Here is a 243,793-nt window from a genome sequence, read left to right on the forward strand (position 1 = left end):
ACACCGACCTCAAGTTGCTCTGAGTCTGTAGAGCTGTCATTGTATATGCAACAAGTCCAGTCAGAGTGCGGGGTGTCTTCTCCTGGGTTGGAAACTGGTCCTGCTGGTTATCGGCCATGTTCGTCTCTGTGGAGAACATGCTTGAGGGCAGAGTCTACATGGCGAACTCCTTTGGGACAGAAGCCAGGCCTCTACCTCTGGGAACCTCTCTCACCCCTTGGCACCTTGATGGTGAGTGGGAGGTATGGACGACCTTGCTGATGGACGGATGATTGAAGATGGAAACTTGCTGCGTCATTTGATTTCACCCCTGGTAAGACAGGGAGGTAGCTGGCACTTTGGGGAGGGGCCCAGACCTTGATCATTCTTTGCTTCATATGCTGCCTCAGCAAAAAACCGAGGCTGAATAGGAATCCAAAGGAGTGGAAATTACAGGGAACGTCATGCTTTTCTGGGCTCATGTTCCAAACTGATGATAAAACATTCAGGTACACGTCCATTCCTAGCTCAGAAACCACAACAGACGGGACCAAGTGTGGGCAGTAATTAGAGGCTAAGGTGAGAGAACAGAGTCATCCATCGGGCCCTGGAAAACCTCATCAAAGGAAAGCAACACTGAATAAAGGCTCCCTAGGTTTGTTTGGAAGAAAGGGTGGGATTTTATGTCCTGGCTCCTACACGTACAAGAGGCCTGGCACTGGCTTGGACCGTCCGAATACAAAACCTGGTGATTATGTGCTGTGGGCAGGGCCGGTCTGGTTTCTCACTGCCACATCCATTTCCCGTGGTGGGTGGCAGGTCTAGAAGGCACAGCGGGGCCAAGTTTTCTCAGCTCTCTTCTCAGTCTGGGGAAGTTAGAATTAAGGCCAAAGAGCATAGTCTGGAAACATACAGTGAGCCACTGTGAAGATGGTTTGAACAAGATGGGCCAAGTTCCAACCAAAACTGCTAGTTCTTTATGAACAGAATCAAAGCCATGGAATATATATTCCAGTGGCAAAACCAGCCTGGGTGAAGAGGCACAGAAGGCAGGAAGAGAGTGAAGCACCTAGTCTGATCTGGGCCAGCAAAGGGTTTGGCTACCTTTACTATCTATCCCGAGGACTGCATGGAACCACCCAGGAATTTCTGAATCCTGTGAGAGGTTTAGGGTCATGGTCCCTGCTCTCTCCCTTGGCCCTAGTGTCGGCACCCTCTGTTAAGGGAGATGGCTCCTTTCTTTTGTCCCGCCAAACCAACTAAATACAAATGATCTAATTTGGTAAAAATAGTCATTGGATACCTTTACATATAGGAGCTATGGGAGTGGGAGGTCCCCCCAAAAGAGAACCTGTGGTCCCCACCATTTTGGGGCTCAAGGAAGGAGATGGTCACTGGGAAGGTCAGGGCTGGAAGGGTCCCACAGAAAAAAAACATTGCACCATTTTATAGTCCCACCAGTTGTGGATGAGTGTTCCAGTTCCTTCTCCATTAACATTTGGTTTGGTCAGAAGTTTTCGTTCTAGTCCTTCTGTTATTAGTTAATTTCGGCTGGGCTGGGTCTTTGTTACTGCGCAGGACTTTCTCTAGTTGCAGCGAGCTGGGACTACTCTTTGTTGTGGGCACGGGCTTAGCTTTGTGGTGATGGCTCTTATTGCAGAGCACCGGCTCTAAGCACGCAGGCTTCAATAGGGGCCCTGTAGGCTCAGTAGTTGTGGCCCACCCGCTTTATTTGCTCCTCGGCATGTGGGGCCTTCCCAGACCAGGGATCTAACCTGTGTTCCCTGCATTGGCAGGCGGATTCTTAACCACTGTACCACCAGGGAAGCCCTCTAGTCATTCTACTGAGTGTGTTATTATATACAGTGTTTTTTATTTAACATTACATCATGAGTATTCCCCATGATAATAAATATTCTTTGGAAACACCATTTTCTGTGGATGTATTATATATCATTATATGGGTGACCCATATTCAAGTTAAGTAATTCCCTCTTGGTGAACATTTATTTTATTTGTTGTTTTCTCCATAAATAAAGCTGTTAAAACATCTTTGTCAGAGTAAGTGGTTATTTCCTTAGGATAAATTACTCAAGTAATTCTTTCTTATGGTATAAAAATTAGTAAAATACAGAAGCAGAAGGAAAACCTCATCTACAATTTCACCACTGTGAGAAAACCATTTTCAACAATTTAGGGTACAATTTTCCAACTAACTAGCTAACCAGCTAGCACCTACATTTTTGAGAGTCCATTCTTTTTGTTCACTGCACTAAACTGTATCTTGAAATAAGGTTAATTTTCTTCAAAGCTATGTCCATTTGAAAAAGTTATAAAGGATCATAGTGGAGAATGAACATTTTTTAGGACTCGATACATACTGATACATGCATAGCATTTTGGTGCAAGAAAAAGGGATTCTAGCATTTCATCTGTCCAGTGGGCAAATTTGGATGTTCTTAATTGAAAGGATTTGAACCTTAAGGATAATCACCTACCTTAAGGGCGTGCGTGTGCACTAGGTCGCTTCAGACCTATCTGACTCTGAGACACTATGGAGCACAGCCCGCCAGGCTCCTCTGTCCACGGGATTCTCCAGGAAAGAATACTGGAGTGGGTTGCCGTGCCCTCCTCCACGGGAGCTTCCTGACCCCAGGACTGAATCCTTGACTCCAGCATCTCCTGCATTGATGGGCAGATTCTTTATCACTAGAGCCACTTGGGAAGGCCCACCGCAAGGGCAATCCCCTACAAATCTCAGGGCAGACTCAGAGATATCATCTCTAAAAATCTCAACTGAGACTTCGCTGGTAGTCCAGTAACTAAGACTCTGTGCTCCCAATGCAGGGGCCCGGGTTTGATCCCAAGTCAGGGAACTATTAATAGATCCCACATGCTGCAGCTAAGACCTGAGGCAGTAAAAAACAAAAATAAATATATTTTTAAAAAGGCAGAATGAACTGCTAGACACACCATCTCTGGACCCAGGGAGAATTTCCTAAATGCTGGGGGTGTACTAAAAGCAGAGAGGCCCTGCTGGACTATGGAGACAGGCCCTGACAGGCGAATGTCTCCAAGCCTTCAGGCTGGTGAGCACACAGGCAAAACCCACCACTCTCAAGAAGGGAAGAGGGAAGAGAAAAACTTTGTGTTTTTGTTTTTTTTTTTCCATCCAGGGGTTATAGCTATAGGAGTATAGATACAGGCAAGTACTTAGAAGAAACTCTTAGAAAATGTCCCTGTGTTGCCTTTGTACTTCCTACGTGCAAGGCAGTGGATTCAATGCTTTATGTGCATTTACTCCTTCAATATTCACAGTGACTCTATGAAATCATTAATACTTTTACCCCAATTTTTTAGACAAGGAAATAGAGGCTCAGAGAAATTAAGTAAATTGCTCGAGATCACACAGCTCATGTGTATGGCCTGAGCCTCTTGGACCAGAGCCCTAATTATATGGACCCACATAGTCCTGTAATTCCCAGCCCCTCCCCTATCTCCCGTACTTGGCGGTTCTCTGAACCGGGCCGCAGTCATCCCGCCTCTGCTCTGGTCATTGTATCTACACGTGAATCTACACCTGGTCACACTGGTACTTTGGAAAGTATAATAGCAGGATGGAAGAAATATGAGTGATTCTCCCAGGGCTCCCAGGTGAGGGAGGCAGCATTGTGTGGCACAAAGGGCATGGGCCTGGGGGTTAGAAGGACTGAGTCCTAGCCTGAGACCTGCCGTAACAGCCTAATGACTCCAGATAAGTCATTTAACCTCTCCAGATCTCTGTCAGTTCCCCAGCATCACTTCCCCGTTTGAATACAAGGCCTCCCTCGGGGTCCTTGTGGGGACTAGCTGAGACCATGTATTTCAGTGTGAAACCCCTGGAGCCACTCAGCTGCCAGAGCAAACTGCTTGAATGGAATCCATGTGGACTCCTGTCCACTTGCTGGTTATGGAATTCTAAGTAATTTAACTTGCTGGGCTTCAGTCTCTCCTCTGCAGAATGGACCCACCTCATAGGGTTACTGTAAGGTCCAAAGAGATGATGCCTGGGACTGAGTGAGCAGTACATACATGCTGTGATTATATTAATAACACTGTAATCTATACCTCCCCCTACTTAGGTTGGTTTTTTCCCTGTCATGTAAGCCCCCATTCTGCCTGTGTCACCCATGATGATGGCATGAATTTCCCACAGGCCTCTGGTTCTCTTCAGAGGTTTGCCACAGGGCAAGACATGCTTGGTGTTGTGGTTGGAAAGTGTTTAAACACAGAGCCAGGAATCTAGCTGACTCCTGCTCATTTTTTTTTTTTTAATCAGGTGAACAATACATTTAAAAATCATCACTGCCATGACTCCTGCTCATTGAGGTGAAAGCCTCCTGTCTCTTTTTTCATTGCACAGTGATTTTATTACCATGGGCAAGATGCTGTCCCAGAAATACTTCACACCACAATAGTGTCTAGGGGGCTTTTCAGCTGGTGCCAGTGGTAAAGAACCCGCCTGCAATGCAGGAGACATAATGAGACGTGGGTTCGATCCCTAAGTTGGGAATATCCCCTGGAGGAGGGCTTGGCAACCCACTCTAATCTTCTTGCCTGGAGAATCCCATGGACAGAGGAACCTGGAGGGCTATGGTCCATGGGGTCTCGAAGAGTCGGACACTACTGAAGTGACTTAGTACACACGCACAGTGTCTAAAGTGAAATTCTATTGTGTATGTGTTCCTTCCCTGAAACCAGGGAAGAGCCAGGGCTGCAGAAAGAGTGGGAGCAGGAGGGGAGGGCGCTGTACAGACATTACTCATAAGCTCTTCATTTTAAAGACTGCTGAAGGCATGGTATCCTTGCCCTTGTGTTTTAATAAAGTAGCCTCAGTGGCACATTGCCTCAAAACCTGTAGGCAAATCACACTGATTCAGACCAGATGGACTTTGTAAAATGTCAGCATGTTTGACTTTGCATTCAATTCAAAATATTTCTAATTTCCCTTGTGATCTCTTCTTTGGTCCATGGGGTACTTCCAGAAATCTTTCTTTTATTGATTTCTAGCTTAATTTCACTGTGATTAGAGAACATACTTTGATGTCAATTCTTTTTAAATTGTGAAGGTTTGTTTTTCGGGTCCAGGTTATAGTGGGGTATATTTCATGTGCACTTGAAAAGAGTGGGTAACCACTCTTGGGTGGAGTATCTTATAAAGATTAATTAGGTGAAGTTGGCTAATAGTTTTGGTCTTCTCTATCTTTCCCATTTTTCTATCTGCTTATTCTTTCTTGCTACTAGAGAAGAGTCATGAAATCTCCAACTATAATTATAGATTTCTCTATTCTATCAGTTTTTCAAGCTCTATTATTAGGTGCTACACATTTAGAATTGTTATGTCTTCTCAATAAAATTATTTTTTATCTTTATGTAATGTACCTCCTATCCCTGGTAATATTTCTTATTTTTTAATCTATCCCGCATTCTTTTGATTTATCCTTCTTTATCCTTTTACTTTTAAACAACTTGCATCTTTATATGGAAAGTATGTTTCTTACAGGCAGCCTACAGTTTGATCCAGCTTTTTCATTTCTATCTGATAATCTCTGACTTTTACTAGGGGTGGCTTAGACTATTTATACTTGATGTAATTACTGCTATGTTGGATTTACAACCTTCATCTTGCTAGTTGTTTTCCATTTGTCACAACTTGTCTTCATTCCTTTTTTCTCTTTTTCTCTCCTCTTTTGAATTAATTTAGTATTTTAAATTATTTCATTTTACCTCCACTTAAACTATCTTAATTGAAAGTGTTCTCACACATCCTGAAGTCTTTTGACATACTGATTCATTTAATGCATTATATATTTTTTTCAAGCACTATGTTTTTATTTATAGCTGTGCTGGCTTTTCATTTGCTGAGCAGGCTTTTCTCTAGTTGTGGTGATTGAGGGCTCCTCTCTAGCTGCAGTGGCGTCTCTTGTCATACTCTTGTAGAGAACAGGCTCTCTAGGGCACAGGCTCAGTGGTTGTGGCACACAGGTTTAATTACTCTATGACTTGGGAGATCTTCCCGGATCAGGGATCGAACCCAAATCTCCTGCGTTGGCAGGCAGATTCTTTACCACTGAACTACCAAAGAAGCTCTATTTTTAATTTTTTTTTTTTTTTTTTTTGGCTGCTCTGGGTCTTTGTTGCTGCATGTGGGCTTTCACTAGTTGCAGCGGGGACTATTTTCTAGTTATTGTGTGGGGGCTTCTCACTGCCGTGGCTTCTCTTGTTGCGGAGCTTAGAGTCTAGGTGAAATGGGATTCAGTAGTTAGAGTGCTTGAGTTCAGTAGTGGTGGTGCACAGGTCTAGTTGCCCTGAGGCATGTGGGATCCTCCCAGACTAGGGATCAAACCTGTGTCCCTTGCACTGGCAGGCAGATTCCCAACCACTGAATCATCAGGGAAACCACTACCCCCGCCCCCGCCTTTTTATTTTAATTGAAATAACAGTGGACTTTGGAATCTACCAAACCTGAATTTGAAACCTGACTCTGCTAACCTGACTGGCCATCTGGCCTTTGTCAACTTAATCTCTATGGGATTTAATTTCCCCATTTGTAAAACTGGATGATCATTACTACTCTTCTGAGTACGGTAAAAATCAAATGAAAAAATTTTACAGTATCTAATGCTTACTTTTAAAAAATGCACAATTTGAGAGTTGTGAGTTAAGTTTTATTTGAGGCAAAATGAAGTAATGCTCAAAATTCTCCAAGCCAGCTTCAGCAATACGTGAACCATGAACGTCCAGATGTTCAAGCTGGTTTTAGAAAAGGCAGAGAAACCAGAGATCAAATTGCCAACGTCTGCTGGATCATTGAAAAATCAAGAGAGTTCCAGAAAAACATCTATTTCTGCTTTATTGACCATGCCAAAGCCTTTCACTGTGTGGCTCACAATGAACTGAAAAATCCTGAAAGAGATGGGAATACGAGACCATTTGACCTGCCTCTCGAGAAACCTGTGTGCAGGTCAGGAAGCAACAGTTTGAACTGGACATAGAACAACAGACTTGTTCCAAATAGGAAAAGGAGTACATCAAGGCTGTATATTGTCACCTTGCTTATTTAACTTCTATGCAGAGTACATCATGAGAAACGCTGGGCTGAATGAAGCACAAGCTGGAATCAAGATTGCTGGGAGAAATATCAATAACCTCAGATATGCAGATGACACCACCCTTATGGCAGAAAGTAAAGAAGAACTAAGGAGCCTCTTGATGAAAGTGAAAGAGGAGAGTGAAAAAGTTGGCTTAAAGCTCAACATTCAGAAAACTAAGATCATGGTATCCGGTCCCATCACTTCATAGCAAATAGATGGGGAAACAATGGAAACCGTGGCAGACTTTATTTTTTGGGGCTCCAAAATCACTGCAGATGGTGATTGCAGCCATGAAATTAAAAGAGGCTTACTCCTTGGAAGGAAAGTTATGACCAACCTAGACAGCATATTAAAAGCAGAGGCATTACTTTGCCAACAAAGGTCTATCTAGTCAAGGCTGCGGTTTTTCCAATAGTCATGTACGGATGTGAGAGTTGGACTCTAAAGAAAGCTGAGCACTAAAGAATTGATGCTTTTGAACTGTGGTGTTGGAGAAGACTCTTGAGAGTCCCTTGGGCTGGAAGGAGATCCAACCAGTCCATCCTAAAGGAGATCAATCCTTCCAATGAAGGACTGATGTTGAAGCTGAAACTCCAATACTTTGGCCACCTGATGTGAAGAGGTGACTCATTTGAAAAGACCCTGATGCTGGTGTTATAGCCACGCTTTCCGGGAAACAAACTCACTCAGAAGGACAATGCAGATAGTGGAGTGCAGTTTACTACACTGGCGGGCCCAAGGCAGAGTCTCCTCTTAGCTAAGGACCCCGACCAGCATTTGTGAAAATCTTTTATACCCCATGTGTCCAAATCCACCAGCCCAAATCCCTTGAGGCTTACAAAGGAAGGGTAAATACAATCACAATAACCCCATCATTCACGTGTTATGTGTTCAAACAGTTAATAATCAATAAGCCTGTGGTTACATTCCAATAGATACTGTCCGGAGGCAGGGGTGATTAGTGTCTGTTTTCTCTTAGGCAATGAGTAACCTGGATGTGATCTTCAAGATTCCCCTGCCCAGAGGGGGTCTTATCCTTCCATTGTCATTCCCACAGGCGCTAAGCACAGAGTTCAGAGTCCACTGGAGAGGTGGCTGCGCACGACCAGCACGGACAGGCCTGAGATGGAATCCAGGCCCTATGAATTCCTTCTTCACTGGGAAAGATTGAGGACAGGAGGAGAAGGGGACGACAGAGGATGAGATGGTTGGATCGCATCACCGACTCAATGGACATGAGTTTGGGTAAACTACGGGAGTTGGTGAAGGAGGGAGACCTGGCATGCTGCAGCCCATGGGGTCACAAACAGTCGGAGACAACTGAGCAACTGAACTGAACTGAACTGAGGACTATAGCCCAGGAGATAATATTTCAGATAACTGAGAAACTGCTCCAAACAATCAGGGGAAGATCAGTATATATGTGATCTTGGTGAAGGGGAAGTATATGAAATCAAGCACATAGTTTTGCAGAAGGTTTCTGCTCGTCACAAATGTCACCATGAAGGAATTCAGTGCTTTTCTAGATATGAGGAGATGCTAGAATTGGGCTCATAAAACCAGGTCCTGAAAATATCTATCTTAAGACCTGTCCTGCCAGTTTTTCCAGAACACAGTGTGCCTCATTTCTGCTCTCCACCCTGAACTCCCTTCAAAGGGTGTTGAAAATCATCAGCTGCAGCAACACATGATTTAATCCTTGTAGAGGTAGATGACAAGTGCCCATGGCAGGTGACAATTTCCCATTGATTCTAGCATAGGTCTCGAACACAATAAAGGATTAACTAGTGCTATTTACTTTCACTGTATTTGTTTTCTACACAGCTCTGTTTCTAAAAGAGATTTGATCTTTATTAAGGAAGCAAATGCACAGATGTGTGTTCAGTTGCTCAGCTGTGTTCTTCTCTTCTCGACCCCATGGACTGTAGCCTTCCGGACTCCTCTGTCCATGGGATTCTCCAGTCAAGAATTCTGGAGTGGGTTGAGATTTCCTCCTCCAGGGAATCTTCCTGACTCAGGGATTAAACCTTGCATCTTCTGCATTGGCAGGGGAATTCTTTACCACTGAGCCACTTGAGAAACCCAAAGGAGTCTACGGCCATACCACCCTAAACGCGCCCGATCTCGTCTGATCTCGGAAGCTAAGCAGGGTTGGGCCTGGTTAGTACTTGGTTGGGAGAAACCCAAAGGAGCAAATACCTGGCCTATTTACCACCACGCCTGTGTTTTCTTCAAGCCCAGCAGAGACATTGCTAACAAATCACAGTGTTGTTTTAAATAAACAGCACTTCCTTCCTTTTTTCTTTTTAATGTATAATCTTCCTTATTCTGTCAATAAGTTAGCAATGAGCCAAAATATATAATCCATCCACCACCAAGGACTAATCAACCCTAAAGTCTTTTCAATACATTTATCATTTTAGTTGGGTTAAATCCCCTCTTCCTCTGATGACTTTTTATCTTTGTTTATTTATTAAACATTTTGCTAATGTATTGCAAGGGAAAACTTTAGTTAGTTCAGCTCCAATGATTTCAAATGCTGAATCAATGAGGTTTTTATTTGGCATCTGTGAAACCAGACACTGAAGAAGAGACTGAGGAGAAAGTAGAGTTGTTGGCCAGAGGTCAGGGGCAGGGCCTCAGGCCGGCTCAGCAGGCTCCATTTAGAGCCTGACACGAGCATGTGATGAGGGCGTGGCGTCTCGTGATGGGCACCAACTATTCCTCCTGAGGCCTCGGGTGTCACTTGGCTACAGATGGACAAAGAACAATCTGTCATTTGCTTTGAAAAAAACCTTGACCTTGCCCCATCGCAAAGCACCCAACAGTCCTCGTTCAGCTGCCTCTCCCCAACCCAGCCCTGAAAATAAAGGCTTCCTGTTAATGGTGCCAGGCCGTCTGCCATTCCAGGGACTTGCCAGTGCCCAGGGACAGACATGTAGCTCTGTCCCCTAAGGATCCTGAGTCTACTGGGTGGGGACCAGCCTGGTCAGTGGCGCCACCGCTGCCCTCCTTGTAACCCTAGGAAGGGCTTATCTTATAACAGGATTCCGTTCTTATTATTGAGGAAAACATCAGCAAGAGAACAAGCTCACTGCCTGGAGGGAGATTAGGAGAGACCCCTGGAACTCCGGCTCAACCTGTGAGACCCTGTGGGGTTCCTGGGGCCTGAAAGCCTTTCCGTGTCCTGTTTTTTGTTTGTAGGTCAAGCAGTACATATAACAATACCTTTGAGCTCTTCTGCAGAACTAAAACCCACAACAAATGGAAGATGCTACCACTTGATGTCATTTTCAGAGAAAATCAAGAGACAATTTGCAGTCAGATTAAAGAAACCACAGACGCTCACCAGAAGATCACCTAGCCAGATTAAAAAAGGAAAATAGGCCCTGCACACACCCTGATCCTTATCAGCAACCCCACCCTTGAACCATGGCTACTGATTCTTTGCAACCCCATGGACTGTAGCCTGCCAGGCTCCTCGGTCTGTGGAATTCTTCAGGCAAGAATTCTGGAGTAGGTTGCCATTTCCTTCTGCAGGGAATTCTTCCCAACCCAGGGATCGAACCCAGGTCTCCTACATTGCAGGAGGATTCTTTATCATCTGAGCCACAAGATAAAACTCTTCACAAAATGCCCCCAGGTTAGGACACACAGGTTTTGAGGCTGTGCCTCCTGTGTTCCCCTTTGCCTGGCAAAGGAATAAAGCTATTCTTTTCTACTTCACCCAAAACTCTTTCTCCAAGATTTGATTCAGCATCATTGTATAGAGGTCACTTTAAGCATCAGTAACAGCATGAGATGATTGGATGGCATCACTGACTCAATGGACATGGGTTTGGGTGGGCTCCGGGAGTTGGTGATGGACAGGGAGGCCTGGCATGCTTAGGTTCATGGGATCGCAAAGAGTTGGACACGCCTGAGCGACTGAACTGAACTGAACTGAACAGCATGCAGGGGGGTGAGATTTCTGGACATTTCCCTTATTATGTGTACAGTATTCTATGCTTTCACCAGTTTGGACCATAATGATAAAGGGGAAGAGTGTCTACTCTTCATACACTCCTATGATTGGGCAGATGTGACCAGAACCCTTACAAATAAATGAGAACCCAGAAAGAGTGCCTTCTCTTCTTATTTATCACAGACAGGACTTCTTTCTCTGGCATTTACTATTTACAAATTGTTTTGGTCCAAATGTATAAGAATGGCAAAAATAAATAAATAAGTGCATAGATGGATGCACACACACACCAAGATTCTTTTTTTTCTTTTAGATTCTTTTTTTAAAATATTTATTTTGATTTATTCAGTTGCACTTCAACCCTATATTTCAAATCCTAAAAGATAATGCAGTGAAAGTGCTGCACTCAATATGCCAGCAAATTGGGAAAACTCAGCAGTGGCCACGGGACTGGAAAAGGTCAGTTTTCATTCCAATCCCAAAGAAAGGCAATGCCAAAGAATGCTCAAACAACCACACAATTGCACTCATCTCACACGCTAGCAAAGTAATGCTTAAAATTCTCCAAGTCAGTCTTCAGCAATACATGAACCGTGAACATCCAGATGTTCAAGCTGGTTTTAGAAAAGGCAGAGAAACCAGAGATCAAATTGCCAACGTCTGCTGGATCATTGAAAAATCAAGAGAGTTCCAGAAAAACATCTATTTCTGCTTTATTGACCATGCCAAAGCCTTTCACTGTGTGGCTTGCAATAAACTGTGGAAAATTCTGAAAGAGATGGGAATACCAGACCACCTGACCTGCCTCTTGAGAAACCTGTGTGTAGGTCAGGAAGCAACAGTTTGAACTGGACATAGAACAACAGACTTGTTCCAAATAGGGAAAGGAGTACATCAAGGCTGTATATTGTCACCTTGCTTATTTAACTTCTGTGCAGAGTACATCATGAGAAACACTGGGCTGGAAGAAGCACAAGCTGGAATCAAGATTGCTGGGAGAAATATCAATAACCTCAGATATGCAGATGATACCACTCTTATGGCAGAAAGTGAAGAATTAAAGAGCCTCTTGATGAAAGTGAAAGACGAGAGTGAAAAAGTTGGCTTAAAGCTCAACATTCAGAAAACTAAGATCATGGCATCCGGTCCCATCACTTCATGGCAAATAGATGGGGAAACAATGGAAACAGTGGCAGACTTTATTTTGGGGGGCTCCAAAATCACTGCAGATGGTGATTGCAGCCATGAAATTAAAAGAGGCTTACTCCTTGGAAGGAAAGTTATGACCAACCTAGACAGCATATTAAAAGCAGAGGCATTACTTTGCCAACAAAGGTCTATCTAGTCAAGGCTGCGGTTTTTCCAATAGTCATGTACGGATGTGAGAGTTGGACTCTAAAGAAAGCTGAGCACTAAAGAATTGATGCTTTTGAACTGTGGTGTTGGAGAAGACTCTTGAGAGTCCCTTGGGCTGGAAGGAGATCCAACCAGTCCATCCTAAAGGAGATCAGTCCTGAGTGTTCATTGGAAGGACTGATGTTGAAGCTGAAACTCCAATACTTTGGCCACCTGATGTGAAGAGGTGACTCATTTGGAAAGACCCTGATGCTGGGAAAGATTGAGGACAGGAGGAGAAGGGGATGACAGAGGATGAGATGGTTGGATGGCATCACCAACTCAATGGACATGAATTTGGATAAACTCCAGGAGTTGGTGATGGACAGGGAGGCCTGGCATGTTGCAGTCCATGGGGTTGCAAAGAGTTGGACATGACTGAGTGACAGAACTGAACTGAACTGGGTCTTAATTGCAGTATATGGGATCTATTTCCCTGATCAGGGATCAAACCCCAGGCCCCCTGCATTGGGAGTGTGGAGCCTTAGCCACTGGACCACCAGAGAAGCCACACACCAAGATGATTACTCTGAGTTGTTACTGGTGCTTTTGAAATCTTTCTACAAAGCAGAGGTACAACTTAAACCCATGACCACTGAGTTCTTTTGCCTCAAATACTGCATCATGTTCATGTCTATCTAGAACTGTCACCGATCTGTGCCAACTTGACTTAGGCAAAGTAATAATGGTAATGCATAATGACAATCCCCTTAGCCCCTGGATTCAATAGAAACTGTCGCTCTCTAGACCTCCTCTCAGCCTCACCTCAGAACTTCTCTCCCCTCCCTTCTTTCTTCAAAGTTCACTTAAATGTCTGGGTTTCTGGGAGCCTTTGGTGATTCCTAGGAAAAAATCATCAATCAGGCTCTGTTCCATGGCAGTCTGCACCTGAAACGTGCCCTCTGTCACGTGATATTAAAGTGAACTAATCATCTTCTTTTTCTTGTTAGACTGTGAGATCTCTAAAGGCAGAGAAAAAGAGTAGTTTGTCATTCTAAAGGCCTAGCTGCATCCTCAATAATGGTTACTTGAATTGAATGGAATTTATTTGAATTGAGTTAAAATGGTTCATTAACTCAAAATTCAGATATGAATTTATCTGTGGCTCAGCTGGTAAAGAATCCACCTGAAATGTGGGAGACCTGGGTTCGATCCCTGGGTTGGGAAGATCCCCTAGAGAGGAGAAAGACTACCCACTCCAGTATACTGGCCTGGAGAATTTCATGGACTGTATAGCCCATGGGGTCGCAAAGAGTCAGATACGACTGAGCGATTTTCACTTTCATTTCACAGTATGACAGGAAGCCTATATGATAATATATCTGCAGTATCAAAAGAACAAGGAGCAAACATTCTCATGAGCCATGTCCAAGTTTGTCACTCATGTGATTGTACATGCGTACTGTGGGCAAGACAGCCACATTGAATGCACAAGATTTATAATTTTGAGATACAAGAATGTGATAGAGTGAGGCAGTTTTGAAATGATGGCAAAAATATTGTGTGAGAATGTTTTGCATAGACACCATGTGTTGTTCACAGAGTTGACTCAAACTAGAACCATACATTTAATAGCAAGTTTGAGACAGCCTCAGAAAAGATTCATGGGTCCCCTCCAGGTACATGTTCTAGAAGTTTTACTATCCTTAGTGGTCAACCAGTAATCACACCCTTCTCAGGACTTTGCCTGCATCATCTCATACTGTCCTCCTCACAACCTCATAAGGCAGACAGTATTGACCTCTCACTTCTTAGATGTGCAAATGGAGGCAGATTGAGGGTAAGTCAGGCTCATAGATATTAAGTGGCCAAGGTGGGATCTAAACCCAAGCCGGTTTCAGAGTCCACAGTCTCTACATTCCAGGTGTTAAACACAGCTACCCAGTACAACTAATCTACCTCTAGCAAACATGTCCTTGCTTGCATGCATGCTAAGTCGCTTCAGTCATGTCCAACTCTGTGAGACACTATGGACTGTAGCCCACCAGGCTCCTCTGTCCATGGGATTCTCTAGGCAAGAATACTGGAGTGGGTTGCTATGCCCTCTTCCAGGGGATTTTCCCAACCCAGGGATTGAACCCACATCTCTTATGTCTCCTGTATTGGCAGGCGAGTTCTTTACCACTAGTGCCACGTGGGAAGCCCAAACATGGCCTTAGATCCAAGTTAATCCAAATTACTGAATGTTTACCTCTTGATTCACCAACTCGATGGACATGAGTTTGAGCGAACTCCAGTAGTTGGTGAAGGACAGGGAAGCCTGGCATGCTGCAATCCATGGGGTCACAAAGAGTTGGACACAACTGAGCAACTAAACTGACTGACCTCTTCATCTCTAGTTGTGTCTTTTGTGCAAAAAAGATATTTGGCACTCTATAATCACACCATGAATATTTGAAGAGGGTTCTAAAGCTGTGAGTTTTATTTCTGCAGTTTAAATTAGCTTAATTTTCCTCCCAGAGATTTCCCCTCTTTTCCTATTTTATAAGTCACCCACATTTTTCAGGGCACATTTTAATTTTTTAGATAGACTTCCAAATTATGAAGGCCTAAACTGGATAGGAATATTTTCCAGTTAAGGCCTGATCAAGGCCATATGTGGGAAAAGTATTCAGTTTTGCTTATCTTTCCTCATTAACATTCCAGCATCATGTTGTTTTATTTTCTTAATAGTTTCTCTACTGCTGACTAATTCTGTGCTAGTGACATAGTTGCTAACTTTAAAAATCTCATCATAATTTTTTTTTTCACTATAGCTCTTGTGAGCCATTTCTCATCTTGTATTTGCGGTATGGCTCATTTTTTTTTTTAAATGTGTCAAGGCCAATGTAAAAGGGTCATGATGAGTTAAGTTCTCACTATTTAGGACGTTAGCAACTCCACCTAATTTGGTATCAGACAACACAAGATGCTTATTCTCAGCTCTATCATGTGGGTCAATGATAAAGTATTCATATAAGTCTTTTCCCATAAATATATTTTTCTGGTTTCCAGACTGCCTGGGAGTGTTGAACTAAGTTCACGTTTTAATGCTTTCCAAGAACTATACTTGACTATCTGAGCTTTTTGCTGACTTATGAAAAAAAACCCAATCACAATTTACTTCCAAATCTGAAGAAATACTGATGTTTGGCCACTGCTCAGTTTCTGGAAGACAACCAAGATTGAATTTATTCTAAATACAGGAGGGACAGCAATGTTCTTTGGAAGCAAAAGCTTAGCCTGTATATCTGGAACTTCTTGTGAGGGCTCTGCTCTCATTTTGTTTCTAGACTGGCATTCCTTTTAGTTATTGCTAAACAGAGAAAAATTACAATCTGGTAGCAAGCCAGGGCAACTATAAACTTAAGGATTGGAAGTCTTTAAAACACAGGTTTTTATACTGTTTATTTTATATATTGTGTCCTATAAAGGAGAACACAGGCCTTCTTTTATAAAGGAAATTTTATGGCTGTTTCTTTGTTTTCATGTTTGCAGGGTCAGCTGATGCATGACTCATGCCAATAAATCCCAGACCTGGAGAACCACCTGGAGAGTTTGGAAAATTCACAGGGTCAACTTCTCCTTATATTTCCTGACTCTCCATCTTGTAGGTGGTGTGTTTTTTTGATGTTTCTGTTTTTGTTTTCTTCTAGTTTTATTGAGATATAATAAACATAAGGGTTTCCCTGGTAGCTCAACTAGTAAAGAACCTGACTGCAATGCAGGAGACCTGGGTTCCATCCCTGGGCTGGGAAGATCCCCTGGAGAAGGGAATGGCCACCCACTCCAGTATTCTGGCCTGGAGAATTCCATGGACTGTATAGTCCGTGGGGTTGCAAAGAGTTGGACACAACTGAACAACTTTCACTTCACTTTCAAACATATGGCACTGCACAGGTTTAAGGTATACAGCATAACGACTTGACTTACATACAACCTGAAAGTGTTATCACAAGTTTAGCGACCATCCATCCTTTCATATAGCTACAAAATTCAAGAAATGGAAAAAAGTATTTTTCCCTAGTGATGAGAACTCCTAGGATTTACTGTCTTAACTTTTACATATAACATACAGCAGTGTTAATTACATTTATCAGGTCATACATTACATTCCTCGTACTTATTTATCTTGTAAACTGAAGTTTGTAACTTTTGACTACCTTCATCTAGTTCCCTGCTCCACCCACCCAACCCAGCCCTCTCTTCTGCCGCTGGTAACCACAAATCAGATCTTCTTTTTGATGAGTTTGTTTTATTCATTTTTGAAGTACAATATACTTGACCTACAACACTACATTAGTTCCTGGTGTACAACATATTGATTTGATATTTCTATATATTTCAAAATGATAAAATAAACAAAAAATAACCACCTAGAGCAGTCTAGTTACCATGAGTCACCATACAAAATCTCAGGGTCTCTGGCTGTGGGACTCAAGGTCCCAGAGCTACTGCTGGCCTGCTGGTAGGTGGGGTCAGATCTGGACAGCTGGCCGCAGGGCGGGGGTCCCGGGGCTAGTGCTAACCCTCTAGTGGGTAGAGCTGGGTCCCAGGATCTCTGGTTGTGGGGCCTTGGGAATCCTAGAGCTGATGTCAGACTGCTGGTGGGCACGGCTGAGGCTTGGGGAGTCCCAGGGCTGGTACCCCCTGCCCTCTGCCCACTGATGGGTGAGCCTTTGTCCCAGTGCTCGTAAGCCCAGGGGCAGGCAGGGTGGGTCTCAGGGTGGCTGGGGGCTCAGAAGAGCCTGGGGCAGTTGACCTCCTGGTGGGTGGGGCTGTGTCCCAGTCCAGCTAGCTGCTTGGCTTGGGGCCTCCCAGGACTGGTACTGGGCAGGTCTGAGTACTGGGCTCAAGAGGCAGGATTCCAAAATGTCAGTTGCCAGCACCAGCATCCTTGAGACAGATGAGCTCCCAAAATAGACTGCCGCCAGTGCGTGTGTCCCCAGGGGATGCCCCACTTGTCTCTTGTCTCTTCGGAAGGCTCTCCAAGGTCAGCAGGTGAGTTGACCCAGGCTCCTTTCAAATTCCCGCTTCTTCCCTGCGTCCCAGAGTGTGAGATTTGTATGTGTCCTTTAAGAGGGGAGTCTGTTTCCCACAGTCCTAATGATCTCCTGAAAGTAAGCCCCACTGGTTTAAAGCCAAATGTTCTGAGTGCTCATTCGCCCAGGGCAGGGCCTTCTGGTGGGCACCCAAAGCAGGGCTTGGACCCTTTACCTCTTGGGAAGAACCTCCACAATTGTGATCATCCTCTCATTCGTGAGTCGCCTACCTGCGGGTGTGGGTCTTGACTATACCATGACTCCACCCCTCCTACCTATCTCCTTGTGTCTCCTTTATATTTTTAGCTGTAGAAGATCTTCTCTGCTAATCTTCAGGTTGTTCTCATTGACAGTTGCTCTATAAAGAGCTATCATTTTGGTGTGAATGTGGAAATAAATGAACTCAGGGTCCACTTACTCTGTCATCTTGTCCACACTTTTGCAGGTGGTATTGAGATATGGGGGAAGGACATCTCTATTTTTTAAAACCTCCCCAAACAGCTTAAATCATTTATAGTTAATCTATGTAATGAAGCAGTCATTTGAAAAGGGAATAAATCTACATGTACATATGCAGAAAGATCTTACATTAGCCACACAGAATGTGAAGTAAGTTCCGATTTGACATGAAATTTGTCCTAAATTTTTGATTTTTATATATACTTATATACATACACTTACAATGTATACTGTGTACATTTAGATGCATCACCAGAGGTACCTGTTAATCAGAAATACCACGTGTAGTACCAGAGCACCTGTTTCCAGGGTAACCAGTGAGATGATGGATTGTAGGGAAGAAGATAGGGTCCCAGGGGAGGGACCTGGAAGCCTGGCATTTCAGGGGGGCTGGGAACAGTGCTTATTTATCAATACCAACTGTCATGGAAGTATTTCATCATTTTCACAACTGGATGAGGCTTGGTCTCACATTTTCATTCATAAAACAATCCTGGAGGGATTCCAAATAACCTGAAATAAGCAGTCTATCAATCAACACCCGCTGATTCAAGTAGAAAGAGAATTTACTAGGAGCATATTAGGTAAAATCACCAAGAAGGCTCAGAAAATACCAAGAATTAAAGAATGGGCCACCAGTGATAACCACAGACAAGCCTACACTGCTGAACCAGTCCAGTGAGCCCCCTGCTGCCACCACCCCTGGTCACTGCTGCTGGCACCACTTGCAGACTTTGGGATAGCACTTCACACATCATCTTTTGACATCACCTTTCCCTCTCACTGGACTGTGATCCCCATGAACATAGGAACAGCATCTTATTAATCTCCCAATTTCCAGTCCCCACTTCAGTCCCTGGCACAGAGTGAACAAAATGCTGAATGAAATAAAAGAGCAAATAGAATTTAATTGCCAGGTATTAGACTAATATAGGCAGAGAGGGTAAGAACTGTACCTGGCTGTCTGTGTACTTTAGAGCCTCAGAAACGAACAGGTATACATGCATTTTTACCCTTCATTCCTCCATTATGGTTGGTTGAATGTGGCTTCAACAAAAACACATGGCTTGGGTTTTGTGGTGGATTCATTTCTGCCTCTTTCTCTAAAGTGAGCATTCTTTTTAGCAGAGATTTGCATAAAACCATGGTGCCATGTAGTTGTTATCTTAATTTCAAATATAAGAGTCCAGATGAAGTGAATTTAGGAGTCAGTTGTACCTGCATCTTTTAGGACTTCTGTTTCAATTGCCTACACACATGAAGGAATATCCAGCCATACCTCTGAGCTTTTCCTAAGCAAGCAACTCAAAACCAAATACGGTTCATGTTGACCAGGATTCTGGAGAGAGGAGGAAGAAATAAACCCTACCTGAAGAACCACACAGTGGTTTTCATAGTAGCCACAAAAAGCCAGAAGTAGAGAACACATATCAGAATTCAGTCTCCACTGGACCTGCAAACACCCTATGTAATTCTTCCAAGTTTCATCTGCTTTTTTCCAGGCCATGAGAAGAGTTGGAAGATGAAGGATAATAACAGGATAACAACAATCATGATACAAAAATAGTGGATGGTCTTTTGTTTACTTATGATTGTATACTATCCACTCACAGAAAAAGATCTGATAAATTTAATTATAAAATATATAAGCTCAGAGAAATGAAAATTTATGTTCAAACAAAAACTTGTACATAAATGTTGATAGCAGCTTTATCTGTAATAACTCCAAGCTGGAAACAATTCATATGTCCTTAGAAGGGTAAACTAAACAAGTTGTGGTACATTCACATCACAGGATACAACTCAGCAATAAAAAGGAACAAACTAGTTTTCTTAATTTTTATTTTATATTGGAGTATAGTTGATTTCAATGTTGTGTTGGTTTTAGGTGTACAGCAAAGTGATTCAGTTATATATTTGCGTATATCTAATTTTTTCAGATTCTTTCCCATATAGGTTATTACAGAACCTTGAGCTGAGTTCCCTGTGCTATACAGTGGGTTCTTATTATTTATTTTATATATAGTAATGTATATATGTTAATCCAAACTCCTAATTTATCCTTCTCTCCCACCTTTCCCCTTTGATAACCATAAATTTATTTTCTGTTTTGTAAATAGTGTGTTTTGTAAAAGCTCATCTGTATCATTTTTTTAGATTCCACATATAAGTGATATCATATGGTATTTGTCTTTGTCTGACTTACTTCACTTTGTATGATAAACTCTAGGTCCATCCATGTTGCTGCAAAAGGCATTATTCTTTTTATGTCCAAGTAATATTCTATTATATATATCACATCTTCTTTATTCATTCATCTATCCATGCCTTGGATATTGTAAACAGTGCTTCAAAGAATGAATTATTGATACATGCAACATCCTGGATGAATTCCCAGAAATTATGTTGAGTGAAAAAAACCAATGCCCAAAAGTTAGCTACTGTATGATTCCATGTTTATAATATTCTTGAAATGACAGAATTATAGAACTGGAGGACAGATGAATGGTTGTCAGAGGCTGAGGGTGGAGACAGGAAAGAGGTATGTGGCGATAAATGGGCAATATGAGGAATGGAATGCTTTGTATCTTGTCTGGATCGATATCAATATCCTGGTTGTGAAACTGTACTGTAATTGTGCAAGATGTTACCACTGAGAAAACTGGGTAAAGGGTTCACAGGATCCCTCTGTACTATTTCTTACAAATTCATGTAAACCTGCCAAAAAATTTCAAATTTTAAAATTTAATTTTAAAAAGGAATAACAACAAAAAAAGATATAAGCAACACAAAATCGGGAAGATAGAAAAAAAAATCTGAGAGACTGGGGCTCTAAGTTCTTATGATTAAGCAGTAAATTTATTTCTGTGCTTCCTTGAAGCAAAAGATAAAGAGGAAACCATGATAAGTTAAATAGTCTTGTTCTGTGATGAAAGAAATCACAGAAAAATTTTAGAAGAGACTGTCTTTTCCCTGGCAGTCAATTCTAGAAGAGAAACGAACTTAATCTTAAAATAGAACATACAGGGCACAAAAAAAACATCTACAGAATTGAAGCTGACTCAGAGCTCAGGTGCCGTTAATTTTTTAATCCTTGATGGTCCATGACTTGGTTAAGGAATCTTGGAGGAAAAAAATGATACAACTTTCCCAGCTGGTCTTACACAGAAGTGGAGTAGATGATCACCCAAAAAGTTTGGCTTCAGGGAAACCAAAAAGACACTTCCCAGCCCAGGGATGTATTTCCTTCCTGCAGTGTCTGAAAGTCCACCATTTAGAATGCACTTCTTTGGCTAAGTACTTTTGCTAAGTAAGTCTACTGAAAATTCAAAGACTGCACCTTGCTCAAGTAGTACACACAGAAGGGGCCTCTGGGCATCTAAGGTAATCAAAAGAACTTGGGGAAAGAGTGTCACACCCTCTGATTTCCGTCCTGTGACTCCAGGTGCCTTTCCTAGTTAGGGCAACCCCCAACCTGTGCTTCACATCCCAGCCCTCAAGGTCTCAGCTCCTACAAACATCCTTTTCCTCTACCGGATCATCTGTATCAGTGTACAGACACATTCCAGACTTCATTCTCCATCTCCCACCCCCAGCCCATCTCCTGTCTCTAAAAAGCCAAAATCTAAGACAATCCAACAATAAAACTGCACCCCCTTGATCCTACCTCTCCCCAGGTATACTGCCACATTTCTTCCCTCCCCTTCACAGCAAACCTTCCATTGTCCATGGTCTTAGTATCCACTATCCACTTTCTTACCTCAGCCCATTTCAAGGGGGCTCCACACCTTAAAGTCTGCACAGTTGTCCTCCACGCCCCCAAATCTGACGGTCACCTCTCTCTTGTCCTCTTACTAATTCCCTCCGCAGCATTTCTACCCAGCATGTCACATTTTTTCCTCTGGTCTTCCATGACTTTTCCTCTTGCCTTACTGGCTGGTAGCACATTCTGAAGTTGAGTTTTGTTTTTGGAGCATGGAAGGGTTTACTGCATGTTGCTTGCTCCTCGTCCATCCCCTCTCAGCTGGAGAGTGATCTAAGCTGGTCCTTTGTCTTCTCCATCTTCATTCTCCTTAGGTCATCTTACCCAGGCCCATGGCCAGTTACCTACAAATCTGTATCCTCAGCTCTCCCCAGAACACCTGATCTCTACATCCAAAGGCCAACTCATCTCTGCATGGGTGGCTGGCTGACATCTCAAATTTAACATTCCCAAATAGAATTCAAGATTTTCGCCCTCAACCTATTCCTCGCACACTCTCCCTTGTGGAAGTACCAATCACCCAATTCCTCAGGCCAAAGAGTTTAGAGGTTTCTTTGCTTTCACTTTTCTCATCCTCAACATCCAATCCACCAGCAAATCCTGTCAACCCTTCCTTATCCGGAACCCATCCCTAGTTCACGAGGCCATCTTCCCTCTCCTGGGCCACCTCTGTAGCCTCTAACAGGCCTCCCAGCCTTCACTCTCCATCCTCCACCCCAGCCCTGTTTTCCATACCGTGGCCACAGCAATCCTTTCAAATGAAATGGGATCATATTACTCCTTTGCCTAAAATTCTCCATCTGATTTCTATCCCAATTAGATAAAGTCCCAACATCTTGCCACAACCCACTGAGCACAAACTGTCTGCTCCCTGCTAACTCCTTCTCAATCCACCCCCTATCAGAAAGGGGCTCCAGGTATGTGAAAGGCCACAGACTTTGTCTGCCTTGTCATAGAAGTATCCTCAGGGCTTCATGCAGAGGTACACAACAAACATTTGTGAAATAATTAAGCAATGAGTTGGGCTTCCCTGATGGCTCAGATGGTAAAGAATCTGCCTGTGATGCAGGAGACCTGGGTTCGATCCCTGGGTCGGGAAGATCCCCTGGAGAAGGGAATGTCAACCCACTCCATTATTCTTAACTGGGGAACCCCATGGACAGAGGAGCCTGGAGGGCTACAGGTAGACATGACTTGAGTGACTAACAGTAAATAAATGCAACAAAATAAAAGCAATGCTTTAGTAAGACAAATTGATGATTCTTAACTGGTAACAACACCTCTGTAACTCAGGATCCTGGCTTGAAAAGGCAGCAGTGTAACCCCCATTCTTCCTGGTTTGCTGTGAGAACTAATGGAAAAATTTTCTCCAGCTCTAAAAACCCACCCACTATGTTCTTTAATGGGTGCATGTTAGTGGGTAGCGTGCAATGACATTTAGGGCTCCTCCTCGTTTCTTCTCTGTGCGCAGTGACACAAGACTCTTCAGTCCTCAAGCAAACGCTCCATTTGTGCCTTGTATGTCTGCATCAGCGTGTGATTATCAGCCATGGTGAGGCACGTGCGTGAAGGGAAAAGGCTGCGTGTGGGGGAGGAGATCATTACTCCCCAGTAAAGCAGCAGCGTGCGGGGAGGAAGCTGCACGTTCATCCAGAGCCAGTGGGCTCAGAGAAGTCACACGAAGAACGCACGGCCCTGAAGGAGGAAGCATGCTCTAAATCCACTGCCCTGCTGCTGGCAGGGTCTCAGGTTGATCCTAGCTCTGCAAGCATGTCATCGATTCACTGCTTTTTGTTACTGCTTTTTTTTTCTGGAGGGTATGTTTTGCTTTAACGTGCTGTGTTGGTTTAACACTCACGCATAGTTTGGTCCGCACTCATTGTAAAGTAACAGGACTGGGGAAGATGGTATAAAAATCAACCTGCAATCACATACGGAGACTTGATACCTACTCGTTTTTTTTCTCATCTTCCTTTCTACTGCCTGCCTTTTTTTCCCCCTTCTATAAATCTTTAAGTTCATGCCTCTAAAAATGGATGGAGTGTTAGAAAACAATAACACCAAAACAAATTTACCAAATATTCTTCAATAACAAATATTTCCTTAGTAGTAAATTTCCCTTGTACATGTACATATGTATACACACATTATATAGTATATGTATCTTAAACTAATTGGCTTATTCAAATCAGGATCCAAGCAAGGACCTAAGATGTCTTCTAAGTCTCTTTATTTAACCTAAAGTTTCTCTCTCCGTCCTTTATTCCCCTTTTCATTTATGAAGAAGAGGTTATTTTTCATGTATATATGGCTGAGTCCCTTCGCTGTTCACCAGAAACTATCACAACATTGTTTGTTAATTGGCTATGTGCTTGCATGCGTGCTAAGTCGCTTCATGTCCGACTCTGTGCGACCACATGGACTGCAGCCTGCCAGGCTCCTCTGTCCATGGGATTCTCCAGGCAAGAATATTGGAGTAGGTTGCCATGCCCTCCTCCAGAGTACCTTTCCCACCCAGGGACTTGCACAATCGGCTATACCCCAATACAAAATAAAGATTAAAAAAAAAGAAACGTATTTTTTTTCTGTTGAGTTTCCAGCATTTCAAGTTTTTCTGATGTAAACTCTGTCATATTATTTAGCATATTTCTCCTCCCTTGAATTTCCTATAAATCAAATGTTAGATTTAGAGGCTCAATCAGCTTTGGGTTTTGTTTTTTGGAAGGAACACCTCATAGGTGGTGTTGTATCTTCCCATCTGGGCATCTGAGGACCAGATGTCTCTCATGATGTTAATCACTTGTGATAATCATTGCAGGGACTCGTTATTCCATTAAGATTTTGCAAGATGGTAAAATTCTAACCATCAAATTAAAAGACACTTACTCTGTGGAAGGAAAGTTATGACCAACTTAGATAGCATATTAAAAAGCAGACACATTACTTTGCCAACAAAGATCTGTCTATTTTCCAGTGGTCATGTATGGATGTGAGAGTTGGACTGTGAAGAAAGATGAGCGCCGAAGAATTGATGCTTTTGAACTGTGGTGTTGGAGAAGACTCTTGAGAGTCCCTTGGACTGGAAGGAGATCCAACCAGTCCATCCTAAAGGAGATCAGTCCTGGGTGTTCATTGGCAGGAGTGATGCTGAAGCTGAAACTCCAATACTTTGGCCACCTCATGTGAAGAGCTGACTCATTTGAAAAGACCCTGATGCTGGGAGGGATTGGGGGCAGGAGGAGAAGGGGATGACAGAGGATGAGATGGCTGGATGGCATCACCGACTCAATGGACATGAGTTTGAGTAAACTCCAGGAGTTGGTGATGGACAGGAAGGCCTGGCGTGCTGTGATTCATGGGGTTGCAAAGAGTCGTGTCCAACTCTGCAACCACATGGACTGTAGGCTTCCCTGTCCATCACCAACTCCCAGAGCTTGCTCAAACTCACGTCCATCAAGTCAGTGATGCTATCCAATGATCTTATCTTCTGTCGTCCCCTTCTCCTCCTGCCTTCAATCTTTCCCAGCATTGGGGTCTTTTCTAAGGAGTCAATTCTTCACATCAGGTGGCCCAAGTATTGAAAAAGAGGCAAATTCAAATGCACTAGCCACGCTGCTCGCTAAGAGTGTTCATAAGAGCGTTGGTGCAGGAGGAGGTGGAGAAACCAGTGGACGTGAGAAGTTTCCATGCCTCTCCAGGATCCTTACTGTTTCTGCACAGATGATTCTTAGCTGACCCATTGCTGAGCCTGTAGTCTCCAGGTCACAGTTTCGCCCTACCTGCACGTTCCCTGCAGCTGCTATTAAGCTTCATCATGACTCTGTAAGTCAGCTCTGAGGACAAGAAGTTTACCCTATACTTGAGTCCCTGGTAAACCTTGCAGGCACTGAGCCCTGAGTAGACTATCAGTAAATGACTGATGACTGTCTGTAAATTCAAGAAAAGTTCTTTATTTTGTCACTATCATAAAGTGAAGTCGCTCAGTCGTGTCCGACTCTTTGCGACCCCATGGACTGTAGCCTACCAGGCTCCTCCCTCCAATTGAATCCTCCTGGATTCTCCAGGCAAGAATACTGGAGTGGGTTGCCATTTCCTTCTCCAGGGGATCTTCCCAACTCAGGGATTGAACCCAGGTCTCCTGCATTCCAGGCAGACACTTTAACCTCTGAGCCATCCTCAAAAGCACTTCTGAAGTGTTTCTCTGGTCACAGGGCTGCATGGAAAGACAGTTTCACCCTTCAATAAGCTTTTATTTATTCATTTATTTATTGTTTGGAAGTGACTCTTTAAGTCTTTATTGAATTTGTTACAATATTGTTTCTCTTTAATTTTTGGGTTTTTTTTGCCAAGAAGCCTGTGGGATCTTAGCTCCCAACCAGGGATCAAACCCTCACCTCCTTCACTGGAAGACAAAATCTTAACCACTGGACCACTAGGGAAGTCCTCACACTTTAAATGAGTTTTAAATCAGTGATGGACAACACCATCACAAGTTGACATGAAGGAGCCAGATACCTGAACCAGCCGTAAATGCATACACAAAATACCCAAATATACTCAAAAGGTAATCTATTACTGCCAAATTTTCTTCCGAAGGCTCATACCAGAGTAAACTCTCCCATCAGTGTATGAGAATGCCTACTTCCCCACCCACTTGCCAAGATTAAATATTATCACTTCTCAGACTCTTTGTCAATTCTAGAAGTGAAAATGGAATCATACGTTCTAATTTATACTTCCAATCAGTACTGAGAATGAATACCCCATCACACTGGTCATTTGTCTTCTCCTTTTGTGACTGATTACCTATTCATAACTTATGCTCTAGACACTCCAGAGCACTCTGCACTGTACTCTGCTGGATGGGGTAGATGTCAACACGCTGCAAGAAATCAGGGACACCTTTGGGAAAAAAAAAAAAAATCTATTGTTAAAAAACCCCAGAAAATACATGTTTCAAGAAAAGTCATGCATAATCCTACTTCTCAGAGAGAATCGCTGTTAGTAATTTAGTTCTTTACTTCCAGACTTTCAACATATATAATGATATGTGGTTTTTACACACATGGGATTTTACTATCTTCAGCTTTTTGTGACCTGTTTTCCTCATAGGAACTTTTGCAATTTCTTCAAGGAATGACAAATCAATCAAAGAAAGACAAAGTCCATTAATAGAAAAATAAGCAAAGGATATGAATAGGTTAACGATCAGGTTCTTGTGTTCATATTGTTTTTCTCCTATCACTACCAGACTGGGGAGCTTCCCAGGAGACTCAGTGGTAAAGAATCTGCCTGCCAACATAGGAGATGTGGGTTCCATCTTGGGTGGGATAGATCCCCTGGAGAAGGAATTGGCAACCTGCTCCAGTGTTCTTGCCTGGGAAATCCCATGGACAGAGGGGCCTGGTGGGCTGCAGTCTATGGGGTCGCAGAGTCGGGCACGACTCAGCACGCACAGCATAGCAGCACACCAGGCTGGTGGGTCAGAAGTTACTGAGGCAGATGGAACTCCTATCATAAGTACCTTAGAAAGCGTTTTAACAGGTTTAACTGGGATCTGGAAAGCATTCTGAGATTCTGAGTTAAAAGACGGACAAATAGATTTTATCAACTAAGAACAAACACCTAGAGACCATTCGCCTTGATCTAGAATTTATGATAAGGTACTGTTATTTTTATTATCTGTGACACTAGAACATAGTTTCTTGGATTGGGCAATGCATCTACTCCAAGAAACTCATACATCAAATTATTTCTGTGGTAAATCAGAAAAGGGGAAGCACAAATGACCAGTATGAAGAACTATTCATCCTTACTGTTAATGAAAAATGTAAATTAGAACAAACATATGATTCCATTTTTCACTACCATAGAATTGGCAAGGATTCAAAGGAATGGTAATGCCCAGGTGAGGGGTGAGTATTCTCATACCAGATGGAGGTAGCATGCTTTTGGGATGGCCTTGGGGAGGGAATTTGGCAATCGTAAGTTCTCAAGAAGGTGTGTGATCTTTGATGCAGCAATGTCATTCGCAGGCCTTTATCCTAAGGAAAAAAGCAGTATGTGTACAAGAAAGTAGGGGATTGGGCAAGGACATAGTGACCTATTCATACCACAGATCGTTGTTGTTTAGTCACTAAGTTGTGTCCAACTCTTTTTCCACCCCATGGACTGTAGCCCACCAGGCTCCGCTGTCCATGAGATTTTCCAGGCAAGAATACTGGAGTGGGTTGCCATTTCCTTCTCCAAGGGATCTTCCTAACCTAGGGATCGAACCCGCATCTTCTGCATTGGTAGGCAAATTCTTTACCACTGAGCCACCAGGGAAGCCCTAACATAGAATACCACAGGGTAATTAAAATCATGTTTTAAGGGGACTTCCCTGGTGGCCCAGTGGCTAAGACTCCATGCTCCCAGTGCAGGAGGCCCAGGTTCGATGCCTGCTCAGGGAACTAGGTTCCACATGAAATATTTTAAAAGTAAATAATTAAAATGTTTTAGATGGGTACTGGCTGACACAGGAGAATGTTTGAGATGTATCACTTTGTGTAGGAGGGAGGTTGCAGACAAGGGTATACAGTACGACCTCATTTTTGCTTGTACATACATGCACACAAATGATTGAAAGGAGATTTACCTAAACATTAACAACGAGTTATCCTGAGTGATGAGATTATGGGCATTTTTTTCTTTGTGTTTTCTAAGGTTCTTCTTTTTTTTTTTTTTTGCACTGAACAAGGATTAATTATGTAAATTAGGCAGATGGTAGCATTAAAAATCATTCCTAGAAGTACAGGTTGATATGGGGCAACTACAAATAGACTTTGATTCTAAACAGCTCCAGTGTTCTGACACTGGAGAGCTGGGGTGGGACAGGTATTCCCTGCAAAGGTACCAGGTGTGGGTGGCCGTCTTAGTGCCAGGTTTCAGAGTGACCTGAGCTCTTGGGCCCCAGGGCTTTCTCCTATTGCTCTGCCCAGGCCTCTGGCTCAGAGACAGGAGAAGTAAGGGAAATGAGATCAAACCCTTCTGTGCAAAGAGGATGAGGGGGGCCAAGGTACAAAGCCAGTGGTGCAGGACATCAAGCCACTTGGCATGGCTCCCCCACCTAGACTGCCTCAGGCCCTGCCCCACAGACAGAAACTCCAGGCAGAGAACAGCAAACCCGCTGCCAGACACAGACTGCTCTGGAGACATCCTGCAAAAACAAGGGCATAGGTCACCCTGTGCTCTCGGTGCCCTGAAACCGCTTGCTTTCTGCAACCTGAAATGCTCAGAGGGAGGAGAGCTGAAGGGCAATGGTCCTGGAGGAGGCACATTTATTTTTCTTTCTTGGTAAAAAAAATTAGCTAGAGTTCTCTGATGGCATTAGTGATAAAGAACCCGCCTGCCAATGCAGGAGATATAAGAGACATGCGTTTGATCTTTGGGTCAGGAAGATTCCCTGGAGGAGGGCATGGCAACCCACTCCAGTATTCTTGCCAGGACAATCTACGGACAGAGAAGCCTGGCGGGCTACAATCCATGGGGTTGCAAAGAGTCGGACCTGACTGAGCAACTTAGCACGCACACTCTGGTGGCCTAGTGATTAGGATTCTGGGCCCAGGTTCAATCCTTGGTCAGGGAACTGAGATCCTCTAAGCCTTGTAGTGCAGCCAAAAAAAAAAAAAAAAATAGCTAGAGACCAGAATGCCATATGTCAAGTTCTAAGTAGGGTGATTTGTATCTATGATGGAACTGAAGCTCAAACAGAGGTAAGAATGGAAATGCTGACATGGTTGACCCGGCTGAATCCTAGAAGAGAGTGACAGTTCAAATGTTACAGAAGCCTGCAGGGGTCAGCCTGAGAACAAAGACTGAATAGAAAACATTTTGCAGCCCTTGGAAAAGGTTAAGAAATAACATGATCTTTGCTTCATGAAGTCTTCCCTGCTTCCCTAACCAAGCCCACAGCCCAGCTTAACTGCACAAGCCCCATTGCCACCTGGTTTTTGGGTCTGAACCCTATTAGAAACCCAGGAAATATCCCCTGATACTCCCACCCCATCTCTGCCTCTCCAGACCCATCACATCTTCCAGGGGTTTGGAAAATGTCCTGCAAGACCAATGCTCTATGCTCATCTCCCAATCTCCTGACCTGAGAGGCTCTCTCCTTTAAGACCTATTGCATTGTGTTTCTTGATTTCTGACTTCTAGACTCCTTTCTGTACATGTGCTTATCTTATCCTTCCACTTTTGTCCAGAAAGCAACCTGAATAAAGACCATATGTGGTCCAGCTCTATGCCCACACGTCAGGTTTGACATAAATATCTGCTGAACATTTTTTTTAAAGTTTTTTAATTTTAGAACAGTTTTAAAGAAAGTTACAAAGATATATTGAAAATTCCTGTATCCCTACATCCAGTTTCTGATTATTAACATTTTATATTAGTATGGTACATTCATTATTACTGTTGCTTGGTCGCTAAGTTGTGTCCAACTATTTTGCAACCCCATGGACTGTAGTGCCCCAAACTCCTCTGTCCATGGGATTTCCCAGGCAAGAATACTGGATTGGATTGCCATTTCCTTCTCCAGGTGATCTTCTGACCCAGGGATGGAACCCACATCTCCTGCACTGGCAAGCAGATTCTTTACCACTAAGCCACCTAGAAAGTCCATGGTACATTAAGGAACCAATACTGCTACATTGTAATGAACTATAACCCATACTTCATTAGGATTTCCTTAGTTTCTGCATATCCTATCCAGGATACTAGATTAGATTTAGTCATCACGTGGCAATTTCTCAGACTTCCCTTGTTTTAATTAGGATATAATTCACATACCATAAAATTCACTCTTTTATCAGGGATAATCTATTGACAAAGTTGTGTAAAATTAGCACTATCTAATTCCAAGGCATTTACATCACCCCAAAAAGAAATCCTGCTAGCAGTCAATCCCCATTTCCTCCTCTCCTTAGTGTCTGGCAACCACTAATGTACCTTGTCTTTATGGATTTCCCTATTCTGGACGTTTCATACAGTTGTAATCACAGAATATGTTGCCTTTTCTGTCTGGCTTCTTTCACTTCTGGCTTTCACTTCTGGCTTCTTTCACATCTTTCACTTTTCAAGTTTCATTCACCTTGTAGCAATAATTAGTACACCATTCCTTTTTATGATGATATAATATTTCATTGCATGGATATACCATATTTTCATTTATTCATTCATCAGTTGCTGATCATTTGGTTTGTTCCACTTCTTTGTCTATTATGAATGATGTCTTTGTCTTTGAATATTTGTGGACCAGTTTTGATGTAAACATATGTTTTCGATTCTCTTGGGTATATACCTAAGAGTGGAATGCTAGGTCGTGTGGTATATGCTTAACTTTTTGAGGAACTGACAGTTTTCTTAAATGGTTGCAACATTTTACATTCCCATCAGGAATGATGTGAAGGTTCTGATTCCTCCACATCCTTATCAACACTTGCTCTTCTCTAGCTTTTTGCTCATAGGTATCCTAGTGGGTGTGAAGTGAGATTTCACTGTGGGTTTAACAACTAAAAATGTTGAATGCTTTCTCATGTGCTTAGTAGCCATTTGTACATCTTCTCTGGAGTAATGTCTATTCAAACCTTTTGCCAAGTTTGTTTTTTTGTTTGTTTGTTTGCCAAGTTTTAAATTGGATTACTTTTTATTGTCAAATTGTAAGAGTTTATTATGTATTCTTAATACTAGACCCTTATCATATATAGGAGTTACAAATATCTCCTCCCATTCTGTGGGTTGTGTTTTTACATTTTTCTCTATGACAGCTTTATTGATAAAAACAAACAATGTATATACTGAATTATATATCAATTGCTAACAGCTTTATTAAAATATAATTCATATGCCATGAATTCATCATTAAAGTGTACAATTCCATTTTCTTAGTATATTCACAAATTGTGGTACAATCATTACCCTAATTTTCTTTCTTTCTATTTTATTATTTTTATTTGGCTTCGCTGGGTCTTAGTAGGAGTGTGTGGGATCTAGTTTCCCAACCAGGGATTGAACCCAGGTCTTTTGCACTGAGAGTGCCGAGTCTTGGCCACCAGACCAACAGGTAACTCCCCCTAATTTTTTCTCTGAAGCACAAAAGTTATTAATTTTGATGACGTCCAATTGATCAATTTTTCTCTGGCTGCTTATGCTTTTGATATTATTCACATTTAAGAAACCATTACCTAGCCCAAGATCAGGAAAATTACTCCTACATTTTAAGAGTTCTCTAGTTTTAGCCCTTATATTTAGGCTTACGGTTTACTTGAGTCAAATTTTACATACAATATAAAGTAGGGACCCAACTTCACTCTTGCTTGCACATCCTGTCTCACTTGTTCACGATGATAAAGTCAGCTGGCATGTTGTAAGCTCTTTTTGGAGGGACTTTCATGGAAAAGGACAGAGGAAGGCCTTGGGCCAACAGCATGCCAGGAACTCAGTCCTGCCAACAACCACTTGAGTCATGCTGGAAGCAGATGACCTCTCTTTTGCAGCATTCCCCACCACTGCAATCAGTTATCTGAATTCTTCCCCAAGACTGAGCTTCTTCCCCAAGACTGTCAAGTCAGAACTACCTGTATCTTTTCTATACTGAATTCCCCGCACCAAACATGGTACCTAGCACAGAGTTAATGAAAAAAAATGAATAAAAAATTGAAGGAATTAATAAATAAAAGACAATAAAGCCTCACAGGTCAGAAAGAAGGCAGGAGGAAAAAAAAAAAAGCCCAGTGCCTTAGTAAAGACAGTAATAAAAGTCTCAAAATTCCCAGAATTTACTTTTTTAAATATAAAAAAAAAAACCCACAAAAATAAAACCATGTCAACATGTTCTAGATAAAAATTTGTTATGACAGAGTGCATTATAACCAAATTCCCTAAGCAAATAAAAAGTTCCACAGGGGTTAGTTCATAGTTCAAGATTTTTTTCTTTTCTCCCCGCCTTTTCCCCCCAGGATCTTTATTTGAGAAAAATGCTGCAATTTTAACATGAGTAACAGGAGTTGACCTGGAACATAAGGGATGACAGTGAAGCCAGGCTGTGTGTTATACAGAAGATGCCCTGCATGATCAACAGGCTGGAGCTGCTGTTCCTCTGTTCTTGATATTAAATCTGGGGAACCTTTAGCTAAATGCAAAAAGGAGGATTTTTGAAATTTGAGGATAAACCCATGGCCACAGGAAGGTAAATTCACCAGTTGTTTTAGTTGGTGAAACTCCTACAAGACTTTTTAAAGGATAATACTGTATACAATCAGCAGTCAAAAAACAGCTTCCTCCAGCTGGCTCCCTGCAAGGGCATGCAGGGCTCGGCTCCCCTTTGCAGCCCGCTCTTCTTCCTCTCCGCCTACACACAGGACTCTTGCCGTCCTCGGTCACAGGACATACCTTTTCATCTCTGTGCCTCTACACACTGTCTTTCTCAACTGGAGGCTCCTGTTTAGTGCCACCCAGTCCCCACAACATCAATTTCAAAATCTGAACGCTACTGATTCCCCTGGAAAAATGACAAGTGTGAGTGAAAGTCGCTCAGTTGTGTCCGACTCTTTGCCACCCCATGGACTATAGAGTCCATGGAATTCTCCAGGCCAGAATACCAGAGAGGGTAGCCTTTCCCTTCTCCAGAGGATCTTCCCAACCCAGGGATCAAACCCAGGTCTCCTGCATTGCAGGTGGATTCTTTACCAACTAAGCTATGAGGGAAGCCCGATTCCCCTGGAAGTGAGGGCTGTAGCGATCTATTGATCTGTCCTCAAAGGGCACTTGGATTTCTCTCTTTGAAGGTCTAACTCATTCAGTGTTGTATCACTAGCAGGCACGTGTTTTACTGATCCTCTCTTGACTACTCAGACCAGAGGATATGGTCTCCGTCTTGATGATCTTTTTTCCTTACATAAACCAGCACAAGGCTGTGGATAGAGCAAGGGCTAGAAACATAAGTTTCTTTAAATAAACAAATGAAAAAAATGAATGAAATGTACAGGCTAAAAGGCCTTTAAATGAGTCAGATGTACTTTATATCCCAATGCCAATAATAATATAGCCATAGAAAGAGATTTAATGTTAAAAATATTTTATTTTGCCTTTTTATGGTATTTTGTTTTCAGATGTACCAATTACTCTCTCTCATAAAACAAAAAGGAACTCAAAAATGAAGAAACAGAATGTTCTTCTGTTATGTCTTACTCTTTGAGACTGCAGCACACCAGGCCTCCCTGTCCCTCACCATCTCCCAGAGTTTACCCAAGTTCATGTCCATTGCATCGGTGATGCTATATAAGCATCTCATCCTCTGCCTCCCTCTTCTACTTTACCTTCAATCTTTCCCAGAATCGGGGACTTTTCCAGTGAATTGGCTCTTGACATCAGGTGGCCAAAGTATTGGAGTTTCTGCATCAGTCCTTCCAATGAATTTTTAGGGTTGATTTTCTTTAGGATTCACTGGTTTGATCTCCTTGCTGTCCAAAGGACTCTCAAGAGTCTTCTCCAGCATCACAGTTCAAAAGCATCAATTCTCTTAAGGTGCTCAGCCTTCTTTATGATCCAACTCTTACATCCTTACATAACTACTACAAAGACCAAAGCTTTGACTATATGGACCTTTGTTGACAAAGTGATGTCTTTGCTTTTTTTCTTTTCCTTTGCTTTTTAATACACTATCTATGTTTGTCATAGCCTTCTTTCCAAGAAGCAAGGGTCTTTTAATTTCTTGGCTGCAGTCACCAGCCTGTGATTCTGGAGCCCAAGAAGGAAAAAATCTGTCACTACTTCCACTCTTTCCCCTCTACTTGCCATGAAGTGATGGGACCAGATGCCATGATCTTTGTTTTTTTTATGTTGAGTTTTAAGCCAGCTTTTTCACTCTCCTCCTTTACCCTCATCAAAAGGCTCTTCAGTACCCCTTTCTGCCATTAGAGTGGTATCATCTGCATATCTGAGGTTGTTGATATTTCTCCCAGCAATCTTGATTCCAGCTTGTAACTCATCCAGCCCAATATTTTGCATGATGTACTCAGCATATAAGTTAAATAAACAGAGTGACAATATTCAGCCTTGTCATACTCCTTTCCTAATTTTGCACCAGTCTGTTGTTCCATGTAAGGTTCTAACTGTTGCTTCTTGACCTGCATACACGTTTCTCAGTAGCCAGGTCAAAATGATCTGGTATTCCTACTCTTTAAAAACCTCCCACACTTTGCTGTGAACCATACAGTCAAAGGCTTTCGTGTAGTCAATGAAGCAGAAGTAAATGTTTTTGGGGAATTCCCTTGCTTTCTCTATGAGCCAACAAATGTTGGCAATTTGATCTCTGCCTTTTCTAAACCCAGCTTGTACATTTGGAAGTTCTCCATCCAAGTACTGATGAAGCCTAGCTTGAAGGATGTTGAACATAACCTTACCAGCATGGGGCTTCCCTGGTAGCTCAGTTGGTAAAGAATCCTCCTCCAATGCAGGAGACCCCAGTTCAATTCCTGGGTCAGGAAGATCCCCTGGAGAAGGGATAGGCTACCCACTCCAGTATTCTTGGACTTCCCTTGTTGGCTCAGCTGGTAAAGAATCCGCCTGCAATGCAGGAGACCTGCGTTTAATCCCCGGGTTGGGAAGATTCCCTGGAGAAGGGAAAGGCTACCCACTCCAGTAATCTGGCCTGGAAAATTCCATGTACTGTACAGTTCATGGGGTGGCAAAGAGTTGGACATGACTGAGTGACTTTTACTTTCTTTCACTTTACTAGCATAGGAAGTGAGCCCAGTTGTCTGGTGGTGTGGTGGCTCAGATGGTAAAGAATCTGCCTCCAATGTAGGAAACCCAGGTTCGATCCCCAGGTTGGGAAGATCCCCTGAAAAAGGGAATGGCAAGTCACTCCAGCACTCTTGCCTGGAAAATTCCCTGGACGGGGAGCCTGGCGGGCTATAGTCCATGGGGTCACAAAGAGTTGGACATGACGAAGCAACTTTCACTTTTGAACATTTTTTAACACTGCCCTTCTTTGGAATTGGGAAGAAAACTGACATTTTCCAGTCCTGCGGCCACTGCTGAGTTTTCTAAATTTGCTGACATACTGAGTGCAGCACTTTAACAGCATGTTTTAGGATTTTAAATAGCTCAGCTGGAATTCCATCACTTCCACTAGCTTTATTGGTAGTAATGCTTCCTAAGGCCCACTTGACTTCATACACCAGGATGTCTGGCTCTAGGTGAGTGACCACACCATCATGGTTATCTGGGTCATCAATACCTTTTTTGTACAGTTCTTCTGTGTATTCCTGCCACCTCTCCTTAACCTCTTCTACCTCTGTTAAGTCTTTACCATTTTTGTCCTTCATCATGCCCATCCTTGCATGAAATGTTCCTTTGATGGCTCCAATTTTCTTAGAGATCTCTAGTCTTTCCCATTTTATTGTTTTCTTCTACTTCTTTGCATTGTTCATTGAGCAGTATAAAAAGGCAAATGTCCTAATACATTACTCTAAACAGTCATGTAAAGCCAAGAAAGTAAATAATTAACAAAACAAACTATTAAATATAGCAAAATGAGCTTTTCAAAAGCTTCCTAGAATTCTTTAGTCTACTGTTGAACTTTTAGCAAAATAATTTGGATAAGTTTTAAAGTTTAATAATAAACATTAGTCTTATATAAGTGATTAAGTCAAAGTAGTTTACTTCAAATATAAGAATTAACTACAGAAGTGGAATGTATAGATTATTTAGGGAATGTTGTTTGAGAGGACAGTGTTCTCATGACTAAGTCCAGTGTATCCTGAATCCTCAAGTTATTTCTTTCTATCAGGGAAGACGATTTCCCAGACTTCATGCTTTCTTCTGGATCAAGGGGGATAAGGGTATGGGGGTTGAACTGACATCGAGGCTCCCCCAAGATGCCAACTCTGTGGAAAGAATTATTGGTATAGATGAATCTTTGCTGAGGTCAAAGACTAAGGCACAACTAAGGTTGTGCTTCGTATGTGTATAAAGCTAAGACTGACACACACACACACACACACACACACACACAGATTTATGCACCTATTACTTTTTTTAAGCTTTCCCTATTTCTATGAACCACCACTGTAGTCTTAAATATGGGTCCAAAAACTTGACACCGAGCAAGATTTTGTACCACATTTCCCAAAGATTATTCTTCTAATGGGAAAACCTCAGTCTTACAAAGTCTGCTACTCACTTCACCAAATTAAAACTGTTTGAAGTCTAGTATAACTTTCTAGTTTTTTCTAGCCTAGATGCGTATACCAAGGGCTGATTTGGAAAGAAAACAGGTGGACAGGAGCCAGGGATGGTGGGAAGACTGTGTTTCCACCTTTTTTCAACTTTCTGGCAGAAGCACTGTGTCTGAGCCCCTGCCCCTCCTGGGTCCCAACTAGGAAGCCACACACAACTCTCCGTCTCTCCTTCCTCTCCCCTGGGGCCACTTACATTGGCATGTGCAAAGAGTCCAGAGTTTCCCTGGGCTCTTGCATCTGGGCTGGGAATTTCGTGCCTATTTGACGGTACTTTTTCTCAGAGACATTCTGAGCTTTTTCTCTGAGAGAGGGCAGCAGAGTGGACATGACTGGAGAGCGCATGTGAATGGCTTTTTTAATCGCTGGGCGTTTTGCCATCATTCTCCTGGCAGGGAGAAGCAGGGATGACATTTAGGTCACATCATCCTGTTTTCTAGCAACGCCCTTGAACTTAGGAGAGTCAAAAGGTCATACCTGAATTGTACAAAAGTCATGCGCTTCTTTTCCCCTCCTGACTCTTCATCCTCGCGCTTCCTTCGAGGAATGTTGAACATGTTGGAACGAAAGAGCCTTCCTATTTCTTCCTCAATCTCTGTGAAGTGTTGACGTCGGAAGACAATCCAGGCTACGTATGTACAGAATGTATAAAAGGACTACGACAGAAGACAGACAAGAATCACAGTCCACAGCAATGACATGAAAAATGACATGGGAAACTCCTGTCTATGGAACACCGCTAAGGAGACACAAACCAAGATGACCCACTCTCTCCACATGCCTGAAGAGCTGTTGGAACTTATACACGTACTCACTTTTGCAGGAGGAAAATCAGACCAAAGATTTAAGGAATGGCACACAGCTTATTAGGATCCTTTTTAGAAGATATTTACTAAAAATATGTGCCTGAAAAGTAACTATTGGTTATTGCTATACTTCATGTTTCATGTCAAAGAGCAGAGTCCCCAAAGGTAAGTAACTCACCTCAAAGAATTTCCAGTCTTTTTGTGTATCTGATATTTTTCCCCTGAAATAAAACAAATCACAACTATAGGTTAAAAGGGAAGTTCAATATTTCAGTGATCTAGGCAATCCTTTATCTTCAAAAGGGCTCTTTGCAGATTATTACCAATGATCTCATAACTATTTACTCACATAAATGATATCAAAAAGGCACTGTGAATGAGTGCCAATGTCTTTTTCTTCAACTTCCGAGGTTACCCAGCTCAAAACCCCTAGTGTTTGGTTAATCAATATATCCTGTGATAAACCATAATGGAAAAGAACATGAAAAATGATGTTTATGTGACTGAATCACTTTGTACAGCAGAAATTAACACAACATTGTAAATTAACTACACTTTATTAAAAAAAATAAAGTGGGACTCATAGAAAAAGCTAAAATAAATTAATAGAAATTCAAGATATACATAATGAGTATAAATTCAGGATAAACAAGCCAGCGAGGAAATGTATTCTTCCAAATATATCTGGTAAAGTGTATGTCCGGGAGGTGAGAAGAGGGAAACAGTGGTGAAGAGGTAACACAAGGTGTAGGCAGGAATGGAAATAAAGAACTAGAGACTGACTTTAAAATAAAGAAAAAAAAAATCTCAAATAGTGGTTATGGCTATTGGATACAAAAAGAGTCAGAAACAAAACAGACACAGGTTGATAAGAGCGTAATCCAGAAGAAATATAATACAACCCACAAATGTGACTTAAAACCTTCTAGGAGTCACAGTAAAAAGAAACAGGTGATATTAATTTTAATAATATACTTATTTTACCCCCAAATATTATCATTTCAATATATAATCAATATTTTAAGTTATCAGTGAGTTATTTTATTCACTTTTAAACTTTTTGTACAGTGCATATTTTATACTTACAGCACATATTAATGTGGATCAGCCACATTCCAAGCACTCAGTAGCCACAGGTGTTAAGTGGCTGCCATGCTGGTCAACAAAGAGGGCTTACATTTACCCGTGAGGGTGAAATCCAAAGGAAAGAGGGGGAAGCCAGGCTGTTGGTAAACTCAGAGACTGTCATGCTCTGTTATGTGGTTTCTTTTTCCTTCCTGCTAAATGAGACTCTTAGCTCTAAACCAAATCATATTTTCAGTCATTCCTGAAGGGGTGTAAAGCCTAGAGCCATGGGGTTCTGGGCTGGGGAGAGAAAAAAAAACTGTGTTCCCACTAGGACCCCTGCTGCCTTAGGTTTAAAAGATGGTCAAGGCCTGCTCTGTACAAGGGAAGAGAAATTTCAAAGGCATGTGCTTGGGGAAGGGAAAGAGGCCTTGGTGCAAGTGACTGAAGGTAAGGGTTGGGAAGAAGGACTTAAAGACGACTTAAGCACCTGAGCTTCAAAGAAACCTCTTTGTCCCCATTCCCATCCCCACCGCCAGTCAGGTGACAGCTGCCCTGAGCGCAGAGGAGGAGGGTATGCCTTCTAGGGTAGAGGTGGGGTTGGAGCCAGAATTGGCCATAACCAAAGATCAAATCCAGTTCTATGGGCTTGTGCCATTTGGAGGTTTTCTCATCTATCCCAGAAAACACAGCACTTTTACTCAACAAGTTCATCAAAATTTTGCTGAAGCTTTTGTAATATCAGGATTTCACAGATGTATTTAGAACAGAAAGACATGTCCTCCTACTTCTCAAGAATCATGAAAGCACTAAATTAACAGCCGCTAAATTATTGGTTCTACTGAAATCTTTATCTCCAGAGATAAACAGCATAAGGTCTTCTAGTCCAACATTAAGTATGCATACATTAGAAAGAAAAGTCAGAAAATACACAGAATAGAAGCTTGTTCACAACAGGAAGAAGTTAAATAATGTTAAAATCAGTTCATAACTCATAACTGGCAAAAACATTGTCCTTATCTTCTCTAAATAAAAACAACCAAAAAGAGCAATACAAACTTCATGCAAGGATACAATCAACACCCATGGCCGATTAACAACTTTTTCTGGTAAAGTCATGTTATAATCTGTTTTACTCAATATCCATTGTTCAGCAATTTGGCCTATATAAAATTTGTTACGTGAATGGGGGTAGTGAGCTAAAAAACTGATTATTCTCCAAAGCAGGTGACATGGCCCACAATGGCAGAAAGACCAACATCTCTAGGTAATGTACTGAGGCAATCACTTGTAAACATGAGTTCTTTTAAAAGTTTGTATAAAAAAGTACAATGTAATAAAAATGTACTTAAAAATGTTTTTTAGAGTGTTCTTTTAACCTTGTTATAGATGGAATGTGTCTTTCCCCCACCCTAATTCATATGTTGAAGCCCTTAAAACCTTTCCAAAGTGGTGATAATTGGAATTGGGGCCTTTGGGGGATAACTGAGTTTAGATGAGGTCAAGAGGATGTGGCCCCATAATGGGATTAGTGTCCTTTAAAGAAGAGGAAAAGATACTAGGAAGCTGTCTAGATTTGTTATATTTTTCCTTTCAACTCCAATTCCAGTTCCTATGGAATATTGTTCTTTACAGCATTGGACTTTACTTTCACCACCAGACAGCCACAACTGAGTTTCTACTTTGGCTTAGCCACTTTATTCCTGATAAATCTAGACAGCATATTAAAAAGCAGAGAAATCACTTTGCTGACAAAGGTCCACATAGTCAAAGCTATGGTTTTTCCAGTAGTCATGCACCGATGTGAGAGTTAGACCATAAAAAAAGCTGAGTGCTGAAGAACTAATGTTTTTGAACTCTGGTGCTGGAGAACACTTTGGAGGGTCCCTTGGACAGCAAGGAGATCAAACCAGTCAATCCTAAAGAAAACCAACCCTGAATATTCATTGGAAGGACTTGCTGAAGCTGAAGCTAGAATACTTTGACCACCTGATGTGAAGAGCTGACTCACTGGAAAAAATCCTGATGCTGGGAAAGATTGAAGGCAAAAGGAGAAGGGGGCAGCAGAGAATGAGATGGTTAGATGGCATCACTGACTCAATGGACATGAATTTGACCAAACTCTGAGAGATAGTGGAGGGCAGAGAAACCTGGCGTGCTACAATCCATGAGATGGCAAAGAGTCAGACATGACTCAGTGACTGAATAACAACAACAAAAAAACAGCGCAAATGAACAAAGTTACTTATATAAAGATATTCAATGTTAAAACAGAAAGCATAAAAACTGAAACTACACAAGTGTACATAAGAGGAATGGTTAAGCAAACTGATACATTATATGACAGAATAACCACAGCGCTATTCAAAGTAGTAGGTGAGATTATATAAGCAGAATACTAGAATAAGGCTCACAGAAAAAATGTGGAACACAAAAAAGTATATACAATACAAATATTTGTATTTTGAAAAATGTGGGGGAATGTGGAGACAAGAGAAATTATGTATTGGGTTCTTTGCCAATAAAGTTTGAAAAAAATTTTAAAAGTCTGACCATGATCAGAGACGGGTCTTGAGCCTATTGTGAAATTAGTACTCAGAGAGGGAGATTTGGGGTTAAGGATTGGAATTTTCTCTCCTGTGATCCCCAACTTTCCTGTGATGTGACAGTTTAAAATTTTAATTATATTAGTTATTATAAACTGTCATCCTAAGGTAAAAAATATCCTTCCACAAATGGGGTCATTTTACTACTCCTACCTTACTCTTACCCACAACTGTTTCTAAAAAACAAGCAGCAGAAGGGTAGAGGACACACCCAATACCCACTTCAACACTGGCCCATCACTCGGCTTCTTACCCAAGGCAGCCAAGTAGCCCTTGCCTGGCAACAGGAAAGCAAGATTTCATTGAGCTGATATAATTTGAGAGAATTTTTTTACTTTTACTGTTCTTACTCTTTTATTTGGAAGATAATTGCTTGATAATATTGTGCTGGTTTCTGCCATACAACAACGTGAATCAGAAGTAAGTATACATATGTCCCCTCTCTCTTGAACGTCCCTCCTCATCCCACCCCTCCAGGTCATCAGAGCACCAGGCTGAGCTCCCTGTGTATACTGCAACTTCCTACTAGCTATCTATTTTACACATGGTAATGTATATGTTTCAATCCTATTCAATCTGAAAGAAACTTAAACCCAAGTGGTAGCAGGTTGTTAAAATACCTGTCACACTAGAAACTAACACAGCATTGTAAATCAACTTTTTTTTTCATTTATTTTTATTAGTTGGAGGCTAATTACTTTACAATATTGTAGTGGTTTTTGTCATACATTGACTTCAATTAGCCATGGATTTACATGTATTCCCCATCCCAATCCTCCCTCCCACCTCCCTCTCTACCCGCTCCCTTGTAAATCAACTTTAATTGAAAGAAAGAAAAAAAAAAAAAATCAGCTGAGATTCTGGGTTTTTTCCTGGACTCACTTGGCTCTCTCCAACACTACATTACATGAGTTTGGGACAGTCTCAGTTGAGCCCACTTATTCTGTACAACAAAGAATAAGCCTTTCTCAAGGGCACCAAAAGTCAAAGTTAAGGGTCATAAGGATGTGGATATATACACAAGTGAAGATCTAAATGGGTGCTTACTTTCCGCAGCTCATGTGATGCTTATCAGGCATTCCCAAGCCCAGGACGAGGACACAGTACTTCTGTGCCAAGTATTTCTGTGCTGCTTCTAACTTACTGATAATCATTTCCATTTCTTTTTTCTCTACAAGGCCTCTGAAAAGAAAAACAAAAATCTGGATTAATTTCTTTTTTCTCTACAAGGCCCCCTGAAAAGAAAAACAATAATCTGGATTAATTTGGTAAATGTCTTTATCAACTAGTGAAAAGTCAGAAGTATAAACTAGTTTGAAAGAAACAGAAGTGAGTCAACACATTTCACTTATCGTTTCTTTTTTTTTATTTGAGCTGGGGCAGAGGAAGGTCCTCCAAGTCCTTGACATTTATCATTGTAATCAGCATCTCCAGTTTATGCCGAATATTATTAATTTATTTATTTTTGGTTGTGCTGAGTTTTTGGTCCTGAACACGGGCTTTCCCTAGTCGCAAAGGGTTACTCTTCCATTGCAGTGTGAGGGTTTCTCATTACATTAGGTTCTCTTGTTGTGGGGCACAGGCTCTGTAGCGTGGGCTCAGTAGTTGTGGCTCATGGGCTTAGTTGCTCTGCAGCCTGAGCGATCTTCCCAGATGAGGGATCAAACCTGTGTCCTCTGCAGTGACAGGGGGATTCCTATCCAGTGTACCACCAGGGAAGTCCTGAGTATTCATTTTTTAAAGATTCTTTATATATTGTGCTATGTACTCTTGAGAGTCCTGAGTGTTCATTGGAAGGATTGAACTCCAATACTTTGGCCACCTGATGCAAAGAGCTGACTAATTTGAAAAGATTCTGATGCTGTGAAAGATTGAGGGCGGGAGGAGAAGGGGCTGAGGATGAGATGGTTGGATGGCATCACGGACTCAATAGATATGAGTTTGAGTAAACTCCAGGAGTTGGTGATGGACAGGGAGGCCTGGCGTGCTTCAGTCCATGGGGTCTCAAAGAGTCGGACACGGCTGAGAGACTGAACTGAACTGATGTACCCTTAATTTTATACACAGACAGTCTTAATTGAGAACAGCTCAAGTAACAAATTCCCTATCCTAGTTTCTGAGGCAGTAAGTAGCCCACTTTCCTGCTGTTTCGCTATAACAGCCATGGAGACTTTCCCACCTTAGCTGCCTGTGGGTTTTCTGACGTTCCTACTACGTTTGGGGGCTCAGTGTTTGAACTACTCAACATTTGTCCACCCTCAGTTCTTTATTTGCTAAAAAGGCACTAGTGAGGAACTACTCTGGGAACTCTGGCATCAATTACAATCACCTTCCTGCTTCCCAGTAAAACATAGCTCCATCCAATTGAATTGCAAATGTACTTTCTAAAAGACAATCCGTTTTTAGGTTATAGCATGTCTGAAGCCTAATTTTAGAAGCTTTGCAGTACAATACAGTAGGAAACAATATTGCCGACAATATATTCCAGTGGTTGCTATTGAAAAATGAAGTGTCACTATCTTGTTTCCTGCCCTTTTGTTTTCAGAAAGATTTAAACCAGATGAAATGCACTTTAAACAACAGGAACAGCATACTGCCCCTTCTGTTGTTAACCACTAGACTAACCACAGGAGGATAAGCTGTGGGGAAAGGGAGTGGGTTTAAGGAGAACATAGAGGTTTCTAAGCACAAAACTTTATCACACATGGTGAGAAGGCCTGTGAGTCATAAGAATAACATGAGCTTCTGCAAAAGATAAAAGTGGGTTCCAACTTTAAATGCCCAAATATCAAATAACCCAACACACACGCTCCCACGAGCACCCCAGTGACCATCACTGTTTCCTGCCTCCCTGTTTCCTTCAGAAGCACCACCTTCAGCTTTTACCTCTACTTTGCCAGATCTGCCAATAGTTAAGCTCTCCTTTCGCTGCTGAAAACAAAGCAAACCAAACAACAATGAAGAAATGGTTTGAAATGTTTAGGCAAATGGTTCTCAAGTCTTAATAGTGTAAAAAATTTCACCTGGGGTATTTGCTAGAAGTCCAAATTTCCAATGCCAACTCCTCTTTCAGATTTTGGTTCCATTAAGTCTGGGTAGAGCCTAGCATTTAAAACAAACCCAGGTATAATCCTCTGGAAAAAAATTTTGGTAATAATTTCAAGTGCCACACAATTAGTCATAAGTTTTTATCCAACAATCTCTCCTGGAAATTTCTTTTTAAAAAATCATCCAAAGTTAGGGGAGAAATGTAACATATGAAGATATCAATGCAATTATTTATGTCTATCAGAAAAACTGGAGACTCCAAAAATATATAAAATGGAGGGATAATAGGAATAGTAATACAGGCTGGAGTAACACAGCCAGTTACTGTTTAAGGACTTGACAAGGATCTAACATATGAGTCCCTGTGGGATTTAAGCCAGGCACCAAAGTCTGTGCCATTATCACTACACTACATTGCTTCTTAACAGGCAGATCTATAAGTCACTAACATACAGTGGCTTGATGGAACGTTATGCCAACATTAAAAATTATAATTATGAAGCTTGTAACAACTTGAAAATACTTATGATGTTTAAAACTGCATACATAATTGAGCCTTTGTTCGGAAGCTGTAAGTCCTAATTACAAATGGATAGCCTTAGCGACAGAAAGCCAATCTGACTAGTGAGGGATGAGAGCACACCAGACAGACAGACTGTGGAGTCAGAGGTGTGCGTTCTGGTCTCAGCTCCACCACTAACTTGGCAGGTAACCTCCAGCTAGCTATTTAAACTCTCTGAGCCTTAGCCTCATCATCGGTAAAATGGGGATAAGGCTTCTTCTTCTGGAATGAGGTCTTTTAGTCATCTAAGATCATCAAAGTGTATCTTTGACATCTTAAGTGTATCTTTGACATCTTTCTATATCTCTTCCCACTCACCTCTCACAGGTTATAGGCTTTCCTTCCAAGTGCCAACCACTAGGTTAGGATAAAATGTATTATCTTATCTAATCTGGACAATAACTGAAAGTGAGTGCTAACTATTATCTCTCTGTTAGACCTCATTATTTTGACTGAAATTAATTTTTAAGTTATGCCCAGATATCTCAGTGTAATTTAATTTGTTTCTATTTTAATAAATAAACCAATCAACTAATGGAAACTTGAAAATGAAGTTATGCTTTTTTAGAATCACACCACAGAACCATTACTTTTAAGGCTTGAATTTTTCAGTCATTCTGTAACTGATTCATTCTATGAAAATATACAAATATCACTGAAAAAAAAGGTGAGTGTTAGTCGCTCAGTTGTGTCTGACTCTTTGCAACCCCATGGACTGTAGCCCCCAGACTACTCACTCTGTCCATGGAATTCTTCAGGCAACAATACTAGAGTGGGTAGCCATTCCCTTCTCCAGGAGATCTTCCCAACCCAGGGATTGAACCCAGGTCTCCTGCACTGCAGGCAGATTCTTTATCATCTGAGCCACCAAGGAACCCCCAACCAAATATTACTGGGTTCTATAATTTTAGTATATTTCAAAAATAACTAAGAAACCTTTCTTTTCTGTTATCTATTCTTATAGCTTAAGAACCGAAACAATGTCTCTGACTTGAGTAGCAATAATCTACAAAATTTGAAAACACCATACAAAATAAAAGCTAATATGCTATCAAAGTCTAATAAATTTCATCTTTGGAAACAGTAAGACTCCTCAAAGTTTCTGAGCCCACGGCTAGCTTGAGCCCCTCTGCTACCATAGAAACACTTCATAATCTCTGGCTGCTCTGCTGGATGTTGCATATTATAATGGCTTTACTGGAGCAGCAATGTTTGAATTATTTATTTGGTTCCTTAGAAAATTGCTATCCCAATACATTCATCTGTCCACAAAATGTTTCTCAGGCTGCTTGTTTATGTGCAAGGATTTTGCATTTTGAAAACATTCCACAGCAACAAACTGATGACTCCTATCCAACATTTCTAAGAGCTAAATCATTGGGTTGGTTCCACATGTACTGGGGAGGGCACTGGGAAAGTTTCATGGCTTGCAAAGGTCACCATGCCTGAGAGGCATTGTTCCGCTTGGGACGCTGAGTTCCCAGATTCTTGCCCTGTATAGCTCTGAGCCACCTCCACCTAAAGTGATTAAATTCTTCATATGTAGCCTAAGAAATCTTGTTTTCTTCTGTAATGCAGAAAATCATTTGGGTCAAACCCGTTAATTTTTTTTAATTCTTGGTTTTTTTAAATTAGATGCTTACAAATGCTTTAGCAAGAACTTTGTAAGCATGAAAAACAGAAATAATATCTATATCCACATTGTTCAATTCCTCTGAATTGAGGAATATTATAAAATAGACCTCATTTCAAAAACTTGCTAAATAAAAGTAAAGTATTTTATTAATAACTTCCTAACATTGACTACAAGTTGGAATGATTATATTTTTGAGTCACTGGATTAAATAAAATACCTTGTTAAAATTAATTTCACCTGTATCTTTTTACAATTTGAAAATATAGCTATCAGAAAAGTTTCAATTACATACATAGCTCTCAAAAGTTGAGCATACTCTTCTATTGGGCAGTGCTGGTCTATATTGTTTGGAATATTTAGTTAACAGAATACCCATCTGAATTATTCAGTGAGCATTAAAACTGGAGAACTCAAAAAAAAAAAAAAAACTGGAGAACTCCTCCCTATAAAATGTTTAATAATAATAAACATTTTATTTTTTATCTTATAAGAGAAATACTAAATAACATTTTATCTTAATAATCCAAGATTTCTCAATTTCCATCATCTCTGTAGCCTACACAAAAGTTAGTTTTAATACTGGCAGTGATAAAGCTTTGAAGTGCACTATGGGGAATTTCCTGGTGGTCCAGCGGTTAGGACTGGTGCTTTCACTGCCAGGGCCCTGGGTTCAGTCCCTGGTGGGGAACTAACATCCTGGAAACCCCGAGGCTCAGCCAGAAATAAATAAATCAATTTTTTTTAATGCACTATAAAATTCTACTTACATCATATAGCTTTTGGGTTTCTTTTCCTGTGAGATTTTTTCCAAGTAATAATATAAGTAGTACAACAATGCCATAAGGAAATTGTCAAGATTCTTATTCCTATGAGGAGATTAAAAGAAAATAATGATAACGTATTTCAATCATGAAGCTAGTCATAAAAAAATACATAGGCACACAACACAAGAAGAAGTAGAAACACATGTCAGCATACCTATCACACAACTAATTTACATTTAAAATTCTATCTACTATAACTGTTGAAGATATAAGAAATCTGACTTTTATAAACAAAACTTTTTAGGAGGTCACAATTGAATTACAATTTTGCTTATCAATTAGTTTTCATTTTTTAAAAGTTTTTATACTATAGGTAACTTTATTGCTTAAAAAATGTACACAAATGTATGAGGTAAAAAGGCTCTCCCCTCATTCTTTAGGTCACCATCTTACTCCTTAGAGGAACCCACTGTTAAGAGTTTGGCATGAATCCATCCTAACCTTTCTAGAGCACAGACAATCACATATAAGGTCCTTCCCTACCAACACACATACATACGCATGAATATATGCCTTAAATTTTTTTCTAACAAATGGGACAATGCTGTATACACAAGTCTTTGAAACTTGCTTCTGTCACTTATCTGTGTAGGATGGACCTCTTTTCCATAATACCATGTACAGATTTTTCTCATTTTTTTCAACAGCTGGATAAAGTATTCTGTAGCTCATAATTTAATCCTATACTGATGGATATTTGGGTTTTTAAAAAATATTATAGACATTGCTGCAGTAATCATTCTCATAGCCACATTTTTTAGTAACTTCCTAGAAGTGAAAATGCTAGGACACAGAATATCTGTACATTAAAGTTTCATATAAGTTTTGCTCTCCAAAAAGATTGCATTGATTTACAGTCCTACATCATGTGCTTTAAAACTAAAAGCCTTTGTTTTCTTTCCAAATATTCTTACAAAATTTTTGCTGCTTCCTTTCTAGCCCCAGATGGAAATGTTTACTGTGGCATGCTTTCCTTAACCATACCTTGAGAGCAAGATGAAGATGAGCAGTGCAGACTTTTTTTTCCACGATATTAATAATTACCTGTCCTAGGCTGGGTTCTCTCAGAAACGTGCATGAAACAGATATGAGAGTAAGTAGTTTACTTGGAAGTGACCAGAGTAAACATCAGTAAGGCAGCGGAGAGGTGAGACAGAAAAGGGGTGCTAACAAGTTCATTATCACTGTGTAGTTCAGTCCCATGGGGGACTCTGGGAGACAGTGCAGAAAACTCAAGAGTTATCCTGACAGGGGGAAGGTGGGCTATTTATCTGCCAACTTTCCCTCCAGCACATCACTGACTGGAGGCTGTTTCTGGGATGCTGACTCCCTAGTGCCCCAAGCTTGCCCTGTAGTCTGGCTGAGGGTGCTCCTGCCATAGAATAAAGAAAGCATCAGGCAGAGACTCTCAGATGTTTGCCATAAATGGTCTTCACTGAATGCTGAGGGAATCTGAGGGCGCTCCCACAGTTCAGGACACCCATTTTCCACTGAGCGGTCGCAAGTGCAGCTGTCACGTGGAGCACCTTCCACGCACAGCTACCTGCGACACCAGGACTTCCAAACTTGTATCTGAGGAAACTGACACTTAGGAAGGACAAGAAGCTCTGCCAGAGTCACACACCTAGTACTTGGGGCTGCCAGACTTAACTAGTGGAGAACACTGATCTTCAGTAAGTGAGCATACCCTTTTTTTTTGTGAGCATATCCTTTAACTAACATACACACAGTGCATACTTGCTGGAACTCTGACAATATGCTCTCCATACTCCTTGACTTTATTTTGGGCTCCTGTGACCTGACTTTTTCTCCCTTTGGTCTCAGTCTTTGAAACAGAATCCTGAGAGGATGGCTAGCATAGAGCCAGCTCTTTCTCCTAAACTCAGATTTTTCATCATTTATCAGATGGAATGACTTCAAAATAAAAGATAAAAGATCTAAAATGTCTCACAAGCATTACATACCTCATAAATGTTGTAAAGGAACAGATACGCGGCATCTCAGTATCTTGTAGTAAAAGCAAAGCCACAACTGAAGGGAGAGAAGATGGACAGTTGAAAGAGGAACAAACTGCTGCCTTAGAGGCTGATACCAGGGAACACATGTAAGGGTGATGACACAGTTACTCACATTTAGCATCGTGGAGTGTAACGTTGCCCTGCTGACTCCGTTTCTCCAAGCCTCTGGGTGACTTATCATCTCTTAGAGCAAACCGTTTATCTGTCAACCTGTTAGGGGACATGACAGTCTCTAGCAGTGCTTTAAAAAAAATTTTTTTTTTTTAATTTTTGGCTATGCTGGGTCCTTGTTGCTGCAAGGGGTTTTCTGGTTGCACAAGCAGGGGCTACTCTTTAGTTGCGGTGAGCAGGTTTCCCATTGCCAGGGCTTCTTTCGTTGGGGACCACAGGCTCTAGGGCACCTGGACTTCTGCAGTTGCAGCACATGGGCTCAGTAGATATGGCTCCCAGGCTCTAGAACACAGGCTCAACAGCTGTGGGACATGGGCCTAGCTGCTCCACAGCATGTGGGATCTCCCCGGATCAGGGATGGAACTCGAATCTCCTGCACAGCAGGTGGAGTCTTTACCACTGAATCCCCAGGGAAGCCCTTTAGTAGTCCTTTGAAAGGTTTTAGTTGTATTTAATCTATCCTGAGGCACAGAAAGTATTTACTATAAAGTAAGAAGACCCTGAGTGTTATGCGTGGGTTTCATTTAATGTAGGATCATTTTGGAATATATTTTATTAAACATTGTATATACTATGCTAGGGATAGGAGGGCATACTGCCTGACATAAAATGAAAATATCAATTTCACCCAAAATAGAACATTTAGCTCTTCTATTTTTGGCACATCTATCCTTTTCAATTCTTTTTAAAAGTATAAGAAGCTGAAAATTCATTTGTAGCCAAATTATCACAAGGATACACTGGGATGACTAGCTCCCATCATAATTGTGAAATAGTGCATGTTCTTTCCTTGATGCGTATTTACATTTCAACTTAAGATGATGGGAGTGATATTTTCTTAAGAGTTTGTAGAGGCTTAAGCCATTCTGCTAAGAGGCACTATTAGCAACACTGCCATGGTGGTAGTTAAGCTACCTGTCTGAAGCTGGACCATCAATTTCAACAAAGTGAACTGCTTTGCCTTTCTTTCCTCTTTCCTTGAGTTCTACTGCAGGTGTAAAACTGTAATAGAAATGAGAAAATTAGGAACTTCATCTTTTCTTGGGAGAAACTAATCAGAGCATTGCCATGGCTCATGGAACCTTAGGACTGATACGTATTGTGTGTCCTGGAGAGAATCGGAGGCACATCCACACCTAATCCATGTATTCACATGTGGAACAACCACCTAGGAAAAAATGAAAAAATCAGACTTTGTATTCAGCATCTACATATCACTAGACCCCAGAATATCACCATAAACAAAACATTTCATCTGAAAATCCAGCTGTAACTTTACAAGAAATAGAAGGCTTGTGATCAATTTGGAAGGATTTTTTTTGATTTACTGAGTACTTGTTATGTGCAAAGTGCTTCTAAGTATGATATCATTCAATCCTCACAGCAACTCTATGAGGAAAATATTACTAATGTCACAATTTGTCCATTATGAGAAAGACTGAATTTTAGAAGGAGATCAGGTAAACTGACCAAGATCACTTAGCAAGTGCCAGAGCCAGAACTGGAGCCAGTTCTCTAGCTACAGAGCCATGTGCTTACCCACCAGGCAGTCCTGCCTCCCGAGCAGGACTCAGTTGTCATCGCTGTGGACTCTTCTAAAAGCTTGATTATCTCTAAGAAGGTTTCAGGACCTTTACGTAACTCAGGGTTTCTTAGACTCTTTAGTTTTTGTACAACCATTATTGAGCAGTAATGGGCCTAACTAACAATGGACCACAATTAAGCAACAATAAATATATACTGAGGCCATACTCTGTGTCAGGCATTGCTGTAATATCAAAAATAAGTGTTGTCTGACAAGGGTGTCCACTTTCACTACTATTATTCAACATAGTTTTGGGAGTCCTAGCCACAGCAATCAGAGAAGAAAAAGAGATAAAAGGAATCCAGGTTGGAAAAGAAGAAGTAAAGCTCTGTTTGCAGGTGACATGATACTGTACATAGAAAACCCTAAAGATAGTATCAGAAAATTACTTGAGCTAATAGTGATTTTAGCAAAGTTGCAGGATACAAAATCAATACACAGAAATCATTTGCATTTTCTATATACTAACAATGAAAAATCAGAAAGAGAAATTAGGAAATCAATCCTATTCAACATTGCAACAGAAAGAATTAAATATCTAGGAATAAACTTACCTAAGGAGACAAAAGAATTGTACATAGAAAATTATAAGACACTGATGAAAGAAATCAAAGATGACATCAACAGATGGAGAGATATTCCATGTTCCTGGGTAGGAAGAATCAATATTGTGAAAATGACTATACTACCAAATGCAATCTATAGATTCAATGTGATCCCTATCAAATTACTAATGGTATTTTTCACAAAACTAGAACAAAAAGTTTCACAATTCATATGGAAACACAAAAGACCCCAAATAGCCAAAGCAGTCTTGAGAAAGAAGAATGGAGCTGGAAGAATCAACTTTCCTGACTTCAGGTTACACCACAAAGCTACGGTCATCAAGACAGTATGGTACTGGCACACAAACAGAAATACAGACCAAAGGAACAAGATAGAAAGCCCAGAAATAAACCTATGCACCTATGGGTACCTTATTTTTGACAAAGGAGGCAAGAATATACAATGGGGTAAAGACAGCCTCTTCGATAAACGGTGCTGGGAAAACTGAACACACATGTAAAAGAATGAAATTAGAACACTTCCTAACACCATACACAAAGATGAACTCAAAATGGATTAAAGACCTACAGGTAAGACTAGAAACTATAAAACTCTTAGAGGAACACATAGGCAGAACACTCGATGACATAAATCAAAGCAAGATTCTCTATGACCAACCTCCTAGAATAATGACCCACCCCCTAGAATAGAAATATGACCCACCCCCTAGAATAATGGAAATAAAAGCAAAAATAAACAAGTGGGACCTGATTAAACTTATAAGCTTTTGCACAGCAAAGGAAACTATAAGCAAGGTGAAAAGACAACCCTCAGAATGGGAGAAAATAATAGTAAATGAAACAACTGACAAAGGATTAATTTCCAAAATATACAAGCAGCTCATACAACTCAATGCCAGAAAAACAACCCAATCAAAAAGTGGGGGAAAGACCTAAACAGACATTTCTCCAAAGAAGACATACAGATGGCTAACAAAGACATGAAAAAATGCTCAACACTGCTCATAATCAGAGAAATGCAAATCAAAACCACAATGAGATATCATCTCACACTGGTCAGAATGGCCATCATCAAAAAGTCTACAAACAATAAATGCTGGACAGGGTGTGGAGAAAAAGGAATGCTCTTGCACTGTTGGGGGGAATGCAAATTGATACAGCCACTATGGAAGACAGTATGGAGATTCCTTAAAAAACTAGGAATAAAATCACCATATGACTCAGCAATCCCACTCCTAGGTATATACCCTGAGGAAACCAAAATTGAAAAAGACACATGTATCCCATTGTTCATTGCAGCACTATTTACAATAGTTAGAACATGGAAGCAACCTAGATGTCCATCGACAGATGAATGGATAAAGAAGTTGTGGTACATATACACAATGGAATATTACTCAGCCATAAAACAGAACACATTTGAGTCAGTTCTGATAAGGTGGATGAACCTAGAACCTATTATACAGAGTGAAGTGAGTCAGAAAGAGAAAGATAACTATCATATTCTAACACACATACACGGAATCTAGAAAAATGGTACTGAAGAATTTATTTACAGGGCAGTAGTGGAGAAACAGACACAGAGAATAGACTTATGGACATGGGGAGAGGGGAGGAGAGGGTGAGATGAATGGAAAGAGTAACATGGAAACTTACATTACCATGTGTAAAATAGATAGCCAAAGGGAATTTGCTGTGTGGCTCAGGAAATTCAAACAGGGGCTCTGTATCAACCAAGAGGGGTGGGATGCGGTGGGAGATGGAAGGGAGGTTCAAAAGGTGGGGGGGTGTATATGTATACCTATGGCTGATTCATGTTGAGGTTTGACAGAAAACAACAAAATTCTGTAAAGCAATTATCCTTCAATAAAAAGATAAATTAAAAAAAAACCATTGTCTGATTACAGTCAATGCACAGACTCTCAGGATTATTAGGAAATGCTTAATAGGAAAACAGAAAAAAGTGTTTTAAAGATCAGCAGGATGCAGTTCCTGCCTTATAAAGAATGCACTTTCTAAGAGAATTGTGGTGTCTACCAAATACATTAGTTTGGCAGCCATTGTAGATTATGATGTTTATTTTTCTGCCTGAAATAATGCCACACTTATAACATGACTTAGAAGCTTAATCTCTGCCCACAGTTACAGGTCTCTTTGTTAAGTTTAAGTGTAGATACAGTACATAGCAGCACTTTTCCCCAGACTAATCATTCTCTAAGCATGAACATACACTCTTATCATCTCCTTGTCAACATAAGTTTTGAAACAACTTCCTTTACATTTTTTCTGGCATTGGTTGCCCACAGTCATAATTTTAGAGAAATACCTCCCATGGGAATAATAAAGTTAATCAGTTTGGTACTTTCTTCTTCCAGGAGTTTTTGCCAACATCCTGGCAATATTCAGAGTGAAAACTAGGTTAGAATCTAAAAGCATGTATATACTTTTAGATATGTCACCTCAAGGGAACGACTTTTTTCTTTTTTTTCAGAACATTGGCACCAAGTTGGTTAGTGGATGATTCCTGAACTTTTCATTCTTTCTTGTCCTCTTCTTATCACTGGTCTCCATGGATTGGGTATTTAGGGGGAGGGTGTGCTGAAATACTGAGGGAATGGTGAGAAAAAAAGAAGTGAAAGGATACAAAATGGTGATAGTGGCTATCTCCAGAGAGAGATGGGGATTGGATAGGACAGAGAGGTGGTGTGGTGATGAAGAGAGCTGTATGCTTTTGTATTATTTGAGGTTTTTTTTTTTTTTTTGTAATAACAAGAATTTGTGTCGTGTGCATGCTGTCATGTCTGACTCTTTGTGACCTTTGGACTGTAGCCTTCTTTTAGGCTCCTCTGTCCATGGGATTTCCCAGGCAAGAATACTGGAGTAGACTGCCATTTCCTCCTCCAAGAATAAAAAGAATGTACTGATATATAACCCACGTACCTTAAAAAATGTTGATAGAGGTATAGAGGAAGTGGTGTGGTCAATACATTCTATTGACAGACCATTTAGTCTTTAACAAGATGGTCAACTCCCCTAAACATTCAGACATTTTCTAACAGCTCTGTGAAGTCCATTCTGCTTGCTGGATATCTAATGTGCAGCATTAATATTAATATAACCACCCTGTATAAGAACACAAAGCTGTTTTCAGTTTTCCCTTGGACCATCAAAGTGTTTTGGGCACTTATAAGCCATTGGCTGTTAATTCTCCCCCAAGGCTAAAGAAATTTCAGGTCACCAGCCCTTCCCATGGTTTCTCTTCTCTAGAAAATGAGAGAATATAGAAACACCCAATCTCAGTTAATATCAAATGAAACTGCTTCCCTCCTAACCTTGTTTCAGATCCATCTCTACAATTCAACATTTCTTCCCCTATTAGTTTGCCTGAGTTAAACTGGAGATGAGAGAGCCTTATGATAAGGAAAAGGACACATTTGGGATCTTACAGTTCAGGTCTGTGAACTAAGTCAAGTGAACTTAGAATTATAAAGTCATAAGACCATAGAATTTGGGGTTAGAGGACATCAAAAAAATCATCCAGTACATGGATGTCATTTTACTGATGGAGAACTAAGGCTCAGAGAGACTGACCATGTCTCAGCATTTGGAACTTGTGGCAGTGCATGCCCTTAGCCAACAGTCTGACATTTACTGCTAAACCTTCATCTTTATTTTTATGACCTCTGGACACATAACACCTTCCCACACTTGTCTGAGTGGTTTTTAACTTGACTAAAGTCATCCTCTGGTTCAGATGGTGAGATGGATTCCTCCTTGTGAGTGTCCTGCCATAGCTCTGAAAGCAGACTATGCTCACAGTGCTTTTGGAATCACTAAGCAGCAGCACTAGTAATAATTGAAAACTGTCCCTTAAATTGCACCTCTGATTGGCTCCCAAACCACAGTCTGACCTAGATCCATACTTTCTTCCAATCTTCATAGTCCCCCCTTCAATCTGGCAACCTATTTAGACCATGTTGTGTTGATGTGCTTTCCTGATATTTATAGAACAATCATGTCATTTTCCTTTGCCCTGAAACAAATGAGAAAAAAGTCATATTTTCTCCTAGAACTCATCACTAAGATGCAGAGGGTTGGACCACTCTTGGCTTCCACACCAGTTAGAGCTCTTCAGGGGTTACTAGAGTCTTTTCTTAGGCTATGGTGAAAAATAAGTCCAAGGCTTCTGAAGGTATAGTTTCCTGTGCATTCTCAGGGGAGTCCATGACCTTAGCAAAGACTCAGACAGGGGCTGATTCTCTCTCAGCTGGAAGTAGAAGGCACCTGAAACATGAAACGATAGAACTACAGACACTCTGTCAGAGAGATGCATGTCTTGTGGGCCAACTCACCTGTGAATAAAGGTATTCCTTTTTGTAAAAGATACTCTGATGGGGACCATTTTAAAAGTCTTTATTGAATTTGTTACAATATTGCTTCTGTTTTATGTTTGGATTTTTGGCCCCAAGGCATGTGGTATCTTAGCTCCCTGACCAAGGATTGAACCCTTGCTCCTGCATTGGAAGACGAAGTCTTAACCACTGGACAGCCAGGGAAGTCTCCAAGGTATTCCCTCTTTAACAAATAAGAAAGAAATGGGCATGCAAGCTGATGAACTATGCAATGCCCTCATTTACTCCTCAGAAGGCATTATTATTTAATTTTCTGAATAAGGGAACTTATAATTAACAAGGCTAAGTAACTTGACAAATTATGACCACCAAATTAGTAGCAGAACCAGGATTTGAACCCAGGTCTCCCTCCAAACTGCTTTCCATGGTCTTTTTCTTGAGAAATAATGACTACCCTTTCCCTGCCCATTACTGTGTCATTTCATGCATGGAGATAATGGGTATACTGCTATATTCTGATACAGTTATCCTCCTCAGGGTATAATCTGCAAAGGTCAGACAAACTCTGCCTGTGAATAGGGCACTACTTCTCTGAAGGGTAAGAGTCCCAGTGTCATTCATCCAGGAAAGATGCCAGGAACTGCAAGGTGGGGGAGAGGAAAAGGGGTCATCTTCTCTTGACCTGAATCTGAGAGTACCTAGATGTCTGTGAACTCCTGTTGGCTAGTGGGTGTAAAAGGTGGTCTACCTACCCTAGGTGGAGGGAGACCAAAACCATGGAAGAAATTTCCAAGGTCTTAAATTGATGTGATAGAACTTGAACACTCCTGAGATCAAGTTGTTACTTTGCAAAGCAGATTATTTGGGTATATGACACTCCAAATTCCCTCCCACAGCCCCCATGTCCTCAGTACAGTATGCACTTGTTCAGTAGACATTTGGTGAGTGCCTACTCTGTGAAATTCTGGAGATGGCTTCAGGGATGTGAAGATGACTAAGACAGCTCCTGCCACTGAGGGCTTACAGTCTATTGGAGGGAGATACTGTTTAAAGTGGAAAGGACTTTGGCATCAGATAAATCTTGGTTCGAAATGTCATTTCTGCTGTTCTGGCTATGGAACTTTGGCTTAATTGCTTAATCTCCCTGAGCCATGTTTCTTTATCCATGAAGTGGAGAGGAAACATTAGCACTCACTTTTCAAGGCTGTTTTATGAATCAGAAAAATATGCAAATGCCTGGGACATAACAGGTGCATAGCAGATGGTGGCTAGTCTTGTTAGTTTAGCAAAAACACTTTTAATAGAGTCAATATTTTCCCAGTGGAGAATTAAAACTAGTTCTAATCTTCCCTAGTAGCTCAGTTGGTAAAGAATCCGCCTGCAATGCAGGAGAACCTGGTTCGATTCCTGGGTAGGGAAGATCCGCTGGAGAAGGGATAGGCTATCCATTCCAGTATTCTTGGGCTTCCCTTGTGGCTCAGCTGGTAAAGAATCCACCTGCAATGCGGGAAACCTGGGTTTGATTCTTGGGTTGGGAAGATAGGATCCCCTGGAGAAGGGAAAGGCTACCCACTCCAGTATCCTGGCCTGGGTCACAAAGAGTCGGACGTGACTTTCACTTTCTTTCTTCTAATCTAATAATTTTACCTTGTAAAATTTACTGTCTATTGCAGCAGGTATAACATGGTCTCATTAATGTAAAACTCTATTTCTATAACTCAAAAAGCAATTTTATAAAGTAGTTAATAATATAGAGTGTTAACCAAGTAGACCTAGATTTAAAACATCTTAGTCACCTCTGAGTTGTGTGATCTGGCCAAGTCAGTTAGCTTTCCTCAAACTTCTTAGCCCTTTGACATCAGTTTCTTCATATATAAAAGTGGATTAACATGCAGCTGTTTCAAAGGGTTAATAAACTGATTAGCACAGTTTCTGGTACATAGGAAGCAGCTGATAAACGTCATCAGAAAGTGATATCTGGAAGGCTGCCAAAATAGTTATCTCTAGATGGTGAGAGTTCAGGAGACATTCATTTTATTCTTTGTACTCTTCTGTATTGCTTGAATTTTTTTTTACACAAACACATGTAATTTTCATAAAAGCTATAATATAATAAAATTGTTAAAATTTACCTTCTGAATTCAAGTGTTTTGGTTTCATCTTTCCAGTACCACATACCTAATCGCAATCCCAATTGCTGTAAAACGAAATGATTGCAGCAAAAATAATTAAAGGTTCAATTTAAAAGCAACACGTCATAATGAACTTTTAACAATAATTCTATTTGCTCTTTAACGCTATAGAGCCTTAAACTTTCTTTTTTTTTTAACTTGATGCCAGGATTTTATCTTATTATTTCGGGGTGTAGTTTCAGTAAACAGTAAGGAAGGGAGGAAAGTAGGGGAGAAAGGAAGGAAGGGAAGGAACAGCGGAAGGCTAAGAGCCTGCATCACCTCAAGGCTCACCATACCTATTTACCGATTAATTGGGACTTAGACCACAATAAACTGGTGCCCAAGGCGGCCCCAGTCTTTCAGAGAAGTTAAGCACCTGTTGTAACCCTGACCCAGGCCTTCAAAAGCAAGCGAGCGTACTACAGATTCGCGCTCTCCAAGGCTGCGTAGCTACCAGCCCGGAGCCTTTCCTCTCCGGGGGTCCCAGCCGGACCGAGCAGGACTGCTTCCTCCGAGGGTTTCTTATTTCGCAGACAACCCATCAGAGGTGGTGAGGTGGAACTTCCCTACATCTGGATATCAGCGTGGGGAGCCGGAATTCAATTCTGACCGTTTGCTGAACACACCTCCATCATCTGGTTTTCGTAGACCACTTTGCCCAGGTCTCTTCGAGTGCGGCTCGCCCCAGGCTACGGCGGCGCCCCGCCGGGGGAGCGCGGAAGGCAAGGCCGCGGCTCAGCCACCGAGCCCCTTCGGGCGCCGGAGGTGGGCGGGGGCCGCGGGGTTGTCCTTCTACCCGCCGTGGGGTGGGGGTCGGCCGAAGCTGCACTTACATCCGACTGGGCAGAGTGCGAGTCCCACCGCCGCCGCCTCGAATAAAACTCCGGGACAGTGCTCATGGTCTCCAGCGGGCCGCTTCAGAGCGTCGCCTGGAAACCGTGGCTGGGGGCGGGGCCGGGGCTGGGGGCGGGACCCTGCTTCCTACGCCGCGGTGGCTGGTGGGCGTAGCTCCCGCCTCTGCCAACACCCTGGGCTGCGGTGGCGCACTGGCGTCTCATTGCGAAGCTGCCCGAGGGTTTCTTCCTTAGGGGTCAGTTCTTGCCTTCCCACCGAGAAGCCAACCACGTCACTGGCTTTGTTTTTAATTAGAAAAACTAGATTCAGTTCCATAGGGAAGCTCCCTTTGTTCCCAAGTTTGCTAGCACTAAATGAAGTTTAAATCCAGGTTGGAGAAACAAAAAAAATAATCCAGACTGGGACTAAATTAAGTGGGGTGGGGGGGTGGGGTGGCGTGGCGTGAGCGGCCAACCGTGGAAACCGAGGTTTTTGAAACTGGGTTCTGCAGCATAACTAGATGTGGAAGTCAAGTCGTCTGAAGATACCCAAATGATCGGTGTTTGAGGATTCTTAAGGAGCAATGTATGTAAAGCATCACCCTGAAGTAAAGTACTGAGAATTAGTGTGGCTGAAAGCACAGAACCTTGGTTTGTGTCAATGGGTATTCAACAGTGTCTCTCAATTGTGTACAACTCTTTTGCAGCCCCCCATGGACTGTAACCCATTATGCTCCTCCGTCCATGGGATTTCCCAGGCAAGAATACTGGAGTAGGGAGCCATTTCCTTCTCCAGGGGATGGAACCCCCTCTCTCCTGCTTTTACAAGTGGATTCTTAACCACTGAGCAACCTGGGGAAGTCCACGTTCAACTTCATTTCTGCATTTACTTTTCAAACCATGTGTCTCGTAATTTCTTCTTGCAACTGAGTTGATATGCGGATTGTTTGGTATTTTCCCCCTTCTAACACTGATTTAGCACTAAGCAATGCTAAATAACACTAAATGACTGGGAATGCCACATATATTCTGCTTTTGTTTTAGCCCCACAACTTAATTAGCATTAGATAGATGGTCAGTAAATACCTGATTTTATTTTCATATAAACTTTACATTGGTGGGATGATGGGTAACACCCATTTACTAGTTGGTTTCTTTTATTTTTTTCAGCTGCACTCTGCACACATGTGAGATCTTAGTGCCCCAACCAGACATTGAATTTGGCACCCCCTACATCAGAAGGTGGAGTTTTAACCACTGGGGAAGTTCCTCGCATAAACTTTACAAAAAAGAGCAATAGACACTCCACTGCTTCCCCTTAACCCCACCATCCTAGTCTACTTGGTAACACACAATCACTGTTCACAGTAGTATAAAATTGTAAACACCAAGATTCATGATCCACTCTCGAGTCCACTGCTGGTAACTGCTCCAATTGGCTCAGATATAAGGAAACCCACCAGTACACTGGCAATGTTGCTTTGAGGCTGTGGCCTTAGAGGCCGGCTTATTATAAGATGACTCATTTGAAAATAATTCACCAAAATATCCCAGTCATCAAATGCTTGTCTCCAACCTGGGTATTTAACTTTGGGTGGGAACAAGGAGAAATAATGAGTTGAAGCTCCAAAAAGGAGCAAGGAAGAACAAGTACTCTGGGTGGTTCCAATTTACCACACTTCCAGGCAACCTCTTCAGTTTAGCTAAATGAGTGAAGAAATGCTAACAGAAAACCAAAGATCTTTTATACCTTACCATGTTTAACTTTAGACTGTCTAATATACAAAACTAAAGGTAAAAATAAAGGAATTGAGAACCCAAAATAATGACCTACATAAAAGTTACATGACAAGTTACCACAGCTTTGCCAGAGGGACATGTTAATACTTAGAGGAAACCCTGGATAACTCTGAATGTACCATCTTATATTTCTGTGTCACTAGACCCTAAGGAAAGAGGGAGTAAAAATTGTTTTTATGACTCTAAATCATTATTTTTAAAGTGACCCATTCATCAATTAGATTTTCCCCCAGTTAGTTTTTTTTAATGACATTAGAAACTCATAACCTAATATGGAAATATAATTTTCTCTTAAAAAACAAAGTCATAATGCAATGAAGTAGGGGAAAGGTGCTGTCTAAATATTTAATAATTTCAAATGCCCTATAAGGGAAATTTTTTTTTTTGGCCTAATTAAGTTCTCAAGATCAAAGAACTAAGAGCATATGACATAAAACTAAGTTGACTGTCTCAAATTTTAGGCCCAAGATATTAACTTTATTATGCATATTTATACTATGAAAAAATCAGTGGACAGATTTTCAAAATGTTATAATTCTACTTTTAAAACTAATATAAGAAACAGCAATACCAGTATTTGAATTAGCAACTCCATTTCTGGTGCTTATTTCTCCAATCTTCAATTCAAACATCCTAATCTGTACTTAAAGGGATGGAGGAAGAGTCTGACTTTTTCACTTGTTTAAGGGAAAAACATTTCAATATTAAGTAGCACACTATTAAATTTTAGAAATACATATATCCTAAAATATCTCCATCCCAAAAGCTGTAAATACTTGTAAAAAGCTGTAAAAAGAATAAATACTGAGCTCTTCTTCTAAAGATCCATAATTTTTCTTGAAGGACTTAAATTTTATATCTAATTTTAATGCTTAAGGATAGTCCTTCAAAACAGTTACCTCATACATTAAATATACAGAAACAATTGAATATTAGTTGTTATATATATATGTGTGTGTGTGTATATATATATATATATATACCTTTAGCAGTTGTCTTGTGATCATATGGATTTGAGAATCTTTAAAACTTCAGTTCCAGTGTTCAAAAGCAAGACAAATATGCCTCACAACTTTTAAAAACTACATCCAATTGAAATACCTTATCATGAGCCCAGTATTTGATCTTCATAAGAGAGACCTTTTGATTTCATCTAGTCAGATTATATTCATGTTTAAGATTATACACAGAATATTTTTAGTTCTCCTTGACATGCAGAATATATTATGTATTTTAATATGCATGCTAAATTTAAAGATGTAAAGAGCACAAGTCAGGTACATTAACTTCCATTATACATATAAATTAATATGATAACAAATTTAGAGTAATCTTGTTTTGAAATTTCATACAACTGAAATACTCTGAACAATTTTGACAGGTGTCTAGATTCATTGCCTCAAAACAGGGACAGTTATGTTAATTAGACATTCAAGAAAGAAGAAATTAAGTCCCCGTTATGAGAAAGGTACTTTTTCAATCCCTAAGCATTCTATACATATTTCATTAGCTGTAGTCATGACCACTAGTCCCTAGCATAGTATTACTTTCAAGGGCAAGTGATGTTAATTATTCCTTAAACTGTAATTTAGCCTCATCCTGAACTCAAGTATTTTTTTGATTGTCATTTGACTATGGCTGATCTAACATCTGCTAAAGGGTTCCCATGAGTTATTGGGTTACTAACTTCAACTGACCCTGGAAACATGAATGGCTACTTTAGTGGCTTTTTATCTTAAGCAATATTTAGATCTAGGTAAATTTGAGAAGACAAAATTAAAAGTACTCAAGAGTTTTACAAATTATTTTTCAAAATAACAGAAAATGAAGTATTTATGTAGATTGATGTTAGTGTTACAGCAAGTTACCAGAGGTCAGGCTATAGGATCAAAGAGATTACCATTTGGCATTTTTCTGATCCTTTAGAAACTAGTATCTTCTAAATATGAGGTCTAGTCAAACTAATACCAAACTGCACTTAAAGACCCCACTATACTTTGTATTCTTTGAAGTTAGAGCAAGGGGTAAACACTCAATAAAGAACAAAAGGTTAACAGAATGAGTATTATCTTGGTAAAAACTCAGGTGAAACGTCACTCTAAGGCTACTAATTACCTGACTCTTTTAATACCAAGGTAACTTGTCAAATATTTATGCGATGCTATCTGCAATGAAATATCCTTAATGCTTCTTTGCTGAAAACTTTCCACTCTGGCAACAGCAATGAAAAACTCAAGTTGTGTTCACCTTTCAGAATGTAAGGAACAACTACCTTTTTAAAAAATGTCTATTTTGAAGCAATTTTACAACTGCCTTTTTATCTTCCTCCCCCCACCCAAATGAGACTTGTTAAAAGAAAAAAAAAATCGTAGGTACAAAGAGTCGGCGCTTACATGAGAGGACTGTGACCGAAGCTCAATACTTTTAGGCTATTTTGTTCTCTTGTTTTTATATTTCAAAAATTCCTCTCTCTGCTTGATATGGAAGAGTCCACTAGTAAGTTTAAAATTAGCTTCTATATGTCACTGTTATCTTATGAACAACAGGAAGTAAATCTACATCACTTGGAAGGCGATATTAAATTGTCTGTATGGTGAAAACATTAGATTAACTATGCATTTTCCAATCAGCTTTACTCAATTTCTTCCAAATTCTCCTTAAAGAGAATAAATCAGTACAAAGCAGATGAGTCAGTCCACTAAAATATAAACATGAACCCCCTTCTTCCAAGGATGTGGATTTTTAAAGCTTAAGCCCAGGACAGTGGATTTCAAAGGGTTATATTTCTATCTGTAACAATCTCAAATTGGAAATATTGGAAAATGAACAAGTTGCATATTGACAAAATACAGGACTATCTTGCAGTTTATCTTTTAAAAAAAGAAATATATTCTAGTGATTTAAGGCAGGTATTGAAAAAGCACTATGATCGTCAAATCAGAACAACAACAAAAAACTATTATCTTCCTTTACCATCCAAGTAATTTAAGTGCTGAAAACATATTCTTGAATTTGCCATATGCCCAGAATTTGAACTGTTTTACTAGAAAAAGTTGACAAAAGTTTGACTGAATTTGAACTCAATATTAAGTGGCTTTAACCTTTGTCTGTTGGATCTTGTTTCAGACACCTGTATGCAGCAGAAAGCAAACCTGTTTCATATTATGTTAGGCTATTTTCAGAAGACAACTCCTTTTGTTTACAGAAAGAATCTTTGTACTTAACCCTGGAATACAGCTTGTATTTTGCTGGAATATTCAGGTGGATTTTCACTTGAACATTTATGCCAACTCTGGTTTCTGTATTAAAAGGAGGGTAAAGTTTACCCAGATCTTCTCCCCTTAAGTTGCTGGTAATTCAAAGCAGGAAACTCATCTGAGAATTAGATAAGATTGAGTTAGACAAATTTCACCTTATACTAATACCTTATTTAGTTAAAGACGCACATGGGTAAAACAGTAAGAATACAAAATTGAAAACTCCAAGACAGTAATTTTTAGGTCAATTTCAGCTTTTTACTTTTAAATCTGTATTTATGCGTTTGCAAAAAGTATGCCTTTAACATTACTGCAATGTTCACTTTTCTCTTCAAGTAGTACATACAAATAAGCAATTCAAGCTTCTATGTATTTTATTGTTACCAAACTTCTACAGAACCTGTGTGAAAACTTCAGTTTTCCCGTCTCAAATCTCCATGCACAAACTAAGCTAACCAAAAAACGTTCAAGTCAGCAAACAAGCAAAATGCATTAAAGAGATATCTCAAATAATGTTTCTAAAAAATCAAACTTTAGAACTAATCTTGTATCATTAAACTAAGTTGTTACACCTTTCCTTTCATATGCATACACCGGTTAAACACTTCCAATAATAGATCTCGTATTTGGCACAAGGACATTTCAAAGAAGAAACAGAAACAAAAGGAAAAAGAAAAAAGAAAGGAAAAGAGGTTTTTACGCTGTCTTGAGTGCAGGTTTAGTCCACTTCCTCGATGGTCGGTCCGCCGGATGCTCCTGAACCGCCGCCGCCGCCAGGGCCGCCTTGGTATAGTTTGCTGATGATGGGGTTGCACACTCTTTCGAGCTCTTTCTGCTTGTGTTCATACTCATCTTTTTCCGCCATCTGGTTCCGGTCGAGCCAGTTGATCACCTCCTGACACTTGTCGAGAATCTTGTTTTTGTCCTGATCGCTAATCTTGCCCCTCAGTTTCTCGTCTTCCACCGTCTGCTTGATGTTGTAGGTATAGGACTCCACAGCGTTTTTGGCGGCTACTCGGTCGCGATTGGCCTCATCTTCCGACTTGTACCGCTCCGCCTCCTGCACCATCCGGTCAATGTCATCCTTGCTCAGACGACCCTTGTCGTTGGTAATGGTGATTTTGTTTTCTTTACCGGTGCTCTTGTCGGCGGCGGTGACGTTGAGGATGCCATTGGCGTCGATGTCGAAGGTGACCTCGATCTGGGGGACCCCGCGGGGCGCTGGGGGGATCCCGGTCAGGTCGAACTTGCCCAACAGGTTATTGTCCTTGGTCATGGCCCGTTCGCCCTCGTACACCTGCACCAGCACGCTGCTCTGGTTGTCTGAGTAGGTGGTGAAGGTCTGCGTCTGCTTGGTGGGGATCGTGGTGTTCCTTTTGATGAGAGGAGTCATGACGCCGCCAGCCGTCTCGATGCCCAGGGACAACGGGGTCACGTCGAGTAGCAGCAGGTCCTGTACGTTCTCTGACTTGTCCCCGATGAGAATGGCCGCCTGCACCGCGGCTCCGTAGGCCACTGCCTCGTCGGGGTTGATGCTCTTGTTCAGCTCCTTACCATTGAAGAAATCTTGCAGCAGCTTCTGGATCTTAGGGATGCGAGTGGAGCCGCCCACCAGCACGATCTCCTGGATCTGGCCCTTGTCCAGCTTGGCATCGCGCAGAGCCTTCTCCACCGGCTCCAGGGTCCCGCGGAAAAGGTCTGCGTTGAGCTCCTCGAAGCGGGCGCGGGTGATGGACGTGTAGAAATCCACGCCCTCGTAGAGCGAGTCGATCTCGATGCTGGCCTGCGTGGACGAGCTCAGGGTGCGCTTGGCGCGCTCGCAGGCGGTGCGGAGTCGCCGCACCGCACGCTTGTTGGGTGCAATGTCCTTCTTGTGCTTGCGTTTGAACTCCTCCGCCAGGTGGCTCACCATGCGGTTATCGAAGTCCTCCCCGCCCAGATGAGTGTCGCCAGCCGTGGACTTCACTTCGAAGATGCCGTCCTCGATGGTCAGGATGGACACGTCGAAGGTGCCGCCGCCCAGGTCGAAGATGAGCACGTTCTTCTCGCCTCCCGCGCAGCCCTTCTTGTCCAGGCCGTAGGCAATGGCCGCCGCCGTGGGCTCGTTGATGATGCGCAGCACGTTGAGGCCCGTAATGGTGCCCGCGTCCTTGGTGGCCTGGCGCTGCGAGTCATTGAAATAGGCCGGGACGGTGATGACCGCGCTCTGCACCTTGCCCCCCAGGTAGGCTTCGGCAATCTCCTTCATTTTAGTGAGGACCATGGAGGAGATCTCCTCGGGGAAGAAGGTCTTGATCTCTCCTTTGTACTCCACCTGCACTTTGGGCTTCCCTCCCTCGCTCACCACCCGGAATGGCCAGTGCTTCATGTCTGACTGCACTGTGGCGTCCTCGAACTTCCGACCGATCAGCCTCTTGGCGTCGAAGATGGTGTTGGTGGGGTTCATGGCCACCTGGTTCTTGGCTGCATCGCCGATGAGGCGCTCGGTGTCGGTGAAGGCCACGTAGCTGGGGGTGGTACGGTTGCCCTGGTCGTTGGCGATGATCTCCACCTTGCCATGTTGGAAGACCCCCACGCACGAGTAGGTGGTGCCCAGGTCGATGCCAATAGCCGGGCCGCGGGCAGACATCCTGACTGAAAGACAGGCAAGCGACGTTAGACGAGAACACCTGGGGCAGAAAAATCTGCGGCCTCAACTAACGGTCACTTAGCCCCAGACTCCGCGAACGCAACCAGCGTCTCTCACTCCCCTCCCTCGGCTCCCCACTCTTATAGTCGCCTCCCCGCCGCCTTTTGGAAACTCTCAGAGCCAATCCGCTCTCGGGACCGCCCGCCACAGGCTTGCCGGGATCGGAGTGACCGGCCTGAGGCCCAACAGACTTCTAGATGGATGAGGGGCGGGACTCCGGGCCGCGCTAGGACGCGAGGGGCGGCCGTTATGCAAATAAGACCCCTCCCACGTGTCCACGGCGGCCCGCAGTCTCCGCGGCTCCAGAGCGGCCTGCAGCTTGGGGGCGTTAGGCTCGCGCCTCAGCCCAGGTGTACGCGCTTTTTCTCGATCTTCACCTTCCCTGAGGCGGGATTCGTCGAAGTCAGTTGGATTGGCAGGGCACGCAGCCAATGAGTAGCGCGGACCCCCCAAGTAGGGCGGGGAAGAAAGGATTGGGGCGTGGCGCTGGAAGGAGTCGCGGAAGCTGAGCCGGGAGAAGGGAACCATGTAGACGGTTCGCTCAGTTCTTAAATCCTAAAATGTCGATCAGTTACTAGTGTCTCGGCCAACCTAGCTCGCTGGGGCGGGGCAATTCGTTCTGAGTTGGTGGCACCGAAGAACTAGAGCCAGAGCTGGCTTTTTTCTTCTGCCCGCTTGTGGGCGTTGGCTTGGCGTGGCCTGGCGGTGAGGGCTGCTACGGCCCCGGGAGGAGGAGCTGGGTGGGGTGGAGGAGTGAGAAATGAAGTTTCTAGGATGGGCAGTCGGCGTCCTGTAATTTAATTTTGCGTGCTTCGCAGCGTCTTGGTGTGAGCTCTGGGTATCTTATCTGGCGGGCGGGGGCAGCAGGAGACCGGGAGAGCTACCGGGGAGGCTGACTATTTTTCCCTGCGCGCAGCGGCCTACAGTGTGCGAGGGAGGCGTGGTTGCAACTCGTACCCTTTCTTGACCTCACTTTGCGTTTCCCCTGCTTGTCCTACCACTTTAAGCTTCCTAGTTTCATCTCCCTGTTCTCTCGCCACTGCTTTTGTTATTTTCCGTTTCAAGTGCTTTATCCGCCGCTTCGAGTTCTCCGGGACGTCTGTGGTCAAACCCCACACGTTGAAGTATAAAATAACCCGGTCTCACGCCTCTCACGATTCTCTTAACCCAGGCGAGCGTAAACTCAGCTGAGTGAGAACTCTCAGAGGAAGTAGATAGAAAGGAGCGCAATTCATTCTGTCGTGTTTAAGAGTAATATGGGATAGGTGATAGAAGCAGGCGCCTATAAATGGGCTCCGGAAGGAAGACAGTAAAAAAAAAAAAAGCGATAACACTTCGCCTTATGTGGGGAAGCTGGAGACATTCATTCAGCTTTACCAAGTCCCAGGATGTGAGAGTAAGACTACGAGTGCAATAGTGTGTCTTTATGAGGTTGACAGTTCAATAAAGAGCTAAAAATAGGTCAAGAGAAGTGCTATGGGGAACACAAAGGAGGCAGCGCATCCAGTAGGGGAAACTAATGTTCCCGAGGGCTTCCTGTAAGAGGTGACATGCCAGCCTCTGACCTTTGTCATTCTTTGCATGGGTTGTAGCATGGGCAAAGATGAGAGCAGTGTGTGCTGGGGGCAACTACAAGTTGAAGGTTGGTGTCAGTACATGAGGAGGGATACAAATAAGAAACAGTCTTTTCAGGTGGACGGGATATGCCATGATCTTTTCCCAGAGGCTGTGGGGTCGCGGAGAGAAGCATCTTTTGAAGGAAGTTAATGTATGGTTCATATCCAAGTTCTTTGAGACAGTGCTGGAGAAAAGTTTTTGAGAGAAACAAAAGTTATCTATAATTTAAAAAATAACGTTGACAGAATCCTATAAAGTTAACCAATGGATGTTTAAGTTTCTTTTATCTAGTTGTGCATGTAATTTCCAATTTTTAAAAGTACATTTGCTATTACTTTGTTAATCTCATTTCACAATTGCCATCTCTTTTTCCATTAAAGAAGTTAAGGAAAAAATTTTAACTAGGAAAACTTTTTTTAAAAATTAGGAATACGAGGATCAAACCAAAAATTTCTATTGAAGTTGCCTTAAATGGTAAGTACAGATTTCTTGATTTTATTCTTAGAAATTTTTGTCTTTTGTGCAGTTAAAAAGGGGAGTTCAGGGAGTTAGTGGGCTGGAGAGCAATACACAGTTTTTATAAAACTAATGATATGTGATTTAGAGATAGGGCCCAACTACAACTGAAAGCAAAAGAGAACTGTGAGAAACACTGACTCTTCAGATCTGTTGTATTCAGTCCTCACAAACTTACCTTAAGCAAAGCAAGATTGTGAAAAAGCAGACATGCCAATTCTTACACACAAAAACCAAAATTAGAGCTTCAGAAGGGAGAGGTTCTTTTGTATAGTAACTATGTACTATCTGTCTGCACAGTTATTACATTTTGCCATCTAACTACCACATTCGTTAGTACAGCTTTCTGAAACCACAGTAGCAATTTTGTCTGTATTTTCATTAGCTGTATTTTTTCTGCTCTCACTTTTCACTCAGCAAATTGATGTTTCATAAGTTTCATACTTTAAATGGCATCCTGAGCTTGTCCCAAAAAGACACAGTGTTTGCACTTTTTATATGAAATAAATTTTTGCAGTTCTGGAACACTATCATATACTGACCTTTCTTGGATTTTTTTTTAATATTTTTCCTCATTTGTATTGATTAAAAAAATTTTTTTCCTATTTTATGCTTGTGGCTCGTAATTCCTTAAACTTGTGGCACATTAAAAATGATCAAACTTAGCAAACTTAAGATGAAATGATATTCATCAACTTCAGTAATGGTGCGGCAAAACAGGTAAAGCCCTGCCTACCGGTGGGAATGTAAAATAGTACAGTCTTTCTGGAGGACTATGTGACAATATTTTTTCTTTACCTTAAATATGACCGTACCCTTCATTTAGCATTACTATGTGGGATTTATCTTAGGGAGATAATGGAGCATGCAGGTATATTATTTATGATAACAGTGATAAAGGGGAAATGGCTTAAATATCTGACAATAAGAAATAATTATTTGACCTATAGTCATGAATTAAAAATTGTTTACAGGATTTTTAATGACACAGGAAAATGTTCTTGGTATAATTAAGTGGAAAAATTAGATACAACAATTTTGTATCATCTTATCCTATATGTAGGATAATCATATATATGAGAATTGCATCAAAAATGTTTATCTCTAGAAGGTGGGATTATCAGTAATTTTTCTAAATTTTCTCTTTAACAGATGATTTTTAAAGCTTGGCTATCAGCATTCAACTGAAATACAATTCACAAATCCTACTATTTACATAGAAATTACTACTGATTTTCAACAGGTGAGATCTGTTTGGCAGATTATAAATACTAGGGTGTTTCAAAATATTTTTAAAATCCAAAGACTGAGATTTTACACAGTCTGGATGAAACAAAAACTATATGTGTGTCAAATTTTCTCTGATGAACTCCCCAAACCCAGAAGAGTACTTGGAACACAGTAGTAATTCACTTGCTCAGTGTTTATGAAAAGTGATCTGAGACATGTTAAAAACTAGAAATAGTAACTTCACTTTTTCCCTGTATAAGAGGAAGATTCTTTGCTTGCCTCTTACATTTCTGTACTAAATAATACTGCAGAGACCAAAAATTGAAACAAATTCACATCTGAAAATACTTGTACCTAGAGATACAAAGATGAATGAGATGAGGTCTAAAACTGTGTGCTGGTGGTAGTAAGGCCTACCCTAAGGAGATTACCTGAGCAAGAATACATTTTTTCCAGAATTACTAGTAAAGAAATTTACGGATATTCTGAAACCCTCTCATTCCCTACCCAGGTACAAGCTTCATAAAGATTGTGGATTGAAGAGGTAATGTTGCCCTGAAGAGAGGAGTGGAGTCAGTAGCAGCCTGTAATTTGAGAACCTATCAGCAAACTGGAGTTCAATTTCTTATTATATTTAAGATCTCTATGAATACTGCCACTTTATAATTCTTAGGATGTACCCAGTCCCAAAACATTTCTCCAATCACCTGTTACTAAAATTTCACCATCTGTTTCTTTGAATCTTAAAACACTCAGTCTTTAAAAGTTCTATTTGAATTGTAGATACACAATAATTGGAATAGGACACTACCTTGCCTTGTATGGAAGGCTAACGGTCCCAAACCTGGAAGAGAGACTTTTCTAGAAAAGTGAATCTGTGTAATAGCAGACAAACTGTACCTTCTTCAGTTTTGTAGAGTGCTAACCTCAAAGACAAGCCTCTTGTAGAATACTCCGAAATAATTTAAAAGAAGTAAAAGTAAAAGTTGCTCAGTTGGGTCCGGCTCTTTGCGACCCCATGGACTATACAGACCATAGAATTCTCTAGGCCAGAATACTAGAGTGCATAGCCTTTCCCTTCTCCAGGCGATCTTCCTAACCCAGGGATTGAACCCAGGTCTCCTGCATTGCAGGCGAATGTATAGTCCATCGGGTCGCAGTCAGACTCAACAACTTTCACAAAAGAAGTGAAGGTGTTATCTTATATATGGAGAATCAAATTCAATACACCATCATTGCTAATACTTATTAACTTCTGTGAAATTATGGCACTTATCTTTCAGAACTTACCTGAAATGAAGAGAAAACTCATTGCTGATCACTTGAAAAAAAAAAAACAATTTTTTAAACTCTCAAACAGAAATTTAACAAAATGAACTACATTGATAAGGTAGCTATTTCTCTGAGTAAATTGTTATTTTGAGAAATAGATTAAGCCTCTAAAAGAACTAAATACTATGTCAGTGAATTTTTATAAATAATTACCTATTTTTATATTATGAGGAAACCTAATTTGTTACCATCTGTCTGCCATGAGATAGTACTTTTCTAGTCATTCTGTATTGAAAGAAACCAGGATTTGGAAATAAGAATTTTAGTTAATTCTTTGTGCACTTCTTAAGGTGCTCAGGAATACTATAATTAGCTATATCAGATACTTTATTATTCTGGTATTATAGAATGAAAGGAACAGATAACTTTTCAGCCAAATAATTTTTTCAAAAGAGCAAGGTTAGAAAAGTACAGTATAAAAAAAGTAATATAAAGACATTTTAAATTCTGAACATAGAGGAGGAAATTTTATTAGATAAAGCATGGATTAAAAAATGTAACAAATTCTCTATGTAACCCAATACTCCATTTTATACTAATATACAGAAAGTAGTCACATTATAGAATGCATTTATATCATTTATAATTATTATGATTTATTACATTTGTAGTTTAGTACAGTCAAAATTTAAGCCATGTTTCTCTTGTAAATCTAATTCCACCAGTAATCAAAAATTGTTGAGTTTCTACTACATTGATCTGGCACCTTGAATTATTGATAGTATTCTTTTATCTTTACTGTTTTCTGTTTACTTGTTAGAAGTCTGCAGTTCTATATGCTTGTTCATATTTCTAGAAGAAACTGGCTATAGTTTTTGTTTTTTAGACTGTAACACTTCTCTAAGTTTATTTGTTTTATTTCTCTTAAAGCAGATGAATTCTTATGAATTTGAAATCTTTAGTGGATTTCTTATCTCCCTTCTCACCCCTGTACCCAGTATCACATTTTAATTAACTTTTTCTGATTTTTTGTTAGTCTAATTATGAGAATATTCATGTTATTATCCTGCTTTATATCTAGAGATGTTAAATGACTTAAATTCTGCATCTGCTCTTAAGTATGCTCTTAAGTTAGATCTCTTTGTGCAACTCCCTATTAAAACATTTGATGGCATGGGCATAAAAACAAAATAACCATTTCTGAATATATACATCTTGATATTCCAGATGAAACAATAATGATTATGATGATGATATTGAGTTGACTACACAGTTAACCAAAACTACAAATATATTCACAATATGCAAATAATATGGCTGTAAGATTAGTATGGTTGATAAATGTATGTATATCTATCATCAGGTTAAAATATCATCAAACATTTCTTTTTCCCATGAAAGCTTTTTTTAAACATGTTAACAGTTGTTTCATTCAATACTTAGTTGAATTTTGTCTTGAAATTTGAAAACTGAGAAGCATGGTATTATGTATTAATACCAAGAATAAAGGTTTAACAGAAGCTTATTCTGCCTATTAGGTTACATTGCTAAGTTGAAAAGAAAATGTGACTTGATACATTCTTCTTGGTTGTCTGTGATCTGTGAATATATACCACTGTGGAAGTAATACCGCTTCTGTTTTTTCTTAAAGCAACAGACTTAAAAGGGAGCCTCATTAATATTAATAATCAAGATTTGTGACTGGTATATACAGTGAAAAAAAAAGGCAAATGTCACATTACAGTAAGCAATAACTAGATTTTCTTGTTAAAATATTGGTCTTACACGTCTTCTTCTTTGTACCCACATCTTTTTATTTATAACCTAAACTACAGATTTGGGATGTAATTTTTGAAACTAACTACATTTCATGATATATAAACTTTAATTCCATTTAAGTTTAGAATTATATGTGTTTACAAGATAGGTGATTATCTTACTTTATAATGTATTTCTAGTAGCCTAACAAGCCCTTTTATTTTAGGAGGGACTCTTGAAGATAATTAGCATATAAAGTTTCATTTCAGTGTAGCTTTAATCACTGATGTTGTTTTCTTTAGCAGATTTTTCACAAATAATAGGAGAGTCACTGTGAATCAATTTTGTCACAACAAAGTGATTCCAAAGTGATCTTTACTGAGTTTTCTTGGATCCTTGCAACTGGAACTTTTGGGGTTGATGAGGTTTGTCAGAAGACAGAAAAGATGGTGTCACTTCAGATCTGATATTCCTGGGTCTGGACTTAAAGATTATCTGTTGATGATTGATTCTTCCCCATGTCCTCTCCAAATTCAGATCTCACTTCTCCAGAGGTTTAGAAGGCCCTATTTGACCACTGCCACACAGAAAAAGACAAAACTCAAGAAAAATAATATTACAAGTTGACTGCTCTACAAGATACAACATAAATCTTAGTTAGGTCAGAATTTCATGACTTTTGGCACCAGGCCAGCACACAGTTAATTGAACCAAAAATGGGAACAAAAGCACAGATCCTAAAACTTAATTTCTTCCCCAATATAATTCACTGTGCCCTTTAAATATAAGGTATTCTTTTCACCAATATAATTTTTCAGCATTGGGGCAACTTTTTCTTACAAGGGCTAGCATAGAATGGGTAGGACTCATAAATATGAAACAAGAGGAGGACAGTCAGGTAAAGTAGGGAGGAAGGAAGCAGTTAAAAAGTATTTTCCTTCAAATAAAATAATTTTACAATGTACTTGTTAATAGCAAATCTCTGAATGAAACATATATCTAACAAGTTCATGTTCTTTTTATGAGTGCCTTCAGCCATCAGGCTAACATTGTTCTCTTCAAATATTGTTTTACACTCTGCAAATGGAAATAAAGTACACCCACACACAAAAAGGAGTGTTCCTTCAAATTCCTAAGTTCATAGCGCTCCTAACCTGCCCCAATGATTCTGGGTAGAATTTTATTTTTTGCAGCAATGATTTGCCCTAATTTTGTAATAAAAGAAATTCTTTTTATTTTTTCCACATCAAGGAACACATAAGCATTTGAAAGAAACAGTGACTTTCATAATCAAGACGTTTATATTTCTGTCATCTAAAAATGAGTTCTGCTGATTCTGCTATAAGCAATTGGTTTAAGTAGAATAAAAACAACGTAGTAACTTTCAAAACAAAGCTTAACTGGGATTTCATGAAATGTCTACCGATTCTTTTCTCAGATAGGTAAGTACAAAGTTATTCAAATGTTCGCACATAAAATTATTACTATTCCTGACTCATGAAGTCATGTTTTTTACATTTTTGTCATCCTTCAGCCCTAGTTTCCTGTTTTTACTTATTACAGTGGTGATTAGTACATTGATACATTTAATTCAGAGGCAAATACTGAATTATAATCTTCATACAATCTTTTTCTTGCAAGTAAGATGATAAAAAAAATATATAAATGGCTTCCTGCCCACTAGTGGTCTGTGGTGGAATTTGACAGAAAGGATGAAAAATTTTGTCACTAATAATGGACCTTAGTGATTTGGTTCCCCTAAATATAGTAAGGGAGCAACTTAAATGGATTTAACTTCTTAATGCTGTTTACTAAGCATATGCATATAAATATGTAAGTGCTATTAAACTGGTTTAAAATTAGCATAAATTTATAAGCTGCTATTGTCATTTAGTTTATATTTACCAATATTTAGAGACAAATATTCTAAATCCTTGCATTTTCACCTTTTGCCAGCATATAAATTTATAAGTAGCTAAATTTCACTTGGTCTAGACTTGACCCATACGTTGGGGCTTTCCTGGTGGCTCAGTAGTAAAGAATCTGCCTGCCAATGCAAGAGACACAGGCTCAATCCCTGGTTCAGGAAGATCCCCTGGAGAAGGAAATGGCAACCCACTCCAGTATTCTTGCCTGGGAAATCCCATGGACAGAGGAGCCGGGAGGGCTAGTCCATGGGGTCACTTAGGGACTAAAGTGACTCTTAGTCATGACTAAGAGTCATGACCTAGGGACTAAACAGCAACAATCCCTATGTTACCATGGAGTATGTCCTTGAGTTTGATAGAAGGCAATGAGAGCGGGCCACCTAAAAGACTGTGTAGATATTTTGTACGGAATCTTCACCTTCTCCTTCTTCTAGTCTCACTGTTTAAGAAAATAGCATTTGGCAGATGGTAGAGAGATCATTGAAGTAGTAGGCTTTGTTAAGGAACAGAAAACCTATTGTATAGGTTTTAGAAATCAGGCAGTAGATGCATGAAATTAAAATCTGATTAGATGGGGCGGGATGTTGTTTCACTTAAACCAGTAGACTATTCCATTTCCTAAAAGTTTGCTGCTAGGTTAGGGTGGATATACAATTGTTGTCTCCTGAAATTATCTTTCATTTCTTTTACAAGTAAGATTGTAAGTTTACATTAGAAATACATAGATATTTTTGGTAAATTGAATTATAAATAGCTAGAATAACTTATTTTTAGACAGACTTAGATTGCTCTGTAAACTTTAATCCTTACAAAATGATAATTAGGGATTTTGTCTTTAGCCAAATAAATGAAGAATTTCTTATCCACATCACCTGCTAAGGCAAAAAGAGGAAAACATTCTGGGGTCCTGATTTGAGGGGGGCACAATGGAGATTTTCAAATGATTTATCATATAACCAATAAAAGGAAATGGTGACTGGTCAGAGAGGTTAAAACATATCAATCAGGAATAGGGAAAACAGAGGCAAAACATCACAGAGGTAGAAATATAAAGGAAAATTAAAACATAGAGTATTTAATATTCATTTCTAAAACATCATTCTGAATTATCAAATAAAAATGTTTTGCTTCTGACTGATACATTTTCACATTATTCAACATGTTCATTTAGGTACCACTATTACCAGCTATCTTACCAGGCACAGTAGATGACAGATGATGAACAAGGAGCAAAGAATCTCATAGGAGCTTTGTCATACGTGTTCCCTGAACTGAAAAGGCTTTTCTTTGTAGTTCTTGGTTGATAAAGTATGTTGCTTAATGGTTAAGTACAGGAATGTAGGAATCAAATAGGTCTAGTTTCAAGTTTCAGTGCTAGTATTTAGTTTCTGTATGATCTTAGGAAAAAGATTCAGTCTCACTGAACCTCAGTCCCCCATCTGGAAAGTTATTGATAGAATACTTACCTCATAAGGCCATGAGGATACATTAAAATTACATCTCTATCAAGTGTTTAGCAGAGTAAAAGAGTGTTAATGAAATGGATAATGGGATTACTGAGAGCCCTGGGATGGATAGTTCATAGATTTCCAAATCTGGGACACAAGTTCTTAACACCAAATCTAACTTTACTTGCCAGTTCCCTGGCATTCATTCTATCACTTTGTTTACTGCACCTCAGGTATCAGGAGATAGGAGACATTCCACAAAGGTATGTTCCCACAGAGCCTTTTGGTACCCTGGAATCTTAGGCATTGTCAAAGCCTTCAGAGCACTTCTATCACCGAGAAGCAAATGTCACAAAGGCGGTTGGGGTGGCGATGAATGATGAGGAGCTAATCAAAGTAGATTAATGGCGAAAAAAAAATGTGTAACTCATAAAACCCATTTAGAATTAAATATACCAAACTACTTTATTCTCAACTATGTATGCATATACATGTTCAGGTTTTTCTCTTCTGGTTGATATTAATTTAGCATTTTGTTAACAAGTTTTATGTTTAACTTACTGTTAACTCTGGTTCTTTGGGGAATTTTCCACAGATCTATTAAATACAGTTCTTTTTAACTAGTGATATATAGGAACATGTATTATTTAACCAGAGAAAGTTACAAACCACCACCAGCTTCTCTTCCCACTTTTTATAAACATTGGAATATTATCTCACATGTTTATGTTTGGCATGTTCATAAAAGCTGTTTCATTAGGCATTCTGTAGCTCTAATGGAATTAATCAGATTATTTTAGCCTATCAAATTCTATATTTACTCACCTCATTTTTTTTAACTCAATGTTTCTGTCTCATATTTTTGTTCTTAACTACAATACTTGTGATTTTTACTTAGTCTATTATTTTTCCTTTTAATTGGTGCTGACTACTCTAGAAAACTCTGTCCTTATTTTAATTATTTAATTTTTGTATCTAGCCCTTGGAGTGCTTCTTCTTGTTTATACCCAAACTTTAAACATTAGCCATTTTACTCATGTAAGTCATTTCTCTGAATATTCTTACTTTAAAAATACAGGATTAAGACAAATTTCTGAGTCCTAATCCACTAATCTCTGAGATTCTTAGTCCTGTTTACTAAAAATTATAAACATCTGAGCTGCACTGGAATTGGTGGCAAGCTTGCTAAGTACTGAATCCATTCCCCCAAGATTTTTGCTGGAGAACAAAAGGCCCTTTAAGAAAGACCGTATTTGTAAGAAAAAACAAGATTCCACATATACCTATCTAGATTTCCCCCTCATTTTCACATTTGGAGCCTAATCACGTAAATGACAAAGACAGTAGGAGGAGGCAACATCCACAACCTTGATTCACTGTCTTCATAGCACTGGAGGGCAAGAAGCGGTATTAAGTAGGCACAGCTCTGTAGCTCCACTCCGTGAGAGGGAAGAAGTGAGAGAAAACTGGGCTAGAGAGGTGTTGGATAGTTTTCACTCCCCCTAGTTTTAAAAGGAGGCATGTAGTCATTAAATGAACTCTTTCTTAATGAGGAAAATTATACATATACTCAAAGAAACTTGTACTGCTGTAGCTAGCTGCAAAACAAAAGACGTGTGTCCTGTGTAACACACGGGGAAAACACATCCTGCGGTGTGGCTTTGTGAAACTATAAACATCTCAGTTATGTAAAATTAGAGATTATGTTTAATGTTTATATATTTGCTTGCTGTTAGTATGTGTCTAAAACTAAACCCCTTTCCCAATGGGTTAGAAATCATTTTTTACAGAGTGGTAGTATTTAGAAAGGCTTCTGTTCTTTAAAGGCTTCCCAGGTGGCTCAGTGGTAAAGAATTCACCTGCCAATGCAAGAGACATGGGTTCAATCCCTGGGTCAGGAAGATCCCCTGGAAAAGGAAATGGCAACCCACTCTGGTATTCTTGCCTGGAAAATCCCATGGACATAGGAACCTGGCCGGCTACAGTCCATGGGGTCGCAAAAGGAGTCGAACACAACCTAGGGACTAAGCAACAAACTTGTTCTTTAATGGTGGGAAAGCCATTGCAATAGAGGCTTTGAAGAGGGTCATGGAAAAAGTGCGTCCAAAGAAAGTGATGTCTACTAAGATGCTATATACTTTGGAAATTTGGTTTGAGAGCTTCTCTCTATTCTCTGATGGTCTCTGGGTTTGTTACAGAACTTTTATCAGGTTTCTATCAGTAATGTATATACATTTTTCATTTTAAGTTGCATTTCAGATTTAATAACTTGATAAACTATTGTATCCAAGAACTAAGATGAATCATTTTTCTTACTTTTTCTGCTATATGGCTTTTAAAAAAAAAATCCTGATTTCTCATTTGTCTTTTTTGTGTATTTCCCCTATCTCTACTTCCCATTATTTTGTTCTAATACTGTATGGCTCCTGTACTATTTCAGTTCTTACTTAACACCTCAACATGTCCTCACAAATCTCTGAGCACACACTCTGGTCTTCTCTTTCAACTAAATCTATGCTAGTCAATATGTCTCTCAGTTCTCTTGGCAAACTTGTTCTTTTATGCAAATTGTATACAAAAATATGACTTGCATATCTTTAAAATGTGATGTAAACAAAAAGAACAATACTGTTAAATTACTGTTCATAATCACAAAATTATACTTTTAAATATAGGAGTTATTTAAAATCCCTTTCATTATGAGATGGGTATTACTATGCAAGTAATTTACATTAAAATGCATTCTATCCAACAGATGTGTTGATTTGTGGGCCAGTTTTAATTCACATGTAATTCATGTAGACCTCGTGTCAGCAACAACTAACAGTAATACTACTTTATCTAAAAAATGATAAACTGTCTCCATTTATATATTCTGTTATTATTTTATAGTCCTCAAATTTTATAGTCCTTTACAGAAAAAAAAAAAGCATGTTGATAAACTAATTTTCCATAACACACTTTCTCCAAATCTTAGTATAAAACACAAGACATGGTTTTTTGCACACTCTACTTTTATAGAACAACCAGATTTGTGATTGATTTCTTTATTTTATTAGATTTATCAATATACATGGCAGCTTTCTCAAATCTCAAAGTAAGTTCCAAAAGTATGTCATTTTAAAGGTGAAAAGTCATTTTCCTTTAGATGTCATCTTCCTAGAAAGCTATTAAAGTCTATTTATAAACAAAAATAATTGATAAACTAACACACTTTAGAAATCAAAATATTTTAAATTATTTTAAATGAATACAAGATATGCTTTTTTAATTAACTATCATAGTTAAATTTAATATCACAAAACAAAATGACTTGTCCCCACTAATTTGTCAAGTGGAGTAAAGTCATTGGGTTTTTACACTTAATATAAGTTTTAAATGTGATTATTAAATGATAATATTTTATCAATTATAGGAAATATTCATTTATAGGAATTTCCTTAGGTCCATCAATCTTTTTAGGCCAAGTTTGAGCCCATGTCAACCTTCAAGGTTAGATTCAGCGCACCTAACCTGCCTATTAAGTTTTCAATTTAAGAATATGAATTTCACTGGTAAGACAGGGAAATAAACAGTGGCTAAATCATTGTTCAACTTACAAAAAAAAAAAGCTAAAGTAAATGGGATAGTTTTAAATAACTACTTAAAAAATTTTTTTTTTAATTTAAACAGGAATGGCCAATGATATTGGGTTTAAAATTTCACAAGGTAGCCTTAAAATACAAAATAAAAAATAAAAATTGTGACATCATCACATTATTGATTAAAAAAAAAACAACCGAAGCTTCAATAGTCACTGAAGGGGTAACAACCACTTGTAATCTACATTTAAAAGTAATTTTAATCATAGCTAAAACAAACTAAAAACAAAGAATTCTATTAAGAAATAACAAAAATGATAAACATTTAATAACACCTAAAATGTAGATACTTAAGATCCTAAACAAAAATATTAAAGGTAAAAGGGCCTTGAAAATTTTTTTCAGCAAGTCATCTTATAAAATCATTTTCTAAATAGGTCATATCCTTTGCTTTGGTGTTTTGTCTCCTATCAGCTAAACATTATACAGTAGAAAATCCTTATGTTCTTTTCAAATGCTTGGCATTATAATGTGATCTCATATCTTTCCTCAAGTTAAATTTTGCTCCACATATTCCACATGTATACAGATGAATATCCATGTGCTGTTCCAACTGTTCATTATTTGGAAATATCTGAAAGCAGACCTGGCATATAGTCTCACCAGCAGATAAATGAGAAATCATATGCCGTACATGGTCATGTTTTCTGAAGTTGCCTTGATCACAAATGGAACAGACATACCTGGCCATGCCTTTGTGCATGTCATTGTGCAGACGCAACTGACGTTCTCTTAAAAATTGCTTCCCACATGTCTGACAGACAAACTGTTTTTCCTTGGTATGAACAGTATAGTGTTCTCTTAAGTGACACCGCTGATAAAATCCTTTCCCACACAGGTTACAAAAATGCTTTCGTCTGTGATCTCTTTCATTCTCTTCCATGATGGCACTCTTAAACATTTCTTGGTCTAGGCAGCTAGACATATGTTCAACCACTAGATTTTCAGTTTCAAATCGCTGGCCACAATTAGGACATCGAAAAGGACAGGCAGAATGTTTAAATAACTGCTTTTTTTGGATACTATTTATCTGGAAATGATTGTCTCTAAAGTCATCCAACATTTCAACAAACATATCCCTTATTTCTGACTGTTCATCAGGATTCTCTTCCATGTCCATCTTCTCCTCGGCATTTCCTAACCCATTCATGGTCAGATCTTGGGGCTCTCCACATCTCTGGGCATGCTCCTGAAGCTGTCTACCCTTCACAAGTATTTGTCCACATTTGCCACATGCGCAGATATTTTCGATGTGTTTGGCTAAGTAATGAGATGACAGGTCCTCCTCAGTTATTGTGAGCCCACACAGCTCACAAGAAGCATTTTCAGTGTCTTCTTGTACAGGACTGTTGTTCGGTGGCCTCATGTTTTCTAAACCACCTCTTTCATCAGCATTTATTGACATCCGAGGTTTTAGAGTTTTCCTCCCACTTTTTTTAATACTGACATCTTCTTCAACGTAGTATCTATAAAATGGCTCTTCAGCTTCATCTTCTAACTCATCATTGTCAGTGGACTCATTACAGTCTTTATCAGTAACTTTAATAATGTTAAAGTCTTTCAGTTCATCTGTAGGAATATCCTCTGGTTCCATCTTAATGATGATTCTTTTCCTCTCAGCGGCTCTGCTCTTTTCTTCACTGGCTAGTTCAGACTCCACTGTGCTACTTTTTCTGCTTCCAGTGGTTGAAGCTGAATCATCAGCAGCCTGGCTTGTGTCTCCTCTGTATTTGTCTGTCTGTGCAGAAAAGGTTTTAGAAGAATCCTTTTCACTAAATTCAGCTTTGATATTACTGTCTTTTCCATCTCTAATATCCACTAATCTATGATAGGATCTTGTGTTTTGGTATGAATGTCTGTTAGTACAGGTTAGTACATGCTCATCTAATAATTTTTCACAGCTAAAGCCAAATCCACAACTATCACAGGTAAAACTCCGTCCAAAGCGTCGTGATACACGTTCTTTTGGAGTAGATAATTTGGACACAGAACTCTTTTTACATACATCAAATAATGGCTCAGGAAAATTACCTAATTGCAACGACTCTTCATCAGGCTCTCTATTATGTGGTGTATTCACTGTCGAACTTGGCTCTGCACACCACCTATTAGCTTCACTGCCATTTCTAGCCACAGTGTCTTCATACATTCTCACCCCAAATATCATTTTGCTGTTCTGTTTGCTAGAAGCAGAAGATGAACATTTTGAACTAGAACAGTCTGCATCCTGTATGTCTTCTAAGCAGTCAGGAACATTGTACAGCTGTAGGTAGTTCATTGCCACTTTAAACTGTTCAAAACTGGAAGGAGCTGTCATAATTTTTCCTAAATACATGAACTGCAAAATGAGATCAAAACACTCAGCACTAATTTTCATGTTGCTGAGATTCAGTTGTGCAGTACTATGTTGATGGTTCATGAAAAACATTCTAAAATAGGAGCTACAAGCAGCTAGAACTGCTTTGTGTGCTTGAAAGTAAATGTCATCAATTGCAATACAACAGTCACAGAGAAAACCCCATTCCCTTTGGTTGTTTAGCTGCTGAAGGACGTAGCTGCTGTGGCTGGGCTTTGCCATCTTCTAGTAGAGACCTATGTAAAACAAAAACATTAAAGTCAGACAAGAAATCAGAAAAGCACTTAAAAAAAAAAAAAGCTGTCCATTCTAATGTAGTAAAACTCAATTAATATATACCTGAATCATTTTTAAAACTTAAAGGTGAAGATACCCAGCCATTTATTCAAGCTTCTCATTTTTATTTTAAGAAATACAAAATACAAGCAAAGGTATCAAAAGCAAAACCCATCATTTTGGTTTCTTTACAACTCAAGGAGGAAACATGCAATTTCAAACTAAATTTGAAAGGAAAAAAGACACTAGTTTTAAAGTACTTGAAGAATACAAACAGTGAAAACAAATAAAATAGCAATTTGAATTTAAAGATAGTAATTCAATTGCAGAATATGAAAAACTCTTCAGGTGATTGATATAAAGGAATTATTGCTCATCCTTAAGTGTGATACAGGTATTTTGGTTGTGTTAAAAGCACCCTATCTTTTAGATACACATACTGCTGTGTTTACTGATGAAATGATACATCTAGGATATGCTTGAAAATAATCTAGTGGGTGGGTATGGGGCTATAAATGATATAAGATTGGTCCTGTGGTGATAACTATCGAAGCTAGGAGGTAGGTTTATTTCTATTTTTGTATGTTTGAAAGTTTCCTTAGAAAAATTCTACTCGCTAAAGCTTATTAGATTACATGCAAATAGCACCAAGCAAATAGGTTTGGTCAATGCCTGTCTCTTAATTTATTGGAGAAGGAATAATTCTGTATAAAGAAACAGGGGACCTATTTGGGAAGGAGGTATCTGTCCTTAGATTGTAAATTTTTCTTCATTTTTCAATCATTAAAAAAAGATATACAAAAGTAACACATGGTTATTGAAAAGAATTAAAACATAAAAGTACATAGAATAAAAACGCACCTTAGGTCACATACCTCTTTCCAGAGATAACCTCTCCAATTATTTATCTTCAAATCTGTTTATATGTATGCATACAGAGTCAACAGCTATTGAGTACCCACTACATACCATACAAATAGTTTTACTTCGGGTTTTTTTTTTTTAACCTAAATGATATTGTACTGTATATATCTTTCTGCAACTAGTTTTCTTCACTTATCAACATATAAATATTTTTAAGGTACAGAGCTGATGCTGAATAAAGAGAGGAGCACTGTAAGTCCAATTATATTACAAAGCTAAAGTAAGAGCCAATTTTAGCCTTAATTTTTAACCTGTATAAATAAAACTTCAGAATCTATCTTCTACTTGAAAACAAGTTCCTACGCAATTTGACTGAACATAAAAAGAACAACTGAACAAGCTGTTCAGAAAAATAAAACTTCCATGTCTCCAAACCTTTTAATCTCTGCAGTGATAATTAGAAATTATCTAAATTTGCTTACTTCTACTTGCTTTTTATCTGTCACAAATCACATGTGGGTCACATACCCCTGTCCCCCACTGCCTAAAGATCACCCTGCTTGTTTTTTTCCTGCCTGAAATCAGAGTTACACAGTAGGGATGTGCCCCTGGTGAAATGAAAATGGCTTATGAGACCTACTGCCATCTTTAAATTGAAACGTCTGGGCCTCTTCTAGAAGCCAGATCATGTAGTATTACAAGTAGGTATAATATTTCAACCTTGTGTAACTTAGGTATCTATACCAGAATTGAGTCATGTTCAGTATGTAAATATATACAAAATGCAACGTATGCTCAGATATTTATCAATGTGTTATTTATAACTCAAAATGCCTGGTAATAAGGGAGTTGTAAGTAAACCAAGGTAAATCCACTTCCTAAAATTCACTGTCATGTGGCCTTTATGAAAATTATATTTATGAATGAAGGCTATAAAAGAAAATGAGAAAAGTTTTCAGGATGGAAAGTCAAGTAAATAACCACAAGCTATGAAGTTATATAAAAATTACAATAACATAAAACAACAGCAACAAAACCTTATTTAAAGAGTTAAAACACACATTCACACACAAGTATTGACCTCAAGCCCATTTTATGTAGGATGAGATTTCTAGATCTGTAGACATTTTACAGCAAGGGTCCCCAACCTCCAGGATCTAATGCTTAATGATGTGAGGTGGAGCTGATGAAGTGCATAATAATAAAGTGCATAATAAATGTAATGCACTTGACTCATCTCAAAACTACCCCCCTGGCCCCAGACCTTGGAAAACTTGCCTTCCACGAAACCGGTCCCTGGTGCCAAAAAGATTGGGGACACCACTGTTCTACAGGATTCAGAGAGACCTTTAATGAATAAAGAGGTAGAAGGATAGATATTATCTCAAATTTTCTTCTAATAATAAGAGTTGTTAAACAATGAAACAAACTCATCTAGAGGATAATGACTGTCCCATCTAGAAGCAGGGAAGAAACTTTGATGAGGACAGTACAGTGAAAAGGGCACAGGCTTTGGGTTAGATAGGCCTGAGTTCCAACTTAGCTTTGCCACCTTAGATAACCTGTTTGTCCTCATTGACCCCAAATTTTCTGAACTGTCAAAGTGGGGATAATTACACCTCAAAAATCGTATCAACATGAGACTTCACAGGAGCCATGTGTGAAATGTTTAGTGCTTGGCATGTGATAACTAATGGAAGTAATAGTGGCAGTTGTGATGGTGGTGATGCTTCCTTAAGCACAGGAGGGAAGTCTGACTAGACAGTCTTAAAATTTCCTTCCAAATAAGAGCCCATCTGTATGAAAGCCAGCAGTTTATCTGTTAAAAGTTTCAGGTTTAAATGTCTTATGATTGAAATAATGACATTAAGAGCCTAAAAGCTCCAAAGACCTTTCTAATCTAAAGGAAAAGCAGTTTTATGGTCAGCAACCAAAATGAATGCAGCCACATAGACCAATATGATAGGCGCATCTGTAGCTACAGTTATAATTCACTTAAATTATTGAACATACATTCTGTGTCAAACAAAACACTAAGACAAGTAAAAGAATCAAGAGCATTTTTAACACACATTAACTAAAAAAATCTGTTGAGTATTTTGGTGTACCAGGCACTGTATAAAGTACTGAGAATCAGCAACAACATAGGTATCCTATAATCTCAAAGATACATCACTGAGGGCAACTTATTTTTCTAGATGAGTTACTTCACTCAACACATACTCACCTACTATGCACGAAGGCAATGTGCCGCGATGGACAGAACAACGGCTCAGGGTCCAACAGACCTGAGTATGAATCCCACCACCACGTCTCTGTATTTCTATTTTCCCCTCATAAATTAATGCTAACACTACAGCTCTTAGGCTGATCTAAAACTGTAGTTTCCACAACATTACAACCAAGTTCTGAGTAAAGCTGATTTTAGGGAGAGTAACCTTTAATAGCAATCATTCACACATTAGCATGAACAACTCTCTTCTTGTTACACCTCATTCAGAAAAGCTTTAAGGCGGCTTAATAACACCAAAACAAAAACAAACAGAAAGGCAGGAGGTGGAATCATGGGTGAAAGATCTAAATTCCTGTGAGACTTTTAGCTTGTTATGTCTTGAGAATAATTTTGCATTAAAATCTTTATTTTCACTCACTTTTATTAAACAATAGTTTCACTTGGACATGTGGCGGGGGTGGGGGAAGGAAAAAACAAGTTTCACTCAAATTCCAAAAGAAGTTTGCTTTTTTTTTTTTATATCTTTAATAATGCTACCCAAAAAACACAGTGAACTTTGTTACAGTAAAGCTTGTTACCTGTTTTTAACAAATGTTTAGATTTCAAGTCTTGTTTTTATAATGACATTCTGTGATTGCTTTTGTTTGTATATTACTAGCCGCATCACTGGTAGAGCAAGTTTGTACAGCTACACGTCAAGGGCTGGGGTTGAGAGCAGAAACCAAAGTTGATCCAAAGCCGAGGGTTCTCCCAAGGCTAAAAGGAAACCCAGTGTGGATGTAGTTCTCTAGAGGAGTAAGGAGTTAGGTGATGCACTGGATTTTTAAAATTTTAGTTTGAAAAAGTTTAACCAGCTTTCTCAAATTCAAAATCAGCTACCAAGCACATTAAGAATATTCAGTAATTTAGATACTCAGAGGCTTTTAGAGTTTAGAGATATAATCTGGTCCAACAGGCATATTTCCTAGGACAGTGATGTAGCGCTGTTAAAACAATGTATCAAGGAGGGCTAACTGTGATAAAGTAGGAACTGGGATTCCTGACCATCCAGATGGTACTAACCACTAAACAGTCTTGTTACTACATACTCCTTGCAGCGTGCCCTTCTGCAAAGAACAGTCAGCAAGGATTGGGCATGAGTCCTCAACACGAGATTTATTAAGATCCTTGCACAAGAAACTATACAGTATCTGAACTCCATCTATAATGTGGTTGTGTCTGTATATGTGCATCTAGTCTTATTCAGTAGATGTGTTCCCTAAATTATACTTTAAGCTATTTCAGTAAATTTCTCACTGACATAGTAAGGTTTCAGAAATACTTTTCCTTCATTGCTAAAGCTCTTAAATGGAAAAAAAACATTTTTGCTGGATGTTTTTTGTTGCCCTGCTGCTGCTAAGTCGCTTCAGTCGTGTCTGACTCTATGCGACCCCATAGACAGAAGCCCACCAGGCTCCCCCCTCCCTGGGATTCTCCAGGCAAGAACACTGGAGTGGGTTGCCATTTCCTTCTCCAATGCATGAAAGTGAAAAGTGAAAGGGAAGTTCCTCAGTCATGTCCGACCCCATGGACTGCAGCCTACCAGGCTCCTCTGTCCATGGGATTTTCCAGGCAAGAGTACTGCCATAGCTTTAGTCAAATGATAAGGTAAGGGTCTATAAATAAGACTATAAAGTAAATGAAAAAGTAACTTAAAGGAATTTTGGAGTGACTCCTTCCATAAGGCGAATAACCACCCTCTAATCTGTGTCACTGACTTGCATTACTAAGAACACTCCTCTGAGAACCATTTGCATAGTTCAGGGCTTCCCAGGTGGCTCAGTAGTAAAGAATCTTCCTGCCAATGCAGGAAGAGTTCAATCCCTGGGTTGGGAAGATCCCTGGAAAAGGAAATGACAACCCACTCCAGTCTTCTTGCCTGGAAAAATCCCATGGACAGAGGAGCCTGGGAGGGCTACAGTCCACAGGGTCACAAAGAGTCAGACACGACTGAGCACACACACGCAGTTGAGTTTACAGTTCAGCATCCGAATCTCTGAACTACTAACAATTACCTCTGGGTCTCAAAGGTAATTGTAAGTACATACGTTCATTTCCTCATATCTATTTCTATTTCTTATATGATAAATGTATGTCTATGGACTTAACTTGAGGGCTATAGACTAGATTCTTAAGAAGCCTGAAATATAGTGAAAGGATTCTCTTCTGCTTATAAACCAGAATATCAGAATGTATTAAACACCCACCATGTTCCTAACACAGCATAAAGCACTGAGGTGGAGGGTAGAGAAGGATAGTATATGGTAGAGCTAATTCCATATGAGGGATTACATTTTATTTTTTTATTTTGCTGAGTGGTGCAGCTTGTGGGATCTTAGTTCCTCGACCACAGATTGAACCCGTGCCCCGGCAGTGAATGTGCTGGGTCCTAATCACTAGAAGACCACCAGGGAATTCCCTGAGGGATTACATTTTAAACCAGGAAACAATTTGAGAAAAATTAAATACTAAATTATATTCAATAAAGTTCAGTAAGAGAAAAGCATGAATTGTACTAGAACAGTGGCTTTTAGGAAGGATTTGACTAAAGTCTCCATAAATGAGGATAAGAAAGAAAAGTAGAAAGCAAGGGGAAAGACATTTCAGATATCTGCATTGGTGTGTACGTAACACAACTGGGGAGAGGTACACATCAGCAAAAATAAAAGCTTGAAAATGTAATGGGAGGGAAGATAAATTTGTTTCACTGGCCTTACTATCAAGCAGATGTGTGTGTGTGTAACATCTACTTAAACTGGAGCCTGGCATGTCAATAGTAAGATATATAGTATTATATATAAAATATGTGTATGTGCATGTAAATATGTATATCATTTGATCATTTAATCCTCATAACAATCCTACAAAGTATGTTCTAAGACCCATTTTCAGATAACAAAACAGAACACAATGTTCTATAACCTTCCTAGGGCCATAGAGAACTTGGTGAGATTAGAACACAAGCAATATGACTCTTGAGCCTGAGATCATAGCCTTAATGACTTTGCTGCCTATAAAAATAAGGTCATCTTGGCAAAATTCTCCCTAGAATACCATTTTCCAGGGTATACAGTGCTCCAATCTCTAAATTTAACCTAAGTAAAATTCTTTTGGCTTTTTCCTTGAGATTTCCAGGAAGAACTGGTTATACAGGTTTGTTTCCTAAAGAGAACAGATTTTTATTCAAGGTACTGAAATTGGACAGTCATGATAAAGTTTAGAGTATTTTATTCACTTTTTAGAATAGGCATCCTGACTGATTATTAGACTGCAAATTCAGTAGTTAGTACAGGAAGTTCTGAAATTATACTGGGTTATGTTCCAAAACTTTTATTTGGAACTTAAAACATATTCCCATAGAAACAAAGCTATAAATGGTGGCTCCATTCTGTCCTCACACCATAAAGTCTTTTAAGAACCCCAATGAGGCTGTGTATTAATTCGTCCTAACTGTGCTGTGCTGTGCAGTGCATGCCGTGCTAAGTCAATTCAGTTGTGATTGACTCTGTGTGACCCTATGGACTGTAGTCCACCAGGCTCCTCTGTCCATGGGATTCTCTAGGCAAGAACACTGGAGTGGGTTGCCGAGCCCGGCTCCAATGGATCTTCCTCACCCAGGGATCGAACCCATGTCTCTTAAGTCTCCTGCATTAGTAGGCAGGTCTCTTACCACTAGCACCAACCGTTCTGTAGTAGTATTAATACTTGCACCTTTAGCACTAACAGGGACTATACAGCAATGCCTACTACACTCAGCTCTCTAGGACGGTGACAAGCTTAATGGCCTTTGTGTTCCCTGTGCCTAGCACAATTCCCATGGAGTTGGCACTTAATGCATGCTTGTTAAATGAAAATATTAAATAAGAACCCAGGGAGCAGACATTGATAGATTTGAATACCAGCTCTCCTACTTACCCAACTACAAATTTTCACCTCTCTGAGCCTGCTTTCTCAACTATAAAATAGAGATAACCATACTCCTCATGGAACTCGTATATAAACTAGAGATGAAAACTGTCTTTCTAATCTAAGAGCAATAGAATTTTTCTTAAACATTAATGTCATCCTTGTGAACAAAATTCACAGAATTTTACCAAGTGATCAAGTTCAACCTGCTGCTTTATAGATGAGAAAATGAACTGAGGCCCTGAGACATTAAGTCATATACTCAAAGTCATATCTAATTTTTGTAGATGACAGGATAGGACCTTGGTCTCTTTAATTCTGGTCTGGGGCTCCTCCTACAATTCTAACAGCTTCCCCCCACATACAGCAACATCTGGCTGTCTACTAGCTCCTCTGCATCAGTTTTGTTTTTCTGAAAAATAGGAACTGTTCAAATTTGCAAGGTTTGTTTGCACCTACACAAAACGGCCTGAGGCTGTTATACTTTTGGAGAGTGTAGTTTGTGGGTGGTTAGTATTTTTCTGTCTCCTTACTTGTCCAGGCCAACTGCTGTCACCTCTAAAAGGTCTGCTCATCTCCTGTAGCCCAGCACTTCTGTTATGGGTTATGAAATTCAACAAAAACTCATTGAAACTGAGTCTACATAAATAATTTAATTTTCTGTGAGGACCTAGGGAAGTGTTCTATGAGTATGGTAAGGTTTTAATTCATGCACTTTGTTTAACCTATCTTAATTTTTGATAGGCAACAAACTGCCTTACTCTTTGCTGAGGTTGTCAACCAACTAACTTCTGAATAACTGAGGTGTTACTGTAGGCAAGGTGCTAGGTCTAGGAAATGAATTTATTCACACAGAATGCAAAGGAAACAGTGACTTCTTAAATATTTTCTCTCTCCAGGAGGGGAAAAGGAAAAGCATTTAATTCAGTCTACATTTTGATCTGTTCATTCTGAGAAGGCAACATGGCATCTTCTGACCACCAGAGGGCACTGGGTGAACAGCAGGCTTATCTCAGCAAAAGGCAGCTTCACCAGGAAGTCCCTTTTTGCACGTGGCATTCATATTCTTAGGGTTCATTTTGTGGAACCCTATTCTTCAACATGCTCACTCTGTGATTTTGTCTGAGCACCTAAAACTGCTCTTCCCCCGCTTCCATCATGCACTAACCATCCAGGATACTTGTGAGTCACCTAGGACTTCTGCCTCAGTTTACTAAATTTTACCAATTTTCTCACTAAATATTTCTCAAATTTGCCCCTCTATTCCATCCTTACCTTTCCTGTCCTAAATTATTACAATAGGCTCCTTAACTGGTTCCTCAAATCTATCGTTCACCCTCAGATGATCATAAAGAACAAAAATCAGACCTTGTCATTCTGCTCTGAGTCCTTTCACATACCCTCAGACTGAAATGCAAACTCCTTAAGGAAAGCATACAAAAGCCCTTTCTGTCCACCCATCTAGTCTCCTATGTGGTTACTTACTGCTTCAAACTTCAGACAAGCAGCATCAAACTGCTTGCCACCTCCCCTATCCTCCAACTCCATATACTTCATGTATTTCTTACCTCCATTTTTATTCATGCTAACTGGTTTTTAGCTGTCTGTTTTCAGCTAACTGTCTGAACCCACCACAAATCTCTTAAGAATCAGTTAATCACCTTCTCCAGAAAGTCCTCTGTAAGACCTCCCTCTCCCGGTGTTTTAGGTTTTGATATTACTGTGTATTATTTCTTTATTTTGCATTAACTATGCTATTTTTTAAATCATCAGAACAGCAACATAAAGCAGACGTTAATGCACAGACTAACCAGACTGCCTGGATTCAAATTCTGGCTCTGTCGCTTAGTAGATGTATGAACTCGAGCAGGTTACATCTGTGCCTCAATTCTCTCATCTGAGAACGGGGATGATAATCCTCCCTGGGGCTTCCTTGGTGGCTCTGGGAGTAAAGAATCTGCCTGCAATGCAGGAGACCTGCGTTTGATCCCTAGGTCGGGAAGATCCCCTGGAGAAGGGAATGACAACCCACTCCAGTATACTTGGCTGGAGAATTCCATGGACAAAGGCACAAGGAGGGCCACAGTCCATGGGGTTACGAAGAATTGGACACAACTGAACAACTAACACACAATCTTCCCTAGGGTTTAGGGTTACTGTAAGGAGGTGTGTCATGGAGCAACTGCTAAATAAGAATAAGTTACCACAATTATCCATATGTTGGTCTCCCAGCTAGACTCTGAGCAACTTGAAGGCCAGGACTTTAGCTTGTTCGATTCTCTGCAGCACGGTGTGTACTCAGTAAATGTTGCTGAATGAAAACTGGTGAGGCAGCTCTAAGATGATGGGAGGGACTATCCAGCTTCCTTTTTCAGCAAGTCCACATATATTTTTAATTGTATTGTTTTCAATTGTGTAGCTCCAAGTGTTAAATTTTTAATTTTAACCAAAATCCCGAAAACTTCACACACCTTGAAACCAATAAAAAGAGTATCATAAAAAGTATGTTCAGGGGCTTCCCTGGTGGCTCAGTAGTAAAGAATCTGCCTGCCAGTGCAGGAGACTGGTTCAGTCCCTGATCTGGGAAGATCCCACATGCTGCAGAGCAACTAAGACCATGTGCCACAACTATTGAGCCCGTGCTCCAGAGCCCAGGAGCTGCAACTACTGAGCCCACGTGTCCTAGAGCCTGTGCTCCACAACATGAGAAACCACCCAATGAGAAGCCCGTGCACCACTACTAGACAGTAGCCTCTGCTTGCCACAACTAGAAAAAAGCCTGTGCAGCAATGAAGACCCAACACGGCCAAAAATAAATAAATTAAATCATTAAAAACAACAACAAAAAGTACCTGGCCTCCAGAATTTTGAAAAAATTTTAAAAAAAAAGTATGTTTATTCTAAGAAGCTTAACTCCATTTTTAAATCTTAAGTCTATTTAATATTTCCCCTCATCCCAAACTAACACAGCAAACACCTTTTTGCTTTCATACAAATAATGTATCATCCAAACTGGGATGCTCTATCACCACACTCAACAGCAGGGATTATTATGATGTGGTTCCCCTGCTTCACTGTAAGCTCCCTGAGATCAGGGCACTGTCTTAGTCATCTCTGTGTCCCAAGCCTCTAACAGTTGCCTGACATTTAGTTGGTATTTGATCAGTTTTTGAATGAATAAGTGTTGAAGAAGGCAAGTTTTATTTTGCTTATCAACTTTTTGCATTATTTCAATGATGGCTACTTTTATATAATAGTCAAAAATTACAATGTGATTTTCCACACATTATACAACTGATTTTTACAACAACCCTGAGGTAGGTATTTTTACTATCCTCATTTTGTGAATGAAGAAACAGATTCAGTGATTGATGCTCAAGTGCTCATCTTATAAGATGGGACTCAGACTCTGACTCTTTTGATTCAGAGCCCTAAGTTTCAGTGTTTTCAGCCAGAAAACACTCTTCCTGGCAAATGACTATTAAATGAAGTGTCCCTTTGGACATTCTAAGACTCCCAGAATCATCCCATTCTTCTAAAACCCCACACTGCAGGTAGAATACCCTGCCCTCCCCATTTCCTCTTCCATCTGCAGATTCCCACTGCCCATCAAAGGAAGCTCTCCTCTAATACAAAAGATTTAAAGTGAGGGTGGAGCTCTTCAATTATCTCTAAAAATGATCACATTTCAAACAAACAACAGAAAATCTGGTTGGATATTTAATTCTTTTAATTTTCTAATTTTATTTTGAAAGTGATTTTAAATTCAAATCACAGAAGAAGAAAAAAAAAAAAAAAAACTCATGTCCTCAACACTCTCAACCAATGTTGTAATTTAACTTCTATGTACTATTTCAGCAATTTGTTTTCAGAATATCAACTACTTCACAGCTTACTCTACTTGAAAATACCAGGCTAAGAAATAAGTGATTCTGTATACTCTTAAGACTTCTTATATGTGCCACAATATGAGTATACTTAGAAATCTAACTTAAATATGTACTGTCTCCTAGGCCACATCTGAAACCCACAGTCGTTAATCTTCTTTCCTCTAATTTCCTTTCCTTGATGTTTGGCATGTTACCTCTGGATACAGATCCAGAGGGACCTCTCACCTCATATCAGCACAGTGATAACTTGGCAGTGGTCTTAGATAAGTATATCTACTCCTCCCCAACTATAAATTATGAAACTCTTTACAAATGTGAGGGTTTGGTTTTGCTTTAGTGAGTTTGGCCAGTATAAATCAACCCATCAAAGGCTTGACACCAATATTAACATTAAAAGTGTGAGAACTAGCCTGCCAAGCTACAGTAAGTACTTCATAAGGACAAACCCAAAATAGCAGCCCTGTTATATTTAAACTCTCATGTCTGTTACTTAATCATAGAATTTTAAATCACTCTAATGCAAAACTTTCCCTTTTTTCTCTACCTCGCCAATTCTCACCAATCAGAATAGTGAACAGAGAGCATGAGTTCATGAGCCCATGAATCATCACGGCTGTCCCTAGCCAGGGTGGGTACACACAGCAGCACAGTATGACCAAATGTTGCCCTCTCTCATTTTAAACAAGGAATTGACTGTTAACAGTGATTATCTCTAAGGAGTGGGAGTCAAAATTACTTTCATTTTTGTTTTTTATGTACTTCGGTATAGGTTGAATTTTTATAAAGAAAATGAATTTTATATTAAAAAAAGCATTTCTATTCTGAGGGGGAAAAAAAAGACATGAATCACTTTTAATTTGGTTCCCATAAGAGTATTAGAATAATTTCAATTTTTACGGTAAGAGATAACAGCACAAGAAAATGTCAGGAGACAAGATCCTACAGGGACCAAAGTGACCTCTCAAGCAAATTTTTTTGTTTGTTTTCAAATGTATCTCAAATTTTTGGGGCAGAGGGGAAGACAACAGATTGTAGCTTAAAAATAAAATTTATGGAAAATTTTTTGTATTCTTATCTCAAATGGTTCTCTCCCCTTTGGACCAGAGCTTAATAGCAAAGGCTTAGCACTTCTCTTGGATGGAGGAGAGGCCTGAAAGCAGACACTTCTTTTCTCTTGCACATTAGAATGGTTATTCTGCAAGGAACAAAGAGATACCCTTAAAAAGCTCCATGAACTATATCTTCCCCAGAGCCTGGCAAAAGAGGAGAACGAGGAAATAGTACAAAAATTTAGCTGCATTAAAGCGAAATCAAACACAAGGTCAAGAGCAAGTGTCTGAGACTGCCCTGCCCTGCTAGGGTCCTGGTTAAATACGGTTTCTCTTTACTCTGACAACGATGCATCAGGGCTACCCCCTGCCTCCAATTTAGGCCATACTGGGGTACAAAGAATAGAAAGGCTTCGGGTAAGATTGCTTAACTCGAGCAGTTATTATTCGATACCATGAACATTTGGTGGTAATGGAGAAACCTGCTTTTAAAATGAATGTAAGATGTTGACTGAGGGTTCTACTTGCAGACTATCATTATTTTATCAATCTCTGGGAAAGTATTTCACCATCACTACGGTTCAATTTTTTCTGTTTAAGATAAGGAAGCCCCATCTAGCTTCTCCCAAATCAATTCAGTTATTACTGAGACTTTATTAGATATCTAGCAAGTGACTCAAAAGTTTTGAGGTTCTGATGGCCAGCCAGCATTCAAGCTTCATCGTTTTGTATTCCAAATTTCATCATATCCATTTACAATGACAAAATTTCCTATTTCAAAGGAAAATGTGGTGATTGCTTAGTAGTTATCATGAGAACGGCATCCTTCACCAAATCTGCTCTGGAGTGCCTTGAACTTGAGCTCAAACGACTGATTCTAAGTCTCAAAGTGCCTGGGACCACATCTTGGGATCGAGTGTCAAAGGGGAAATATTTCGTTCCTGGCACAGTTTTCCTGACGTGATAGATATTGCATAGGAATATACGCGCCAGTAAAGAACCTGCGCGTGCCTACCAGTTTGATTTAGAAATATTATTACATACAAACGCCGTACTGTTCCCAGAAAACATCAAGGACTTTCATCAACATCTCCCTGACGCTCCCAGCTTGGAAAATGTCATGTCAGCCTTTCAGATCACGCAGATGCGCTGCTTAGGTACGAACGGAGACGGAGTGAGTGGCTGAGCTCAGACCCAAATCTACATATTTTAGTGGTAACTGCTCCCGATCTACATCCAACATATTTACCGAACACTAACAGAACTCTAGTAAGCGCCCACCACTGGAAAGGAAAGCACTTTCTTCCCAGTTAACAGATCTTTCCACTAAAAAGCCCCAAACCCGAGACCTACCACTTTTTACTGAACAAAAAAGCGAGTGTGCCGGCAAGAGGGGGTGGGAAAAAAAGCGTGGCAAGAATTTGCACGGCTCTTACGCCTCCTCCCTCGGAGCGCGCCCAAGTCTGCGGCCTCGGGCTCCGGGACACTTCCCCTCCCACCCGCCAAGGAGCCGCGGCTGTAAGTTGAGAGAAGCGGGCTCTGGGCACGTCAATCAACCGGCTCTTCCCGCCTCCCGTCTACACCTCCCCTCCCCTCCCCCCTCAAAAAAATAAAGGCAGAGAAAGAAAGGGAAAAGAAGGTAACTAATTTGGGAACTAGTCTCTGTAGGGGCTTCGCCTCCGACCCAGGGAGGCCGCACGTCCCCGACTGGGCGCGCTGGCGGGCGGCGGGATCAAGCAGGCGGCCCGGCAGTCACCCGTCACCGGGTCCTCGCCGCGCGCCCGCCGCGCTCCGGCTCCCCGCACTGGTCGGCGCCGCTCGGGTCCCGCACTCCGCCGAGCCCGCCGCCCCTCGCCCTGCGGCCCGGGCCAAAGTTGCGCAAATAGCCCCATAACTGGCAAATACTCACCGGCCGCAGCAGGAACCGGGGCTGCGGAGATTTTAGGGAGTTTAAGGCAAATCGGCAGCGGGAAAGGCGGGCGGAGGCGAAGGAGCCGAGAGCTGCAGTGGCGGCGGCGCGCAGCGCTCGGGCTGGGCTGCGCGGAGAGGCTCTGGCTCTGCCAGGGACTGCGCTGCAACAAAGGACTTCCGCTGCCGCACAGCCGCGCCTGCTGCACCGCACTGAGCCGGCCCCGCTTACGCGGCGACTCCGGGTCTGCCCACCAGTTCGCTGCGGCGTCCGCCAGCCTTCCCCTCCCTCTCGACCGCCCACCCACTCCGCCGCTGGCTGCTAGGGGCACCCGCGGTCGCCTGTTTGTTGCAACAAGTTTCTGCGTCGGGCTCCGAGGAGGCTGGCGCAACCCGCACCGCGGGGGCCGGCGCGGCGGCGGCCTGACCACCCCTCTCGCCCCTTTCCCAAGGGTAGGCTTGGGACCTCCTCCTCCTCCTGTTTGCACAGCTGGATGGGACTGGGCTCCTCCCGGCTCCCCAAGGGCAGGCTGCTGCTTTCCCACTCGTCCAGATGTCAGAGCCCGGCCCCAGAGGGCCCAGCAGCTGGGACCCTCCCTCACAGTACGTTCCTAGCGTTCGGGGGCGCCGGAACCCTCGTCCCGTCCCGTGCGCTACCAGTCGCTTCAGGGTCGCCCATTCCCCGCACCTCCCCCACGCTTGCCTTCCGTGGGCCTGTCCGCCTCTGGCCTTGAGTCACTTCCCCCGCCATGCCCCACCCCGCCCAGCCCGCCTCCCCTCCTAGGCTCCCAGGACTTAAGCTTCCCTGGCCCCGCGCCCTCACTCTTCCCGCGAAGACGCGGGTGCACCCTTTCCCGCCCCCATCTCTGAATTGAGGTGGTGCCTGTGTTTTTTGCACACCCTGGGGAAAGTCCCCGGGTCACGCGGTTGTGTGTGGGGGGGAGCCTGTGACGCTCAGGCTGGTCTCCACGCTTCCGCCTACAGAGTCACGATTAGCAACCGTGGCGAAGGCACCCGGAACGCGGGCCGACCCCCGCCAGGCCAGTTGAGCTGGCGGGCCGGCGCGCACGTATGCACGCACGCACGCACACTTCGGCCCCCGCGCCTCTGGTTCTTCAGCTACGAGGCGCGCGGTCACGTGGGGCCCTTCGCGGGGCGGCTGGCGCGGAAAGCCGCGCGAGAGCGGGCCGCGGGGTGCGTGAGCCGGCGCCGCCGCGTGACGTACGCGGCGCGGGAGGCGCCCCTCCCGCACAGAGAACTCGGCCGCCTGCCTGCCGCGGCGGCCTCTGGGTAAGCGACGCGGCCCGGCCCCTATGGGCTGCCCCGGGCTCAGTCCCTCCCGCCTCGAGCCGCCTGGGGCGGCGGCCTGCAGCTGCGCCGGTCGCGGGACAGATGCAAGTAGCTGGGGAGATGGGTGTTTCTGGTCCGTTTGAGATGTCAATCAGGGCACTGGAGGAAAATGGCAACCGTCAGTGAGAACTGGGCGGAGGATATCCAGAGCGGCCTTTCTCTGCCCACACCAGGCGGCCGCCGGGCCCGACGCAGGCCGGGACTGGGCTCCGGGGCGCTTCAAAGGGACGGAGACCTTCCGGCTGGGGGTCCCGGGGCGACCCGGTGTGGGTAGCCCCCATGGGCCTGAGGCATTCTCCAGGCTGCTGCACCCCCGACCCCTCTCGCCAGTGGGCGGGTCTCCAGGTGCCACTTGCGGGATGCTGCAGGCACTGTCCTCAGTCTCCCCTCCACAGCCCCGTTTGTGATTACCCGTGTCTAGGGCCGGAATTCCCCCTCATCTCCATAGTTCTTTTTTCAGATTATGTTAATCTCATTCTAAGTCAGTTTTTCTTTTTAAAGCCTGCTCCATCTATCGCTGCCTTCTTTAGCACTCTTTATTTGGAGAAATCAAGCTGTTGTCAAATTGCTTAGGCAGCGCCTAGCGCCGTACCTGGAAATTGACAGCAGCTGACGTGTTTCATAAATTAACGCCCCGGTTCCCCCCAGTGGCATGCATTCTCTTGAGACTCCTCTTTGGCAAAGCTGCTATTCTCACAGGATTTTGTGAAGTATGTAAAGTACACCTTAGAATCACAAGTCTTAAAGCCAAAGGGGCCTAATAGAAAATGCAGTTCATCCCTCTCATTTTACAGGTGAGGACACCAGGCCAAAAGACTAGCTTGATCGAAATCCCATACCTCTTCAGTAACTAGACTCCAGGGCTCTAGATGTCTTGGTCTTCACAGTCCTCACCACACCAGGAGTGCGATGCCAGTTTAACCCACTCACTGTAGAGACTTATCTGCTAGAGGTGATTATACTTGATTCCGGTTATTGAGAAATCAGACTTGGCTAGTGTGATGACTCTGGCATCTTAAGGAATGTGGTTGGCACTATTTCTAGGTGGAATAGACTGCTTATTAATGTACTTTGAGCTCAAAGCTTGTCCCCCTCCCCCGCACAAAAACATTCAGCTCTATTTTCTGCAAGAATAACCAAGATGTGCAGCATTAGTTGCTTCCTTGGGTAAAGGCACCAGAGATCACTTTGGCAATCTGAATATGGTTTAATTAAGAGTAAAGTATTAATCCGTTATCAGACATCAGCTCTTTAATAGAGAACAAAACACTGATGGGATAGGAAGCAGAATGGATGAGTCCTGATGGTTGGGAGGTTTTCAGGAACCAATAGAACATCACAGGGATAATCAGCAAGAAGACAGGAGGGGACCTCATATAACTTGCTATACCTTTTCTCCCAGCGCAGCTCTGAATGTCTTATTTGGAGGTAGTAGAGATGGATTTGGTCCTTGTTTATTGAGTAAACAGCCCAACAGCAACCTGCAGTGGCCCGCTGCTCTTTCATAGATGAATTATGAATACTTACCAAAATGGAGGTAGTATTGTCTCCCATCTTAAAAGCAAGGAAACAGGCTCAGAAAGATTTACCTGGCTTCGATGATGCTGTCATTTGCAGTAGAATTCAAGGCTAAATCACTTTATCTCCCAAGTTTGGTCAGTGCTCTTTTGCATTAGATCTTGCTACCACTTCAAGCCAGGAAGGGGATGAGTGAATCGCCTGTGGCTGATTTATTGGCGCCTGTGGTTGCCCAGAGAGGCTGAGCAGGACTTTCAGCTGCCCTCTATGCCTTAGAAAGTAGAGCTGTGTGCTTCCACCCTATCTCCTGAGGGGAGTGCGGAGGAGCCAGGCTGTCTAGCTGGGGAGGAGGGGCCCAAGTGCCTTGGCCATAAATTATCCTGGTCAGGGCTGTGCTGGGAAGTGTTGCATAATGCCCTCCCCAACACTGAACCAAAGTGATTTATTTACTATGGTCCGTAGATGGTGCTTGACCATCTTGTTAAAGAAAAACCTGTACATTTTAGTAATAAAGGCCAGAAAAGAGTTGGGGGTTTTATATTATTGCAGGTTTTTTCCTTGTCTTAAAGAGCAGTGCAGGTGCTCTTATCTTGATAAATTATAAAGTACTTCTACACCACTTCCTGTGCCCCCTTTCTGCTTATTTATTCCAAATTGCATGTGAACTTCAGTCTCTTGAGAGAAGAATGCTAAGAAAAATACTTTTCCAGTTTATAGTTACCAGCACAGGCTGTGGAGTCAAATATAGCTTTTGATCCCCACTTTGTACTATTTGCTTGTTGTATGTCCTAAGCCTAGGTTTTTTCTTATCTGTGAAGTGGAAATAGAAATCATACATATAAAAAAAAAAGAATACATATAGTCATGGTGAGGATTAAAAGAGATAGTGTACATAGAGCATTTAGCACAAGGCCTTACACATACTATTTACTCTATAATAATAGCTGTTGATAACTAACAATATTTCCTCTAGAAAAGATATTGCTGCTTGAACTTGCTTAGGGAGAGTGGAGGAAGAGGAAAGAAAGTGTTTGAAGTAAACAGTAGTTTCAGGATTATTGGTTGAATTTATTAACACATCTGCTTTTTTTAGCAGGAATTTTTTTTTTCTTTTTTAAAAAAATCTTACCTGGAGAAAAAGTGTTTATAGTGTTAAGTTAGTTATTTTTTAATATTTTTCTAATTCATTATTTCCCTGGTTACAAATCAATCATACAACGGCTCTTTAATTCCTCCTGAGAAATCCTAGGCACTTTAAGCAAAGGGTTTCATTAAAGCATGTGGATAATGTGTTTGTGGAACATTCCATGGCAAAGGAAACCTTGGTTCATCTATATTCAGAAGTTATAATCATTCTTGTTTGTACTGTATTCCAGGTCTGTACCAGCATTGTTGTTTTCCAGTTTTCTCCTGCCCTGTCAGTGGTTTGCTTTTTCTTTCAGAAATGCAGACTTAATTTTTTTAGTGGACTGAGAGGAAACTTTTCCTTTCCTTTACAGGGTTCTGATATTTTTAAGATCCAGCAGCAATTTGCACTCACCGGTGTTAGCTTTCATGTTTGCCTGGCATTGCGGCTTTATCAGGCATCCCACGTGTTGGTTAGATGGGGGTAGAGATGTAGTAGGCTGGCTGTGTCTACCAACAGGCAGCAGGCCCCAAACTAACGTTTCCCCTGTTCCGTTAAAGGTTTCTAGAGCTTAACTGCTCTTCCTGTATCATCTACCACGTCTGCTCCTTACCCTCTTCTCTTACATTCTCAGAGATATTTTCAGTAGCAAATGCCTAGAATTACTGCAGGTTTTACCTCACACAATACTTTTCAGATTTTGAATTTCCATGTGATTTTCAGATATTATAAAAATAGATATAATAGTGTCTGAGTGAATATACCTCTTTTTCCTAAGTACTTTTAAAAAAGAAGTTTGAAAATGGTATGTGCTTCATCTGCCCCCAAGACCCATACTACTTTGGGAATATTTCTGTTTCTTGATCTGGCAAGTTTTTAGTTTAAAGTTAAAATTAGAATGACAGTGGTTGATTTTGGTTCATTTAATGTAATTCATATAATTCCCACATTTTAAGCCCTTCTTGTGAAATAGCTTTTCTCTGTAATTTTAGTGTGTGAAATAGTCTCTTGGATTTCCTGGGTCCCTTGTTCTTCTAATGCAGTGGTTCTTAATTGAGGCATTATATTAGAATCACCTGTATGTTATTCGCTCAATCCTGTCCAGCTCTTTGTTACCCCATAGGCTGTAGCCTGCCAGGCTCCCCGGTCCATGAAATTCTCCAGGCAAGAGATACTGGAGTGGGTTGCTGTTAACTTCTCCAGGAATCACCTGAGGATGTTAAAAAAGGCCCTGTGCCTCACCCTCAGCAGTTCTGTTTGGGTTAATCTGGAGTAGGATTCAGACATCAGTACGGCTCTGCATGGAAGGTTTTACAAGGCAGTTAGAGCCACTATTCTAGTCTAAGATGATTTCTGCAAACATTCTTCCTCTTGGTTATAAAACATTACACTGCCACAATCATGTGAAGGTAAATTAAAAAGTTAAAATCATTATATAAATTCTTAGTAAGTAGCACTTTGGATATTTCTGCTTTTACCTTTGTATTTATAGCCATGAGTAAGTATCTCAAAAAAGCTATACACGTTCCTAGGCCAACTTTCCTGTCTCCATGTCCTAATAATTAATAATAAAGTAACAGTGGTAGAAACCACAAAGAAAATAAGTGTTTTCCAGAGAAACAGATGTCTTACTTCTTTTGTTTATTCTTTTATTGAAGTCTTATAGCCTGCCTGAATGAAAAGTTGCATGTTGTAGGACATTATTCTGGCTGTCATAGATCTGAGAGTCCAGATCTGAGAGTCCAGTCTGTCTATTATAAGATTTTTTTTTAATAAACTCAAAGATGTTGGATATCAAGGTAACGTTGAAACTATTCTAGCTTACTTAGATTGAGCTAATCCAGAGTTATTACAGTCTAGTAAGTAAACAATTTTTTGTAGTCTCTTAAATATCAGTGCTATTATTATAAATATCACTTTGATAACAGACAAACCGTTTTACGATGTAGCACCATTACATTTGGCTATAGCGTTTGTAAATACAATGGTAAGTTATTTTATTGCAACCTCTCTTACATTTTAAATCTCCACCAAAATTTCTCACATGTAACTTCTAAGATGTTTCTGTACACATAGGAAACTTTGACTGTTCCACATACTAAAGAAAATAAAATGAGTAGACAAAAAATGATGAGCAAAGGCTGTATTAAAAGCCTCTCTAATAATTTGTAAAGAAAGTTGTATTAGAAAAGGTTCTGAATTAACTATGTGATGTTTTGGTTCTAGTAACATGAGGTAAAGTCTGGTTGTGCTGCCTTAAAACATGTCTATAATGCAAAAAAGTTTGAATGAACTTATATATATGACTTTTTATTTAACAGATTTGAGTTTATTTCATTTTATAAACTTGAAACATTTTATCCCCTTATTTGGTTCAATATACTTGGAAAATCTGCCATCAGTATATATGTTGATAGTTCTAGATGGGGATTTTTGAAGAAAGGGTACTGAGTTTAAGATCAGACTTGAAGTTCTGCCAGTACCATTTAACGGGTAGTTATCTGATTTTGGGTACCTTTCCTGCCTTCTCTGAGCTTATGGTTTCTTCACCTGAAAATGGAAATAATACAGGATCTGCTTTAGTACCTCATAGGATCAAAAAAAGATAGTGTCGGAGAGAGGTTCTCAAAGTGTGGTCCATGGACACCTTGAAGTTTCCTGAATTTCTTTCAGTGGGTTTACAAGTATCTCCCTTTTGCCAAGGCAGTTTCTCTTAATACATTTGAACCAAAACAACATGTGGCAATAGATTGATTGAAAAGGCAGAGAAAAGAACCCAGCTATAGTTTTTAAAGCCAGGTATTAAAGAAGATTGCAAACTATAAGTGCCACCCTTCAAAGTGGATAAGAATCCACTTACCCGGTACAGGGGACACAGGTTCAATCCCTGGTGTTGGAAGATTCCACATGCTGTGGAGCCTCTAAGCCCACAAGCCACAGCTACTAAACGCATACTCTAGAGCCCTTAAGCCGCAACTACTGAAGCCCACATGCCCCAGAGCCCACGAGCCGCAACTTCTGAGCCCGCGTGCTGCAGATACTGAAGCCTAAGTGCCTAGAGTCTGTGTTCCGCAACAAGGAGAGCTACTGCTGTGAGAAGCTCATGCACCGCAACGAAGAGTAGCCCCAGCTTGCTGCAACTAGGGAAAGCCCACACACATACACAAAAAGCAGCGAAGACCCAGTGCAGCCAAAAATAAATATTTTTAAAAACCGATGCCACCCATCTCACTTTAAGAAGTTATGTTTTGGAATATATGTGTTATTTATATTAATATGTAATGGGTTTTTTGTTATTTCAAACATTAAAATTTTTAAAATTTCTCACTCTAATTCTGAATATGATAAATGGTGATGAACATAACCCACATAACAGCCCTTAGTACTTTTCTTAAGAGTGTAAATAAATCTGGAGAACAAAACTTTAGAATAACTGATAAAGGGTAATGACTGAGTAGTTCTATCAGGAAAATTATGCAAGTGACAATTGTAAACTTGAAAAAAAGTTTGAAAACGACCATATGGCATTAGAGAGTGATAAAAAGCAAGCAGAAACTAGAATGAGGTCTACACTTGGAAGAACAGAACAGTTGTGAATAGTTTTCCATTTTTATGGCTTTTAACCTGAGAAAGGCCCGAGTTGGGAACTCTGAGGGCATGCCTAAAACTGTGATAGTAATCTGTAGTCTTGCTTGAAGAAAAGAGGACAGAGTTCAAAGTGACCACATAGGTAGAAACTAGGGAGGAAAATCCAGAAAGGTTGTTGCAGGGACCCCCAAATACTGTATATAAACTCAGCTTAAATCTCTTGCCAACCCTGAAATGTATATGTGTGTTGAGCAGCCTCCAAACAGCACACCTAACAACAAAAAACCCCAAACCATAGTGGAGGCAGAACTTGGGAGTTTAATTTGCAAATTTGCAAATTTTGTTTAATTTGCTTAAAATTTTAATTTTAAATTTTAATTTGCTTAAAAATTTGTTTAATTTGCAAAAACAAAACAAACTTTAAAAAAAAATTTTTTTAATTTAATTTTAATTTGCTTAAAAATTTGTTTAATTTGCAAAAACAAAACAAAAAAACATCGGTGCTGTTTGGAAGAATATTATAGTACCCAGAATCTTTAGTAATGACAGTGTCTAAGATATTATCCAAAATGATGAGACACATGAAGAAACAGGAAACTATCATCCTAATTGAGATTGACCCTAAGATGACCCAGAGGTTGGGTTTAACTGAGAAGATTTAAAGCAACTACTGTAACTGCTGAAGGGTGTAAAGGAAAATAAGGTCATAATATGTGAATAAACTGGAAATCTCAGCAGAGAAATAGAAAAAGTGAGATGAAAATTTTAGTCCTGAAACTATATCTGAGATAAAAAATGAGTTAACAGGAATGATGGTGAACTTGAAGATAGGTAAATGGAAATGATCTGTATCTGAAGCAGAAAGAGAAATTACTGTGTGTGAAAGTTCTCTATAAACGTCAACACTCTGTATTAACATCAAGGATTAATGGGTTTCTTTCAAGGCCTAAACTCACCTCTTTCCTCTGCATATAGACTGACTTCATAGTTTGTAAACCAGTGCCATCTAAGAGTACTCTGAGATTCTCTCTCCTTACCTCAACCATGTGCTTCCCACTATCAAAAAAAAAAAAAAAGAGATCCTTTTTTTTCTCCATGGCTCACTGCTGCACTTATACTTTTGATTCTATCCCCAGCTTCTAGAGATTCTACCACTCTTTGGCCTGAAAGTCTTTGATCTGTAGTTCCCTCAATATCCTGTTCTATCTGTACCTATCCTCAGTGGCCTCTGCTTTCTAACATTCTAACATCCCACTGGAATCAGATACTTTGCTCTTTCCCAGTTGAGAAAAACCTCTTGGTCAGCACACTTGGGGGGTGTTTGTAATAGGCCTCATCCCCATGTCTCTCAGCCACCCCTCCCATCAAGGTTCTTGCCTTTTCTTTCTTTTTTTTTTTTTTAAGGTTCTTACCTTTTCTCATGTTGTGTGAGTCGCTGCGTCGTGTCCGACTGTTTGCGACCCCGTGGACTCTAGCCTGCCAGGCTCCTCTGTCCATGAGGTTCTCCAGGCAAGAAGACTGGCGTGGGTTGCCATTCCCTTCAGAGGATCCACCTTTTCTTTACTTCCCTCAGTAACAATATATTTTCTTATTTCTCTTTGTCTGTCTAGTTGTATCCGTGTTTCTCAAGGATTCATTTTTAGCTTTTTTTCCTACTCTTTTCTTATTTCACTTGGTAATCCCATCCATTCCTGGTGACTTCAGCCCAGTGATTTCGGAGGACCTCCTCTCCAGTGCTGCCTGTTGTCTCCACTGGTAACTGAACATTTCTACTTAGATGTCCTAGGGTGGACACCTCAAACTCACTGTATCCAAAGTGAAGCTTCTCTCTTACCAAGTCAGTTTCTGTGCCTCTCCTCTGGCATTCTGCTATACCACCTGTATATCAACACTGCACATGGCAGTCACTCTGCAAATAGGACCCCGAGGAATGAATGAATGCTTCCAGTTGCCCAAGCTGGAATTCTGAAACTCACTTTTGACTTATCTTCCCTGTGACTGACCACATCCAGTTCTCTGCCAATGCTTGTCAGTTCTCCATCTGGTATATCTTCTTGTATTCCTTTCTTCATTCCCACTGCCATTATCTGGATGTTACGAAAGACTACTTGCTGGTCTTTATTGCTCCATGTCTTTTCCTTGTTAATCTTTTATATTTGTTGCTACTAGAGCAGTCTTGATTCTCAGGCCTAATGATGATGATTTTACTCATTCTGGTTTTTTATTTTTTCCTGCCTGGAATGCTATGTTCACCTTCTCCATTTTCATCTAAATCCAGTTTTAATGGCTTATTTCTCATTGGGTTTCCTGTCATTTATCTCCCCCTCATGCTGTCCAATTGCTCTTACGGCACTTAATCACTTTTGCTTCATGTCATAGTTACTCTGTTTTATGTTTTTTCTCCCCTATTAGCTTATTGACTGCAACATCACTGTGATTTTTTTCTGTCCCTGTGCCTTGTACGGTGCATGCTTTCAAATACTTTCCTTTATTAAATTTCTCTTCACAAAGTATTTGTTTGATAAGTGAATTTAACTGTTACTCATAGACCATTAACCACAGATTTTTATATATGTGACTTTTTAGTGTGTGCTATTTTCATTTCTACATGGTTCAATAGTTCACTATACTAATGCACTATTTATATACACCATGTGTGTATATATATATAGAGAGAGAGAGAGAGAGAGAGAACTGTTGAAAATGTTTATGATCCAAGGGGGGTTTTTTGGAGACAATTTGTAAGACTGGTTTAAGGTACTTCAAGCTTAACTATTTTATTGAATCTAAGACCTGTTTTTCACATATTGAAATATCCAATATAAAGTTTTTATTTGGTTTTTTAATCTCCTTATAAATTGGTGGTATTTTAGAATCAGGGAAATGTGGTAGATACAATAAATAATGATTTTTGATTAAATGGCCTTTTGGAACAATACCCACAACTTGGATTTTTTATTATGTTCTTAGAGGATAGGCTCAGGTCGCTGTCATTTCTGTTATTTTAATTTCTTATTTTATTTCTGCTTAAAAGCTTTTAAAATGAGATAAAAAGGGATATGGGTTTTGTTTCGTTACTTGAGGGAGGACCAGGGGAAACTATTATGTTTGAATTAGGAGAATTTTTTAAAGTAGTGTGTGAATATAGAGTTAAAAGCAGTTTTAGGATTCTTAAAGTATAATATTATTCATATAAAAACCTTCTTAAGGGATATATGGGACTTCCCTGGTGGCTCAGATGGTAAAGCATCTGCCTACAATGCAGGAGACCCGGGTTCAATCCTTGGGTTGGGAAGATCTCCTGGAGAAGGAAATGGCAACCCGCTCCAGTATTCTTGCCTGGAAAATCCCATGGACGGAGGAACCTGGTAGGCTACAGTCCATGCGGTCCCAGAGTCGGACACGACTGAACTACTTCACTTTCACTTTCAAGGGATATATACATATGGAGTAGAAATATGATAATGTACAGTAGAGTCATAAACACTAAATCAAGATGGTGGTTGCCTTTGGAGGCAAGGAGTAGGGGTGGGTAGGGGATAGAATGAGGGAGAAATGCAGTGGTTTTCTACCCTATTTGTAATTGTTTACTTTCTGTGCCCAGGGCCAGGTGCATGGGAGGTGGGTGCTTGTTACATTGTTCTCTTTATCTACTTATCTGAAATACTTCAGCATATTCAAACAGGATAGTTCCCCCCGCTACCTTAAGTCCCTGCTCTCTAGTTTCCCTGGCAGAAAGGAAAGTGGTTTCTTTGAACCTTTCCAGACATGTTTACATAAACAAGAATATATTTATGCATAAATTCTTACCCCACCTTTAAAAATAAAATAACCACTCTACCACTTTTTCATAAATAGTAGTCTTCTCTACACAATTTTACATTTTGCTCTTTTTTTACTTAGTATGTATTGGAGATTATTCCATATTAGTACATTAAATACATGGTTTTAACAAAAATAGCTTTAACCTTTTATCAGTAATAATTGCTTTAGTTTTTACCAGTTTTAAATGTTTATTTTGCTGTGTCACATTTGCTTAAGTAGCAGGAATCTGGGTTTCTCCCTGGTTCTTCTTTCCAGGTATTCCTCTGAGACTTCCCAGGGTGCTTGCTGACTGTTCCCTCTGCTCCTTGAGTTGGTGGGTGGTGTCTTTTTCTGGGAGGTGGGGGACTGGAGTCCAGTGCCCAGGTTTGAATCCCCAGCTCTGCATCTCACTAGCAGCGTGATCTTGGGTCAGTTAACTCTCTCTGCTGATTGTTTCCTCACCTGTAAAATGGATTGATTATTTCCTTTCTCGTAGAATTGTATTGAAAAGTAAGTGAGTGAAAAATTCCTGACACACAGGAAACATTATAAACAGTTGACGATTTTTATTACCCATCACTCAGCATTTTGCATCCCAAGCTACTGCCAGTCTCGACAGCTAACCCCCCACTCTCATCACTGACCTCCTTAAGACTTTGATCTGTCTGGTTAGTGAGAAAGCTTCATTCTTTTTTTAGGACCTGCTCTTTTAGAGGAGGTTCTCCCAGACCCTAGTGATGCCCTTTATGCCACAGCTGCCTTCTCTTTGAAGCACCAGGGCTGTCTGCACAGTTGAGGTGGAGAAGGTGGATGGAGAGGACGGCACACCCTCCCGCTTTCAGGGCGCCCTCAAATGTTCTTGCTGCTCTGCTCACACTAGGCTTCTCCACCAGAATTCTTTTGCACGTTCTTCAGGAGGCATGATTCCCCACCCACCCCCACCGCCACCCCCAGACCAGTGGTCCTATCCAGCATTCTACTTCTTCGGGAACCTCCATGCTTGTCTGTGTCTGAGTCCAGTTAAGATCAGGGCCTAGGTTCTTTCCCACTGGGCTCCAAGCCCCATGTGGCGTGACATCTATTTTAAGGGCTTCTGTGACTGATAAGTTTCCCAAACTTTATATGATAGGCGACCAGTGTCCCCTGAGTACGCAGAGGATCCCTAAGGAGCAGGGAGAGCTCTTGCCTAGCCAGGACACACTGTAATGTTATTAACATTTATAGTTGACATTTGAACAGTAGTTTCCATTGCAAGGTGCTTTTCATGTAACTTATCTCATCTGGCCCTGAGGCAAAGATCAGTACCTCATTCGCATTTTTGCCAGTGAGGAAACTGAGGACTAGAAACATTGTGGTCACATAGATAAAAAAGGACAGACTTCCTCTTTCACATCTTTGGCACCCACGGCAAGTCACTTTCTTACCAGATTTTAAAAAGACCATGTGTTAACATTTTCAGTAGGGTTGATATCAGTTATTCATAATGGGGTATTTAATGTTAGCTAAGTTTAGGGTTAGATTAACAGTATTGAAAACTGTTGAGTAATTTCATTTAGATTTAGGTCTCCCAGTCCTCTGTAGGTTTGTGTGAACTATAGCCAATTTGGTAAATAAAATATATATATATATATTGTCCTTTTTCTCAGAGCCACGATGGACACAGCTAGCCATAGCCTTGTCCTTCTGCAGCAGCTGAACATGCAGCGAGAATTTGGTTTTCTGTGTGATTGCACCGTTGCTATTGGAGACGTCTACTTCAAAGCCCACAGAGCAGTGCTTGCTGCTTTTTCTAACTATTTCAAGATGATATTTATTCACCAAACAAGGTAAGGAGGTGCTTTTGTAAATCAGAAGAATTTTTAATACCGTGATATAGCTAAGGTTTATTATAACATCATTTTGGGTATTCTTTTTTTATGGGATCACCTTAGTAAATAATAAAAAAATTGTCATTTTTTTTTTACACATCTGTAATTAAGCTCTGTATAGAATCCATGGTGGAAGATAAGAATGAAAACAATAATAAGTCAAGTTTATTTATTTGTTTAATCCCATAACCAACCACTAAGCATGTATCTAATGTAAATTCTACTGTTATCCATACTTTCTTAGGGAAAAAGAAACTGTGATTGAGTTATTAAGTAACTTGTCCATCTAGGATTACACGCACAGCTAATAAGTGAAACTCAAATGCAAATCTGTGCTCTTAGTCACTAAGTTGTTGATTTCTTTCCTTAACATTTTCATAGCAAGATTTCAATGCCATAACTCCACCCACCTCGTGGTGGTGGCGAGGAGCCCCGCCGATGGGCGGGGCAGTCGGTTCCACCCTTCTTTCCTCTGCAGGCTCCGCCTCTCCGCGGGCAGCGGTGTCCTCAGCCCCAGTTTCTGGCCGCGCCGCTGAATTCGACCCTGGGTCGAGTGGCGCCGTCCCCACGGAGGGTGGGCCGATATTCCATATTGTAATTCAAAGGTCATTTGTTTCGAATATTTCTTCGAAAAATTTTTTTTAATTTAGGTTAACTCAACATGGATAGGGAGAGGGGTATAAAATGGTATCCAGATTCTGAGTTCTTGGTAAAGAATAGCTTTAATGCATCTTAGGTTAAAAGTGATGGAACACTATGCTTTTTTTAGAAGACCTTACTTTTGGCATTTCTTTGGCAGTCCAGTGGTTAAGACTCTGTACTTCCCCTGCAGGGGGCGCAGGTTCGATCTCTGGTCAGGGAACTAAGATCACAGGCCAGGTGGCTTGGCCAAAAATAGAAAAAAGACATTTATAGTCTAAGAGAGAGGTAATGCATGTAAGGAAGATAATTGCAGTGTAATTGATCTCTTTGTGCCTCAGTTTCCTTCTCTGTAAAACACTAGTATATCCACTCCATGGTGTTGAGATGATTAAATGGATTAATAATATTAAAGTGTTTGCATCAGAGCTTTGCACTGTTAGCTGCTGCTATTAATAATTTCTGTGATGTCTATAGTCGTAGTGTTGCACAAAGTAGACTGGAGTGTCAGCAGACTTATTTTGAGAGGGTTAGAAAGGTTTTACAGAGACTCTGAATCTTAAAGGATCAGGAGGAGTTTTTCAGATGTTACAGAGGAATGCCAATAATTGCAATTATAGGTGGAGGAAATAAATGCACGAAAACATATGCAGATATGAACCAGGCTAGCACATTCAAAAAATGGAGTAAATCAGAATGATTGGCATGAATGATAAAAAGGGGAGAGGAGATTAGAGTCCGGGACAGGTCATGGGTAGCCTTTTCCATCACACACAAGTTTCCTCTCCAACTTAAGTGTCAATGTAGAAACTAGATTAGGAACGCTACCTTCACATCAGCCTCATTTGAGAGCAGTGAGTTGGTTTAGCTCTTAAAGCACCTGTTTTTTACCAGGCACCATGCTAGGCTAAATTCAGATGCATAGGTAACAGGCCTGCTCTGTGATATTTCTGCTGAGTAAAATTCCTCACTTAAAAGACCTCTGTGCTGATACTAAAAAAAAACCCTGCCACAGACCATGGCAGTGAGTGGGTCAGAGGTAAGAGTGAAACCTAAGAGGGAATCCTAAAATATCAGGACTAAAGAAATGGATTGCTGGCATACAGACTGCTTTCTGATGTGTTGAGGCAAACTTTCGTTTCAGGGAAGGTATGTCCATCGACTGATTCCATTGTTCCTTGTTATCTAGCCTCTCCCTCAGGTTCTCTTTATCTTAATTTTAACAGTGTTTCCTGATTTCTTGTTACACGATTATTTCCATCTATCTTCTGAATTCTAGATTCATATGTGAAAAATTGGGCTTGAGACTAATTTAAAGCTTTTCAAAATTACACTTGTATTCATTTGTGATCTAAAGAGTAGATATATTAATATACTTGGAAGCCAAAATAAGGTGAGTATGATTTAAATTCTATATGATACCAATTCCAATAAGCCCTTTGAAAATTTTAAATTATTGTTTATTGTGGCAAAATATATATAAACATAAAATTTACCATTTTAACCATTAATTGTACAGTTCAAGGGCATGAATCATATCCACAGTGTTGTGTAACTATCACCATTACCTATTTCTAAAACTTTTCATCACCCCAGAAAGAAACTGTAACCATTACATAATAAACCCCCATCCTCTCCACTCTCAAGTTCGCGGTAACCTCTAATCTATTTTCTGTCTCTGAATTTTCCAAATCTAGATGTTTCTTACAAGTGGCATCATATAAAATTTGTCCCGTTGTGTCTGGCTTATTTCATTTAGCATGTTTTCAGGATTCATCCATGTTGTAGTATATATCAGAACCTGATTGCTTTTTATGGCTGAGTAACGTTCCACTGTACGTATATACTGCATTTTGTTTCTCCATTCATCTATTGATGGATAGTTGGGTGGTTTTCTGCTTTTGGTTAATGTAAAATGCCATTGGTTTGTGGATTTCTGTTTGACTCCTTGAATTCAGTTCTTTTGGTTATATTCCCAATAGACTGTTAAGTTCCTTAAGGGCAGGGTATCTGTTTTATTCATTTTTCTACCCCCTGCATGCAGTTTAAGTGCATATCACTTGGGAGTCACTAAATGTTGAACTAATCAGAATATCTGTGTTTCTTAACTTTAGGCAGTAGATTGAATACCTGAAGACTTGGTGCTGGGCCATAAAACTGGTATACAATGAAAATCTGAGCTTTTGTTACTGTGTTTCATCAAGGCAGATTGTTAAATTAGAAGTTAGGAAGAAACTGCTTTAGCCTAAGACTGTATGCTGTTAACTAAAAAGGCCAACTGGGTTGTTTCATTCTGTGTGGGTCTGTTTTTTTGTTTTTAACAGTGAATGCATAAAAATACAACCAACTGACATCCAGCCTGACATATTCAGCTATTTGTTGCACATTATGTACACGGGGAAAGGGCCAAAACAGATTGTGGACCATAGTCGTTTGGAGGAAGGGATTCGATTTCTTCACGCCGACTACCTTTCTCACATTGCAACTGAAATGAATCAAGTGTTCTCACCAGAGACTGTGCAGTCCTCAAATTTATATGGCATTCAGATCTCAACGACCCAAAAAACAGTTGTCAAACCAGGGCTGGAGGTCAAGGAAGCTCCTTCCAATAACAGTGGAAACAGAGCTGCTGTCCAGGGTGACCACCCCCAGTTGCAGCTCTCTCTTGCTATTGGGCTGGATGATGGCACTGCAGACCAGCAGAGGGCCCATCCTGCCTCCCAGGCCTTGGAGGAGCACCAGAAGCCCCCAGTGTCCATCAAGCAGGAGAGATGTGACCCAGAATCTGTGATCTCCCAGAGCCGCCCCTCACCTTCATCAGAGGTGACAGGCCCCACTTTCACCGAAAGCGGTATCAAAATACACTTATGCCATTACTGTGGGGAACGTTTTGATTCCCGTAGTAATCTAAGACAACATCTCCACACCCACGTGTCTGGATCCCTCCCATTTGGTGTCCCTGCTTCCATTCTGGAGAGTAATGACCTTGGTGAAGTGCATCCACTTAATGAAAATAGCGAGGCTCTTGACTGCCGCGGGCTCAGCTCCTTTATTGTCAAGGAGAATGAGCAGCAGCCTGACCTCTCAAACCGCGGTGCTACAGAGCCTTTGCAGATCAGTCAGGTGTCTTTGATCTCCAAAGACACTGAGCCAGTAGAATTAAACTGTAATTTTTCTTTTTCAAGGAAAAGAAAAATCAGCTGTACCATCTGTGGTCATAAGTTTCTCCGAAAGAGCCAATTGCTGGAGCACATGTACACACACAAAGGTAAATCTTACAGGTATAACCGGTGCCAAAGGTTCGGTAATGCATTAGCCCAGAGATTTCCGCCATATTGTGACAGCTGGTCTGACATCCCCCTGAAAAGTTCTCGTTTGTCGCAAGAACAGTTAGATTCATCTTGTGCCTTAGAGTCAGAACTCACACAAGAAAATGTGGACACGATCCTGGTTGAGTAGCAGTTTCTCCTTCAGAATTTTTATATCAATTCTGACAAAAGAATTCCACATGTGTTTTTTTATTCATAAATTATTTTCCTCCTCAAGTTCTTTACCATTTGTCCATAGTTCTAAGGTTGTATATACTACATCTTTTTATTGTAAAGATCTATCAATACATTGCTGCCAAGATGTAACCTTCCACTGGGGCTGTCTTTTCCTCAGTTAAATGACAATTTAGAAATGAGAAATCAATGTGGACGTATGGAAATTTTTTCAGGTTGTAGAATCTGTAAAGGCAAATTGAATATGAAATAAGTGTAATCTTTTTTAAAGAATGTTCTAAACTATCACTTTTGGTTAATGTTCCACATGAATCAAGCCCCTATGAGGATTATTTTAAAATATTTTCTGCCATATAGGAAATTAATAGTTATATTAGTATATAAATATATGTTATAATGTATAAAACATTTGTTTGAGGGCATAACTATACCAAATCATGAGTAGTTTTAAATTACTGTTTATTTGCTAGTTGGGCAACATCTTGCATGCATGCTCAGTCATTCAGACAGATTCTGGGGTATGATTTTTTGTGACCCCACAAAGTGTCTGACTGTGACCCCATGGACTGTAGCCTGCCAGGCTCCTCTGTCCATTGGATTATCCAGGCAAGAAAACTGAAGTGGGTTGCCATTATGTGACTTTATTTATTTAACATTGAGCATACCTCATTTTCAATAAATATTTTATTTAAAAGAGAGAAAAAGAGAAGAGTCGGAAACATACAAAAACTTCAGAGAGTCAGTAAGATACATATACATACGTAGGTAAGCATAGATGCCTCCAGAGTTAGAGACAGCAGTTCAGACACATCTGTGTGGACTGACACCCTGGTGTTGTTACCTTAATCTAGTGTTTTCTTAAAGAACTTAAGAGCAGTTTGAGATTTTTATGACAAGAGGTTTATATGAGCTTAAGAGGAAAATGATAGAATACAAATTATCTTTCTATCCATAGTATCAGAAGATTTTATAGGCTGCTTGAGTTGACATTAATTTTCTAACAAAAACCTGAAAAGGTACTTTTTCAGGTACTTTTTCAGTGGCACAGTTTTCACTTTTTTTCTGGTACATAAAACCAGCAGAGTAGATATAGTCAGTGTACTAGAACTATGTTTAAAAATCGTGACCAGCCTTCCCTCTGTGAGTCAACTTAACTCCCCTTTCTAATAGTGAAACTTACAAAGCTAAAACTCCAGAAAAATTAAAATTAATGGACCGAATGGCAGATTCTCCTGCTGTGTGTAGCTGGGAAAAAGCTGGTCAAACTTCACCATAGAGGATAGATCTAAATTGTTTCTGATATGTTTAAATTTTAAATACTAGATAGTCAAGAATAACCAAAGAGAGAGGCTTTAGAACACCCTCGTCTTTTTTGTATGTTGCCCTGTTAAATTCTAACTCTCACAAGTATTTTAGTAAATTTAATAAATTTGGTTTCTACAACTTAGAATTTAACGGCATACAAAAACTCTAATCTCCCTGATGACTACACACTTTACAGTTCCTGACATCAGAGTTCCTTAAGTATCTGAGTTTAGTCAGGAGGGAGCTCAGAGAGAAATCCATCTCGTTTTAAGGGTGCAAGGAATTTCTCTGAGTTATCAGTGAGTTTAGGTAGATTATGAAATGGTAAGTTTTTCTTAAGAAGTGGATGAGGAAAACCAATGGGCATTATCTAAGGTGGTTGAACTTCTGTCCTAGACAAGGATGTGAATCCTCGTGGGGTCAGGATTAACATGCTAAGAGCAAAATCTAAGTAGCTATTGATGCAAAGTCAGTTGTATCAGTCAGTAGTTAAAACAAATGTATTGCTCTTTAGTATCAAAACTTCATCTAATCATATTCTTAAATCATTTCCGCAATTATTCAAACTTACACTGTCCTCAATGATTTCATCACATAAGGTGAACACAAATATTAACGTTGATTTCATGCATCTTAGGCTATTCTGGATATATTCCCTAGCCTCCTTCAAGTAAAATTTTATTTTTTCTTGTTTAGATAAAAATTTTCTTGATTTTTCTGTTCTGTTTTCTTTCCTACTTGCTCAGTCATTAGTCCTTGACCCAAAAAGTGTGTGTAGCTTAAAGGGTGGGATTTAGTGTGCATATGAGTTGTGGGTAGGACAGCAGTTCAAGGCAGAGTCTGGATGAGGCAGGAGTTTGCTTTTGATTGACTGTCCATAATAGACAACGTTAACTTAAAGCAGACATTTATCTACTTTGTTGAGTGTTAAGAAAGGAGTGATTAACTGTATTTTTATTCTTATTCATAAGGTTCCTTTTAATATTAGGAATTCAAAGCAAGTGTTCTTTCCTTCATCTTCATAGTATTCTGTCTGTATTAGGAAGTGGGAAAATGAATACTCCATTTTATAGAAAAAATCCCCAAATCTTGGTTCCAGAGAGCCAGTGAGTAGTGGTGTGGGGAATGATTCCAGTTTTATCTTTTTCATTTGTTCAACAGGAATATTTTAAAAATTATTTTATAACTAATATTGTGCCCTGAGTATTTTTAAAGACATGATTCCTAAGAAAATCTACCTTGTATAAAAAAGTTCCTCCAGCTAAAGGCTTTAATTTTGACTACATCATTTATAAAGTAGAGCTGTTATGTTAACCATATAGTATGGTCTGCATAATGATTGTCACACTCTTAAAACTGGAAATGCTGCGTGCACTTTAGTGTATCAGGCAAGTACTAAACAGACATTTCCCCTTTGGATCAGCTTAGAATTTTCCCTTTTTTCTAGATCCCACATATAGTTGTTTTCTGGAGGAAAACAGACTGTTGCAGTATTTGTTCTTGTTAGCGTATTGTTAAACTCAGTATCTGATAAGTGTAGTCTGCCTTATAAGAAAACCAACACTTCTGGATTTAACTCTTGAAATTATTATTTCTTTCTCTGAATTATTATTCACTTTCCCATCTGTAAAGTGTGTGAAAGCAATCCCTACCTCACAGGGGTGTTGTGAGGATTTGTTTTAAAATTGTGGTAAGTTATATCAGTATTATTGATAAAAACCAACCATATAGGGACTTCTCCAGTGGTCCAGTGGTTAAGACTTCACTTCCCAACACAGGAGGTGCCGGTTCAGTCCTTGGTCAGGGAGTTAAGATCCCACATACCTCATGGGTCAAGAAACCAAAACATAAAAACAGAAGCTGTATTGTAACGAATTCAATAGACTTAAAAAAAAACCCAACCATATAAAGAAAACTACATTCTGCATTTTTTATGTAGCTAAACCTTTAACTTTAGTATTCCAACTCATAAATTCTAGAATGTCTTCAGAAGCAGTCATGTGCTATTTAATAATAATTAATTGGCAAAATTTTTACTTTTTACAAATATTCTAGAAACAGCAGAGTTGCTAGAATTCCTATGCTACCTTAGTTTAATCATAAGTATTTCTCTTTAGCCTTTAACAAGAAAGATAGTAATTCTTTGGCATTATTGGGAATGAAAACTTTCCAAGTTCAATGTTATTGAAAGTTCCCCCAAACGTTGTTTACATATAGGAAAAGGAACAAAAGCAGTGGAGAAAATACCATTTTCATTTCTTTGATGTAGATCATCTAAAAAGTAGATAGAGACAAGAAATAGAGTAGGGTTAATAACATAGTAATTTATTATGTTCTATCAAAATAGTATTGGAAAAGGTTTCACTTAAAACTGAAGGAAATACTTATTAATCATGGAAAAAGATAGTCTGGAAAATGTATAATTCCATTGACGTTTATTTGCACAGGTGAATTCTTGACGTTGTAACTCAGATCCTTGACAAGTATCCATTTTTTGTCTAATTGAGGTAAAAAATAGGCCGTGTGAAGAAATTTCATAAGGTAACTTGTATCTTTGTATGTTTTAAACTAAATGTAGCTCTGTGTATTTTATTATAATTAATTTTTAAATTCCTGAGAATGAAATCTGTAAATTATTATTCTTTGCTGTACTTCTGTTTTTGTATGCTTGAACTTTCTGAAGACTGGTGAGATTATACAGTCCTTAGCCTGTCTGTCTTAAATGTAAGGAGTTACAGACTGTGATTTTTGTCTTCAAGACCTGCAGAACCCTTTTTGCTTCAGTGTGTATCTGTCCACACTTGATTACTTAGTAGATATTGTTCCAGTGCGATTGGTGGACTGTCATCAACTCTTCTATTTTGTGCCAAATAGTCATTTAGTCAGATTAAATCAAATATCAACTTAAAATGCTTTCAAAGAAACTTGGATTTCAAAAACTTAAACCAAAAAAAAAAAAAGAAAAGGGAAATTTCCTGGTTGTCCAGTAGTTAGGACTCCGCTTTCACTGCTGAGGGCCTGGGCTTGATCCCTGGTTGGGGAACTAAGATCCCACAAGCTATGTGGCACAGGCAAAAAAACCCCAAAACCAAAAAAAAAAAAACAAACCCCAAAACCTGTACAATGAAAAAGGCCCCCTGAAGAAATCTTCAAAGTACTACTAACACATAGTAACATATAATACAAGAGACTGAAATCAATAATATATTGTATGCTTAAACTCTTCCACCTAATGTACTGTGAGTTTGCTTCAGAAATATTCTTTCGGAAAGTTTTGTATTCTCCATTTGGAATGAAAACAGTGAATTTCATGTATTTTATCATGACAAATAAATTAATGTGGCTTGATCATAAACGAAACTTTTTATTAGCTCAGCTTATAGAATGTGTTCTTATTTTACAGCAGTGTCTGCCAAATGTTGTCTTCCTAGTGTTGAGGTAAGTAGTCTCTACCAGGTAACATTTTGGATGTGTGATGCAAAAATGCATCAGTGGGTCCAGTTCTTATCAACCATAATCTGTAGTGCTTCCCAGCTGCCATCTCTGGAAAGAAAGGTAGTATCTAGTACTTTCCTGGAAGTTTCTTGCTTTGCTCCTTTCTCTCTTCCCTTTTTACTATCCCTCCAGTAGCGGAATCTGCAACAGCGATTCTTAGCCAGGATGTATTAATCGGGGTTATCCAGAGAAACAGAACCACACTGTGTGTGTGTGTGTCTGTGTTTGTGAGAGAGGGAGAAAGGGAGAGAAAGAGATTGATTGACTGATTATAAAGAATTGGCTTATGCAAATATGGAGGCCAGGTCCCAAGATCTGCAGGTGGCAAGCTGGAGACCCAGGGGAGCGGGTGAGGTAGTTCCAGTCCAAACTTTGCAGCTTGAGACTCATAAAGGCAGGAAAAGACCACTGTCCCAGCTTAATAGGCAGAAGCTCCATTATTCTCAGGAGGGTCAGCCTTGTTGTTCAGTTCAGGCCTTCAGTTGATTGTAGGAGAGCTATTCACTTGAGAGAGGAAGTCTTCACTCAGTCTACTGAGTCAAATGTTAACTCATTCAGAAACAGGGACACGCCCATAATAATGGTTGACCACATTCTGGGTGCCCTGCGGCCCTGTCAGGCTGACACACACAGTTCATGATCACACTGGCTGGTCCCCCTCACCACGGTGGCCTTTAGCAGTGTGGAGCTGCTTGTCACAGCTGGGTGGGGCTCGGAGAAGCTTGCTGCTGGTTTCTAGTGGGTAGGTAAATCAGGGGTGTTCTGAACAGCCTACAGCACGGAGTGTAGCCCCCACAACAAAGAATTGTCCAGCCAAAATGTCAGTGGTGCCAAGAATTAAATTTCTATTTGTATTAACTTTATCCCATCTTTTCAAAGATAAAAATGTGATTATTAAAAATTATAGATATATTAAGCAACAGGACAGCCTAAAATCTACTCATATAATCTTTGAACTAAACAATTGTGTCCCTAATAAGTTCTCTGGGAAATTAAAATGTGATCATAAGTTGTAATTTGTATAAATATTTAATTTGGCCATAAGGTGGCACCAGTGTACCTTTTAAAAGTCTTTCACATAGGTTTGACTAGGCTGATAAAGGTCCGTCTAGTCAAAGCTATGGTTTTTCCAGTAGTCATGTATGGATGTGAGAGTTGGACTATAAAGAAAGCCGAGCGCCGAAGAATTGATGCTTTTGAACTGTGGTGTTGGAGAAGACTCTTGAGAGTCCCATGGACTGCAGGGAGATCCAACCAGTCCATCCTAAAGGAAATGAGTCCTGAATATTCATTGGGAGGACTGATGCTGAAGCTGAAACTCCAATACTTTGGCCATCTGATAGAAAGAGCTGACTCATTGGAAAAGACCTTGATGTTGGGAAAGACAGAAAGCAGGAGGAGAAGAGGACAACAGAGGATGAGATGGTTGAACAGCATTGCCGACTCAATGGACATGAGTTTCAGCAAACTCCAGGAAATGGTGAAGGACAGGGAAGCCTGGCGTGCTGCATTCCACGGGGTCTCAAAGAGTCGGACATGACTGAGCCACTGAACTGACTGAACTGAACTTTATGCTCAAATTTGGCATCACTATTTGTTTAATTCACATTTATTTAGTACTTAGCTTCTTTGGGATTTTGTCTCACTTTATAGAGTTATGATTAATGAGAAGCTTCCTAGCATTCCATAATACATTAGGTACTGAAATATATTCACATCCCGCTTTGATCAAGATGCTCCCAATTTACTTGTATAGCAGCAGATAACTTGAAAAATATCATTTAGTATGCTGCTTTTATCAAGAACTTCTGAGGATTCTTGTAAGTCTTTAATATTAAGTGAAAGTGTTAGTCACTCAGTCGTGTATGACTGTTTGCGATCCCAAGGACTAGCCTACCAGGCTCCTCTGTCCATAGAATCCTCTAGGCAAGAAGACAGGAGTGGGTTGCCATTTCCTTCTCCAGGGGATCTTCCCAACCCAGGGATCGAACCCGGGTCTCCTGCATAGCAAGCAGATTCTTTACCATTAAGGCTTAGGCATTTTAGTCGCAATCACATTTGTTCCTCTAATCAGGCATCAAACTCAGTTTTTAGTGTTCTGCCGGGTTAGTAGATAAATCCAGGGACATATGAGTAAATACTCCCTAGTTTCTTAACTTTTGTTTCTTTCCTTCATATGCATAGCCAGTGAGGTTAGCCTGTATATTATTTTCTGGAACTTTTTCTTTCAACTGTGATTTAACAACTGACTTTTTAAGTTGGTGTTCTTTTTCCATCTTCCTTCACTTTGTTACAGCCAGTTTCATTCTCTGAGTAGGCTGAGACGTTCTCTCTTAGAGTTCTTGTGCCTTCCAATGCTGAGTGAATGCAGGCTACCCTTTCCTCTCCACCGTTTCTGCTTGCAGTAGTACTATGAATATTATCCTCGGGCTTTGTGCCTCATCACTAAATACTTCTCTTAAATTTATTTTACAACTGATTAACCAGCTTGGACAATAAACCTGCTTTCTCCCAGATAAATTCTCTTCCGGTGTTTATATAATGTTGAAACTTTTCTGTTGAAACAACTTGGTGATACTGTATCAAAATAATGGAAATAAAAGATCTTCCTTTAAGCTGCTAGAAATCCTTGGTGTCCTTTCATGTCAGAAATCTGAAGGAATAGCAGTGCTGTAGGAGGGCTGCTCTGCACAGCTGGTCCTTGCTCTCTCGGGAAGTGGAGAAGAGGAGAGGAGTGTGCAAGGGAGGCCTTCATCATCGAAGTCACCTGTTGTATGATCCATGTTATTACTCAGTTTCGAAAAGGTTAATGTTAGATTCTTGTGGACCAAACAGGCCCTTGAAGAATGAGATCTTATGCATTTAGCTCTGCCACATTTTTCTGTAAGGGAAGCCATATGGTACTTAGTCCAAACCATATGTAGGTAAGTATCTAATTTTAAAAAAATAGTTTTTTTTGATAACTGGCATTTGTACCAAGTGCCTTGTAGGGAGGAAAATCTAAAGAACCTATGGTGTGGTTCTTTAGGAAAAGGATGCAACATTTTCAGAGAGAAGAGAAAAGGTTTTGAAATGCAGACCAAAGATTCCAGTGGAGTCCATCTCAAAAAGATTTTTTTACTGGACCAGTTCTCATTTCCCACATTGCCCTTCTTCTACATATGTGCACAGTCCATGCTGTGAGCTCAGTAGTACCTGTCCTCTATCACAGCATTTTAAAATTTGGGAGGAAAGGCATATAAATGGAGAACTTTTTAAAATGTTGAACGTCTCCTGTTTCACTGTTAACATAACCACAGTTTTTCAAATTTCTCCAGTTGGTGGTGAGCTTCAGACCCACCATGTAGAGCCATGCAAATTATGCACAATAACACCAGGGGGCACCACTCACCAAATGCATGCTTCTGGCTTTAGGCTTGCAGTTTGCACAGCTCTGCAGGGCAACCCTTTCTTTCCTTGAAAGTGAAAGTGAAGTCACTCGTCGTGTCCGACTCTCTGAGACCGCGTGGACTATAGCCCACCAGGCTCCTCCGTCCATGGGATTCTCCAGGCAAGAATACTGGAGTGGGTTGCCAGTTCCTTCTCCAGGGGATCTTCCCAACCCAGGGATCAAAAAACCCATTGTGGGCAGATGCTTTAACCTCTGAGCCACCTCTCCTTATCCTGGTTTAAATGTTGAATTTAAGAAGCCCTTATTTTGAATTTCTGCAGCAAGTGGCAGTTTTCACTTGTGTATCCAAGAAATTATATTAAACTAAAATACACAGGTGGTATAAAGAACAATGAAGAAAAAATGAATACTCCCTAGGTGACTCAACCATGTGTGTTTGTTAAAATTTGTAGAACTATGCACTAAACAGGGTGGATTTTACTGTATGTAAATTACACTGTAATGAAGAAAAGATTAAGACCACCCGGATAAATATAGAAAAGTCTTAAAGTTTAATGAGCCATAATGATTATCATTCACTATTAATCCTCCCATGGGTCAGAAAAAACAAAAACAAAAAAACACCACCACCGTCTAGACATTAAGAGTACAGAGAAAAAAAGAGGAAAAAAAAAAGAGTACAGAGAAAAACTCATGAAACTAAAAAGGTAATTCTGAAATTCACTCTGAAATCAGACAAATTACTGATGAGGCTCTGGCACATCTGGATAAAAGATTAAAAACTCACGTTGAGTTTTTCACCTGAATTGAATTATGAGTGACCAGTTATTTTGGCATTTGGTGCATCTCAGCTTTACACAGAGGACAAGGACAATTCCAACTAGTCATTCTGATCAGGGAGATAGAAGCTTTCAGTTGACCTGTTTAAAGGAGAGGTGACACTCTATGTTTTTATACTACAAATGGTTTTTCCACGTGGAACCTCTGCATTGTAATTTATATATGAAGATATCTGATTGACTTGAGCATACACACTGGTAGCTGCATTAATCATGACTGTGACTGATCACAGATGTGGTCCAGAGGCCCACTTGTCACTGTACTGACCAGACCTTCCTGTGACCTACAGATACAGTATGGATTTGGGATTCAAAGGTTTGAGTACAAGTATACAAATGGCTGCACCTGCTTTTGTCACTCCTAGGAGGAAGAAATAGCTATCCACTCCAGTATTCTTGCCAGGAAAATGCTATGGATAGAAGAACCTGGTGGGCTATAGTCCGTGGAGTTGCCAAGAATGGTACATGACTGAGCATGCACAAACATCTCCTGTGAGTACAAAATTGGAAGACCTATTTTTTTGGCCACAGTTATAGCTGAGAAAAATATAGGAAAGGTTTAATCCCTGCCCCTTGCACTGTCATAAAGATCAAGATAGAGTTTCCCAGGTGATGCTAGTGGTAAAGAACCCTCCTACCAATGCAGGAGACGTAAGAGACGTGGGTTCGATCCTTGGGTTGGGAAGATCCCCTGGAGGAGGACTCAGCAGCCCACTCCAGTATTCTTGCCTAGAGAATCCCCATGGACAGAGGAGCCTGGCAGGCTACAGTCCATCGGGTTGCAAAGAGTTGGACACAACTGAAGTGACTTAGCATGCATGCGAAGATCAAGATAAGGCCAAAAGTCCTATTTGAGTCTAGCCATGAAACAAATTGTGAAGAAAGTGCATCTGGTCTTGTAAAATGCAGAAACTGCTAGACACTGCTACCATTGCAATTACAATAAGTTAGAGACAGTTTTAAGTTTAGGAGTTTTCCACCCTGGGAGGCATCCTCCCCTCACCTAGGTTTTTCTTAACTGTTTGTGGTATCTGTGCCCAGCTTTGCTGAGGATTTTCTGTGAATGTATAGTGTGCTCATGTACAGATACATATTTACTCACTCTTTTTCCTAAGTTCAGAAGCTTAGCCTCCAATAATCTCAAGCTTCAGGGAAATAAAGAAAGGTATGTACCTCACAAAGTGATTGGGGGCTCCAGACTTAGCATAAAGGGCAGAATCGCCTGTGAGGACAAGTGTTGGAAAAGGTTATGTACTTTTCTCTTAAATTAGAAAGATGTGACTTAATAAAAAAATTTAATTCCACAAAGTGTGAAATATTAAATACCCTGTGTACAGTGTACATTAACAAGACATTTTACTTCAGAACATAGTTTTAGGACTTTTAAGATGTTATTGAAGAAGGAATTCATAGGGCCTGGACTCCATCTCAGGCCTGTCCGTGCTGGCCGTGCTCGGCTGCCTCTCCAGCGGACTCTGAACTCTCTGCTTAGTGCCTGTGGGGACGACAATGGAAGGATAAGACCCCCTCCAGACAGGGGAATCTTGAAGATCATATCCAGGCTACTCATTGCCTAAGAGGAAGCATACCGTAATCACCCCTGTCTCCAGACAGGTCATAAACTTTTTTCGTATCTATCAGGAGGTAATCACAGGCTTATCGATTATTAACTGGTTGGAATGTAACTGCGGGCTTATTGACTATTGACTGTTTGGACACGTACACATGGGGTAGGTGGTGGGTTTGGACACGTACGCATGGGGTATAAAAGATTTTCACAAATGCTGGACGGGGTCCTTGGCTAAGAGGAGACTCTGCCTTGGGCCCGCCGGCGTAATAAACTGCACTCCACTATCTGCATTGTCCTTCTGAGTGAGTCTGTTTCCCGGAAAGCGTGGCTCTAACATTATCAACTTTAAATTGATCCCAAGGTTTGGAAAGCACATTCTTTTCTAGAGCCTAATCATTGTCATTGGTCTGTGCTTCAGAAAAACAGGGTTGTCAATGGTTAGGGAAGAAAACTGGTGTCTTAGTAAACACAGAAGTTTTGAAACATCCAGCTTTAGCAGGCACCATCTGAAAAAGCATTTTTTGCATTAAGGTTGCTTAGTTATTTGGTAACCATATAGATTATTAACAATGTGTCAGTTAATGCAGAGAAAACAACTTGAGAACAGCAAGAGATGATGAAAACACTTCTGTCAGGTTCATAGATGGCATCAAAATCAGAATTGCCCTTTAGGTGGAATTATTTCAGTGAAATTGAATTCAAGTTCAAGGTGTTTTCTTTCTCTTTCCTGGAGGTGGGCTCTTTTAGGCATGTCATCATAAAATCTGGCCAACACTCAGCAGAGCAAAACTTTTGGTGGTGCTAACTCAGTTTCAATCTTTGATCTTTATGGTTTTAGGAAATTCACGTACTATACCATGCTTCTCTTAAAAGACCTGGGTAAATAAACATGAACCAATATAACATTTATTTTATATTAATATTCAGTACATATATTAATTCAGATTAAAACATTTTTTTACAGAGTATTATTTCTTTAATATTTGCATCTGATCCACAGTAATATAGTACTAATTTTAATGAGAAATACAAATTAGAACTTTTGCTTTCATAATAGCTCATCCAATTAACATTTTTACAAAGAACTACTATAAATATGTAACATTATGCAGGCTTTTTTTCTGCACCTGTTCACAAATCAGAAGGAATATACTTTGAAACTACTTAGAAACCAAATGCTATCAAGCTGCCCCTGCATTTATCTGACCAGCTGCCCCTGTATTTATATGACCATCTCCCCACACCTAACAAAATGAATTCCTCCCTGTCTCATCTCCCCCGCAGTGCATCGCAGCGCTGCGTCCCTGTGGCTCTTTCTTAACCCCCGTCCCAGTTTCAGTTGCTGCTGTTTCCCAGGCTGGGCTTTTCAAGGCAGAGAGAGCCTGTCCCCTTTGTCAGTGTTTGGGATGTGTCATACCCAAAACATTGAATAAATTGAATTCAACCTAAATTTAAGTAGTTGCTTTCTGTTAAATTTTTTGTAACTAAGGATCTTTTCAAAAAAATCTTTTCAAAAATGTACCATAAAATGTACTATATACTGAAAATTTGAATTCTGTATAATAAACTGTAAGTTACACAATAAAACATCACAAGAATTTGAACCTAAAGAACTCTAAACCTTAAATAAAGATCTTTAAAATTGCAGAAAGGGCAGGCAGAGAAGTCCACCCCTAATGTATTGAGTATCAGGTGAAATTAAAAAGCAGACTTCACACACCTGAATAAAGTTGACATTAAAGGGATCTCTTCAAACAATGGGATTCTAAAACCTAACTAACAATTATGTTAAAAATTCGGCTGTAAACTGTCCCCCCCCCCAAATTAGTTTTTAACTATAAAAAAATAAGGCAACTTGAAGTTAGAAACTTATGGATGAAGTTAACTCTGGATTTTCTGCAGAAGCCAGATTGGACTGGTACCCGCACAATCTGTATTTCTAAAAGCCTTTAGCAGGAAGGTGAGTCACACATACTGGTGAAATAACGTATTCTCTCAGAAATACATCAATCGGGTGTCTAAGACTTCACTAAATAGTAGACCAATTAAGATCACAAACTTCATGCTGTCAAATAGGTTATCTTCAAAGAAAATTATGCAGACAGTTTTTCTGAAGAACTCCATCTGTGCCACATGCTTATTGTTCTTTGAGGTGGAGGAGGTGGCAGGGAACCTAATTTCTAGTTGAATGTTCTTTTGTTTCCTGCTGCCATTTACTTAAATGTTACCAGGGACTATTTTTATACCCTATAAAGTACTTTGAGAAAATGTTAAGTGGCTAGTGCTACACAAAATAGAGGAGGATTTTCTTATTCTTGTTGTAAAGCAAACTGAATAACACGACTCTCAAAAGGGAGACTATAATGTGCTGAAAAATCATCTGATAAACCAGCTAGCCTTGTAAAATTCTGAGTTCAAGAGGAACTGAATCCTAGCTACTTGATGAATGTTCATTAAAAGCAGCATTCATACCACAGCAAATTTAAAGGAAAACTAATGTGGTGTTATTAAATTGCCTTTTAAGTGATATTTTAATATTGTCAAGTGGATGTGAATTGATAAGAACTTATTTACATTCACTTGATGTCTTACATATAAGGTCAAATTACTTAAAATAAAAAATGTTTTATGAGAGACTCCTAAGTCATCTGATTCTTGATTATTTCTATAAGAGCAAAACAATTTAGATCATCTTAGAATTCACAGTAGTAGAATTTGGCCATGTAGCAGAAATAATCAGATTGAGACCAGTGCATTTCTGGATTTCTTTTTCAAACTGCAATCCTACTTACTTAATTCACCAGATATTCTCAATAGAAAAGACTGAGGAGAAACCATTTAAGAATGAATGCAAATAGAGTACACATTTCATCACAAAAACACTCAATTATAATACATTCTAACCAAATATGTACCACACCACAAAGGGAAAAAAAACAGTAGAAACCTAGGACTACTTAGTCTTAAAAAATATTCATTACACATATTTATCTCACATGTTTTTAAAACTCCCAAATAAATATATCTAAACATTTGAAAATATTTTCAATACTGGCTATACTTTTTGCTCATTCATGAGAAATTACTAAAAACTTACAATCAAGTATATTGGCTTGAGCCATCCTTTCAATAAATGAAGGCAGGATTCTTCAAAACTCTGTAAAATGCACCAACTTTAGTCAGTTTTTTAAAAAATTGCTCACTTTTAAATATGTAGTTGCTGGTAGCTATCCAAGTCCGTTAGCACCACATATAGTGAATTAAAAAGTATTTTTAGGGAGGATGACTTAGCAGTCTTTTGTTTAAGAATTATATAATTAAAAGAAATTGATTTCTTGGGTCATGTTTTGAAAGATCCACTTTTCATCTTGCTAAATTGAAGGATTGGTAGTTTCCTTCCTTGCGCTCCCCCTCCCCGCAAGGTTATAAGCATGAAGGGAGGAAAATCTGGGGAAATACTTTTACACTTCAACAAAGAATCTTACTAATAATATCCATTATCTGGTTCAGTTCCAAAGTCACATTCTTCTGCCAGAGGTCTCAATATACACTTAAAGGAAGAAACAAGATTCTAAGGGACAAATTAGCACATACTTTCTGTATGCAATCCATAAATAATGCAGGAAGTCACCAGATCGTTTGAAATCATCTAACATACATTCTTTTCTTTAAGAACATATGAATACCTTTAACAAGTACCTTACAACTCAAGCGAAAGTTCTTTGCTATTTCATCTACTTTCAGAGTGACACTGTCACTCAATAGGGGACTATACAATGTGAACCCTGACCTGTGAGGTAGGGAAGTGTATTGCAGTCTTATGGCCATTTCACACAAGGAAAGGTTGAAACAATTACTTTTTCAAAAAATATGGCAATCACTGAGATCGATGATTTAAATAACTAAATAAAACACTAGCCCTTCTTGTTAAGTTCATTTTTTTTGTGTAAGGGATTAGCTGGACTAGAAGTACTGATGAAAAAGTAAATTTTCAATATCCATGTAAAATGTTTACTGGTGTCTCTTAACACATAGGCACAATGAAAGAATACTAGCATTTAAAATATAATGTACTTTAGTAGTAACTTTTCACTTTCTATTCAGCTATGTATTTGGCTTATTCTTGAGCAAGAATGAATAATATTTTCATTAAATTATTGTGATTTCCTAATAAATCACAATCCAACCAGTCCATCCTAGAGGAAATCAGTCCTGAATATTCATTGGAAGGACTGATGTTGAAGCTGAAACTCCAATACTTTGGCCACCTGATGCGAAGAGCTGACTCATTTGAAAAGACCCTGATGCTGGGAAAGATTGAGGGTGGGAGGAGAAGGGGATGACAGAGGATGAGGTGGTTGGATGACATCACCGACTCAATGGACAAGAGTTTGAGTAAGCTCTAGGAGTTGGTGATGGATAGGGAGGCCTGGAGTGCTGCAGTCCATGGGGTTGCAAAGAGTCGGACACGACTGAGCGACTGAACTGAACTGATTGTGGTTTTCTAGGACTTTTACTGCCAGGTTGGCTTTGAATCCACTCTCCCCTCTTTGAGGAGAGATTGATGAATACAGTCTCCAGAGATTTAACCTTGCAAGATGAATCCTGTGTTACCTGTGATCACTTGTTACTTGGAAGTTTGTCTTTCCATCTTTCTGGATGGAAAATAATATTCCATTTTTTGTTTTTGTTGTTGCCTTTTTTTTTTTTTTTTTTTTTTTTAGGTTTTCAGTAGGTGATCTTGCACAAGTGGATTTACGCAGGTCTATCTGGGGTAGAAGAAAGATGGAGAGGGAAAATGCACTCCCTGTTTCCACATCTTTGCACTTGGTAATTATTTGCCTGTCTGAAGTAATTTGTGAATGGCTTTTGTAAGGAACTTGAGCAAGACTAGGAAACCACTCATGTTTAAGCAAACTATATATATATATATTTTTTTTTTTGGTTTGCAGTATTATTTTCAGATAAGGCTACTGCCTAGGAGTGTGCAGTAGTCTTACTATAAATCACACAGTCACAAAAACAGTTCACCATATTCATCATTTCAAATAACATAAAAGTGCACTGTAAAAAAAAAGTTGTTGAAAACAGAATGCGATGTTAACCTATACACAGTGTTGAACTATCAAAAGGAAACCAGGCTTTGTGACATCAGAGGACATGAAAGAGCTTATGGCATACTGCAAGTACTCATTAAGTGTATCTTCTCCCAAGCAATCTAATCTTCAGAAACCATTTTAGCAACTCCCCTGATGTCACTTTTCATTGCAATTTGTACTGACTTCCTCCAATCCAGAAGTGGCTGCATTTCAGTGGTAGGGAGGGTTTTATAACTTGATTAATTCTTTAGCACTTCTGGGTTGCAATTGTGTTGGGTTAAATTCCACAGATGCTAAATCTCTCATTTGTTGCTGAAAAAAGAAATGCCACAAATATGTAAAATAATTAACCATTAAGCTTTTGTTTTTCCCTCCCATGATCTAGAAATTGTCACTGTAGACGATTGTTTATTGTATTATCATCAGAGGCCATTTCATTAACAAGCTGTTCTATAGACAACTGGATAGCATTCTTGACAAGAGAAGAAGCTGTTTCTATTAAGAGTGTTTCATATTGTTCTGAAGTTCTACCCTCAAAATCACTGTCATTAGCAAAAACCCCTACTTGCTCATTTTCAATTGAAATTAAGAATGGCTTAGGGACATTTTTAGATTTCTTAACATCAAATTCACTGATTTCAGTGTCTGTGATAATAATAGCAATTGGCTCCATTCTTTTGCTTTCTTCTGGTTTGGGTTTTTCTGCAGTGATCTCATTTTCTTGAAAATCTGATTCCTGGCTCAATTCAGTATCTTTTGGCTTACTCTCCTCAACAACAATCTCTCTACTTTCATGCTCCTTCCAATCTGGTCCACTTTCTAGGACACCATGTCTGGCTTCTTCCAGAATTTGTCGATCTGGAACTGCAGGCGAGGGAGGAACCTCAGAACCCACTGGGAGCTCCTGTTCTGTATCTGAAGCTTCCAATGGGCTCACTTGCTGAGGTTGAATGCTTTGTTTTTCCTCAAGCATTTCAGTATCTTTTTCAAGGATTAGCGTTCCTGTTTGAATAGCAGAATGACCCATATCTAACTCAAGTTCTACTGAAATCACTTTCTCTCCAGGAGAAGTTATGCTGTCATTCACATTTGATTCACAGACCTCATGATCCCCTTTCTGTGAGACATCTTCCCTTACATCCTGGGGCGACTTGCTCTCTGTGGCCTGGTCATCTGATTGGGTCAGAGTTTTTGTAACCAGATTTTCAGCCTCTTGGACTTTGACACTGCGGTCTGAGTCTTCTATGATTTTGGAGTGATTACTTCTTTTCTCTCCTTTTGAGAATTTTATGCAGGGAATCTTGAATCTGGATTTTGCCTTTTTCTTAGAAGGATTAGCATCCTCAGCATTGATTTCAGATTGCAGTTTAGCCTCAAAGGGCTTTTGCTGCTTTGAAGACTCTGACCTTTTCCTGCGTGTTACAAGGCGTTTGATTGAGGCCCAGGCCCCCCCCGGGTGCTGTGGCTGATCAGAAGCTCCTGCTTCTGGGGGACACTTCCTTGCTGCATCAGCAGCTTTAGAGCTGGCTTCAGCCTTCATTGCTTTGGCTGCTTTTTTTCTTCTCTTGAAGCAGAGCATCGATGCTTTTTCCTCCTGCCTCTCATCCTGAGGTCTAACTTCTGCTGATCTCGTCTCATCCTTACTTTCTACTTGTATTTCAGAAACTGTGATCTCCATTTTCACATTACACTCTTTCTTCCTCTAGAAAACTGTATCGTCTCTTCCTTAGCAGTCTATTGTGACAAAAAAGTGGGCAAAAATATCACACTGAGTAAAATTTCTTCCAGATGTAATCATTCCTTTCGTCTTACTCCATACAGTCATTTTAGGTGGTTTCTCCAGTTATACAAATGCCTACATCCTCTTACTTGTAATTTCGCTAATTTCTTCATGACAGCCCTTTTACTGGATAGATTTTTGTTTTATTTAAGGAGCAACCTGATAAGAGAAAAGAGGGATATTTTATTTCACCATCAGTCTATTGTTTTCTCTAGAGACTATTTCAGTTGAATGCATATGATTCTACCTGGCATATTTCCCATATACTAATTTACTGAAATGACTGGAGAATAAAAATTGGGGTTTATTTTTGCCCTATCCAAAAGACTTCAGTGTGAATTTATTTTACTCCCTTTTCTTTGTTAAAACTTCATTTTGGATTACTCTGCAGATCTGTTATTATTTTATCAATTCTGGAGTTGTGCTGTTTCTATGAATTGTTTATGTAATTCTCCGAATTGCAAATTAACAAACAAAAATCACCACCACCACCAAAAACAACAAAAAACAATGAAGAGCAGAGTGATATGCAAGTTAATGTAATTTTTTATTCCATGCAATAAAGAGTTCTGAAGTTGCAAAGATCTTAGAGATTATTTGAGATGATTATTCAAGTCGAGCCAGGTGAAAAAACTGAACTCCAGCGTGGGTAGCTGGCCTGCTGAAGGTCTCACAGTTAGATGAAGTCAGAGCCAGAGTTAGAACTGAAGACTTTGACTCTCTAATGTTCTTTCCAGTAGACCATAAGGTTTCTGTTCTAAAAATGTATGTTCCATGAAGGAGGTGCTACTTTTCATACATGCTCGTGGGAAACTTAACATTACTGTCATTCTCTACTTGTAAATTTGTTTGTATAATTTTAACATTTTTTTCTAAGTATCTGCTGTTCAAACATTTTCTATAATGAGCACATAGTGGAAGGTCAGAGTGAATGATAATGATAGTTGACATTTATTGAGCAGCTCCTATGTATTAGGAAGTGCTAAGCACTTTTATATACATCTCTAATCCTCCCACAACATTACAGAGGAGGTGGTGCTATCACCATCTGCAGATGAAGAAATTGAGGCCTAGATAGGTTAAGTAACTTGCTCTAGATTATATAGCTAGTTGATAACAGAGCTCAGGTTCAACCCAAGATTGCCTGTTTCCAAAGCTTGTCCTCTGAAACTGGGCTGTAAGAGTTTCATCAGAAAAATGAATTGTTTGGAGATACTAATCTGCACTAGACTCACTCGTCAAAAAATTTAATAACTGCTTAATGGTCATGTAACCATAATGTAACCCATCAACTCATAACTGAACCAAGACTCAGGATGAGTTCTTGCTATTTTAAAATCAAGCTTTTGAAATTCTTTGTATTTTATTATCTTGGCTCTGGAACTAATTTGAAAGCCAAACATAAGTTGATAAGATATGCAATTGGCAAACTAATTAGTGCCATAAATATAAAGTATATTTTAAAATCAATCCACAAAGTGGTATGAGGGTACCAATGAAGAGATGAGAGGTGGTCACCTAACAAAAATCCTATGAATTTTAGATGGATGTCCTTAAATAAACAAAGGGACTCTTTCTTTGTACTGTTTTTTGTTTGTTTTTTAATGTAAATCCTTCACTGTTGAAGGTTTATTTGGGTAGCCCCTGATTCCATGAACCACAGAAGGAACTGGAACTCTGAAAATCAGTTCATCATCTAAGTAAATATCCCCTTAGGTTGAGTCTTACATACTCCATTCCTCTGACAGAAAGACAAAGTCATCCTAGAACAATGATGAAACTAAAATATGAACATTTTTACAATGTCCCTCCTCATATGCTTCCATAACACAAGCACCACAGCTGATTATAGCTCTTTAAGTCTCCTCCCTTCTTGTGAGTTCTCAGCGCCTGGGAGTTTTTATTAACCAGAGGATGTAGAGCCAATAGAAATATTGAAATTAGACCATGTTTAGAAACGTATCATTTGAAATTATCCTAGATTGCCCAAAGACAACTGCTTGAGAAGCGCACTTGAATGTATATCAGATGAAGAAATACAACAAATATCCAAATAAAACCTAACCGAAATGGGGAAGGTGTAGGACAGCGACACTAAAACTTCTCATAACACTAAGCTGCAAATGATTCATCCTTAACCTGCGCAGAGAGTTTTTATCGCCTCGGCAATCTTAAAGTCCCTGTTCTAATTTCCTGATAGAACCGCAAGTTTACTGCCACAGAAAATACCCCTCCCCATATTCCCGTGAGCAGAGAAGCACCGAGGCAAAGAGCAGTCGCTCTCTGGGGCAAGTAGTGAATATCTCCCATCTCCCGGGGCGGACCGCGAAGCTTCCTCCTGGAGGAAGGCGTCTCTCCGGCTTGATGCGCGTTTGGCAGGAGCCAGAGCGCAGGAGAAAGTACTCAAAAAGGAAAATGCTGGGGCGTGGAACAGGTAACCCAGCTTCAAGTTCTCTGCACAATGATAATGGCCAGGAACCCCACACCATATTTCCCCCCAAAAGGGCAAGGAATGAAAAACTATCAGCAACACCTGCTCCTAGGAGGAGATGTAACACGATGAGGTGGGTGGACAGAGCCGATGAGGGTCGCTCTGGCAGGAAACGACCTTCCTGATTCTCACCCCGGCCACCTTGGGTGGTCCAGCGGGCACCTCCCGCCTACTCTGCCGCACAGGCGATCAGCGGACCGGACACCTGCCCGCACCCTCTCCCCCGCAACCTCCTCGACCTCCTCACTTACCACCGGGTCCCTGACCGACGCAGGGCCGGACGCCGGGGCAATCGGGAAGCCACGCTCGCACCGGCAGCGAGCAGCCCTCTGCAGAAGGACCGCAGCCCCGCGGCGCCCCCTCCCCAGAGCGCGGGGACCGACAGGCGGCGGCACCAATGCGCGCGGAGGGGGCGGGCGCGGGGCGGGGCCGGGCTGGGGGCGGCGGGCGGTGGGGGTGGAGATCCAGAGGTCTCTCCATCTAGCAGTTCGCCCGGCCGCTGAGACGCCGACCGTCGCGCTTCCAGCCTGGCGGCAATCCCCGCCGCGCGACCTCATCGGGAGCCAACGAGAGCGAGCCGGCAGATGGGGAAGGGACCGGGGTCGAAAGTCTCCTCTATTTTTTTCTCAGACGCAGAGTAATTAAATCCAATTTTAAATGACAGGCATCCCATTATAAATCCCCCCACTGAATATTTAAGTCATAGCATTCAGCATATTTTAAAAGTAGGATTCAAAACTTTGCAGTGAGCCTTGTTTAGAGAGAAAATGACATTATATGAATTGAGAGAGAAAGCGGGGCGGGGGGGACCTCATTACACCGAAACCCACTCCTGGGAAAGTTTTGGATATATCAAGGTTCACAGCCAAAGGGTTTCAGAACCCCAAGACAGAGTAGGCTCTTCTCTCCCTAAGTGTCTAGAAGGCGGGTAGAAATGATGCAATCTGTGTGCCATCGAGTTCAGAACACAGGAACCCAGCTCCACCCATCCTTTATACCTTGTATAGATTTCCAAGATTAAGCGGCTTACTGGTTACCCATGTTTCCCTTCAGGATGTTCCTAGGTGCCTGCTTAACCTTGTCCCTCTCAGTTGAGGGGTGGGGTGGCGGGTGGAGAACTGGAGACGTGTTCCTCTTCCTCACAACTCCAGTCCTGATCAGAGCAAGGGTACTGGCATTATCTGTTCTGCCTGACTGGAGGGTAGATTCAGCTTAGCTATCGTGTATCTTCACACATTTTGAGTATTTACAGATTCTTAAGCTTTAGTGAAAGGCACCATAAGCATTTATTTGTCCATGTAATCCATTGTGTGCAATACATTAACACATGAAAGGTGTTGCAGTGACTTGCTTTGAGTTTAACATGACCTACAAGGGCACTCCTGGGAGCTCCAGAGGTGAGGTCCTCCAGGATGCTCGGCTCCTCTCTCCTCCTCTGGCCCCTCCCATGCACACCACCCAGATGAAGAACTTATTAAGATGGAGGGAAGAACTTCTGAAAAGTAGTTGTACTTATCTCTTTTCTTTTATAGGATCATGATACTTTACAGGTAAACCTCAGTTACCCATTTGGGGATGTTTTTCCAGGAATATATTTTACCTTTGTTAAGATTCTATAGCTTTATCTAAGACTTATTAAGCAAAGAACTATTAGCACACAAAAGTAAAGCTGAATCTAATCTGTCAAGATCTTAGACAAAAGCTGTAAAACAGGAAAATCCATAAGCATCCAGTTTACAGTATTTATAATTAAGAATTCAATTTATCTTTGTTTATTCAGCAAATCTTTGTGAAGATGTCTCAGATGGGTTACTGACCCTGCTGTTAGTTTTAAACTTTAAACAAATCAAAAGAAATCCATGCCATTCATAACCAACTGAGATGCTATTATTGAGATACAAATTTTCTCAAATCTAGCAGATCTGGGAGTTTGCAGCAATTTCAAGCAAAAATAATATGAGATTATCTAGATGAAGACAGGGTAGAATAGCTGTCTTATTAGGAAGTAATTGGAAATGGAATAAGCAACAGATAAACACAATAAAGGCCATCTTAATGACATAGATCTCATTCCATCTGCTTTTCTTTGAAAAAAAAAAAAAGACTACTGAAAGGTGGTTTGGGGTAAGAGGTGAATTGATTTTGTATTTGGAGGGCAGATTTCTTTAAGGTATATTACATATAACTCATCTCCAACCTCCAAGACACACATAGTATAGAATCATAAATAAAATACTGTAGTGTGGTTTTTCTTTAGGATGTAACTAGAACCCAATGCTTAAATCAGAGTTTCAAAAAAATATATCCAGTACCTCATACATGAAAGAAATCTGTCATCCTTGAACTCATTTAAGTGACAGTTAGTAAGCTATTACCCATATCATTGTCTGCTATTCCATTAGTAGCTTTTTATTATATAATGAGAAACAGGCTCTAAATTTATCTTCAATCTGATGAGAAATTACCCTACCTACAGCTTATCTTGTTAATATCACCAGATACAGTGTGCCAATAAAATCGCTTATTTATCTGATCTCTACAGATGATACCATTTCTCCCATTCTAGTCCCTATCCACCCACAGCCTGGGTCTGCAGTTACCAAAAATGGTTTTTAATTCCTTGCTAATAATTCTTACATGTTATGAGACCTCCTGGGAATAAGCCCTCCACTTCCCTTCCCTGGTACACCATTAAATGAACGTGGCTCCAGCTCTCTGCTGATTTGATCCGTTTCCGGGCACCACCAGGGTTGCCCCAGCCAATGTAAACTTGACACTAATTCTGCTGCAATCTGCTTTACTTGACAGCACATAAACATTTTCTTCCTTGAATTGAGAGCGTATATACATCTTCATTGCACAGCAAGCCTCTGAGGTGCAGATCCGAGGAGATGCAGTCTGTTTATCAGTTTAACATTACGAATATAGGGAGGGAAGCCATTAACCACTCAGGGTCAGAGCAGGGACAGGGAGGCCGTTGATCTTGAAGGACGCCTAGGCCCAAAGGAAAGACACTAGTCCTTCTCTGGCCACACACACTACTCCAAAGCCACTAATGCTTGGCAGTATTGTTCTTTATCTTTTGTTCTTTATTCCAAGCTCTTGAGCTTGGAATACCAGGTAAAAACTATTTATTTATTGTATTGAAATTGAGTCGCTCAGTCATGTGTGTCCGACTCTTTGTGACCCCATGGACTATACAGTCAGTGGAATTCTCCAGGCCAGAATACTGGGGTGGGTAGCCATTCCCTTCTCCAGGGAATCTTCCCAACCCAGGGATAGAACCCAGTTCTCCCACATTGCAGGAGGATTCTTTACCAGCTGAGCCACCAGAGAAGCCTATTTATGTATTAGGGCTTTGTTTATAATCTTTGTCTTCCCACCAGTTGTGTTCAGTATTTCTAGAAATATTAAAGATTAAGCTCACATGGCTGGGACTTCCCTGGAGGTCCAGTGGTTAGGACTCTGTGGCTTCCACTGCAGGGGGCACGAGTTTGATCCCTGGTCTGGGAACTAAGACCCCACAAGCTGTGTAGCACAGCCAAAACATATATACGACAAACAAAACCCACATGGCTTTTGATGATATAAGCAAGCCTTAATTTTTTAAGATGGTCTTCAGGTTACCTAGACTAACAATACACTGCTTTTACTCTCCTGTTTACAAACTGAATTCCCAGCAGGTCCCCTTCCAGGTGAGGTTTTATAGGACATTAAAAAAAACAACAACAAACACTGGAAATAGTGAACTCTGTGCAGATGGCCCCAGTGATGCTTCCGAACAGGAACTGACAACATCACTGAGTGTGTACGATGTGCCAGGAAGCGTACAAAGCATGATGGAGCTGGGGCTCTGTGCTTTGACCCCCTCTGCCATATGCCCACTGTTGTCATTTCTTTCGACTGTGAAACTGACAGTATTACAACACTGATATGAACAACTTAGGGGATTAAAAATAGTAAAACCAAGGACACCAGGAAAAAACGCTGCTCTGCAATGCTAACTGCAGCACTGGCACCCGTGTGGATGTGACATCTTCTGGAAGGGCCCAATGCAGGAAGAGAAGGGGGAAAGGGAAGGAAAAATGCAGAGGAAGAACAGAGATGGATGATAAACAAAAAGAGAAGGGAAAACATTTGAGGGGAAGAAAACATCCTGTAGGGAGGGCTAGAGAGCTCAGGCACAGGGTAGAAGCTAAATAATCATTCGCTGAGCCAACAGAGCCAAAAGAGCCGTCCTTCGCTTAATACTGTGTAACCATCCTTCCTGAGGACTTTTAAAAATGAATGGTGCTGGGGACTTCCCTGGTGGTCCAGTGGCTAAGACTCTCAGCTCCCAATGCAGGGGGCCCAGGTTTGATCCCTGGTCGGGGAACTAGATCCCACATGCTGCAACTAAGACCTGGCACAGCCAAATAAATAAATAAAATATTAAAAAAAAAAAAAAAAAAAAGGAATGGTGCTGAAGCTGTGACAGCAATGGGAATTCTAAGGAAGTTCAGGATAAAAACCTATATAAGCGATATTTTCTCAGAGTGAAAAAAAAAAAAAAAGCAGTATTTTGGGCTTCCTTGGTGGTCCAGTGGTTAGGACTCCAAGCTTCCAAAGCAGAGGGCATGGGTTCAATGCCTGATTGGGGAAGTTTCACATGCACGCAGTGTGGCAAAGAAAAAAAAAGTAGCTCCCAAAAAAACTAGACTGACTTACTACTGCATTAAAACTATATATATATATATGTACATGACAAAAAGGCATGTTCTCCAAATTCCATTTCTCCCTCAGCCCTTTAAGGAGGTCTTCTTATTACATGTCCTCCCAGAAACACACAAGCACACACTCATCATTCCCCCTTGAAACACAACATATCATAAAGTACACACTAGGACTTGCTTCTTCTGTTGTGGCAGAGGTCTCCCAGATCACACGGGAAAGCAGAGTATAAGGCAACACAGACTGTTAATGCTACAATTTATATTTGAACGCAGAGACTGAAAAATTATTTACTTTTATTCTATGGATTTCAGTAAGGTAATTAGACGTGTACATGACTCAGGTTAATTTATACACAATGATGTGAATTAAGACTGAAGAAAGGCTTCTGGGGAAACTCCCACTACTCATTTCAGAAGACGTTTGGGGCAGGGACTGACTTCTCTTGATTTCCCCACACTTTCTGACAGGAGGCCTGAACTTTCAAAACAGCTTCTTGAAGATGGACAATCTAGAAAGACAGAGAGACAAGAAACACAGAGTTTTCTCTAAGCACTGAAATATCTCCTCTTCCTGCCCACACCACACCATCACCTTCTACCGCTGCTGAGGTTGTGAACATTTACCTCCTTCCTCACCATCAACACTTCTGTCCACAGACTTGAAAACAACGCACAGGATTTACACCGTGGCTGTGCGAATACCGAGGATGTGTGAGTCCAGACCAAGCACGTGCCATAATGACATTTCCAAGGTCACATATGCTCCTGAAGAACAGTGCTTCCCCAGCACCAAGGACAGGTGTCTCTGCTGTGCAAGCAGACGTGCTTCTGTGACAACCATCCGTACGGCTGCCTAGATGACAGCCACGGTTGGCTTCCACCTGGACCCTGACTTTCTTAGACAACGTGAGAGCCTTTCTTTTGCATAATTACCCTTTGACACCCTTGTCTTAGCACTCTCCGGTCTTTCCTCCCTTCTATTCCATGTGGGACTTGTAACTCTGGGTCACTTGCAGTCCTCAGGACTCCATTACAGTCCAGATTAAGATTTGATCTTCTGGAAAGCATGTCTTTTCCCTGGTTTGGTCCCCATTTTGCTGGAGTAAACTGCTAAATCCCTTCCGAGGAAGAGATGTGGAAGCAGCAGACCTGTACATGTCTGAAAACATCTGGACAGTTTTGGTGGAGTGTAAATACAGGTGGAAAGTCATCTTTTCCTGTGAGTGTAGAGGGCTTTCCTCCACTGTCTAAAAGCCTCTTACTGTTGGGAAGACAGGGGTTCAGTCTAATTCTCACTTCTTTCACAGGCCAGCCATTTTTTCTTCTCTGGAGAAGGGTTTTTAGGATTTTCATCTTTAATGTTTTTAAGATTTCACCTGGCATGTCCAGGGGTGGCTCACTCATTGTGAGGAGTACTCAGGGGCCCTTCACTTAAGACCCCAAGGACTGCTCCTGCTTCCTTCTCTCATCTACTTTCTAGGGCATTTACTCACTCCTGCCTGCCGTCAGAGTATACAGACCTTCAGCTGCTCCTAACCTCCAATGTGCCATCAGCTCCAAGCCCAGAGTCTCCTGGGGCTCCACAGAGGTCTAACCTTCACCGGAGTCCCTCCATGATTCATCAGATGGTGCCTCTCCCCTTGATGCTGCCAATTTGTGATGAACTCTGCTCTTCTTCCAAAAATGTATGGAAGTATAAATATTTCACTTACTGGGTACTGCCAATGCTCACTACTACCGCCTCTCCTCTCACTGATGTCTGGAAAGGAATCTATTTAAATTATGAAATCTGCGTTTTCATAGCTTTAGATGGAATCCGATAATTCATAAATATGCCTCATAAGGAAAAAGGAAAACTTCTGCCAGTAATGACTTACCTGTTTAGAACAGCCCATTCACCTGCTCAGTTTCAGGGTCCAAATCAATATCATAGAAACAGGGCCGGGTAGGGAGTCCAGGCATGGTGCTCATCTAGGAGATGTGAAATAGCATTAAAAACAAACTAAGCCAGGTCTTTTCCTTCATGTTCCTTTCAGTTAGAAAGCCCAAGACACAATATTATTTTACAGTTGTCCATAAAGTGGCAGTCTTCGTGTTACAAATTAAAAACCAAGTCACTGATCCTGTTATGCTCTCAAGAGAAAACCCTCGAGTCCTCAAGCAAACCAATCACCGGCCTTCCCTCTGGGCTCCCACATAGACAGCTGCAACAGGAGGCTTTGCACCTTCGTCCCACAGTGGCAGGTGCTGGGAGGCTAAGCCAGTTATTCATCCCTTTGATTCTCACATTGAAAGACCAAAAGGAGGTGCAGGGCTTGTCTGCTATCTAATTTTGTTTTAATGAGTCTTGAGATGATATTCGTATTATTTTTGCTTCAGTAACAAAAGATTAGCAATCAGTATCCTTTAACTTGGGCCAAGATGTTGCTGGACACAATCTAGATGGTTTTACAATCACTGTTACTACTGGTCCAATCTGGCTTTCTAAAACTGAACCTGCAATGCTTATGGATTTTATTTATACTTGTTTCTTCTAAAGAGTTGGCTTTGACAAATACCTACTTAGATATAAATTTGTAAAGTCTTGTCAGTGAAAACTCAGTATATTTTAACCTGTAACAACATCCTTTATAAAGAATACATACATACAAGTTTCAAATCAGATCCAGACAGGAGGTGAGACTAAATGGAACTTCTACAACTTTACTATAAAAGTGTCATAGAAAAGGATGAGTCACCTTCCATAACACAAAATACATATACTTTAGAAAACCTGATTCTGACATCTGAGTGTCAGTCAACACTCCTGCAAACACACTATATGGAGCTCATGTTGGTCTTTAGTCTCAAATTTTGTAAGAGAAGCAACTGCTGAGTGTGGGGACGAGGAAGAAAAAGGGAGCCTGAAGATGACATTATAAAGCTGAAGGACAAGTGCCCACTGATGTAGACACATGCATGTGCAAATTGGCAAAAAATTCTGAAGATGTTCCCCCAAATAGTAATTAGCAGGACTTTCAGTACTTTTATTCTTTTCCAAGTAGGACTTTTTTCCCCTTGGACACTTGGTCATATTGATAATCAGAAAACATTTTAAAATAAGATTATATATATACATATAGGAACTTAGATAAAAAAAAAAAAAAAAAAAAAAAAAAACCTCCAAAAAGAAGCCACCACCCTGTGAATTAGTACATAAACTGCTCAAATCCTCTGAGCCTCATTCAGGCCCCAACAGCAATTAGAAAACAGGAAGAACAGCAATCATTAAGCCATCTAGATTTTGTGTGGAAATGCGTTGGTCCAAGTGGGCTTCTAATGTGAGTTTGTTCTAGATGAGACTGTTTTGGAGCTGGGCAGGCTGTGTTTCTCTCCGAACAGCAGGCCTGACACTTTCAGTTTTGCTTTTGTCTCTGCAGCCACCCCTCTGCACGCACACATCAAAAGTGACAATACTGTTCTGCTTCTTCAGCTGCCGGCTGCTGACAATGTCTCCAGAATCAACGTGCGTTCTACAATATCCAAGGTGCTGGATAAATGGTTTAGAGTCCTTACTAAAAGGGGATTTCAACAAACCCTGAGCACTGATGAACGCTGTCACCAGTGGGGCCTCCTGCCTCTGGAGGGGCTGAGGGACACTGGCCTGCAGGCCCATCTGACCACCATTGTGACAGGATGAGCCCCAGAGCGCTGCAAGGAGCAGGGCTCACACCTCTCGTTGTTGTTCAGTCGCTCAGTCGTGTCCGACTCTTTGTGACCCCATGGACTGTGGCCTCACAGGCTCCTTTGCCTATGGAATTTCCCAGACAAGAATATTGGAGTGGACTGCCATTTCCTCCTCCAGGGGATCTTCCCAATCCAGTGATCCAACCAGTGTCTCCTGCTTGGCAGGCAGATTCTTTATCACTGAGACACCTGAACTTTCCTGAGGCCAAAACCAGCACAGCTGAAAGTGGATTTGGCTTTAACATTCTGTACTTCCGACTGTAATACTGCCTCCTACCGCTTTCTTACTAAACTGAAAGAAGCTCCAAAGGGAGATGTATTGATTTCTTTTACTTGTGTACCAACTTAGTTCACTATTTCAATCCTGTTATTGCAGGTAAGAAAAAGCTGCAGATAAACTGGTTGGCCAGAAAGTTCATTTGGGTTTTTCTGTACATCTCGAATGAATGTTCTGGCCAACCAAATAGGCTACTGGGCAGATCTGTGGGGGAAACCTGGGCAATGATCAATGCAGACTCTGGGACAGAGTCCAAACTAACTGAGTCAGTCCAAATCATGCCCGTAAGCTTTCCTCTACTTCCCAATTAGCAATTTTCCTCCTAAAACATGTATGAAACCTGTAAGACAAGGAAGGATTTGAAAATTAATTCATCTCAAAGTGTAAATAATCAGCCATAAAAAGGAATGCATTTGAATCAGTTCTAATGAGGTGGATGAACCTAGAACCCATTATACAGAGTGAAGTCAGTCAGAAAGAGAAAGATAAATACCGTATTCTAACACACATGTATGGAATCTAGAAAAATGGTACCGAAGAATTTATTTACAGGGCAGCAATGGAGAAACAGACATAGAGAACAGACTTACGGACATGGGGAGAGGGAAGAAGAGGGTGAGATGTATGGAAAGAGTAACATGGAAACTCACATTACCATATGTAAAATAGATAGCCAATGGGAATTTGCTGTATGGCTCAGGAAATTCAAACAGGGACTCTGTAACAACCAAGAGGGGTGGGGTGGGGCAGGAGATGGGAGGGAGGTTCAAAAGGGAGGGGATATATGTATACCTATGGCTGATTCATGCTGAGGTTTGACAGAAAACAGAATTCTGTAAAGCAATAATCCTTCAATAAAAAAATTAATTAATTAGAAAAAGAAAAAAAAAGCATAAATAAACCAGCTTATCTTTCTTATCTACAGGCGTCGTTTACACTTTAAGGGGCAAATTCTTTACTCAAGCATGGTTAATTCCCTGAATTTCAGGCATAAGCTCCAGGCCTGTTGATAAGACCCAGGAAGTGCCGAGCCTCAAATAGGCTATTGGGAAGACTAAGTTAGTCTGTAAAAGGTGCCCAATAAAAGTCAGCCGTGATTACGTACAACAGTACTGTACACAGCCTATGAATTAGGCCCATACGGGATTCAGACAAGGTCACACTGCCACTGGGAAACAATTATTATTCAGTACAAGCAGTCATGGCATCATCCGTGAACTGAGACCAAGATGGTCCACAGCAAGACAATTTATCGTAATGGGTCCGACTCCAGCTTTCTCCTTAGCAATGAACTCTGCTAATTAGGCATTTGTGTAATGTTTGCAGTAATCGATTCAAGAAGCACTGATGAACAAACGGTCCTCTCTGCTTGCAGCACTCACTCACCGTTCCCACCAGAGGGTACAGAAAGCCGGCCCCGACGCTGGCGCGGATGTCGCGAATGGGCAGGATGAAGCCAGTGGGCACGCCTTTTAGCTCCGGGTTGTGAGACAAGGACAAGTGTGTCTTGGCCATGCAGATGGGCAGATTCCCAAAGCCCTAGAGAAAGATGGGAACAGAAGTGGGAGAAGTGAAAGGCTGGCAATGCAACGAAGAACATCTGGGCACTGTGCTTCTGCAATTTACTTGAAACACCCAACTCCCTTTATGTCCATGTCTACGTCACCGCTCTCCTCCAGCTTAGTCATTATAAAATTAAAAAAAAAAAAAAAATCCTTGTTGGGTGAAGGAGTGGAGCCCTCACAACTATATCCCACAAGTGAATATTTCACTTTCATTTATGTAACTGATTAAAATGATAGTCTGGAGCAGATGTGAAGATAACGACTCAAGGCAAGCTCTCAGTGCTTTAGTAAGACATTTCTTATTTCCTCATGATTTTTCCACACTCACATACCACCTCTGGGAAGATAAAGAACTTGGGACTGGACCACCTAATCCATGCTCAGTATTTAAGAGGGGAGACGGCTGCCACCCAGAGGAGGACAGCAGTGCCTTGGCGGGGCTGGGAGAACGCGGGCATTCTGCCTCCGAGACTTGGTGTGTAAAGAGCTGAAAGAACACGCCAACCACACACCTACCTGCTTGGTGTAGACTTCCGCTTTGTGCTGGGCTTCGGGGAGCAATTCAATGTCGTCAGCTCCATATATCTTCTGCGCAATAATCCTGATTTTGTCCTCAACTGGGAGCTAACAGAGAGAGAGGGGAGACCATGACTAGACACGAATGAGGACGTGAACCTTTACTTACAGTGGTATTCCAGGTCAGAGTCCCCAAAATGGCCACAGGTGTTTATACATATACAAGGATGGGCAAATAGTTTGAGGTTTATTGGATTAGAAACATTTTTTTACTATAAGGTCCCAGATTTTATAAGCAGAAAATGTCCTACAGGTGTCAAGTTACTGTATGTGTGTGTGTGCATGTGTAAGATTTTACTAGGCACATCGTAAACAATACTGCTGACTACTGAAGAGTAACTATTTCTTCATAAATAAAAATAATGCTCTAATACTGACGATCAGTCTCCCATCAAAGCAGACTTGGGATACTGTTTATGAAGTAAGACAACCGATACCCATTCACAGAACCCCCAGTATGTACAGATGCTACCTTTAACACAAATGACTGTCAACTGCTATTACTTTGGAAATAGTTATAAAAACAAAATCATCCACATATTTAAACAACAATCTAATGACTTATATGATCAACATACAACAAGGATGGTGGGAAAGGCTCTGTTTTTCATGGCCCTTGTGCAGCGGACAGAGGCCAGCGGTCCAACCAGTGACCTCCAGGTCTAACAAGGAAGCCCAGGGCTGCTTCCTCCAGGGCAAAACCTTCAGAAGTGGTATCTGGCCTCTGAAATACTCTTGCAGCCCAGCTCAAGGCACTAAAATTCAAGAGCAAACAGCACAAGGAGAAACTGCCCAAAGGAAATGGGAAAGACAGCTACTCTCACAGGCAACCTGGGTAAGCAAATCACTTAAATGAGGCAGTATGTGACTCCATGCCCCCTAGCAACTAAGGCTAACATTGGGTGAGTTTTGCTTTCTGAAAAGAATAATTACCTACAAAAACAAGTATTTCCTTTTGAACTAAACTGTGATCATTTACGAGGGGGCTTTGCATAATGGACATGAATAAAGTGAAGCTATTCAATTGCAGCTTTACAAAGATCCAATGGAGATTACTTTCATATGCGTCTTATAACTGGAGCTCTATAAATGCCAAGGCACATTCAGAACTTCTGATGCAAAAGTACTTTCGTTGAGGAGTGATTTAAGACCAACAGAAGCTGAATAAGACAAAATGTGACAGCTTCCCGTCTGTCAGATAAGAGTTCCAAGTAGAAACGGGTTATGAAGTCCTCATTATCCCACTTCTTCCAGGCCTCCTCATCATCTCCAAGGACTGGGGTTCCTCACTCAGGCACTGTGGATGCGGGCTTAGAGAGAGTATCTAAATGCTCTGTATTTGTGTGCAAATTTCTGTTTATGGCATTTCCCCAGAAGACAGTTGGTTGAACAGGTTTTCAAACCAGCCTATAAAACTAAAGCTCCATAGGAAATGTCCATGTCAATAGAATGTTAATTAACTGTAATTAAGATATAAGCAGATTAGATCTACGAGGGGCAAAGAAAACAAGAGACTGTTAAAATTCATGAGTAATAGGGCTTGCTTCCTTCTACCTTTTTATGGCTGTTTTTGAAAGTCTATCATTATCTTCTAAAAACCAGGCCAAAAAGCGGCCTAGATAACACAAGCAGAACTGGCTGCAAGGTCCATGCCATGTTCCTAACGAAGTTGGCAGTTGTTGCTGTGGGCAGACTGCTTAATGTCCAATCACCTTCTGATGTAAACGGACAGAGAACTGACAGCAAAGTACAACCCTATAATAAGAACAACCATTTTGTGAACTAACTTTATTGTACCCCAGAATAAGCAGTGCTTCTGCCTACGCCAGACGTATCATAATTTACTCAGTGACAGAAAGGACGCGGAAGCCTGCCAGGGAGCTCTGGTTTCGTGCCTGAGTGCTTCTCTGAACCCGAGGCAGCCCCATACCAGGAAGTGTGTGCAGAACCACACTGCTTTCCCCGATGCTGGGAAGCAGTCAGACGACACTTCTGAGCTTGACGTAGCCCAGTGCCAGTTCGCAGTAACATGGCTGGTGCCCTGGTTTAAAGGCTGTGGTTCTCCAGGTAAGCCTTTCTCCTGCCAAAAAAGGGGCTGTACTATGAGCCTTTTCAAAAGTTAGGACGTGAGCCAACCTCCTGGGGTGTTCTTGTCTGGATGCCCTCCTTGGTCAGAAAGCAGCAATGTACGTTGTTAAGAAAGCTGTCTGGAGTTGGCAGTCCAGGCTGTGGTCGTGTAACTCACCTCCATGAGACTCAAACCCACAGGTTGAAGCTGCTAAACATGGGCTCTAAACAGAAACCTCGTTGTGCTTTTTTGGTTTTCTTTTTTTTGCATACAGCAGTTAACCCACCTTGAGGTCATAGAGGAGCTGGAAGCTGCTGGGGGCCGCAGCTGCCCTCTGGACGGCCTCAGCCAGCGCCAGGGCACCCTTGCCCCCTTCTGCCCAGTGAGTGCACTTCACGGCATCAAAAGCGCCATGTTCTTTGGCGAGGCGGCTGACGAGGTCCAGCTCAGCCTCCGTATCTGTCCTGTAAAGGCAGAACTTCATGTTAAAGCACTGAGGATGGGGGAGAGGACAGAATTTGTCGTGTTTTTGCCATAATAATCCATGTGCATTACCCACTGATAAATGGACACTAACAGTAACACTGCTTGGGTTTGAACCCTGACGCCACGATTTACCAGCTGGATGACTTGCAATGTCTTGGTGTCCATGTGGGTAGAATGGGCATAACCACTGCATTTCACTGGGACGTCATAAGAGGCTTAGATGGCAGTACTTAGAACATTCCAGGCACGTCATAAGGAATCAATAAACACCAGCCTCTCAAAATTTTTGTTTCCTATTTTGCTGTGGCTAGACCATCAGAACAAGGTCAAAACCGGCATCAGAATAACTAAACAACCCATGCAAGTTCTCTTACAGGAACATTTCCAGGTCACTATGCTTAACACACTGTCAAGACACTATCCCACCAGACCTGGAGAAATAATGGAACTGTAGGCCTATGACCTTATCTTAGCACAAAAGGCCTTTAGAGACTGGAAAGAACATTTAAGTTCTGGCCTGTGTGTTACCCACTTCACCTGGTGAGGATGGGCACCCACAGGAGCCAAATCTGACTCCACACCCTCAGCGGGGAGGGTGACAAGTCCCCTGTGACATACGCAGTACCCGTCACATGGCAGGCGCTCGCCAACGGCTCCCAAAGCAAACGCTTGATAACTGACAGCAGCTGAAGAAAAGAACACAGCTAAGAGCTGGGCTGCACATCCGCTCCAGGAGATGTCTGCTGGCCATTTCCCACAGTCTCCTTTTTTTTTTTTAATTTATTTTTTAATTGAAGGATAATTGCTTTGCAGAATTTTGTTGTTTTCTGTCAAATCCTGCCTCAACTCTTACACCCCATACTTACTTGAAGGCATTCACGGCCACTACCACTGGAACGCCAAACATCCTGGCATTTTCAATTTGTTTCTTCAAGTTACTGAAGCCTTTTTCAACCAGCTCCAGGTCCTGCAGAAACAATAGAGGAAGGTCTGGAAGCTTAGAGAGCAGAACTTAAAACAGCTGCAGGTTCTTCTTAAAAGAGAAACTGTCTCCTTGAGCCAGCAGCCACTTGCCATCAGGACGAGCCGACATCGTGCAGGGGCGGTGATGCGTTTCCCCGGGCCGTGCCGAGTGACCTGCGACCCTGCAGCGAGCTGTGCTCATGGCCTGGCTGCCCTGGAAGCTGAGATCTGCCTGTGCATCTGCCTCACCACGCCATATCTTAAGAGCTTATTTGCTGTTTGAAGGGACTCAGACACCCTTAAATAAACTATATTTACAACCCGTTTTATAATAGATTGTATGTACTTCTACAGCACAATGGTACAAACTGACTGTTTAGGATGGCACAGACCTGCCATCAGAAGACAGGGCCTAGCACACAGTGCATAAAAAAGTCAAAGTGTCAGTCACTCAGTTGTGTCCGGCCTCTTGTGACCCCATGGACTACAGCCCCCCAGGCTCCTCTGTCCAAGGGATTTCTTAGGCAAGAATACTGGAGTGGGTTGCCATTTTCTCCTCCAGGGGATCTTCCCAACCCAGGGGTCAAACCTGGGTCTCCCATACTGCAGGCAGATTCTTTTTTTTTTTTTTTTCAATTATTTTTATTAGTTGGAGGCTAATTACTTCACAACAATGTATGCAGGCAGATTCTTTACCGTCTGAGCCACCAGGGAAGCCCTGTGCATGGCATTTTTCAGAAAATGTGGAGTCATCAGTAAGGCTTCAAAAGGTTTAAATGAACTCAACCATAATAAACCTTGTATCAGAAATAAGATAAATATAATCTTTAAGAACCAAATACTATGAAATTAAGAGGAAAGTAATTAAGGAAACATTTTAAAATATGCTTCTTGGAGCACTGCTTGCAGCATGAGAAGACTGCAAACAACACAAACCTCCTCCAACAGGGGACTGAATCGTGAATTAGGATATACACACTGTACATGTCATGAAAAGTGAGATAATCTGTATTAGCACAGAACCTCTCAAAGATGTACTAAAACTGTCAAACTATGAGGAGCTTAATTAATGCTATTTTTGGATAAATACAAAAATACATGTGCATATGCATGAAATTTTAAATGTTGAGAGATATACACTAGACTGGGGACTCATATCATATATATTATAACCTTAATTTTAATTTTTTTTACAAAATGTATATTATTATATAAGCTTAAAATACATTTAAGTATTTTAACAATGAAAGTATCATGGTCTCATATACAAATATGTACCCAAGATCATGGGTAAAGCCCAGCAGTAGTAGTGCTTGGTTTATGGACTCCATAAAACCATGAGAGAAAGGTAAGATACAAGCACAAAACAACTGAGATCATTATAAACATGATTTATGTTTTTTTTCCCCTTTAATCATTGAAAACTGAGATTAAAATTTAGTTGACATTCTAAAAAGCATAGCTAATTCCTTACCTCTAGTCACATGAAAACCAATTAATATGTAAGACTGATTGAAAACAGTTTTAAATAAGGCAAATTTCTTAAATGAAGACACCAGCTGGGCCAGTGAGGGGCAGTCACTCTAATTAGACACAGGAAAGGCTGCGGGGTGGCAGGAGGGCCAGAACTGTGAATTCCCCTCCCACGCGTGAATCACACAAATGACCATAAAAGGCAAATCATAACTCAGAAGACAGGCAGGCTGAAGGCACCAGCAATGCTTTGCTAGCTGCTTTTGAATTACTTCATTTGGGGGCTGAAAAGTGACCCTGTACTGCCTGAAAATTTAAAAGCCTCCAAAGAAGGCAGAGAACTTGAATCAATGGTGATAGCCGCTGACCTTACCATCTCATATGGTGCCCTCATCTCTCTCAAGACCACCCCAAACTGGCGCCAGAGATGCTTCTTGATGGTAAATGATAGGAACATGAGAAGCTTTACGCTCACAATTCTGTGAGCTCCTGCTTACTGCTATAAACCACATCAGTTTATGAAAACCTTGCCTAGAAAAATAACCAGGGTGCTGACCCTATCTTGGCCCTTGACTATGAATTTAAATCTGCAGAGAAAAAAGCATTTCAGAAAATCTCTCTACTTGCCTCTGATTTGAATGGTATTTGTGAATCAAGTGGCCAATGCAGGGAAGACAAGGAAACCTCCATGAGATTAGTGCATGGTTTCTTATTTCTTTGTAGTGAGGGGTATCCTACCAATCACAGCATCCCTCTTTAGCAGCATCCCAGGCCTCTATGCTCTGAATGCCAGTAGCGCTCCCCACCTCCAGTTGTAACAATCAAAAATAAATGTCTCTAGACATTCCCAAATATCCTAGGATGGGGGGAAATGGTAGAATCAACCACTGGTCTAGGGGAGTGGTTTTACTGATATCCTATGTGGGCAACTGTTTTATGAGGCATTTCTTCCCTGTTTCATTTAGTACAATTGTTCAGCACACTATGGGCCCCTTGCTCCCAGGAACAGCCCGGGGTCATATGACAGCCCATTCATTTCCAGAAATGCCAGGCTGAGAAATGCTGATTCGGAATGTGGTGCATCCTAGGGCAAGCAATGAGAAGTGACTGAAGTTACCTCCTCTATGTAGGCCTTGGGAAGCGGAAGTCCAGCAGTAACCTGGAAGATAAAGAAGCAAAGTCAGAGGCATTTTTACTTACAGTAAGATTTTAGCTTCTAACGGTGCTTTGCCATCTGTTCAAAGCCAGAAGCTGCATCCTTGGGGCAGGGGGCTGGGGGGTGCGGTGGAGGACATACAGCAGTAGAAAGCTATTTCCTGCCTTAAGGATTTAGAGCAAATGACCAAAACTATGGCACAGAACAAAAGTCACTGCTTTGATCAGGGTCGGAGACCCTCGTGAACTGAATTAGAGAGAGGAGAAGGGACGAATCTATGAAGGCGGGCGGGGGAAGCGATGTGTTCCCCTGTGAGTGAAGCACACAGCAGCGGGGGTGGAAGTAGAGCTGAGTATAGAGAAAAAGGCAGCTGTCAGCCCTGCAAGAGCCACCCTGAGACGTCCGCTGTGGAGTCTGAGACGCGCCCGGCAATGTATTCATCAGCTGGTCCACCAAGCCAGCCCACACCTTGCGGAGCTGAACTGGGTGCGTGGGAGCTGAACTGGGGCGTGTGAGCAGCACAAACAAGAGGGAAGCAACACCCAAGGATTTTCTTCCTCTATGGCTACAGAGGTACCTGGTGGGACCCACTGTATTCACACGGAAGTGCTTGAGGGTGAAGGCGCTGATTCCAGGGACCCCACTGGGCAATGGACTAAGAAACCTTTCAAGTGTTCTGCTGCCTTTCCTCAGACACCATGGTGCACTCCAACTCCAAAAGGGGCCTCAGAGAGGCGGGGCAGGAAACCGAAAGCTGAGCCCACGCTCCGGGCCTCACACGGCTCCAGGAGGCACAGGAGCCGTGGGCCAGGCTCCCGACAGAGCTGTGTGCAAAGCTCTTCTCTCAGGGCTACCTGGTGACACGCCCACATGATTCCTCAGACCATGAGGTCAGGAGGAAAAGAGGCGCAATGGCGTGAGGATGAGTGAGGGGATGGAAGAGGAGGAACGCTGGTTATGATGAGGAAGAGAAAGGGAGTCCGTCCTGCAGCCCAGCAGAAAGGGGTATCCTGGGTTAGGAGGGCCATAGAACGAGGAGGACCAGAGAGGTGTGCTGGGCTGTGACGGCGGTAGTTCTCCCCCTAATGGGGACCTAAACCTTTCCTGGGGTCCAAGAGGTCAGGACTACTTCCATAACCCTAAGATATTATGGCTCTTTTCACTGTCATTCCCTCAGGAAGTCTACAATGGATTTGCCCATAGATTATGTGACATGTGACATCACAACAGATCAAATGCTGAAGATGAGAATCCAGCAGTCTTTGATTAAACTGGATACTGAAGAGATTTTAAAAAAGTACAATGTCCAAATGTTTTGGAAAATATAGTCACTTTTCACTTAAAAAAAAAAAAGGTATTTATGTTAGCATTTAATTATGTTAATATTTATGCTAAAATTTCATTCCTAATGTGGTAAATGTCAATAGACACAACTCACCTAAACAAAAGCTCTTTTAGGCCTTTAATAACTTTGTGTCAGGAAGATCTGAGGCCAACATTCTTGAGAACTGGTCTATCAGGAAAAGCCCTGATCACTATACTAAGAAACAGTGATTTTCTTCCGCAGATGAGGGAGGTCTTACTGCTCAAGCTACAAGACCAGCTCCCAGAGGATAGGAATTTAATATTTCATCAACTAATTCCTGAAAAAGAGAACCATATCTTCACATGTATGCGCTGAAGAAAAGGTTATAATAGTGAAAGTGTTAGTCATTCAGTCATGTCCGACTCTGCGACCCCACAGACTGGAGCCCACCAGGCTCCTCTGTCCATGGGATTCTCCAAGCAAGAATACTGGAGTGGACTGCCGTTCCCTTCTCCAGGGGTTCTTCCTGATCCAGGGATCAAACTGGGTCTCCTGTATTGCAGGTGGATTCTTTACCGTCTGAGCCAACTGGGAAGCCCGATAAAAGAGCAAAAAGTACAATTTCTAAGCTGTGTGAATAGAGGAAAACACAGTTTCAGGATAGAGCTGAAGGAAAACCATGCTCACCTGTTTTCTCCATCACCGGAGGCAGTCCCAGCATACCTGCCCTTCTGCTCCTCCTCTCCCCAGCCCAGGCTGTTATCAGTCCTGCCTGGCTCGCTGACCTCTATCTCAGCTAAATAGTTTGGTTGGCTGGCTGCCAGCGGCACCATTAGAGGGAATGGGACTCAGATGTAAAAAGAACAGTCTGAACATACAGGAGTTTTTCAGTAATTACAGCCAAGCACATGTCCTTGGAGGGTTTGGGATGTTATCAGGTGTTTTCCTCAGAAAGGCAGACCATGAGGCCAACCTCGGCCCTCCCCAAGAGCTGGGATACCTCTGAGTGATGAGATGGCCAGCACAAGAGCCATCTGGACGTGCCCTGCTCTTGGTACCCTAATAATCACAGTGGTAAGAGCAGCTTAATGAAGAAACAGGCAGGAGTCATCAGCTTCCCTTTAGCCGTCAGAACATGTCTGAGCATCAGGCACTTCCGATCCCCGATTCTCACCGTGGGGCCACCTCCGTGCATTTTCAGGGCCCTGACAGTGGCGACAAGTGCCACCACGTGTGGGCGGAGACCAGAATACCGGCATTTGATGTTAAAGAACTTCTCCATTCCAATGTCTGCTCCGAATCCTGCTTCAGTCACTGTAAGGACAAAAGCAACTGTAAAAATGCTACCCCAACTCCCTTGATGCTGAAAGAAAAATGGTCTATCACTGCTTTTGCAAAAGTACTTGCCTACAAATCCTTCAGGACCGACAAGCTTGAGTGCAATCCTGTCTGCGATGATGGAGGAATTCCCATGTGCAATGTTGGCAAACGGCCCAGCGTGAACAAATACTGGAGTGCCCTGTGGAAATCAAGACATTGTGAGCGACGCTGCCAATCCTGCTTCAAAAGGGACCATTTGGTCAAGGGGAACCAAAATTAGTTGGCATCCAAAAGAAAAAGGGCAAGTATGAAGCCCCTTCTTTTATATTTCAGTGAAGTCCCAGTCCTATGAGAAGAATGGGAATAAAGAGATGATCAGGGAGAGAAGTGTCTCCTAGGGACACTGTGCTTTCCAACCAGTCCAGGACGGCAGGAGTCACTCTGCTCACCTCTAATGTCTGCATGAGATTGGGCTTGATGGCGTCCTTCATAAGAACTGTCAATGCTCCACTCACTCCCTACAAAACAAAGGCATGAACGGTTGATTCCCACCAGCAAAAAAACCTACCTTTTGAAGCCAAAATTCAACATTCTTAGGTCTTCCATTTTTGGCCATCTTGGACTAATGATTATTTTTACCTAAACTAGACCAGCCATTCATGTACTTATAAGCTACCAATTACCTTAAAAGGAGAATAGAGAATGAAAATGACATTCATATGTAAATTCTGGAAAAATATGTAATCCTGGAAACAAGCATCTCAGTGAAGCTCTGGTTACTGATCCATGTGGGGAATCCATTTTAGACAGCATGAAAACGCTAGTTCCTAGAATACTGAAGTATAGGCAACTCTGGTGTCTGGACCAAAATGGCTGTAAACCAAATTTAACATGTGTGTCTTGTACCATGGGGCTTCTTCTGTGGCTCAGCAGTAAAAAAAAAAATCTACCTGCAATGCTGGAGCTGCAGGAGACATGGGTTTGATCCCTGGGTTGGGAAGGTACCCTGGAGAAGGGTATGGTAACCTACTCCAGTATTCTTGCCTGAAGAATCCCACGGACAGAGGAGTCTGATGGGCTATAGCCCATAGGGCTGCAAAGAGTTGGACTAAAGTGACTTAGCATGCATGCGTGTCCTGTACCTTAAACTGAAAATTTACCCAGGAGTTCAACATCAATTCTCATATATCAGGACCCTCTTTTAAGCCATCCAACCATGGATGAACAAACTGGTATCAATGTAAGATAAAGCTATAGATTTCAATTTCCATGAGTTTCTAGGTTTCTGGCTTGGGGTAAAAATATAAAGCAATTTTTGTTCTTACAAACAGAAACTGTGAAAACAAAAAATTAGTATTTCCCCCCTTTTTTGAATTCATCTGACATACCACTAATTGTAGGCCAACCATTTTGGTGTATGTCAACACAAATAGGCTTTTTAAAAATTAATCTAGAGATTATCTCATTTCAAACCTCGTTTTACCATGTAGACAGTTCAGAAATAATCCTGACGTGGACAGCTAGCCAAGTAGGATCATCAGAAGTCCAGGTTGAGCTCTTTCCAATATGGTCATCAGTGTGGCTATGGGGCCAATGAGCCTCATGATGAGAGGTCTCTGTGCAAGGAGGCCTGTCGTGGGGAGGGGCCGGGGTGGGACTCTAAGCTTATCTCTAAGGGACTTAGACTTGGGACTCTTGATGCTCTCTGAAACTGAAGTCAGACATCCTCTCTTGCAAATAGTCACAGGTTGAATATAAATGCTCAAACCACCTGAAAATTGTGGTCTGGAGCATACTGCCTGTCACTCTCTGTGGAAGTGTTTTTTTTTTTTTATAAATTTCATATTTATTTACTAAGTAAAAAGACCATATAACTTCATTAGTTAATTGCAGTATCTTAACTACACCATAGTTTGTGTTATTGGTAGCTGCTGAGCGAGGCTGGGAATACAGACACAGAGGAATCACCCTGGGACCCACCAGATCCTCAGTACTGATGGGTTCCCCTTTCTTGCTGGACGCTACCACCATTTTGCCCAGTCTGTCTCTCATGTCTTCTAGAGAACTGGTGAGAGCCAGGACAGCCATGATTTCACTGGCCACGGAGATATCAAACTGGGCCTGTTGGCAGGGAAAAGACACAACAGGGAAAACTGTGTTAAACCCAGAAGCATGGATTCTCTTTACATCCTAGGCTTAAACAAATAACTTAAAAGGACAAAATAAAAGAAAAGCACACAAAGAACTTAATGAAAATAAATAATCCCCTAAGAGCAAAAAAGTTTGTAATTAAATATTCCAAGACTTTGAATAGGCAGTTTTTAGAAATAAAAGTCCTAGAAGGACCAACAATCCCTCTGGAGGCAGCTTGTGCTTATGTGATTATGGTTTCCCTAATATACAGGGAGAGACATGGAAGCTCTCACACCAAAGAGACGTACTGCAAGACGGCCACAAAAAAGAAGCAACTTTAACCAATTTGTGTGCAAGGATATTCACTAGGGGCTCTGCACCTCTAGGAGAAAATGCTGGGGGAAAATACACAGGTGACACACAGGATTTACTGCAAAAGCTGTCAAGAGCGCTCAATGCCACACACCTACTCGCTCCCACTTTAAAAGGAAGAAGGCGGAACAACACCCGGCAGAATCAATCGATCGGGAAAGGACGGAGGAGGAGAAAAGCAGCAAGGATCTGGTCCCCATGAACTAATCTACTTAGAAAGGAACAGTTACCGTCCGTGAGTGCCCCTTCTCCGTTGGAGACTGTCCGATTGTGATCTTCCTCAGGAATCTATCATTGGTATCCAGCACTACAGGAGAAAGGGAAGATGCAGAAGAAAGATACAGTAGACACAGCAGAAAGGAAAAAGGACCATAGAGTTAAAGGAACTTGCAGAATTTTAAAACAACAAATCTAATTTCATGACTATCTGGTTTCAAATCTTATGGTAAAGCTAGAATATGGGTTCAAGTTTAGAAATGATGGTCACATACGGTTAATGTGCAAGAGTCAAAGACAGGATTGTAGAGTGGCTTTGTTTATGCTTTTTAGAGAATTCAAACAATTATTAATAACTAGAAATCTGAAATTTGTTTCAAAGTATATTCCGAATTCCACAGAAATCAGAGCAGGTCACTGTTTCAAAAGGCCAAGGTTTGTGCTGTTCCATGGGATGACTCACTGATTTTACACAACCCTGAGAACCACAAGGGCCAAAAACACAGGGCACGGGCAAGGCCTTTTGAAGCAGGCTGGGTGATAGACCTGCTCTTTCCTTAGTATGTGTAGATGAAATAATTTCCATTCTGAGGACACATTGATCCAACTGCATACCCTTGGAAAACATGGCTTAGATCAACCTACTACCTACTCTTAATCCCACCTCCTAGGTCTAACTATGGTGAACATTTTAATGTATTCCCAATTTTGTTTTTTGTACGACATGCCAAAAATAGCAACAAAATACAAATTGAACAACAGTGGCAAACCAGTTCATACTTTTAGGGTGGGCCAAAGAGGAGAGGCATTTTTAAGGTACTTGATAACATGCTAAATTTTTCCCCATAATACCATATTTAAATACTAAAAGCAGTGTCATGTACAGCACTTGGAGATACACACACAACCCCATTTTGACAGTGAAGGATGTAATGAGTTCCTTTTTTTTTTTAATAGTGTCAAGTTCCTTGTATCTTATTTCTGTGTATAAAACAGCCAACAGGTATGATCTACTTTTTCCCTTGTCTGCTTCTACCTTCTCAGAAAGCATGAAATTACATATAAAGCAAAGGAAAAGTGGAGGAGATACCAAATTTTCAAACTGAATCTTTATTCCTCACAAAGTATCATACCATAGGGTTAAAGTTACTGAAACAAAGGAAGATAAATACCAGTGTAGTTTTAGATGTTAAAAGAGTTACCTTAAAAATGCCATTAGCTAGCACAGTTATTGCGCCAATGACAATCACAAGAACAGTCAATAAATTACTTGTTAGCTGCATTCTGTGCACCTGGATAAAAATCCCTTCTCAGCAGTGACAGAGTTTGGATGGAGGCACTGCTAGTACAAAATAAAAAACTAAGCCATGCTGGCTGACATAAAGAAAGGCAACACACGGCAGGGAAACCAGGCATCTCACTCACCAACTTGCTAAATGTTTAGACCTTCAAGGCTACTTACTTTGTTAAAAGACAATTTAACAAAATGAGGTAAAAATCAGTAGGCAAGCTCCAGAGCTACAAGAAAAATCACATCACTTATGCCAGACAAGAATTCTAAGAATAAAGGGCAACATGATTCAAGAAGTGATTAAACATTACTTCTCTACTTCATGACACCAAAACTTGCTGCATAAAATGAAACTTGCAAAATGTTACTTCTGGTTTATGCATGAACTTCCTTAAAAGCATCCTCACACCAATGAACACTGAAAAGCCAGCAAAATGTCCAACTGACCAAACAAAAGGAGGTTTGATTACAGCTAATAAGGAGAGAGACTGGTAGAGGTGGCCAGGAAAAGGAGTAAGTTGCCATCTTGGTGAGCCCTTAACCATGAATACAAGAACACCCAAGCTCTGGACCTCCCATTGTACCCCCTTTTAGGAAGGGCATGGGGTGTGCAGCACAGCTGAACCCACGGGGCATACGCCCTGCTCTGTTACCTCTTTGCCAAGTTATAGTTTCTGGATCAATGTCCAGTCTTGCAAATCTGTTTATCTCTTCATCCGTCAGTGTGGCAGGGTCAGTCTTTTCAATGCCTAGTCTCTGAAGAGATAAAAAAATTAAAACAAAAATAAGACAAAACAAAGCAAACAAAATTTAAAAAAAAATTTTTATCCCTATCTCCAGATAGGGTCCCCTCTAAGAAATATAAACCATGTTAAATTCAGAAGGGCAAATTATGATTCCTTTAGCTAAATCTTTATTAATACCACTCACACATGTACCAAGGCATTAGTAACACATTTGTCTCTATTACTGAACACCAGAGGCATTTCCCTAAACCAAAGCCTTATGTAAGCACAGTGACCAAAACATGTCATACTAATTCACCATATGCAAACATATTCAAAGGAAAAGAAGTGCAAAGCTTTTTCAATCAAACAACTGAGAAGCCCAAGTCAAATGCAAAATCAGAAATGGCCAAAACAAGTAACAATCAATAAAAATCAATGGAAATCACTTTTAATGTTTTAAAAAAAAAATAATGTGCTAATCTTTTGAAATATATAAAGGGATAAATAGTCTTTTCAACGCAGAGGAAAAGAAAAGACATCGCTCTAGCACAGTACATGCTTTTGAAGTAGCCCTATTGTTAACTGCCTTCTACTGTTTCAAAAAGCACAAGAAAGCTTTGTCTCTTCCTCCTCATGGAACTTGGAAATTTGTTTATTTACAATGTGTACCGTGGTCACATCCTGAAATGGAAAATTCCTTTAAAACATACTCTCCTTTTCTCATAACTCTTGGTCGAGCTGAGTGGCCCAGCAAGCCCTACTCTTCCCATAGTTTCCTTCCTATGCCAACAGGACTTTGTTTTCAAACTTCAGGTGTGTTTTCAGAGTTGGTGCTCACTGGCTTATCAAACAGCCCCACAAGCCTGGAACATGACATTGTTTGCAGAGGTCAGCAAAACCTTAAGTCACTAAGTTGAGAGTCTGCTATTGATAATCCACTCTTATTTATTTATTTGGTTGCACTGGGTCTTAGCTGTAGCATGCGGGATCTTTGATCTTCATTGCAGCATCTTTAGTTGCAGTATGCAAACTCTTGGTTGCAGCATGTGGGATCTAGTTCCCTGACCAGGGAATGAATCCAGGCCCCCTGCATTGGAAGTATGGAGTCTTAGCCACTGGACAACCAGGGAAGTCCTGACAACCCACTCTTGACTAAGCTAGGGGGTTAGACTGAGGTAACAAAGTGCAAGAGAGAAAGTTTGGGAGCCAGGAAACAGAGGACCAATGTTCTAGTTCTAACATGTCGAGGGGTTCTGTGGCCATGGACAAATTCCTCGTTTTCAAACCCTAGAGCTTTTTAAAGGATCATTTAAACACTGAGTCCAGCCCATCCCCACACATTGACAGAAAGTTCCACCAACCAAAGGTTAAGATCAGTTGCCTGCTTTTTCCACCATACTTGTAGAACACAATTCTTTGACAAAACAAGGTAGTAGCTGACTTACTTTCTGCACAGTATTTTTTGGGAGGTGTGAAAACAAGAGAAGCTAAGCAATATCAAACTATGTAAAAGTCACTTTTTCTCCTGTCTAGAGAAAAATGCGTATGTATAAATGGGACAGCATTGTGAAGCAAGTAGGGCAAAATGTAAACAATTACTGCATCTGGGTACAGGGGAGCTTGTGTACTATTCTTACAGCATCAAAATATAAGTTGCAAAAAATTAAAAATAAGGTGAGTATAACTACTATTGATAACAAGGAAGCACATACCATTTACTGAATGCTTACATGTGCCAGGCAGTCTGATATTTATATAGGTACAATATTTCTTTCATATGTGAAAGTAACACAGGAATATACTTTCAAATTTTATTTTTAAAATTCCCTTGTGCTACCCGTTTATAGTCACACTGTTCCCTGACCCATAACTGCTGGCACCCACTGACCTATTCTCCATCACTATAGCTTTGTCTTTTGAGAATGTCATATAAAGAAATGCAAGCATATAGTATGCAACCATTTGAGACAGCCTTCTTTCACAAAACATAATGCCCTTGAGATCCATTCAAGTTGCTGTTGATACATTCATTCATTCATGGTACGAATGTACCAGTTTGTTTATCCATTCATTCACTGAAGGCCATCTGGGTCGTTTCTAGATTTTGCAGATTATTAACAGAGTTGCCAAAAAAATCCATGTTTTTAAATGAATACACATAAAAGTTTGCATTTCTCTTGGGTAAATACCTAGAAGAATTTCTGGGTCATACAGTATAGCGTATGTTTAATAACTATATATTTGCACTAGAGATTCAAATAAAATACAGAAGTAACAATCTTGCTAAGCTCCCAATGCTGGGATGAGCAGGTATTGAAACTCCAGAAGCTGCCATGCTGGCTTCCTGACTCCTACACCCATGCTGGAAAGGAAGTGTTCTTAGCTGAGGGCAGGCTGTCAGATCTCTGTTTTTTTCCACTAAAAACTCACAGATGAGAAACAACCTCTGCCACCAATCTCCGCTGTGTATATCATGACCTTATGATTACTATAAGTGAACCTGTCCAAAACAGGCTACTCTAAGGAGATTATAATCTCCTTATCAGTCACCTAATTTCACATAATAACAAAAAAGAACAATGAAAAGGCTTACCCGCAACCTTCGGACTTGGATATCGGAGAACTTTCTCACTCCATTTACTGATGGCACCAAACGATTAAAAAGAGCCTTAAAGAAAAGGAGCACAAGAGTTTTTAAATGAAAAGAACCCCACTGCCTTGCTACCTGCATTATCAGCACCCACCGGCCCAATATTAAGTCAAACCTTCTGAAAGTGTCTGTGGGGTCTGAGCAGCCTACCTTGTCTGTCTGGGTCTCTTCATGGAACATACGGGCATCAATGGCTGCGGCCACAAGGTTATTAGCTGCAGTGATGGCATGGATGTCACCAGTGAGGTGGAGATTAAACTGCAATAGGGTGGAAGCCACATCAGTCTTAAAACTTCTTTGTACCTTTCCAACAGTCAATCTATCAAGACCAAACCTGTCTCTATGGGAAAGCCAATGGAAAACTGATGGCAGCACAGCTAGTGGACAAACACCCAATAGCCCTTGAGAACAAATGACTGTCTGTCCTCAGAAGGAACTGTGACGTTCCCCAAGAGATCTGGCCAATAACCACAAAAGCCACACCACTGGGATCAATAGCGACACCAAATTAGAAAGGACACACTCATGTGTTTTCAACACTGAGCAAGGAGTACACTGGAGCCCCATTCCTGTATGCTGCTCCCACTTCTGTGGTTATTACTTTATTCACTGCATGTTGGCTTTCCCCTCTCTCGTGCCACATCTGATCACTTGCTTAACGTTATTTCCACTGAAAGCCAGGCTTTGAAGTCCTTGTCATATCAAAAAAGTAAGCTGTTTAGAAGTTTACAAATTAAGATGTTTTTCTTCTAAGTATTGCTTCTGCTGAGCAAACGAGTCATTTGTCTACTAAGATCTCTGCGAGAGACTTTAATTCCAGGAAGGAAGAACTATAATACAAGATCTGATTCAGCCAAATCCTGGACTGCGTTACCTCTTCCATAGGAATGACCTGAGAGTAGCCACCACCTGCAGCGCCACCTAGAGGACAGGTCAAGGGTGAGGACTCATGTTAAGCATACTTCTTCACAACTTGGAAATCAAATGAAAGCAAATCGGTTTTTGTAACTGCCTCGCGTATTATTTATTTACTTTTTACAAACATTTGGACAGATTTGAACAAGTGCTTCTTAATTTTCTTTACCAAGTATTATTTACTTTTTACAAACATTTGGACAGATCTGAACAAGTGCTTCTTAATTTTCTTTACCGTATTATCTATTTACTTTTTACAAACATTTGGACAGATTTGATCAAGTGCTTCTCAATTTTCTTTACCAAACTGAACCACTCGCTCTTGTTCATGCTGAATAGTCTCTCAACTGAAATGTGACTCTAACTGACAAAACCATGAACACATACATACCTACTCATTATCTTTAAAAACAGGTTCCCCGTGATTCCTAACGTTTGTTAAAAAAAACCCAGCTGACGGTTACATAAAGACAAACCTGTTCAATTCCCTACCCTCATAACTGCTATTCTGGCATTTTAAAAAAAGGAATATTTAAAATACACACACCAACATAAACACAGAGACTGCAATTCTTCCTAAATAGGACACATATGGTGGAAAACAGCTTAAGTGCTAGATTTTTGCTGGCCCATTTGGATTACTAACCAAAAGCTAGTCAAACAAGTCCAGGTTATCTGTGAGATAAGTGTCAATTTGAGATAAAAGGTTCTGTGTGTGTGGGTTTTTTGTTTTTGTTTTTTGTAAGGTAAGATCATGCAATAAAAATTGGGCCATTTGTGATGAGAGTAAAGGGAGCATACTGGGTTCAATAAACAGGAAAAGGCTCATTCTGAGCTAAAAGGGAGTTGTTAAACTCAAAAGCAGAACTAAGTCAGCGGACTTATAGCTAAACAACAGGCTGAAGAAGGGCAAAGGTGTGCCCATCTCAACATTTAAGTAAGGAGAATATATGATACCCTGCTGCTGCTGCTACTGCTAAGTCGCTTCAGTTGTGTCCGCCTCTGTGCGACCCCATAGACGGCAGCCCACCAGGCTCCCCCGTCCCTGGGATTCTCCAGGCAAGAACACTGGAGTGGGTTGCCATTTCCTTCTCCAATGCATGAAAGTAAAAAGTGAAAGTGAAGTCGCTCAGCCATGTCCGACTCTTAGCGACCCCATGGACTGCAGCCTACCAGGCTCCTCCGTCCATGGGATTTTCCAGGCAAGAGTACCGGAGTGGGGTGCCATTGCCTTCTCTGATATGATACCCTATCACCAAGCAAATGATGAAGCTAACTCTGAGAACCCATTATAACTAGTAAAAATATAATTTTAATTAAAAGAACATATTTGGAGTATTGCTGCTATCAAAAACTGAAAGTGAAATACAGTTACTGATGTTGCATTTTCATCTCATCAGAAGAAACACTGCGTTGATGGTATTATCTTAGAGCTTGAGATAGATGTGGGGACTCTCCCTGGTACTTGATGATAGTGCCTTGACTAAGCTCCTCTGAATTCCAGCTGTTACTGTTTTAAGTGGTGATAAAACTATCTTAGAAGATAATAGGCATAAACTGCTTAGCAAAAAACTTGGCATGAAGCCTAATACTCAATAAGTGTAGGCTTTTCTTATTCCCTCAGCGTGAAATACCAGTAGGGTTTGTCTTTGTCTCTAGAAAAGGCAGCATGGTGATCAGCAGTTGTGACCGTGTGCTCAGTGGCTCAGTTGTGTCTGACTCTTTGTGGCCCCATGGACGTTAGCCAGCCAGACTTCTCTGCCCATGGAATTTTCCAGGCAAGAATACTGGAGTGGGTTGTCACTTCCTCCTCCAGGAGATCTTGCTGATCCAGAGACTGAACCCGCATCTCCTGCGTCTCCTAAATTGGCAGGTGGATTCTTTACCATTAGTGACACCGGGGAAGCTCCTGGGAAGCAGTTGTGATTATCTTTACTTGTTACTATGACAATCGACTATCAGTCATATAAAAGCACTCCTGGCTATGTATCACCCAATCCAGGAATCCCTGTGCAGTGTCAGACAGTGACAGTAGGAATTGGGGTGAAGTGATGAAAGCTTTCAGCAGAAGTACCATGATGAAGGAGTTATGAAGCCCCATCTAGTGTCTCAATGAGTTGAAGACCACCACCCCCCTAGGATGTTCATGGGCCAAGTGAGCCAGAGGACTAAAGGAGCGGCAGGTGTCCTCTGGCCACCCAAGTCTGGTCCCACTTATACATTTTATTCCTCCTCCAATTGAAAATAAATAATTTTTAAAAAATACCTTTAATTCCAAAGGTGGGCCCCTGAGAAGGCTGTCGCACACACGCAAAGACATTCTGATGGAGATGGGCGCCGAGGGCCTGCACCAGCCCAATCGTGGTTGTGCTCTTCCCCTCCCCCAGGGGTGTTGGAGTTATTCTTCAAGATGAAAGCAGAAAAGGAAAATTAAGTTTATAGAAATGAAATTCATGTGTATCAGTAAGTCAGATCTAACAGATCCTAGAGAATGACTCTTAGTCTGAATAATCAGAAAGATGAAAGACATGAAAGGGATCTTTTCCAAGAATCTTAGTTGTAACTTCCCTCGTTTCAATAAAGAAAAAAAAAAACCAAAAAACTCCTGCATTTCAGCTCGACTGTGAGGGGCAAATATACTTTACCTTGTAAGAGACACTGCTATAATCTTACATAATTTCTCAATTTTAGTCTCAAAAACTAGCTTTTAACTCAGTAAACAAAAATATAGATCAATGCTCAACAGATCTACGGAATTAATGATTTGGGGTTAAAAAGAAAGGCACTTTCATTTGAAGATCAGGTTTTAAGACTCAAACTCTTCCACCTACTAGATGAATGACTTTGACAAATTTTCTCATCTCTGCAGGGTTATAATCTACTCTTACCTCACAAGGTTGCTATAAGGATCAAATCAGTAAAGACATATGAAAATGCCAAAACCAAATTAAAAGAACCTCCATAAATACATGCTAAGTGCAAATGCAACCTCTGGTAATAATAATCAGTATTAAGATTCGATTGGCAAATGGACAAAAGTCATACCCAGTTACCACCACGTATTTCCCGTCAGGCTGGTGCTTCAGCCGTTCCAGTGCTGACAGCAGAACTTTAGCCTTGGTTTCACCATACAATTCTACCTCTTCAGCGCGCAGACCAATTTCTCGAGCCAGGTTACCAATGGGCTTTGGCTTGTAAGACCGTGATATATCAATGTCACTTAGAAGAAATACAGAAAATACGAATTAACCTTTATTAATCCCATCGTAGTAACGACTCACTCCAACCCCCTTCAGAAGGGGCATACACATTAACCATCAGTTAAAAACCTACAATCCACGTAGTTTTAAAACAGTAATTTCTTTTTTTTAAACAGTAAAATATTTTACCTTGGCACGGGTGTCTTCAGGTTAAGTTTGTTATACTGAATGATCCACTTTCCTGGCTTAAATTTCTCCAAGAAACGCTTTGCACTCTCTACTGTGCTCTAAACAAAATGACACAAATGGAACTTGAGAAGACATGATGGTTTTTTAACCTCCACCTCCATTCTTAATCCTGGTCACTCAAGTTCAATTACAAAGTGAACAGTTTCACGATCTGATTATTAACACGCTTCAATTGTAGGCCAAGAGTCTACGAGCAGCCAGGATGCCCTGGGCTGTGTGCCTTGCCCCCATCAGCTGGTGTGTGTTACGAAGGGCAACAAGCCAAAACAGACCGAGCAAAGCCAGGGTGTTTATACAGGTTTTTTCCCCCTGAAGTTATCACATTCCGGAAGAAATTAGAATCGTGCTACCCCTGATTCCCTTGTTTAATATGCCTGATTCTACTTCTCTGGTCTTTCATTTCCTTTTTTTCTTCAAAATAGTCACATCCTCACTCAGATTTTGAGTAGGTTCTATGACATTTCTACTTGAAGAGAAATGCACTACCTCGAATTCTATCAGTTTTGTAGAACTATTACAGAAACTTGCACCCACACGCACCTGCATTAGCATCGCCACTGTCATGGGTCCGACGCCACCAGGAACGGGGGTGATGAAGCTTGCCCTCTCCTTGGCCTCCCTGTATTCTACATCACCCACAATTTTCTTCCCATTTGGTTTTGTATCATCTGGTCAAGGAGGTTAAGAAAAAAAAAAAAAATCAAAGCCCAGCCTCAGAATCGCAATCTTGGTGTTTATTTCCAAGTTATGTGAGCAATTATTACAATAGCTTATTCCAAAAACTTAGTCAAGTTTAGGGGGTGCTGTCCCATCTGGTTCAAGTGCCTACTTTACTTTTAAAAAGCTGTGGGGTGACAGGTGTTTGCTATTTCCTAGGGAGAGACTTACTCTACCTGCAAAATTCCCCAAGATGCTTAAGTGGTTTTTCAGAACCAGGAGAATCCTTTTGTCATCTGTCAGGTGGCAAATAAAATACCAACTGTTTTGTATTCTTTCAGCCAACCACCCAGTATATAATGAGCACCTTTTAAAATGTTAATTTGCCAAGGCCTTCAAAGGAATTTTTTGGGTGCACAAAGCTCCAACTATATCACAGCTGCTAGATACGGTTTCTACAGCAACTGTCAGCATTTGGTAAGCTCCAGGCATGAGCTGGAGGAACAATTCAACATCCAATTCCAAAGACGAGCAGCTACTTAAATGTATGCAGAAGGCAAAGAATATAATTACACTCCCCTTAAAAGGATACAAGAACAACTACGAATCTCAGCAGCAAAGAATAGCTATTCAAGAGAACAAAAATCCCACGATGCATCACTGCTCACACACGAAGCATATCCTACACTTGGCTTCAGAGCACTTCTGGGAGGGGCTGGGGACAGGGCTAGACCTCGAGGCTCTAAGGCTTCCAGGCAGGACCTGGTAGGATCTTAGCCATTTCATCTTTTTGAGCAGATCACCAGAAATACGAAAGAAAGCCTTAGGTTTAGCCAAAAACCCAGAATTAAGTGACCTCGGCTCTAGGATCAGCTCTTCTACTAACTTCGAGTCCTCAGCCCCTATAGGCTCCTTACTCATGAAAAGTCCAAAGGGGCGAAGGAGGATGAACACTACCTATTTCAGAGGCTTGTGAAGACTCAAGAGAGAAATTGTGTTTCTTGAAACTGAAAAAAAAAAAAAAAAAATCCTCCAAACATAAGGGTTTCTCTTCCCATTCTAGATGTGGTGGTTGGTTTAGTCACTAAGTTGTGTACAACTCTTGTGACCCCATGGTCTGTAGCCCACCAGGTTCCTCTGTCCATGGGATTCTCCAGGCAAGAATACTGGAGTGGGTTGCCATTTCCTTCCCCACCCATTCTAGATACATATTTTCTACACATACTCTAAGGAGGCAGGGGACAGAAATCCTTGTGATGGTTTCAGGTGTCGAGATTATAAGGCAACAAGTTATGGCAACAGGAGAACATTTCCTACCATAAACACAAAGGTCATTTCAAGATGCCAAGGAAATACAATTCAGTGCTGCCTTCTGTATAGGTTTCAACTTTCTAACACCAAAGTCAGCGAAAAATACCCCTGCACCTCCTTCTATCTATGAATGTTAGCCACTTTCTCCCTGGGTTTCTCCACACACAAGGGAGATGTATCAATGAGTACACAACTTAATGCTGAACCAGTGAGCTCAGCTCTGCTCCTTCTTCACTATCAGGGCGGGCTTGAGTGCCCTCTGATGTATGTATGGGCTTCCCTAGTGGCCCAGATGGTAAAGAATCTGCCTGCAAGGCAGGACACCAGGGTTCTACCCCTGGGTCGGGAAGATGGACAGGGTTTCATGGAAGGTGTAATGTGGTCAGTGGAAAAGTGGCCACGTCTCAATCTAAGCGTACGGCTTCAGTAACCAACACACATTTTGGTTACTTATCCCAGCCCCTGAATTTCTGTTTCATCAGGAACTACTAATACAAAACTACTTAAGATCAGCTGAGGGAATTCCCTGGAGGCCCGGTGATTAGGACTCTTGCGCTTCCACTGTAGGGGCACAGGTTCAGTCCCTGGTTGGGGAACTAAGATCCCACAAGCCTGACAGGATGGAAAAAAAAAAAAAAGATCCAGCTGAACCTTAAGTTCTTCATGTGTAATCTGGGGATCCTAGTAACAGGGTTCAGCATAGAAGCCACTACACCAAATAGATTGAGACTGGATGGGGTGGGGACAGTGAGGAATCTGTTCCCACTTTTATAACCCTGCCAAATAAAGCACTATTAATCCAGCCCTTCTCAAACGATCTTTAGTAAGCCAAGCAGAAAGAACACTTTCACATGTTTCTCTGGTCAACACTCTCTGCTCTGCACTTGAATCTTAAAATATTCCTTAAAACAATAACAACAACAACAACAAAAAAAAACCACATACCTTAATTCATCCTGAATTTGGAAAATGACTTAAGACATTATCCCTGAATGGACCATGCAAATGATTTAGATAATCAAAATATGAGCTACAAAGTGGCCTAGCTGTGGAACATGGTGCTTTAAGAATGAACATTTACAAAAAAAGAAAAAAAAAAAAAAAGAATGAACATTTGCAAAGAGCAGTCTTTAGGTCCCCCTGCTCATCCATGGATCGGTAACAGCGATCCTGCCCTCCTTGGGGAACAGTAACATCCAGGCTTGTTGATGTTTATTCACCTAAATGCCCAGGACCAGAAAAAAGTACAGCTGACCAGGAGGAAAGATACTGCTTTGACTATTCATATTTCACCTTCTATGTGAGGAATAAATGTGCACAGGAGGTAAGCTTCATGTGTAAGTCAACATTTCATGCCAAACGGTGAGACTCAAGAACCCTACCCGGGTTTTTCTTCTTTCATCTCTCAAATTCAGTCCAAAACAGAAAAAAACCAACAGCAGATCTATGATACAGAAAATGCAAGGTTTTAAGCACAATGAGCCTGAATGTCACATTGCAAGTACTGAAAGTGAGGAGTTATAGGAGAGCAATTTCTTTATCACCCGTCAGATAATTACATTACAAGACAATGAGTGATCAATTGTGAGCTACTGTCTTAAAAGCATGGTACCGAGAGTGGGAGGGAGGTTAAAAACGGAAGGCTTGACAGTGACTAATGTTCCTGGCAGCTTGGTGTCAATATTTCAAACTTGAGCTGGGAAGGGAGAAAAAAAGAATATTCTTGCTATAACCCTCTTCAACAATCTAACAGATGAGGGCCTGCTGTCAGAAGGCACAAGCTGGACATGACACCACAGAGACCACCACCCCGAGGCACCCATGGGCAGACGAGTGGAGAAAAAGTAAGAGACACATACGATGAGAGAAACACCAAGTTCTGTGGGACGGGAGGGAGGAGAAAAGGACTTTCAAAGGAGAGATCCTCTTTTGATGAAGGGAAATAAGACAAGGTTTAGAAGGAAGAACGGACATTTCAGACAGAGAAGAGGTGGGCAGGAAGTTGCTGAAAATGAAGATGACAGGTGAGTTTTATTCAACTGTGTAGTCCAAGGCCCGGAGTGGTGCCCAATGCACAGAAATGATTGCTTGATTAAAAACTGTTCCTTTTTTAAACTCACAAAGTATGTACACAAGTATCACTGAACTGTCCTTTCAGCTTTTATGTTTGAAAACTTCATGAGAGAACAGCCTGTCCCACTAAAGACACAGAGGAGCTGCAAAGGAAAACAAGCATGTGCGGGGGTTGGGGGGGGGGGCACATGGTTCACTTTACAATAGTGAAGACAGGTAGTCACAGAGTGCATGTGAGAAAAAAGGCCACAGAGGTGGCCGAAACTAGTATGGGGCTGAGGAGTTTGACAGGTGACATGGGGGACAGAGGCTCACAAGTCCACATCAAGCCCCCAAAACCTGGCAAGAGCATGCAGATGGACCTGAGTGGGAGGCAGCTGGCAGTAGGGAAGCCAGGGAGACATTTATGGCCGTGCATCCAGTGGAGAGGGGGACACTCAGTGGTGACAATGAGCCCATAGAAGGGGCCAAAATTTCATAATATTTAAAAATGGATCCATACGTGGAATGATTGGGAGGGAGACTGCAAGGTTTCAGACCCGTGGGGAGGAAGAACGGTGATGATATTACTAACCAAAACAGGGCCAGGAGGAGTAACTCAGGGATGAGGATTCAAGTACAGTTACAGACACGACTATGATGTTGGCGTTATCCTTGGTCTAGAAAAGGCGCAGGTCAAACAGCTCTGCGAAGCCCTAACTGGAGGTCTCTTGGCACAATGGATCCCTCTCCTGGAGTCTTAGAGCAGTCTATAAAGATCACACTATGCTTTAACTGTACTCTGCTAAAATCCACTCAAGGTGAGGCTTCTCTGGTGGCTCCAGTCTATACAGAATCTGTCTGCAATGCAGAAGACCTGGGTTTGATCCCTGGGTCAGATACCCTGGAGAAAGAAATGGCAACCACTCCACTATTCTTGCCTGGGAAATCCTATGGACAAAGGAGCCTGGTGGGCTACAGTCCATGGGGTCGCAAGAGTTGGACACGACTTAATGACTAAACACCACCCCATCTCTAAGTCATCTTGGGACTGCATGGCACAGTGGCTAAAATCCCAGCTTCTTCCTGCCAAGGGGCAACTATGCCATCTACTAACTTCACACACCCAAGGGCAGGCTGATTGCTCTGAACCTTAACACTTCAAGCCTAAAACGGGACAAGGGGTTCTTGCTTAGGCTTCATCTTCCTTTTCCCAGCCTGCTTCCAGAAACCACCTTCCTCCCGGCAACACTTACCTGTAACGTAATTGATTCCACAGTCGATGACTATCGCCCCAGGTTTGATCCACTCCCCTTTCACCATTTCAGGTTGACCAGTTGCAACCACCAGGATGTCACCTTTACTTATCTAGGAAAAGATGGTTCTGACTTCAGAAACTTAACAGTGACACATAAAAAAAAAATGTAGAAGCGGAAAGGACACCCCTAAAGTTTTACACGACATTCTTCGTCATCTGCTATTTTATGCAGGCCGCACACAGTCTCTGACAGCTCTTTGTATACTGTGCTCATTCCTACACATGTCAAAACCTCCCCTTTCACTAGACATTTTACTGAATGGGGAACCTGATGAGAACTTGCAAGGTAGGGAAGAGTATAGGCTTGGAGCCACAGGCCTGAAACAACGTCCCTGAATTACATGCCTCTTCCCTGGGATGTGGGAACTACCACCTTCCACAGAGCATTGCTTGGGGAGGATTAAAGAGATGCTGGGCCTCTCCTGGTCTCCCCGCATGTTTACGAGACTGCACTGTCAGTAGGATGTGTCTGTATGAGAATTCCTGAGCCCAGGTGTCAAGAACAAGCTGTGACTGAGGTCACAAGACCACTGTCCACATCCTCCTCTAGACACCTCCACCTCCGTCATGTATCTGGGGTCTGGCAGCAAGGGGTCAGTCTCAGTTCCTGTCCTGCTAACCCCTATCTACCGCGGGATGGATGGGTGGACAAAAATATAGTCAGAACAAAATGTGTATAAATCTGGGCAGGTTTTAAACTTGAATTTGTTTCTTCATCTTGTAAAATAGACAAGAATCATAGAATTGTTAGAGGGGTTAAATGAGATAATGAGGTAAAGTACACAGCAATTTTTGGCACTGAAATGTTAGCTATTCCCATTATGCAAGAACCTCCACCACACATGGGAGCGCGCGTGCACACACACCCTGCTTCCACTCCACTCCGGACCCCTTACCTCCTCGTTCAGATTGGCAGTCTTGGAGTGGCACGTGGTCACTGTGGCATGGTTCCACAGAAGCAAGTCATGCATTGGGGCACCGACGATTTTACTGCGCCCGACCACCACAGCGTGCCTTCCAGCAATCTGCACCCCTGAAAAAAAAAACCAGCGAGCATCAGAGAACTGGGGAAGCTGCCTTCCTTTGCAAGCCACCAAAATGGAAAAATTCAGAACAAGTGCACCAAAACAGGTTCTTAGCGTCAAAAGCAAATCTTCCTAAAACCATCCCTTCTTTGGCAACTCAGGGTTTCAGCTACAAAATTGGGACTTGTCCATGTGGCCTTCTTGCAAGTGGGTTTTTGAGCAGAGCTTAAGCCAAGATCCATTTACTGAGTCATAGCAGAGTGGGAAGAAAACCTACACTCAAAGCAGAAAGAAACCCTGACATACAGCTAAACAGTCATATGGAAGCAGAGAGCAGATTACATTACCTGGGAAAAAGTTATAAGAAATAGGGTGCATGTTAATGGAGTGGAGGAGAGAAGTGAGGGAAATTAGATTAGTATCAGTAATTCTTTAGTTCCTCATCCAAATTTCTCTTTTGGCTTAGGGCATGAGCCACAGGGTTATTTGCAGGGAAGTAATAAAGGGGAACCTAACTGTAATATATAAAGTTTTCTTTTTGTTTACTGAGCACCCACTTTTCTGGCACTATCCCAACATCCCTCAGGACTGACATACTCTCCTCGGTAGAGATGGTGTGGGTGAGGACCCAAGTGTGGAAAAATGACTGTTATTTCATCCCCTGGCCAACAAGATCTGCCCCATCACTCTTAGGCACAAGGGTGGAACAGGCTGGAGCTGCTCTGGGAGACCAAGCAGAGCTGAGAATGAGCTGCCACGCAAAGGGGAGTAGAAACGAGATCTCTGCTGAGCCCCTATACCCAGTCCTACTGAAGCCAACTCAAGGCAGTTTGTGTTCAAATTATGCTTCTTGTGTAACATTAACTCTACCCCAAAATAGGGACGTTTCTATAAAATGCTAACGTTATGAACATCTAGAAGTAAAGCCCCCAAATTGTGAAGTGTTTATAAGGTAACTTTCTATACTTTTGAGGGTTCAGCAAAGGACTTGAAGCTACACTAGGGCAAATGGTTGCCTCCATATCAACAAGAGGGAATATCCCTGGTGATCCAGCAGCTAAGACTCCTCACTCCCATGCATGGGGATCTGGGTTTGATCCCTTGGTCAGGGAACTAGATCCTACACACTAAAACTAAAGATCCTACATGTTGCAACTAAGACCCAGTGCAGCTTAAATAGATAAAAATTAATTAATTAATTAAAACGAACAAGAGGAGGTGGAGGCCCTAGAGCTGCTGCAGCCTAAGGGACCGATTTCCATCGAGTTGTAATACACTGTAGGCTAAACAAGCCATAGAGGATAAACATAGTTGTAGGACTGATCAGCAATAGTTGTCCCAAGGGTTATACCTTGACCTTTCCTTGCCAGCCACAGAAAATTTTCACTTACGTTAGCCAACACTTTCCACTTGAAATTTCTGATCCCACTTCCTCTAAAAAGGGCACACTTCCTTATTAAAAAAAATAACCTTTGCTAAAAAGTATTCATGATGAAATTGAAATATCAACATGTTGACCAGGTAATGAGGGGTTGGTTATTCAAGGGATCCATTTGCCAGAAATACAATGGCTTGGTGGCCCATTTTGAGGTGGGGACTTTTCACCCTACAAACAATATGAATTTGTATTACCATATCGGTTATTTTTCCACACAAAATAATCTGCTTTGAACTCAAATAACTCTGAGTTCAAATCCTGGCCTTGCTGCCTCTTGGACAAACGACTCGATCACTCTGAGAATGTCTTCTCAGCTGTTAAACAGTAAGAGTACCTACTTCATAGGGCTGTTGAGAACATTGAGAATTTAGGTCAAGAAGCCCCTAGCAGACAGGTCCTTGTGCCAGTCAAGCTCGCTTCTTTAGGGCCCGCAGTGTATCTCCCCTAAACCTCCAAAGGTATAGATCATGGCCCCCAAAAGGGTGCTTCGTTTCTGTTTTTACCTGTCTCCTTGATGAGTTCCAAGCATCCTTTGGGTGTACAAGGGATGAAACAGTTATTAAGGTCCCCTCTAGCAAGTTTTCCAGCACTGATGCTATTCAATCTAAAACAAGGGAAGTGACAGGTGTCTTTACTCTTTAGAAACAAAATAACATGTTCCTGAAGTAGGAATATATTATAATCGGAATCAAGCAACGTGGTGCAGAAAGCCAAGCCACACTCACCCGTCCACATCTTTTTCGGGGGAAATAGCATTGACCAATGTTTCAGTGTTAATGGGATTCTCAGAATCTAAAGGTAGCTGCACTATGAACCCATGCACAGTGAGGTCTTCGTTCAATGATGTGATGCACTTTAACACCTAAAAATCACACCACATACCAATTTTATATACCAGGGAGAAATCAGGAGGGTAGAGAAACACTTCCCAAGTCAAAAGCCAGGTTACCTCATCCCCGCCCCCCTCCACACACTGAAGAGTTTAACTGCAGTTTTCTCACCTTGCATTCTAGAGCAACTCTACCTTAACACAGACGTCATCTTCAGGTGTCTGGTAAGAATTCCATCAAATAAAAGAGCTAAGAACTTTAATAATCTATTGCTACACAGTAAAATTCATGTTATCATCATCTAAACCAAGACTTCTGTGATGACGGAAATGCTTTATAATCTGTACCTTACCAATAGTGGCTCCTGATGTACTTGAAATGTGGCTAGTTCAACTGAGGAGTGGGATTTCAAATCTTATTTCATTTTAGTTAAATGAGCACATGGGGTTAGTGGCTCCGCTGCTGGACCGTGTGGAGGTAGACCATATCCAGGACCTCAGAAAGTCCCCTTTCCCTCCTGTCACGTCACAGCCAATCCCCCACCTACCGGCAACCACAGTTGCCACTTGACTCACCCAAGGTTTGTTCTGCCTATTCTTGAAGAGCATGTAAATGAAATAATACATTTTCATTTTTAAAGTACACAACACGAGAGGTCAACGATCAGTTTTTAATGAACATCGCACGTGATTTGGAAGCAAAATATGGGCAATCACACTGCAAGGACCCAACATTCGCAGCCGGCGCTGCCCCATTTACTGATTTTCAAAGATTTTCTGGAGGCTGAGTCTGTGGAGAAAGAATTATCTGGAGGTCTCTCGTGTGCTGAATGTATCAGCCCCTAAAGTTCTCCGAAACTAAAACCAGTGAGAAAAGCACGTCAGCTGCCCTCTTAATAGCGGACTCCTAACTGCTCACCTCAGATTCCGTGGCCGTTCGGGGTAACTTAATGTGCATGGCTTTGATCCCGATCTGCAAGAATGAACATTAAAAACGGGTACATGGCAGAAGGACCTGAGACATGGGCCTGTTTCCTCTGCAGATGTGACTAAAGCAAAGCAAGCGTGGCAGGCACCTTTTCACCCTCACATGTCCTGAAGAATGAGTCTCTCGCTTTGACCCACCCATCCTTCCCTTGTTAACCGTCACCACCGAACTGAAGCGCGTTTACGGTCTCTACTCCTGCTCTTCAGAAGCAGATCACTGACTAGAAAACACCGCAGGGCAAACTACAGGCCGAAGCTCTGTCACCCATTTCTAACTTACAAAACAGATAAACCGAAGTCTGCTGTGGGTGATGAAAGTTTTTGTGGGAGGAGCTCAGGGGTGACAGATAGGACCTGGAGAGGGGGAGGGGTGGGAGCCGAGTTGGGGGCGTTGGCACCATTTTTCTGGCTTTACCTCCTCAGCAGCTTTCAACTTCACGTTTATATAAAGATTAGAGTCATCTCTGTTGCCAACCTGGAATAATAAAGACATGCAAATCGGGTGATTAGGGAAAGGCAAACTGTATGGCAAAGCTTCTAAAATTTCAGTTTGGATAAAAGCAATGTTTAATTATGAGACTCCTGCTACCGAGACCTTTTACAGGAGAATAAGAAGGATGTCGGGACAGCATGGAGACGTGAACACAGCAGGCGGTACCAAACAGAGCAAAGCACACCTGATCCCCAAAAGAAAAGAAACGTCAGCGCCTGTTTTGGAAACTAAGCAAGGGTGCAATGGCCTGCCTAAAACATGGGGAATTTCTACTTGCCAGCAAGCTGATGAACCAGAACAGCAGGGCAGGGGGGCTGAGGAATTGTCAACAGGAAAGAAAATACCGTAGCTCTGAGAAGACATCTGCACCCTCTCCCCACCCCTGGGGGCAGGGGAAAGCTCTCAGGCTCAGCCATGGAGAAGAGGAACCAGTGAGGGTGAACCTAACTACTTCCAGCTCACACAGAACCCTCACCTACACCAGGCAAAGGGCAGTCTGCTGCCCTCAAGACAGAGAGGAAAAAGTACACAGAGGCCAACTTCTCTGACCCACCATGCTAGGTCTCAACATGTTCCCTGCTTCTTTAATCATGGACATACATAGGTTTTCACTGTAATCATTTATCTAAAAATTTTCCTTTACAACTATTTTTCCACGTTTCAGTGCTGACATTTGTTCTTTTCAGTGATGAAATACTCCTCTTGGGGTGATTTATCATAATAAGTTTGGTTTCTCCCCAAACTGCAGAGGGAAAACTGTAGGTCCCTTGACACCAAAGATAAGTGATGTGTGGCTGCTTTACCCAGGACAACTCTGGAGAAAGCAGCTGGCCCTAGGAACAGAGCAGTTCCAGGCTTAGTCACTTGATGCTGTTCCTGGAGGCTCTCCTTAGGTTCACGGAACACAGGTTCACGGAACATGGCCTCACTCTTAGCTGCAGGTGTCCTTCTAGAGAAATCTCAGTTTTGCCAGTGCTAACCTGAATTTCAAGAGAGACAGAGGAGTCCAGTGAGGGGTATTTGGTTTTCTGCACCTAAATGCATCAGCTGCTTACTGGGAGGATTTCCCTAGGATTTTAGTGCAGCTCATGTTTCTTATCCTTTTCACATGTATGACGTTTGCCCCTTTCATCCAACCTTCATTGATTTGGTTACCAAATTGAAAACCTTCCAGGATTTTTAGATCAAATAAGAAATGTCAGAGTACTTTGTTTTTACTTATATTGTAAACAAAGAACGTCTCCTGCCATTCCAGTTCTGTAAGGATCACGTCATTAGCCACAGCAGTCACTGACCTGCAAGTCCACCCTGAAAGGAAGTCATGTTGCAGCATTCCATGTTTTGGATATGTGGGCCCCTGAGACAGTTCAAATGTGTATCTTAGGAAGAATGTCCATGACCCCAGATTCATGCATCTTCTCACACACAGAAAAGCACTAAAATCATTGAGATATCTGATCCTGGCGCCTGCAGTTAACCTTTCACTGAGATCCTGACTGCCTGTATCCCCAGTTCACATTCACAGATATATACTGGCTCCTCCCCTGACCTCTTTGGAACAGTTTCTCTGAGCAACTGGAGAGACTACTGCTGTCTCCTGGGGTACAGCCCTCAGTTAGACACTGAATAAACAACTCACAGCTCTTAGGCTGTATGTTTTTTAAGTAGGCCATATTCATAACTATAATTAGTTATTTCGACTTAACTCTGAGATTAAATGGTTTTTATCACTCCCTGCTGGTTTTTTTTAATAAATTACAACTGTTCTATACTTTATCTTCATCTCTGATGTAGCTGAGATACAACTGTAAGTCACTTTTCCAGGAAAGGTGTGGGCAATTCTCCCAAGTCTGTGTATACCTGAAAATATCTCGAAGGACGTATTTGGCCAAGTTTGGAGTCACGATATTTTCCTTCAAGGTTGCTGTTTTTGGCATTTAGTATTACAGAAGTCTGAAGTCTTTTGTTGTTGTTGCTGTTTCTGTCTGGATGTTTCTGAAGGAATTTTTCTAAAACTCCAAAATGACCACCAGTTTTTTTTAAAAAAAAAAAAAAAAAACCTTAAGAGTTATGAGCATACATCAAAGTCTGATTGTAATCCTAAGGCAAAGGAAAAGACCTCTTAGGATCCAGTTGAAACACTCAGTATAGGCATCTTATAGGGAAAATGGTTACACAATCATTCTCAAACTGGACGCAAAAAGAATGTTTAGTTGAAGAACAGTAGATTTTTGACTGACAGTCAAGTGGGTGGATGGCAGACTGGCTTCCCAGAACAAATCTTAATCCCATTATAGTTTATAAAAAAAAAAAGAAATCACTTAAGCATTTTATCAGAAATACCAATTTCTTCTTTGAAGGAGGTCAATTACATCATCCAAAAAAGGTCCAATTGAGACAGAAGGGAAGGGGGCAGGGCACAACAATTAAAAGAACGACACAACTGTTAAAGAACAGGATACCACAAAAATCGGTTAGAATCCATTAGGTACAGGATGGCCGTAGAGCCGTCTACTTCCAGTAGAGCCTGATTATATGCTCACTGTAATACATTAGCAAGCTAAATGACACTCACAGGCACCAGGACAGTTCCCAGGGTGACCATAAAAGCCCAAAGAGTGGGCAGTGGCCCAATTCCTGGAAATCCCCGCCACTTCTCCAAAGTAACTAGAATAATTTTCCCACTTGTTAGCCTAGGAAATTACCCAGCCCTGAGCACTGAACAACTGATGTTTCGAACTGTGGTGTTGGAGAAGATTCTTGAAAGTCCCCTGGACAGTAAGAAGATCAAACCAGTCAATTCTAAAGGAAATCAACCTTGAATATTCATTGGAAGGACTGATGCTGAAGTTGAAGCTCTGATACTTTGGCCACCTGATGCAAAGGGTTGACTAACTGGAAAAGACCCTGGTGGTGGGAAAGACTGAAGGCAGGAGGAGAACGGGATGATAGAGGACGAGATGGATGGATGGCATTAACGACTCAATGAACATGAGTTTGAGCAAACTCCAGGAGATGGTGAAGGACAGGGAAGCCTGGCGTGCTGCAGTCCATGGGGCTGCAAAGAGTCAGACACAACTGAGCGACTGAACAAATCAAATCAAATCATAACAACTGCAACAGCACATGAACTGAGATGTACAAGGTGGATTTAAAAAAGGCAGAGGAACCAGAGATCAAATTGGCAATATTTGCTGGGTCATAGAAAAAGCAAGAGAATTCCAGAAAAACATCTGCTTCTGCTTCATTGACTATGCTAAAGCCTTTGATTGTGTGGATCACAACAAACTGTTGCAAATTCTTAAAAAGATGGGAATACCAGACCATCCTACCTGCCTCCTGAGAAACCTGTATGCAGGTTAAGAAACAATAGTAGAACCAGACATGGAACAATGGGTTGGTTCAAAATTGGGAAAGGAATACATCAAGGCTGTATATTGCTACCCTGCTTATTTAATTTATATGCAGAGTATATCACACAAAATGCCAGGCTGGATGAAGCATAAGCTGGGATCAAGATTGCTGGGAGAAATATCAATAATCTTAGATATCAGATGACACCACCCTAATGGCAGAAAGCAAAGAGAAACTAAAGAGCCTCTTGATGAAGGTGAAAGAGGAAACTGAAAAAAGCTGGCTCAAAACTCAACATTCAAAAAACGAAGATCACAGCATCCAGTCCCATCACTTCATGGCAAATAAATGAGGAAAAAATGGAAACAGTGACAGACTTTATTTCCTTGGGCTCCAAAATCACTGAGGATGGTGACTGCAGCCATGAAATTAAAAGACCCTTGCTCCTTGGAAGAAAAGCTATGACAAAACTAGACAGCATATTAAAAAGCAGACATCACTTTGCCGACAAAGGCCAACATGCTGACAAAGAGTCAAAGCTGTGGTTTTTCCAGTGGTCATATACTGCTGTGAGAGCTGGACAGTAAAAAAGCTGAGCACTGGAGAATTGGTACCTTCAAACTGCGGTGTTGGAGAAGACTCTTGAGAGTCTCCTGGACACCAAGGAGATCAAACCAGTCCATCCTAAAGGAAATCAACCCTGAACATCCACTGGAAGGACTGATGCTGAAGCTGAAGATCCAATACTTCGGCTACCTTATGTGAAGAGCTGACTTACTGGAAAAGATCCTAATGCTGGGAAAGATTGAAGGCAGGAAGAGAAGGGGACGACAGAGAATGAGATGGTTGGATGGCATCACTGCGTCAATGGACTTGAGTCTGAGCAAGCTCCAGGAGATGGTAAGGACAGGGAAGCCTGGCGTGCTGCAGTCCATGGGGTCACAAAGAGTCAGACACGACTGAGCAACTGAACAAGAACAAAATGGTCTTCCGATTCCTGTTTTACAACATAAAGTATCCTGGGTACTGGTTTATTCATTAGTTTTTCTTCTGCTCCAGGGAAAAGATTTTATAGGCAGGACTTGGGTTGAGAGCTACAGTGTGTGACTTTCTTCAGATTGGTTGGTGGTGAGGAAACAGGGAAGTGCTCTAGGAATCTTGTGCTCAGCTTGAAATTACCATCCTTCACTTGTGTGGGGGGCCTTAGTTCTGAAGAATAACTCAAAGATACTTTTATGTATATTCCCTGAGAAGGAACCAGGACCCTGCCCCAAGGCTATGCTGTATGTACTATTATTTCCAGACAGTCCCTTTCCTGTGTTTCTACATCCCCTCTCTTCCCTAATAAGCAACTGTTTGAATCTGCCCTATGGGAGGCTGAATGAAGCCTATTTCCTACAAATGAGAAATGGGGGACACAGGAAGGATTTGTACCACATGGGACCCCACCCGCTCCTGCTTGGTTTCATTACTGTGTCTATAAGAAGACAGCTCCCATCCTGTAGGGGGGTAAGATAAAAATTTGAACAACCAGAAATATATACAGATCACTTGAACTGCAGAGACACTACATAAACAGTACTGTCATTCCTTTTGCAAAGAATGGGCAGTGTGTGTGGCTGGATTGATCGTGATCAGATCTGCATTTGACAAGGGTGGCATCTGCAGTTAAAAGGACAGGCTGGAAGCATCCAGATCAGAAGTTTGTAAGCATGTGACTAGTGACCCAGTGGGGTGGAAGCAGTAGAAATCAAGAGGAAGGAAAATGGACTTCCCTGGGGATACAGTGGATAAGACCCCGCCTGCTGAGAGAGGGGACATGGGCGTGATCTTCGGTCCGGAGAGATTCCACATGCTGTGGAGTGACCAAAGCCACAACTATTGAGCCTGTGTGCTGCAGCCACTGAAGCCTGTGTCCCCTAGAGCCTGTGATCCGCAACAAGAGAAGTCACTGCAATGAGAAGCCTGTGCACCACAACTAGAGAAAGCCCAGGCACAACAACAGAGACCCAGCACAACCCATAATAATAATGATGATGATAGTAAATTAAACCAAATGATTTTTAAAATAAATAAATACACAAAAGGAGGGAAGAGATCTCAAGAGCTTATGATGTGGAGAGCAGAGAGCACAAGACACAGCTCAGGTTTCTGGTTTGAGTATGTGGGGAGATGGTGGTGCCAGTCACCAGGATGGGGAAAAAAAAAAAAAACAAGAGGTCTGAGGCGGCATAGATGTGATTACAACATAATCTGTGAGCATTGCATCATAGAATGACATTGCTTCTGGTGCTAAAGTGCAAGATTAAAATATTCTACCACTGTTTTATTGGCAAGAACATAGGAGACAAGTTGCAGAACAGCATTTATGTAACAAAAACACTTTGCAATCAATAAGTTTAAAATAGGAGCTTGAAAGTCAATTTTAAAAACAGGAAAAAAAAAAAACCTTCGATATTGCTACAAAAAGGGTTTTACAGAGACAGATTTCTTGTCTACAACATTTACTCTTCACACAACAAACAATTCAAAAGAATAAGCCAAGAAATAACTGGTCCCACAAATGTACTAAGTGTACACCCACAACATATACCTTTGATTCTTAGCAATTTGTAAAAATAAAAAAGGAAAATCGACCAAAGCACAGAACACAGCAGGCAGAACGACAGGCCTTCTGTGCTCTTCTCCACTAAGGCCTCTCAGATAATGTGTAGCAATGGGGGGAATATTATTCACTCTGAAATTCTTGGTGAACATGGAACAGAACTTAGCAAGGAATTAAAGGATATACATGGAAACACACACACACAGAGAATTGAGACGTGAGGGACCAGGTGCTTCTGAACGGAATTTCAAATGCAAGCTATCAGTTTCTTGTCGTCCCAATAAACCCTTTAGACATTCACTTGTACCTCTGTCCACATGACACGTATTTATGAAATACCTTCTGCCCTTTTACTGAAGACCTCTTACTGGATGACCTGGAGCTCTTGGAAGAAATCCTGGCTAGGAAGTATTCTCCTAAGCAGCCATGGGCCTGGGTGCTCACTTACAGAAAGAATAAGGTAGAAAAGAGGTCTGAGGGCTGAGCGTTGGCATTCAAGTGGTCAAGGTAACAGGAACAGCAAGCAAAAAGGTTAGAGAAGGGAGTGATGTCCTGGAAGCCAAGGGTTTGGAACTCAGAAGAAATCCAGGTTTACAAGATCCTGACCTACAGTTGATATCTGGGGGTCAGATGAAATTGTGCAGGGCAGTGGTTCCCAAAGTGTGGATCATACACTCTTGGGGAACCCCAATACCCTTTTAGAAGACCTGCTAGTGTCATCATAATACTATGATGTCATTTGCCATTTTCACTGTATTGACATGTGTATCGAGGCTGCAAAAGTTATGGTGGGTAAGACTGCTGATGACTTAGTAAGAATCAAGACAATGGCACCAAACTGTACTAGTCATAAGGATATCCTTCACTGTCACACACACTCAGTAAAAAAAAAAGGAAAAAAGAAAAAAACAACACACATACCAATTTCACTTAGAAGTGCTCTTGATGCAGTAAAAATTGTTTTTATTAAACCTCGATCCTTGAGTACACGTCTTTTAAATATTCTGCATAAAGAATGGGGAAGCAATCATAAAGCTCTTTGGCCATAAACAGAAGTGGTTGTCACCAGGAAAAGCACTGTGCTTTCTTGCCATGCAAGCAGAACTGGCCAGTTTTTTAACGAAACACCAAATTTACTCGAAAGAACAACTGACAAACAATGAATACTTGGGCTTGAACATTTGGCAAATATTTTCTCAAAATTGGATAAAGCGAGCCTGCTACTTCAAGGAAAATAACTAATGACAAAATTGGAGCTTTCAAGAAAAAATTGGTATTTATGTACTCCTGTGAGCTTGACAACTTCTCAACACTTACAGGCTTTTCAGATGAGCTTGTTGGTGATAGTAATAATTACAATTTTTAAAAATATCACGTAATAATAATGTATTAACATTTGGGAGATCTGTATAATTCAGTGAACCATTTTTTAGATGAGGAATGAAGAACATAACAAAACGACACACAGGTAAATATCCATTCAAACTGTAACATAAAATAAGATTCTGACTTAACAAAATATGAAAGTTCACTGATAACAGTTTCAGATTTCACACTGCAACTACCTTTTAAAAACTTTACTTACTGAGTCCTTCTAGTACTAAAGAAAAACATCCACAATTATCTGAGAAGAATATTAAAAGAATGCTTCCTTTTACAACCATATGTCTGTATAAGGTCAGATAGACGTGAAGGTTCTTCATATATTTCAATCAAACCAGCATAGCAAGAGACTGAAAAGTGGATAGGAATCCAGCTGTTCTCTATTAAGCCAGACAGTAAAGGATTTTGCAAAAATGTAAAACAATGCCCTTCTTCTCACTCCATTGTTTCTAAGAGTTACTAAGTCATAAAAATATTACTTAATGCTAATATATAGTGAGCTTACTATTGGTATTTTAAAATATACAAGTATCTTTAAACTTCTTAGCTTTCATTTCTAATATAGCAAAATATCAATGGATAAATTCATACAAACAAAAGTTCCCTAAGGTCTTAAATTTTTGAGTGTAAAGGGGTCCTAAGACCAATGATCCAGAGATGCTGGATTAGGGAAAAGTACCCACAAAGAACAGCAGAGAGCCAGGGCTGGTCCACATGCGGAAGCTGAGCTGAAGAGGAGTTGCCTGCACAGAGAAACTGAAAAGGTCTGAGGTTTCAGAGGAGCCAAAAAAGAGGGCGAGCTTCAGTGTGCCTGTTGTCTTAAGTGCTCCTGAGAGACTGAGAAAGGAAGAAAGATACTAGTGGAAACACACTATCATAATACCTGTAAAATTGCCAGGCCTGGAGTGAAACCAGGTACTTCCTCCTTCATCTGAATGACTTGGTTCTTCAGTCTCTCTCTTATTTGCCTAGAGAAAAAGGAAAAGACTGGAGTTAAAACTTAATGTTTCAAGTCACAAATAAGCGATATGTATTATTAGACGTATTTCTCTTTGAAACTGAAAAAACACTGTCACTAAACAGACATTATCTGATGTCGTAAGTACTCCATACCACCCATCAGTTTTCCAGGGCTCAAGCCAACATGGATCTTTTCTAATTCTCACTGACACTAACTGGGCCATGGGTTATGGGACAACTAGTTTAAAACACACTAGTTGAATATATAAAACAGATCATCAACAAGGACCTACTATATAACACAGAGAACTCTTCATTATTCGGTAATAACCTAAATAGGAAAAGAATCTGAAGACTAGATATATATATATATATATATAACTGAATCACTCTGTTGTGCACCTGAAACTGAAACATTGTAAATCAACTATACTCCAGCATAAAATTAAAAAATTTTTAAAAACATACACGTTTACAGCATTCAAAATCATACAGGGAACAAACAGAAACTTGGACCAACACTTTTGGAAGGCTGCTAATCCTCATCTTTTTCAGTATTTCCACTCTCTGAGTGCTACAGGAAAAAAAGTTTACAGGAAAGAACTCAAGCTCACACCTTCTGCTCAACCTACCCTACCTAGTAAGATGATCACAGGGTATCCACAGAAGCTTGAATGATAAGTCAATGAACCCCACTCTGAATTCAGTATGAATTTACAAATTATATCCTGGTTCACAAAAGAATTTCCCTTACTAAGTTGAAAGCATAACCTCTTGTGAAACAAAGTATACATCAATATACTAACATACAACTTCTCTACAATAGGACATTAAGTAAATGCCATTACATCCATAAGTAAACATTCAAATTAGTCCAACCTGTCCAGTTATGATGTAGTTATTAACTTGAACAGGATCTATCTCTCCTGAAGGACCAGTTTTGTCATTTGTCTTCATCTTAACCACAGCTGACAAACAAATATGCCGATATTCACAGCATCTCTTCCCTCATTCTAATTTGGTTGCTCCCTCCCCCAGCTCTCCACACTTAACACATATTTGGCATAAAAAGGCACAGGAGGACTTCTCTGGTGGGAGAGTGGATATGAATCCACCTGCCAACACAGGGGACACAGGTTCAATCTCTGGTCTGGGAAGATTCCACATTCTGCAGAGCAACTAAGCCTGTGGGCCATGACTACTAAGCCTGCACTCTGGAGCCCACAGGCCACAACCACTGAACCTATGTGCTACAACTGCTGAAGCTTGCACGCCCTAGGGCCTCTGCACCATGACAAGACAAGCCACTGCAAGAAGCCCATGCACCACAGTGAAGAGTAGCCCCCACTCCCTGCAACTAGAAAAAGCCTGAGTGCAGTGACAAAGACCCAGTGCAACCAAAAACAAAGTAACTAAGAAAAAAAAGCACAGGAGTAGCAAAGAATAGATTATTTGGGTTAGCCTAGTAAATGGTAAGAATGTTCAGTGATACAGGAAGTTAGAACTAGGACTGCAAAATCTTATAGCTACTAGCTTTGTTTTTTCAAATCCAATATTCCACAAATCATACAGTTCTGACACAAGCATTAACTGACTATTGAATTTCTTTTCCTGGGATTTTAATGAACAGAGGTACAATTCTGCTCTGACACAAAACAACAGGAAACACTAGAGGAGCCAAATCTTCCCTGGGTTGCCGCTGAAAACCCCCAGCAGCTCCAGCCAGAGTGGTTTCTCCTGCAGGAGGATCAGAAGTGCTGCCCAGGTTGCTGCAGAGAACAAGTCTCCGCTCCTTCTTCTCCCCTTCCTTCCCGCCAACCACTGTCATAACTAACACCAAGTGCCAGGCAGAGGCTTCTACTGGTTCTCCTTACCCCTCCCCACCCAAACAAAACCCACAGTGGGGAAGGGAGTCCTAGGAGGGGTAGGTATTTTTTTAAAAAAAAGCAATTCCTAGCACAATGTGAGACAGTAAGGTGAACCAACAGTGAAAAGACACATCTGAGACTCTCAATAACCCCCTGCGGTAGGCAAGGGAGAAAAAGTGTTCTTATTCCTGCTCACAGATGCAGACACAGGTGCTAAGCAGTCAGCATAAAATTAACAGGTGCCTTTCCCAGGGCCACTTTACAGAAAGAACAACAGGTGCAAAAGGCCCCCAGTGGGTAAATGAGGTCCAAGAGGAAGCAGTAATCAAATCAGGTAGACACATTATTCTGAATGTGATGGGAAGCCATTCGAGGGTTTTCAGTGGGGCTGACGTGATGGAACTCACTTTAAAAACAAAACAAAACAAAACTTTTTGGCTGGTCCCTGCAACATGTGGGATCCCAGTTCCCCAACCTGGGATGGAACCCTCACTCTCACTGGAACTGAAGCATCTAGACCACCAGGGAAGTCCTCAGCCTTACATTTTTAAAGGATTATTCTGGCTGCTGAATTGGGAAGATGCCCAAGGGGGAAAGGTGAGAATCAAGGACATCAGGAAGAAGTTACAGCAACTGTAAAATCCAGGCCAGAGGTGGTGGTAGCTTGGATTGTGGTATCAATGGTAAGCTGGCAAGAAGTACATATTCCAGATATACAAAACATGAAACACAGAGAAAATACTAGGAATACAGATGATTCTGAGATTTGGGGGGGGGGGGGGGGTTGTGAGATGGAGCTGGAAAGACTAGTGGCTACAAATATTTTAAGGACAGGGCAGATTTCACACTGATACAGTGAATTTATTTACCAAATCTTATAAGGATTCTAGAACAAGTAAGCATTTGAAACCCAAGGAAAGAATCTAGGGACAAATAAAAATAATACTTAAACTCAGCAGGTAGTAAGCTGTAGCAACCCAGTACTACAAGGCAGTTTAGGTGGAAAATGTTGTTTCAGCCCAGGAAGTTAAGAGCAAAGAATAAAATGTTCTTTATTTTCTACGCTATAATTTAAATGGGTCTAAGTGTGCAATTTTTTTCCCCGAAAAGAAATTATAGCTTGAGATCACTTATACTGCCTCCCTTAAACTTTTTCTAAGAAGCAGGATCATTTTAAAATTTGCAGGGATATTCTTCCAACTACAAAGCTCTGTTGAAAAGCTAACACTTAGGCCTCTTTATGAGACATGACCAGAATACCAATGAGAGAGTCTAACATGTACATAAACCACAGTCAGCAAGAACTAGATAGCACAGAACACTAAAGCATCAGGTGGAAAATCTTCTGCCCTGGGTGGGCGGTGGGGGGGGAAGAAATTAAGATAGCTGTAATTAGGTCTCCGTAAGTCCCTTAAAATTTTTTTTCCTGCCTGGCTTTCTTGTTTGGCCAGAAACTGAAGTACCTTAAAATGAAAAGTGGAAAAACAAACCCAAGTGCCAGGTATGTCTGAAGTTGAGACTATAAAAGAAAAAGACGGAGAGAAAAATTAACGCTTCCTCCCTTGTCTACCTTTATTTTAGGGTCATAAAGCTGTGATGAATTAAACAGGGGGAAGCCCTTTACTTTTTATAGCTCATTTTTAGGAAGTTTAAATGTATAATGGAATAACGTTTGAATCACTGAAGCTTCCGACATCAACAGAAACTTCCTTGATTGCAGATACCTCTCATTTCTATCCATGGCCCTGCAAGTTACATCACCCTGGTAAAAATTTTGAGAGCAAAGCGAGGCAAAAGTGGGCATATGGAGAAACATCCCTGATCCCTGAATAGAACTACACTTGCTGGTCACACCATCTTCCAGCAACATACCTTAAAATCTAAGGGAAGACATATCTCAATCTTGATGTAGGAAAAGTCAGAACTGGAGTGCTACTGACGCTAGCAGGCCAAAGGAGCAGTAAACCATTGAAGTCTTTCTGGCCCTGAAGGACAGTATCTAGTCCTGAGCCAAGAGTCAGAGCCAATTAAACATGAACAGACACAGATGCAGTTTAACCAAGTTACTAGTGGCATCTAGTGGGTAGATGCAATTACATAGCCTACAACACCCAGCACAAAGCGTAGCAAAGAATTACCCAGCCTTCACGGCTGAGAAACTCTGCTGCTGGCCAGTAAAATGCAATGTTCGGGGTTACCTTTTCTTTCTAAGCTGCAAAAATCAAGGTGGAATCATTTACAGCTCAACCTGTCAAAATCTGTTTGAATCTCTATGGATCTGCATGACTTATCAGTTTTTTTCCAAGTTGACTTCTCCCACATCCAGGTGTCAAAGAGCCTAGTTAATAAAAGTCAAAGGTGTACATCCCTACAGAATCCTATTACCCTTGAACAGTCCTAGGCAGAGTCTAACATCCCTAAACAGTCATCTAGATCTCTTGCCTCAAGTCTTGTACAATTACTCTTGAAAAAATCCATTACAAACTCCAACTCATTCTGTTTCACCGGAGGGCCCATTTTTAAATTTTGGACACTTTATGCCTGAGGAAAAAAAGTACTGCCAAAATATAACCCTAACAAAGACATTTCAACAGAAGCTATAGGTAGGAAAAGGAGGCAGAAAAGGATATTTAGCTACATAAATCTACATGATGGAAAAAAAGCTGCCTAGTGAACAAACACTGAAATGTAATACAGGCTTAGAGGAATTGGCAAATAATCCTTAAAAGGTCCATAGAATAGGCCTTCAGTAGCTGATCAGAGAAAAAGCAAGAACATTCATCAACATGCAGGGCTATTCTAAACAAGGACACACAATTCTCTTGTGTGTAAATTACTCTTGTGCAATAAAACACAAATGTCTGATTTTATTTGCTTTATTTTCATTTTGTTCATTTGTGGTTTTATTTTTCACTGGAGCTCTCATATTGCTAAAAAAGTCTTCAAATTTTTTGGAAAAACTTAACATGTAGTTCCTTGTAAAAACAATTGAGGCCACCTAGTGTTCCAAGAAAGGAATACACTTCAAATTCCAAGTTAGTTTAATTGAATTAAATTAAATATTTTCCTTGTTAAAGAACATATTTGCAAACGATGTGACTGACAAGGGCCTAACTTCCAAAATATACAAACAACTCATACAACTCAGTAACAACAACAAAAAACAATGCAATTAAAAAAGGGGAAGAAGACCTAGACATTTCTGTAAGGAAGACACACAGATGATCAATAGGCACATGAAAAGATGCTCAACGTTGCTAATTACAGAGACGCAAATCAAAACTACACTGAGATATCACATCATGCTAGTCAGAAGGGCCATCATCAAAAAGTACAATAAATGCTGGAAAGGGTGTGGAGAAAAGGGAACCCTCCTACATTGTTGGTGGGAATGTAATAAACTGGTGCAGCCACTATGGAAAACAGGGTGGAGGTTCCTCTAGAAACTAAAAATAGAGTTGCCATGTGATGAAGCAATCCCATTCCTGGGTAGATATCCAATGTGTGTGTTAGTCACTCAGTCGTGTCCGACTCTGCGACCCCATGGATGGTAGCCCACCAGGCTCTTCTGTCCCTGGGGATTCTCTAGGCAAGAATACTGGAGTGGGTTGCCATTTCCTTCTCCAGGAAGATATCCAGAAGAAACTATAATTTAAAAAGATATACATGCACCCAGAATCTGCCTGCAATGTGAGAAACCCAGGTTTGATCCCTGGGTCAGGAAGATCCCCTGGAGAGGGGAATGGCAACCCCGCCCGACCCCCCCACCCCACCCAGTGTTCTTGCCTGGAGAATCCCACAGACAGAGGAGCTTGGTGGGCTACAGTCCATGGGGTCGCAAAGAGTCAGACACAACTGAGCAACTACACTTTCATTGTTCATAGCAACGCTATTCACACTAGCCAAGATATGAAAACAGCCTAAATGCCCATCAGCAAGTGTAGAGATAAAGAAGATGTGATACATACACACAATGGAATACTGTCCAGCCGTAAAAAAGAATGAAATAACGCCGTTTGCAACAACATGGATGGACCTAGAGATTACACTAAATCAGAAAGAGAAAGACAAATGTCATGATATCACTTATACGTGGCATCTAAAACATGATACAAATGAACTTATCTACAAAACAGAAACAGACTCACAGACATAGAGAAGAGACTTGTGGGTGCCAAGGCAGGGCAGGTGGGGGAGGGATGGACTGGGAGTTTGGGAGTAGCAGATGCAAACTATTATATATATAGAATGGATAAACAAGATCCTACTGTACAGCACAGGGAACTATAATCAGTACCCTGCGATAAACCATTATGGAAAAGAATATGAAGAAGGATGAGTATGTGTATGTATATATATATACACATACATAACTGAATCACTTTGCTATACAGCAGAAACTAACATAACACTGTAAATCAACTATACTTCAATAAAATAAGTGTAAAAATAATTACCTTCTTGTTGATACATCATTTTTAGTGATAAATAATATCAAGCACTACATTTTATCAATGAACACCAGTACTTTTTTATTATGTTTAAGAACAAAATATTTACAATGATAATAATTTTACGCAAATATTTACTAAACTTGACAGGTACCTCAAACATATATTTGAAAACTTAATGTGAATCTATTTTATGCTCCAATGAAAATTTATAATGTAAAATTCTTCCATCCAATTCTCTCAAACTCTTTCAAAGACCCAAGGGAACGGTGACTTGCCTGATACTTACGACATGCAAACAGCTAACTGGTGTAAAGTTCTAATAAACCTCCAAATTCTCAGTGAGCATCAAGGTCATCATTAATCCATATACGCAGTGACAAAATAAATGCTTTTGAGGTCTCCAGATCAGGGTTTATGGATCTCAACATGACTGACATTTAGGCCGGATAATTCTATGTTGTGGGGACATCCTGTGCATTGCAGGATGCTCAGCAGCATCCCTTGCTTCTCCCTCTAGATGCCACCAGGACACAGCCACTCTCCATATGACAAGCAAAAATGTCTCCAGACATGTCCAAATGTGGCCATGGAAGGAGGGATAAAACTGCCACCATTTAAGAACCACTGATCTAGAGGAAACAAATGGAGCTGCAAACTAGACTGAATTGGTGGAGAAAGGCTTCATAAAGGACTTCCCTGGCAGCTCAGTCAGTAAAGAATCCACCTGCAATGCAGGAGACCTGGCTTCGATCCCTGGGTTGGGAAGATCCCCTGAAGGAGAGCATGGCAACCCACTCCAGTAGTCTGGCCCGGAGAATTCCATGGACAGAGGAGCCTGGCAGGCTGCAGTCCATGGGGTTGCAAAGAGGTGGACACAACTGAGTTTCATAAAAGATAGAATTTTAGAAGCAGACTAAAAGTACATTAGCATTAGAGAAAGGTCACACAGAGAAGCACTGTCAGAGAGGGTGCACACCACCAGACACAGTCCCACCTTTCCCCCTGCCCTCACACAGGAGTGGGGGCAGCTTCTTCTCAGACCCATCCAACAAACTGGTGATGCTGGATCAGAGAGTACAGTACTGCTGGACTTTATATGTCCTTTCAAAATGTCAGGTGTCCAGATTCTTATGTGTACTTACACACTAATGTGTTGGGAAGTAATCCGATTTTTAAAAAATAAATCTGTAAGCCTAACGAAACACAACTACATCTGGCCTCCAGGGTACCATTCTGTAATCCTCAGCCGGCAGCAAGAGTTATGAGACATGATGGAGTAGCCACAAGTCTCAGGATCTGCAAGCAAGGGCCCAACACCCAGAATTAGTACTATTTCAGGACTATCTAACCACAGATCTGAATGTCAGAGCGGATGACATTCAGCAGGCCTCTGGGTCAGCATCCGAGGGGAATGTGGAAAGAGTGTAGAAAATACTGGGGTCTCCACCTGGAGAAGAGGAGAGGCCAACAGCTCTTAGCTGAGAAAAGGCTCACAGAGACCTGGCCTTTCTGCTTTTAGAGACGAAAGGACAGTCTTAGGTAGGAACGGCTTAGGTCCAAAAGGCTGATTAACCTACTAAGCAGGGGTCAACATCCAAAGGAAAAATCATTTAAATCACGCAAGGCGGTGAAGCCTCCTCTCCATAACACTGGCAGGATCATGGCCCCACCTCCTTCAAATCTTTGCCTAGAAGTCCCTTTTACAATGAATCTGAGGTTAATTTCCATATTCAAAATTATAATCCCTGTGAATCAGAAGTCTTCCCCTCTTCCCTGCTTTGGTTTTGAAAGGCTTTGGCAAAACCTTTAACAAAAACACTCCCTGTGTCCTGAGGCGCATCAAGCATCAGCAACCCAAAGTTGTACCTCTCCTGCCCAAGCTTGAAGGCAAGAACTTTTCAGCAAGGGAGAAAAAAAAAAGTTTAGCTAACAAAGGACGGTGGTTTGACTTGTCTTCAAACTGTCAAAAATGACTGTGACTTTGAAAATGATTCTCTGAGGTGACTGATTCATTCATCTCTTAAAAGGGAGAGCCAAATCTAGCCAGTAAAAGATTGCAATTCCTTTTAGCAAGCAAATAGAAAGTCCTTGGAGAGGAAGGAAAATACACTGATGAGGGTCTGCCACTAGCTTTAGAACTCTTGGTCAAACAAGTCACTTCCGGCTGCAGTTTCATAAACTGCAACATGGAGGGAGTGGTGACCTGGGTGGCAGAGAAACCCTGACTGTGGCATGGTTAGCTGCCCTCTCCCTCAAGGTCAAAGGTTTACAGGGTGCCAGGAGCCACCTTATGGGAAATCATCGAGGTGGGGGACACTGCACAAAGCAGAGATGCGATTGTTAGGGGAAGCACAGTGATTGAAACCGCCCGCCCTGGCCAGGCACCATAGTAACCATTTGCATGAGTTGCTTTATGACAGGAGATCCTGACAAGGAATACGGAACTAATAAGCCACCACCAACCTGAAGAGTTCGGGAAAGGTCAAAAGGAGACACCGCGTGTCTGTCCACTTCCCAGAATCCCTCTCGCTAGCATCCATCTTGGCTGAGCGATGCGTGCGCCACCAGGAAAGACTGAATTAGAATGATTGGCCAAAGACTACCCAGAAACTAATCCCGTCACCATAAAACCCGAGACTGTGAGCCACGCGGCAGAGCAGTTCTCCTGGATTCCCTTACCCTCCGGCTCTCCACCCGGGTGCCCTTTCCAATAAAATCTCTTGCTTTGTCAGCATGTGTCTCCTCGGACAATTCATTTCCGAGTGTTAGACAAGAGCCCAGTTTCGGGCCCTGGAAGGGGTCCCCCTTCCTGCAACACGATGGCGTTCTGCCCTGTGGATCGGATGTCAGAGGGTACAGCTGTAACCAGAGAAGCACAAAGGACTTCTTCAGAGAACCTCACATACTTGTTTAATCCTCTCGGCAACCTCAGGAGATAAACACCATCATCATCGCCCCCACTACGCAGAAGTGGAAAGTGAGGCTGACTGACTTGCCCAAAGCCACACAAGGCTGTTACCTTTACCCTATCCAGCCTCTCCAGGAGTCAGCTGGAGAAGGGAGCCTGTTCCCTCCACTCCAGGGACCCTCCTCTGTGCCAGGCCAGCCTGACAGCCCTTCTTCCAGAGGCTTCTTCATGCAAATGGGGATATAAACAGGGACTAGTACCTCTACTCAGAGCCCCTTGTCCAAATTCCAATCTGCCTTATCACCACCCTCCTGGTGGGTGAGGACAGACATGTATTCTTGGATGATAAGCCCTAGTCAAGATTTTGGCTGGTGCCATGGCCACGTAAATGGCTGCCAATCCAGACTGCCACAGTCCACCTACAACACACCCAACAGCCTGACTGGGTGGCCTAGTGAAGACCCAGTGGAAGGTCACACTTTCAGGAACTCCTGCTTGCTCTCCTGCACAGGCTCTCAGACTCAAGGGTTAAGGTTGATAGTCACGGTTCCATGGAACTTCCAAAAGGCCCACACTCTGGAACTCATTACAGGTAAGTCTTTTCAAGCACAAAAAGGCCTACGGGTACTTTATCTGCAGGACAAAATGAAAAGCTTATCAATTTCACTGTGGTGAACTCTTTTTACAGAAAATAGTTCTTCTAGCCCTGTAGCTAAACATATAACCAAGGTTCCATTTTATCTTTGAATAGTAGCATACATTCTAATTTTAAGGCTCAAGATGATAAACCAGTGGCCACAGATACAGCTTGGATAAATACAAACCACCATCTGTTTATTCAACATGTACTAAGTACCAATTTATTGTAACTTAACTATGTGTCAAGCACTGCTCTAAATGCTCTACAATGACCCATTTAACAATCCTATGAATTAGGTGACCAACATACAGATGAGGGGGCTTCCCAGGTGGCATTAGTGGCATTTGAAAAGAACCCACCTGCCAATGCAGGAGACATGAGATGCAGGTTCAATCCCTGAGTTGGGAAGATCCCCTGGAGGAGGGCATGGCAACCCACTCCAGTATTCTTGCCTGGAGAATCCCGTGGACAGAGGAGCCTGGTGGGCTACAGTCCATAGGGTTGCAAAGAGTCAGATAGAATTGAAGTGACTTAGGCACACACGCATACAGATGAGGATGCTAAGGCAGTAGGTAAACTAAGTCACCCAGTGATCTTGGAGGGAGCACACCGTGACCAGCTCTGTGGATTCCTCCCACAGGAATCTGTGTTATCGACACATCAACAGGCTCAGCTCCACCCACAACTCAGAGCACCTTCTCTTGATGGCCTGACTAGCGGCAAACCATCTGTCTCTTCACAACCGGCCTTTCTAGAAAGAAGGCTTAATCAAGAGACTTAATCAATCCCTCCAGGGAAGTAACAGCCTCAACTGCAGAAGGAAAGGTCAAACAAATTGTATAACACTCCATCAGCCCCCTTTGAAAAGCGAATGGTGGTTCGCCTCTGGTCTAAAAGCTGTTATCAGGGTAGTCCTGACACTATTTTCCACCCTCTGTATCATTTCTTTAGGAGTTCCTCCCTGAAGCCAGGGGGCGCTCTCACCACCAAGGTCAGTGCGCTTTCACTCAGCCTCCCCACTCACCTTCAGCTTCTCTCAGGCCATCATGGCTGACCGACCCCAGGACAGTCATTTCATAATAACTGGCGAGGTCATAGGTCCATGGCACAGGCTGTGTTTCTGGTGAAGAATCCTCTTCTCCGTAACACTGGCAGGCTCATGGCCCCGCCTCATTCGAACCTTTGCCCATAGGTTCCTCTTAGACTCTCATGTTCAAAATTACAAACCCCATACCCCCATGCCTCAGAAATCGCCATCCCCTTCCCTGCACCGGTTTTCTCTTTGGCACTTCTTGCTACCTCACACCCTGCTTTAACGATTTTTACCATCTCCATCTCCCCATCAGGACACAAATTCTATTGGGGTAGGGATGCGGGCTGTCTTGATGACTATTATACTCTTGTGGCTTTGAAGAGTGCCTGGCAGATAGGAGGCACACAGATATTTATTGAATGAATAAATATCCCCAAAGACACCTTTGTCCCTAACCCTCAGATCTCCCCCAGTGTTCAAATCCAGGCTATAACCTTGGAAACTCCCCTAAGGAAGAAATGGAAGTGTTCCTTCCAAAGAGACACAACTCGCCAACAGATCCAGGTTTCCCACAAGCAGAGAAGACATCTGGAATGATGAACTCTGCCCAGTCCTGGCTACCAGAAAGATAGAAAGGGAGAAGTAAAAGTAGACAAAAGTTTAGGATGGCCTTCTCAGCAGAATGGGAGGCATGGCAATGAGAGGAAGAAAAAAAAAAAGAAAAAAAAGCTTATGAAATTCCTTTTAAAGTAATAAGCACTTGACAGTGAGAAACACCATGTACTGGGTGAAGACCCTGATTCTAAATCAGCCTCTGCCATTAACCAGTCGAGCAACCTTTGGCCAAACCACATCACTTTTCTTGCCTCAACTATTTCCTCAGCTGCAGGACAGGATGGGTATGAACTCTATTTTAGAGAATGTCTCACCATGGGATTCTTGGTCTGCCCCATTCTTCCTCCCCCTTCAAAGAAGAAAGGAAAGTGTTATAATTCAAACACTACATCAGGGCAGAATCTGCCCAGGGAACTTGACATTTTGCAAGTTTGTCCTGAGAGAGACTCAACAGTTGGTGGCAACCAAGAAATCCGACCTGCAAATTTGGGGAATGAGGAACCCTTCTCCTGGACCCCAGGAACCCTGGCTGCACTTACCTTTCCTCTGAAGAGTGTCCCTGGCCCAGGAAAAGAGGAAGGGTAGGGACACCCTGCAGCCCAACCAGCTCAAGCTCTAAGACCCACCACCTTCTTGTTCAGGACGCCCCCCTGGGCCATAGCCAAGAGTCCAAGGCCTGCTACAACCTCAGCAGGAGGTTGTGGAGCTGAGGGACTGCATTACTGCATGAACCAAGCAGGCTGTCCCCCCTCTACAGCTTCTCCTCTCTGAGGAACTGTGAGCTCTACCTGCTCCTGGATTCAAGCTCTCCATGAAAGTCGAGGTGCCATGGCTGCATCTGAAAGAGCCATTTTATGAGTACATTAAAGAAAAATCCTCTGTAAGCAGAGTCCTTAGCCTTAGTGCTTGTTTATGAATTGTATTAGTCGGAACGATCAGATTGCTCAACCATGGGGCATTGTAAAAGGTCAGCAATGTGACTTCTGAGCAGACGAGGGAAAGGAATCCTTCCAGTATCTGGAACAGTCATTTCCAGATCACTGCCATACTCCTCTTCAACTATGAAACTTGGACTTAAGAGTTAAAGCGAAGTCACTCTGTCGTATCCAACTCTTTGTGATCCCAGGGACTGTAGCCTACAAGGTTCCTCCATCCATGGGATTCTCCAGGCAAGAATACTGGAGTGGGTTGCCATTTCCTTCTCCAGGAGATCTTCCCGACCCAGGGATTGAACCTGGGTCTCCTACATTGCAAGCAGACGATTTTACCATCTGAGCCACCAGGGAAGCTCAACTTAAGAGTTAAGGGTTTAGATAAGTGGTTTTCAACTTTCAAGATGCATTGGAATCACAGGATGAGCTTTTAAAAGATTTTTAAAATATTGAGTCCAGTGGTTCATTGCTAGCAACTACAATTAAATCAGTCTAGTGTTGGTACCAAGCATGGAATGCATATGTGCACGTGCTCAGTTGCTCAGTCATGTCCTACTCTTGTGACCTCATAGATTGTAGCCCACCAGGCTCCTCTGTCCATGGAATTTCCCAGGCAAAAATACTGGAGTGGGTTGCCATTTTCTCCTCCAGGGGAGCTTACTGACCCAGGGATTGAACCCGCTCACATACCTGCACGTGCACAAAACTATCTTGGAAAAGATTGACAATTTCTACTAAAACTGTTCATATATGTGTCTTATTACTCCGCAATTCTACTCTTAGGGATCTAACCAACAGAAATGTATATATGTTCCACCAAAAGACATGTAAAAGAATGCTCATATTCAGTATTCATAATCAACCAAAACGAGAAACCAAAACGTACGCAAATAAGTAAATAGTGGCATATTCACATAGAATACAAAACAGCTATGAGAGTTAATGACCTACAGCTACAGGTAACGAAATAATTTCAGAAATACAAGGTTGACTGAAAGAAACCAGAAGACTTTATACTACATGATGTCGTTTATATAAAGATCAAAAACAAGCAACACTAACCTGCAGTGTTGGAAGTATTACCTTTATTGGAGGGTGTTGATGAGATGGGAGGGAGAGAGGAGTTTCTGGAGTGCCAACAATGTTATTTCTCGCTGAGTGCTACTGAAGTTTAGCAGTGAAAAACTCATTGAGCTATATACCTATGACAGGTGCACTTTTTTGTACATGTTCCTATGTAAATTAAAAGAAATAACAAAAACAAAAAGCTCCCCAAGTGATTTTACTGTGCAGTTTATGTTGAGAACCACTGAAATAGGTCTCAAGGCAACTACCACTGTCAAAAAGATAATGAATCAATCACTTCTGTATACATTAACTAATTACCAATTGTTAACAGCTAACATGTATTGAACTCTTACTCTGTACCAGGAACAGTTCTAAATTCTCTTCAGTTAGAAACTCATTCAATTCTCTTAATAATTCAACAGCCTAGATATTATCTTTATTTTACATTTGAGAAAGTTTTGGCACAGAGAGGTTAGCCAATTCGCTTAATACTAAAAAAACTAGTAAGGAGTGAAAGAAGGTTTCCAGGTGTTTTGGATATAGACAGAAATAAGACGATGCACATATCTTCCCTTATGGAGCTTACAAACATAATTAATTTGCTCTCTACTCAAACCAAAACATATCCAGTGAGTACCTATTCTCAGTAGCCTGCCTAAATTCTCTCTTCAGTCTCTCTAAAATGAAGATTTTATCAAGAAATGCCTCTGATTAAGGGAGTGGGTTTGAATATAAGCAACCAAACAAAAAAGATCAAGCACAAGCAATGCAATTTAGAAGCAATGCAGAAAAGAGCTCAAATGTTAAGTATTGTGATATCTAATCCAGAAGTTCGGGGTTCCTCCTCACCACTGTGAAAGACTCACCATCATCTAAATTACATCTCACCTTCTTTGTTCACCTCTATCATTATGGCCAAAGGTGGGTTTCAGCATCAGTGATTGTATAATTTGCTCAAAAACCTGTACACACAAAATTAGGGCTTCATGGGGCAATTATTGCTGCCAGCTGCAGCTGTTACTAAATAACTGGTGAAGTTCAAGGTCCCAAGAAAAACCTGCAGGTGTATCACACAAAATGTATCCTTCCCTCTTCTACTTTCATCTCTCTACCTCACTCCACTCAGGTCAACTCTCAAAACAAAAAGCTGCCAGGTGTTACTCCTAGGGAATTAAGGCTGGCAATCATATCCACTAATTAAGCATCCAGATTTCCCCATAGAGTAGAAATGGCAGAGGTCAAAAGGAATGTAAAATATCGTCAGGACTCAAGAGCCAAAGCAGAAAGTAACTCTAGGGTCAGGACACAGGAGATAGCTGTTAGAGGAGCATGAAATTGAGGGGAAGAGAAATGTTTATTAGATTTCACTTAGCAAATGATGACTCTGGTGTAGTAGGAAAAAGCTATGATCCTGGATGGAGACCCTCTGACACTAATCAGCCTGGTAAACTTGTAAAGTCTTGCTACCTCATTAATCTCAGTCTCCTCCCCTCCAAATTACGGGAGAAGGGAAGTAACTGGATTTCTGAGTGGGATGCTGCAGGCAACCTAAACTACTCCTCTGGCAGCTGCACTTCTGGGAGAATAATTCCCGGGCTGAGGAAGAGAACTTGTCCCAGAAGCATAGGAGCCAACAGGCACGGCCAGCAGGTACCCAATCTACAAACGCAGATCATGTCCGGGGCGCCTTTTTTTGGTTGCAGAGACCTAGTCTTCAGGTTTGAGGGGTTCAAGACAACGTCTTCGCTACCCACTCCGCTGGCCTGACTCTTGCGCTACAAGTCTCCCTCCCGCAAAAAAAAAAAAGTCCTATGAACTTGCACACCCTGCTCACAGTCCTCGCCTGCAACCCAACACGTCCTAACAACAATGACAGGTGCTTACGCGGAGACCACCTTCCCGTTCAGGATTTCCGCCGGCGCCATGACCTTTAAAAGTCCGCCGCCCACAATGGACACCAACAAAATCGAGGTTCGACTCTCTCCACTGCAGCGCGGGACAGCCCAACACACGTGCTTAGCGACCGCCCAGGCCGACCCTTCTACTGCGCCTGCGCCCCTCCACCCACCCCAACGGATGAGGACGCGCGTGCGCAGTCCAGACGGACAGAGGCCCCTTAGGCAGCTTAGAGCTGAGGAGTAGCGGGTCTGAAGTGCCGCGGGAATATGAGGGAACGCTGTGTAGACTGGATGGAGGACATGATTGGCTGCTGGAAGGTGTTTTTTTTTTTTTTCCAGAATGCGCCATCGTGTAGGCGGGGATCCAGCTGAATTGGGAATCAGCCTAGAATCCAGACCGTAGGTGGCCGGGCAGGGGGCGGAGTCGAGGCCCTGGGTAGCGGGAGACCAGTTTGGCGGGCGCGGGAGGGAAGCGCCGGCTGAGGGCGTGGAACCTCTGCTGGAGGGTTCTGACCCGGTTCCCGCGTAGGGAGCTTGGAGGCGCCGGTCTGGCTCGCAGCGGATAGACCTGCGGAGTGTGGGGCGGCGTCCGGCGTTCTCGCACCCCCGGGCATTTCCCCCCCACCCCCACCCCGGCGTGATCAGACTGGGGTCGCGGTCCCCACCCTGATACTGAATCGGAGTGTCTGGGTGGCGCCCCTGACTGCTTTTCAAGTCTTCTCAGGCGAATCTGATGCTTGGCAAAGGTTGAAGCCTAGCCCACGGTTTCAGACCCGCGTAGCTGGAGCGCCGTGTTGGCTCCCTCAGGGTCCGGGTAACCCCCCAGGACAGCCACTGCAGGGAGGGTGGTCAGCTTTGCAAGTCTAGGTTTTATCAGATGCCCCCACACAGATCTGGGGTTGGAGAACGGACATGGGCCTTGCAAAACTGGTTGGCCTTGTGACCTCAAGGGCGGACACTCCTCGCTGTTGGAAGGCAACTGGGATGTTTATAAGGACGAGTCCTGCAAATTTCTGATTGGTTCCAGAATTGTCCCACAGATACTAAAGTACGCAAATGCTGAAGTCCGTTATAAAATAACAGAGTAGTATTTATGTATAACCTAAGCATATACTCCTGGCCAAATTACATCATCTGTAGATTACTGATACCGTGTAAATGCTATATAAATAGGTGCTGGTATGCTGCAAATTCAGACTTTGCTTTTGGGAACTTTATGGAACTTTTAAAATTTTGACCAGGATTGACTGACTGAGCAAGTGGAACCCAAAGATACTAGAGGGCCAACTATATAATAACCTAAAAAATGTCAGGACCTCTGAAGGCTTACCGTTACGTTATGTTCCATGTGAACAACAGAGATTAAGAGAAAAATATGTTCCCTGTAAATTACGGGTAGTGAAAGTTTTGTGTTTATAATGCCAAATAGATATTGACTGCAACTGTCTGGTTTGCTGAGAAAGATGACATAAACCCCGAATTGCAGATTGAGGAATAGACTTTGAAGGATAACTTTTTCAAAACTGCATAGCTGTTGCTGGAATAGGGACCAAAACTGATTGTTTAAAATATGTTGCCTTTGCCACTTTAACAGCCTGGTTTTCAACTATGATATCTCTGTGTGACCTGTACAATTCATTCACTGAGCAAATAGTTATTGAGTGGCTACTGTGTCAACAACAAAGAGACACTGCTCTAGGTGCTAGGGATACCACGGTGAACCAATTAATCTCCCCCCCCCCCCATCCCCACTTCCCAGCTAATATTCTGGGAGTCAACGGTCAGTTAAAGAAATATGTACTCTAATTTTAGGTATTGAGACATACCATGTTTTACAGATAGGCAAGCTAAGAGGATAGGGAATGGTGGTGGGAGGCAGGAGAGTGCTGTTTTAGAAATGTGTTAAGAGGAAATTCCCTCTGGGGAACCTGAGGTGCGGAAACCTGAATGAAGAGAGGAAGTTAGGGTATAAGAGAAAAAAGCAAGGATTTGGTTTGAGCAACTGAAAAGGTGAAGTTCCATTACTGAGCTAAAATAAGTTTTTAGATGCATCTTAAATGTCTGATATTTATATAAATGAGATCTGTGATATTTAAATCCATGAAATTGGAAGTGTGCCCAATACATGAATGAGTGTAGGTAGAGAGATGACTGAAGGCTGATACCTAGGACACTTCAGTGTTTAGAATTCAAGGAGATATGAGGAAAAACCAGAAAGGAATACTGAAAAGAGTCCAGCGTGTTATGAGAAAAACTTTGACAGCATGCGGCCTTAGAAGACAAGAAAGTGTTTCACAGGAAAAGAGGTAACTAATTCTTCCAAATATATTGCAGGTTGGTCAAATGTGATAAAGACTGAGAATGGATCATTTCACAGAGAATAAAAAGATAAAATATTTTTATTCAAATGCTGTTAATGGCAGTTGCTTGAAAAAATGTGTGTCCTTTCTGCAGAAGTTCCATTTTTACAAAATACTGAGGGTTATTTGAGAATATCTATCAAAACTTTAATGTTCGCTTTCTTTGATCTTATAAGTCCACTTCTAGAAATTTATCCTAGAGTAATAAGTACATGTATACACAAAGATATATGTGTAAGAGTGTTCCTCAAAGCATCAATTTCAATAGCAAAAAGCAAATCTCATCAGGATGGATGAAGTTGTTAAACAATAGGTATACATCTATAGATGCTGTGTAAGATAGCTTTCACAAATTATTAAATCATCAAGGCAGGTTATCCAGTAAAATGTGTAATATGATTTATATTAATATATTCAAAGCAGACTGTCTTTGATTACGTTATCAAAAATGACCCTTCACTTAGCTACTTGTTACTATCACGATAGCCTATTTTATTCACAGCATTTATCACTATCTAAAATGATTTCATTTATTTATTTAGTTGTTTGCTATCTTTTTTTTTCCACCAGAATTTCAGCTTTATTAGAAATTTCCTGTCTTGTTCATGGTTGTTTCTGCTGCTTCATGATGTAATTTTTAAAATCTAGTTTTAGAGGAAAAAAAGGATATTTCTAATTTTCCTGGTTTAGTTATTAACTATTACTCTCATACTTATTAATACTACTTATTTTAGCCCTCAGTTCAGTTCAGTTCAGTTGCTCAGTCGTGTCCAACTCTTTGCAACCCTATGAACCGCAGCACGCCAGGCCTCCCTGTCCATCACCTCATTTTTATTCACACTAGGATTACCTGTGTAGATTTTTAAAAATATTTATGCTTAGACCCCACTGTAAACCAATTAAGTCAGAACTTGGGGTAGTGTCAGAGTATCAGTATTTTTTGAAGTTGTCTTTGAGATTTTAATGGGTGGACAGGACTGAGAACCACTAGATTAGATGACATTTGAAGAATAATTGTAGTGATTCTAGTATCAAGAATATGTAATAGGGATATGCTTTCTTAGAATACCAGTTTTTCAAACAAATCATATTTTGCTTTTACTACATTCCATAGTAGATGGAATCATCATTTTTCTCCTCCTTTCAAAGTACTTCTTTCTTGATGAGGTATAGGTGTTTGACCTATTCCAAGAATTTCACAAAATAAAGACCCAAAATATGAATTTCCCCTTTGCTGGAATGTTTACTTTTGGTTGAATCACTTTCCTAAGAGTTTGTTAAGTTCTCTCATGCTTGATGAAGCCACTTTATGTTTTTCACTTCATTAATTAGGGAAATAAAGACTCAGAGGCCTTACTTTATCACTTTAGGAGGTCCCTTTACTATTCCCTTGACCTCTGTGATGCGTTGACCTAGCAACAGCTCCTTTGATGTACAAACATTCTTTTGACAGGGCAGCCCCTCATATTGAACAATTCAGATTTCTTCTGGGAACTGAACTTGGAGTTGGAATTTTCTCTTGTGCCTGATATGGTAAACATTTATGGTTTTTACTTTCCACTAAATGAAGCATAGCCTACTGTATTTTTCTAATGTGAGTACTGATAAATCTTATGAATGTTGTAAAAGAATTCAGTAGTTATGTACAGACCTAAAATCATAGAATAATTGTGTCATATGGCTGTATTTTATTTTTCACTTCAGACTTCTATTGTATTTTTATTATATTTTTGTAAGGTAAATTTGGAAGAACAGTATTATCACTTATATGAGTTAACTTTGTATTTAAGAGTGGTGTTTTGTTTTGTTTTGTTTTTTTTCCTGTTGGGTTCTTTAGTTGTTCAATCTGTATTTTTTGGGGCCTAGTATGGAATGATAGAGATAAACCAGAAATAGATTCTGCTCTTAATGTATCTTTAATATAGTAGGAGAGATCAGATTTTTACCTCATACAATACTGAATGAGATAACAATCAAAGGAAACATATAGATCATATACTCTTAAGAATTAGGAAGAGAGATTATCCTTACCTTGCATGAATCAAGGAAGGAGATGGTACTTGAGATACTATAAGATCAGTTCATGCTTCTGGGAATATATTTTGGCTCACATAGTAGCTTGTTTCTTAGAAGCAATATAAATGAAACGCGTAAGTTGTTTTTAATAGAGCATAAAATTCATAAAATGGTAAATAAAAATTAAAGCAGAGGATAGATTCTTAAGAAGATCTTTGTCTCCAGTATGATCCTTGTTCCAGGACTGAGGAGCAGTTTATTCTTCCTTTTCAGTTCACCAAAACTTAAGTCAGTTCAGTTCAGTTCAGTCGCTCAGTTGTGTCCGACTCTTTGCAACACCATGGACTGCAGCACGCCAGGCCTCCCTGTCCATCGCAACTCTTAGGGTTTACTCAAACTCACGTCCATTGAGTCACTGATACCATCCAGGCATCTCATCCTCTGTCGTCTCCTTCTCCTCCCGCCTTCAATCTTTCCCAGCATCAGGGTCTTTTCCAATGAGTCAGTTCTTTGCATCAGGTGGCCAAAGTATTGGAGTTTCAGCTTCAACATCAGTCCTTCCAATGAATATTCAGGACTCATTTCCTTTAGGATGGACTGGTTGGACCTCCTTGCAGTCCAAGAGACTCTCAAGAGTCTTCTCCAACACCACAGTTCAAAAGCATCAATTCTTTGGTGCTCAGCTTTCTTTATAGTCCAACTCTCACATCCATACATGACTACTGGAAAAACCATAGCTTTGACTAGACGGACCTTTGTTGGCAAAGGAATGTCTTTGCTTTTTAATATGCTGTCTAGGTGGGTCATAATTTTTCTTCCAAGGAGCAAGCATCTTTTAATTTCATGGCTGCAGTCACCGTTTGCAATGATTTTGGAGCCCAGAAAAACAAAGTCTGTCACTGTTTCCCCAGGTATTTGCCATGAAATGATGGGACTGGATGCCATGATCTGGGTTTTCTGAATGTTGAGCTTTAAGCCAACTTTTTCACTCTCCTCTTTCACTTTCATCAAGAGGCTCTTTAGTTCTTCTTCACTTTCTGCCATGAGGGTGGTGTCATCTGCTGTCAGAGAACGTTTCACAAGAGGATTCCTGTGTGCTGTTTTCTGTCTCTCATAAATCCTCTGTTCCTTATCAGTTCCTGGTAACAGGAACAAGTGGAACGGCACGCTGCTCCCAGGACTGAGGTCATAGGATGAGACACGTGCATGGATTTCCTTCAGTAAACATTCTCCTTATGACAAAACTGCTTAGTCACGACCCTCTTTCTTGAAATATGGATTTTCTGACCTTATGACCATTGTTAATTCCTTGTTCCCTTGATAACGGTTGCTGTACATTTGGTTTTCTGATATTTATCATTGTTGAAAGAACTTCCTTGTACAACAGCCTATATATACTCACAGAAAGATCATTAAAATACCCTTGCTCCACCAGAGACTTGGGTCCCCATGTCTTTCTTTCTCTCTCTCTCCCTCCGGCTAATTCTCTGGAGCGTGGAAACCTGCCGAGCTCACTCTCCTGCCCGGGCTTTCAAGACCTCTTCGAGAGGGTGCCCTGTGCCTCCATGGGTACAAGCCCTCTCCTAGGGCTTTATTGGTTCTCTGCGTAACCCAGGGAATATTAGCTTCTTTCTCTTTCACTTTCTTATCATTGACTCTGGACCACCAGGTTCCAGTTCATTAAAGGACCCCAACAGTCTGCATATCTGAGGTTACTGATATTTCTCCCGGCAATCTTGATTTGAGCTTGTGCTTCCTCCAGCCCAGCGTTTCTCATGATGTATTCTGCATATAAGTTAAATAAGCAACATGACAATATATAGCCTTGATGTACTTCTTTCCCTATTTGGAACTCGTCTGTTGTTTCATGTCCAGTTCTAACTGTTGCTTCCTGACCTGAATACAGATTTCTCAAAAGGCAGGTCAGGTGGTCTGGTATTCCCATAGAAGGATTTTCCAGAGTTTGTTGTGGTCCACACAGTCAAAGGCTTTGACATAGTCGATAAAGCAGAAGTAGATGTTTTTCTGGAACTCTCTTGCTTTTTGATGATCCAACAGATGTTGGCAATTTGATCTCTGGTTCCTCTGCCTTTTCTAAATCCATCTTGAACACCTGGAAGTTCATGGTTCACATATTGTTGAAGCATGGCTTGGAGAATTTTGAACATTACTTTGCTAGGATGTGAGATGAGTGCAATTGTGTGGTAGTTTGAGTGTTCTTTGGCATTGCCTTTCTTTGGGATTGGAATGAAAACTGACTTTTTCCAGTCCTGTGGCCACTGCTGAGTTTTCCAAATTTGCTGGCGTGTTGAGTGCAGCACTTTCACAGCATCACCTTTTAGGATTTGAAATAGTTCAACTGGAATTCCATCACCTCCATTAGCTTTGTTCGTAGTGATGCTTCCTAAGGCCCACTTGACTTCACATGCCAGGATGTCTGGCTGTAGGTTGATGATCACACCATCATGATTATCTGGGTCTTGAAGGTCTTTTTTGTATAGTTCTGTGTATTCTTGCCACCTCTTATTAATATCTTCTGCTTCTGTTAGGTCTATACCATTTCTGTCATTTATTGTGCCCATCTTGCATGAAATGTTCCCTTGGTATCTCTAATTTTCTTGAAGAAATCTCTAGACTTTCCAATTCTATTGTTTGCCTCTGTTTCTTTGCACTGATCACTGAGGAAGGTGTTCTTTAAGTCTATTCTTTGGTTCTTAGAAAAGGAATTGATATAGTAATGATTTTAAGTATCAAATAATTAAAATGAGGAAGAGACTAAAGTTTCATTAGAGATATTTGTTCTTTAATAATTGTCTTCAGTATTAATAAATCTAGAATAGATTAATAGAGGAGTTTCAAAATAGATTTCCAGGGTTAGTAAAGAAAACCAGGGCTTTATACTTTCAGCTCAGTGTTCTTCAGCTCACACCCTCCTGATTTTTTTTGTTCTTATAAACATTCCTCTCATTCTGGAACTGTTCCATTTTCTGAGAGATACCACCAGCAAAGGAAACTCGTACCCTATTTGCATGCAGCCCTTCCAGTGCACAGTTTCTAAATGCCACATTTCCCCCACTAGAGTTCATTCTCTGATCTTAAAAAAGAAATCTCCATCTTATTGCTTAATAAAATATATGGATAATAATTTGGAAGATGTCTTTCTTCTATTTCTCTTATTGAGAAGAAAGATAATACATGAATTGAACTGGGTAGGGAAAATGGATTTAAGGCAGTATTGAGTTCTTAGGAAATTGAATTTATAAAATTCATAATGTGAGGTTACATTTTATGTTCCTCTGGGACAGAAAGCACTATGAGCTATCACATGTTACATTAACTCATTTTAGATGCTAGCTTTTGACTGAATCTTGAGGGTTATAGTTATATTTCCTACAGATTAAGAAATTGAAAATGAAGGAAATTTGCAAGTCAGTTATCTAAAGATATGATTTACAAGTAGTGTTTAAATATGATATTATAACTGCACATGTGTATATCAGCAGGTTATTTTCAACCAGTTATTATTTAAGCACTGTTTTGATACTGCTGTTAGAAACTAGATATGTCTTATCTCCAAGCTACAGGTTCAGTGGGCAGCTTCTTCTGTTTTCTGGCTAAACTGTAAGGATCTGACGTGGAACCTTTGCAGAGACATTGTTGTGGACGCTGGCCAGACCTCAGCATCTTTTCCTGACCACTCTATGAAAACTCTTCTTGGAAGCACCTTGGTTCACCATTAGTAGATCTGGTTCATGCTTCTTTTATCTCCAGCATGTCAAGCCCTTTCCAGTTTTTAAGCCACTCAAATCCAGGGAAGCTGGCTAATGCCCAAAGCAAAGGGCCCCGCAAGGCTAAGCCGTTGGAAGTAAAAAAAAATTTATCAGCTTACACATCTCGGAAAAATAGTTCAGGGGTGAGTTGTACTCTGGCATTTATTTAATTTTTTCCATCCTCAGGAGGAAGAGGTAAAACAGCCTCTTGTATAAGCGAGAGCTAGCAGAAAGGAAAATTCGGTTCTGTTTGCCCCCTTGCCTGTGGAGCACCTTTCCAATGCATGATGCAAGACATGAGTCAAAGATCTCACTTCTAGTTCCTGACTTAACTCTAGAACAAGCAGCAGTGAAACTTCTGAATCTAATGGAACTTCAAAGTGAATTTTACCTTATTTTTTCCTTTTTGGTGATTCTGATATTTCACCAAGACCCACAATCCCAAAACAATATACAAAATAGACTATAAAGGGCCTCTGAGTTAATTTGATCCAACTCTATCATTTTGCAGATTAGCAAACTGAACACTGGAAAGAGGCCACAGTGATTTAAGGGCAGAACTGAGTAGTCTGACTCATTACCTTTCTGTTGTCCCATATTACCCCCTTGATATACAGTCTTGTTTTATTAGGGCTGGACCCTGATGAGACTGTTTCTGGAAATTAAATACCCTCTTGGATCAGATGATATTTTTAAGACCATTAGACAGATCCATCTATTATTTAGCTTGTAACTCCTAGGAGGTGAAGTCTGAGCTGTGGGGTAAGGATGGGGGCTTAGGGGATTGGTTTATTTCCATCCACTATTGTCTTTAAATGAGAATAATTAGCCTAGTTTCTTCCCTAGGAAAGGAAATGTATTACATTAAAAGTAAATAAGTCAACAGATGAATGGATAAAGAAAATGTGATATATGTGTTCTTTAAAAAGAATATTCTTCAGCCTTTAAAAAAAAGGAAATCCTGCCATCTTCAATAACATAGATGAACCTGCAGGACATTATACTTAGTGAAATAAGCCGAACAAAGACTAATACTACATGATCTCACTTATATGTAAAATCTAAAACAAACTTATAGAAGCAGAGAGTGGAATGGTGATTTCCTGAGGTGGTGGGAAGAGGGAAATGAGGAGATGTTGGTCAAAGGGTACATTAGTTATGCAAGATGAATAAGTTCTGGAGATCTAATGTTCAGCAATGTGACTATAGTTAACAATACTGAATTGTATACTTGAAACTGCCAAAAGTTTAGATCTTAAATGTTCTCATCACAAAAAAAAAAAAAAATGATAACTGTGTTAGGTGATGGATATGTTAATTAGCTTGATTGTAAAGATTATTTCACAATGTATACAAATATCAAAACATTGTTTTAATTTTCAACTATACGTCTATGAAGATGGGGAAAAAAAGTAACTGATACAATGAAGAAGGACATTGTTCTACAATTTCTAACTCCTTTCAAGTGCATAAATGCTCATAAATCCCTCTAGGAATATAAAAACTTGTTTTACCATTTTTAACAAATTTTAACACCATAAAATATATATTTAAATATTGGTACATTATGAAGTTTATATTAATAAAATTTTCTCATTAGCATGTCCTCATTTAACTATGAACTTTATTTTAAATCAATTATAAAACAAAATGCTTGAGTTTGTAACAAGTTTAAAAATAGCATGTTTTAAAAAAAAAATAGTATGTTTTCTTTGGGACTGTGTGTGTATGTTAGTTGCTCAGTAGTGTATGACTCTTTGCGATCCCATGGACTGTAGCCCGCCATGCTTTTCTGTCCATGGGATTCTCCCAGCATGGATACTGGAGTAGCATGCCATTTCCTACTCCAGGGGCTCTTCCCTACCCAGGTATCAAACCTATCTATTACAGCTCCTTCATTGACAGGTGGAGACAGATTCTTTATCACTAGCGCCACCTGGGAGTGAAGTGAAGTGAAAGTCGCTCAGCAATGTCGAACTGTTTGCGACCCCAGGGACTATACAGTTCATGGAGTTCTCCAGGCCAGAATACTGGAGTGGGTAGCCTTTTCCTTCTCCAGGGGATCGTCCCAACCCAGGGATCGAACCCAGGTCTCCCGCATTGCGGGCAGGTTCCTTACCTGCTGAGCTACGTGGGAAACCAGTGCCACCTGGGAAGCCCTATGGAAAAGTATAGAGACTAATACACCAGGTACCTACATTGCGTACTTAAATTTGACATTTCCCTCCAAATTTGCTTTAGTTCTTTTAAGAAAATAAAACTTCACTGATAAAATTGAAGACCACTTTGTAACCTCTCATCCTTCTCCAGTCTTGGGTTGCATGCATGTGTGCATGCTGAGACACTTCAGTAGTGTCCAGTTCTTTGCCAACCTATGGACTGTATAGCATGCCAGGCTCCTCTGTCCATAGGATTCTCCAGGCAAGAATACTGGAGTGGGTTGCCATGCCCTTCTCCAAGGGATCTTCCCAACCCAGGGATCGAACCTGCATCTCTTACGTCTTGTGCATTGGCAAGCGCGTTCTACTCTAGCGCCACATGGGAAGCCCCTCTTGGGGTGGGTAATATAAATAAATTTAACAGTACAATCAGACATCAGCCAGTAAGAATCTTTGCCACTCTTAGCTCTAGGGCAGGTCCTGGGGCCTCTGGCATTAGTCATCTTGGTAAGGGAAGTGAGTGGATTCAGGGTCTGGGGTGGTGAGAGATGAGGGCATTAGGGTAGCTACTATTACAAGTCTGTGTGAAAGTACTGCTGGACCATCCTGGACCTTTTTTTTTTTTCTTTTCAGAGATAATTTCTGAAGTAAGTATATAGCCTTTGTGTCCATGTTTTTAATGTTTCAGTTCAATTCAGTCACTCAGTCGTGTCTGACTCTTTGCGACCCCATGAATTGCAGCAAGCCAGGCCTCCCTGTCAGTCACCAACTCCTGGAGTTTACCCAAACTCATGTCCATTTAGTCGGTGATGCCATCCAGCCATCTCATGCTCTGTTGTCCCCTTCCCCTCCTGCCCCCAATCCCTCCCAGCATCAGGGTCTTTTCCAATGAGTCAACTCTTCGCATGAGGTGGCCAAAGTATTGGAGTTTCAGTTTCAGCATCAGTCCTCCCAGTGAACACCCAGAACTGATCTCCTTTAGGATGGACTGGTTGGATCTCCTTGCAGTCCAAGGGACTCTCAAGAGTCTTCTCCAACACCACAGTTCAAAAGCATCAATTCTTCGGTGCTCAGCTTTCTTCACAGTCCATCTCTCACATCTATACATGACCACTGGAAAAATGTTTAGATATATGTGAATGCTTCTTATATTGTTTTGGCCATTTTAAAAATTACATTAATGATATTCTACTAAACCTAACTTTCTACCTTGCTATTTGCACTCAGTCTTTTTGTTGTTCAGTTGCTCAGTCATGTCCAACTCTTTGCAACCCCATGGACTGTAGCATGCTAGGCTTCCCTGTCCTTCATTATCTCCCAGAGCTTGCTCAAACTCATGTCCATTGAGTCAGTGATGCCATCCAACCATCTCATCGTCTGTCATCCTTTTGTCCTCCTGCCTTCAATCTTTCCCAGCATTAGGGTCTTTTCCAGTGAGTCAGCTCTTTGCATCAGGTGACTGAAGTATTGGAGCTTCAGCTTACATCAGTCCTTCCAATGAACACCCAGGACTGATCTCCTTTAGGATTGACTGGTTGGATCTCCTTGCAGTCCAAGGGACTTTCAAGAGTCTTCTGCAACACCGCAGTTCAAAAGCATCAATTCTTCAGCTCTTAGCCTTATGTGGGTATTTTCTGTTTGTTTGTTTTTTGGTGGTCTTTTTTTGTTTTATGTAATGGACTTTTTTTTTTTTTTTTAATGGAGTATAGCTGCTTTATGATGCTGTGTTAGTTTCTTTGTATAGTGAAGTGAATCAGCTATATGTATGCATATATCCACTCCCTCTTGGACCTTCCTCGTACCCTCTGCTCCTGCCATCCCATTCATCTAAGTCACCACACAGAGCACCCAAGCTTAGCTCACTGCTATACAGTAGGTTCCCACTAATATCTACTTTATACATGGCTATGCACACATGTCAATCCCAATCTCTCAATTCATCCCCTACCCTGCCAATGTTCATGTATCTGTTTTCTATGTCTGTGTCTATTCCTGCCCTGAAAAGAGGTTATGTTTTTGAGAGTAGTTTTTTTTATTCATATAAATTTAGTCTGTGCATGAAAATTCCTGCATAGAATTCCATTACAAATTATGTTACTATATCAATTTTTATGGTTTAGTTTTTTATTGTATAAGCAAGCTTCAGTGAGCTTCATATACAGCTTCATATACAGCATGCCTCTTTGTTCATTTCTTCTAAACTATGAAATAAAAGAATTTGAAAGAACTTGGCTATAAAAATTAATTGCAGGTTGAATGTTTCTTATTTTTATAAATAAAAGCCTAATTGAACATAATGGTTACTGTTTTTTCTTTTTATTATTGGTGTTTGAAATCTTAGCGATATTGTGATGTATTAAATAAGAATTTAGCACATTTTAATCAGTTTGCTCTTTTGTTTTATATCTCAGATACATTGTCAAGTTAATCATGCTTAGTTTGTGGTGCAATATCATCTTTCTATTCAGGGCTACTCTCGCTTTACTTTTTCTCCATCTCCATTTCTGTCTCATCTAATATATTTGATGTATGTCTTTGGATATATATGCATCTTTTAAAAAATGTAGTTTTGTTTTGTGAATGAATTTTTAAAAATATGTCATATGTAGAAAAGAACTATAAAATGTATATGCACAGGTTAGGTAATAAAACAAATACCTATAAACCCACCACCCAATATCTTAAAGCACTCCAGTACCTTAGAAGCTTCCTCTTTGCCCCTTACTAACTGAATCCCTTTATTCCTACCTACACTTAAAAATAGTGGGTATTTTGAGTTTTATATCAATCATTCTCTTGCTTTTCTTCCTAGTTCTGGCACTTATGTAAGAATCCCTAATAAATATTAATTTATGTTTAAAAGTTTGTTTAATGTAATTACACTGTTTTTGTCTTTCTGTTACTTCTTTCACTTCATGAGATTTGTGTCATTCTGTGTGCAGTTATTCAGTAATGATTCTATTGTATACCATATATATATATATATATATATATATATAGTATACCAATATACCATAAATTATCCATTAAACTCTTACTTGAAATGTGGTTTGTTTTCAGTTTTTGCTTTTTCAGGTAACATTGATAATCTTTGCTTTTAACTGGAAAATTTAGTCCATTTACATTTATTGATATTATTGATTATGTTGGTGTGTTTCTATTATCGTATGTTTAATCTATTTGTCCTGTTATATTTGTTTCCTTTTCTCTATCATATCCAAAACTGATTGTTTTTGTTTTGTTGTATTGCATTTCTTTCTTTTTTTCTCGTTCTATTTTTTTCTTCTACAAGTTTAGGAGTTATATGTTGTATGACTTGTTTTAATAGTATTTTAGTTATTTTAAAATATATATTCAGCAAAGTTAACTGAAATTTTTACAGTTACTTTTGAGAATTCTGAATATTTTATAATGCTTTAAACTATTTTTCTCTTCTCAGTCTATATGCCTTTATTTTGTCCTTCACTGGTTCTGTTCTTTATTTTCAACTCCATAAGCCACAATTTTAAAATTAATGTTTATGTAATTGTGTTCACATAATATTTACTGTTATTTTTTATTAATTTTTCTTTCTTGTATCTCAGTCTTTGAGAGTTCATTTTCTCTCTTTAGAATTCTCTTAGGTAAGGGCCTGTTGGTGGTAAATTCAATTTTTTTTGTCTAAAATGTGTTTATTTTACTCTTAATCTTGGAACATAATTTAAGTAGAAATTCTGGTTGGCACTTACTTTATATCTTTGATTTGAACAAGTAGTCCTGTCTTAGCCACTATTTTGAAATTTGAAAGTGTGCTTTTGGCTAACCAAGCCACACATGAGTTAGCAGCAATTCTAAGATGCAGCCCAGATGCAGAGATGTGAAAATTTGTGGTTCTTACACTCAGTGAAAGATGATATATTTTTCTTAGTACCTTACAGATGTCATTTTGCTGTTTCTCAGCTTCTGTTACTATTGAGAAGTTGCTCACCTGTCTAATTGCTATTTCTTTGTAATTATGTCCTTTCTATTATCTGCTTTTTAGATCTCTTTCTTTGATGTTCTGTAGTTTCATTATGAGTGTGTTGGTAAAGAAATTTTTAAAATTTACTTTTCTTGGGACTTGCTGAACCACTTAGATTAGTATCTTTCAACAATTCTGTAAAATTATCAAGGCATTATTTCTTCAAATATTGCCTCTTCCATCATTCTATAGAATATAGCCTTCTTGGCCTCCAGACATATGATAGACCTTTTCATTTTAATCTCTCTGCCTTAAACTCTCTTTCACCATTTATTTGTTCCTGTATGCTCAAAAATTTCCTTCATATTTGAGTTCATTTGTTCCTCAGCTGTGTCTAATTTGCTTTTTAATGTGTTCATTTAGTTTTCAAATTAAAGTTATTATATTTTTTTATTTCAAAAAGTTGTTTTTCCAAAATGTTTTCCAATGTTAATTCTTTGTGGTCTCTTGTGACTTAGTCATATTTTCAAAAGTTCTCTTTATTTTTTTTAAACATTCAAATATAGTCATTTTGTATTCTCTTGCAGATCTGCATTCCTAGTATCTTGGTAAGAATAAAATTTTAAAAGCTGATAACTTTAGAAAAATGCATTTTATTTTTTTAATACAATAAGTACCATGTGATACATTTATACACTTTTTAGAGATTTAGATTAATATAGTTTTCTTGGTTTCATTTGAATCATATAAACCTTGTTCTTAACCAGTTATGCTAATTAAATTTAGAACATTATATAGTCTCTTTTGGTAAGAGGAGGAGATATTGTAATACAGATAAATCTCCCTAAGTTTTACTCTCAGTAAAGTGTGAAAGAAACACAAAATTGATGTTGATTTACTGAAATCAGGTTTTTTTAAAAAATAAGTTTGTATAAGATATAAGCATAGGAATTTACTTGTAATAAAAATAAAACAAATACTGGTAAATCTTTCGCCAGTGACCTTATAATAGTTTAAGTTTCTGTAAAGGCTTTATTAGGTGTGAATTAAGATTTTCTGACATTTTATGTGTGCTTTCTTTCTTATGCTCTCAGAAATTATATTTATTAGATGTGCTGCATTTACTTATGGCTGGTATTATAAATTGCTGGGTAAGAATTTTTAGAGAAATGTACAGTAGACTTTTAGGTTATCATGTTACTTGCTACTTTTTGAGACCTATTTCATTTGTTAGGATACTACCTCAAAATGAATATTTTATTTTATTTTTTCAAAATGAATATTTAAAGCTGTATTTTAGAGTTACTTATTTGAGTTTGTGGGTTAAAACAGTGCAGTTTTTATTATAGGGCACATGTTTAGCTAATTAATTTGAAATTTCTTTTTGTAGGCTTGTCTTAACCCACCTCTTGAAGTGGTTCCCACCAGGAACCCAGTCAAGTGCACCAAAACGGCAACTGACTCAGTCCATCCTGACCTTGCTGGTTTGTTGGTGAAAAACAAGAATCTTTTAGCTGAGGTATATGGATTACTTGAAAATAAAACACCACGGGAAATTATATCCTCTGTAGGGAGAGAAACATTCTGATAAAAGTCTCCAAGTTTTATCTAAACTCAGTTTTGCGTTTTTTTCCCTCAATACTGAACCCTTTTATCACTGAGGGGCACTAATGTAGATCCAAATCTATCTTTTGCCAGAGACATCCCTTTGGAGATGGTACATGTTGCTGCTTTTGAGTGATTACTGAATGACATAGGAACTGCCATTCTCAAAATGTACCTAATAATAATCTGCCTGTGCATGTTCAGTTGTGTCCGACTCTTTGTGACCCCAGGGGCTGTAGACCACTAGGCTTCTCTGTCCATGGAATTTCCTAGACAAGAATAGTGAGTGGGGTGCCATTTTCTACTCCAGGGGATCTTCCAAACCCAGGGATTGAACCTGTGTCTCTCATGTCTCCTGCACTGGCAGGCAGATTCTTTACCACTGCGCCACCTGGGAAGACAATAGTTACATGTATTAAGCATTTTTCCGATGGAAAGGATGAGTTCTCACTTTCAGTAAAGTGCCAAATGGCAAATATCTACTAATCTTATTAAATACTTGATGAAACATCTGAGTAGTATCAACAGATGAAAAAGAAACCACATTTGTAAGAAGTGCCTTGACTTTGCCTTTGATACCCTGCAATGAACTAAAGGATACTTGCAGGAATTTTTTAACTGAACTCTAGTACCCTAAAATATTTGTTGCAGGAGATTGATAATCAAGATTGGAATCCCAAGGCCATTGTCATTGTTAAAGGTAACATAATGTGGATGCGAGTCTGTATTGCTTCTATGGTTATCTTTAAGTAAAATGTTCTGAGTGCTTTTATTGTGGGACATTGAATAATGCCTTCTGAATAAGTAGCTATCTGTTGTTTCTATATTGGTTTGCTTGGGCTGCCGTACTAAAGTGCCATGGACTGGCTGGCTTAGATAACAGAAATTTACTTTTTCACAATTCTGGAGGTGAGAAGTCCAATATAAGGTGTCAACAGGGCTAGTTTCTTCTTCTTTTTAATGTGTTCCCCAGCTTTATTGCCATATAACTGACATAACATTGTGTAAATTTAAGATGTATAGTGTGGTGATTTGATGTACATATGTGTTGTGAAATGATTACCACAATAAGGTTGATTAATAACATCCATCACCTCACATAATTACTTTTTTTTTTACATGATGAGATGGTTAGTTTCTTCTGAGGCCTCTCTCCTGGGCTTGTAGATGGTCATCTGTTTTCTGTGTCCTCACTTGGTCACTGTGTCCAGGGTTTTATGTCTATCTCTAATTCATAAAAAACCTTTAAACAGATTTAAAGAAAATATGTAAGCTATTCATATAGAGTGAATTCTATTCATATAGAATTTCCAAGTACTTCTTAAAAGCAAAGTTTTACATGTACACAAAGCATTTGGTACCTATACATATTTTTTGTTTGTCAAAATAGATATCTAAAAGGTTCTACAAGGTCTCATTGTGAATTGATTTTAGAGGCTATATACTTGAAAAAGTATTTCATAACTCACATTGCTATTTTCTAAATTTAATAAAAATCAGTGACAATTTAACTCCAAGCTTTTAAAAAAAAAAACAAAAACAAAACGATTCCCTGGTGGTCCAGTAGTTAGTACTCCATACTCTCCTGCCAAGGGTCTGAGTTCAGTCCCTGGTCAGGAAACTAAAATCCTACAAGCTGTGCTGCCAAAAGAAAATGGAAAAAAAAAAAAAACAAAACCTTCAATAAATAAAATAAAAACCAAATTTTAAAGAAGTCTGTTAGTTACAATAGAATACCTTCAGCTTGAGTCATCTTTCCCTTTCCCAAAAACCTATTATTTAATCCTATAGTAACACAATTGTCTTGATGAGACAATTTTTCTCTTCATGCATACGTTTAAGTCTTTTTGTTATAATTGTCTCTTTGTGGGACATACAAAAATAATTACCATGTGTTTCTGTCCAATAATGGAGAAACAGGTGCAAAAAATTATATTTAGGAAAAGTCAGATACAGATGAGATAAATATTAAAGAATTCAGTTGGTGATTGGATCGTCTAATTTAGGCAATATGATATTGAGCTAAAACTCTTGCATAGTGCTAGGAAGGCTGCTGTAGTCATAAAAGTTAAACAGGGAATTCCCTGGTGGTCCAGGGGTTAGGACTTGGCACTTCCACTGCAGGAGGACTGGGTTAGATCCCTGGTCTCGGAACTAAGATCGCAAGAGCCGTGAGGCTCATTGAAGTGAGCTAACAACTTGTTTAAAAAAATTACTGACAATATGTATAATAAGGCCTACTGTCTTAAATTTAAGATAAATTTAATGTGTTTTGCCAGTATTTTTAATTTGATTTTCAAGGAAACTTCTGTTTGTGAGGGCAATATGACTGTTTTTGCAGATTTTTTTTTTCCCTTAGTGTAGTAACAAGGCAAATAATAGAAACCTGGTGAATGCACCAGTTCTGGAGGGGGTGAATGGAGGCAACATAAATTTTGCAGCTAAAGAAAAAAATCATGAGAACCAGTTATTGTTAATTTTAGTTGAACTTTTTATTGAGATAATTATAGATTCATTTGCAGTTTTAAGAAATAATACAGAGATATTCATTGTAAACTTTGCACAGTTTTTCCCAAATTTTGCAAAACTGTAAATGTAACAGCCTAAATATTGACATTGATGCAATACAATCCACCAGTATTATTCAGGTTTCCCCAGTTTTACTTGTACTCGTTTGTGTGTATTATGTTCTAAATAATCAGTCAATATACTGAACAATTAGTTTTAACAGCACAAAGATCCTTCACATTGCCATTTGGTATGCACATCCACTTCCTTCCCATCCCAACTCCTGGCAACCACTAATCTCTTCACCATTTCTAAAATACTGTCATTTGAAAAACGCTATATACTGGGGAAAAAAAAGTTATATACTGAAAAGCTAAACATAGAGTTACCATATGACTCAACTGTCACACTCCTAGGCAGAAACACAGAGAATTAGAAATATTTTCACATAAAAACTTGTAAATGAATGTTCATTATAGCATTTTCTGTAAAACCAAAAACATAACACAAATATCCATTGATGAGTAAATGTGCAAAATGTGGTATATCCACATAGTAGAATATTATTTAGCCATGAAAAGGAATGAAGTACTAATTGATGCTTACATGGATGAACCTTGAAAACACTATGGTAAGTGAAAAAAAGCCAGTCACAAGAGACAGCATATTCTGTGATTCCCTTTATATGAAATCTCCAGAATAGGCAAATCCATAGAAACAGAGAACAGATTAGTGGTTGCCAGGGGCTGAGTTGGAGGTAACTACTAATGGGTATGGGATTTCTTTAAGGGATAATGAAAATGTTTTGGAATTAGATCACAGTGATGGTTGCACAACTGTGAATATACTAAAAACTGAATGGTATACTATAAAGGGTGAATTTTACAGTGTGTAGGTTATATCTCAATTTAAAAAGTAAAAAAAAAAAAAAGTTCAATATGGCTACACAACTCTGAATATACCAAAAACCATTCAGCTGTGTGCTTTAGATGGATAAATCTATGAATTATACCCCAATAAAGCTGTTTTTTAAAATGTTTTGCAAATAGAATCACGCATATCCAACCTTTTTAGATTGGCTTGTTTCACTCGGCATAATTTCCTAGAGATTTATTCAAGCTGTTGTATCAATAGTTTGGTCCTTTTTATTGCTGAGATTGTGGTATGTATATGCCACAGTTTGTTTAACCATTCACTTGTTGACAAATACCTGGATAACTTCCAGTTTTTTAGCTAACAAAAGTAAAGTTGCTATGAACATTCATGTACAGATTTTTGTGTGAACATAATTTTTCATTTCTCTGGGATAAGTGCTCCAAAATACAATAGCTGGGTCATATGGTATTTGCATATTTAGTTTTATAAGAAACTGCCAAACAATTTTCTAGAGTATCTGGACTGTTCTATTTTCCTACCAGTAACATATGAATGATCCAGTTTCTTTGCGTCCTCACCAGGTTCTGGTGTTGTCCCTGTTTTGTATTTTATATATTTTAATATTAATACATAGGGAGTGTTATCCCACTGTGGCTTTAATTTGCATATCCTTAATGACTGGTGATGTTAAATCTATTTTTATGTGCTTGTTTGCCATCCATATATACTTTCTGGTAAAATTTCTGTTCAAGTCTTTTGCCCAGTTTTTTAATCAGATCATTTTCTGAGAATTTAGAGTTTTTTATATTAATATATTCTATTCTAAATATATTTATATTCTATATAAATCCTTTGTTGACAGTTTTTATGAACAAGCTGTATCTGAGGTTTGGGGTACCTAAATTTTGTTGAGTTCTGAATATATTTCAGGTTTCATTATGTCCAAATCCAGCATCAAGCTATTAAGAAATTTGGATTCTTTAACATAAATGATAACAGGCAGACCTCTTTTATTGTGTTCCACTTTATTTCACCTCACAGATTCTGTGTTTTTTATAAATCGAAGGTCTGTGGCAGCCTTGCATTGAGCAGGTCTGTCAGCGTTCTTTTTCCACTAGCATCTGCTCACTCTGTGCCTCTGTGTCACATTTTCCTAACTCTTGCAATATTTCAGACTTTTTCATTGTTATATTTGTTGTGGTGATCTGTGATCAGTGATTTTTGATGTTACTATTGTAATTATTTTGGGGCACCATGAACCCATATAAGATAGTGAGCTTAGTTGGTAAATATTGGGAGTTTTGACTGCTCCATTTACCTGCCATTCCCTCTCTCTCCCTCTCCTCCGGCCTCCCTATTCCCTGAGATACAACAATTTTAAAATTAGGCCAATTTATAACCTTACAATGACATGTAAGTGTTAAAGTGGTAGGAAGAGTTGCACATCTCTCACTTTAAATCAAAAGCTAGAAATGATTAAGCTCAGTGAGGAAAGCAAGTCAAAACCTGAGATAGGTTGAAAGCTAGGCCTCTTGCCCCAAACTGTCAGCTTAGCTGTGAATGCAAAGGAAGAGTTCTTGAAAGAAATTAAAAGTGCTATTCCGGTGAACACACAAACGATAAGAAAGTGAAACAGCTTTATTGATTATATGGATAAAGTCCTTGTGATCTGGAGAGAGATCAAACCAGCCCCAGCATTCCCTTAAGCCAGAGCCTAATCCAGAGCAAGGTCCCAACTCTCTTCAGTTCTAGGAAGGCTAAGAGAAGTAAGGAAGCTGCAGAAGAAAAGTTTAAGGCTAGCAGAGGTTGGTTTATAAGGTTTAAGGAAAAAGCTCTTTTCATTACATAAAAGTACAAGGTGAGGCAGCAAGTGCTGACATAGTAGCTGCAATAAGATCCAGACGATCTGGCTAAGATCAAGATGAAGGTGGCCACACTAAACAATAAATTTTCAATGTAGACAAAACAGCCTCCTGTTGGAAGAAGATGCCATGTAGGGCTTTCATAGTTTGAGAGAAGTCGATGCCTGGCTTCAAAGCTTCAAAGGGCAGGCTGACTCTCTCATTAGAGGCTAATGCAGCTGGTGACTTTCACTTGAAGCCAATGATCATTCCCAGTCTTAGAACCCTTGAGAATTATTCTAAATCTACTTTGCTTGTGCTCTGTAAATTGAACAACAAAACCTGGATGACAGCACATTTGTTTACAACATGTGGTAACTGAGTAAAAATAACTGAGTTTAAACCTGCTGTTGAGTTTTACTGTTGAGAAAAAAAGTCATTTCAAAATATTATTGCTCTTGGTCACCCAAGAGCTCTGATGGAGATGTACAATGAGGTTAAATTTGTTTTCATGCCTGCTAATACAATCTCCATGCGTCAGTGTCTGCAGTATCTCTGAGGTATGCCTGTAATGCAAGAGTGGTGTTTTTTATTTCTTTTGTAGTTCATAAAGTTATGACTTTTTAATCAAAATATTTCTCAATCACAGTTTTTCATTATACAAGCTGTAATTTTTTCAGACTTTCCTGAATATTCCACTACATGTATCAAACTATTTTTTTAAAAAATTTTTATTATTTTTGCCATACATTGACATGAATCAGCCATGTATTTACATGTGTTCCCCATCCCAATTCCCCCTCCCGCCTCCTTCCCCATCCCATCCCTTTGGGTCTTCCCAGTGCACCACAATATTGTAAAGTAATTAGCCTCCAACTAATAAAAATAAATGAAAAAAAAAATTAAACAGATGAAAGAAAAAAATTTTATTATAGTTAATTTACAATGTTGGGTTAATTTCAGGTGTACAGCAAAGTGGATCAGTTATATATGTATCTACTCTGTTTTAGGTTATTTTCCTATATAGGTCATTATAGAATATTGATTAGAGGTCCCTGTGCTATACAGTAGGTCCTTATTATCTATTTTATATATAGTAGTATGTATATGTAAAATTCAGTCTCCCAATTTATCCCTCTCCTCCTTACCCCTAGGGAGCCATAAGTTTAATGCTGATGAGAATAAAATTACTTATTCCAAATCTTTTGTATCAATTTGATATGATTTTTTAAAAATTTATTTATTTTTGGCAGTACTGGGTCTTTTGTTGCTGCACATAGGCTTTCTCTAGTTGTGGCTCACAGGCTTTGTTGCCTCACAGCATTTTGGGGATCTTCTCAGACCAGGGATCAAACCCATGTCCCCTGCATTGCAAGACAGATTCTTAACCACTGGACCACCAGGGAGGCCCTGATAAGATTTTTTAAGCATATTTAATATTGGAATCTACTGTTAGGAGATTCAGAAATCCTCATTTTATTGTGTAATGTATAATTTAAATGCTCATAATGATTTTAAAATCATGGATTTTCTAAAGCCAAAATTATAAATGACTTTAAAATAACACTTGTCTTTTCTCATTAGCTAAGAAATCTTCGAAACAAACTTTTCATAAAAGAAACTTCATTGCAAGAGATGAAGAGTGAGCTAGAAACTTACAAAGAAAATAATGTGCAACAGTCATTCCAGATAATGTCCCTGAAAGACGATATCAAGGACTTAGAGGAACTTACTGCTTCTCTAACCAGAATTAAATCTTTGAAAAACACCAGTATTCAGAGTCTTGAAAGAGGCAACTGGGATCTAACTGAAAGAATTACAGAACTAGAAAATCTTCTAAGGTAGGGAATTTTCTAGTTTGTTTTCAAAAATGTCATTCATTTTTCATAAGCTTACAAATATTATATGAACTTCATACTCCTGACTGATCACAGAATTTAAATCTAACAAAATTAACTTACCTGACTCAAAATTAAATTTTTAATTGAGATATAATTTCCATTCCATTAAAATTCACCCTTTTGCAGCATACAGTTTAGTAGTTTTTAGTATATTCACAGGGTTGTACAAACATCACCACGCTCTAATTCTAGAACACTTTCATCAACCCCTAAAAATACCATGTCTCCTAATAGTTACTCCCCAGTCCACTCTTTCCAGTTTCTGACAACCAGCAGTCTACTGTCTTTCTCTATGGGCTTGCCTTTTCTTGACATTTCATATGAATGAAATGTTACAATATATGGCCTATGTGTCTGACTTCTTTAATTTAGCACAGTGTTTCTAAGATACATCAATGTTTAGCCTGAATCAGTACTTAATTTTTTTATGGCTGAATAATATTCCATTATAAGGTTATATACCACATTTTGTTTGTCCATTCATCAGTTGATGAACATTGGGTTGCTTCCTTTGCAAGGGACTTTATGAATGAGCTGTTATGTACATTGTTGTCTGAACTCTTATATGACTGTAAGTTTTATTTCTCTTAGTTAAATGCCTTAGGAGTAGAATTGCTGGGTTGTAAAGTAACTCTGTGTTTAACTGAGCAACTTCCAGGCTGTTTTCTAAAAATTTTTGATGAAGCTTACCTTTTTTTCCTTTTGTCATTTTGTGTCTTTGGTGTTATAGCAAAGAAACCTAATCTAGTATCACAAAGGTTTACACATATGTTTTAATAATTACTGTTTTAATACTTAAAATTTTATCTTTGATCCATTTTGACTAATTTATTTATTCATTTATTTTTGGCTGGCTGGTTCTTCATTGCTGTGTGCAGGCTTACTCTAGTTGCAGTGAGAAGAGGCTACTCTCTAGCTGCGATGTGTAGGCTTCTCATTGTGGTGGCTTTTCTTGTTGTTGTAGGTGTGTGGGCTTTAGTAGTTGTGGCTTATGGGTTCAATTGTTAGCTGCCCCATGGCAAATGGAATCTTCTCAGACCGGAGGTCAAACCTGTGTCCCCTGAATTGGCAGGTTGATTCTTTTTTTTTTTTCCATTTATTTTTATTAGTTGGAGGCTAATTACTTTACAATATTATAGTGGGTTTTGTCATACATTGACATGAATCAGCCATGGAGTTACAGGTATTCAGCATCCCGATCCCCCCTCCCACCTCCCTCTCCACCCGATTCCTCTGGGTCTTCCCAGTGCACCAGGCCTGAGCACTTGTCTCATGCATCCAACCTGGGCTGGTGATCTGTTTCACTATAGATAATATACATGTTTCAGTGGTATTCTCTCAGATCATCCCACCCTCGTCTTCTCCCACAGAGTCCAAAAGTCTGTCCTGTACATCTGTGTCTCTTTTTCTGTTTTGCATATAGGGTTATCATTACCATCTTTCTAAATTCCATATATATGTGTTAGTATGCTGTAATATTCTTTATCTTTCTGGCTTACTTCACTCTGTATAATGGGCTCCAGTTTCATCCATCTCATTAGAACTGATTCAAATGAATTCTTTTTAATGGCTGAGTAATATTCCATGGTGTATATGTACCACAGCTTCCTTATCCATTCGTCTGCTGATGGGCATCTAGGTTGCTTCCATGTCCTGGCTATTATAAACAGTGCTGTGATGAACATTGGGGTGCACGTGTCTCTTTCAGATCTGGTTTCCTCAGTGTGTATGCCCAGAAGTGGGATTGCTGGGTCATATGGCAGTTCTATTTCCAGTTTTTTAAGAAATCTCCACACTGTTCTCCATAGTGGCTGTACTAGTTTGCATTCCCACCAACAGTGTAAGAGGGTTCCCTTTTCTCCATACCCTCTCCAGCATTTATTGCTTGTAGACTTTTGGATAGCAGCCATCCTGACTGGCGTGTAATGGTACCTCATTGTGGTTTTGATTTGCATTTCTCTGATAATGAGTGATGTTGAGCATCTTTTCATGTGTTTGTTAGCTATCTGTATGTCTTCTTTGGAGAAATGTCTGTTTAGTTCTTTGGCCCATTTTTTGATTGGGTCATTTATTTTTCTGGAATTGAGCTGCAGAAGTTGCTTGTATATTTTTGAGATTAATCCTTTGTCTGTTTCTTCATTTGCTATTATTTTCTCCCAATCTGAGGGCTGTCTTTTCACCTTGCTGAAGAATCAATATTGTCAAAATGGCTATACTACCCAAAGCAATCTATAGATTCAGTGCAATCCCTATCAAGCTACCAACGGTATTTTTCACAGAACTAGAACAAATAATTTCACAATTTGTATGGAAATACAAAAAACCTCGAATAGCCAAAGTAATCTTGAGAAAGAAGAATGGAACTGGAGGAATCAACCTGCCTGACTTCAGACTCTACTACAAAGCCACAGTCATCAAGACAGTATGGTACTGGCACAAAGACAGAAATATAGATAATGGAACAGAATAGAAAGCCCAGAGATAAATCCACGAACCTATGGACACCTTATCTTCGACAAAGGAGGCAAGGATATACAATGGAAAAAAGACAACCTCTTTAACAAGTGGTACTGGGAAAACTGGTCAACCACTTGTAAAAGAATGAAACTAGAACACTTTCAAACACCATACACAAAAATAAACTCAAAATGGATTAAAGATCTAAATATAAGAACAGAAACTATAAAACTCCTAGAGGAGAACATAGGCAAAACACTTTCCGACATGAATCACAGCAGGATCCTCTATGACCCACCTCCCAGAATATTGGAAATAAAAGCAAAAATAAACAAATGGGACCTAATAAAACTTAAAAGCTTTTGCACAACAAAAGGAAACTGTAAGCAAGGTTAAATATCTTTTAAATCATCATTAACTTTTTACCTTAGACCTTGTGATTACAATTAAAGTCTAGATTAGTACTGTTATGTTATCTGAAAATAGAAATCTTATAACAACATAACTCTACTTACCCATCTTATGCTCCTGTACTATTGTTATGATACATTTTACTTTTCCAAATGTTATAAATCTCATAAGATATTAATTTTCAGTATTAATTTTTATTGACCCACACACTCACTCCTGGTGCTTTTCATTCCTTTCTACAGTTCTGTGTAGCCACCAGGGATGGTTTTCCTTTATTTTGAAAAATTGCCTGTAATTTTTCTGCAATTTAATGCAATTCTTCTAAGGATGAATTTTTCCATTTTTCCTTCTGAAAGGGTTTTTTTTTTTTTTTTTTTTTTTTAATGAGTATAGAGCTCTAGGTTGCCAGTATTTTTTCTTTCTGCACTCTAAAGTATTCTTCAGTTATCTTCTGAATTACATAGTTTCTCTTTGAAAAGCCAGTGTTCAGTCTTATAGCTATATGTTAGAAGGTAATATATGCTTTTTCTCTGACTTTTAATTGGTAGAAATTTGATGATGATATGTCTTGGTGTGGTGCCTTTGTATCCATCCTACTTTGGATTTGCAGAATTTACTTAATCTATCAATTGATGTTTTTCATCAGGTTTCAAAAATTCCTGGGAGGTATTTTTTAAAGTATTGTTTCTATCTCATTATGTGTCTACTCTCATTCCAAGGCTATAATTACAAGGAATGACCTTTTGAGTGTGACCTACATGTCTCCAATATAATTTTATTGAATTATATTTTCTCTGAGATAATTCAGATATTTTCTTTGACCTGACCCATATTCACTAATTCTGTAGGATGGAAATCCTCTATAGAAAAGAATATAACAAACATGGAAGGTGGACTGAAACTTTAATTTAGCTTCAAGGTAGAAAATATTATCAAACCTATCAATTGTTAATCAAAACAAGAACCAAATAATTAGTTGTTTGTATTTGATAATAAAATAAATTTTTACATATGCTGTTTTCTATTGTACCATTTCTAATTCCTTTACCTTTCTTGAAACTCTATTCAGGGATTCAGTTGGAGAGCCCATGAGGGTGTTACTAAAATGGGAATACAGTTGTCCTTCATCCCTTGTGCCTCAGTGTCTGCAGGGGATGGTTCTAGGACCCCTGAGACTACCAAAATTTTGCACATGCTAAATCCTTTATATAAAATAGTACAGTATTTGCATATAACCTATGCACATCTCTTGTGTACTTTAAATCAACTCTAGATTATATGTAATAGCTAATCCTATGTAAATGGTTGCTGGTTTAAGACAAATTTAAGTTTCACTTTTTGGAACTTTCTGAAAAAAATTTTTTTGAATAGTTTCAATCCATGGCTGCTTGAATCCATGGATGTGGAACTTGCAAATACAGGCCTATGGTACTTGTACCCATGTGGAACCTCCTGATCATCACAGTATTATCATAGTAGCAGAGACATATTCATACTCAAATTTCCTCTTGAAAAAGAGTGGTTTCAAAATTGACCTCTCCCAGGGGAACTACTACAGACTTAACATTGAATCATTCTCTCCATTTCTCTGCCATTTCTCATCTCTTCCTAGAAATAATTTGGGAACTTGCACAGCTCTTTTCATAAGGCATACATTTTTACTTGATACACATATTTAATTTGTTTTACATGGGGATATTTCTTGTTATTATTTGAAGTTTGAAAAATTAGTTTCATGATATTGTTACGTGCCAATATCTTACACAGAGTACATCTGATTGAAAGAAAAAGAGCAGAGCAAAAAGCAGACCTTTTGGAGAAAAAGTTAGCAGGTGCTAACAGATTCACCCCTTATATGAGTATGAAAGAACAAGAAGATTCCTTGGATAGTTTCATGACAAAGGTGAGAACAAATTTTGATTGATTTTTGAAGAAAAAGGATTTTTGTTACTTTATGTTATTCCAAGAGATAATTGGCAAATGTTGAGTGGTCTGTTGGTCCTCTTCTTGTGGAGGATAAAAGGAAGCAGTACAGCACAGTGAACTGAAAGCATTTCTGAAGTATGGAGAGAAAGTGCAAGGCAGATCTGAAGGTTTCTGTGATACTAAAGAGGAGGTTAGAGAGAATGGAGCTGTGAGAGAACTGGGAGGAGGTGGTGGTTAGAGAGTGAAATATTGAAGTTTTAAATTTCTGGTATGGGGTAGTTCCTGCTGCTGACAAAATCTGGGTTTTTGGATTTGGGTATAAGGATTGAATAGGGGTGTAGAAGAAAGTCATTGAAACTGAGGCATAAGGGTCACAAAACTAAACTGGTGGATCATCTACACTGGATACTGAAATCTAGATGTATGCATGCATGAGTTGGGTTTAGAAGGAAGAGGTTAGCCTGGTCCCTAGTAGACAGCAATTCACAGGATGAATAGAAGTTTTATGGAGGAATGTTGAAGGAGGATGGGAGATGAATTGCTGTCAAGGAAGTGGTAAAAGTTTATTCTGAAATCATAGACTTTAATTGTTTACTATATGCATGCTTAGTTGCTTCAGTCATGTCTGACTCTTTGCAACCCCGTGGGCAGTAGCCTGCCAGGCTCCTCTGTCTGTGTAATTTTCGAGGCAAGAATACTGGAGTCGGTTGCCATGCCCTTCTCCAGGTTTATAATATTCTGAATATAAAATAAGGTCCATCATGATCCAATTAATATGAGGGGTTCCACTTAAAAAATTCAGCAACTACTTTCAGTTTAAAGTAATTCCAATTTTTAATTACCTCTTTCAAGTAATTCACAGTAACACTTTCTATGTTTTTCACTTCTCTGTCATATCTCTGAAAAACTCTCCCACACCAGTCTGTGTAGCTCTGACCTTTTCATCCACTGCTCTTTTATTCTACCTCTTTTTTCACCCCTAGGCTTTTAGTGAGACAAACCCATCATTACTTTAACAACTCTAGCTCCCCTTCTATCTCCCAGTTTCACAAGACAAAAAGTCCAGAAAGTAAACTTATTTACTCAGTTTTCATAATTAAAGGTGAAAAGAATTTATAAAGGCAGAATCTTCCTGGGAGAAGTAGGGTGAAGGAGTAGTATTGCATTATCTTTTATTTTTTCCTGTTTACAGTGAAAGCAGGGTGCTTACAAGGGAAAGGTTGGGGGAAAGAAATGTGACTTATTTATGATTTTACATTATCAAAACTGTTACTATTAAATGATGTTCTATAATCATAGTTAAGTCTTTATGAAAATATACACTTCCCTGCCAACTTTTCACTTAGTCTTAGCATTCATTGATGATCCTTGCCTGAATCAGTTATTTTGTTAGGAGAACCAAAATGCTGAGCTGTGAAATTCTATCATTCCTTCTACATTTATTACCTCAAAATATTCTGTAAACAGTTCCTTCATAAACTGGAGCAGTTGGTTAGCCACTTCTCTAAGTTAAACTTCCTGTGTTCTCAAAATACTTTCTCCATAACATCACTTTTTTTGCCCTTCCCATATGCCCCCCAAGAGGTATTTTAATACCTCTTGATGTTCTAGTTTACTCTTATGAGTATGTTCTTCTCTCTCTTATAACTCTGTAACTCTTTGTTTCTATAGAGAGCCTTTTCTCCTCAAGTTCTGTATTTGACTATACTTATATTTCAAAAGGACAGAAATAGATGTCTCGATATTAAATTCCAAATGAGAAGTTTAACACGTGTGTTCGTATATTTAGGATAAGGATGAAGCTATCCTGTTTGAGAGAGACAACACTTTTCGCTCTGAAGGACCAAAAGATGGACAGAAAATTTGGGATAAGTGTCAACAAGATTTGATCCATAAGGAAAAACAAATACCTGAGTTAGATAGACCTACACATTCATACAACTGGGAAACTAAAACAGCGCGATCCAACTATCAGAAATTCCTCAGTCAGCTGTCTGCTCTTCCCAGCAACAGTGTTGAACCCACACCAGCCATAGAGGAAGCTGTGAAAGAGAGGATTCTGGAGACTGGTGCAAATGAGCAATCTTGGAAGTCTGTAAGTGTATCAACAGATGAGTTTTCAAATTAGTTTTAAGATGTGGATTTTGATGTTAATTCGGTAAACCCTGTGGCTCTGATTTGATTACTATAGTGATAAGAGGGACGAAGATGTCCGTCACAATAGAGGTAATATAGTGTGTTTAAGAGTAGAGAGGCCGGGTATGAATTCTAGCTCTGCGATTACCAAATGTGTGCTCTTGGGCAGGTTATTTATGCTCTCTGTGCCTCAGTTTTGTAAATTTTGGCAGGAGTGGGAGTGGGTTTGGGAGGGATATAGTTCGTGTACCACAGAATGGGTTGTAAGGATTAAATGGATTAATACATAATAAATGCTTAGTACAGGTCAGTGTAAGTTCAATGAATGTTAGTTTAAAAATAGTGGTGTGATGAGGATGATGTTTCTGTCATGACCAAACACTGATCAGTTTAGTCAGCGCAGTGAAGTAAATTATCAAGTCAGTCATTTGTGTGAATATACTGGTCAAATCTATCAAAAGATTGATCCAGCAAGTTCAAGTGGATATATCTCCTGTTATGTTCAAATTATTGCAGTAAAATTTCATCACTGTTCATCCTAACATTCAAATGAAAATAGGTATTGCTTAAATTCAGTGTGTTAGTGGAGAAGGCAATGGCACCCTACTCCAGTACTCTTGCCTGGAAAATCCCATGGACGGAGGAGCCTGGTAGGCTGCGGTCCATGGGGTCGCGAAGAGTCAGACACGACTGAGTGACTTCACTTTCATTTTTCACTTTCATGCATTGGAGAAGGAAATGGCAACCCACTCCAGTGTTCTTGCCTGGAGAATCCCAGGGACGGGGGAGCCTGGTGGGCTGCCGTCTATGGGGTCGCACAGAGTCGGACACGACTGAAGTGACTTAGCAGCAGCAACAGCAGCAGCAGTGTGTTAGTAAAACCTGCTACACGGTAGTATGCTTATTGTACAGTTATAATTTTTTTACACTCTTTTAAAATTCATTATACTATTTTATTTCTCAGTACTCACTAAAATGTCTTATTTTTGTATATCAAACCTTTGTTTCTTTTTTTTTTAAACCAGCTTATACATGTTGAGTCTTCTTAAACATCTTCCCCATTCATCTATTTAGTAACAGTGTTCAGTTCAGTTCAGTCGCTCAGTCGTGTCCAGCTCTTTGCGACACCATGGACTGCAGCACGCCAGGCCTCCCTGTCCAGCACCAACTCCTGGAATTTACTCAAACTCATGTTCATTGAGTTGGTGATGCCATCCAGCCATCTCATCCTCTGTCGTCCCTTTCTCCTCCTGCCTTCAATCTTTCCCAGCATCAGGGTCTTTTCCAATGAGTCAGCTCTTCGCATCAGGTGGCCAAAGTATTGGAGTTTCAGCTTCAACATCATTCCTTCCAATGAACACCCAGGACTGATTTCCTTTAGGATGGATTGGATGGATCTCCTTGCAGTCCAAGGGACTCTCAAGAGTCTTCTCCAACACCACAGTTCAAAAGCATCAATTCTTCGGCACTCAGCTTTCTTTATAGTCCAACTCTAACATCCATAAACGACTACTGGAAAAACCATAGCCTTGACTAGACGGACCTTTGTTGGCAAAGTAATGTCTCTACTTTTTAATATGCTGTCTAGGTTGGTCATAACTTTCCTTCCAAGGAGTAAGAGTCTTTTAATTTCATTACTACAATAGTGATATAAGTAAAACTTGCACATAGTTTTGAAAATAGAAATCATGGACCATTGGGATGTTTTATCTATTTTTTTTTCCCCTACAGAGAGCTGAAGTCCTCCAGCAGGAAATTCAGATGCTCACTAAGCGACTGGAGAAGCAATCTCATCACTCTGAAGAAACTGCTAGAGAACTATCCAACACTGAGAAAAAGTATATGGGACAAAAAAGACCCTTGAAATGTCTGGAAGGAAAAATTGCTATTAATGACCTTTTTCAAGGGAAATTAGATTTGGACATGAACAAAGTAAGAATTTCCTGAAGTATAAGGCATTTTTTTGACAATGAAAACGATCATCTTATATCATCTAATGTTCAAAGCTATTTATGCTATTTGTACTTTTTTAATAGTGGGAAAGGGAGGAAATTTTGCTACAAATTTTGAACCTTCTGATTTTATCAAAAAACCTCTCCTTATTCCATATCTCTCATTTTTCTACTGTACACATTTGATATTTATTGTAAGGGCATTTGTTGATATATGTATTTTTAAATTGGAGGATAATTGCTTTACAATGTTGTAGTGGTTTCTGCCATACATCAGCGCGAATCAGTAATAATAATACAGATATTCCCTTCCTCTTGAGCCTCTCTCCCGCCCCTTCCACCCCTCTAGATCATCACAGAGCGCCAGGCTGGGCTCCTTGTGTTACACAGCAGCTTCCTGCTAGTTACCTGTTTTACACACGGTAGTGTATATATGTCAGTGCTACTTTCTCAATTTGTCCTACCCTCTCCTTCCTCCACTGTATCCACCAGTCCACTCTCCACATCTGCCTCTCCATTTCTTCTCTGTAAATAGGTGCATCAGTACTATTTTTCTAGATGCCATATACATTAATAAACAATGTACTTCTTAATATACTTTTAAAACAAGATTAGAGGGAAATGAATTCAAAGGAATGACTCTCTAGAGATGGAATTTTAGCTACCGTGTCAGATATGGTGGGCATTGGGAAGGTGCTGTTGGTGAAATTCCTCAATAATTACTTTATAGACCATTTCCTTTTCTATTTTTTGCTTCTCTGCATCTATAAAGTCAATCCTAAAAGTGGAATGGGAATAGGTAGGATGTTTTTCAGGAGATTTTGATTCTATTTCACTACCTCTTCACAGAATTGCTTGTCATACCCATACCCATGCTATACTATTTCTATACTTGCTGTGCCCCAGAGTATAAACTCACTCACTCACTACTGAGTCTTGTCATTCCATCCATTCATTCATTCATTGACCCCATATAGTTTGATCACTCAGTTTTTAAAAACTTCCAGCGCTTGGTACAGTGGTATTGGCAATGCACTCCAGAGCACAAAGATGAATCCAGCATCTACCTCTGCTCTTGAAAATGTAGTTGACAATGATTCATTTCCACATAAAAATTTTAAAATATATTGTTAAAATTTAAGAATATATAAACAGCACCTGCTTTCCACAACCCTTGAAACCATGCTAAAAGATTTGCTGAAAACAATAAAAAATCTTCTCTAACCCTCTTTCTGCCTATTTCACCTCAGTAACCAATGTATCTGTATCTTACTATAACTATTGCAGTGATAATGGAAATATATGAGTATATACATATATGTAAATGTTGACATTTTTACAAAATTGGGACTGTACTAGTCAAAATACTCTTACTTGATAAGTAAGTACTTCATGGTCTTTCCTTAGATCCAAAGATACAGGTTTAACTCATTCCTTTACAGTTGCATAATATTCCATACTATATATATAACTTATTTAACCAGTTCCCTATTAAGAACTATTGATGGTCATTCTCTTATTCCTACTTTTTATGCCACTATAAATAATGCTGAAATAAGTATGTTCATACATATGTATTTCCACGCTGGTGCTTTCTCCCTCTATGGGTGTGTGTGTGTGTGCTCAGTCACTTAGTTGTGTTCTGCTTGGCTAACCCATGGACTGTAGCCCATCAGGACCCTCTGTCCATGGAATTTTCCAGCAGGAATCCTGGAGTGGGTTGCCATTTCCTAGTCCTGGGGATCTTCTCGACCCAGGAATTGAACCGTCATCTCTTTGCATCTACTGCATTGGCAGGCAGATCCTTTACCGCTAGTGCCACCTGGGAAGCCCCCTCTCTCTATGGGATTGAGTTCTAAATGTGTTCAGTTAGTGTATGAGTTCAATACAGTGTATGAGTATTTTTTTTTCTTTTGGTTGCACCACATAGCTTGCAGGATTTTTGTTCCCTGACCAGCAATCAAATCCAGGGCCCTGGCAGTGAGAGTGCTAAGTCCTATCCACTGGACCACCAGGAAGTCGCCTCAGTATTTAAAAGTTTAATGGCTTCCCTGGTGACTCAGATGTAAAGAATCCACCTGCAATGCGGGAGACCTGGGTTCAATCCCTGGGTCAGGAAGATCCCCTGGAGAAGGGAATGGCAACCCACTCCAGTATTCTTGCCTGGAGAATCCCATGGACTGAGAAGCCTGGCAGGCTACAGTCTATGGGTCGCAAAGAGTTGGACACGACTGTGCAACTGAGCTCACGCACGTGTACGCATGCACACCTTACTGAATTTACTTATTAAGTTCAGTAATTTACTAGAGTTCTAGGGATTTCTTGATACAGTTGAATATTATATTGTTTTATAGGAAACAATGTATTTCTTTTAGGTTTTCAACTTATTGCCACTGAGTTACAAAGTAGTGTTTAGAATTATTTTCATGTTTTCTGTATCTGTGTATTCTGTATGTTTCTCCTTTCTAATATTGTGTGTTTTCACTTTCTCTCTTTCCTCCTTAACCAGACTTGCCTGGGACATCTATTTTATCTTTCCAAAGAACTAATGATTCTTTTTTATATGCATTTTACCAGTTTAGTTTTGATGTATACATAATGAAAATATATGGTATCTTTATTAAATCTATACCCCTTGTTTCTCTTTTTCCTTATGTGAATATGCTCTTTGGGGGGGAGGTTTCCCTTGTTTTAATTCATAAAAACAGCAAAGGCTGTAAATATTCCTCTGTAAGTTGTTCAGTATATTTTTATATGAAGTTCTTTCACTGCATTTTATAAATGTGTATAATTTTTCTATTAATTTTCATTTCTTCTTTGAGCTGCAGTTATTTAGGAGAATTTTTTTATCTTTTACACTTATGTGTATATATTATACATACATATATTTTTTAAAAATTAAATATACTACATATCTTCTATTGAAAAGCAGCAGCCCATTTCTGTACTTTCACCTATCCTATTTCCCAGAGGGAACTACTTTTAACCTTTTTAGCTATTCTTTCTGGTAGTAAACTCCATTTTCTTAAATAATTTGCTTATATTGCTGTGTGCTGTGCTGTGCTTACTCGGTGCTCAGTCATGTCCAGCTCTTTGCAACTCCAAGGACTGTAGCCTGCCAGGTTCCTCAATACATGAGGATTCTCCAGGCAAGAATACTGGAGTGGGCTATCACGCCCTCCTCCAGGGTATCTTCCAAACCCAGGAATTGAACCAGGATCTCCTGCCTTGCAGGTGGATTCTTACCAGCTAAGTTACCAGGGAAGCCCTTATATTGCTATGTCTTGAGTTATTTGTTTTAGACATTATCTGTTGACTTCCTATTATATGATAGATGAAGCCTTATCTCTTTCCCCCTCCACCTTCTATCGTCCCAGTATATCTATGTCAGTATTTTTAGCTAAACCCCTAATCAGCATTTACTTCACTATGACACTAAATAATGTTTACAAAATGCCCAGTATTATACTCTTGTGACATTTCCTTTCTTGTAGTAGTGTGTGTTATTTTTCCTAGAGTTAATAGTTTTCTTGTATTTTCATATGTATAATTTTCAACATTCACTTATTAGTTTTTCCCCAATAGTATGTCAGATGATCTTATAATCCACAAAAATCTCCCATTCTTGCTCATCCAGACTCCTTAATTCTCTTGCATCAGTCTGGACTGTTTGCTCTGTGGGCCTGGGCACAGCTATAATCCTGTGACTTTTCTTCTCCAGTCTCTTGGTTAGGTTGCACTGTTTCCTGAATCTTTTGTCTTCCTTTCTTTTGATTAACTTTCTTATTTTGCTGGGGTACATCTTCTAATAGATTTCTAAGAAATGGTATCTTGGAGGGAAAAAATTCTGTGAATAACTTACAAGGTCTTTTTGTTGTTGTTTACCTTCAGGATCAGTTGATAGTTGGGTTTAGACTTTATTTTCACACAGAGATTTGAAGGCATTACTCCATTGTCTTCTGATTTCCAGTGTGTTTTTAAGAAAAATGGTGCCATTCTCATTCTTATTCCTTAATATGTTACTTGTTTTATTTTTTTAATGGATTAAGATATTTGTAATAACATTTTAAGTAACTTTTTTCTCATTATAAAACTAATTTATGTACATTAGTTCTGTATGTTTCTCTTTCCTAATAGTATTTTCATTCTCTCTTCCTTTTTTTAAAATTTAAAAAATGTATTTAATTATTTATTATTTTTGGCTGCGCTGGGTGTTCATTGCTGGGTTCAGGCTTTCTCTAGTTGCAGCAGGCAGGGGATATTCTCTAGTTGTGCTGCATAAGCCTCTTATTCAGGTGGCTTCTCTTGTTGTATATCATGGGCTCCAGAGCAAGTGGGCTTTAGCAATTGTGGCAAGTGGGCTCAGTAGTTTCAGCACACTGGCTCAGTAGTTGCGGCTTGTGGGCTTAGTACTTGTGGGACATGGCTTAGTTGCTCCCTGGCATGTGGAAATATTCCAGGACCAAGGATCGAACCTGTGTCCCCTGTATTGGCAGGCAGATTCTCAACCACTGCACCACCAGGGCAGTCCTCTCTTCCTTCTTTAACCGGCCTCACCTGGAGTATCTGCTTTCTTATTGGAAGAACTAGTGATTCTTTTAAATATATTTTATTAATTTTAACTTAATTTTTAGTTTATGTATAATGAAAATATGTGGTATCTTTATTAAATTTGAACCTCTTCTCTTTCTCTCTCTTTTCTGGTAGTAACTTTACAAAGTACAAAATAGTAGAAAGGATACAATGAAAATAGCCAGTAATTCTACCACTTTGAGATAACCAGTGTTAACATATAGGTATATTTTACTATGAATATTTTGCATGAATATTTTAACATAACTGAGACAGGCATAATTTTTCTTCATCCTGCTTCTTTCATTTAACTATATCATTAGCATTTTCTCTTAGTAAGTATTTTCGAAAACTTGATTTATAAGAAATGTATTAATCAGAATGGAATGCTAGATTTATAATTAAAAAAAAGGATATATAACAAGCCACGAAGGTTTACTGTATAGCACAGGAAACAATAGTCAATATCTTATAATAACCTATAATGGAAAATAATCTGAAAAATAATATATGTGTATATGTATAACCGAATCACCTTACTGTGTACCTGAAATACTGTAAGTCAACTATAATTTCAATAAAATGTATATATTAAGGGAAAAAACCCCAAAAAGAAATATATTAATTCTTAATACATGAAATGTATTCATTAATCACATGTAATTTAATTATTTTTTGACATTTGTATTTCTGCATGTTATAAGTAATGTTGTAGAGGATATCTTTCTGCTTGAATCTTTATCTAAATATTTTATTATTTCCTAATCATACCTTATTAGGAAAGTTAAACTAATACATGCTATCATGTGGTGTTTATAAATTGTCTGCTTAAATGTACCCTTGTTAGCATTTAAGCCATCACTTTTACTGTCATATTTTATTTTCTGAATTATTATAATGTGTATTTATGGTGAAAACTATCCTATTTATATAAGAATTAAGTCTATAATTTATCAGTCTAGAGTAGACCTGGTATGCTAATGTGGAACACCATCTTAAAGCATAGCTTCTTTATTTCAATACTGTTGATTTCTGTAAAGGAAAACTCTCAATCTAAGATTTTCCAGGTGGATAAGCATGGCATAGCATTCAAGCAGCTAGAGAAAGACAACAAGCAAGAAACATTACTGAATATTCAGCAGAATTTTCAGACTGTTACAACTCAAAGATTAGAGGAGAAAATTCAGAAACTTCAGAAACAGCTCAGTGACTTGAAATTGTCAAATAAAAATATGAAATCTCAACTGACAAGAGTAAATATCCTTAAAGTAAGTAAAGGACGTGAGACTTTCAAAAATTCACTTAAGTTTTGTTCTGTTACTGTTTTTGCTATGTTTCTATTGAACTTAAAAATTATTTTACACCCATAAAAATAATATATATAGCTAAACATATAGAATAATAAAGTTAGATGTTGTAAATCCACCACTCATCTTAAGAATCAGTATCTTTGGGTCTTCGCTACATCAAGCTTCAGTTGTAGTATTTCAAAAATACATTTTATGTCTGAAACCAAAGACACTTATTGATCAACTTTTTTTGCCAGTTTATCAAGAATATTTAATCTTACTGTATCCAGTTATTCTCTATTTCTGTGTTTGATTACCACAGACTAAGACTCTTGAGAACATGGAACATGTGTTAAACCTCTTTAAATCCCAACTGCCTAGTTAATAAAAGTTCTCATTAACTATTGGTTATTGATGAACATAGTGGAGAAATGTCCTCTTAATTCATAAATTGTGGGATTTTCTTTTTCTACATTATCTAGCTCGTAAAAGAAAAAGAAAGAGAGAGGAAGAAAGTATAAAAGCATGAGTTATCATGCATCATGCCTGTCTGTTACTTAGAAGAAATCTAATCGTAGTCTTCTCCTTTCCCACAACCTCTACCTTCATAGGACAAAACAATTGAGAAGCTCAGGGAATCTCTAACAAAAGTTGAAGCAATGAAAGGGAAGGCAGCTATGGAAACAGACCTGAACATTACAGTAGACTCTGATGAGCAAGAAGCAAGATGGGGTAAAAAGAAGGTCCATCAAATGTTAGAAACTGCCACTCCTGAGCTCAGCACAGCAAAGAGCACACTTGAAGAAGTACCGGGAAAACAAGAAGAGGTTTGTTTTCTTTTAATACTATATTAAAATTCTCTAAGTTGAAGTGATAAACACCCACCTCAATTTAGACTACCCTAACTTAGACAAAAGAGAATTGATTGCCTTGTGGAATCAGAGTTAAACAACCAGAGCTCCAAGAAGGCAGAGAGATGCACCTGGGCTATGGGTCAGCACCTGGAATCTTCAATATAAGGCCTTTGTCACCATTTCTTCTTGGCATCTCTCAGTCAACTTTTGTCTGACTGACAGCCACAGGGTTAGAGTTTCTGTGACAGGAGAGAGAATCTCAAGAAAGGGTCTTATGAGCCCTGAACAGTTCGGATGTTAGTGTTTTTCTGTTTTCTTCTCATCACAATTTTGAATGCGTATTTGCCATTTATCTATTCACTTTAAAATCCCTTTAATTGCCTTGCCCTCTCAATTTCAGGTATTTCTATTTTAGTACTAGGGGGCAGGGTTTACATACTAGGTTTCTTAACTCAATACCACCCTCTTCCGTTGACATGATGAGTGCAGCTTCTTAAAGTTTACTTTAAGTCAAGCCTTTTATTTTGGGGTGGGGTTTATGTGATGTCTGTTTCTGCAGTACTCTTGTTTATGTAAGTCCCTAATTTCCAGTGCTTGCTTTTTCCTTTTCCTTCCTTTCCTTCCTCCTCAGAAACCTTGCCCTCTAGATCTGCCTTTTCTGCTCTCACATACTTTTATGCACCTTTCTTTTCCTTCCACAGACACCAGTGTTCTGATCTACCAGTTCTGACTTGTTCTTAGTATTTCCTCCTTTGTGAACTGTCCCGAATCTGGGACACCGGAGGAATCTAGCTGCATACTCCAGCTTGGGTTCTGAACTAGCCTTTGCTGGTTTAGAATATTTATTTGCCCACTTATATGCAGAATGAAGTCTGTGGTAGTCTCTACTTGTGCTTTAGGCATGATTTATGGATGATTTTATCTACTCTCCTGTTGATCACTATAGTTTTTAGAGAATGGGTGGAGAGAGATGTACTTCGGGGACTCTTATTACCTACAGCAAATTAGAAGCCCCCAAAATAATTACCTCATGGATGAAAAACAAGCAGCAATAAAATTAAGTTTATCCTATAAAATTGTAAAACTAAAAACAAATCTTAAAATACAAAAGTAAGTTTAGATTTCTTATAATAGAGTTTTTTTAGCTTAAAAATACATTTGAATGTAGAATATGTTATACTTCATAAAGAAATGTTTAATAAAACTAAATTTCTTAATATTTCATTGTACATAGTAAGGTGATCAACTCATGACATATCTTGATTTTTGGGGGGTGGTTCTTTGTAGCTTGTTGACTTTCGAGAAACTATTATGAAGATGTTGGGCTTTAACATGAAAACAGCAGACAAGAAAATCATCAACCACCTAAGGCTTATTATACAAGTATATGAAGCATCTGACAAATCAAAGATGGCTTCTGAGCGTGAGACTGGACAGGATAATGAATAAAGAATTTCTGCCAACAAGAACTCACAAATATGGACATTTCCTCTAGCGTCTTGAATATGGTTACATTATGAATAAAATGCATTTGAAACTTTTCAGTTAAATCTGTTCTCTCCTTTGATATTTGGCAATTCACTTTGTTGCAGTCATGTTCTGTACATTTATTTGTGGTCTAGTCTGGATTGTTATTATAATATATAGTATCTAATTATATTTATTACCTGTATTTTAAGCAGAACTAGCCCTTAGTTGGAATATTCGTATCTACGTTAACGGCTTGTGTCTAGAATGAATGGTTTTTTGAGGTATACCCCCTTATGAATCTAGGTAAAGTTACAGTCTATAATTTGAATCTATTTTATCTATTTGAGTAACTGAGAGTTTGAAAATCAGATATGAAATGTTGAAAGGTAGGAAACTCATTAAGAATTATTAATAATGTGCAAGAATATAGTTTATTTTTCTTAGTTAATAGTGTCTGCTAGTGTTTTCCTAATTGTAGATAGATCTGTAAGTTAATGATGTTTTACAATATATTATTTCTAAATTTTACTTAGAACAGGAAACTGTTCATCTTACAAGATAGTTTTAGATTTATCCAAGATGTCCTCTGTAGGAACAGGTCAGAATCTGGACAGGCCTGTGGACACTCAGTGCCTGCTGTTGTCATTTGAAAAGATCTCCTATGGGGCTTAGTTTTAGAGGGATCTTCAGGGTGGAAGAAGTGATGTTACACTGGACCTTATAGTAGTAACACTTAGGGAGAAAATGATTCTCTTGAATACTCATTCAAGGAAAAGATGAGTCAACTTCTAAAATGCTCACAGCCATGGTTCTCAAATATGTGCCAAGGCACTCTGGAGCACTGCAAGATCTCAGCATGCCATGGAGTGTTTAAAATTTTAAAGGGAAACAGTGACATTTGACACTTGTCAGGAAAGTACTTGAACTACTAGCTCCTGCTAGTTTATAGTTTGAACACTGGCTCACTCTTCATTCCTTTTGATGACATATATTTTTAATAAAAACTGCCCAGGGCTTCTGAGGACTTTTGAATTTGTCGCCAAGTGGGGGTCAGCAGTTGGTGGTATCATTACCAAGTAAGGTAATTCCAGGGGTCCTGGAGGCAATGTAAGAGGTTCACTTACCTTTTTTTCTGAAGACTATCCTTAAGGAAAGGTAGGGACACCCTGCGCAGAGCCTCCACCTACAGGCCAACCTGCTCAAGCTCTAAGAAAACCACCTTGTTCAGGATTCCCCCAGGGTCAGTGGTCAGGGGGTCAGGTGACTGCTCCAGCCTCAGCTTCTAAGAGCTGGAAGGATAGCACAACCCCATGAGCCTGACAAGCTGCCGGACCCCTTCTTCCAGCTCCTCCTTTCTGAGGAACTGCAAGTACTACCAGTTCCAGGGTCAAGTTCTCCATGAATGTGAACAGTGGCAAGGTCTGGCAGTCTCAAAGAGTCGGTTCATAAGCATGTTAAAGAAAATTCATCTTTGAGTACAGAGTCCTTAGTCTTAAGGCTTATGAACTGTGTTAATAGAAACTGTTCAACCACAGAGCACTGTATAAGGTCAGCTATGTTAGCTCTGAGCAGAGGAGGGAGAGGAACCTTTCCAGTACCTGGAACAAGTCTTTTCTAGAACTGCTTTTATCTTGTGACCAAATTGCTGCCACTCTGTTCAGTTAACGAGAAATGAATTTAGACTTAAGGATTTAGACAAGTAATTTTCAACCTTCAAGATGCAGCAAAATCACCTAATTTAAACTAATACATTTTCTGGACCTATCTGGAGATTCCAGTTCAGGGCATGTGGTGTGGGGTAAAGTATGACATGTTTTCAAATCTGTTTAAGTGTATGAATTGGTAAAATTACTTTGGAAAAGTTTGGCAGTGTATCAGTTTCCTACTGCTGCTGTAACAAGTTATCACAAACTTTGTGTCTGAATCAAATGTTTATTATGCTACATTTCTGGAGGTCTCAGAGCTATGTTCCTTCTGGGGAGGGGAGAGAATCCATTTCCTTATCTTCCCCAGCTTCTAGAAGAATCCCACAGTCTATGCTCATTGCCGCCTTCTCTCTTCAAAGCCAGGGTCTTGAGGCTTGCCAAGTCTTTCTAACACTACTATTTCTCTTATTCTCCTTCTGCCTCCCTCCTCCTAAGGATTCTTTTGATTGCATCAGGCCCACCTGGGTCGATTCAAAATAAAATCCCTATTATAAGGCCAGCTGATTTGTGAGTTCAACTCTAGATTCCAGGCATCCCCGATTGTGGCAAACACTTTCGGGCCAGTTTACCAGAGCTTGTTGCCACATAAGTATAAGAGCCAGCAGGTACAGCCACCAGGCACTTGTTGCCCGAGGACACTTCCTCACTGCAAGGCGCCTGTTGTCCCCTTCCCAGAAGGGCTATTAGTGCCCCTTCCCTACTCTGAGCCTTTGCCAGCTCTCCAACACACCCTAGAGACAAGTGCAGCTGCAGAGGCGACTCCGCCTTACAGTGCAGCATTTCTACTCAAGATTCCACTGGGGAACGTAGCCAAACTCCCTCTCTAATGCGTTCAGTTCAGTTCAGTCGCTCAGTCGTGTCCGACTCTTTGCGACCCATGGACTGCAGCACGCTAGGCCTCCGTGTCCATCACCAACTCCCGGAGCTTCCTCAAACTCATGTCCATCGAGTCGGTGATGCCATCCAACCATCTCATCCTCTGTCGTCCCCTTCTCCTCCCGCCTTCAATCTTTCCCAGCATCAGGGTCTTTCCCAATGAGTCAGTTCTTCGCATCAGGTGGCCAAAGTATTGGAGTTTAATATTCAGGACTGATTTCCTTTAGGATGGACTGGTTGGATCTCCTTTGGAACCGTCCACTCCACTAGCTTAGGCAGGTTGCAAGTTCGCGCTACTGCGCCTGCGCATTCCTCAGCGGCTGGAACGCCGGAAGCACTTGTTTTTGTGGGGCTTTCTCTGTGAAAGAGAAAAGAGGGCGGGGGAGATACGAAGCTGACGATGACTGGCTGAGGGAAATGATTGGCTGGTGGAAAGACCATTCCAAATCGCACCTTCGTGTAGGCGGGGAACCAGCTGAATTGGGAATCCAGCCGGTAGGTGGCGGGGCAGGGGGGCGGAGCCGAGGGGCGGACTCGCTGGAGACTAGTCTGGCCCGCGCGGGAGCGCAACGCGGGCTGCGGGCGCAGGTCTTCCCCTGAAGGGTTCTGGCCCGGCTCCCTCGTGGGGAGCTTCAGAGTGTGGGGCTGTGTCCAGCGTTCTCGGTCCCGGCACCCTCAGACTGGTGTTGGGGCCCCCACCCCGATACTGAATCGGAGGGTCTGGGTGGCGCCCCTGACTGTTTCGAAATACTTCTCGGGAGAATCTGATACTTGGCCAGGGTTGAAGCCCAGCCCGCCGTTGCCCGCCGGCGGAGCTGGAGCGCGGCGTGATTTCCGTCAGGGTTCTGGGTAACCGCAGGTTGGCCAGTGAGGTGGTCAGCTTTGCAAGTCTCGATTTTGTCCGATCCCCCAAGCAGATCTGAGGTTAGATGCCACGTGACCAACGAGGGCGGACACTCTTACTCGTAGGCGGATTGGGCGTTTGCATAGATAGCAGGGCTGGAAGACGGGAGCAGTGCTCCGGTCCGGCAAGTTGAGTCCGTTGAGTGCTGTCTCTACTTGAGGAACTTGGCTGGTTTCTTAGGCGCTTAGATTACAAACGGTTACCTTGATACAGTTATGTAATTAATCTGTTACTCTGATCACGTTGCACCAAATATCTGGGTTTCTTCTACAGACCATTTCTTAGGATGGTGTAAATCAATGGCAGGGCTCATCTACTGAACTTTATTCATTTTTGTTTGTTTAGGGGTTTTGGTAGATGGATTTTTGTTATTGTTTAGTTGCTCAGTCGTGTCCGGCTCTTGTTTTACCTTATTCTTAAATTCTGAGGATATCATCAGTTTAGTCACTCCGTCGTGTCCAACTCTTTGTGACTCCATGGGCTGCAGCATGCCAGGCTTCCCTGTCCATCAACAACTCTCTGAGCTTACTCAAACTGATGTCCGTGAAGTAGGTGATGCCATCCAACCATCTCATCCTCTGTTGTCCCCTTCTCCTCCCGCCTTCAATATTTCCCAGCATCAGGGTCTTTTCCAGTGAGTCAGTTCTTCACATCAGGTGGCGATAGTATTGGAGTTTCAGCTTCAGCATCAGTCCTTCCAATGAATATTCAGGACTGATTTTCTTTAGGATTGACTGGTTTCATCTCCTTGTAGTCCAAGGGACTCTCAA

The 243,793-nt window shown here is 40.5% G+C and overlaps 7 protein-coding genes, 1 long non-coding RNA gene and 1 other non-coding gene across 29 annotated transcripts; 4 read left to right on the forward strand and 5 right to left on the reverse strand.

Annotated features, from left to right (window-relative positions):
• Nucleotides 1-33,826: 33,826 nt before the first annotated feature.
• On the reverse strand, nucleotides 33,827-59,334 carry PPP1R36 (protein phosphatase 1 regulatory subunit 36). The gene is made up of 11 exons (XM_061156882.1): nucleotides 59,242-59,334; nucleotides 58,367-58,431; nucleotides 50,647-50,733; nucleotides 49,673-49,770; nucleotides 49,507-49,573; nucleotides 47,486-47,584; nucleotides 42,520-42,654; nucleotides 37,980-38,022; nucleotides 37,473-37,651; nucleotides 37,192-37,383; nucleotides 33,827-36,644 (listed from the first exon to the last, which is right to left on the reverse strand). Exons 1-11 carry the CDS (start codon nucleotides 59,305-59,307, stop codon nucleotides 36,461-36,463), a joined length of 1,215 nt encoding a protein of 404 aa, XP_061012865.1. The 5' UTR covers nucleotides 59,308-59,334; the 3' UTR covers nucleotides 33,827-36,460.
• A 5,200-nt stretch (nucleotides 59,335-64,534) lies between these two features.
• HSPA2 (heat shock protein family A (Hsp70) member 2) lies at nucleotides 64,535-67,182 on the reverse strand. Its single transcript, XM_061156890.1, has one exon. The coding sequence runs from the start codon at nucleotides 66,925-66,927 to the stop codon at nucleotides 65,017-65,019; it is 1,911 nt and encodes a 636-aa protein (XP_061012873.1). The 5' UTR covers nucleotides 66,928-67,182; the 3' UTR covers nucleotides 64,535-65,016.
• A 182-nt stretch (nucleotides 67,183-67,364) lies between these two features.
• On the forward strand, nucleotides 67,365-74,650 carry LOC133066132 (uncharacterized). 3 transcript variants are annotated; one of them, XR_009695089.1, is made up of 5 exons: nucleotides 67,367-67,522; nucleotides 69,032-69,078; nucleotides 70,273-70,363; nucleotides 70,862-71,740; nucleotides 74,632-74,650. It is a non-coding gene; the product is annotated as an uncharacterized LOC133066132 (long non-coding RNA). The 3 variants fall into 3 exon arrangements; XR_009695088.1 differs by lacking the exon at nucleotides 74,632-74,650 and having other exon boundaries at nucleotides 67,365-67,692; nucleotides 70,862-73,200; XR_009695087.1 differs by lacking the exon at nucleotides 74,632-74,650 and having other exon boundaries at nucleotides 67,373-67,522; nucleotides 70,862-73,200.
• LOC133067580 (small nucleolar RNA SNORD2) lies at nucleotides 71,606-71,674 on the forward strand. The gene has a single exon (XR_009695355.1). It is a non-coding gene; the product is annotated as a small nucleolar RNA SNORD2 (small nucleolar RNA).
• On the reverse strand, nucleotides 73,348-97,610 carry ZBTB1 (zinc finger and BTB domain containing 1). 3 transcript variants are annotated; one of them, XM_061156889.1, is made up of 3 exons: nucleotides 96,920-97,610; nucleotides 81,081-82,989; nucleotides 73,348-73,957 (listed from the first exon to the last, which is right to left on the reverse strand). In XM_061156889.1, exons 2-3 carry the CDS (start codon nucleotides 82,973-82,975, stop codon nucleotides 73,921-73,923), a joined length of 1,932 nt encoding a protein of 643 aa, XP_061012872.1. In that variant the 5' UTR covers nucleotides 82,976-82,989; nucleotides 96,920-97,610; the 3' UTR covers nucleotides 73,348-73,920. The 3 variants fall into 3 exon arrangements, with proteins under 3 accessions (XP_061012872.1, XP_061012871.1, XP_061012870.1); XM_061156888.1 differs by lacking the exon at nucleotides 73,348-73,957 and adding an exon at nucleotides 85,172-85,240 and having other exon boundaries at nucleotides 79,767-82,989; nucleotides 96,920-97,608; XM_061156887.1 differs by lacking the exon at nucleotides 73,348-73,957 and having other exon boundaries at nucleotides 79,767-82,989; nucleotides 96,920-97,608.
• Nucleotides 97,611-97,871: 261 nt separating this feature from the next.
• On the forward strand, nucleotides 97,872-123,998 carry ZBTB25 (zinc finger and BTB domain containing 25). 4 transcript variants are annotated; one of them, XM_061156905.1, is made up of 5 exons: nucleotides 97,872-98,208; nucleotides 109,951-110,130; nucleotides 113,136-114,079; nucleotides 119,023-119,057; nucleotides 123,710-123,998. In XM_061156905.1, exons 2-5 carry the CDS (start codon nucleotides 109,958-109,960, stop codon nucleotides 123,782-123,784), a joined length of 1,227 nt encoding a protein of 408 aa, XP_061012888.1. In that variant the 5' UTR covers nucleotides 97,872-98,208; nucleotides 109,951-109,957; the 3' UTR covers nucleotides 123,785-123,998. The 4 variants fall into 4 exon arrangements, with proteins under 4 accessions (XP_061012888.1, XP_061012886.1, XP_061012889.1 ...); XM_061156903.1 differs by lacking the exon at nucleotides 123,710-123,998 and having other exon boundaries at nucleotides 119,023-121,729; XM_061156906.1 differs by lacking the exon at nucleotides 123,710-123,998 and having other exon boundaries at nucleotides 118,067-119,160.
• Nucleotides 123,999-128,971: 4,973 nt separating this feature from the next.
• Nucleotides 128,972-134,672, reverse strand: AKAP5 (A-kinase anchoring protein 5). The gene is made up of 2 exons (XM_061156883.1): nucleotides 134,536-134,672; nucleotides 128,972-131,952 (listed from the first exon to the last, which is right to left on the reverse strand). Exon 2 carries the CDS (start codon nucleotides 131,689-131,691, stop codon nucleotides 130,405-130,407), a length of 1,287 nt encoding a protein of 428 aa, XP_061012866.1. The 5' UTR covers nucleotides 131,692-131,952; nucleotides 134,536-134,672; the 3' UTR covers nucleotides 128,972-130,404.
• Nucleotides 134,673-139,273: 4,601 nt separating this feature from the next.
• On the reverse strand, nucleotides 139,274-199,613 carry MTHFD1 (methylenetetrahydrofolate dehydrogenase, cyclohydrolase and formyltetrahydrofolate synthetase 1). 3 transcript variants are annotated; one of them, XM_061156885.1, is made up of 28 exons: nucleotides 199,481-199,613; nucleotides 184,002-184,086; nucleotides 175,699-175,758; nucleotides 175,216-175,269; nucleotides 174,193-174,329; nucleotides 173,971-174,071; nucleotides 171,901-172,037; nucleotides 170,943-171,054; nucleotides 166,207-166,334; nucleotides 165,607-165,704; nucleotides 165,263-165,436; nucleotides 164,484-164,620; nucleotides 162,177-162,223; nucleotides 161,453-161,560; nucleotides 161,246-161,320; nucleotides 158,578-158,680; nucleotides 156,648-156,724; nucleotides 155,893-156,033; nucleotides 154,362-154,430; nucleotides 154,000-154,111; nucleotides 153,767-153,906; nucleotides 151,248-151,289; nucleotides 148,561-148,661; nucleotides 147,495-147,672; nucleotides 145,081-145,188; nucleotides 144,386-144,538; nucleotides 140,874-140,967; nucleotides 139,274-139,505 (listed from the first exon to the last, which is right to left on the reverse strand). In XM_061156885.1, the coding sequence occupies exons 1-27, from the start codon at nucleotides 199,519-199,521 to the stop codon at nucleotides 140,878-140,880; spliced, it is 2,808 nt and encodes a 935-aa protein (XP_061012868.1). In that variant the 5' UTR covers nucleotides 199,522-199,613; the 3' UTR covers nucleotides 139,274-139,505; nucleotides 140,874-140,877. The 3 variants fall into 3 exon arrangements, with proteins under 3 accessions (XP_061012868.1, XP_061012867.1, XP_061012869.1); XM_061156884.1 differs by having other exon boundaries at nucleotides 175,216-175,284; XM_061156886.1 differs by lacking the exon at nucleotides 175,216-175,269.
• Nucleotides 199,614-199,710: 97 nt separating this feature from the next.
• Nucleotides 199,711-239,590, forward strand: LOC133066129 (coiled-coil domain-containing protein 170-like). 12 transcript variants are annotated; one of them, XM_061156891.1, is made up of 12 exons: nucleotides 199,909-200,542; nucleotides 201,674-201,800; nucleotides 203,308-203,387; nucleotides 207,449-207,783; nucleotides 215,130-215,258; nucleotides 222,154-222,410; nucleotides 227,106-227,241; nucleotides 229,054-229,359; nucleotides 231,132-231,332; nucleotides 236,983-237,192; nucleotides 237,825-238,040; nucleotides 239,355-239,590. In XM_061156891.1, exons 4-12 carry the CDS (start codon nucleotides 207,643-207,645, stop codon nucleotides 239,514-239,516), a joined length of 1,758 nt encoding a protein of 585 aa, XP_061012874.1. In that variant the 5' UTR covers nucleotides 199,909-200,542; nucleotides 201,674-201,800; nucleotides 203,308-203,387; nucleotides 207,449-207,642; the 3' UTR covers nucleotides 239,517-239,590. The 12 variants fall into 12 exon arrangements, with proteins under 12 accessions (XP_061012882.1, XP_061012875.1, XP_061012874.1 ...); XM_061156892.1 differs by lacking the exons at nucleotides 199,909-200,542; nucleotides 201,674-201,800 and adding an exon at nucleotides 199,852-199,893; XM_061156894.1 differs by having other exon boundaries at nucleotides 199,909-201,800; nucleotides 203,308-203,448; nucleotides 207,455-207,783.
• Nucleotides 239,591-243,793: the final 4,203 nt, after the last annotated feature.

Source organism: Dama dama, chromosome 12, assembly GCF_033118175.1.
Source record: "Dama dama isolate Ldn47 chromosome 12, ASM3311817v1, whole genome shotgun sequence".
NCBI classification, from domain to species: domain Eukaryota; kingdom Metazoa; phylum Chordata; class Mammalia; order Artiodactyla; family Cervidae; genus Dama; species Dama dama.

What these genes read in the sequence shown, in the direction of transcription:
- PPP1R36 (XM_061156882.1), bottom strand. Translation starts at nt 59,307, where the DNA reads ATGAGCACTGTCCCGGAGTTTTATTCGAGGCGGCGGCGGTGGGACTCG. An exon ending in TCCTTTACAACATTTATGAG is followed by an intron (nt 47,585 to 49,506) that starts GTATGTAATGCT and finishes ATCTCCTCATAG; the next exon opens with GAATAAGAATCTTGACAATT. An exon ending in CATCACATGAGCTGCGGAAA is followed by an intron (nt 38,023 to 42,519) that starts GTAAGCACCCAT and finishes GTTTTATTTCAG; the next exon opens with GGGAAAAATATCAGATACAC.
- HSPA2 (XM_061156890.1), bottom strand. Translation starts at nt 66,927, where the DNA reads ATGTCTGCCCGCGGCCCGGCTATTGGCATCGACCTGGGCACCACCTAC.
- ZBTB1 (XM_061156887.1), bottom strand. Translation starts at nt 82,975, where the DNA reads ATGGCAAAGCCCAGCCACAGCAGCTACGTCCTTCAGCAGCTAAACAAC.
- ZBTB25 (XM_061156903.1), top strand. Translation starts at nt 109,958, where the DNA reads ATGGACACAGCTAGCCATAGCCTTGTCCTTCTGCAGCAGCTGAACATG. An exon ending in ATATTTATTCACCAAACAAG is followed by an intron (nt 110,131 to 113,135) that starts GTAAGGAGGTGC and finishes TGTTTTTAACAG; the next exon opens with TGAATGCATAAAAATACAAC. An exon ending in GCACATGTACACACACAAAG is followed by an intron (nt 114,080 to 119,022) that starts GTAAATCTTACA and finishes CTTATTTTACAG; the next exon opens with CAGTGTCTGCCAAATGTTGT.
- AKAP5 (XM_061156883.1), bottom strand. Translation starts at nt 131,691, where the DNA reads ATGGAGATCACAGTTTCTGAAATACAAGTAGAAAGTAAGGATGAGACG.
- MTHFD1 (XM_061156884.1), bottom strand. Translation starts at nt 199,521, where the DNA reads ATGGCGCCGGCGGAAATCCTGAACGGGAAGGTGGTCTCCGC. An exon ending in CCCGAAAAAGATGTGGACGG is followed by an intron (nt 174,072 to 174,192) that starts GTGAGTGTGGCT and finishes CCCTTGTTTTAG; the next exon opens with ATTGAATAGCATCAGTGCTG. An exon ending in AGGTCATTCCTATGGAAGAG is followed by an intron (nt 161,561 to 162,176) that starts GTAACGCAGTCC and finishes ACCCTATTGCAG; the next exon opens with TTTAATCTCCACCTCACTGG.
- LOC133066129 (XM_061156892.1), top strand. Translation starts at nt 207,643, where the DNA reads ATGTCAAGCCCTTTCCAGTTTTTAAGCCACTCAAATCCAGGGAAGCTG. An exon ending in CTCGGAAAAATAGTTCAGGG is followed by an intron (nt 207,784 to 215,129) that starts GTGAGTTGTACT and finishes TTCTTTTTGTAG; the next exon opens with GCTTGTCTTAACCCACCTCT. An exon ending in CAAGAGTAAATATCCTTAAA is followed by an intron (nt 237,193 to 237,824) that starts GTAAGTAAAGGA and finishes CTACCTTCATAG; the next exon opens with GACAAAACAATTGAGAAGCT.